Source organism: Schistocerca nitens, chromosome 11 (assembly GCF_023898315.1).
Source record: "Schistocerca nitens isolate TAMUIC-IGC-003100 chromosome 11, iqSchNite1.1, whole genome shotgun sequence".
Classification (NCBI taxonomy): domain Eukaryota; kingdom Metazoa; phylum Arthropoda; class Insecta; order Orthoptera; family Acrididae; genus Schistocerca; species Schistocerca nitens.
In genome coordinates, this window is record NC_064624.1 from 74,024,799 (window position 1) to 74,280,768 (window position 255,970).

The following is a 255,970-nucleotide window of genomic DNA, read 5'->3' on the forward strand; positions in this document are numbered from 1 at the left end:
ACCCCTTCCTGTTTATCTACTGTATTTTCATCATTCAATACACTTTTCTTTGCGTTAAAACGTTAGAAATGTTGCTCCTGTATCTGAAAGTGACTTCCTATAAAACCTAATAAGTAGGTTTTCGCAGCGTGTGTCATTTCGGGAATTTCAGCTTATTTATGAAATGGTGCTGTGGGCAAACAACCCTGCGACCATTCATGCTACCCTCTACCTATCAAGCAACGAAACTGTATGTGAATGTGCAGAGCACGATAAGACTCATAAAAGATCCCGATTTCTATAAAAGATCGAAACACATTAATAGAGAGTATCATTTCAGCAAGAGAACGCTATGAGGAGGGAGCGATCATTATCATGTAAAAGTGAAAACTGGTATACAGATATTTTTGCCTAACCATTGAGCGAAGACAGGCTTGCGATGTAGCGCACTAGATTGAACATTGTCAGAAATAGATGTTATGATGCTCAAACTGTGGGAGTGTTGAATTTCAATGTTATTTTCGCTTTTAAAATATGAAGGGAGACATAAGGCCAGAAATCTATCGACGCATCAAGCTTGGCTGGCAAGCATTTGGGAAGAATTCAAAAGTATTCAGATCAAAAATGCCAGTAAATCTGAAGAGAACAGTATTTGATCAATGCATTCTTCCTATGGTGACGTATGGCTGCGAGACATGGACACTGAACTCATTCAGATAACGGAAACTTAGGACAGCACAGAGAGCCGTGGAGAGATCAATGCTGGGCTATACAAGAAAGGACAGGAAAAGGGCAGATGACATCCGCTCTGTGACGAAGGTTAATGACATCTTAGTAGGTTTCTTGAAATGGCAGTGGGCTGGCCACGTTGCAAGAAGAAAAGACAACAGATGGACGAAGCTAGTTCTGGAGTGGAGTCCGAGAGAGCGCCGGAGGCCTAGAGGAAGACCACCAGACAGATGGGACAAAGACATCAAGAAGATCGCTGATAACACCTGACAGAGAACTGCCCAAGACCCACTTGGAGAAGACTTCTGAAAGCCTACCTGAATCCACAACTCGAAGAGGCCACATCATCTAATGATTGAATTGGCTGATGATGATGATGATGATGATGATGATGATGATATTGATGGCCCTACAGTCGCATTTATTTGTTGTGTGTCCGTCATTCAGTACACTTTCTATTAAAACGTAATAAAAGTTGCTCCTTTGTATAGCTGTCTCGGAACTTGAATTCTCATAAATGTACATGTTATGGGCCCAGTTTCGTCGCAAAATTTCAGAAAAGAAGTTTATTACGTTCACCTTGTGCATCGTTCTTTGTGCATTGTGTAATTCGATGGATCGAATATCCAGATATGGAAATTTGAGAATTCGGTCTTTGTTCGATACCGATACCCATAGCAGTTGAGTTGTGTTGGACGGCCAGAGAGCAAAACCTGACCATTTGATGACCACCGCTGGAAAACTGTGGGTAAAAGACAATGCTCGTAACACGTGTTACATTTGGACTGCGATCGAGAACTCACCGCTAGAATTTTTGATATGTGCACGACTGCCCGTGAAATGTGGGAGAAATTGTGCACGATTCACGAACTAACATCCGAAGCGAACAAACTGTGTTTCCAGAAAAACTTGCACGCATATCGCGAATGTTATGAACATTGCGAGTCAATGTAAGGTCTTAGGCGAAGCCGTGTCGGACGTAGCGGTAATGGCCAAGATATTGGAAGACACCCGACGATGCCATGGCCTGGCACAGTGTACCCCGAGATCGGCAAGCGATTCTGAAAGTCCAACAGCGGCCCATCTTCGAAGAAAAACGATTGAACGACGTGGCAACGTACTGGCAGCGGCTTCATCTGATGGCTGGAAAAAAGAGCATCCAGGCGCAGGTACGAACCCGAATCAGGCGAATTCAAGAGCAAAATTTATTTACTGTACCTGCAGGAAGGAAGGCAATATGTCGAGAAAAAGCCATTCCAAGATGAAGAAGAAAAATAGAAAGCAGAATAGAGGTGATGTAGTAAATGGGATCGTTGTTAGCGACGGAGGATCGCGCGAAAAAGTTCGCATGATAAAGCGATTTGCGAGAGTATGCTGAATGCTGATAGAAGCGGTGTCTGGATTACCGGCAGCTAGGGCGTCGCGACGCATTACGTTTCGGCGGGAATGGTTAAGAGAAATTCGCGAATGTCAAAACATTGAAATTTCGCTTGGAGACAATGCTAAATGCGAAGCGAAGGATACTATATAAATTAAAATAAAGAAATTCGTAAACGAGCGTTGGGAAGACGGACAAACTGATGATTTTCTGCACGCCGCGAAAGTAATAACGTATTTGTTTTCTGTCTGTTTTTGTAGGACGTAAGCTTTTGAGGTGACCTTTGTAGATAAGTTTGTAAACACTTCTCGCAATGGATATGTCGTTGCATAGGGAGTAAAACAAGAAAACGAGATGTGCAGTAACATCCAACGTGCCCTGAATTTGTTGACCACGAAGATCTTCAAAACTTGCTACGAAAGACTAGGTCAAATATATCGCAAGATTGGTTGCGAATTTGATGAAGACAGATCTTACCAAGGGGGATAATTATGTCTGATGTGGCGTCATTCTTTTCTCAAGAGTGTCAGTATGGAAAGTCTCGCAGCTTGCCTTCTAACAAGAAAATCGAAGCGGGAAATTCAGAGATCGGTGATTTTATACACAGCGATGTATGTTGGCTAATTCAGATCGTATTATTTGGTGGTAGGACTGCCACTTGTCCAGTTTTCGGTGGGGTTGTCTCGGAATTGAAAGTACTGTTTAGGATCCCAGGTAGAGAGACTCTGGGCCCACTTTTACCCTGCCTTGTGCCGAATTTGTGATTCATGCAACCGACGAGAATGATGTATGAATTTCCTCCCCAACAGCGTGCATGATTCAGTGCGCACATGTGACTGTTAAATTACGAATTATTGGGTAGTTGGTTTTGGGAGCGCCTTTGACGTCCAGTCTGAGAATTTTGAATTAGCAAGGATCGGCGTTCGGAAAAAATGTTTCGTCCTTCCTCTAATGACAAAGTTCGTCTCTTCCGAAGAAGATAATTGAAAGATATACTGCTTTCAACAAAGGCTAATTAGAAAACATGGTTATCAAAAGAAAATGACTTCAGAAAAAAGTGTGTGATTTGCCTCACAACGTTTTTTATGAAATTTGAAGTAAGAAAAGCTGTAGTGGATCACCGAAAGAAACAAAAGCACATTCTGTCTCAACAGCAGTGTTGTGAAAGTAGAACAATTACAATTTCATTGGTAAAGAAATACACGTTTGAAGAAGACACCCCAATACGGCGAATCAAATTTTGCGAAACAAGTGCACTTCTATGGAAAATGCAGTGGGTCCACATAATAACAAGATCTTTGCCGCGATTACGTGCATGTAACAACTATAACGCCTTGGTGTGGATCGTGCATCATCAGTACACACAACAACAGAGTGAACCCACTTAATTTGATTTTCTGTCATTAAGTTGTCCACTGTTTCGAACAAATCTTTTCCTGTCATAACACAATTTATTTCCTTGCAAAAAAAAATCTACCATCATTTCACTATTTTTTTCGTCAAGAAATCGCATATAGCAAATTAAATGGGCTCCTCTTTTGCTATCAACAGCTTCATCAAGCTGCAAACCAAAAGCCCTCCATCTTTTTCTTTAATTTGTTTATGAAGATCTCCAAAATCGTGAATTTGACGACTAATTGTAGTGTCAGACAAAGGAATGGGCGAAAGCAGTTTTACTACGCACTTCCAAGTAAAATGGACACCTTGTAGTAAGTACCACATGGTAGAATTAGTTCTTCTGCAGTCGTACTGGCTTTCTTACGGTTTGCTACTCAGTACCAGTAAGCTACAGTGTATTGCTTTAGTCGAGATTTTCGCCTGCTTATAAAATGATGATTTTTTTGTTCTTTTATTTGATTCAGTTTTCTAGAAAAACATTATCTTGGTTTGGCCATCTCATTCTTACGAACATTTTCTAAATGACGCTTTAATTTGCTAGGTGGCATACATTCGACAGAAAGTACTTTCAAACACGGAACATGCTGTGTACTCTCTTCATTATTAACAATAGCGCACATGAAACCAAATCTTAAGTAGCTATCGTCACATTTTCTATACCCGCGTTTCCTATCTTGATTACTACTTTCATTGTTGTCCTCAGCAAGCTCTCTCGTTTTGATTCCACTTGACAGATTTAAAAACTCTTCCACAGTTTGTCGCCTTTAAAGTTTTACTAAAATATCACAATGTAGTGGAAGGTTTTGTAGCTTGGCCAGGGCTTTTTTGACCATCATAGCAGATGTAATAACTGAGTTTTTGATGTGCTTATCAAACCATTTCATTACGTGCTTTATTTCCTATAAAATTAATAACAATACATAATTAGTTTGCATCATAGAGATAAGCTTTCAAAATGATATACTTGGCTCAAGGTGCACTGTGGTCTTGTACCATGAACCACAGCTTAAACTAAGTAGACAACTAACATATTATGAATAAAATTTATTGAACATAAACACAGGGTTAATAAACTGAATACACATGAAAGTAACTGTTCTGTTGTAGTAAAAGAGGCGAAAAATTAATGTTAATAAACATTTAAAAGCTACAAATTAATTTAATGATTTTAAACCGATGTTTCATTTCTATATTTTTAATCTATATGATTAATATATGATTATATATTGTTAATGTCTGTTAGAAAGTTTTGTCCATTTCTGCTTAATTGATGTTTCCATGGAAATAAAGTGGGAATCTCAGTTCATTACAGATTCCTATTGCTAGTTATGGAAATAATCTGGGAAAATTTCTTGCGAATTGTCATCAACATCATCTGCTAAAGGTCATACAAGTGTTCCACTTAATCTTCCCAGTCTTTGAAATTTCACAGATAGGTCACCATAACTTACAGAAACAATCTTTCCCAAAAGGTTTTATCTTGTCTTCTTTGTTTCAAATTTCACCAAAACTCAGTGGCAAGAATGCAGTGCTTCTTGTAAGTCTGTGCCTACATCAAACAGAAAATCATTCAAACTCATGTCATTGCCACTATTACCACAGAAATCAGTTGGACTGGAGTCACTGTCTGAAATAATCATCTATAATTTTCTTCTCAGTTTTTGTTCTTGCGGATGTTAAAGTTACTTCGTTCAACATTAACTTCAAATTGTTGAATAATATTGCAACACTGTGGATATTAAAACTTGTTGAACGAGCAAGGCTTAGACTTAGTTATACCATTGTTTAACAGCTTCTTCCCTTTATTTCCCAAGATGAAGGAGTACTTTTATTCTACGATGTATCAAAATGAAACGTCAATTTTCTTTACTCAGTTCAAGACAATCCATAGCGCATTTGGGATGCAGTTATGAGGTAATCAACCAACTTACTTTCTTCCTCACTTTCACTCCGCCATTTTTGTAAAAAACGTAATCAGGATTTTTTAACATCTCTTGTAATACCAAAATCTTTTACTGCTTTTCTCAATGATAGTCCAGCCCTCACAACAGCTGTAGCTTCTACCAGAGCTTCCAAAGAAGGTTGTAGTCCTGTTTTACCACCCTTGCCCCTTGGCATCTGTCAAAATTAACAGGCAGCTATTGTAACCAACTTTGTATGTACTTAATAATGAATTGTACATTGGGCCACGATCATGGTATAATACCACCAACTATATCAAGGTACAATTTTCCTCCAACATTCATAAATGGTTTAAATAACCTAATATAGTGAAATGATGAAACGATTCACAGTAAGGCTGTTAAGATAAATACCTATTACAATTATTAACGATTTAAGTTTAATTTTATTTGTACATATATAGCCTGAATAATGTCGATTTAACCATTTTAGCTGCACAGTTCGAGCTGCCTTGTCACAACTTATGTGGCTCCCCTCGTCAGAGGTTTGAGTCATCCCTTGGGCATAGGTGTGTGTGTTGTCATTAGTGTAAGTTAGTTTAAGTCAGATTAAGTAGTGTGTAAACCTAGGGACCGATGACCCCAGAAGTTTGGTCCCATAGGAAAAATAATAACGATTTAACCCTCGAGTAGATGTGCTTATGTGCGCTAACCACAGATAAAACTGTTTCATTACTGTGATCCCATACCTATTCTTCATTATTGCTTCAGCTCACATGGTGCATTATTTCTACATATAACGTAGTGTCACATGTCCAAGTGAGTAACAATAATATAAAATAAACACGGAGTTAGGTGAGAAAAAAATTTACGATCCATGAAAGAAGATGACCCAGATTACGAACTAGCAGCACAACCCCACAATGAGGCAGTTGTCTATGAGACAATAATCGAATAGGCGGTTAGCTACCATCTGATTCAACCGCTTAATGCTTTAAGTGGGTCATTACTTTAGAGGGTAATGTCTGTCCAGAGCAACAGAATATAATAATGAAAGTTAATTTCATTATTGTTTAAATACACAATGCTTCAAGTCATATTGTGTAAGTTTATTTTATCATTATATAATTAAAATAAGGTTAAACTGTGAGTTTGCTCATATATCTTTAACCTGGTAATATGAGGACAGCTATTCATTACAAGAGTGCAAAGTACACTGTGCATCAGCTTGTGTTATGAAAAGCAGCGCACCTGCTCGAGGGTTAAGGAATAGTTGGCGATACTCATATCATGGCAGGATATCTCCAATGCGAAAAAGGCTGAAGCTGGGGAGTAAAGACCAAAGATATATGTTTGGCTCAAGACACAAGCCTTTTCCCTGATAATAACTGGTTCAAAACACAACAATGACCACTGGTTCTAAGTGTAACATATGATACTTCAGCATTGTGATTATGAATTCTTGTGCAGGCTGGCCAACATTTAAAGTGTTGTTCCTCAAAGGCCAAAAATAAAATTCCCACAATTGTCTTCTTTGCTATCAGCTGCAAAAGAAATCCATGGAACTCCAGGCAGCCATTCGTAGTGCACCAGAGTGCCATGGGGCACAGGATAAATATCCATCTTTTTTTAGGCTCAAAAGTATCTGAATGATCTGAATTTGTCATAGTATGTTCAAAAGTATTTATCCAAAAAATTCACGTAGAGGGTAGATCTTGTAATATTTCCAGATCTAAATTATGTGAGCAAAACAACACACACATACACACATACATACATACACGATGTTCATGCCATGAACATAGAGGTAAGCAGCTAAAACAACTCAGTTCAGCCATATTTACACTATCAGTCATTGCAAATCTTGTGGAGAGACAAATCAGTATGCTAACCTATTTAGCACATATTCATTCAATAATACCACAAAGAATAATGTTCAGGGGTAACTTATTTTAGGAAGGAAGCTTTCATTACTCAAACAGGTACTGCAAGAATAATATCCAGTGCTCACCCATAGGTATCTAATAGACATCTGGTTAAGGAGTTAGGCATTTTGACTACTGCTGCACAGTTTATTTATTCCCTCATCAAGTCTGTTGTAAATCACTCACTACAGTTCAGGATATAATTATAAGACTTGCAGAAGAAATGACCTTAATTATTTCCCTCACAGTGTAACAACCAACGGTTAGTTCTACACAGGTTATTTAGGTGAGGGCCTTATCAGACCAGAGATGGTTATCAGACTTCCGTCATCTAAGCTTAGCACATCATGTAAAGTCATTGGCCACTACTTGAGTGATTTTAAATTGTCACGTCTCTAAAATACCAAGGACATGTTGTGCACATATATACATTGTATTCCTCTTAACAGGAACTTGAGGGCTCTTTCTGTTGCGTATGTAAGTGTCCCCAATACACAACAGATTTTACAAGGTCCTAATGTGTGGAGAGTACGTCATTTTTTCACTTTTCTGTAATTGTAAATGTAATTGTTGCAGGAAATACTTGGATGACTGTAGCTATTGTGACGGAAGATAAGCATACTTTGGAGGCATCCACTCTACTTTGAAGTTCTTACTAGATGATGACCACCTGATTGAAACTATATGCAAAAAAATGAAAAAAAAATTTTAGGTGTTTTAGTGTGATTAGATGCAGAATACTGATAAAACTTATAGTGGCTTGGTGTGATCATTTTGGAACAAAATGTCTTTGGTGGAAGCTGTGCTGCATGAGCCAAAGATAATTTTAATACAAATGCCTCCCATTCTAATGAAGGTCACAGCAAACTGGCAAAGCTCATCAAAGAAAAATTAATGCTTTTCGTAGCTCTACAGTGATAGGTGATAAGAAGTATTTAGATTATAATAATCTCTATGCAATATATTAATACATTATTAAATTAAACTAAGATGCATATTTCAGTTCCTATAATACCTTGTGTCTACATTTTTACAAAAATTACAGCATTACCCATGCTTTCAATTCCAAAGATTTTTACATGTAATCTGCCACATCTACTGCAAAAATATATTTATAGGGGCAGACAATAATTGCAAATTCCAGAGGTTTGTACGCTGTCCAGTAAATTCGAATAAGCATCTAAGGAACAGAAGTGGAAATTAATCTATGCAACTACAATTAATGACCACATCAGGTAGGAATCGACTTTCTCCGTGACAAAAACCTGAACCTGGATTTCCTGTCTTTTATGGATATTGTCTTTCACTACTAGTAGCACACAGTACAACAATGAGAATTTGAGAGAACCAAAGATATATATACTTGGGTGGCATTATCATTAAGGCAGCTAGTCACCAAAGGAGGAAACCTTGGAGCAACTTCTGGTCAAGGCAGCAAATTTCATGTGTTGCTTTGTATGCACATCAACACAATCACATGACATCTTACCTGTATTAACATATGTAAGGAATTAATTCTAAAAATATATGTTGAAACTATTTCACTGACTGGAAGATAACACTTCAATCCCTTTTGTACACAGACTAATGTGGTGGTTAGTCTACTTTTGCTCATTTTCCACTAGGGATCTATTACACAACCATGCGTCTATCAGCATTACAGCCCTACAGTGAAAATCTGGATGGTTACATTGGTTATCACATTACATTCACCACACCTGTCATAACATAAATGTGTTTAATTCTATATACCTGTAGTTACATACAATCTAGAATCATCTCCTGAATCTCACCCTCCTGTAACTGTTCTTTTACATTCATGTTGTACCTGTGATAAAAATAAAACAGACTATAATTGGTGTATTTAAGTACTCATAATTTCCAAATTTTATAAAACTTATAAATTGAACTACATAACTCTTAGCGATAAGTGACACCACTTAGTTCAACAACAATAATCATTTTATTACTAGTTCTCAGTAAATATTCTTCTCAGAGAGAGAAATTCTGGCTTACACAAAGTCAACAAGATTTTTTCAGTGATAATGATCATGAAATTATATGAATGATTAATGACAACATAGCTGAAAATTTATTAGGATCCTAAAATTCAGCATTTCCCTGCACTATTATTTTCAATCACATTTTGTAGCTGATGTTTGTTACAACTTCACTTGAACTTTTACAAAATATTACACGTATAACTTCTCATGAATTTTTACAGAACTTAATGCTAATGAAGAACAGATCTTGATGCAGAATGTAGGTAGCACAAAAAATGAAGTTGGTGTGTCATGGTTGTTTCTGTGACTATTCCAGCCAAGAATGGTAAGAGAAGACTGCTACATAAGAGGTAGTTGTGTTATGTATCTTTTTCCAAATTGCTCACTTTGTGAGACCTATGACAGACATACATAACATTCAAAAATTATAACTGCCTGAAAATGGGCAGGCCACTTCTCACATCAAGTAAAGAAATACGTAAAGGAGTAAGTGCAAAGATGGAGGATGCCCATCGTTATCCTTTTTCCCTTGGACTAGACTTATCATGGATGCAATGGTCTAGCATTATTCATGCGTACTTGCTCAGCTGGCACAGGTATATGGACAGGGCTGATTTGTTCAACCAAACATTCTCAGATAAAATAATATGTTTATGGTGTCACTGCCTCCAGAGAAACGTAGAAGGTGCGTGATTTGGAGGAAGTGACATAATACAGTGTAACAGAAAGGTTTGCTTTGATACAGCTAGGAGGACCAAGTCTAGGCAGACCACTTTTATGATAAAAGAAGTGACGGGCAGAGACTGGAAAAAGACTCAACCCTGACAGAATTAGCTGTTCAGTTCTGTGAGTACCGCAAGATAACACTTGCTACATTTTAAAGAAACTGAAATGGGAACTAAGAGCCAATATTAACTTTGAAATGCGCAATTTCCAAGAATTTAACAGTAGCATTAAAATATGATTATTTCTGTTACCAGCAACAAATCGATTTGGGTGTGTTACAGATGTGTCGATACAGACTGTACATCTTGTGTACATTTGTGAGAATATTAAGACCCAAATAACTCACACTGCTGTTGTGTGACATACTGGTTAGCGTTGCTGGCTGGTGTATTGTGGGGCACAGTTTAAATCTAACCACAAGAAATCATTAGTTATTTGCGTCTATCATCTCTAGGAATTTCTTGAACTTTCTTATATTTATTATGCCTCTACATTTTGTAATATCTTACATCTGCATAAATACATGCATTCTGGAATGTTTATATAAGTAAATGCACTCTCAACACAGAAATTCAGTTCTTTTCTGGCTCTATGCTGGTGTTGCTAATGAAAATGCATTCATTGCTAGGTGTTGTACTTCACTGATGACATTGCTTTCGTTCTTGAACGTGAGTGTGGATACATCGTGACATTGTTTGATGGGGACTCTGGTAATTTTAAACATCAGCTTTACCATAGCTCCAATTAGTCAATGAAAAGCTATCACTTAGACTATCACTTAGACGGACACAAACAGTACAAGCAGTACATCATTCCCAAGGTCGGTAATACCAATCAGTTTCAAAACAGGGTTAGGTCAGCTGCACAACAAGCATTGATTTACATGCCTACGACGATCATAAGTATTTCGTGTCGTAAAAGAGAATTTTCAATCACTTATTGTTATGAGCATCGACAACGCAACCAAGAAGGTGCGTGTATATGGTAAGCCAAACCAGACTAGGAAGAGCAGAGTAGTGCTGTTAATGAAGAATCATCCTCCACTACAGACAATGCAGCAGATGAAGTAACTATCGAACTGTATGGTATGACCTGACAAAGGAACAATTGTGTGTTAGCTGTTCTGCACCTATTTTTGGATGCTTTCAAATCTGAAGAAAAGTCATACCAGTTGGCACCCAGTAAAACACTATAATAAGTGCTCATGTAGATTGTCACCGCCTGAATGACAGTTAATGTGTGAGGAAGAGTGGAAGATTCTGCAAAATGGCATCGTTGAACCTTGTCCTTGATTATCTCCTGCAGTCCTTGTGAAGAAGGAGGACAGAACATGGCGTTTCTACATCGACTATTGAAGTTTGAACAAAAACTACAAAGAAAGATATATATCAGCAATCACTCCAGCTACCTTCAAACAAACGACTGAAAACTTGCTTTGACATCTGAAATGAATCATTTGCCTGGATGACATTTTCGTTTCTTCAAAGATATTTCAAGAACATCTAAGACATCTGAAAAGTTTGTTGAAGTGTGTTTAGACTGCAGATCTCTACCTGAATCAAGTTCAGTGCTTCTATGCCACCTAAGAAATAAAGCTCTTGTGGCACATTGTGAACAACTAAGCAAAGCACTAAGTATACGAACTGAACTGACCGGATTTGATAAATAAAACCACAAGGAAGGAATTGGCATAAACTACTGCATGTGGCACTACACTCCTAGGCAGGAAACAGACAACTGATTTTTGGTGTGCATGCGAATATCAACTGGTTTTTGGTGTGTCTGTAGGGCGATTGTAGGATTCTTCCGGGAAAGGCCACTTCCCCCACCAAGAGTGCTGCTCACAATCAGTGTGTAGACATGCACTGTTTTAAATTATTAATTAATTTTTAATCAAATTTGCCTGAAATCAAAATTTTGGTCTTACCAACACTTTGTTTAGATACTCAAAAACAAGGGCAAATACTAGGATTACTATAAAACTTACTTCTAAGACCAGTGATGTCAGTAATTCTCTCCTCAAAGTCCTTATATTGTATGCTAATAATTTTGAATCACTAGCAAACATCTAATGTTAATAAAGAAATTAGAATTCTTATTCTCGTATACAATGTAATAAATCATTACCAGCATCCATTTTGTTTCAGAATTTAATTATACTTTTAATATACATTATAAAGCAACCTTTATTTTTATATTGCACATTAAAGTTGTCATTTAAAAGAAGCACATCACATCAAAATATATCCACATCAATACTAATGAGTAGCGCAATAAGAATTTCTCCAAATTTACTCTACACTAAATATAAACTCTTTCCTCAATCTGAAGTGAGTCTCCATGGAAGAGATATTTTATACGTTGTTGTGAACTGTTATGTATTACAAACATATTTTCAGGATTTTACTAAAGTGCATTGCCCATTCCTCCAGCCATATTACTGAAGTATGTCCGTTTGCACAGAATATGGCACAAAAATTAAAGAAACAGTGGTAATGCTTGCAAGGAAACAACACACTGTGGCTGTTGGCATGGTTGATATCCCATTTTCTCTGTATTTATCCAAATAGAATTTTTGTAGCCCTATACTGCAGTTCCAAGGCTCTCAAAGACAAGGAATCAAAAAAAAAGTTACATTCAGTTTCGATTGTCAGTAACAGATTTGCAGTTTGGCACAGTGTAGGAGTGATTTAACTAAGATGCGACTCGATACTATGTGATAATAACTCTTCATTTCTCGAATATGTATGGTAAGACAAACAACAACCACGATTATTCTGCCAGTAGGCATAGAATGCCCTGTCTGAGCACACTGATAGCTCGAAGATTATTCTCTGTAATGTACAATAACGTGTCACCAATTTTATGTGAAATAGAGTTTCCACAGAGCACCCTCCCCCCTCCTGTAGTGCAGAGCACTGGTGGGAGGAGATGAGGTTCTCATTGCACTGCATGAAGATTGTAATTCTATAGGTACATGGGAGGATGCAGTGTGTGTCCATAGTTGAATTGTTGTGGGATGTCCAGCAGCAGAGGAGCTATGCTGAAGTTGCTGCTATAGTAGGTAGTGATGTTCGAGAGACTGTAATGGTGAGAAAGCTGTCGGAAGATTGTCGTGATGAAATGGCTGCTGTGTCGACATAATTACGTACTACATATGAAAGGGTGAACAGCAACTGACAAATGCATTCTTGGTGTCATAATCAGGGCGTTTACCTTCAACGAAAAGGAAGCTGTCTATCAGTTTGATGCTCAGGTCGTCGGGTTGGAAATTGTTGGTGTCAACCATTACCACAGAGTCAGCATTGCATGGTTGCGTTGTCATTGTGACTAGTGATGGACGAATCGTCCTGAAGCCTCCACGCCAGGTTGAAGTGGTTTATTGATAATGTGGTCGTTTATTATTGAGAAGTATATGGAAGCTACATGTGTTGCGTTTTAGCACCTTATATGGACTCATATAAGAAGGCTGCATATCAGGGTGGATTGTATCATTAAGGAGCATGATATGGGTGCAGTCTGTGAGCGCTTTATGGATGAAAATCTTATGGGTCCTGTGAGATTGTGGAGGCAGAATTTTCAGATGAACAATGTGGTTTTTAACCCTCATAACGTGTGTGGGAAGTTCAGAGGTACACTCTAATTGTACCTGAAACACGAATTCGGTCTCAGGAGTAAGCAATTCACTATGTAAGAGTTCAGCAACAGATGCATGGAGTTCTTTCTTGTGTGTGGTGTATATGCCTACAAGCACCCATCGCAATGATTCTTTCCAGTAACCTCCATGGCACATTAGGGCAGCCTTTAATGTTTAGTGCCACTGTTCCAACATAGCGTTGCTTTGCAGGTGGTACACAGTACTTCATTAATGGTGGGTGCGATAGAGAGTGCAAATAGATTAGAGTGAAACTGTCAGCCCTGGTCATTGGTAAAAGACGTAGGGTATCCATAGTGAGCAATCCATGTGTCAATGAAAGTTCTGGCTGTTGACTTTGCCGACAGTTGTACTCAGGAATAGTCCCTGCACATTGTGTGATGTATTCAACAATTGATAGTATATACTGCTAAGGTTCGGATTTGGGAAGGGATCCCACCAAGTCGATGTTGACATGTTGCAAATGCCATTTTAGTATGGGAAATTGTCCAAGTGCTGTTTGTGCATGTTGTCCCACTTTCTTCCCTGACAAGGCATACATCTACATGTCCAGTCTGCAGTCTCTCTTGACGTGTGTCCATACAAAACCGACAGTAACAAGTTTTGTCATTGGTCAGACGCCCTTATAAGTTGTGCAGTTCGTCGAAAACTAATTTCTTAAATTGCCAAGTACCAGGGAACGATTTCGATGTTGTGTGATGTCGCACAAGATCTATCTTTTGTGTATGGTGGAAGGTGTTGGGAGGTGGTTTTCCATCTTCAGGTTCGTGGTTCTGTCGTTGAGCAGACCTTGTATTGGTGGTCTATCTTCCTGTTGTGCTTCTGTGAACTCATCATAATCGATATTTGCAGAGATAGCATTGATGCATGATAAGAAATCAGTGACAACATTGCCTCCATCCTTGAAGTGCTATACATTTGTCGAGAACTGTGCAATGTATGTGGTTGAAGTGTCAGAAACGGTTTGGACATAAATCTTTTGTTGTGTCAGAAACTGAATCCGCTAGGAGCCGGAGGTCTGTGTAGATAATTAATGATCTACTTACGACATTGTCTTTAACTGGCGAATTGCCTCAGAGACTGTGAAGAGTTCATGGTTGTAAGTTGACCATTTGTTTTGAGAGACAGTGAGTTTCCAGGGAAAGAATCTGAGCACCTGTTGTATGCCTGCCACCTCTTGCTGGAGGACTGCACTGACTGCAAAGTCGCTCGCATCTGCCATTACCGATAACTGTATGTAACGGGGTGGATGCACAAAAGTTCCAATGAGAGAGAGGCAGTCTTTCAGTTTTTCAAAAGCTGTCTGCATACCAATAGCCCACTGCAGTTTCTCGTATCTGTTGGTGTTTTGCCTTTTAGTACCTCTGGTAGTGGGGCATCTGCATGTAATAGGTGACACTGGTGGAATTTTATCATCCCCAGGAGGCAATATAAATTCTTGGTAGCCTTGGAAAACCGGCATTTTATGGATGTGCTCTGTTTGTTGTGATGTTGGCGTAATCTACATGACCCAGGAAGATAACATTATTTGTGGTTGTCGGATTTTTTCAACCTTCATAATGACGCCATTTGTGGAAAGAATATTAAAAACTTGTTTGTGGTGAACCTCATGGTTGTCGTTACCTCACAAGAACATGAGGATATCATCCAGGAAATTGTAACAAAAGGATAGCTTGAAAATGAAACTGTCTATAAACCGTTACCACATCTGTGCTGCATTTTTGATGCCATACAGCATAAAAAGATATTGAAACAGGCCGAGTGATATAATGATTACTGTGTTTTGAATATCTTCCAACTACATCATCGTTTGATAATAAGCTCTTTCGCAGTCCAGAGCACTGAATGCAAATGTGTCCACAAGATAGTGAGTAATGTCGTGTATATTGCATATCAGGTAACTTTCAATGCTAGTACGTGCATTAAGGATTCTGTAGTCACCAGTAGAGTACTGTCTGTCTGTGGCGCTAGTTTGATAGGTGAATCCAATGGGTTGCCTGTGGAACTAACATTTCTGCTTTTGGTAGTTCATCAACCGCTGCTTTCACTGTTTGGGGTTTATTTGGTGGAAGCCGCTGTGGTATGTGTTTAACAAGGGGCCCCTGCATCTTAAGGATCTAGTGTACAGTGCTGTTTGTGGCGGTACATTGCGCAACAGACACTTAAAAAAGCTCTGTGGGTGGCTGAAGATGAGGATAGGATGCAGTGGGCGTGAGGTGCATTTATGTGAGGAACACGTTACTGACCTTGTTGATATGTAAAGGATGCACAGGCAGTGGCGCTTCCCGCAAAGCAAGTGGAGGTGCGTCATGGGTGTTGTGTCCTGGTGGTGAAGTTATCATCAATTGCCAGATTTAGTTGCTGGTTTTGGAGGTGGTGTCATGTTGTCGTAAGCTCATTGGATGTATTTTTTATTGCTAGTCATAGTGTTTCATTGTTCTCTTGGAGATTTAGAGACTCTAACCAGGCATTGACATAGTAAAATTGGTTTCGTTGAATCTGTTTGAGTGGGGTGATGCAGTCGAGGAGGTGACGATAATGTTGAACCGTTTCAGTTCTCTGTCGCTTGCCGTTGAAGGAGGTGTGGTGATGTTATGTCGCTTCTGAGAAAGGTCTTGGTCAATAATGCTATGGAATACATAGTCAGTGTCATGCTGGATTAGTGTGCCATTCGATAAATCCAATAGTAGTCTATAACAGTGGAGGAAATCAGTTCTAAGAACAGGTTCGTTAACCGCTGCAATTTGGAAATTCATTGTAGATGTCGTTCTGAAAGCCAGATCTAAGATGTGTGTTTCAGAACTGTAAACAGTGACTGAAGAATTGTTCACTGTGCAAAACTGCATGGTTGTTTTGCTGTAGGCTGTGGTGTTTGAGGTTAGGGGTACTGCGCTAGTGTGTGAGCCTCAGTGAATTAAGCAGTATCGCTATCCAAGTTAATCCAGGATATAGAGCTTGTCCTTTTCCATATTGATGAGGCATGCAGTGAAACCTCGACACTTGGAACAATGTGACTTGTATTGTTATAGCAGGTCGGTGCACCTGTCATGAATCATGCAAGTCTTTTGGGTGACCACAGGGTGAGGGACAGTTATGCACAGTGTCACTTAACTGTTCATGATACCAGCAGTAGTGTGGGGTGGTGATAAGTGTGGATCACAGTTGACAGCAGTGTGGGGGTCCCTGTCTCATGTGGAACTTGTGACATGGTGGTCTGCAACAGTTGGGTGCAGTCGGGCCAGTGCAGTAGGTACAGAGAGCAGTTGGTGAAACTGGTGCTGCTGGCTGCGTGCAGTGGCATTGTTGTCAACTAAATCTTTACAAAATTATAATTATATTAATACCTTCAGCTGTTGACGGGTGTTGATATATATCAATGAGGACAGATGAAAATGTGTGCCCTGACTGGGGCTCGAACCCAGGATCTCCTGCTTAGATGGCAGATACTCTACACATCTGAGCCTCCGAGGGCACAGAGGATAGCACGACTGCAGGGACTATCTCGCGCACACCTCCCGTGAGACCCACATTCTCACCTTGTGTGTCCACACACTACATTCGTAGTGTCCCACCCCAACACACTCATTACTTGTGGAAGACATTCTTACCAAGTCCCGTAAGAGTTCAGGGAATATGTGTGCGTCTGTACAGAAGAAGAAGGTCATGGTCGGTATTGCCAGAACAATATACTTATATGGATATGGTGTCTGTTCCAGAAGGATTAAGATAATGTCACTAATCACATCTGTGTGCTCATTGAGGATGGTGAGAAGTGTGATAAATTCAACTGTGTCATTCATGGTGTTGTGGATGGCGAAAATGATACCCACTGTGGTGAGCTATACGATGGGTTAATCTGAGCGAAATGCTGGACGTTTAGGTCGGATGCCAAGAGGTGAGAGGGTATTATCAGTGGTTGGTTGAATCTATGTCAGTGGAAGAATGTGCAGTGGTACTGCAGGTGACTGTCCTGTCACTGGTTGGTAGCATGAGCAAACAGTGTATTTGTATAAGTGGTTCTGTTGGCACCACCTCGAAATTTAGTTCATTCAATATGGTAGGATTGTCATTCAGGTTAGGTGATTGCATGTACAATTGATTGAGTGATAGAGGTTCAGAATGTACCATGAGCAAACTTATAGCGGTGTCAGACTAACATCATACAGTAAGTCTGCTCTATTTATTGTTCAGCCTTGATGTTGGTTGCCAGTTCACTGCACTGGTGAGTGTGACTGTCACTTCTAATTGCAACACTTTGTTGGAAAGCCAGTTGTAGATCACTGAATGCCAGTGTTGTTGGTGAACATTGTTGTTTATGAACATTGCAAAGTGTGTTGCATAAGGTCTACACATCGACTGTATTGTTGTTGTGTAATATCTGTGTTGGTATGCATTTTCCATACTTCGTGATGGTCATGACCCACAAATGTAGTTTGGTAGGATGTGGGAGAGGTATATCTAAGATACTACACAGTCCCATATGATAATATCTCTTTATTGCTGGAATATTATATGGTAAACCGACTGTTCTACCAAAAAGCACAGAATGCACTGTCTGATCACACAGCCAGGTCAAAGATCGTTCACTGTAAAATAGAATCTCTTGTCAGCGATGTTAGATAACATGGAGTTATCACAGATTCAACTTAAAGGCCATATCTTTCAGTCCACCATATAGGAAATAAATTTGACACTGACTGAGGTGCACAGAATTTCCAATGACAAGAAATGAATTACAAGTCTGGAACTATGAAGAGTTAGAACATATATAGCTCAAACAACAGTAAATCAAAATGACACCCAGTGGAAAACAAATGATTATCAATTGCTCCAGGTACTTTGTAGGAGTGTCACAAGCAATACTATCATCCTGTGAACACTATGAGAAACAAATTTCGCTTACCCACATAAATTGGAAGTTCAGTATTATGATCAATAAAGGAAACTAATTGTTGCAAAGTAAATTTGGCCAATAAAACTAATAGACTACATTCAAACAATTTACAACATGAAGGAAAAATGGAGCTCAAATCTTCCACTAGCTCAATGCCTGATTTATCTTAGGAAAACTTTAATGAATACTATAATCCAAGGGGTTTGTAAGCGTACTCTTTTCAATATAGGTACGAACTTAACAGAATTTGTACTATTTTTCACATACACAGCACTTGAAATACATAATCTCTAAACCCACACATCAATATGTACTGTATTCACCGCATTATTTAGTTTATACTGACTGGCACAAAATGAAAATCAGCAGCCTATGACGTTTATATTCATCAGACAATAATTTTACATGCATTATTATCACAACTATTTTTTTATTATCCTCGTTTGGTGGAACTATTGTCATTCTGGGATCTTTATCCATTCACTAAATGACAACAGACATACTTAATGTGAAATAAATATTCTTGGTTATTTCAAAAATTAATAATTGTTCATTTTATCCGACTAAACTAATTACTGAAACTATGTATGCATGATGACTCTTCTGTTTAGTTCTGCTATCATGTGATGCTCAATCCCAGTGAAAATCAAATTTACATTGGAGCTCTTCCTGGACATGTAACTTGTTCACATCTGTCCACAAAGTTGCCCCATTATCATCACACAACACTACTTTGAAATGTATACATTATTATACACTGCTGTTAACACACTTTTTGCTTATCTGTAGAGTGGATTACATGACTAGTCGATATATTTAGAACATTCATAGCAAATGTAGCATAATTAATACCTAATGGAGAATTTTTTCCCTTACATTCCCATATAACTAACATTTGAAATGATGTAGCTACTGTTGGCACTTGAAACGAAAGCACTGAAGACCATTGTAAGAAATTCCATACTACAATCAAGAGTAGCAGTACATGAGATCATAGCAAGCACTATTCTTGTTCCTGGTCGTCTATTAACAATAGTTATTATTTCACATAGGCTATGCAAATCAATATAACCCTTGTAGAACTCCAGTATATAATACTGACAGATAATGAAGTACACCATACATAGAGTTTATGACAACACCTTTATCAAGTACAACCTAATAGATATATCCATACGCAAATGTATGCTACAAAGTTGCAGACCAAACTGCTCAGTCACAGAGAGTCTGCATTTTGCCGCTTGCTGGTCAGCGATTTTGTTGCTCCCACAAGGAATTCCCCCCCCCCCCCCCCTTCACTGGAATAAGCTAACAACTCGGAGAGGGACGTTGCCACAAGTTCTAGTTGTATGCCATAAGATATACAGTTTGTGATCTCTGAGATGGCGCAATAAGGCGTAGCCAACACGAGGAAGCATTATCTCTGAAGGGGGCAGACAGGGTGGAAGTTTGAAAATTGCAGCTAGTGGGAATGCCTCATGAAAGTGGTGTTTTTCAGTGTCGTTTGAAGTCTCACAGCTTATTTATACCCCTTCACTGATTAGATGAGCACCAGCAACAGTAAGCTGGAGATTTTCAGGGCAGAAACACTGCACATCCAGGCACACTTCGAAGGGCACTGAAGTGTTGAAAGAAGAGGGTGAAGCATTAGGCAAGGAGAGCTCAGAAGGTGATGAGGTGTCGATAACTCTGGGTTCATCATTGAGAGTCCAGACCAGTTTGAGGATGCTGAGACAGACAGTGACCAAATTGACACACAACAAGATATTGAAGGTGTGAGCACTGTGGCAAAGCACTTTAAGTGGGACCGAGTGAAGAGGTTGAAGGGACACATGTGTCATGTCATCAGGAAGCATGACAAAGTGACAATCTGCAAGATCTTCAGAGTAGAGGGGAGGGGGGGGAGGTATGTGGAATTGGAAGATGTAATTTCTCACTCAGTCGACATGAGTTGACAGGGGAATTTTCAAGGAGGGAGGTTGGTACAAAACGAAATTGGCTAGGAGTCACAATGTCTCACTGTAAAGCAGCTTATCAAGTGAGGTGACTGGTTCATGCTTTATGAGCCAAGCACATACCAAAAGTATCAAGGGGATACACTAGGGCCGCCTTGAGGGTAGAGTGCCATCTCCATGAGCACATTGCATTGTAGCTGACATGCAGTTGTACTGTAATGAGTGACGTCGCATGATTTGCAATGTTCGAGGATCAAGGACGATTCAAACTTTCTGACTTAGTCTGTGGTGATGGATGACGGGCATCCAAAATGAACGAACCAGATAGATAGCAGAACACTCGCAACGGTCTCAGCCATAACGTCTAGAAGGGCAGTCACCTCCACCCACTGTGTCACGCGGTCAATGACCGATAGGATGTAATGGTAGCCAGTTAAAAGAGGCAAGGGGCTACAAGAACGATGTGTACATGCTGCGACCAACCCTTCACCATTTAAAAGTGGCCTACAAGAGGCTGGGTGCGTCGTGATATTTTGATTCGTTCACAGGAAACACAAGTTCTTGTCCACAACTTAGAGTCCTTCTTGATTTTCAGCTAAACAAAAAGCTTGGTGATAAGGCTTGTGGTAAGCGTACTCCAAGATGTGCAAGAATGTGATATTGATCGAAGTTCAGGCAATGGAAAGGCTGAGGGACAAGGGAGCGTGTCCGGTTCTGTGATGTATCACAGAGAACTGGACAAGCTGCAATATGACCTTGATTTGGGTGTCCTCCCTCAAGTAGTGCACAGTTTCATAAAGTGCTAAGAGATCTCTGCCGAAACCAGGCTATTTGCATTACGATTGGGTAAGCTTGTGGGAAAACAAGTGTAGAGGCTGTTGGGATTCATTTACTTCCTGTTACAGTACAGTGCCAAAGACCAGGCCCTTAATATCTACGGTAACTGAGAGTTGGGCGACTGGGAGTGGATGCACGAAGGTGACAGCTTGTGAAGGGCATCCTTGATGCTTTCAAAGGCCTGCTGTATAACTGGCATCCACATAAATTAGCCTCAGCCTCAAGTGTTCTTTCCCTTAAGCACTTGGGCGAGGGCGTCTGGAAGGAAGCTGTATGGGGTAGATGGTGGCGGTAGAAATTAACAGTTCCCAGATAACGATGAAGTTCATGTTAGTTGATAGGAGGAGGTAGGTTTTGAACTAGCTCCCTGTGCTCAGTGGTGGGTCGAATGGCCAAGGCGTTTATAATATGACTAAGGGATGTATTTATCATGGTATAGTTATCATCCAGTGCACTTAGAACTTTTTCGAGGTGAGATAAATGGCTGTTTCAGTTGGGTGAGAATATTAATATATCGTCAAGGTTGGCATAGCAAAATGAGAACTTCAAGACTACACAGTCATTTAACTGCTGTCACGTATGGAATGCAGTTTTGAGATCATATAGCACACACGGGAACTCATAAAGGCCAAAAGGCATGATTATAGCCACCCTGTTGATGTCCACTGGGCACATAGGTATCTGTAGGTAACGCATTTTGCATGTAATAATTCTACACTGTAGCATCAGAGACATAGTGAATGAAATTCTGAATGTTAGGAGTAGGGTAACTGTCTATGATAGTGTGAGTACAGAAGGTGTGATAGTCATCAAACTGTCTGACTAGCCACCTTTCTTGTGGAACAAGGTGGATCAGTGTTGTCCAGCAACTGTTGAAAGGACATACAATGTCCTTATGAGGAAATCCGTCCATTGTAGCCTTTGCTCTATGGAAATGATCAGGGTTTAATCTGCCATTGCATTGACTTGTCAGGGGCCCAGGACTGTGATTACTGAGTTCACTGTTCCATTCTTAATCGTAGATATATACAAGTCCCCATGGGAATAGCACTGAGAAGGAGGGGGCAAGCAGCAGGTATCTCACTTACTTGTAGTACCTTTGTGGTCACACCAGGTGTGTTAGGTGAATCATGTTGGTAGTGCAAGTCTGTGGGTAGCAGTGGAAGGTGAGTGAGCATCAATTGCTGGATGCTCATCTATGCCTGGATGATCGAATTTTTGCACTTATTCAACATCGAAAAAGAATTAACAGTAACAGCAGTAATGCTGCTGGGTGTGATATATTATCACCATAGACCAATGAATCTCCTACCTTTGACTACCACTGAGCACTTTTGACCTTGCCCAGTGCTGAAATCACTGTAGACAGCACTGTGAACACCCTCAGTGTTAACAAAACAGGCTCCCACTGATTATCCTAGGCATGGTGGATCATGTAATTGTCGTTCTGGAGTTGAATTCATGTCACAATAATATCCATTTGGAGCTGTTGTATGTCCAGAATGCGCTGAATGTAACAGATGCGTTTTGAAGGTAGTGCTTGATGGAAGATGGTCGAGTTGCATGATCTACTCATGGGTCGAAGCCATTGTTTCACTTTGTCAGGGCAGCAGGGTCGCAAATTCCCTTGACAGAACGTCAAGAGAGCGAGTGTGTTAACTCTCTCACGTGCTGTGAGGGCACAAAATACAAGACCTGAAGAGAATCGGGGCTGAGAAATGGTTTGCTCATGTCAGCAATACTGAACATCTAAGTGAACAGCATGGAGAGTCCCAGATTGAGTGTGTGGATTGTGAACCATGAATGGTAACACCGGAGTCATTGGCAGCTTTCAGCTCAAACTGCAGAGATATTGTTTCACTAGGGAAGGTGAAGGAGGTGAAATGCCTGCCTGGGAACCATTGTCAAAATGGAAGTGGAGACTACTTTCACAGTCAAAAAAATATAGACTGTTATTTAGAAAAGCATCCTACACTGAGGAGCATGATATATTCTTGTGATAATCAAAGTAACTCATGCATCTGACATGGCCTGAACCATGTTTGTGTTTTCATAGGGCTGTCGACAGTTATCTGCAGTGTCCCCAAAGCATGCATGGTACCCGCAGTAGAGTGGCTGATCATGCACGAGATCCAGCATGGTGGGTTGTTTGTTTTGTCAACACGTCATGGTGCTGCCTACAATGATGTCAGCATTGGGCAAGGTCTAAAGTACTCAGCGAAAGTTGAAGACAGGTGATGGATGGGTCCTTGGTGGTACTACGTTGCACCCAGCACCATAACTGTTGGCGTTGTTGATACTTTGTCGATGTAGAATAAGTGCAAAAATTCGATCAGCCAGGTGAAGACGAGTATCCAGCAGTTGATGTTAATGCACTACTGTCGCAATTTGAACTTGCGTTGGAAATTTAACTACCCAAAATGTGTCCATAAGGCCTTGACAGGCATGAGATTTGGATCGATCTTTATATGGAGGCGCCTTCATAATTTAGATAGAGACCTGTCTTATAAATGTTTATCATATAATATGTGATGTAGTTGCTCCTTGGTGCAGCATGACACGCACCACTGGTATGTTATTTTCACTGTCACTTGCTTTTCACTGGCTGGGGGTGTGAGGATGGCATCTGCTTGGCTGCCCAGCTGCCTGAGTATGGTGACATATTTCATATCGTCCATGGCGATAGCATTAGCAACGAAGATGATTTCCACAATAACAAACCAAAGCTGAGCGTTATCAGTTCTGAATGGCAGAAGCATGAGATGTGATGCTGCATTTTGTTCTGGGTGATGTGGCAGCAGCAAGGCAGTGCAATCTGGATGTGTGTGTGTGACGGATCTTTATGTACAGTTGAGGTGGTGGCTGATGATTCAGCCAGCAGCGTAAGACACAGACCAAACAGGACATTGCACTATGCAGTCAGAAGATGATGCATGGTGAGTGAGCATGATTGCAATTTGTGCAAATGAATATATACATGGTTGGAAGATTAATCAAACTGAGCTGGTGTGAATCTTTATGTAAGACTGCAGAAGTCACACCACAGGTGGTTTCTGCAGCAAAATCTATTAGGGGATTGTTCATTGTACACTGTTGTAGAGCAGTCACATTCGTCAGCAAAACTGTAGTATGTGGAGTGACACTGTAACTTTTTATCACTTGTGAGAGACAAGGTACACTGTTCATGATCACTGTTAGTGAATAACGTGGAATTGCATCATAATTTGCGAGGCTCACGTACAATGGGTGGAGGAAGGCCACGTTGTTGAAACAGAATAAACGAATTCACGCAATGGAACAGAACTTTGTAGTCGGGTCACCGATTGTGAAACTCCAGTATTTCATAGTAACACATAATGATGCACACTGTAGTTACAGAGTATAACAACATCTTTATTCAGCCTGATACGATGCATATATCAGTACACAACTGCACACTACAAAGTCACAGACTCAACTGCTCAGTCAGAGAGAGTTTGTATCATATCTCTCACTTCTCAGCTATGTTCTTGCTCTCGCACCCATAATAATATTAGGCTACCAACTTACACCTTATCTCCTCAGTCATAAAGTAATTAATAATTACTTTCATGTACTCTGGATATAACAGCATAGAGACACAACTGCGAAAACTTCAAGCAACACATCACAATTAAAATCGCTTATTTTATGAAGTAACAGAAGATACATGTAGAGATTATGTTATTTAAATTGTGGTAACAGTTAGTTTATTACAGATTACTCGTTAAATACCTGTATTGGTGTGTTTTTAATGCTTACTATTAAAGGTTGCATTTCTCTTTACGTATTTTCTAGAAAATGCTAAAAGACCACAGAGTCGAGTTGTAGTCGTATTTTTGTTTACAACTTTTTACATTGTATCGTACACCAGAAGTAGTAACCTGCAGGCCCAATTACTGCTACTCGTAAATAAGGTGTGTTAAGTGACTTCATTCTAAGTATGTAATCTGTGTTGCAGTGCTTGATAAGTATGGATGTTGCCATAGTATAGTCAAAGAGGGAGTGGTGTGTTTAGAATGTAAGTTGGAATTTCACTTGGATGACTGTAGTGCAGAACTCATATAGGTTCTCCCACAGAACTGTAGGCTCTGCAAGAAAGACAAGAGAATCGCTGAACAGGAAGCAAAGGTTTGCATCCCTCAGGCTGAATCAGAACAGGTGAAATTTGAGCTAGATAGATTGAAGGAAAAACCAGAAGAACCTGGTAAAGGTAACAAGCAATGGGCGAAAGAGCAACAGCTCATCGACTTCTTCGTCTACATTTGAACTTGCAGTACTGAATAAATTTGACTTGTTCTCTAAGTTAGGAGGGAACGAGCCTCATTCAACTGTAGGTCGTATTATGGTGTAGCACACTTCTGACAAAGAAACTGAGTGTAGGAAGAAGTAACTGCAGTAGTACTCCACGGAAGTGTCTTGGGACCCTTACTGTTCATGTTACATATTAAGGAACCTGCAGATAATATTAATAGCAAATCAGGCTTTTTGCAGGTGATCACAGAATCTGTGATGAAGTACTATCTGAAAGAAGCTGCGTAAATATTCAGTCAGATGTTGATAAGAATTCAATGTGGTGCACAGATTGGAAACTTGCTCTTAGTGTTGCACTTCTTCAAAATGAAAAAAAAAACCTAGTATCCTATGACTCTAATATCAATAAGTCAATGTTAGAATCGGCCACCTCATATAAGACTCTGTAGGGATATGAAATGGAATGATCACATAGGTTCAGTCGTGAGTAGAGCAGGTGGCAAACTTTGGTTTCTTGGTAGAATACTGGGGAAGTGCAATCAGTCTAAAGAGGAAATTGCTTACAAATCATTCGTGTGACCAGTTCTAGTATATTGCTCAAGTGTGTGGGATCTGTGCCAGATAGGACTAATAGTGGACATTGAATGCATACAGAGAAGGGCAGTGGGAATGGGCACAGTTTTGTTTAATCTGTGGGAGAATGTCACAGACATACTGAAGGAATGAACTGGAAGACTCTTGAGGACAGTGTTGAAGAAAGTCTATATTTAAACGATTACTCTGGGACTATACCACAACCCCCTATGTATCACTCACCTAGGGATTGTGTGAGCAGGATCTGAATCAATACTGCATGCAGAGAGGCATTCAAACAATCATTCTTCCTGTGCTCCATACATGAATGGAACAGGAGGAAACCCTAATAACTGGTACAATGAGACGTGCCCTCTGCCATGCACATGACAGTGGTTTGCAAAGTATAGACGTAGACGTAGATGTAAATGTAAAAAGAGGTGTATAGTCCAGATGGTACAGAGAAAATTACAAATAGGGTACCATTCACTAGAATCCTGAAGCCAAGTGCTGCTGTTATCCGAGTAATAGAGGACACAGGGAATTTGTGCAAAGATTTTGACAAAGAGAATCAAGTTATTATAGTAGGTGGAGCAGATAACAGTCTAGCTAAGATTAGATTTTTTAGATTAGATTTACTTTCATTCCAATTGATCCGTAGTGAGGAGGTCCTCCAGGATGTGGAACATGTCAGAAAAACAACAATACATGACAAATATTTACAACTAAAACAAATAAGCTAATGTACCATTCCACAGGTCCCAAGTGGAATGATCGTCATTTTTTAATGAACACTAAGAGTCATTTTACAAATACTAATGCACTGAATTTAAAATAAAAAAGTTTTTCATTTATTTATAAGGTAATACAACTACTGTAATACTTATTTACAATGAACACATTACTGCACTGAAATGGTGCAGAAGTTAGATTATACTAACACACACACAAATTTTCAATGAACACATTACTGCACTGAAATTGTGCAGAAGTTATGTTGTACTTATATACAAATCAGTTGGTTTTACTAAGAAATTCATCAATGGAGTAGAAGGAGTTGGCCACCAATAAATCCTTTAGGCTTCTCTTAAACTGAATTTCATTGGTTGTTAAGCTTTTTATGGCTGCTGGCAAGTTATTGAAAATGTGTGTTCCCGAATAATGCACACCTTTTTGTACAAGACTAAGTGACTTTAAATCCATGTGAAGATTATTCTTATTTCTAGTATTGATTCCATGAATTGAGCTGTTGGTTTGAAAAAGTGATATATTTTTAATGACAAATTTCATTAAGGAATAAATACATTGGGAAGCAGTAGTTAGTATCCCTAGTTCCCTAAACAGGCTTCTGCAGGATGTTCTTGAGTTCACACCACATATAACTCTCACTGCACGTTTTTGTGCCCGGAAAACTTTAGCTTGGCTTGATGAATTACCCCAAATAATAATCCCATATGACATTATGGAATGAAAGTAAGCATACTATGCCAGCTTTTTCATTTTTATATCCCCTATGTCTGACAAAATTCGCATTGCAAACAGAGATTTGTTAAGACGCTTCAACAGTTCTGTGGTGTGCTCCTCCCAGCTGAATTTATTATCAAGCTGTAATCCCAAGAATTTAACACTGTCCACTTCTTCTATCTTCTTGTCATCGTATGTTAGACATATACTCTTTGGACACCCCTTACAAGTTCTGAACTGCATGTAGTGTGTTTTTTCAAAGTTTAGTGACAAAGAATTGGCTAGGAACCAGTGATTAATGTCCACAAATATTTTATTGGCTGATCTTTCTAAGACTACATTTGACTTGCTATTTATTGCAATGTTTGTATCATCGGCAAACAAAACAAACTTGGCATCTGGTAATGTAAAACAGACATTACAGCATTACTGATGACTTGGATAAAAAAAGAGTAGCAACTACACACAAATATCTTACTTTTGTGGAAGTTCTACAACAATATGAATTGCTCTGGGCTGACACAGCTTGAGTCATGTAAATTCTGTGTTGAGCAGGCTGCTGTTGATTGAAGTAAAGTCTGATGTGGGTGTAGTGGCTGTTGCTACAGTTGGGAGATGCAGATATACTAGAAATGGCCTACATCTGAATAGGATAGGGAAACATAGGTTGCCTAAGCTTCTTGCAGAAAATATATGGAGGGGGATGGAGGTGGGGGGGGGGGGAGGGGAAGGGCGCCATCACATAAAGAAAGATCCCTGCAGTTACTTGTGTCACAGATGCGCCCTTTTTAGGCTAGAATCGAGAAAGTAGGATTACTTTATTTCACTAGAATATTAGAAGACTAAGTGGTAAGGTAGAAGAGCTTGCCTGACTGGAGAATTAAGACAGCTCTAAAAAGACAAACATTCCATGCCTACTAAGCACCACATTATTGTGAATCAATACTGAAACCAGTTCACTTTTAATTGTACCTGTATGCAGATATCCACTGGGAAATTTTGAAACGTTTTTGAGAAAGTAGGTTTCCTTACTACACCAGCTTTCACACAGTAGGAAGCACTTAATTGTGTATGATGACTTCACAGTAGGATTTCTAAAGGGTTCTGACAGGAAAAATGATCTGGAAACCTTATTTTGACCCAACAAATTGATCCCAGTAACTAACTTCCAAGACAGAAGACAGGTGGATACAGATGGTGGCGCCCTTATTGATAATGTTGTCTTTGGTAAATTTAAAATCAAGAAAATACCTGTATACCCAGTAATAAAAGCCCTCTCTGACTATCATTCACATAGTACCTTCCAGTATTGAGATTCCTCAATAGAAATCAGTTACAATAATTAACGGTTCCAGGAAAAAGGTTTTTAAGAAAATTTACAACAGATGTCCTAGAATAAAATTTGCAATAAACCAAAAGCTGACATAAAATTTAATCTGTTCCATGATAAATTCATATCGTTATTTGAAAACAGCATTCTGCATAAGCTAACCAAAAAGCATATTAAACAGCCACATAAAAGACCATGGTAGCTAGAGGGATCAACCATCGTTTTTCATAACACAAGTGGTGCATGGCACACTTTCTACACGAATAAAGAACAACTGTCTTTATGATACTGAGGTACCATGTATGAGGAAAACCACAGTATAATCTTAGTTTAATGAAACAACGATAATCTATGCTTACATAGTATGAGATAAGGCGTGTTCTATTAAACAATAGTGAAAAAAACTTTCAGTATATCACTCAGTTTCCATGGACAGGCATTGCTGAGATAGTAACGACCCATTCGAAACATTATGCAGTGCAGCTGCATCAGATCCCAGCCAATCGCTTATTCAATTGCCATTTGCCTTGTAGACAATTGCTTCATTGTGGACTGTGCTGCTAGTTCACAATTTAGGTCATTTTCTTGCACAGATCGTAAATTTTTTCTCGCTTAACTTGCTTTGTATTTTATATTACCGCTGCTCACTTGGACATAAGACAACACAATTTATCACTGTGTTAGTTGAAGAAATAATGAAGGAATATGTATGGGCTCACAACTGTGAAACAACAATGAAACTGCAGAAAACCATTTTATTTATGGTTGGCGCACTTTATACACAGGTGTTTCCACTCGTGGGTTAACACACTGAAACATTACATTCATTTAAGAAACATCAAGAGCAATATACATTCTGCAAGCATGCTGGAAATGAGGGGAAAATGCAAGGCATGGCACCATCTCTTATCTGAATGCATGGCAATTATGTCTGAGCCATATCAGCTTTGAGGAACCGTTCAGAACATATTCTACCATAATTTGTTGGTTCCCAGTCTTTGTGCCACAGAGCCTTGGTCCACATTCTCCTCACTGCATTGTCCTTCAGGTTTCTGTAACCGTAAAAATTAAAATTATAAGTGAAAATAAAGATTGAAATGAACAGTATGTATTGGTGCCACATACATTAATTTCCTCCCATCTCGCCTCCCCCCCCCCCCCCATACCATGAACCATGGACCTTGTCTTTGGTGGAGAGGCTTGCATGCCTCAGTGACACAGATCGCTGTACCATAGGTGCAACCACAGTGGAGGAATATCTGTTGAGAGGCCAGACAAAAGTATGGTTCCTCAAGTGGGGCAGCAGCATTTGCGGTAGTTGCAGGAGCAACAGTTTCTATGACTGACTGATCTTACCTTGTAATATCAACTAAAATAGTCTTGCTGTGCTGGTACTGGGAATGGCTGAAAGCAAGGGGAAACTATAGCTGTAATTTTTCCCAAAGGCATGCAGCTCTACTGTATCGTAAAATGAGAGTACCATCCTCTTGGGGAAAATATTCTGTAGGTAAAATAGTTCCCCATTTGGTTCACTGGGTGGGGATTACGCGGGTGGAGTCTTAAATGTCAGATCCATTAATCAAACAAGTAGTTTAGGAAACTTAAAAAGGGGAATGGATAGGATAGTTAGATATAGTGAGAATTAGTGAAGTTCTGTGGCAGGAAGAACAGGACTTCTAGTCAGGTGAAGACAGGATTATAAACACAAAATCAAACGGGGGTAATGCAGGAGTAGGTTTAATAATGAATAAAAAAATAAGAATGTGGAGAAGCTATTATGAACAGCATAGTGAACACGTTATTGTAGCCAAGATAGACATGAAGCCCACACCCACCACAGTAGTACAAGTTTATATGTCAACTAGCTCCGCAGATGAGTAGGAGATGAAGATAACGTATGACTAGATAAAAGACATTATTCAGATAGTGACGGGAGACGAAAATTTAATAGTCATGGGGGACTGGAATTCGATAGTAAAAAAAGGAAGAGAATGAAACGTAGTAGGTGAACATGGATGGGGGAAAGGAATGAAAGGGGAAACCGCCTGGTAGAATTTTGCACAGAGTATAATTTAATCAACGCTAACACTTGGTTTAAGGATCATGAAAGATGGTTGTGTACATGGAAGGAAACTGGAGACACTGGAAGACTTCAGATTGATTATACAATGGTAAGAAAGATATTTTGGAACCACGTTTAAAATTGTAAGACATTTCCAGGGGCAGATGTAGGCTCTGATCACAGATTGTTGGTTATGAACACCAGATTAAAACTGAAGAAACTGCAAAAAGGCAGGAAATTAAGGAGATGGAACCTGGATAAGTTGAAAGAATCAGAAGTTGTTGAAATCTTCAGAGGGAGCATCAGGGAACGATTGACAAGAACAGTGGGAAGGAATGCAGTAGAAGGAGAATGGGTTGAGAGATGAAATAGTGAAGGTAGCAGAGGATCAAGTAGGTAGAAATTCGAGGGCGAGTAGAAATCCTTGGGTAATGCAAGAGATATTGAATCTAATCGATGAAAGGAGAAAATATAAAAATTCAATAAATGAAGCAGGCAGAAGGGAATACAAACGTCTAAGAAATGAAATCGACAGGAAGTGCAAAGTGACTAAGCAGAGATGGCTAGGGGACAAATGCAAGGATGCAGAGGCATATATCACTAAGGGTAAGATAGATACTGCCTACAGGAAAATTAAAGAGACCTTTGGAGAAAATAGAACCACCTGCATGAATATCAAGAGCTCAGATGGAAGACCAGTCCCAAACAAAGAAGAGAAAACAGAAAGGTGGAAGGGGTATATGGACAGTCTATACAAGGGAGATGTGCTTGGGGCGATGTTACGGAAATGGAAGAAGATGTAGATTAAGATGAGAAGTGACATATGATACTGCGTGAAGAATTTCACAACGCACAGAAAGACTTAAGTCGAAATAAGGCCCCAGGAGTAGATAACATTGTGTTAGAGCTAGTGATAGCGTGGGAGAGCCAGCCATGAGAATACTCTTCCATCTGGTGAGCAAAATGTATCAGGCAGGCGAAATACGCTCAGATTTCAAGAAGAATATAACAATTCAAATTCCAAAGAAAGCAGGTGCTGACATGTGTGAAAATTACCGCATTATGAGTTTAATAAGTCACAGTTGCAAAATACTAACTCGAATCCTTTACAGAAGAATGGGAAAACTGGTAGAAGTTGACCATGGGGAGGACCAGTTTGGACTCTGGTGGAATGTAGAAATGTGCGAGGCAATACTGAACCCTATGACTTCTCACAGAAGATAGGTCAAGCAAAGGCAAACCTATGTGTAGAGCATTTGTAGACTTAGAGAAAGCTTTTGAGAATGTTGACTGGAATACTCTCTTTCAAATTCTAAAGGTGGTTAGGGTAAAATACAGGGAGCAAAAGGCTATTTACAAGTTGCACAGACACCAGATGGTAGTTATAAGAGTTGAGGGGCATGAAAGGGAAGCTGTAGTTGAGAAGGGAGTGAGAGAGGGTTGTAGCTTATCAAAAACGTTATTCAATCGGTTTATTGAGCAACCAGTAAGGGAAACAAAAGAAAAATTAGGAGTAGGAATTAAAATCAACGGAGAAGACATAGGAACTTGGAGGTTTGCTGATGACACTGTATTTTTCTAGAGATAGCAAAGAACTTGGAAGAGCAGTTGAAGAGAATGGACTGTGTCTTGAAAGGAGGATAAAACATGGACATCAACAAAAGCAAAACGAGAATAATTGAATATAATCGAATTAAATCAGGCTATGCTGAGGGGATTAGATTAGGAAATGAGACACTTAAAGTAGTAGATGAGTTTTGCTATTTGGGGAGCAACATAACTGCTGATGGTCGAAGTAGGATGGATATAAAATGTGGACTGCAACCATAAGAAAAGCGTTTCTGAAGAAGAGAAATGAGTTAACATCAAGTATAGATCTAAGTGTCAGGAAGTCCGTTCTGAAAGTATACATATGGCGTGTAGCATGTATGGAAGTGAAACATGGATAATAAACAGTTTGCACAAGAAGAGAATAGAAGTTTTTGAAGTGTGTTGCTACAGAAGAATGCTGAATATTAGCTCAATAGATCACATTACTAATGAGGAGGTACTGAACAGAAGAAAAGATCAGTTGGCAGGACACATTCTGAGGCATCAAGGGATCAACAATTTAGTGCTGGAGGGAAGCGTGGAGGATAAAAATGGTAGAAGGAACCAAGATGTGAATACAGCAAGCAGATTCAGAAGTATGTACGTTGCAGTACTTAGTCACAGATGAAGAGTCTTGCACAGGGTAGAGTAGCATGGAGAGCTGCTTCAAACTAGTCTTTGGACTGAAGACCACAACAAAAACAACAACACAGGCGTTAATTTAGCTAGTCAAGGAATATTTTATAGAATAGTTTTAAAAATTATATTTGAAAGGCTCCAGTCAAGTCAACAAGTTTTCTCCCCTTTCCACTTGCTGGGAGTTTTTCTTCAACTTGTAGAAAATTTTAGGTATTATTGAAAATGCCACTGTCGATGTCAGTGTCGAAATTAGTGTGGAGTTACGAGAAGACATGGTTGTTAATACTAAAGTAAACTGCTTCCCAGTATTATTGGGTGTAAAACACACGGACTTCAAGAATTAAATAAAGAAACAGGCCTATCTCGAAAATATTGCGCCGCATTTCGGTACAACTGACGCTGAAGAACGTAAAAAAACATGATTTGCTAATGTAGTCATTTAAAAGTTGTGGAGAGCACAAATTGCCTTGACAATTCTCCTTGATTTTCTTGGGTTTAGAAGAAATGGAGTTTTTAATATTCGAAAGCGTGTATAGATAAGTCGAAAAAAGTATACAGACACATTTCTTGCTCTAGAGAGCCGATAATTAAACGCTCGATTTTGTATTTGCTGGCCTCTAAAAAGGATAGCGCTTCGAAATATATTTTTAAAGCAAATGAGTCATCAGCAACAATAATATATAGTGCCTGAACAGTTATACCCAGTAAAGTTTGATGAAATGGTAAATTCAAAGTACTGTGGTAAAAACTCCACCGTCAGATATTCTACCATTACTACCTACATCAAAGTATAGGATTCCACAATCAGGTCCAAACAGTCATAACAGCACAATACTACATGTACCTTTATGATTAAAGTACTACAACTAAAAACTCCGCATGAACAGGCCAGGAAGGCCCAACATACTGACCAATTGCTGTGTTATCCTCAGCCCACAGGCGTCACCAGATGCGGATATGGAGGGGCATGTGGTCAGCACACCATTCCCCCAGCTGAATGTCTCGTTTCCGAGACCCGAGCCGCTACTTCTCAATCAAGTAGCTCCTCAGTTTGCCTCACAAGGGCTGAGTGCACCGGTCTTGCCAACAGTGGTTAACAGACTGGATAGTCATCCATCCAAGTGCTACCCCAGACCAACAGCACATAACTTCAGTGATTTGATGGGAACTGGTGTTACCACTATCGCAAGGCTGTTGACTATGATTAAACTACACACTACCTTTTTTTCTTGGGAGCCTATGTGACTGCCGGTTTCCATCCATAGCAACAATATGGTTTGGAAAATCCCTTTCACTTTCAAAACCATCAGCAATTTGTAATCATTCTTCTGTCGAAGATACCTAAAATTATAGAAACCGACAGTTATATATAAATTTAAACAAACGAATAGTAAGATACATACTACATTCTGATATTTATTTCTGGTATCTGATACAGAAAGCAAAGAAATTGAGCATGGAGCAAATAGGCCTACTGTTCTGGAGGAAAAACAGTATCAAAACAGAAGCCAAAAAGACACCTTGCAAAACGAAGAAAATTACACAAACAGATTCTGATACTATTTTAAATAATCCATTAGAAATGATAAATGATATTAGAAATGTCGCATTATAAGTGTTTGGTGACTATCCTACTTTCGAGCTTTTAGAGCATTGTTACAAGCAGCAAGTAAGAAAACTTAAAACATATAATCCTACAATCCATTTTGGAAGTTTCAGCAAAAGATGATGGATGCAATAATGCTTGGATATATGATGACTGACATTTCATTTCTGCTGTGGACACTCTGTCAGATGAAGTAATTGTTTATCTGATCCTATAGAAGACGGTCATTCACAAGTACATATTTTGCAAATGTTATGCTTAAGTAAATTGTTTGAATGAGTGGTCATTTAAAATAGCAAAATACTGACCTTTGAATATTGTCTTTTCAAACGTCTAAACAGAGTTCACAGCAAATGCGAACGATGTGAAAAATCGTTAATTATAAACTAATTTGTAATTACAAACCAATTTAAGTGTAATTAGGTATTAAAAATAAATATTTCGTTTGTTTTATGTTTAAGTGTTTATTCTATTACTTGTGGCTAAAAATCGAAGGTGAATTAGAAGGCGACCTCTTGTTGAAATGGCTTGTTGCTTGTTTGTATCGTGTTTTTGAGCACTTGGTTCCACATTAGACAGGAGTTGTTGAAAACTTGTGCAAGACATATTCAGAAAGTTTTTAACCTGAGCGGAGTCCTTTGACCTTAGTTCATTCAGATATCTTGAGAACTTAAGCATGTACGTCACACTCACCATTTCTTCACCGAATCACCTCTTTTTTCTTAATTTTTTTTTTTTAGTGCGGTTTCTCCTCAACAATAATACAACAATGATGATGTCCCCACTGGTTTTAATGCAGCACACTGCAAGCTCCCACTAGCCTGTCTCATAACGCGATTTTAGTAGAAACCCTTCCAGAAGTGGATGCGGCAATTTCACGAAGTTAACTTGCCCAAGCGATTTGCAGAAGAAAGCTTGTGCAAGTATTAGTACTAATATATATGTGTATTGTGTTTAGAGTCTGCTGCTGGGTAGACTGGCCGCCTGGTGCATGTCTTTTGAGTTGACATGACCACAGTGACTTGCATGTCAGTGAGAATGAAATGATGACGAAGACAACAAAACACCCAGTTCCTGAGCGGTGAAAATCTTCGACCCAGCCGGAAATCGAACTCGAGTCCACTCATGACATTCTGCCACGCTGACTACTCAGCTACTGTATGTCAGGTGATTCTCAGTGAGCTCAATACTAATACTATACTGTGTTCATTATACGAACAAACCTGATTTAAACATTACACCATGCATCCTTCTCGATTTCCTACAATCTCTTTGGATTTCTTTTCACGTGAAGTGTTCATTTCACATGGTGAGGAAGCCAAGATGTGTTCAGTACAGTAAAGTATGATTGTAAGGATAAGTTTTATATTGTGTTATATGCACATGGATTGAGCAATAATGTGGGAGAACAGCTTTAATGGCGCATTTAACTTGGGCAGCACTGCCCATCCAGCTGGTACACTTAAACTGCAGTGATGTAAGCAGTTGCAGTTCAGATGTAAAAAAAGACGAACGGAGAAAGAATATAACTTCGAATGTCACTTAAGTTTTAAAGAGAATGAAATAATACTTGATAAAACTCCAGCACTACTGCACGCTTTTTAGACGACCATGTGGAAACCATAAATACTCTCATTCTCACCCCACACAGTGTTCTATTTACAAACTAGAGTGACGAAAATTCCTAACTTAAAATCAGGGTAATATTTCTGAGCGAGCTACGTGTGATGCAAACGCATAATGCAGGGATTTCACCATAATGTTGAATACTGAAGCCACTTAAAGTATTAAGTACAGTCAACCGTCTGGTAACCTCTTAACTCCTTCCTTATCTAAAACCGAGAAATATATTTCCGTTCTGGAACTGTCATCTGCTACGACGATAACGAGTCAATCAACAACAGAGTCCATGAAGCCACCCAGGCTCCACATTTTCTCCTCTACTTTTATGAACTGCCGTTCTACATTCCACCCGCGTTCGGCAGTGACTTGTGAAAAAGCTGCATGCGTTAGTTCCAGTACGTTTGAGAGATTAACAGTTTTGTTATTTCTCGCGATAGATCCCTTAACTTGACTCCAGGTCATTTCTGTTGGGTTCATATTGTAAAGGTACAATGACAAATGTAAAAATGCAGCATTTATGTGGTGTGCTCAATGCTGTAAAAATGATTCTTTTTCATGTTTCTACACTTATCATTCTGGTTCGTGTGAGACTACATCTGTAGTATAAAACAATGGACATACTCCAAATAAAGAGTATTTAGTTTTTCATTTTTGTCCTAAAAGATTAAATTGTTATGTTTTCTTCATTGAAGCAAACCTTATTAACAATCTTTCATAATATATCGATAATTAAGACTCTATATTTGAAATGAAAATGCAGTATGTAATCAGAAACAAGAAGGCGTGTATTATTCATAAGAAATGATGATGAGTTCTAGAAGTAAGGGATGTAGGTATTTGGTACTGAACGAAAAAACTGAATAACAAAGCCGAGCCTTGCACCAGAATATCAATCTACTACGCTACTGATTCTGCTATACGTCCTTAGTGTAGCTACACGTCAACTGTACCAAATACAGTCCCTCGGAAAAATTCTTCTGTAAATGTATGAAGAACATTAAAAGCAACCTATATCTCTGCACTTTTAACCGTATGCCACACACTTGTTTCACTACGGAGCAGGAAGCATCGTCAGCCATTTTCATACTGCCTATTAACAACGCGACAGTCAGAGCACAACAGTACAGAGTCTATGACTGTAGACGATTTTTGAAATAAAAACTACATAGCTAAAGCGTAACTGAGAAAAACGTTGATGGCTATTAATCATTAGAATATCTTAAAAGTTTCATTCAACGTAACTTAGTAATAAGATATGTAATACATAATTAGAACCTACTTACAATAGCGTAACACCACCAGTGTGCGTGTGCTAAGTCTTCTGACCAGTAATCGCATTTGTGTTCGTTTGCATCAGGTTTATTCTTATTATGAACAGAATATAGTAGTGTGTTCACTAAAACACCGGGGATAGGACTTGCAGCATTTACTTGCGCAACCAAATGGCCAGTTGACACATGATAGATGTCTCTCCGACCGCCAGTTATGTGAACCTCCTTGGCAATAGACAAACAGTTGCCATCTTGAATACTACGTACGTGCATATATTGGATCCTTCAGGTAAAGTAATAAATAAGCGACAAGTGATTACAAACATGAAAGAAGGAAAGGTAGTAATTTATTTTGAAATAAAATTACTACCATAATTTCGTTACTGTTACAATTCCATGGGACTCAAGAAGTAACTTGTGAATACGTTGTCATTATGCTATCGTAACTGTTAATGACTGTATTGTAATAATTTGAAGTAACTTTGGTGGTACACTTGCAAGCGCTTTTATTCCGTATCTGAACGGTTCTGGATGGATAACAGTTTGCGCATTTAATGATGAGACGGGACATCGTGTGAATTTTGTATGTAATTGTTTTAGGTTATGTTTGTATAAACAAAACATTCTTCTCGATAAGGCTGTTTTTGAATTGTAACAGAGAAGTAGATAATTTTTCTATCAGTATTTTGATGTGCATCACGTACGTATACTGCACATCAAATATGAAAAATACCGAGTCGACGAGTATGTAGGTCTATAGCGGTTTTCGAAGTGTTTGGTAATTTTGCTGCATCCGATAAAATCTACATGTAACTTCCTGAAGTTCGTGAAAGCAATAGTATATAAAGTGAAGGTGGAAATCATTCTTCAATACTTCACGCTCTACAAGAGAAGGCGCAAAATGTTCACATAAGCAGTATATTAGTGTCGTTATATTATCTTGAATAGCCCCCTCTGTTATAATAATGCTCGTAAAGATATAAGAAGAGTATTTGCTGTGTTCAGGAGCTTTGTGCCTCCGTATTGCAGCGTCTGAAACACTCTTCTTGAATACTTCAGACTCAAGTTTCCACAGTCAGTTCAGATATTGTTCTTATGGGAATGATAGCAAATGTCGTAAAAATATTTTATCTTTTGTTTGGTGCTGCCCTTTAGAATGTGCGTGATGTAAATTAGTTTCATTAAGTACAGTGGAAAGGCTTTATGGAAGATGTATAAAATGTCATTAGACGAGGAAGAGCTACGACTTAGATGTCATTTTCACTCGTAGCGTTGCACACCATGACAACGTTCATCGTGCATATGCAGTTACAAGGAAGCCATTTCAATAAATTAGTTTTGTAGGAGAAAATTAACCAATTTGAAAATTTGATTGTAATTAAAATTCATTTGTTCCGCAGTACAGTGTGTGGACTACAGTGAATAGGTAGAGATTTCATCCTGGCAGGATCGTTCAGAGACTGCTGAACATGCTGTGAGGGTAGACTTTCATTCTGTGGCCAACCTGCAAGTAAATAATGGAATAAACGAAGTACCTGTACTTAATGACATCTCAGTTCAGAGATTACGTATTAAAGTGGTCCACATATGATTTGGAAGTGCAGATTCTATTTTTTGCTTGTGTACATTACTAAAAGCAGGATTATAAACCTGTTGGATGTAGCATACATAAAGAAATTTTTGAAATAGGTCTACAATCATTTCCGTAACAGAAGTTTGCAAGCTCATTTAAACTAATAATTATTTGTAAAATTGACATTGACTATCCTAAATCGTTTTGTATGAAAAATTTACTTTGCATATATTAGTTGTTTTGCTTGACTACATTGCTGAAGTTACGATACATGTGGAGAACTGAATATACATCTCCCATAATTATCTCAGTATGATAGTATACCATTTACACAAAGAAAATTCAGCAAGCAATAACATATGTTTCTGCTGCATGTGATCATGATGTCATTTTGTGATAATGTATTAGCTGACTCTTCATAACCCAAGAATTGTAAATCAGTTCTTGTCATAGCACTCTGTGGCATTCAGGCATTGTTAAATTTATTTCCTATGTATTGGTGCATGTGCTATGGCTAGTCTTGGAACTAAGAAATTCTGCCTTTTAGTTGTATCTTTTAGTGACAGTGCGTATTGAATATAATCATATGTGTACTGTTCCTTGGTTGTCAGGGCCTTAGAACTGCAGCGATGGATTACAACAACATTATTTGGATAAAAGCAGAGGTAACAGACGAGATATCAACTGAGGCAGACTCTGCAGTAAGTGGTTTCCTTGTATGTCTTACCATTGTTTAGTTTCAGTGTGCACTATTCTGTGGAATTAGCACAATTTAGCCATATGGCTGGAAGTATGGATAACACAGTGTAATAAATAATCCAGATTTTTTTTTATACATAAGAATGGGGGAAGTCTGTGCCTGAAATGTGTGTTGAACCTCTTGTTGAGTGTAGGAAAGAGTCCAGATTAAATGTTAAATGAATTTAGAGAAATTCTGTATGAACTAGTCATTGGCTTTGGTAGTGAATTTGCTTAGAACTGAGTGTCTTCTGATCTGATTCTTTTTATCATCAGTATTGTGACTGGTTTGATGCAGCCTGCTGCAGCGGGTCGGGTTTCGAAACTTGTGCGTAAGGTTTGTTCACTCTCACACATTGTACTGTGCACTACAAAAATTCCACATACCTCAGTACGGCGTCTGATCACCAGCCCGTTTCTCTCCATACGTCAATACTGTTCAGACTGTGTTAAAAGCAGCGTTGAAGAAAAGCATCGTCAATATTTACGTTTGCAAATTCCATGTAAACCCTGGTAGCAAACTATCCTGTAATATCTTATAACAATTTTCTGGTGGAGGGCAATTTCTCCATCTCTTTAGAAAAATGTCAAAATTCTGCAACAATTTCTTTTATTTCTTTAGGTTCAAAATAAAACTTGCCATCAGCCCTTATTTAATATAACGAATAATATCACTGTCCTCGACTCACAGTTCAGACTACCCAGTACACACACAAGGCAGCCAGGAATGTACTTAGGTCCAACCCGAATTATCACGCGATTTACGGTCATTACTCTGCTACAATATAAGAGTTTCACATTTGCTCCTTTTTCGGTGGATATCTAATAAAGAAATTGCTCACCAAATATTCCATAGATGAGTATGAAACATGCCACGTGGAATTTTAAAAAGGCCAGAAGTTCACACGCGGTCATTTTTCCAACAAAACAATCCAAAAACTTCCAAACTTCACAAAACTGTCTGTAAATGCAACTGCTATTATGGCCACACAACCTGGATGTAAGAAGCCACTTATTTCTTCATTTTGTACATAATAAAAATGGAAGCATTCAACATGACCTGCACATCTGATAGCTGACTAGCGACTCCTCTGGATACTGCTTCTACCACAGCATCTCTCTCTAGCGGTGCGCAGGAACTGCTTAACTGTTATTGGCCAATCATTTTGGCTGGCCAGTCAGAAGAATTGTTTGAGATTATTCTCGCGCCAATCATTATTCACAGATGCATTTACGTCATTCCAACATGCAAATACTTATATAAGAATAATATGATAATAAGAATATATAAGAATATAATATAAGAATAAGAATAAATACTAATATAAGACTTAACAAAACCAAACGAAAAGAAAATTAATCTTGGAATAAATTTAGAATATGATTTTACTTTCAACTGTTATTATGGCTGCCTCCTTACAAAAGCAAGTACTCTTAGACATACGTCATCAGCAAAGTGGGCACAAACATCTTTCCCATGCTATGATTATGTAAGATATTACATAAATTTAATCTTTAAATTTAACGTATGTCCCACACACACACTCTCATTTACTCCTACAATATTAAACACAAATAATAAATTTGTCATTTTTATACTACAAAAATGTAAAGTAGTTAAGTTTTTTAATATGAAAATCCAAATAAATTGACCTGACATTTTGTGAACTCCAGTAATGATTTCAAATGATACTAAAAGACAAGCTGTTATTATTCATAACTGAGTCTTTTTCTTAGTCTTAAGTGTTGGTTTGGGGTGTTTTATGTAATTCCCACTAACTCCAAAACTATAGCAGATAGAAAGCTGAGAGTTTACACACTCTTCTTTTTAATGACAAAGGGCAGTATATTGACTTTTAACTAAATTGAATAGTATTTAATATAGTTTATTTAGATTCTTAGGGGCTTGAGTATTCTGTCGCACTAACTAACACAGGTTGCGCTTCCCACGGCTGGGCTAGTGACAGGTGTGAGTGAGTCACACTAAGATACCAGTGGCTGTATATTGCCACTGCCAACATTTCCAAAGCTACGAGCCTGTACTTCAAGTTAGCTTACTGTAATAAATTGCTATTGCGTATTGGGTCATGATGTTACACACCCCCACGAGAACCTAAAATTTCTCTTGAGTATATTTTACGGTTATTATTGCCATAAATTTTGTTTAAGAATGATTTTGATAGCTACACTGACACAGCCAAATGAAAATTGTTCTTACTAAAATCTATGTTGAACTGAAGTCTTTCTCAAATAAACAAAATATCTAAGATTACATTAGAACATTATATACGGTTACATGAATAGTCAATGGCTAAGGGTTGATGGCATACAGTAAATTCTTATACAAAAAATTTTCAATTCTTTTCTCTCAAAATCCCATGCTACAACATTCTCTCTCAATTTAAATTTACAAAACATTCATATAAGGGAATTTTTACATAAGTTCTTGAAACAACCACCTCTTTTCTAATCAAACTTTTACGTTTTCCACATATTTAATAAAAAACAATAATTCTATTTCGTCCCTTAAGTAGCGTCCAAAAACTTTACTTAAATATAATTCCGGCGCTACGTATGGTGTCCTTTCCTAAACTTTACACGGCAATGTGGGGGTCGTCTCTAAACTTAAAACTGTTCTGACAACAACTTGGGGGTTTCAACTCCTTTCACGGACGAAGCCAGTGGGTACAGATCACAAACACTTACACCTGGATCACATAAGGGCTTGTCACTGGGATACAGCATCTGGTTTTGGATACAGCATCTGGCTTTGTCTCAACATCGGGTTCTCTCTCAGTACCATATCCAGTTCGGTCACCTTTTTCATACCTGCAATATACAGTACATCTAAGCGTCCATCCTTAGTGTTTACATTCTAACCTAACATACACATTTATTCCTAATAAATAATATTTCTCAAAGCTTGACTCTCAGATTCAAAAGTAAACATTTCTTCAAAGAATTATTTCAAAATTTGTTTCCAAACTTTACTGTAGTAGCATTTTCATATTAATCCTCTCATTAAAAAGTGAATTAACTGTTTCTAAAATTTTAACAGTATCCAACATCAGTACTACTACTGAAATCTTCTTTTCAAAGTATGTTTTAATCATTAAGCAAGTTATTGCCATAAATATTGCTGATTAAAAAGTCCAGAAATATTTTTCTCTAGGAATTTTCCTTCAGCAAAAATTTGTCTTCTGCATTTACTAATTAAGCTCCACGGCTTCACCCAAATGAGCTATTATATGTCAAGAAAAAATACATCATTAAATATACTGAAAAATTATTTCTGCCACCATCTGCGGCTCTGAAAAACAACATAATACATTATATAAAGAATACAAATTTATTGAACACTGAAAATCATTCATGCCACCTTCTACAGTTCTGCAACATCTCCTACATACATTATATAAAAAAGAGAGAACAATTTTAGAAAATTACTGAATGTCACTCAATCCATATTCAGTAGCTCTGAAGCACATCTCTCACACACATTATACACAGAGAATACAAAACGAATGAAAAGTCCTTATAAAATTACTGAAAATTGTTCCTACCAGCTTCTGTGGGTCCTGAAATTTTTTCTCACATACGCCTATATACAGAGAACATAAATTTCCTTATAGAAAAATACTGGAACTAACTCATGCCAACTTCTGTGGCTCTGCAAATACACCTTCTACACTAGCCAACTACTGTGGCTCTTCATTATCTCATATACAATTTTATTTACTTCTTTAGTAGGCAGTTCTCTCTTGCCTTGAATACATTCCTTACAGCAATTTCTTTCCAGGTTATAGACTTCGGAAAATTAATCACATTACTGTATTGCCTTTCAGTTCACTTTCATTCCTCTCTCTTTCTGGGTAGTATTTTAGTTTCTTACTGGAACCACTAGGTTTACCTCACTCGCTACTAAGATAGGGAAGAAGGAAAGATGATACCAAAAGTTCTGAATGATGAAGAGTGAGGTTGACAACACAAAACGAAAAGGAAATAATATTGCCAACAACTCGGGATGCCTTGTGTTTGTCAAACACCTGACAATGCAAAGAATGTATCCACTGAGCCATCTTAGTTACTGCTGTTTAATTGCTGCTCCATTAAGTATCTTTTCAGGTCCAGTATATGTTTGACTCCCAACCACTTGATTGATTTTATATCAACATAGTGACTTTCTCCTGTCCCAGAATGATCTACTTCTTTCCCTTCTACATTATCATCTATGTCTTCACTGTTTACCATGACCTTGCAATAACGTATAGGCAGTTCTTTGACAATAGATCCTTTTTCTCCAACAAAAAGAATGGATACAATTTTCCCTGTATATTTTTGCCACCTCAATTTTTCCATAGTCTAACCTTCCTTTGTATTTATGTAAGAAATCAGCCCCTACAAACGTTTCAATGCTAAGTCCATTAATAAAAAATTCTGTTCAATCTGGACGCCACCTATAGTAATGGGCATCATTAAGTCTTGTTTTACAACCTTTTTGCTTCCACCAGTGGCTGATATTATTTTTAACCCACTTACTGGCATAATAGTTACTTCTTTGGTTTCAGGAAGAGCATTTACAAATTCCTGTGACACTGCACACACCTCGTAACCACTGTCTATTGAACACTCAACTTTTTCATTAAAAACTATTACCTCAATTATAGGTTGTCCAACATATTCTCTTCTGATTACAGACTCAGGCTCCTGTACTAAATTGTGCACTACTTCATCTGTCAAACCCTACCGTTTTGTGGAAAGTACACTTAACTCGATCCCCTTTTACTTCATTAATAGTGGCAGCTTTTACTATCCTGTCCACTATAGATAAATCGAAACATCTCTCTAACTTTTCACCCTCTGTACTCACTCTTGTTTGTGCAACCCTGTCCAAGGTATTGCCAGAGTTATTTAAATCATCTCATTCTTCCTCTTCCGACTCTTCTTCCTCACTCTTGGAAACTACTTGATTCAACCTATTCACAACCTCCTCTTGTATCTCCATAGTGTTCATTCCACCGTCTGTAGGTAGCCTCTCGTTTGTTTCTCAGTGCTAATTCACCCTCACCTCCTGATCTGTATCTTCACTTTCTGTATTTAGTTCCTTCTTAATATGGTTCCTGCGATCTTTATTTGAGCTATCCCTTTTACGAAAAACTACTGAATTTACTGAATAACCAATTTGTTTTGCAGTGTCATTCTCCTCTACCCTTCTATTTTCTATTATGCTACTCCTATGCTGTTTAGTAGGTGCCTTATTTACAAAAGGCATTGCTAGTGGGTTTAATCTGTATGGTTTCAGTCTGCGAATGCTAGCGTCATTACAGATTGCTAACAGTTTTCCTCCTGTGTGACGTCATTGCCTCTGACGTTTCTGTCACCTATCGGGCTGTGCCTACCCATTACATCATCAGACCAGCTGACGGCAATCGAAATGTTGTACTCTGTCACTGAATTTATTTCCAGCAGAGCCACCTCTCCCCCGATATCTGCCTCTATAACTGTTCACATGCTGTACGCCTATTCTGTTTACATTAACTTCGGCTCTGTTGTCATTTGGTCTAGTGGGAGGCCTAAAATCTCTCCTAGTATTTTCTTCCTCTTTCCAAATAATGCACAAACCGGTCAGTGTCATCTCTGGGTGCAGAAATTGTCTTATTTCGCCAATACAATGGCAATTTATTTTCAATCCCCATGATAATTTGCTCTGTTTCTACTTTGGCTTTCAAATAGGACGAAGTTGTAACCCATTTCTGTACACATCTTCTTATGCTCTCTCTCTCTTGGGATCATATTTTTCCCCTGACCAGAATTTATTTAAAACCTCCATTTGCTTTCTCTTTCCCCAATACTTATTGAAAAAAAGCCTGTTTGAACTCCAATATGCGGTCATATTTATCGGAGGCCAAGTTTCCCCAAATTCTTCTCTCTCCCATCAAATTTGAAGTAATAAATCCAATCTTCTGCTTATCACGCCATACTTTTGGCAAAACCTCATCAAAATCATTCCCGAATCCTTTAGGGTTAACATTTTTACTGGGATCAAATTTCAAAAATTACCTATGATGTAAAAATGCAATTTCAGATGACTTCACAACACCATTAGATACCACACAACCATTACTGCTTTACTTTGGTTAGTCTGTTTCCAGGGTTACACAATTGCTCATTCGCACTCGTACTGAATTGCTGGTGTTAGTTTCTATGTTAGTAATACTACTAGCAGCTTACATACCAAACTTTGCACACACATCTTTTCCTTCTTTGATTTTATCTGCTAATACAATGTGGGTCTCCTCGCAGTGCTTTTCTACATTATGGACCTTATCATTAACTTTGTTTAATTCTAAATGTAACTGTTGCTTTGACTGTTGGTTGTCCTCAGCAACTTGCTCAATCTGTTTAGTTAGTTCACTTTTCAGTGCCACAATGGCAGTATTACATTCTTTTCTGACCTGATTAATGTCACTTTTAACATTGTTATTGAACAAAGTCGGGTCATTTGTCCAAGAATCTCTCTCATTCAAAATTTTGTCCTCCATTTTAGCTTCCATTTCTATTGTCAAGTTAGTAAACCCCTGATCAACTTCAGTATGTATCTCATTTATTTCAGAACGTAAAGAAGTTTTTATATCTGAACCCATTTTATTCATTTTGGTATCCATATCACTACCTAATTTATTCATTTTAGTATCAGTGTCATTACCCATTTTATTAATTTTGGTGTTGATATCAGCATTTAATGAAGATTTTATATCTGAACCCATCTCCTTCATATGTTTGAGAATATTTGCAAACTGGTTCCTGTTTCATTTCTTTAACAGGAACAGGTATATATTTAACATTGGATTCCTCCACACTCAATTCATTATCTACACCATAATTAGATACCCAGGTAAAGCACCGTCCTCTGTTTGTGATATATCAAAACTGAAATTACCTATCATTGAATCATCTTCATAATTTGCATTACCTAAATCGATCTTCAGTTTCTCATCTACCATTTTCTGATTGTTTTCAGCCATTCTGCAAAGTTTCTTGGTAAACACACACACACACACACACAACTTTAGGTAGAACACTACTTATCTTTGCCCTGGGCCAGTTGACTGCATGGCGAGATGAAACTGTGGGTCTGCCCACCAAGCTCTGCCTAGGTTGAACCAGAATACAGCCCACCTCTTCCACCACGGCTACCAACCGCTCCAGATGCTGGTCCACTGCAGTAGAAACACCGTCTCTTGTAGTTCACCAGTCGCCTACATAGTCTGCCACCTCGTTCCACTTGCTGCCGTTTTTAGATGAAAGTTCATTTCACTCGCACCTCTTGTCCTACTACAGTTTCTTTACATACCCGTGTGAACACTTCACGGGCTGACTTGACACTGCCGCTTGTATAAACTTCCTACACTTCCAAACTTTATCATTGTTTTTCCCGGCCGATAAAGCACCAGTTGCAGCGGGGTGGCTTTAGAAATTTGTGCTTAAGGTTTGTACACTGTCTCTCATTGCACTGTGCAGTACAAAAGTTCCACCTACCTAAGTACAGCATCTGATCACCAGCCCGTTTCTCTGCATATGTCAATACTGTTCAGATGGCATTAAAAGCAGTGTAAAAAAAAAAAACTATAAGTGTGGTTTGTTTGCAAAATTCATCAAAGAATCTCTCTTACTTATGAAGAAAAGTGTATCTATAGCAACAAATGCAGCCAATAGTAAGTGAAAAAAATGATGATAGTTCACGAGTAAAAAATTTTTATTTTGTTATGTTTTTGAACTTCCACTGGTATGGGTGTGAACCCTGAATCCTTCCTGGCCATGTTGACTAAGTTTTATGGATTTATTTGTAAAAGTATAGACAGTGGAAATTAAAATTTTCTGTGGTGCCTCTCCTGCTCAAAGTCAGCCTGTTTGACATTTTACCCCCCTTAAGGCAAATGTAAGTGATGTAAATAATGAGTACCTCCATAAGAATTCTAAGAATAATTAGAGACAACTTCTGATAATTCTGATTAAAGTGAAAACACATTTCTTTGGCACTTAGCGTCAAAGTAAGAAAGTGAATTTAAAATTATTTTCAGTGAATAGTAAGAATATGAAGTTCAGTTGTGGGCAATAATGATAGAACATCCTTACAGTAGTCATTCCATGCAAATCAACACACCTGTTTTACCTCACCCTCTTAGATTTTGCTGAAAGTTTGTATACTTGTAGTGGGCACTGAGACGAAGAAAAATACCAAATTTCAATTATTTATCTCAAACTATTCCTGAAATATGGCTGTCTAAACTTTCAAAAACCAGCCAAAAATGTGTGAATGGACTTTTTTTAAATTGTCCTAAGAGGTGCCCTAATTGAGCTAGAGAACTGGGAAAGGTGTCATTTTGCAGCATTTTGCATGCTCTTTCCAGGGATATACAAAAAAACATAGCTTCTAATTAATAACCTTTTCCAAAATACTAATTAATATTTTGATTTAATTTTAATTTTTTTTTTACGAAAAGTACATAATTGAAAATTTTTAAAATATTTCCATAACTACTTCATACTATTGTAAATCACATGGCAAAATATAAATCTGGGATGATGATGGGTTCATTGTTAAAAAAAATTATTCCGGACTCTTGTTTTTCACTAACGGCCCGAGTTTGACCAAATTGACCTTTAACGAACAGGAATTTCTTTAAAATATACTGAAAGGTAAGTAAAAAAAAAGGATTAGTAATATCAAAACATCACCTTATTAAACCAAAACTAATCAGCATATTTTATAACAGTATATTAACCGATATAACAAAAACAAGAAATTGAACATTCTACAAACTGAAATAAAGTATGAATAAGTACAAGTATTTACATAATAGTTCTGGTCCATGATGATTGAAATGGAACTATTAAACAAATTAAATATGTAATGCTTGTTTTTGAGTAGCAGGTATCTGTACATAGCTGAATTTAACACAATAGGTACTAACAATAATTTTGAAACAACTTTCTATACAACACTAACACTAACATGAGACAAAAATGAAGTTTTGAGTTGAAAGCAGTTTCCCAATAAATTGCCTTGGAACTTCACATATTTCATTTTAATAAAGCTGCCTGGGTTTGGTTTACATCACTTTCATTAAGAATGTATGTTCTCCCTGTCAGAGTAAATGGATTCACTTTTGTGAGAACATCCACAACTGACACCCACAGGACATCTGCATGTGCAGGATAGAATGACTTAGCTAGTCCACATGGTTGAAGAAAAGTTATTTTCACTTCATCAGGTTCTTCGTTTTTTTCTAAAATGTACCCAAGCCACCAGTTTCTGCCATGTACAGTGGTGACATAGCCTGATACATCTTGTAACTTCACTTTGTCTGGTGATGTAGTTACTTCCCTCTCCCAACTCTGCATATCACCTGAGAAGTATTTGACTATTAATTTTGATGTAGTGTTGGGAATGAAAGCGTGAAATTGCTGTGTTCCTTTGATTGTCAATGCCTCTTCAAGTCGGCTTTTTAAGAATATTTCTGAAGCAGCATAGTCTTCTTGAGTGGAATATGCAAAATCAACATTTGTGATATTATCTACAGATTATCTCAAACAGATTTCGTGCGGTTTGGATCTGATTTTGGTATGGCCTTTGCAAACTTGCACGAGCTGCCAGTCTTTACTGAACCCCCTATTCCATCACAAGGCCCTTTCCCATGTGCTGTGGCTGAAAAGTGACACTCAGCTTTTATGTTGAAGTCTTCCTCATAAAGGCAAAGGTTCAGGAAGTTTTTCTTATTTTTATACTGAGCGGCAGAACCGTCAGAATAATAGTGTATCTTTTTTTGGAATCTTTTGAAATTTGTTAGATATGAAATTACCTTCTTTTGAACTGTGTAAACCACAGTTGTATTGTGCTCCAGGCAGTCAGAAACAATGACAAAGCTCATATGCTCAATTTTGTCTTCCTGTTTGTAATATATAACAAAAGGATGAATAGTAATGTGTTGTTGTCTTGTCCAGTAGAAACTCTGAGCTTCACCTTGTAGAACTATACTATAATTTTCTGAAAAATCACATATGACAACAAATTCAGATTCCATAGGGTTTTCTCTTGTGGAGTTAAGGAATGTTCGTTGTTGCTAGGCAATGAAGTAATGCCGAATCAAAGTCGACATCTTTCTACAAAATAAATCTATGAATTCTTCAGAAGTTTTCTGAACAATTTCCAGATTACATCGGTCAACTGACATCCACTGTCGGAACTGAACTTGTTCAATTAAGTTTTCATGAAAAGAGTCTTTTAAAATTTTACGTATGACAGTTTCTCCTGGGCAGTATTCACAGTTTGCCATGTTGCAATCAACTGATGATGGGTTGCAAAGCATTTTTGCAATGTACTGCTTATAATTGTTTAAGCTGCTTTTTGTTACTGTTTTTAGTTTGGCATTTTTTGTCATTTATTTTATGTTTCGGTGAGTTGTGCACACACAGACAGTATGTGTGCCATTCCGGCCAGCTAATACACAATGTTTTGGTCTCAACTCAGCAAATTTAGAGAAACATATTTTTATGTTACGAAACTTGTCTTTAAAATGCTTGTAAGCTTCTTTAAGGTTACACAAAATAAGTCTTTTTGATATTTTTGTTTTATTTCCACTTGTTTCTGTAATTGTCACACAATCTTTAATACCTGGCATTGCCCTGCTAACTTCATTACTTTCATGAAATGAATGTACAGTTTTGACAGTTTCTGTTGGTAAACACTTCCCTGGTTTTGGGTTTGGACCTTCCATGAATCCTTTATCTTTCAAAATTTTTTTGGACTGCCGAACAATGTAATTAGGAGCATTAAATTCCCTCATTATTTTCAAGTAAACTTGTAAGAATCATTAGTTTTTTTTCTCTACTTATAGAATTTTTAAAGTTTCTTTTAAGATTTTCAAGAACGGATTCATCTGACGAAGTAGTTTCAGGAGCAACAAAAAGTTTAAGTGCCATTGATGAGATTTTCTTCACTTTTGATTTGGCGTAATGCCTAGATGTTAGTTTTCTCTTGTCAATTGGGGACTCACCTAGTTCTTGAAGTGTTGTGTTAAATGTTTTAACAGCTACTGAAGTTGGAGTGAAGTCAGGGTCTTGGTCTCGGATGATTATCTCTGATCCAGAAGATTCTTCAACACTTTCATCACTGATGGGCTCTGGTATATTTTTCAATTTGGTTACATCTCTCCTACATTTATCACAAATCTTGGCACCACTTGGTATTTGAAGAAATAATTTGGGCATCCATGTTGTGACATTTCTCAGTTTTTTTCCTGTCTCTAATAAAATGATTTGACTTCTTCAATGGATTACAACACTGCACTCTTACAACACTGCACTTTTTACTTGGTTCCATATTTATACAAAAACCACTTATAAACTGTCCTTCAATGTATAGATTTACTTGAAAATGAACTATTAAATATAATAGATACAGACTGGTCAACACAGAGGTAACAATTGATTTTCACTAAAACCACAGTACACAATAATGCTGTAGGCACACAAATCCTTAGAAGTTAATAATGCAGACTACATCATCTGAACAATGGCTCCAGTCTCTGAATTACTGTGCAGACATCAAGCCCTATGTATACGGTCCTCTACTGATGTACTACCTTACAGGCAAGTTTGGTCAAACTAGGGCTGTTAGTGAAAAACAAGTCCGGAATAATTTTTTTTTACAATGAACCCATCATCATCCACATTTATATTTTGCCATGTGATTTACAACACTATGAAGTAGTTATGGAAATATTTTGAAAATTTTCAATTATGTACTTTTTGTAAAAAAATTAAATCAAAATATTAATTACCATTTTGAAAAAGGTTATTAATTAGAAGCTATATTTTGTTGTCTATCACTGGAAAGAGCATGAAAAATGCTGCAAAATGACACCTTTCCCAGTTCTCTAGCTCAATTAGGGCAGCTCCTAGAGCAATTTAAAAAAAGACTGTTCACACATTTTTGGCCAATTTTTGAAAAGTTTACATGACCATATTTCAGGAATGGTTTGAGGTAAAAAATTGAAATTTGGTATTTTTCTTAGTTTCAGCACCCACTATAAGTATACCAACTTTCAGCAAAATCTATCAGGGTGAGGTAAAATTTTTATTGAAAGTGTGTTGATTTGACATGGAATGACTCAGTAGCGAACACTCAGCTTGAGTAGACAAGTGGCCACAGAAGTGCAGTATTTAAATATCAAATTTTAAATGTCAGATATCAAGTCATGTTTATTGGCCAAGATAGAAACTGTCTCTTGATGACTCTGTGGTTATGTGTTGGACTTTGCATTCAAACATTTTAGGGAACATTTCTGAGTCAGTTGTTGTATTTTCTTTTTTTCCGTTTCTCTCTCTTGTGATATGTGTGAAATGCTGAGTTGCATCTCTGTTTGGAATACATCTTAAAGTGTAGGTCCTCAAACATCTGGATGAATAATTCTGTTCATAGAAATGAGGAAGGCAAGGGTATACCACCTCTAAAAGGACCATGCCTGGTAAATCACAGGCTGGTGAAACCAATTTTGTATGGATAATGGATAGTAAGTTATAATAAAGCAGTGGAAACTCCAGGATGGAATAGTGACAGTATTATGAAATGCAAGTTGCTACTCACCATATAGCAGAGATTCTGAGTCACAAATCGGCTCAACAAAAAGACTGCCAGTGTTGTTTGACAGTCTTTTTGTTGTGGCTCAGCATCTCTGTTATATGAATAGTTAGGTTGATGAAATGAAGACGACCTCCCCCCTCACCCCCCCACCACACACACACACACACACACACACACACACACACACACACACACACTCTCTCTCTCTCTCTCTCTCTCTCTCTCTCTCTCTCTCTCTCTCTCTTCCAAGCAGAGAAAACCCCGACCCCGCTGGGAATAGAACCCCAGATTCCTGTGATTGTGAAGCAGTGGTGCAGACCACGAGACTACAAGCTACTGACAGAGACAACTTTAATGTAGAGTAATGAATGTCATACTTTTTCTGTTATTGTAATTATGTAAAACCTTGTTTCTTTGAAACTATAGTGGATTATTTGTTACCAACTTCATGATTGAATAAACATACTGTGAACCGGTAGTCAAAAGTTCCAACTCCTTTAATTGATGTCTATAAGATGATCATGGGGGGAAAACAGCATATTATTCTTACAGCACTCTTTTGAGCAAAGAGGATTTTCTTTCTTAAAGATGAGTTACTGCAGAAAGTTATTTCATATGACATTCCCCAATGAAAATAAGCCGAATGTGGTAACTTACTGATTTCTCTCGCCCCAAGATTTGTAATGATTCAAAGCACAAATGTGGTTAAACTGACTTGTTATATAAGTTAAAAAATTCGTAAATTTTGCATTTCAAAATCTCATCAGTATGAACATGTAAAATTTTAGGAATTTCCACCCTAATTATTATTTCCCTACTGTGTGTTTGTCATTGGTTTAGTACCTCTAGATGTAAGAATCAGAACACTTTATATATGTTTGTTTTGAGAACAATTCTAGCATCACCTACACAAAGAATTGATTCTGCATGTTGTATATGAGATGGAATGTCATTTACATGTATGAGAAACAGTTGTGGACCTTACAGTGAACATTGGGGAATGTCCGAAATGATTTTTTCCCAAATCAAAAGACTCGTGCTTACATTGGTTGAATTATTTAGTATAACTTTATACATTCTTTTGGTTAGGTAAGACATTAACCATTTGTTGCCTTTACCATAAATTTATAAAACATAATTTTACAAGGAAGATATTGTGATTCATACAATGAAACTTCCTATGCAGATCACAAAAATATCAACCATTTCTATTTTATTATTGAATGATTGCAGTATTTGATGAATGAATATATGAATGAAATTTTCCGTGGAGCAGCTACAGTAGAACTTCGACTTTACATTCTCTGATTTTTCGTGATTCTGCACCATAAATTCATAGGTTCTGTGAAAAACCCCTAATATCAACGCTAAAAATTCCCTGTTTTTACATTTCTTTCTAATAAAGTTTACTCGGTTCTGCGTTCTTACTCAACATCTCACTTGACTTCATCCCATTTTCTTCCTATTGATATTTGATGTGACTGAACGAGTTATAAGTGGCACAAAAGACAGATGGTTCACACTGTGGGTGATGATGGAGTTAAGGGAATACTTCAGGCTGTTTCAGAAAGGGGAGATGTGAGACAGGAAATGCTGACGTAATCCATGATTGGCGTTGCCAACACAACTTGACTTCACTGTGCAATGATGCTGTTCACTGTGCTATGAAGATGGGTCAAGTACGTTTGCACTACTTTTTGTAGGAACAAATGTAGTTGTGATGCGGTGGTACTGTGAAGGCGACCAGGAATGTGACTGTCAATCTGTCGATCATTATAGCACCGATTTGATGTTTATGGTTGTGTTAGTGATAGGAGAATCTCATCTGTAGCAATATGTTTGTTGCAGATTGTGCGAAATATTTGTGCCAAGGAACAACAAGAATGTTACTGCTCAATGTTTAACTTGCAGCAAGTTAAGCTGTCCACATAAGTTCCTGCCTAACCACACAATCAGAAATTTCCACGTATTCAGAAATAAACAGTGAAGTATTTATGACAAGGAACAGTATAAATTTTATCACTGCTTGTTTCACCCAAATCCATTTAAGCTGCCCTTGAAGGTTTCTGCCTAACCATGCACTCTGAAATCACCACACATTTGGAAATAAACAGGCAAATATTTATTTCATCCCTCATTCTCAACCGGCTAGAAATGCTTAACGTCAAATATTGCAGAACATGTATTATGATCATAACAAACATGATAACAATGCTAAGTTGAAAAAAGTATTGGCATGTAGCGAGTTGCGAACTTATAACTTCGATCTCGGCTAACGATGACGTTAGCCATTACCATACAGTTTACTCATCTGAATTTAGTACTGCACATTAGTTACCATTAAATCTCTTGAAGCCTTACATTGTTGATGCTTTATGAATTGACATTTTATGATAAATGTGATGTATTTGTAGTATTGTACTTTCAATGCACGATTGCTTTGAAACAGCATACTGCACTCATACATCACACACTACAAAGGAAATGAATAATCGAAGTTCACACAGTGGTCATTCACAAGCGCTCACAGAAGTCAATAGTCGAAAGCCCACTAGTGATAGCAGAATGTAGTATGAAACAGTGTCCTCACTGCCACTGGAAATACGTTTCTGTTGGAAACTGTATTTCTTACAGTGGTTTGCATCTGTTCCTGTCTTTGTTTCTTGTCTTTGTTGCTGTCCACACTGGCAGCAAACATTTCTCCGTGTATTTGCATTGTGTGCAGTACTACTTCTTGTATTGTTTTTGTATTATCTGCCACACCATATCTAGAGACAGAAAACTGTAATATGTGCTGCTCCATTATTAATTCTTGAAGGTCCACGAAAACAAAGTGAATGACATTGTCATCATTCATTCTTTTTTTATTTATTTATTGTGACTTGTGGCCTGCAGGTCATAACCATCGCAGTACGTTTCATTGTTGTAAAGAATAAGATTGCATTTAACAAAGAATTTCAATAATTGGTTTTAAATCTACAGTATTTTGTTGTAGGGTTTGTATTGCTACGCGGCAGTGACATACGGTAGCTAGCCTGGAACATTGTTTCCTTTGTTCTGTACTGACACTGCTTTGGAGAGATGTGTCTGTATTTCAAAAGATGTTTCCAAATGGTGTCGACATGAAGTAGCTGGAAACATGCAGCAGCTCAGCTTGAATTCTACTTAACCCATTTAATCTGCCATTGGCTATAGAAGGAAAACACCCCCCCCCCCCTCGCATGTTATGATTCTGATATGTTTCATTGTACTTCACAGTTTTCGGTCTAATTGAACATGTTCATCAATTTTTGCTTTTTTTCTGGGTGAAAACAAAGGAAATATGTCCCACAAATGCGTGTTTTGATGTATAATATGTATAGCATGGTGAAAAATAGCTAGAGTACCATATACACAGATACCAGTTTCAATTTTTTGACAAGCATTTACTTTCTGTTACACATTTGTGATTTTTTAAGGACTTATGAAATTCATTACCAAAACTTATTGTATAAACATTGTATTATACGTTTAATTTTCTATACTTATACGAATTTTATACAATATATTGGTGACGATTATGATTTTTAATCATATATGCCAATTAAAAATGGTTTTGCTCATATTTTTGGGGGTTTTAATGGTTTCCGCGACTACATTTTCTTCAGTTTTGTCTTTTTTTTTTTTTGTTCTAGACCCCACAAGAGTGTAAAATAGGTATTTCACTGTATTTTGATATCCAAAGTGTGAGGAACAAATCACATTATTGTTGCACAAGTGAGATGCTATTCTAGAGCACCACCTTCTTGAAAGTTTTGAAAAATGGTATCAGTAGGGAAATGGATTGGTAGCTATTGACACCTCTCCTATCAGCTCTCACAATATTCAACATTAGTGTATCTCAGTCTTTCAGGGAAAATGCCCTGGGTTAGTGATGTATTACAGGTTTAAGAGGAAAAACCACTTATTATGTGGTGACAAGTTGTTAGTGTTGTGTAGGAAACACCATCAAATCCACATAAGCCTGTATTTTTGGGGGAATATATAATTTTCTTAATTTCAGAATGGGAAGTGGGTGACTCAACCATATAATTGAATTTTGTGTGTGTTCCTTTTGTTGTTTCTCTTTAACTGTTTCTCCCTATATTTCGTACTACATTTAAGAAATAGTTATTAAACATAATCTTGTCTAAGCAGATAATCCAAATGCATACCTCTACTACCCTAAGCACCGATAGTTTCTGTGATGTTGTGTAATGGTTACCTTTAAAACCTGAGAAGTTTTGAAACTTTTATCCACTCCGAAGGTAGCCTAAGTCTGTGTTTGCATCATAGTGCATTTGTGAACTGCGTTTATTTTCCGTGTTAGCTCAAAATTGGCCCCCAATCAGTGATGTTAAACAATCAATGTATACGCTATGCTCTTTACTGACTTTGTTGTATCCCTGTATAGATCTGGTGGAGGTAGAAGTATTTTGTCTTTTGGTTCCTTGTTCGGAGCTCCTCATGACAATTTTATAAATATAATATTGCTCATTTGGACCAGCTGTGTGTTCCATATAGCTTTATTATGTCAACTGAGATTACTGCCCTCATTTAATTTCTCAGGAAAGAAATACAAGTGCACTTAATGGCTGATGTTCATTAATTTCATGGCTATGTTGTACTCCGTTGTTATTTTCCACATACTAATGTGTCTGTAACATAGAAGTTGTGATTGATTGTCCAGTTTTGTCATTGCTTTTCTAAACCCAATATGAAATACGTGAGAGTAATGTTTAAGTTTGCCAACCTTAATGTGAAAAATTGTTTCTTGGTTAAAAATGTACTTATGTTTGATGTATTGCCCTTTGTGGGACACTTAACATGTTTCTAATGACTAGGATCCACCCTGAAGTCATACGCAGGAAGGCCAGCAAAGCTGTCATGTATGGCTGCCGTGATGTTTACATTGTACTCAATACATTTTCTAGCTGCATATGTCCTCAGATGTGGGAAAAAGATTGCAGTAAGAGGATGCAACATAAAGTGAATGGGCTGGATGCACTTCAGACTGTTAGTTTCCCCATTGCCAAATCTTCACCATCAGCAGAATTTTTGTGTGCTTGGAAGACAATTCTTTTCTGTACAATTCATCCAAAAACAGTAGTGATTAGTTTGCCGACTATTGAGTCACTCATGTGAGTTAAATCACTAACAGAATCTGTTTTGTATCTCAGATAACTATCTGAGAAATAGACTTCACTTTTTGGCACAGGAGTTGCTGTTCGTCCATTGTTCTTTTCTGGTTTGAAAGAGGAGATACAAATCTCATGTGTACTAACAAATCTGTCCACATAGTAATTTTGTGTTTTAAAATGGTCGAAGCAATGTTAATAACTTACTTTTCACATTTTCTTCTCCTCAGCATTCACCAAATGGAGTGCCTGTCTTGTAGGAAGCCTTATAATAATTAATTATTCATGAATAACATACAACATCTAGTTCTGGATTTCCTGTCCTCTCAAGTAATTCATTCATCATTAATTTCAGATCATCAAACACCAGATTCTGCACTGTCTGTGGTAGCTTTCTCACAACAGTCTTCATGCGTGTGATATTCACAAGAAGTTTGGCCATCTTTAAATTCGTACAGTCGTTTCATAACTGTAGGGAATGAAAGTAGAGACTACTTACAACCTTTCATGAATTTCAGGTGTCTTTTCATTGACAATAAAACACCCAAAAATATTTTATGACACGGTATACCAATTTATGTTTGAATGTTATTGTTGCTGTATTTGTCATTTAAAAAACTGTTTTGATGTAGCTCTCCTCCTTTATCCTGTGCAAGTATCTTCCTCTCTGAGTAAGCACTGCAACCTTTGTTCACTTGAACCTGATCATCATAGTTATGTTTTTGTGTCCCTCTAAAATTTTTAACCCCTCTTCCACCCACCCCACACACTTCTGTCAATTTCCAAACTAACTATTCCTCATTGCCTCATGCTGTGTCCTATCAATCAGTCCCCATCTTTGGTCAAGATATGCCATAAATGTCGTCTCTTTCCAATTTAATTAAGTTTCACTTCATGAATTATGCAGTCTATCCATTGTACCTTCAGAGTTCATTCGTGGCACCACATTTCAAAAGCTTCTGTTCTCTTATTGTTTGAGCAGCTTATTATCCATATATCATTTCCATGCAACATTACTGTCCTAGACAAATACATTCAGCAAATACTTCCTGACACACACATTTAAATTTGATGTTAACAAATGTCCATTTTTAAGAGAGGCTTTTTTTGCTATTGCAAGTTTGCATGTGGTATACTTTGACTGTAATCAGCTACTTTGCTGACCAAATAGCGAAACTCATCTATCACTTTTTGTGTCGCATATCTAAGCTAATTCCCTCAGCATCACTTGACTTAATTTGACTGCCCTTGTTTAACTCCTGTGTGTATTCATCGTAATAACATTGTTTCAAGGTACTGTCAATTCTTTTCAACTGATCTTTTGTGCACTTTGTCATCTGTGATAGAATTACAATGTCACCAGAAAATCTAGTTCTTAACTAATGTCCTTGAACCTCAGTTCTTCTATAGTCTGCCGTACTGCTAGTTCGATGTCCAGATTGAGTATTATGGAGAATAGGCTACAAAAATGTCTCATGGTCTTCAGAACTACTGTGTCCCTTTCTGGGTCTTTAGTCTTAGAAGTGCAGTCTAGTTTCTGTACACATTGTAGATAAACTTTCACTCCTACCAGTGTATCTCAAATAGCTTCTGAATTTGAAAGAATATATTCTATTTTATGTTGTCAAAATCTTCATCTGTATTTACAGGTGCTATAAATGTGGTGTAGCCTTTGTTCAATTTATTTCCTTAAGTACAGCATTTTTTCTCGTGGTTTCTATATATCTTCAAAATCCAAACTGATATTATCCCAGATTGATTTTCAGGAGTCATTCCATCCCTGTGTAATTAAAGTTCGTGTTCTACAAATATGACTCATTAAACACATGGTCAGAAATGCTCACATCTGTCAATATGTGACTTCTTTGGCATTGGGATTATTACATCAGTCCTGAAATGTGAAGATATTTCACATAATATTTATCTTGCATACCAGGTGGAACAATTTTGTCATTTTCTTTTCTCCTGAAGAACTTAATAATTCTGAAGTAATATCAACTACTCCAGGTGCCATGTTTCATTCATTCATTGTTTTCTGTAGATCCCATCAAGGAGGAGAACCTTTAGGAACACAGAATGTGTGGAGGTATACCTTAACATAAGACAGACATCAAAGGTACTTACTCTGTATGCTGTATTAACAATAAGGTAACATGGCCCTGCTTAATGCTGTTCAGACTTCTGCCATCTAAATTAGTCCAGTACTGAGAGGTGCTAGAATTTCTGAACCATCAGTTGAATGAGCAGTGTTTGTAAAACACTAACTGTAATTACTTACACAAGTATGGAATGTGTTCTGAAAGTCAACCTGAGAAAAGATAAGATTGGATTTTGAAGAAATGTATGAACATGAGAAGCAATGCTGATCCTTAGTGTATCTTACGGAATATGTTGCTCAAACGCTAAACCTTATTTATAGCACATGTAAATAAAGAGAGAGTTTATGACAATGTTAAATAGAATTCACTCTTCCAAATTCTATCTAAATTAATAAGGAAGATTATACTTGAATAAAAGATTCAAGTGCATAAGAGCTCTGTCAGATTCTTCATACAGTACCACATTCTTGTCATATTTAATGTAAAAAGCTAAAACTTGTAGTTTGGAGACAGGTTACAGACAGTCAATCTTTAAAGCAAGACCAAAACAGGAAGAGACAGAATCTTCTACATTTTCAAAAATTTAAAGTTAGCATGTTTCATCAGAACTTAATGGAAGTTAGAAACAAGCTATGTTTATGAATTTTCACATCATGAAGTATGCTCAAATTTTAGATCAGTTTTCTGTACCTAGAATTTTTTTGTACCTTTTTTATCATTTAATCCTAGGGTTGTGGTGGCTTTTCTTGCCTTCAGCACGTGTATCCTTTTCCTTCCTCTATTTAAGTTCTTTCATCATACCTATTCACACTGGCCCATAGGCCCCACCAGGAAGGAGAATGCTCAGGCATGTGGAATATGTAAAGATAATGGAAACAAGTATCATAACTCCAAATACTTTAAATTGAGTCTCGGTGACAAATTTCTGTATCTTCAGCCATTATAAAGTGGTCTCCATTCTGCTGCCATGAGCTTGATTATCGTTCTCTTACAGATTTGGAACTGTAATAATACGATGAAAAGGAACGTTGCCACTCACCATATAGCAGAGATGCTGAGTCTCAGGTAGGCACAACAAAAAGACTTTCACAGTTAAAGCTTTCAACCACAGTCTCAGGCAACTAAAACCACACTGCAATGAGCAGCAGCACTACAGCATGGTGGGAGTGGTGACTTGATGGTGGTAAGGAGGAGGCTGGGGCAGGGAGGCAGTGTGATAATATAGTGGGAGTGGCAGACAGTGAAGTGCTGCAGATTAGACACAGGACAGGGGAGAAATGGGGAGTGCAGAGTAGTGGAAAAGGAGAGAAATAAAAAGACTGGGTGGGATGGTGGAATGACAGCTGTGTAGTGATGGAATGAGAACAGGGAAGGGGCTGGATGGGTGAGGACAGTGATCAACCAAGGTTGAGGCCAGGTGGATTTCAGGAACATAGGATGTAATGCAGGTAAAGTTTCCACCTGCACAATTCATAAAAGATGGTGTTGGTGGGAAGGATCAATATGGCACAGGCTGTGAGCAGTCATTGAAACAAAGGATGTCATGTTTGGCAGCATGTTCAGTAACAGGGTGGTCCACTTGTGTCTTGGCCACAGTTTGTCAGTGGCCATTCATGTGGACAGATCGTGTGTTGGTTGTTATCCCTACATAGAATGCAGCACAGTGGTTACAGCTTTGCTTGTAGATCACATGACTGGTTTCACAGGTAGCCCTGCCTTTGATGGGGTAGGTAATGTTACTGACTGGACTGGAGTGGTGCTGCTGCTGGTGGTGGTGGTGGTGGTGGTGGTGGTGGTGGTGGTGGTGGGAGGATGTATGGGACAGGTCTCACATCTAGGTCTAATACAGGGCTATGAACCATGAGGTAAGAGATTTGGAGCAGGGGTTGTGTAAAGATGGACAAGTATATTGTGTAGGTTCAATGGATGGCAGAATAGCACTGTGGGAGGGGTGGGAAGGATGGTGGGCAGGACATTTCTCATTTCAGGGCACAACGAGAGGTATTTGAAACCATGGCGAGTTACAAGGGGAATGCTCCTCTGTGGCCATCCGGCCAGAGTAGCATTCCCCTTGTAATTCAGTACCACCCAGGACTGGAGCAACTGAATTACCTTCTCAACCTTCATTAGTCACTGTCCTCACCCATCCAGCCCCTTCCCTGTTCCCATTCCAGCACTACACAGCCGTCATTCCACCATCACACCCAGTCTTTTTATTTCTGTCCTTTTCTGTTACTCCCCCACTCCCCACTTTTCCCCTGCCCACTGTCTTCCCCTCCCTGGCCTCTTCCTCACTCTTCCTCACCACTCCCATCATGCACTGGTGCTGCTGCTAGCAGTGTGATTTTAGTTGCCTGAGATTGCAGTCATGTGTGCGAGTTGCATTTGTCTGTGTGTGCGCGTGTTGTGTGTGTGTGTGTGTGTGTGTGTGTGTATGTGTGTGTGTGTGTGTGTGTGTGTGTGTGTGTGTCTGTCTGTCTGTCTGTCTGTCTGTCTGTCTGTCGTCAACAAAAACCTTAATGGCTGAAAGCTTTAATTGGGAGCGTCTTTTTGTTGTGCATATTTGCAACTTATTATTTCCGCTGTATGGTGACCGCTATATGGTAAGCGGCAACTTTCCTTTTCATAGTATTGTTACATTTCATGCTAGATTTTCCACTGTTAGATTTGGAAATGTGTGGTGAACGGCCCCCTTTGCCTCCCACTACTGCATAAAATCTATTACAGATAAGGCTGCTGTGAAAGATTCAGCATAGTTATCTTTGAAACAAGTAGGTCATAGAATTCTTTTTTTTTTTTACTCCATGCTAAAATATTACAGTGTGGGGCTTGTAACAAGAACTCTGAAAACTTATTTTCTGTCAGTGAACAACAGTATTGGAATGAATGATATATCTTCATTTTGAAACAATACTTGCTCCACTGCTTTATTTGTGATAAGGCTGTTTCAATAAAATTTTATCTTTTATTGAATGGTTTTTTAAGATTCATTACAAGAATCCAACTGAAAATTCATGTAATGCCAGATTAGCACCACATCACAGTTATTACTACATTAGCTCTTTCCTTTATTGAAACTCTCTGTAATTCTGATATTTTTCATTGTGTTCCATAGATCTCGAAATGAACATCCTCATTTACGAATGTGGAAAGAATCTTAGACACACATTAAGCAAGTGAAGCAGTTTTGGAAACTATATTTATAATTTCCTATCATTAATCTCCCATGCTTCTCATGAATTACGGGTGTCACCAATGGTGGGGTGACTTTTGAGCTTCAGTATACATGTATGGGTGCCCAATTTCAGAATTAAATATCTCGAAAACTATTATTGCTAGATGAGTGCAACAAAAGTTATATTAATGTGTGGATAATTAAACTTTTCCTTTGCTAGCAGTCTGTGCAGTCCCACCACATTTGTTTTAATGTTCATGCACTGTATGATGCTGACACAAACAAATACTGAAATTTTTCATCCCATACTGCAGTGTCTCAATAGAAGTGGGTTCCAGCGTGATGTGATGGTTCCAGTAGGCAATGTCTTTCAAAAATAGTCATAAAGAGTCAGATCAGGGGAATATGGAGGCCAGGCCTTCCTTGCAGCAGTAAACTTGCTGCAATTCAGTGCAGTGGAACAATTCTTGAAGTATTCATCGAGAAAGTGAAACACCTATTCGTTGCAATGTGGTCTGCCCTCTTATTGTGTTCATCTACCAATGCTAGCTGGTTCGTGACAAATTGTCCTAAATTGCAACATAATGTTCAGTATTGATCATCCATCTCATCAAAAGACTGCCAGTAATGCCTGTGCTGCATTCTGCAGATCGAACAGCAACATCTACTTCTACATAGATACACCGCAAGCCACTGTATGGTGCATGGTGGAGGGTACCCTGTACAACTACTTGTCATTTCCTTTCTTGTTCCACTCACAAATAGAGCAAAGGGAAAAAAGCTGTCTATATGCCTCTGTATGAGCTCTAATTTCTCGATCATATCTTTGTAGTCCTTACACGCAGTGTATGTTGCTGGCAGTAGAATCATTCAACAGTCAGTTTCAAATGCCCATTCTCTAAATTTTTCTCAAAACTGTTCCTCAAGAGTGATGTTGCCTTCCCTCCAGGGATTCACATTTGAGTTCCCAAAGCATCTCCGTAAGTCCTCGGAGCATCTCTGTACCACGTTGTTTGAACCTACCAGTAACAAATCTACCAGCCTGCCTTTCAATTGCTTCAATGTCTTTCTTCAATCCAGCCTGGTATGGAACCAAAACACTCAAGCATTACTCAAGAATAGGTTGAACTAGTGTCCTGTATGTGGTCTCCTTTATAGGTGAACCACTCTTTCCTAAAATTCTCCCAATCAACTGAAGTGTACCATTTGCCTTCCCTACCACAGTAGTCACATGCTCATTCTACCTCATATCGCTTAACAACGTTATGCTTAGATATTTAAATGATTCAGCACTGTCAAACAAGACACTGGTAATACTGTATCTGAACATTACAGGTTTCATCTTCATATTCATCCACATTAACTTACATGGCTAGCTGCCAATTATCATACCAACTGGAAATTTTGTCGAAGTCATCTTCTATGTTTCTTTAGTCACTCAACCTCAACACCTTGCAGTATACCACAGCATCATCAGCAAACCACTGCAGATTGCTGCCCACACTGTCCGCCAAATCACGTATGTATATAGAGAACAACAGCAGTTCTATCTGATTTCACTGGGGCACTCCTGATTAAACCATCTCTGATGAACACTTGCCATCAAGGACAACATACTGGGTTCTATTGCTTAAGTCTTCAAGCCACTCACATATCTGTGAACTTATTCCATATATCTTCGTTAACAGCCTGCAGAGGGGCACAATGCCAAATGCTTTCTGGAAATTTAGAAATATGAATCTGCCTGTTGCCCTTTATCCATAGTTCTCAGTATATCATGTGAAATAAAGGGTAAGCAGAGTTTTGCACAAGAGATGTTTTCTAAAACCATGCTGATTTGTGGACATAAGCTTCTGTCTTGAGAAATTTTATTATATTCGAATTAAGAATATTTTCAAGGATTCTGCAGCAAACTGATGTCTGTAATTTTGTGCATCCATTCTTTTACACTTATTTTATACTGGAATCACCTGCAGTTTTTTCCAGTCACTTGGGAATTTGTACAGGCCAAGGGATTCACTATAAATGCAAGCTAGGTAAGGGGCCAATGTCACAGGGTACTCTTTGTGAGATCAAACTGGGGTTCCATCCAGACCTTTTCTTTCAAATCTTTCAGTTGTTAGTCTATGCCAGGTATGCTTATTACTATGTCATCCATATGGGAGTCTGTCCAATGGTTAAATGATAGTAAATTTGTACAATTCTCCTGTGCGAGTGATTTCTTGATCATAAAATCTAAAACTTTGGCTTTTGTTTTGCTATTTAACTTTGGAAGAATACTGTGATTTCACTTTACACAAATGGGAATTTTTCAGAACCCTGAAATCACCAGTTTTGTTTATTCAAGACTCCACTTATGTGTGAGTGTGCTTCATCTATGAACCAGATGCAGACATCAAATTCTTCATTATCAGTCATCATGAGAATGTATTTTGCAAAGTGAGCTGTCTGTCACATAGTTTGTACAGGTGTGGCCTCATGGCTTTGGATTTTGTTTGGAAACATATACAGGCTCTGTCTCAGTGTTTTCTGCATGCTGGAATGCCCCATGTTAGGGCAGGTGAGAGAAGAAACCTGTAAAGAGGCCAGACTAATATACAGTTCCTAAAGATGGACAACAGCCTCTACAGAAGCTGCAAGGGCAATAAACTAAATGATAGGTATCTGGCCTTATTAGCCAACATGATTGTGCTATGTTGCTGCTTTGAATAGCACAAGTAAAGAAAAGCTACAGCCATTATATTTCCTGAGAATGTGCAGCTGTAATGTATGCTTTGATGACAATGGCATCCTCTTAGGTAACCCTTAAGCGGTCGCATGGGGTGTTCAGAACACCCGCCATCCTTATCAATGGATTATTACATATTGGCTAGGAGTATAACATCATGTTCTTCAGTACCTTTCTAGGATGGAATATGAAAGCTTTGAGTAACAATAGAATCTACAGTGAGAGTGCAAGTTCCAAGAAAACAAACAACAATGTGCCTTGGGATGTTGTCAGAACCCCGCGCGACTCTTTGTTGCCATGCCACGAGAAAGTGCACAGTTGTGTTCTGTAGCAGCTGCTTGTATTTTGTCGCTCTGTGCAGTTAAAACAGCTATGATTCGTTATGAAATAGACCAAGATAGAGTGCGGAAGCTTCTGGAAAAAGTCTTACACAAAACTTTTGAAGGAGGGGAAGAGGAACAGGAGGAAACACAGTTGTGAAGTTCTCTCTCATCACGTTGACATGGAAATGGAGGATGAAGACAACTTGGAACTGAAACTGCAAGTAAGTAGAGTGGATAATGAAAGGAAACATGATTTTTGATTGGAAAACATAAGGTTACAAAATGGATGAAAAGTTGCCCTAGTTGCAACGTAAGAACTAGAAGTGTAGACCTGGTGTGAAAACTATCGCAAAATCTGCGAAAACTGCTGTGGACTGTTTTCCGATATTAATTTGTATAAATGACGTAATAATTAGAATGATTACATCCTGCACAAAAATTTGCATACAACACATTGCATCAAATTTCACAAGAGACCACTATGCCAAACCAACAAATGAGGAAGAAATGAAATCTCTTGTGGGTCTGTTGATATTGGCTGGGCATTACAGAGCGGGACACCAAAATCTGGAGGACTGATGGGATGAATATGGTTTTGGAATTGCAGTATTTTGTGCAACAATGAGTTTACGGCACTTTAATATCTTGTTGCATTGTTTGAGATTCGATGATATTCGAGACAGATTACAGCATAGTGAACTTGATCACCTAGCTGCATTCAGAGAAGTGTTTGAATTATTCATGTCAATCTTTCAGTAATTATACTGTGTCTCAATATACGGCAGTAGATGAACAACTGGTTGCATGTAGAGGCAAAATCAGTTTCTGACAGTATATACCAAGCAAGCCTGTGAAACATGGTTTGAAAATTTTCACCTTATGTGATGCAAGACATCTATGTTAGGAAACAGCCAGATGGTCCCTTTGCACTGTCCTAAGGAGATAGTAAATAGTTTTGTATGGCCTACCGAAAGTACAGGACTCAATGTGACACTGGACAACTGGTTTTGTTCCATACCACTGGCCGAAGAGCTCCTGAAAAAGAAACTTACAGTAGTAGGAACACTTAGAAAGAATAAGAGGGAGCTCCCTCCAGAATTTGTTTGCACGAGAGGTCGTGAATTTACAAGCAGCCTTTTTGGATTCAGAAAGGATATCACAATAGTTTCATATGTACCAAAGAACAGAAAAAAACGTTATTCTCCTTTCATCTTTGCATCATGACAGTGCCATTGGCACTAATACAGTGGAGGAAAAGAAACCAGAAATTATAACATTGTACAATGAGACCAAAACAGGTATGGACACAATAGATGAAATGTGCGCTTCGTATTCAACCTCAAGAAAAACTAGACGCTGGCCACTTGCCCTATTTTTCCGAATGATTGATATTGCTTGCACTAACACCTATGTAAGCAAATAATAACAATGAGAGGATTTCCCGAAGAACATTTTTACGTGATGTCGGAAGGTCATTAGTGAATCCCATAGCGTGGAAGAGAGCAACCACTCACGCCCCGCCTAAACAAGTTAGACAGAGAGCTGCTAAAATGGCGAGAATTGAAGACAGCAACAATACACCACCACCTGAACAAAGAATACTTAAGCCTAGGCACTGCACAGTTTGCCCTCGGAGTAAAGACACTAAAGTTAAATTGCACTGTGCTCAATGTTTAAAAGTTATGTGTGTAAAGCACATGAGAAATGTGTGTGAAAAGTGTTACAATAACACACCCCTTGCAGCCAGTGATAGTGACTGATTTCATAAAATGTTTGTATGAGTTGACTGAACCAATGTTTAATTGTATGTATAATATCTTATACTTGTAATGCAGTATGAAGAATAACAAAAATAATTAAACAAATTATTGTAAAAAAATGGGAATTATTGCTTATGTTTCGAATAACCCAATTTTATACTAAAGTAATATTAAATAAAACGATAATGTACTGGGAGATAACATTCTAAATAGGCAAAAATTTGTGAAGTAAATATATTCATGTCAGTGATATGCTGCACAACATCATTATAGATGCTTTTATTTGGGGTGTTAGCAACACCCAGCGCAACTATTTATGTTACAAAAAGCTGCACAACCACATAAGGGGCAAAATATTCCAGGTGTAAGGTACACTACATTCAGGTCTCTGGAGTTGCAGTAGGGGGCTATTGATGTTGCCATTAGGTAAAAGAAATCTGTCATTCTGCATGTCAGAGGATGAAATGTTGGATCCCTTCATCACATAGACTGGTAACAGAATATAAAAACAGAAATGGATAGGCTAAAATGTGATGGAAGGATGAACAGAGTTCTAGTCAGCTGAATAAATCTAATGAACAGAAACTCCAACGAGCATATTACAGGAGTAGATGTAATACTAAGAACTGTTATGAACAGTGTATTCAGTGCCTTAGTGTATCCAAAATAGACACAGAAGTAAGAGGTACCACAGATATATGTACCGAATAGGTCCATGGATGATGAAAGAATATACATCTACATGGATATTCTACAAATCGTACTTAAGCATGGTGTATATCATCTGAGACAACCGGGAGATCCGGGAAGAACTCGGGAATTTTTTCATCTGGGGGAAAACTGGGAAAAACCCGGGAATTTTTTAGAATTCCGGAAATTTTTTAGAATTCCGGGAATTTTCTGTTTTAGTTTTCAGTTAAATTTTTGTAATTTTGACTGGTAAGAGCCGATACTCCTAACAAAGGATATTACTGTATCCCGCTAGTGCAGAATAATATTGCAGCATTAAAACACGAACGAGGCGAAAAAAGAAAATAAAACTTAAATTGCAAAGGAAGTGCACCATATAAAAAACACAGTGCACGTACAAGCATCTGCCTACAGCAAAATGTGTCAAAGGCTTTAGGAAGACACTGCAATGCTTCATAACAACAAATTGCCTCCGATAGGTGTGACGTCACAACTGTTTACATTAGATTCATTTAAGCATTTACGAGCGGGCTCATGCAGACGCCCAGTTGAGTCGTGTATGAGTAATACCTTCTCACGCCTCTGGCTACAGATATGTGGCTGTTGGCTGTGTAAGCAGCAGTAGCAGCAACCAGCCATATGGGGTACCCGGAAAAATTTCACTGGTGTGCCCAACCTGCCAGATTCACGCGTGCGCAGCAGGCCCGGATCTGTTGGCCGGGGAGGGGAGGGGGGGGGGGCAGCAAACTGCGGTATCTGAACCAGATGGCAATTTCGAGAGGAGGGGGCAAATTCATATTATTGAGGGGAAAAAACCTTATTTTACAAAGCACCTAGTATCCAGCGCACATCGGTCTATCGATTATTCATATGATTTTGAAGTGCACCCCTGCTACTTTTTCGACATTTTTAAACACATTCTAAGTTGATTTCCAAATGAATTATAAATTGATTTTTGAATGTGTGCATAGTGTACGTGATGTCTCTGCCAGAGGAATCCTTGTTGCATCTAAACTTGAACTTTCCTGGAGGCAAAACGGGGCGGGGCTATACGAGCTGAGCGGAATAAATCCGAACCGGGACATGCCAATTGCTGCTTGTTTATGTGGTTGACTCAGTTTGCAAATGTTCAGCATTGTTATAATTACTAGCGAAATCCATAGAATCAGCCTACAAGAGTGGAAATAAACTACTAACAGGAAAAACAAGCAAAAAAGATTATCTATTATCTTCTCAGTGTATCCAAGAAAGTGAAATTCTGACAGAAAATTTTTGGCCAGATTGCTATACTAGACAGGGCCAGTTGTTGTCCCCGGCTAGCAGCCGCTTAAGTTCCATTCTGGGAGTAGCACGGAAAACGCATTGTATGAACACGTAATAACGGCTAACCGGAGAATAATCGCTGGATAACTAAACTGATGATTGTGTCAGGGTTAGTAAAGTTAACCAGAGAATGAGGTTTGGCAGTGGTAGGAATAGTTACAGAATTAGTGATGACAGGATTGTTTGTTAGAACGAGGAAGGAGAAGAAACAGGGATATCACACAAATTATGGAAGAATATGACGATTCCAAATTTATACAAAAATTTCGTTGTACTACTTTTCAGTCTGGTGCATGAGAATCTGGAGCATATGAATGAAATGTGAAACTATTTCCTAACATAAAGCTTTTTGATTGTAGTAGGCAAAATAGGTATTTCGTATTGGTAATTTGTGAATTATACAGGGTTATTACAAATGATTGAAGCGATTTCACAGCTCTACAATAACTTTATTGTTTGAGATATTTTCACAATGCTTTGCAAACACATACAAAAACTCAAAAAGTTATTTTAGGCATTCACAAATGTTCGATATGTGCCCCTTTAGTGATTCGGCAGACATGAAGCCGATAATCAAGTTCCTCCCACACTCGGCGCAGCAGGTCCCCATCAATGAGTTCGAAAGCATCGTTGATGCGAGCTCGCAGTTGTGGCACGTTTCTTGGTAGAGGAGGTTTAAACACTGAATCTTTCACATAACCCCACAGAAAGAAATCGCATGGGGTTAAGTCGGGAGAGCGTGGAGGCCATGACAAGAATTGCTGATCATGATCTCCACCACGACCGATCCATCGGTTTTCCAATCTCCTGTTCAAGAAATGCCGAACATCATGATGGAAGTGCAGTGGAGCACCATCCTGTTGAAAGATGAAGTCAGTGCTGTCGGTCTCCAGTTGTGGCATGAGCCAATTTTCCAGCATGTCCAGATACACGTGTTCTGTAATGTTTTTTTTCGAGATTGCACAAAACACGTTAACTTTTGGTGAATTGTGAATTTGCTGAACGAATGCGTCAGGATTCTCTACCACCCAGATTCGCACATTGTGTCTGTTCATTAAGAAAAAATGTTGCTTCATCACTGAAAACAAGTTTCGCACTGAACGCATCCTCTTCCATGAGCTGTTGCAACCGCGCCGAAAATTCAAAGCGTTTGACTTTGTCATCGGGTATCAGGGGTGTAGCAATTGTAAATGGTAAAGCTTCTGCTTTAGCCTTTTCCGTAAGATTTTCCAAACCGTCGGCTGTGGTACGTTTAGCTCCCGGCTTGCTTTATTCGTCGACTTCCGCAGGCTACGCATGAAACTTGCCCACACGCGTTCAACCGTTTCTTTGCTCACTGCAGGCATCCAGAAGCTTTAAACTGCGCATACCATCACCGAATGGAGTTAGCAGTTGGTGGATCTTTGTTGAACTTCGTCCTGAAGTGTCGTTACACTGTTATGACTGACTAATGTGAGTGCATTTCAAGCACGACATATGCTTTCTCGGCTCCTGTCGCCATTTTGTCTCGCTGCGCTCTCGAGCGCTCTGGCGGCAGAAACCTGAAGTGCGGCTTCAGCCGAACAAAACTTTCAGTTTTTCTACGTATCTGTAGTGTGTCGTGACCATATGTCAATGAATGGAGCTACAGTGAATTTATGAAATCGCTTCAATAATTTGTAATAGCCCTGTATTGTCGTACTATAAAAATGATCATTATTGCTGAAACAGTCTCGCATATTTGGTGTGTGTTAAAATTGCTGCAATATTAGAAAGGACTATTTTGTTTTATCCAGCACACCGTGGCAAAATAGACGTAATCAGATCGAGAAACCACAACAGTCTTGGGTACTATTTGTATTAACAGCTTTTTTGATATTAGACAACGACATTTCAAGTTTTCATGTAGCAAAAGGTTTGACGAACTTTGATGAGGTAATAGTTCTTTCGCAGAAGGGAAAGCATGTCATGTAAAGCTGTAGCAAGATCAGAGAGAAAAATCGCTAGGACCCAATGACTGAAGAAATGTGTACTGTCTTGAATGTCTCTTGTCTTTACTGGTTTTAGGTATCCTATATTTATTTATTTATTTTTTAAAGAGGGGCAGGATGTCAAATCGGCAGACTGGGAGCAGGAGAGGCACTACAGGACATTTTAATTTCCACTGTCCTGAAATAATTTGATGACATCCGTTACAAAATATAAAAGTTTGAGTTCCACAGAGTGAAATACAGTGGCGTGTGGTATGAGAATGTTTGAAGAGTTGTGGCATTAGGACCAAATAACATCTCTAACATTTCCTCAAAGATATATATTTTATGTATCAGACTCTTCAAAAAGATGTGCGCTAAAAATGAACTTATTTTTGAAAAGTCTTTTTTTTTTTTAAATGTATTGATATTCTGATGCATAGAGCAGTCTTGAGTTAAGGGTGGGGGGGGGGGGGTACTCTCCACGTGATCTGTGTTTACATTTAGTGATTTTTCTGTTTCCTCTTCGTTTACTGCTCTCACGTCAAATGGAAAAAAACAAGATGGATTTCTGTGGCTGGGGGTTACCAAGTGAATTAAAATACATTCACATAATTACGGAAGGCTAAAATGTGTTACTAGTTTCAGATTTTATTTTATTTCCACCTTTCTGACAGTCAAGCAGTAATTGCCTTGCAGAATAATAGTTATTTTTGTCGGTTTGCCAAAGAAATTTGGCTTTTATTAAGCTTTATTACTGAGGCAGTAAATTTATTTGAAACAAAGTGTTTAATTCCTCACTATTGGCTAGTTTCAACTGTTCGCTGCATTTCAAGTGCGCGTTTTCATTTTCTAGCACGTATGGAATTTATGTCCCCAAAATCACACCGAAAAGCTTAATATCGGGTCAAGGTCTAAGTCCATGGGAAGCAGGATGTACTAATGTGTGCTTTAAGGCTAACTATGCATTTTAGTATGGTTCATGAAATTCCAACACTCGTGGAGTATCCTCTGATGTTTTGTTTCTTTTATGACAAAATGTAAGAAAGATCTTTTAATGTTTTACACGTACAAACATAGGGGCTTCCTACGTCGCCGTAGCCGTGCAAGCATGGTGATGCCTCTTATCTGGCGCTCTCTGGCAACTGCTGAAATGAATCTATTTCTAATAGGTCGCGGGAAAATATTGCGAATTGTGGTTCGAAAAGCATTATTTTCAAAGTAAATTTCCTTTTATGTAAGATGAACTATGTGCCAGAATGTATGATGGATTTCTTAAGTCGCAGAGCGTTTGCTCTCATTAAAAATCAACTCTTTGATGATGAGCCATCTAGTAGAATTTCGAGCCCAGAAGATAAGAGTTTATGTTGGTATTAAAAATTTTACTGACATATTTCTGTGATGTATCGTAAGTGTAACGTGCTAAACAAATCAACATTGTATGTGAAAGCTTAGCTTCTCTTGTAGCTTATTAATCTTGGAGACAAATATTATATGCGAAAGCTTTGCTTTTCTTGTAGCAACACTATGTATATTAACTTAAATCATTAACTTTTCCTGTTGGCGAAATTAGAGTTTATAGTTTCGTAATATGAAAATATGCAGCGTACATGTTGCTGCACATCAAAGATCTTTCCAAAACGTGTTTTTTTCCTCGTGATTTTCGTTTTCTTAAGTGCCGAGAAATTCTACGCTGCTGTATAAAACCATGTCCGTTCAAACACTGAAATTAATGGTATTGCATTTTACTATTTGAACAGCAAAATAGCTGATGCTTGAAGATGAGGCCGAGGAAGAGATGAACAAGACTAATGGGCAACTATGATAGTGACAGGTAAAGAAATTTTGAGGAAAATGCAACAGCCGAAACGAATAGTTCATTGAGGCAATTGAAGTAATTTTGGAGATTAGGATGAAAACAAGGGGTATTTATATGGGGTGTATCGTAATTAGTGTCATAAATGCATACAGTTGAAAGTACATGGTACTAGAAGGAAAAAATCTAAGTAAAGGTAGGTCTGGAAATGAACTGTTTGTGTGATAATCATGAGCTTGTGATTATCAGCCATCAGACTTGATTCTGTTTAAATGTAATCCAAGTTAAGAGAATCTAACAACACTGTACAGCATTAAGAAAGGTTATTAGAAAAACTGTCGGAAGTGCAAGTGGTTTGAATAAACATAAAAGTTACACGACTACTACTAATCAGAGGAGTTGTCGAATGCATCATCCTTGTACCCAGATTCAAGCATGTACCCACCACTGCCATTAATTTTGATTCCTTTCAAACACAGCTGGATTACTTTGAAATTCTTGACAAGCATTGAGAAGTCTTTGCTCCAATTCTTCAACTGTGTTAACTGTAGTGTCATACATTAAATCTTTAAGTTGGTTCCAAACTCGGGAATCTATGGGGTTCAGATGCGATGAGCTTGGAGTCCACTGTACAGGTCCTCCTTGCGCAAACCATCTTCAGCCATATGGGCACATGAGATGTCTTCTCACCATAGCAGCAAAACATGCACGTGCTCCATCATGCATATAGTAAATCCTCTGGCATGGCTTTAAGGGAACATCTGCAAGCAAGCCAGCAAGATGATGCCACAGAAATTCCATCCATTAAGTTTGTTTGGCAACATGTGCAATCACCACTAAGTATCCCTAACCACACATTCAGTGAGAAACATTGCAGATATGGAGACTCGTGCGCAGCATGTGGGTTGGAGCCTAGATGACTTCAAGCATTAGAATGTGATAATTAAACACACCATAATGAGTGAAACAGTATTTAACTGTTAACAATGTGTTATTGTGAAATGTGTGGTTGCCTACAACTTGTTTTTGCAGGCAGTGATGGAAGGATAGTCTAGGGTCAAAGTTTGTGTCACTAAGACTGTGAAATTGTTGGAGGAGGTACGGGTATATTACAATGGATTATTCCTCAAACATGATTGTGACTCATTCCAGGAATGTGTGGGGCAAGTGTCCTTGACAAGATTTATGGAGTGTGTTTGAATGTTTCCTTCACAATGCCTTCAAGCGCAGGTGTAACTTGTGTAGGCTTACATGATTCCGCAGCATGTCCAAAGCTCCCAGTTTCTTGGAGGCATTCATGTAGCCTTGTAAACATTTGACCCTCAGGGTGCCTTTGGGCAGCATATGATCCTTGATACAAACAAGTAGATTCCTGTGCATTGGTGTTATCCCTATGGTACACAAAAGGCATATCAGCATACTCCTCATTACTGTAATGTTTTATGTAACCACCAACACTCGTACAACACAGCTGATGCTCTGCAAACTGCTGACCTGAGTGGGACTATACTATACTGTTGTATCCATTTCATTTACAACTCCATGTCTCAAAAATGTAAAGAAAGACTGCGTATCGCAATCATATTGGTAGTGGTGGGTAACCCTGAAGATGCAATCATCTTGCAAATAATTTGTTTATCTGTACCCTCCATGAACCATGGACCTTGCCGTTGGTGGGGAGGCTTGCGTGCCTCAGCGATACAGATAGCCGTACTGTAGGTGCAACCACAACGGAGGGGTATCTGTTGAGAGGCCAGACAAACGCCTGGTTCCTGAAGAGGGGCAGCAGCCTTTTCAGTAGTTGCAGGGGCAACAGTCTGGATGATTGACTGATCTGGCCTTTGCAACATTAACCAAAACGGCCTTGCTGTCCTGGTACTGCGAACGGTTGAAAGCAAGGGGAAACTACAGCCGTAATTTTTCCCGAGGGCATGCAGCTTTACTGTATGGTTAATGATGATGGCGTCCTCTTGGGTAAAATATTCCGGAGGTAAAATAATCCCCCATTCGGATCTCCGGGTGGGGACTACTCAGGACGACGTCGTTATCAGGAGAAAGAAAACTGGCGTTCTACAGATCGGAGTGTGGAATGTCAGATCCCTTAATCAGGCAGGTAGGTTAGAAAATTTAAAAAGGGAAATGGATAGGTTAAAGTTAGATATAGTGGGAATTAGGGATCGGTGGCAGGAGGAACAAGACTTTTGGTCAGGCGAATACAGGGTTATAAATACAAAGTCAAATAGGGGTAATGCAGGAGTAGGTTTAATAATGAATAAAAAAATAGGAATGCGGGCAACAAACACCATAGTGCACGCATTATTGTGGTCAAAATAGACACGAAGCCCATGGCTACTACAGTAGTACAAGTTTATATGCCAACTAGCTCTGCAGATGAAGAAATTGAAGAAATGTATGATGAAATAAAAGAAATAATTCAGATAGTGAAGGGAGATGAAAATTTAATAGTCATGGATGACTGGAATTCAGTAGTAGGAAAAGGGAGAGAAGGAAACGTAGTAGGTGAATATGGATTGGGGGTAAGAAATGAAAGAGGAAGCCGCCTGGTAGAATTTTGTGCAGAGCATAACTTAATCATAGCTAACACTTGGTTCAAGAATCATGACAGAAGGTTGTATACATGGAAGAACCCTGGAGATACTAAAAGGTATCAGATAGACTACATAATAGTAAGACAGAGATTTAGGAACCAGGTTTTAAATTGTAAGACATTTCCTGGGGCAGATGTGGACTCTGACCACAATCTATTGGTTATGAACTGTAGATTAATACTGAAGAAACTGCAAAAAGGTAAGAATTTAAGGAGATGGGACCTGGTTAAACTGAAAGAACCAGAGGTTGTACACAGTATCAGGGAGAGTGTAAGGGAACAAATGGCAGGAATGGGGGAAAGAAATACAGTAGAAGAAGAATGGGTAGCTTTGAGGGATGAAGTAGTGAAGGCAGCAGAGGATCAAGTAGGTAAAAAGATGAGGGTTAGTAGAAATCCTTGGGTAACAGAAGAAATATTGAATTTAATTGATGAAAGGAAAACATATAAACATGCAGAAAATGAAGCAGGCAAAAAGGAATACAAATGTCTCAAAAAAGAGATCGACGGGAAGTGCAAAATGGCTAAGCAGGTATGGCTTGAGGATAAATGTCAGGATGTAGAGGCATATATCACTAGGGGTAAGATAGATACTGCCTACAGGAAAATTAAAGAGACCTTTGGAGAAAAGAGAACCACTTGTATGAATATCAAGAGCCCAGATGGAAACCCAGTTCTAAGCAAAGAAGGGAAAGCAGAAAGGTGGAAGGAGTATATAGAGGGTCTATACAAGGGCGATGTACTTGAGGACAATATTATGGAAATGGAAGAGGATGTAGATGAAGATGAAATGGGAGATATGATACTGCGTGAAGAGTTTGACCGAGCACTGAAAGACCTGAGGCAAAACAAGGCCCTGGGAGTAGACAACATTCCATTACAACTACTGACGGCCTTGGGAGAGCCAGTCCTGACAAAACTCTACCATCTGGGGAGAAAGATGTATGAGACAGGCGAAATAGCTTCAGACTTCAAGAAGAATATAATAATCCCAATCCCAAAGAAAGCAGGTGTTGACAGATGTGAAAATTACCGAAATGTCAGTTTAATAAGTCACGGCGGCAAAATACTAACGCGAATTCTTGACAGACGAATGGAAAAATTAGTAAAAGCTGACCTTGGGGAAGATCAGTTTGGATTCCATAGAAATATTGGAACACGTGGGGCAATACTGACCCTATGGCTTATCTTAGAAGCTAGATTAAGGAAAGGCAAGCCTACGTTTCTAGCATTTGTAGACTTAGAGAAAGCTTTTGACAACGTTGATTGGAATACCCTCTTTCAAATTCTGAAGGTGGCAGGGGTAAAATACAGGGAGCGAAAGGCTATTTAAAATTTGTATAGAAATCAAATGGCAGTTATAAGAGTCGAGGGACATGAAAGGGAAGCAGTGGTTGGGAAGGGAGTGAGACATGGTTGTAGCCTTTCCCCGATGCTCAATCTGTATATTGAGCAAGCAGTGAAGGAAACAAAAGAAAGTTCAGAGTAGGTATTAAAATCCATGGAGAAGAAATAAAAACTTTGAGGTTCGCCAATGACATTGTAATTCTGTCAGAGACAGCAAAGGACTTGGAAGAGCAGTTAAACGGAATGGATGGTGTGTTGAAGGGAGGATATAAGATGAACATCAACAAAAGCAAAACGAGAATAATGGAATGTAGTCGAATTAAATCGTGTGATGCTGAGGGAATTAGATTAGGAAATGAGACACTTACAGTAGTAAAGGTGGTTTGCTATTTGGGAAGCAAAATAACTGATGAGGGTCGAAGTAGAGAGGATATAAAATGTAGACTGGCAATGGGAAGGAAAGCGTTTCTGAAGAAGAGAAATTTGTTAACATTGAGTATTGAATTAAATGTCAGGAAGTCATTTCTGAAAGTATTTGTATGGAGTGTAGCCATGTATGGAAGTGAAACATGGACGATAAATAGTTTGGACAGGGAGAGAATAGAAGCTTTCGAAATGTGGTGCTACAGAAGAATGCTGAAGATTAGATGGGTAGATCACGTAACTAATGAGGAGGTATTGAATAGAATAGGGGAGAAGAGGAGCTTGTGGCACAACTTGACAAGAAGAAGGGACCGGTTGGTAGGGCATGTTCTGAGGCATCAAGGGATCACCAATTTAGTATTGGAGGGTAGCGTGGAGGGTAGAAATCGTAGAGGGAGACCAAGAGATGAATACACCAAGCAGATTCAGAAGGATGTAGGTTGCAGTAGGTACTGGGAGATGAAGAAGCTTACACAGGATAGAGTAGCATGGAGAGCTGCATCAAACCAGTCTCAGGACTGAAGACAACAACAACAGCAACAACAACAACAACTGTACTTACTGAGACTTTTTTCATCTAGAATCATGTACTTTCAATTCTGTGCACTTCTGCCATTAATTAGGATAAATCCTGTATATATTGTCTTAAAATGATGGTAGATGGGAAACTTTAAGGAAAAAAGCACCTTACTGTTAGAGTGCACAATGAGGGGGTTGTGACATTACATTTATAAAAGGGCATTGCTGTGTATCCTAAAAACTTATTTTTTACCATCTTGGATAAACAAAAGTGGTTTATTGAGTCAGCACTTCATTATTGATCTGTTGACTGTGGTGGAGTGCCACAGTAGTTGAAGCACACCATGTCCTCAGTTGGTTACTACAGCAAGTTAGTGGGAAGTGCCTCTGGTATTGTTGACCTGCTGTAGCTTTTTTGATGTATGTGCTTGTTTCTCATTTATCTATGGTGGAACATGAGGTCCATTTCACTTCAGCACTAGTCAGACTCTTGTCATGCTTTATAATTTACTCTAAAGCCAATTGTGCCATGTCAATGTACAGTAAATGATTATGTAGCCACCTCTGTATCAGTACTTATGACAGAATTTAATTTTGCTGACAGACGATGTTTCAATATACGTTCTGCCATTTCTGTCAGTTCTACATCTTTACAGTTTCCTGAGAGACTGTAGTATTGTTATGGACGTCAATAAGTGGCATAAATAATGTAAAAACCGTAACCTAACTCCAAGTGCCAGTCCAAAGGCTGGAACATGAAACAAAGAAAATTGTAAAAATCAGCTGTATTCAGCATAGAAAGAGGCATCACATTGCAACATTGCTACCATCCTCAAGTTTTGCGTATAGCAGTGAATATGTTAAGGATGCAAAATAGTCAGATCATAAAGTTACTTTGGGAGTACCACAAGAAAGGATTAAAAAGCCATTACTGTTCACATCAGAAGCTGTGTGAAGGTTTTAAGGTAAGATGCTGTTCCATATAGCTGCTGCATTATGAATCTGTAGCAACATGCTTTTAGCAAACATACTCTCATATTGTGAACAATGAAGACTATAACTCATTTGTAGAAGAAATGAAGAAATGACTACCAGAACACCTTTCTCATGGAGTATATGATCATTAAGGGAAGGACTGGTACAGAAGATAGAAGATCGAAAGAAGAATGTTGTATCATTCATAGGCAAATTCAGTATGCCAAAGAGCAACATGTTGCTTACGCCGTATACTACAAGTGCGGTTTGAAAAGTTCTCAGAACAGAATAGAAAAAAAGTACTTACATCACTGAAACTTTTTTAGTTTTCAGTGTAGTCTCCTTGTTGATTAATGCACTTAGTCCAACGATGTTAGAGTGCGTTGATCTCATCTCGAAAATTAGCTTCCTCCAGGCCTGCAAAATAGTTGTCAGCTCCAACTATCAATTCTCTGTTTGAAGCGAATCTTTGTCCGCATACAAAATTTTCATTTTCAGAAGAGATGGAAGTCTGATGGAGCCATATTAAGCTAATATGGCAGGTGTGGCAACAATTCATACCTCAGTCTGTGTAATTTTGCCATGGTGACAGCATGCATTTGATTCATCATCAAGAGTAACAGCACCCATCTTTTAGATAATTTTTTCATTTCCGGTTCTTCAGTTAAAATGTGATATACCTTTGCACATGACATCTGGCAAGCATGAGCAGTTTCACACACTTTCAATCAGCGGTCCTCCATGACTATATTGTGCACATCTGCTATGATTTCCGGAGTAGTGACACATCTTGGCCAACCACTGTGGGGAAATTTAAATTCATTTGTCCACTTGGCAGTAGTCGGATATGAAGGAGCAGAGTCCCCCAGTGTGTTGTGGAAATCACCATGAATGTTCTTTGCTTTCATACATTTCTTTATGAAGTACTTAATCACTGCTCAACTTTTTTTTTCCCATCTTCGCAAATCACTACACGGGAACATCACTGCCACAGCTCTCTTCCAAGAGCACTGATGTGGCACGTGTTAACAGGCAACAGTCCAATGAATATCATGTGAACAACTTGTGCTAGTGCTGACCTCTCATGGTGATTCCAAGAATTTTTCAAATCACCCTCATATAATACTATTATGTATGCTGTGTAGGAAAGAAGTGAATGATATTTTGCAAAGAATCTTGAGAATGGAGATTAAATCATATTGATATACATTATAACACCTCATCAGAAAATTAGATTCATTAAATTTTCTTACATAAGAGATCAGAATCAGTGGATAGTGGATGATATGCATAAGAAAATACTGAGAGCTATGTAATATGTGCAGAAAGATATAAACATTTGTAACTAAGATTTTGTTTTCGCCTTCTTTTCAGATTCGTGAAGCTCAATTAGTAAACTCAGAGTCCAAGAAGAAACTAGAACTAAATTTGGGACTAGAGGAAACCGAGAACATTGTAAGCATTCATATTTCTTACATATTGCATATGGATAGAAAAACATCTCTGGCTAATTGCGGAATGTAAAGGATGTGTTACAGTAAAGTAAGCATTGTGTGTGTGTTTTCTGGAAGTAAGTGCTGTTAGTAATGTTCCAGTGTTCTTATGTAGTTCTTGCTGATGTAGTTTGTTCATTTGTGAAGAGATTCTAAACAGTCCTTATAATCATATCTACAGTCGTATTTAAAACACTTCTTCTTGGTACCATTTATTTTGTATGCATTTGATATTTTATCTTTTAGTAAAATTTGGTTTTTTTATCTCTCAGTGGCAATGGGCAAGTCATGGCAGAGCTAAACAAGAAGAGAAACTTCAGGGTATGTCCAGTGAGCTTTCTAATGTCTTGACTTATATGGAACACAGAATAATACATCATAAACTAGAATGATGTGACAGGAACAAGATGTTGAAACTGATAATATTCTCATTGGAATGTAATCAAACTGGTATTGGGGGATATAAAATGCAAATGGTTGAAATGTCAAACAATTTTATAGATTGAAAGTGCACTCAGAGGCCCAGAAGAATTTTATCTTACAGAGCATTCTGTAGTGTGTGTAAAAATGCTTTTGATTCTAGTATAGTGCTTCCGTCAAAAACTGCTACTTCTGCAGACAGGGATTTGTGTAATGCATTTGATCAAAATGGATTTTCCCAGGAGAAAAAGGCAATTGAATGTTTAAGAGTTCATGAAAAATATACACTTCACCATTCATCTGTGACAGCTGTGGCAACTACAAGACAAGTTACCAATGTGTCATCCCTTACCTCGACACACAAATTAGAAGATATGAGAAATTCACATGCAGGACAATATTAAAGATGACAACATCCCTCCAATTTCTAAGTCAGCAAGGAATAACGGTTCGTGATCACACCGATGAAGCATCAAAAATTAATCAGTTGTTACATAGAGCAGAAAATGCTACTGACTTGAAATCTTGGCTGCTGCATATGAGTGGGTTTCTCGTGATGTACTGAATGAAATTGTCTCGTTATTATCCAGCAATGTACAGCAAAACATTGTGAAATATGTTAAGGAGGCACTATACTTTTCTCTTACTTTAGATGAGACTTCCAATGTATCAGTGATGGAACAACTATCCATATGTTTCAGATATGTCAATAAAAATCTTCAGGTTGAAGGAGTTTTTGTGGGCTTCAAGAAGTAGCTGCAACAAGTTCTTGGACATTGTCTGACATCATCGAGGATGTCATAAGACATTTATCCCTTGACATAAAGTGCTGTCGTGGGTAATGTTATAATGGTGTGAGCAATGCCAGTTTTTAACATGATTACAAAGTAGGATTACTCGGTTGGAACCGTGAGCTATATTTGTTCATTGTTCAGCACATAATTTGAATTTGGTAGTACAACATGCGATGTAAGGTATTAGTTATGTGTAAAACTTTCTGGTGATTCTTCATGAATTAATACCATTTGTAAGACATTTGCCAAAGGTGCTAGCAGTGTTTCAATCGCTACAAGAAAAAAATGGAGATGTTGTTGTATAAGAACGTTCAGACTGACTTTGCAGCCATTCTGTCTTATGAAGTGGTGGGTCGGTACAATCATTAAAGTCATTGAAATGTAGTTATGACATTCTGTTACAATTATTGGATGATGTGTCAGAAGTAAAAAGCGAAGTTGGTGGGAATGCTAGTGGATATTTTTCAAAACTGCATCAACTCAGATTTCTTTTTCCCTGACAATGTTAATTTCAGTTTTCGGCAGGATTGAGCAACTTCATTCTTTTCAGAAAAAGTCATCGTCATACCAAGAAATCAAAACATTGGTTTTGTCTGCAAGTTTAGCTTCACGGGGGATATATTTTTTGAGGTGTGGAATGAAACCATTAGGAAAACAGAGAAACTTAACATTGATTAACCATTTTGCATAGAAAAAGGAAGATGCTAAAACATTACGAGGAAGGCAGTGAGCCTGATGCATATCAAACACCGGGGCAAATGTGCAGACAAATATTCTTTGAAATAATTGATGTGACTCCGGCTGTGCTAAATTGTAGATTTGACTGAACAGTTCTGGAACTTATTCCACAACTTGAGGCTTTTGCTATTGGTCAAACTGGTGCTGATCGTACCCTGCAGTTGTTTGTGGCAGATACTGATAAAGACAAGCTAACATTGTATAGAGACAAGTATCGATATCTGTGCAGAATGAAGAAAGAGGAAGCTGCCAACTTGTCAGACATCTACAAATATTTAAGTGGAGAAAACTGTGGTCCTATGTGTGATGAAATGCTCGCAGAATTTGTGAAGCTTGTTTGGATGATTTTACTTATAACTATTACTTCTTGTACCTCAGAGCATTGGTGTTCAGCACTTAGATGACTGAAAACGTTTTTGCGGTCAGCAGTGATACAGAAAAGATTGAATGATTGGCCAGTTCCGCATGTTCATAAAGAAATTATTAAAAATATTGACATTACCAAATTGTAAACAAGTTAAATGATCTAAGAAGAAAAGTGTTTTATACTGAAAGTTAATATGTCATGATTGTTATTTGATACGTAAGGCAGGTTATTTTATAGCTCCATTGACACATAAACCTTTGCGTAGTTCTTTCTCCAGTAAATTAAAACTGTGTGGTGTATAAAGACTTTTCATTTTAATTTGTATGAATGGATTATTTTCTGTTTGTTACATGTTGATAGAATCGCCTCTTGCAATCACTGTGCATGTGATGTGTTTAAAGCATACAGTAGTTGATACAGAACTAACTGGCATTTTGTTCGTGAATTAAAAGTTAAAAGTAGACAAATAATTTAATGCAGAAAAATCAGTTAATGTTATGATTACATATTTTGAGAATATTTGTTACAGTAACTTATCCTTATAATCCAAACCCACAAGCACAAGAGTCCTTGTTGGCCAGGGCCTGTCACAGAGGCCTTTTTGTGGGCAGACACACAGTCAGTGGTCACTTTGGTTCCAGGGTTCCCCAGTACTCATTTCAGACTGAGTAAATGTCAGAAACATACCGTCTGTGCAGGGGTGTAACATTACGGCCTGCAATGCAGGTCAGCCTGATACTTCAGGGGGACACAGAAAGTGAAATATTGTTGTTATTTTATTAAGAATTAAAATTAAAGTACATAAAAATATAAATACAGAAATATGTATATGATAAACAGTAAACTCAAACACATAGAAATGGTCATGGTTTCAGAGAATCAGTCAGTGCTAAATTGAACTTAGCAGAGAGTATTTAAGCAATGCTAGTCCTTTCCCTCTCTTGTACCACTTTGATTGCAGCATGTTCTTCAGACATCACAGAAGTGCAGCAAGATCAGTTATTACAAGCAAATGACAACAACGAATATGTATACCACGGTATCACATTCAGGTAAAAAATTATCAATTCTTGATGTATCAGAGACTGTAGAACACATTTTTGTGAATGTTTAACTTTTGTCATATCTTTATTTGGCAACACTGTCAATTATCAAATAAAAACGAATGGTGTAATAACAAAGAGTCTACTTAGTTTAGCACAGCAAGCATCGAAGTTTGCAGTGTCACAAGTGAGTGCGATTCAAAAGTGAAAAATGATAACAGCAGTTATCAAAGCGAAATGGTAGTGGTAGCAGAATTGCTGTAAATGTAATTAGGCCTGTTCATATTGCAGACTACTCAAATGATAGGCTTATTGTTAGCTAGATGTAAATGATGAAACGAAAAGGTTCTTTGTCTGACAAAATCCTTCAGCTTGAGGGAACTGGTTAAAGATTGGAGGTGGCTAACCAAACGTGTAGTGTGACAGACAACTATATGCATGTCTGAAGACATGTGTTGCACACAATTCGTGTTGTAAGAAAAATACAGTTGACACTTGCATGTATTCATAACTAAAGAAAAGTGAGAACATGTGAAAATACATGCTTGAGATTATTGTTAATATGACAATAACACTGGAATCCAATAGTATAGCTTTTTGGGGACAAAGGGTGAAAATAAGAAAATAAAATAGTGCAATCATTTTAGCACCCATCAAACTTCTCGCAAACTTTGCCAGACACCACACTTGCTAGGTGGTAGCCTTTTAAATTGGCCGCGGTCTGTTAGTATACGTCGGACCCGCGTGTCACCACTATCAATGATTGAAGACTGAGTGCCGTCACACGGCAGGTCTAGAGAGACTTCCTAGCACTCGCCCAGTTGTACAGCCGACTTTGCTAGCGATGGTTCACTGCCTACTTACGTTCTCAATTGTCGAGAAGGTAGTTTAGCATAGCCTTCAGCTACGTCATTTGCTACGACCTAGCAAGGCGCCATTATCAGTTACTATTGATATTGTGAACTATGTACCGTCAAGAGCGACGTTCGTCATTAATGGATTAAAGTTAAGTATTCCACGAGCTACGTCCGTTTTTCTAAATTCCAATTTCCTTGTCCTGTTCCAGACCTCACGCCAGCCTGTGTCAGCTAAAACGCGTGCCTTTCAGCCTCCTCTAGTAACACGGTTTTGGCTCTCCTGCCAACCACAAAAGTTTGGACATCATTGTAGCCATATAAAAAAGCAAATGTGACATATGCATAATGTTAACTGTTTCTTCAAAATTATTTTCCCAAAATTTATAAATTCTGCTTCCAATGAAGGGATTCACAGTTCAATAGTAATTTTTCAAAGTGAATATGAAGACGATTTATCCATTAAATTCACAGATGGAAGAAACTGTGAAAAAGGAAATAGCCCCATTGACCTCGGTATTTGATAAACAAAACTATTAGTAACATAGAATTGAATTGTAGCTTTAGCATTCCAGATTAAAGCACAAAATTTTACTTGTTTTTAACTATTCCTGTTGCTGTTACTTTAGCTGAATGCTTATTTTTAAAAGTCCCACATAGCTCCCACATCCATAATATCTGAACAGTCAAGTACTGATAGAATCTTGACTACAATCCATATGCTGGTGTCACAGCAACATAGTTTCTCAGTGTGGGACTTGAGAGAAATCATGGATAATATCTGAGATCAAACTATGTTGTACCAGGAGGAAAAAGCTTCACTTAATGCAGAGGATTAGGTCTAGACAAATATTAACTGGTACACTACATGCAGTACTGAATGTATTTCACATCACAAAAAAGACTAAACTATACACTATGTAAAAAAATTTAGTGAATTTTGAGCATTATTTGGAATGAAATAAATCTACTCAATTAGAGGTGATATTCAGTGCATTAATGACCAGTAGTGAGGCAAACGAAGTTAAATTGAAATCCATTGCTGCAGAATTCAGTGCATTCTTCTTACCAATTGCTAAAAAGAAGAGATAGAAAAGAAACATTAAAAACAGTCATTAGATTTACTTGACAGGCATTGGATACTTCTGCAGCAGACATTTTTTGCCATATTACCCACAAAAGAGGTCACACAAATTAGTCCACCAAAAAAGAGTAACTCTTCTGGTCATTATAGTATTCAGCCAAAGAACTAAAATTTTGAGCTGACTTGGTAGAAAAGCCTGCTGGCGCTGTGTATCACATTTGTAATCTGTCAGTGAGTGAAGATATTAAAATAAAATACTGCCAAATTCAGAAGTAACAACCAGTTGATGAAAGTGAAGATAAGCAAGTCACTTCTAATTATAGGCTCTTCTAACCTCTTCCTAACAGGCTCAGAATATTTTGTAAAGTAGATCATAACAAAATATTGAAAAACACTTGTGGCAGTTTTGTAACAAGAGCTGAGTTTGGCTGCCATAAAGGCTTTTCTAGAAAGAATGTAGTATATGACCTTAAAACTCAGATGTGATTGAAATTGACCAAAAAATAATCCTCTAGCAATTTTCTGTGCTTGTGCAAACCCTTTGGTTGTTGTTTTTGTTGTTGTTTTTTGTTGCTGTTGCTTTCATTGTTGTTTTCATCCTGAAGACAGGGTTGATGCAGCTTCATGTCTTTGGGAAATATAACAACTATAACTTACCCATGCTTTCATTCATTCATTCAGTGTTATCTTTAATAATATTACAAAGCTAGCTAAACCAACCATCAAGACTGTAGATTGTGCAGTCACTGAAAAGGCAACTGCACGTCTTCAGGAACTATATGTTAATGTGGCTCTCAATTTCAGAAAGACATCATTTTCAGGTTTCACATGTAGGGGAACTACACTAACTAAAAGTGTAACACATGGCAAAGACGTAACGAGTGTGGAAACTTTGATATTTTTGGTGTTCATAATGATGAGAAATTAAATTGAAAAAGGGACACATTTTGGTCGCATAAACAACATAGTTCAGCCACATGTGTACTTCAAATCATTTCAAAACTTGGGGAGAAACAAATCAGTAAGTCGATATGATTGTGATATTTTCATTCAGTAATGCCAAATGGAATAATATTGTGGGATAACTAGTCCTTAGATGATACATGGTGTTCACCCAGGATCATAGTGTAGACATCTGTTGCTATTACACATTTTGACCACTGCTCTGCAGTATATTTATTCCCTTGTGATGTCTGTTGTAAATAATACACCGAAATTTGAAAGGAACAATGATGCACATAACTACATTTCCAGAAGATAGGACATTCGCTGCTCCACATGAAGATTGTCTTTAGCACAAGAATAAATATAGAATGACAAAATCTTAAAATATCAGCAATGTAGGAAAAGCTAGATTGCTGCCTACCATAAACATGACATGTTAAGTTGCAGACAGGCACGATTAAAAGAACTTACACAAAGGTTTTGGCCACAGCCTTCATCAGAAAAAATAGAAACACACACAATGTTCATTCATTCGTACAAGCAAGCACACCTCGTGTACACATGACTGCCAACTCTGGCAACTCAGGCCAAAATGCAGCTATCATGTGGGATGGAAGCAGCCATCTAAAGAGGGCAGGGAATTGGAAGAGATAGCACTGTGTGGCTTGTGGGGGTGGGGCAGGGGGGAAGAGTGTTTGGCATTGACTAGAATGCCAACAGGTGCAGCATCAGCAAGTTATGTGCAGGAAAGTGGAGAAAACAGAACCAAAAAAAAAAAAAAGTGGTGTGGGGAAAGGTGCTTGGGTGCATTGGCAAATGGTGGCTGTGAGATGAGAATGTGGAGGTGGTGAAGGGGAGAGGTGGAAACTGTTGGGTGTGGGGCCAGTATGTTACTGTAGATTGAGGCTGGGATACTTACAGGAGTAGAGAATGTGTTGTAAGGATAACTCCCATCTGTGCATTTCAGGAAAGCTGGTGTTGGAGGGTAGAATCCAGATGGCTTGGGTAGTGAAGCAGCCAGTGTTATGTTCAGCTGCATGTTCTGCCACAGTGTCCTACTTCGCTTTTGGTCACAGTTTGGCAGTAGTCATTCATCGTGGAGGACAGCTGGATGGTAATCATACCAATATGAAAAGCTGTGCAGTGATTGCAGCAGAGCTGGTGAATGACATAGCTGCTTTCACAGGCGATACCTGGGTCTATCACAGGGATATGATCTTAGTTGCATGTTGTTGGAAGTGGGAGTGGCACAAGAATGGGCTAGGGTGTAATGGAGGTTGGGGGGTGATGGAACACCACTTTAGGAGGGGTGGGAAGGATTTCAGGGTAGGTGTCCCTTATTTCAGGGCATGGTAGGTAATCAAAGCCCTGGTGAAGATGAGCTTCAGTTGTTCCAGTCCAGTGTGGTACTATGTGATGAAGTGGGCACTCATTCATGGCTGATTCTTGGGGGTGGTGGGTAAATTGGGAGTGTGATGGGAAATGGCATGGGAGACCTGTTTGTGGAGTAGGTCTGGGCAATAGTGCATGTCTGTAAAAGTCTTGGGGAGACCCTCAGCATACTGGACAAGGAAATTCTTGTCACTGCAGATATGTCATCCCCATGTGGCGAGGCAGTATGTGAGGGATTTTTTTGTGTGAAAGGGATAACATCTGTCAAAATGAAGGTACTGTAGGTGGGTTTAATGTGGACAGAGGAATGGGTGGAGCCATCAGGGAGAAGGTACTCAAGGTGTAGGAAGGTGACATGCTGGGTTGAGGAGGACCAGATGGGAGAGAAACTGTTAATGTTGTAAGGGAATGAAAATAGGGTATCGTGGACCAGACTTGGGTTTGCTGTGTTGGAAGGCTTGGAGAGTCTTCTGTAGATGGCCCATAAACAGGTGGGAATAGGTTCCCATGCAGGTGCCGTTGGCTGTGCTGCGAATTTGTTTGTTTACCTACCCTTCAAAGGAGAAGTAGTTATGAGCTAGGATGATGATAATAAGGTGTATGAGGAATGAGATAGTGGTGTCTGGAGGATTTTGGGAAAGATACTGTAAGTGGTAAGACCATGGGCGTGAGGTATGTTGATGTATAGGGAAGTGGCATTAACAATGATGAAAAGGGATCCAGGAGGTAAAGGGGTGGGCATGGTGGAGAGGCGGTGGAGGAAGTTATGGTTCTCTAACTAGTGCTATTTTATGGGCTATTGGTTGGAGGTGTTGGTTAATGAGGGCCGAAAGTTTTTCAGTGGCTGCGCAATAACCAGCCACAATGGGGCATCCAGGATTTTTGGGTTTATGGATTTTGGGGAGCACATAGAAAGTGGGTGTGTGGGGTGTCATAGGGGTGAGGAGGGAAATGGATTCAGCAGAGAAATTTTGGAAAGTGCCTCAGGCTTTAAGGAGGGGCATGGAGGCTGTGTTAGACTTCTGGGATGGGATCACTCAAGCAGAGTTTATAGGTGGAATAGTCAGAAAATTGGCAGTTCTTCCACCAGGTAGTTGCTGCAATTCAGAACAACAGTTGTGGAACCTTTGCCTGCAGGTAATTTGAAGGTAAATATTTCCTGAAAGGTGACCAGCAGGTGGTTAGGTGGGAGGGGGAGGATCACAGTTGGGTGGTGATGTGAACTGGGAGAGGCAGGGCTCAGTATATGATTTACTTGGTTTTGGTTGGAGGGATTGGTGGCAAAGAAGTGTTTCCATTACAGGGATAGAGAAAAGTAGAACAGGTCTTTTACAAGGTTGGTTAAACTTGGATTTAGGGCTAAAGGTGAGGTCTTAGGATAGGACTGAAACTTCTGTGGAGCTGAAGGTTTTGGTGGAAAGGTTAACAACACTGCTACAGCAATGTTTCAGAGCTAGATTTGGAGAAGTGTTGGTAGGGAGTTTCGGGGACATGGAAAGTTGAAAAGGTCAGTTAGCCAGAGTTTAGGTGCTATGGCAGGTGGACAAGGAGGAACATTGTGAGTACAGTAGGGGTTGGTAGTGGTACCCTGAGACAGCGGTAGGATGCCAGCAGGTAGGATAACTTATAAAGTTGGTGTCTGGAATGCTCCTCCAGGTGCTGGAGAGCAAGGGATTCAGTTTGAGAGATGTGATGTAAGAAGCACGAATTGCACAGTAGCAGTAGTTTGCAGAGGTAGCAGAGGTGGTTCTAGGATGCCTGTGCCATGGAGATGTTTTTGCAGTAAAGGGTTTGTGAGGCCCGGGTACTGGAGGAGTCTGAAAAGGTGATGTTTATTGTGGAAGGAGGGGTGGGATCCAGAGAGAGAAATTTTTATGGTTAGTTTGTTTCGGTGGATTCCATGTTTTAAACAGCATTTCACAAATAGCATGGGGGGATCCAGTTTTAGCCAGGGAAAGGGATACTTTTTGGAACTGATGCAGGAAAATGAATCATGGTTCCCTTTGCCAAAAATGGTGTACAGGAAATGGGAATGTCATCAAAATTATCAAAGTGAGTGTTGATCATTGAGAGGAGTTGGATAACAGGAAAGAAGTGGAAAAATACATAAGACACCTAAAACATGCACAGATAAGTAAAAACACCCACAAACCATGGAAATACACAAAAATGCACGAAACTACATAAAAGTACACACGAACATACAGAAATGTGGGAGAAAAGTAACTGATGAGGTAAGAGAGTGTGTGTTGTGAAAAGAGAAGAGAGGGTGAGTTAGGTTGAAGATCACAAGTTCCTTTGGCATGGGAAGGTGTGTAAAATAAAACACTAAAGTATGTCAGGATTTAGGATGAAATGGGAGTAGTAGGAATAAATATAAAACTATCAGAGGCAAGAATCTGGAGTATCAGATGGTGCATCAACAATCTGCACAATCACAAAGCCTGTGTTGTGTGTGGATGATTGTTGCTAAAGTGTGGCTCGGAAGTAAGCATTTTGGGAGGTGGTGAATAAACACAGGAAAAAGGGGAAAGAACAATCACTGAGAAGAGGAATGCTATAGAGAATAGTATCAAAGGAAAATATCAGAGGGTTGTAGGATGGAAAAAAGCTGTTCAGGAAAATCAGACAATGGAGAATCCAGGTATGAATATCAACAATGTAGGAAAAGGTAGATTGCTGTTTACCATACAGATGACATGTTAAGTTGCAGACAGGCACAATTAAGACCTGCACAAAGCTTTTTACCACAACCTTTGTCAGAAGAAGAGAAACACACACCATTCATTCACACAGGCAAGCTCACCTCGCGCACATATGACTGCCAGTTCTGGCAGCTTGGGCCGGAATGCAGCTATCACTTGGGATGGAAGCAGCAATGTGGAGGTACAGGGAAGGGGAAGGGGAAGGGATAGCATTGTACAGTTGGGGGTGGGGTGGGGGGAGAGGAACACTGTGGTGGGGTGTGCAGGGACTAGAATACCAACATGTGTATTGTCAGGAGGTTGTGGGGCAAGGTGGGAAAAAGTGAAAAAAGGAGAGAAGTGGGGAGGGATGGTTAGGTGTGTTGGCAGATGGCAGCAAACAAAGGGTGTGGGAGACGAGAAGTGAAGGTGATAGGACAGGGGGTGGAAACTTTTGTGTGGAGGGTGTGTAGCAGTATGTTGTAGGTTGAGGCTAAGGTAATTACAGGAGCAGAAAATGTGTTGTAAGGATAACTTCCATCTGCAAAGTTCAGAAAAGATGGTGGTGGAGGGGAGGATCCAGATGGCTTGGATGTTGAAGTAGGTTTATCCTACCCCATCAAGGGTGAGGCCACCTATGAAAGCAGCCTGGTAAATACCAGTTCCACTGAAATCATTGCACAGCTTTTTTTGTGTTAGTATGACTACATACAAGCGGTTCACCAGGCTGATCAGCCACCACCAACCTGTGGTCAAGACCAAGGTAGACCACCTTGTGGCACATTATACAGGTGAAGATATCATGCCTGATTTCAATGGCTGCTTCACTACCTGAGCCATGTGAACCCTATCCTCCAACATCAGCTTTTCTGAATGTTGCAGATGGGAGTTATCTTTACAACACCTCCTTCACTTGTGTAACATACTGTCCCCACACTCTCCACCCAATATTTTCCACACCCTCTGCCCTATTACCTCCTCCTCATTCTCATCTCGCACCCTCTTTATTTGCCACCAGACACTGCACCTGTTGGCATTCTAGTTCCTGTACACACTACTAGACAGCACTCCTCTCTCCCCATACACATACACTGCTATCCCTTCCCCATCCCTGCTCCCTACAGACTGCTGCTTCCATCCGGTGTCATAGTTGCATTCTGGCCCAACATGCTGGAATTATTCATATGTGTGAAGTGTGCTTGCTTATGTGAATGAATGGTGTGTGTGTGTGTGTGTGTGTGTGTGTGTGTGTGTGTGTGTGTGTGTGTTTAATTCTGTTGAAGGCTGTTTCCAAAAGCTTTTTGTGTCTTTTAATTGTGCTTATCTGCAACTTAATTTGTCCTCTTTACGGTAAGTAGCAATCTATAATTTCCTACAGTGCTCATATTCCTGCTTGAACTTTCCATTGTCTGAAAATGTTGGAACATTATATCCGTCAAGGTTTAGTGCTTGACCATTCCTAACATTTATCTGCATAAATGATTTACCCGGGACACTGTAGGACTTCTCAAAAACTGTGGTGGTTGCTAAGTACTCAAATAAACTGATAAAAGGCACATCACATATCACCCAGCCAGAAGGATAACGGAACAACCTTGTCACTAGTTGATAACAAACAACTGCACTTGTGATGATATAAATACTAATGTGTCTCAGTCGCAAACAAATAAAAATAACTGAAAAATTACAGAACTAAATATCAGTGAGCATACACTAGATGAAGATACCTACATATGTGGTGTTCCCAGGCATCCACATGGACAACATACTGAAATAGCACCAGTGTGTGTATGTTGAAAAAAAAACTTAATTTTGCCTGATTTGCATTTACAAATCTCTTTGTGTTGTCTCACATGATCACTAGTATAAAAAATACTTAGTATACTTTAGTATGATGTGAAAATATTGTATTAAGTTAATAGTTGGTCATCTTGAGGGAGCAAAAGATTCTTGTTCTTACTGATGAATGTACTCCATAATGGGATGTGTGATTTATAATCAGAATGAACTGTGCAGTTGCAAACACAACTCTTCAGGTAAATATAATATAGATATAGAATATTCATCCCTATCCAGGGTTCAGAATGGAGTTTTGTATTTGGATGCAAAAGTGTAACATTTTCCCAGTGGCTATCAGACAGGACATTAAATAACCACAACTATTATAAAACCTTTTTAACCCTCCTTTGTTTTATACCAATTTTAAAATGAGCTGTATTAATTCTACTTGACTGTTAATGTTCATATTAAACAGATTTTGACTTTGCCAGTATGACACAAAAATGTGCTACATAAATGCTTAATTTCAAGTTCTAAAAAAGCAACCTGTAGTATTGTACGAGGAGGAGCAATGTATTTTATTCCAAAGAAACTGCTCTTCTAGTTTGTATATAAAGTAATCCAATAGCAGCTATAATTATCAGTGTCAGTGAATTAGCATTAGTCTTAATTTGTCGTTAGTATGTTTTGCAGAAGATTCTTGCAGTTACTTCTTTGGGCTAGTAATGTATATCTTGACATGTTTCTTGTCCTTGAAGACTTTCCTTCCTGTTACCTAATGTATGTGTTATTGATGCATAACTGACGGTAATGAAAACACAAATCAGTTACTTTCAGTGAACGCATTCGGGAGGACGACGGTTCAATCCCGCGTCCGGCCATCCTGATTTAGGTTTTCCGTGATTTCCCTAAATCACTCCCGGCAAATGCCGGGATGGTTCCTCTGAAAGGGCACGGCTGACTTCCTTCCCCATCCTTCCCTAATCCGATGAGACCGATGACCACGCTGTCTGGTCTCCTTCCCCAAAACCAACCAACTTTCAGTGAAATGTATAATTTTGAGTCATATTTTAATTAGGTACTATTTTATGTCATTGTCTTGTGACAGTAATAGGAAATTATTTTCTGTTGATATTCCATTTAAGAATTTTTTCATGTACTGAAACAGTGTATATACTGCATGTGAAGTGATATTAATGAAGCTAATCACCATCATTTCTTCAAGTATGATTTTATTTCTCCATGTTTTTCTTTGTTACAGTTATGTGTTCCTGAATTTCATCCTCAGATAATTAAGGAGGAGGTGAGTCACAAATACATGTTAATGACTATTAATGCATTCATTTCCTCAGGAATATAACTACCTCTGGTTGAGTTTTTACTGAAGTGCACAAGTAGTGCTTTGAAATTAAGAGGAAAGGAGGAGTATTCTTAGACAGAAGTAAGTTCAGCTACATGTGAACTGTTCTTTATGCAATGTAGTGAAGACTTGATGGAATTCACATTTCCATTATTTATACATTCTCAGTATATGAGACAGATTACAGACAAATGTGCAGTCACAAAAAGCTGCAAAATGCAGTAGGCCCTAGTTTGATAATGGCTTACACAGCTATTTTTTACTTAGGATTATGTATGAGATGTGCTGGAGAACAACGAAACCCTGGTATTTAAAGAGTTGAACCCATGTGCAGCAATACACATTAGTCTCTGCTAAGTGTAACCTAATAGTGTGTATTTTTGGGGCAAGTCTCAGTGTTTTTAAGTATAAGTGCATATGGTGGAATTTAGTGTATTTGTAGTGGAAGGCAATAAGCTTAAATCAACAGCACTCAGAATGGCATTGTTAATGAGATAAAATTTGTAGCTAAAGCCTTCTGTCGGCCACCAGACTTAGCTGCAGAAGAAGCTGATAGCTTTAGACAGAACCTTTTTCCATAGCTCTGCAGTACATATGCATGCAAGTCATGCTGTAACAGTTAGAAGATATTTTAATCATCCCATAATTGGTTGGGGAAAATCACAGTTTTAAATGTTTTATACTTGAAGATGGAGTTCTTTGGGATATTGACAGTCTAAGGAAGATGTATATGAGAAACAGAACCTACTTCACAAGAGGTACAAGACACTGTAATCCATTTAGCCAGATGGTTACTGTAAAAGTTTGTATCAGAAGGGTAACAGAAGTAACTTTCATTATCTATTATAGGAAATTACTGCCAGAGGGCTTGTCCTGAAGCCCCAATAAATTCAATACTAAGGCTGTGAGTATCTCAAACAATAGTGTCCAGAAATTAGGGAGTGGGAGAAACTGAAATAGAAGAAACAAAATATTTTGAGTTATCTCTTGAAATGTTTCCTTATGGAGGAAATTACAGACTGTTGACTTTTAAAGTAGCCATATCACTGCTGTTTGTGACACAATAAACGTTACGAGAGGTTTTGAAATTCATCTCAAATTTCTGAAGACTCAGGACTGATTAAGTCCCTGTCAAGTTCTTTATAGAATTTGTGAATGAGTTATCTCTGATGTTGACCATAATTTACTGCAAATATCTTGAGGGAAGGTATATTCCCTGTGATTGGGCAAGAATACAGATCACATCTCCACATAAAGACAGGTGTAGAACTGATCCACAGCACAACTATCGTATGTCACTGAATATTTGATTGTAGAATAATGGAACAGTCTCTGATTTCAGGCATAGTGACATATCTGGAGCAAAAGAACCTCCTCTTTGGAAATCTGCATGAATTCCAAAAATATTGATCACGTGACGTTCAGCTCATGCTCATCACACGATATCTCCAATGACTTTTACAAAGTATGAGAGGCTGATTCAGTAGGCCTTGACTTCTAAAAGACTTTAATTCTGTACGAACCTGACATCTAAAGAAAATACATTCATATGGAACATGAAGCAGTGTTTGCAATTCATCCAAAAGATCCTGACAGACAGCACACTGTAGGTTATCATGTATGAACAGTTATTTAGAGATGCTGGAGTAGTATATAGTGTGCTTCAGGAGATAATGTTTGGACCACTGCTATTCATCTTGTACGCTAATGGTTTGGGAAGTTGCGTTGTTTGAAATCCCAGGCTTTTTGAGATACTGCAGTTATTCAAGAGAGATGACTGCCTGGTAAAAATTCCATAAATATTCAGTCAGTTAAATCTTGGCAAAATATATACCAGGCACAGAGGCTGGAAAGTAGCGTTAACACCGAGACTGAAAAGTTGTGTAGTTTATGAGAAGTGAAGTGAAGGTATCCTTTGACTACAGGATTTTAGTCACAGCTAGCCAGTCATGTCATACAATTACTTTAGGAGTAACCATGTGTGGAGATAAGACATGGAACCACCACATAGGCTTAGTTGTAGATCGTGATTCATGGTAAGGTATTGGGAAACTACAGTATGCATACAAATCAGCTTAGCTGAATATACCAAGTGTGGTGGCACAATAGTTAGCACACTGGTCTCACATTCAGGATGAATGGTTCAAATCCCCAAACAGCCATACAGATCTGAGTTTTCCATGATTTCCCTAATTCACTTATGGCAAATGCCGGGACAGGTCCTTTGAAAGGGCAAGGCTGAATTCCTTCTCTAATCTGGGCTTGTGCTCCAACTTTAATTATCTTGTTTTTGACTTATATTAAACCCTTACCTTCCACCCTTCTTTGAATAGTGCTTGAGTGTTTGAGACTTCTTTCTGTTCACACTAAATAGAGCTACTGATCTTGTACACTAAAGGACAGGGCAGATGCTCAAAGATTTGTAAAACTGGAGAAAAGGGATAAATTTTTTTTGAAAAATCTTAACAGGTGTACATAATAAGATAAATGTGTACATCTTTTGAGAACCTACAAAGAATACTTCAAGAACCATCTTTCAAGGTAGAAATTATGAAGATTCCTCTGTTCCTGCTGTATCTGTCCTCTAAAGACTGTGCAAAATCAGGCAAACGTCAGCTTCACAGAGGTGTGCAAGCAGATATTATTTCTGTAATCCATCTGTGCTGGAACAGGAAGGAATGTGATATATGGTATAATAAAAAGCACTCTGCCACAAATGTGACAGTGATTTGCAGAATATAGATACGGCTACCTGCTAGCCATATTTCTTCTTCCTCCTCCTCCTCCGATATTAGGACCTATTACATCATCTTGCTCAGTGCATCTATAGTTGGTTGGTTGGTTGTTTGCTCCCTCCATCTATTTCTTGGTCTGCCTGTTGATTTTTTTCCAATTGGTCAGTATTGTGCACATTCTATTTTTATTCAATCTTCAATCCTTCATTTATTTCTATATGCGTTGATCTGTTCATTTGTGTTTCTATGTCAGAGTTCTTGTGTGACTTATACTCCTAATCATGTCAGATACTCTAAAGTCAGCACCTCTTATTGAAAACTTAATTCCTGGAGCTTTTATTTTTATTCCTTTCCAGCTTTTATTGCCCATGCTTCACTGAAATGAAGTGTACATTACTAAAAATCATTGAAATTTCTTTTGTATGCAAACTAGTTTCCCAATACCTTACCATGAATCATGATCTACAGCTAAGTGTGTGTTAACTATATTCAGTTAATGAAACGAGAAAATAGAAAATAGAAGCAGACAAAAGTGAATACAGTTACTTAAAAATGAGATTGATAGAAAAGTAAAACTGGCAAAGAAGGAGTGACTGGAGGAGATACATGTGAAGATGTGGAAATGTACATGACTATGATTAGCACTTACAGGAGAATTGAAGAAACCCTCAGAGCAAAGAAAAGCAACTGAACAAATATCAATAGTTCAGGTGATAAGCCAGTATTAATCAAGGAAGGGAGTGTTGAAACACTGAAAGAATATATAGATGAGCTAACTAGTGGAAGGAAATTTGTAGAAAATGTTATTGAAAGGGAAGAGGCAGTTGAAGATGGGGTGGATAATATGATGCTGCAGAAAGAATTTGACAGAGCGCTGAAAGCCCTCAGGCAAAACGGGTTACCTGTAGTAGATAACATGCTATCAAAACTATTGACACCCAGTATAACCTACCATGCTGGAACTGCTCTGTATTTCTTTCAGTGTACAGGTTTTTCAAAAAACTCTGATACTATTACAGGAGATATTATGGGTTAAAACTAGAAACATAACCTACAAACATGTTCCCCTGCAGATCCGGGGGTATGAATAGGCTGGACATATTCCTTCCTGTCGTAAGTGGTGACTAAAATGAGTCTCACATGTTTCAGCCTTTATGTGATGATCCCCTGCAGGGTTTGACCTCCCTTTTTCAGAATTTTCCTGAAGAGCAAGCCAATTAGGGAAGGGCGCCTTACGTGGTGCTTCGCGTCCATCGTGCGTTAAGACCTCTTGCATCCTTCGTCGACATGGATCTGCACTTCTGCTCATTCTCCAGCTGTTGAGCCAGGTCACCCTCCTAGATGCGTTTTCCTTTCACTGTGCAGTATCGCTTTCTGCGCTGATGACGATAATGGACTTCTTAGCTCCTTTCCACCTGATATCCAGCGTGGTAGTCAGTCCTTTCTGGTGGGGCTGCCATATACCCTGATGGTTGTAGTCCCTTGACCACACAAGGATCACTCTGATGATGCCTGTGCTGTTAACTCCCCACATATGCCAACGAGTAGATGCCCATCCCCCAGGGGCATCGGGACTCCCGACAATGGCCATCCTGACAGGTGGCCTTTGCTGTGGCTGCTTGGCACCTGTGGGGAGGCCCCCTGATCGGAGTGTATGGCATAAGGGTGGATGATGCATGATGAAACATACCACATCATCACTTGCTGGTGATGAAACACCAGCAGTCTCTAAGCATTCCAAGTCTCACTGCAATGCAAAGAAGTACGACCCTAAATTGTTCCCCTCCCTGACCACACCATGGGAGGAACACCAGGCTAAGGATGGCAGTGAACTTTATTCGCCCCAGCACCTCGCATGTATGAGAGCTGATGGGGACGCCTTTGTTTCGATGAAGCCTCAGCTTTTTGTAGAGCATTTAGGGGACAAGTTTGGGGATGTGGAGGGATTGTCCAAAATGCACTCTGGGTCAGTCTCGATCAAAACAGCATCCTCAGCCAAGTCACTGGCATTACTCGCTTGTGACAAGGTGGAGGATGTTTGTTACCATCACACCCCATAAGAGCTTAAATATAGTCCAGGGTATTATATTCCACAGGTACCTTCTTTTGCAGTCCGATGATGAGCTGCATGCCAACTTAGGGTGACGAGGAGCTCATTTCGTCCAGCGCATGCATCTGGATCCGAGGGATAATCAGCTTGCTACCGGTGCCTTCATCTTGGCCTTCGAGGGTGACACATTGCCCGCAAAGGTCAAGGTGATGGTCTACTGCTGTGATGATGTCTAGCCATATATCCATCCCCATATGTGGCGCCGTAAGTGCTGGAAGTTCATTCATATGTCTTCCAACTCCCCATATGTGGCGCCGTAAGTGCTGGAAGTTCATTCATATGTCTTCCAACTGTACTTCCAGCATCACATGTCGAGATTGTGGACGTCCTTTGCATCTTAATACACCATGTGCCCCGCCTCCCATCTGTGTCGACTGCAGGGAGCATCATTCCCCTTTCTTGCCAGACTGCAAATTTTACAACAAGAAAGGAAAATCATGGAATACAAGACTTTGGACTGACCGACCTACACTGAAGCTAAGAGGAAATCCGAACACCTACAGCCTGTGGCTGTGACATCGTCTTACATCGCAACTATGAGAACAGTTGTAGCACCATCAGTTCTGCAAATTACAGCCGGCTGTCAGAGCCTGAAGAAGACTACACCTGCTCCTTTGATGGTGGGGGAGGGGGGGGGGGGTGGCAATTCCCTCACTATTGCTCCTGCACCACCTACCTTGGGTGCACTGCTCCCCAGTCATCGGGGACACCAGTCCCCACTTCTCAGCTGGAGAAGTGTAATTGTTCTTCAGCACTTCTCGCTAGGAAGATGTCCCTTGCATCACTCCCTTCCCAGATTTGTGCTAGTGGGCAAGACGACACCTGAAGTGCCCAACAGCAGCTGGTTGTAGGGCATCATGCTCATCCTCAGTCTCAGAGACTGAATCAGTGAAGCTCTTCCAGTCAGAGAAATCCAAAAAGACCACCACCCCAAGACCAAGGGAATTATGGTGGCACCCACACAACAGCTGCCTACAATTTCTGCTTCTGAGGATGTAGTGGAGATTCTGGCATCCACTGAGGACCTAGATCTCCCTGGACCCTCAAACACAATGGATGTTGACCGCACAGGTACTCATCCGGTGGCAGCAGGTGACCCTGAGGTGTAGACTGCCTTCCCAGTCTCATGATCACGTTATCCTCCAACGGAATTGCGACGGTTTTTTTCCACCACTTGGCTGAGCTACAGCAACTTTTAAGCTTGACACCTACTTTCTGCATTGCCCTCTAGGAAACATGGTTCCTGGCAATGAGGGCTTCTGCCCTTCGCGGCTACAGAGGATATTACAAGAACTGTAGCGAATATAATAGGGTGTCTGGTGGAGTTTGCGTTTATGTTCTAGACTCAGTCGGTAGTGAAACTGTGCCCCTTCAAACCCCTCTTGAAGCTGTGGCTGTCAGTTATTTCCTGCATCGTCCTTGTTCTATCTGCAATGTATATCTTCCTCCAGATGATGCAGTACCCCTGAATGTATTGGGAGACTTTAACACTCATAACCCCTTGTGGGGTGGCACCATGCTTACTGACTGACAGGTAGAAATGTCGAAAATTTACTGTCCCAACTCGACCTCTACCTGTTAAATACAGACCTACCCCCCCCCCCCTCCCCACATTCACGTGGCACATGGCACCTGTTCGGCCATTGGTCTCTCGGTCTGCAGTCCTGGCCTTCATCCATCTATCCACTGTAGAGCACATGACAACCTGTGTGGTAGTGACCACTTCTCCATTTTCCTGTCACTCCCCCGGTGTCAAGTCCACGAATGCCTACCCAGATGGGCTTTAAACAGGGCAGACTGTGTAGCCTTCACCTCTGCTGTCACCATTGAATCTCCGCCACATGATGCCATCCACATTTTGGTTGAGTAGGTCACTACAACGATCGTTTCTGCGGCAGGAAACGCGATCCCTCGTTCTTTAGGGTGCCGCCGGTGAAAGCCAGTCTCTTGGTGGTCGCCGGAAGTCGCTGAGGCAATTAAAGAGCGTCAGCAAGCTCTGCAGTGACATAAGCGACACCCATAACTAGAGCACCTCATAACCTTTAAACAGCTCCATGCCAGTGTTCACCAGCTTATAAAAAGACGGAAACAGGAGTGTTGGGAGAGGTATGTCTTTACCATTGGGTGCCATACGTCACCTTCCCAAGTTTGGATGAAGATCAGATTTGTTTTTGGGTACCAGGCCTTAACAAGTGTCCCTGGTGTTATCATCAATGGTGTGTTATCCACTGATGCAAATGCGATTGCTGAGCCTGAGTGTTGCAAAATTACCCCCCAGCCTTTCGCACTCTCAAATGGCGGATAGAAGCGAAAGTTTTCTCATTCACTTCAAACCACAGTGAACCCTATAATGCCCCATTTACAGAATGGGAGCTCTTCAGTGCTCTGACACAACTCCTGGGCCAAATGGGATCCACAGTCAGATAATTAAATATCTCTCATCTGACTGCAAGCTACATCTTCTCATCATCTTCAACGGGATCTGTTGCGATGGTGTCTTTCCATCGCAATGGTGGGAGAGCACCATCAGTCCAGCGCTCAAAACTGGCAAAAACCCACTTGATGTTGATAGCTATCAGCCTCACTAACATTCTTTATAAACTGCTGCAACATATGGTGTGTCAGCGGTTGGGTTGGGTCCTGAAGTCACGTGACCTACTGGCTCCATGCTAGGGCGGTTTTTGCCAGGGCTGCCTACCACTGATAATCTTATGTCCCTCGAGTCTGCCATCCGAACAGCGTTTCCCAGATGCCAACACTTAGTTGCTGCCTTTTTTATTTACGAAAAGCGTATGAAATGACCTGGCGACATCATATCCTTGTCACATTGAATGAGTGGGGCCTCCACAGCCCACTTCCGATTTTTATCCAAAACTTCCTGTCGCTCCGTACTTTCCATATCCAAGTTGGTGCCTGCCATAGATCCATGTATATCCAGGAGAATGGAGTCCCACAGGGCTCTGTATTGAGTGTCACTCATTTTTAGTGGCCATTAACGACCTAGTGGCAGCTGTGGGGTCATCCATCTCACCTTCGCTGTATGCAGACAACTTCTGCATTTCGTAATGCTTCTCCAGTACTGGTTTTTGTGATTGATGAGTACAGGGAGCCATCCCCAAGGCGCAGTCATGGGCTGTAGCCCACAGCTTCCAGTTTTCAGCTGCAAAGTCGTGTGTTATGCACTTCTGTTAATGTCGTACTGTTCAACGGAAACCAGAACCTTACCTTAATGACAATCCACTCACTGTAGTGGAGACATATCGATTCTTAGGACTGGTTTTTGCCGCCCGATTGACTTGGTTACCTCACCTTTGTTGGCTTAAGCAGAAGTGCTGGCAGCATCTCAATGCCTGAGCAACACCAGCTGGGGTGCGGATTGCTCTACGCTGCTGCAGCTCTACAGAGCCCTTGTTGAATCCAGCCTTGAATATGGGAGTCTGGTTTATGGTTCTGCAGCACCCTCAGCATTGTGTTTACTCGACACAGTGCACCACTGTGGTGTTGGACGAGTGACGGGAGCTTTTAGGATGAGTCTGGTGACAAGTGTCATAGTGGAGGCTGGAGTCCCTCTATTGAAGAACTACTCGCCAGTGATGTTGCACACGTTCGTAATTCTCCTGCATATCTGAATTACGGTCTCCTTTTCCCACCCTTAGCGGTTCATCTCCCGCATCGGCGGCCCAATTGAGGGCTTACAATTGCAGTTCACATCTGATCTCTTCTGTCTGGAGTCCTTACTTTTACCACCTATCCTCGAGGTCCATTCACGCACGCCTCCATTGTTGACAAACAGTTACAGGTTTGTGTTTACAGGTGATTATCACTTCAAAAGATCCTTAACAAACAGAATCACCACAACTTTTTCACAGAATTATCAATACTTCCTGGCACCAAAACAGGAAATAAAAAGATAAGTATATTTGCTCATTCGTGTGACAACTATGGGACTTTGTTCATCTTCTCATAATTGGTTTGCTCTTTGTTATATTTGTTTTAACATGGCCATGCAAAGAAAAGCTCTATTATATATGATAGCTCATCCACAGTTTTTAATCATGTGGAATGTATTTCATTCTATTTGTGTTTGTCTTCGGTACTTTTTGATTCATATTTCATGCATATGTCAGTGTAAGAGCACACAACTCGGAGCCATCATCTGTGCCGGTAGATATTTATTCTGTAACATAGTGCCACTCAAGCAAAGGGTTGTGATGTGGCAAAGTGCAATATGTATTATTCAAATTGTTTGTACTTACGTTCTGTGTTTATTTGCTATGAATAGGTACGAAACCAAGTGCAGCTAAATACTGTGTATAAATTGAAAAATGTACACTCAGAATGAATTTGTCATGGATACCATGAGGCAGTGCAGTGTTAGTATATGAAACAAAGTTTTTGTTTAATAAAATTTTCTGTACCATTAACTAAATTTCCATTATTTCTGCATGCACCACAAATATTCAATTTAGTTCCACATAGCTGAGATTATATTCATGTAACACACCTGACAATGAGCTTGTAGTGGCTTGAAAGGTAGTTGATGGTGTTAGCTACACATCTATAACCTTCTACTGGTGCTTGACTAAGTTCATATGAGTTAAGTTCCAATTTGCATGTCCACTGAATGTGTGTGCACAAATACAGCCACCTAAAAGAGACAAATGCTCAATTAAATTACAAGGTCACCACCAGTCCAAGCCCTTCCTAGTATATGAGAAAAGACTGAACTGGAAATTAAAGTACTTGTTTAAAAGAAAAGTTAATCAAATTCCAACTGTAGTGAGCTAGATAAAATTGCTGAGTTTGGTATTGTTAAGTGAACTCAAAAATTGGTCAAAAGCTGGTATTTATGCAGCATTTAAAAGCAAGCTAATATTATAAAGAACAGAGGCATGAAACACATTAACTTGCAAATTAAACAGTTATTTGGTGCACTGTAAATGAAGTAATAATAATAATAATAATAATAATAATAATAATAATGGCGTGTGACGAGGGCCTCCCGTCGGGTAGACTGCCCGCCTGGTGCAAATCTTTAGATTTCATGCCACTTCGGTGGCTTGCATGTTGATGGGGATGAAATGATGATGATTAGGACAACACAACACACAGTTCCTGAGTGGAGAAAATCTCCGACCCAGCCAGGAATTGAACCTGGGCCCTTAGGATTGACAGTCTGTCGCGCTGACCACTCGGCTACTGGGGATGGACTGTAAATGAAGTAACAGGACACACAATATGAGCTTTTACTAAACACATTTATTCCCAGATAGCCACAAAGAATTTTGGGTGGAGATCCTATCAGAATACTTAAATGGTGCCTGAACATGAAGTAAATTGATCTGCTTTGATAAATTGAACTTAGGATGCACATTTTAACTAGACGTACATGAGGAAAAAAAGGAAAAGAAACAAGAAACACAACTTCATTCATCCAGTCTAGTTTGAAATGAAAAGAAAAGTTAAATGGAACAAACCACCATCATTATGTCCAAGCACTAATCACAAAGAGATCTATACAGATTGAAACATCTCATTATGATAGATACCCAATGTCGAATTTGCGCACACGACATACAAAGAACCAAATTTACCAGACGGCAGACTCATATTTAACCATTCTAATTAGAAATAAAAGATGATGAGAAATGTGTAGAATCAATGAGGGAACATGACTGCGAGAATGAACAGGTTATGAATCACCATGAATTGGTACCAAGACCAGCAGGGTGAAATATCCCAGTGGTTCAAGGTACATGTGGTCCCCAATAAACAAAGGCAGTTACCAAGGGCACCCACAAAACACAAAAATGCTATAGTGCAATTAATGCACCTAGTGTTGAATCAATTGAACTAGAATAGGCAATATTTAGAGATGGCATCATGGAACAGAAGGCTTGCAGAATAAAGGACACGTGGGACATCACCAGAACAAAGCTGACTCTATAATGGGAAAGTAAAGTGCAATAAATGAAAAGAAATCTCACACGCGCACATGCACAGACACGCGCACACACGGGCCCACACACACGCGTGCGCGTGCGCCCACACACACACACACACACACACACACACACACACACGTGCGCGAAGTCATAATAACCCTCACCATTCTCACACGATTAAAAGCACCCTTCCTCAGCCTAACCGTATTCTGTGGAGTGCACACCACACTAGAATTTCCAAAAGAGCAAAATAAAACTCCAACCATGGATAAAATAATACACTCAAGCACTATCATCAGTAATGCATAGCAAATCCTAAAGAATTTCTTGGAATGCTTCATTTGGGCCGAAGAACTGAAGTATTCTCAACAACTTAACACATTAAGACCGCAGTTAAAGCTAGGAGCTATCTTATCACTGGTAGCATAAGGCTTAGTTAAGAGCTATGAACGATATTCACAAACATCCATCAGCAAAGTGTCACTCCACTCAGAGCATACAAAAAACAGGTTATGACTCACTGTGAATTGGAACCAAAAACCAGCAGGGTGGAATATCCCAATGGTTCACATAACATGTGGTCCCCATTTGGGTGGGGGTGGGGCCTCATTTCTGTTACTAACCTAATGCATAGAAAGGAAGTGGGGGGGGGGGGGGAGGGAGAAGAGAGATGCCTCTTTGTCCATGTAAAATATACCTGAGCTAATAAACACAAAACAAAGCCAAAAAGACACATGAAAACACTCATTCCTTTGCACTCTAGCACACACAAAGTTAACTTAAAGGAAGGACTTAAGTACACATCTAGATTACACCTGACAAATAAATGGATCACAAAGTGTTGACATAATGGTGCAAATCACAAGTTTCTTGCATTTAATACGGAATTTTCATCAAGTCCGCTACTCAGTCCTTCTGAGAGTGTTTATAGAAATATTCAGGCTGATCAAAGTCTGAGATTAATTAATGAACTATTATAATAATTGCAAACTTAAAACAGTTTCTTTTAGAGATTTTTCGTTTGCCCTGATCATCATCTGCGAGGGTGAAAATTGTGCAGCATTGAGATTTCTAGGAACAAACAAAATTGTTTGCCTTATCAGTAATTGTTTAGTAAAAGCAGTGGATACTCTGCCTAAAGTGAAGATAATTGGCACAGCATTGCTCAAGGCCTGTAACACAGTACTTCACCTAAGCATTAACCAATAGAACGTTGCCTCAAGCCAAATGAGTCAGTAGTCAAGGAAATAAACAAATTAAGAGGATATTCCTGTGTAACATAAACTTATAAATAACCTTAAATTTATAGAATCTTTGTTGCAGCTCATGGTGCATGAAATGTTCTGACAGCAGAAGGTATTCTGTTAGAAACTTAGGTCCATTTCTTCTCAGTGGTATTTTTTTAAAAAATGATTCTCAAACCAAAAATTCAAATAGAGAGCAAATAATGATTTTAGATTCAACTGGAATATAATGAGTGCTGTTATATGTCAAATATTTATTCCCTTTTGTTCTCCTATCACAAATGAAAATACCCAAGATAGGCAACTAATGTTAGAAAAAGTCAACTGAATCTTAGCTTTATGTATGTAACCACAGGCAATAGAAATGTACACTCTTTCATACATTTATTCTTTCTTTTGAGGGTATTATATACTCAAATTGGTGATATTGCAAAAGTGCTAATTAAAAGGAAAAGTACTGTTGCATTGTAAGTGGTTACGTTTTTCTTTTATCTTGCAAACTTAACACAATGACAACCTCACACCCAGTGTGGATATAACTAAAATATATTGTTATGTAGTCTTTCACAAAATGTGCATTGTGTATTTCTCATCTGAATGATGTCAACAGTCTACTTTTTGATAAACTGGCAGTTAGAAATATTTCCTAATGGAAATCTGAAAGTTGGAACGATGACAATCTGTGATAATGTTTGGAAATGCTGACAAATTATTGATTTATGAAATAATTGCTTATGGTGTATATATTTTACTTCATTTTATTGAGTAGTGCAAGTGACTCATCGATAGTTACAAACACACTTCTCATTCATACTTCCATCACCTATATCCATACTCTACAAACCACTGTGAAGTGTACGGCAAAGGGTACCAATTATTAGGACTTGTTGTCATTCCATTGGCACATGGAAAGGCGGGGAAATGGTTGTTTAAACTCCTTTGTGTTCACTGTAATTAGTGTAACCTTGTTTTCATGGCCCTTGCAGGAGAGAGAGAAGTAAGATTCATCACCTAAAGTTGATGTTTCAAACTTTGTAAATAGAATTCACATTTTACATTCAAGTGTGTGCCAGTGTAGTTTCATGATTCACATTGCACTCTTCCTTGAGGTCAGACAAAAATGTGACTGCCTTCGCTTTACTTTTTATTCATTGAATGTCCTCTGGTGTCCCACACACTTCAGCAACAATCTAACATGGGTTTTACAAGTGTTTTGCAAGCAATCTTCTTTTTAGACTGACTTCATTTTCCCAGTCTCACTAATGCAGATAGGAAACATATGATTAGCAGCTGTCTGCTCCTACTGTGGTCAGTAGATACCAATAGGGCATATTCCACATCTCAAATGAGCCCCTGGATAATGCGTAGTTCTGATGTGGGTCTTCTCTTCTGAGTAGATTGCTTTTAGCCTGAGGGAACTGCCACACTTCTTCCATTGGGGCACCACATAAGTGAGGAGCATGTAGGAAGATTTTTCCCAATCACAACATGATGAAGTGAATTACATTCATTTGGGCAGCCTATCAACAAAAATAAACACCTCATACTTGTTGTTAAGGTGTATATGGATAGCTTTACAACCAGTCCTCACACTCACTTTCCATCCAGAGATTTGCTGTTCCACCACTGGCACCTATTTACTGACAGGTGAATGTGAATCAGCATCACAAAGTGCATGGTACTCAGGTCTTCTAGTGACACCATGCTTCAGAGGTGCCGTAATCATTGCCAGAGAGATCTGATAACTGCAGAAGCTTGAAGCCTGTTGACCACATCAAATAGATCATGTAGCACTTTGCAGACATTGGGCAGTTTCCCCAGCATCTCCACAAAACTATGCAACTGACATCACCCAGTAATAACGAATAGGGACATGAAAACTTCTAAAGACTGGCTGAAGTAAGTATAGTAAATGCTTCACACAAGTGAAGTACTTGTTCCAGCTGTAAGTTACTTGGGTGATAGTTTCTACTGTGGAAGGTGACTTATTACGGCCCGAAGTTTTCTGCTGTTGTGACATTGTTCGATTTAGGAGATAGTGGCAATTATTGCATGGTGAAGCTAAACATCATACTTTCTTGTTGTTGCATAGCAGTCCCACCTATTCTCCATCTCTTGGGCGAGGACACCTTCCTGGGTGCATTTTCCACCATTCACTATGCAGTGTCACTTTCTGCATTGTCGATTACCATGTACATCCTTGCACCTGATGTCCAGCATGGTAGCCAGTCTCTTGTGGTGGGGGCCACCATGTATCCTGTTGGTTATAGCCCCCTGATAACACAGGGATTGCTTTGCTTTGTTGATGCCTGTGCTGTTAATTCCCCACATATGTCAGGGGGTACATGCCTATGCCCCTGGGGCATCAAGACTCCCGGCAATGGCCATCCTGCCAGGTGGCCTTTGCTGCGGCTGGGTGGTGGCCGAGGGGAGGAGTGTATGGCATCAGGGCGGATGACACATGATGAAGCGTAGTCCATCATCTCTTGCTGGTGGTGAAACACCAGCAGTCTCTAAGTGTTTACGAGCTCAATTCAGTGCCCAGAAGCATGACCCCAAATCGTACCCCTTCCTGGCCACACCATGGGAGGAATGGCAGGCTAAGGATGGCAGCAGATTTTATTCGACCCGGTACCTTGTATTTTCGAGAGTGAGAGCTGATGGGGAATCTTTCATGACAATGAAGCCTCAGTTTTTTGTTGAGCGTTTAGAGGACGAGTTTGGGGAGGTGGAGGGCTTGTCCAAAGTTAGATCTGGCTCAGTCTTGATCAGAACAGCGCCCTCTGCCTAATCATGGGCATTATTCGCTTGTGACAAGCTGGGGGATGTTTCTGTAACCATCATGCCCTGTAAGTCCATCATGCCCTGTGGTCCATGATATCATATTTCACAGGGACCTTTTTTTGCAGTTTGACGATGAGCTGCACGCTAGTCTAGAATGACTGGGTGTACATTTCATCTGGCATGTCCAGTGGGGTCTGAGGGATAGTAAAGTTGTCACTGGTGCCTTCATCTTGGCCTCTGAGCGTGATACATTGCCCGAGAAGGTCAAGGTGATGTTCTAGCACTGTGATGTAAAGCCCTATATCCCTCCCCTGATGCGGTGCTTTAAGTGCTGGAAATTCAGCCGTGTGTCTTTCTGCTGTACTTCCAGCATCACATGTCGAGATTGTGGACGCCCATCACATCCCAATACTCCATGTACTCCACCTCCTATCTGTGTCAACTGTGGAGAGCACCATTTGCCTTGCTCGCCAGACTGCAGGATTATCCAGAAAGAAAGGAAAATCATGGAGTACAAGACCCTGGACCGACTGACCTACACTGAGTCTAAGAGAAAATTTGAACACCTGCATCCTGTGCCTTTGACATCATCTTAAGCCACCGCTACAACAGTTCTGGCTCCATCAGCTCTGCCAACCCCAGTCACCTCTCAGAGCCGGAAGACTACACCTGCCCCATTGATGGTGTGAGGGGGGGGGGCATTTCCCTCCCTGTTGCTCGTGCACCACCTACTTCGGGAGCAACCCCCCCCCCCCCTTGGATCACTCCCTTCCCAGGTTTCTGCTTGTGAGAAAGTTGACACCCGCCAATGGCTGAAGAGCCCAAAAGCAACAGGTCGTAGGGCTTCACGCTAATCCTCAGTCCTGGAAACTGAGCCACTGAAGTCCTTCCAGCCAGGGAAACCCAAGGAGCAGCGAGGGAAATCCAGAAAGAAAACCCCTAAGACCAAGGAAATTGTGGTGGCACCCACACCACCGCTACCTACAAGCTCTGTGTCTGAGGATGGGGGTGGAGATTCTGACGTCCGCCAAGGACCTAGGTCTCGCCAGGCACAATGGTAATAGACTGCTCAGGCACTAAGTCGGTAGCAGTAGGTGACTCCGAGGCGTAAACTACCACATTGGATGTTCCATGCCTTCCCAGTCTCACGATGACCTCATCCTACAATGGAATTTTGGATATTTTTTCCACTGCCTGGATGAGCTACAGCAAATGTTACGCTTTACACCTGCTGTCAGCATTGCCCTCCAGGAAACCCGGTTCCTGGCAATGTGGACCCCTGCCCTCCGCAGCTATAAGGGATATTACAGGAACCATAGCGACTATAATTGAGTGTCAGGTGGAGTTCGCATTTTTGTCCCAAATTCAGTCCATGGTGAACTAAACCTGTGCCCCTTCAAACCACTCTGGAAGCTGTAGCTGTCACAATGACGTCACAGGAAATAACTGTCTGCAATGTATTCCTCCGGATGGTGCAGTACCCCTGAATGTATTAGCTGCACTGATTGATCAACTCCCTAAACCTTTCCTACTTTTGGTAGATTTTAACACCCATAACTCCTTGTGGGGTTGCACTGTGCTTACTGGCTGAGACTAACAAGTCGAAACCTTACTGTCTCAGTTCAACCTCTGCCTCTTAAATACTGGGGCTGTCATACATTTCAGTGTGGCTCATGGCAGTTTCCCTGACACCCTCTAATCTAAATAACCACCCAGTCCCCTCCACACAGCCCCCATACTGGTAGTTGGGGGCTCCAAAATTAGGTGTGTAATGTGGCTGCCTAGGGATACGGCTACCAAGTAGGGTAAGGAATCCAGTGTGCATTCTGGGAGGAATCATTCCAGAGCTGGAAAGAGTGCTTCCAGATGCCATGAACACAGGGCGCAGCCAACTGCAGGTGTTGGCTCATGTCAGTACTAATGATGCTTGTTGCTTCAGATCAGAAGGTATTCTGTCTTGTTTCATGTGGCTAGCTTAAGTGGCAAAAACTGCCAGTCTTGCTTGCGAAATTATGGCGGATCTCACCATCTGTAGCATTGTTGACGGAACTGACAGTTGTCATTTGGTACAGAACTGACTGTTGTCATTTGGTACAGAACTGACTGGAGGATGTGAACCAGAAGCTCAGACTGTTCTGTGACCAGGTATGCTACAGATTCCTCGACTTGCACCATTGGTTGATGGGTTTTCAGATTCCACTTAATAGGTAAAGGGTTGAATCTTAATAGGTAAAGGATTCAATCTTAATAGGTAAATGATTCAAAACACACACACACACACACACACACACACACACACACACACACACAAAGCAGCTTCACCGGTATGGGGGCTGTGTGGAGGGGACTGGGTGGTTATTTAAATTAGAGGGTCTCAGGGAAACTACAGAAAGGGCCTCAATTAACAGAGTGCAGGGCAAACACAAGAAGGTAGACCTAGCAATAACCAGTATTGTAGTTGTAAATTGACATAGCTGTGTCGCTCCAAGTGCTAATAGAAAGCACTGAAGCTCATATCGTTACAGGTATGGGAAACTAACTAAAGCAAGACATAAAGTCAGCCGAAATTTTTACAAAGCACCTAACCATGTTCAGAATGGATTGATTAAATACAGTTTGTGATGGAGTGTTTATTGCTGTCAGTAGTATTTACCTTGTAGAGAAATTGAAGTAGATAGTTCCTTTGCTTGACAACCGGAATAAATTAATAATTGGTTCCTTTCACGAAACCCCTGACTCGCATCATACAGTTGCTGAACAGTTTAAAAGAAAACTTGAGTCTTATTTCAAATAGGTACCCCACTCATAAAGTTATAGTTGATGGTGACTTCAATCTACCCTCAATATGTTGGCAAAAATACATGTTTAAAGCTGGCAGCAGGCACAAAATGTCAACAGAAATGGTACTGAATGCTTTCTCAGAAAATTATTTTGAACAGTGAGTTCAGCAGTCAACTTAAAATTTAAATGGCTGCTATTTCTTAGGAACAAATAATCCAGAGCAAATAGGGGGTATCATGATGGATACAGGGATTAGTGACCACACAGTTATAGCAAGTCTGAATACCATAACATCTGAAAACACTAAAAATAAATGCAAAGTACATATATTTAAAAAAGCAGATAAAATTACACTTTATGCTTTTCTAAGAGACAGTCTCCACTCCTGATCAGACTACTTAAGCATAAACCAGATGTGTTTTGTATTCAGAGAAATAACATTAACGGCAGTTGGGAGATATATACCAAATAAACTGAACTTCAAAGCAAGAATTGAATCTTAATAGGTAAAGGATTCAATCTTAATAGGTAAATGGTTCAAAACACACACACACACACACACACACACACACACACACACACACACACACACACACACACACACACACACGAAGCACCTTCACCGGTATGGGGGCTATGTGTTATAACAAAACCCTTTCTCAGAATCTGGCAAAAAACTCGGAGATTCTGGTTGTATGTAAGGTGCACCAGCAGCAAGATATGATAAATACCTTCACTATACAATAACAATGGTGATGTTACTGATGGCAGTGCTTCTGAAGAAGAGTTACTAAACAGTTTTACGAAATTCATTCACCAGAGATGATAAAGTAAATATTCCATAATTCGAACCAATGACTGTCAACATGAGTAACTTAGAAGTAGATATTCTCAGTCTAGTGAAGCAGCTTCCAGGTTGTATGTCAGTCAGGTTCCTTTCATAGTATGCTGATACAATAGCTCCATATTTAGCAATCATATACAACCGTTCACTCACCAAAAGATCCACATCTAATGACTGGAAAGCTACACACGTCACAAAAATGCACAAGAAAGAAAATAGGAGTAATCCCCTGAATTACAGACTCGTATAACATACATCAATTTACAATTTTCAGTACGATTTTGTAACATATATCATGTTCAAACATTATGAATTACCCCAATGGAAATGATGTATTGACAGTCAATGGAGATTCAGAAAAGATCATTCTTGTGAGACACAACTATGTCTTTAATCTCATGAATTAATGAGTGCTATTGACAGAGGATGTCAAATTGGTTCTATATTTTTAGTTTTCCAGAAGGCTTTTGACACTGTTCTTCCCAAGCGACATCTAATGGAATTGCATGCTTATGGACTATTGCCTCAGTTGTGTGGCTGGATTTGTGAGTTCCTGTCAGAAACGTCAAAGGTTGTAGTAATTGACGGAAAGTCATCAAGTAATACAGAAGTAATATCTGGCATTCCACAAGAAAGAGCTGCAGGCCTCCTGCTGCTTCTGACCTACATAAAGGAGACAATCTGAGCAGCCCTCATGAGTTGTTTTGAGATTATGCTTTCATTTACCATTTTGTAAAGTAATAAAATTATCAGAACTAATTGCAAAGTGAATTAGAAAAGATATCTGTATGGTGCAAAAGTGGAAATTGACACTAAACAGTGAAAAGTGTGAAGTCATCCACATTAGTATTAAATGAAAGTCACAAAATTTCTGGTACATTATAAATCCACAAATCTGAAGGCTGTAAATCAACTAAATACTTAGGCATTACAATGACACACAACTTAAATTGGAACGATCACATAAATAAGACAGTGATTTATTGGCAGAACACTTAGAAAGTGCAACATGTCTACTAAAAGACTGCTGACACCACACTTGTCTACCCTATCTTGGAATGTTGCTATGTATTGTGGGATCTGCATCAGATGGGACTGGAGGTGGACGTCCACTGGCTTAAGGAATAATGATCTTCATAATAAAATAAATCAGAGCTTGAACAGGAAGTTTAAGTGCTCACATTTCCCATGTGCCATTCAAGAGAGGACCCATAGAGAAATAGCCTGAAGGTAGTTCAGGGAACCCTCTGCATGGCATTTAATTACAAACTACAGCATAATCTTGCAGAGGTAGATGTACACAGTTATTGAAGAAATCAACCTTAGACAAGCAGAAAGAGCTGCAGTACACCACCCTCAACTCATCCTGGCCTTGTAATCTTATCTGCTTATAAGGCTCCACCATAGGACTTGTTGTTGTTAGAAATGCAATGTCAAATATGTCCACCTATGAACCCTGACACAGTGACACCATTCCAGAAATCCAGGAAAATCTCCAGTCCCTCCTCAAATCCCAGAACCTTTCTCTTGTGTCTGTCACTCTGCCCACTCCCACCATTCCTGTGCTCCTACCTTCTAAATGCTTCCTAAAGTCCATAAATCCAACTACCCAAGACATCCCCATTGTAAGTGCTTACTGTGCTTCCATAGGGAGAATCTCTGCCCTTATGGACCAATACATTTATTCTATTACTTGTAACCTACGCTGCCATATAGACACCAACCATTATCTCCAAAACTCTCCACAGATGCTGTTCTTTTACTGCCAATCATTCACTGTGAATGCTGTATCCTATACACTAACATCCCCAATGCCCATGGCCTTGCTGCTATGGAACACTACCTTTCCAACTGTCTTGACTCCAAACATACAGCCTCCTTCCTGGTCACCATGACCAACTATGTCCTTACCCACAAATTAATTCTCCTTTGGAGGCAACACCTACAAACAAATATATGGTACCACAATTGGTGTCTTTGTGGTACCATCCCATGCCAAACTATTAATCAGACATCTGAAGGAATCCTCCCAACTACCCAGAATCCCACATCCCTCACCTAAATCAGATTCATTGACGGTATCTTTATGATATGGACTGAGGGTGAGACGCCCTATCCACATCCCTCCAAAACCTCAATAGCTTCTTGCTCATTCATTTCATGTGATCTTCCTCAACCCATCAAGCCCTTTTTCTGTATGTTGACGTCTACATAAAGGATGGCCACATCAGTACCACCATCCTCCTCCTCCTCCTCCTCCTCCTCCTCCTCCTCCTCCTCCTCCCCCCCCCCAACCGCCAACGAACCTCTACTATTTTTCATATGAAGTAGTCCCTGCCGTACATTGTAGCCACCAGTGGTTGTCGCATCGGCAGTGACTGACAGTTCCTCTCCAAATATACCAAGGGTCTCACTGACCTTTGCTGGGTTAAAGTTGTGTGAATCAAAGTTGGTGGGAAAACTAAGTCCTGTACCTGACGTACATTTATTATTCATCCTCCAAAATAATTAATTACGAGTTAAATGACTATTAAATGAAACAAGACTCACAATTAATTGGGTTTATTCCATTAAACCATTGAAGAAAACATTTGACAAGCTATGATATTCTAGTAAAATCTAGGTAAATCTGATCAGGGGGGTGGGATCAGTTTCTAATAATCATGGGTATGAAGCAGTTGCAATCACAAAGTCATACTACAATTGTAGTGATATTAGTAAAAAAGACAGGTAGTACTAAAGAAGAGAACCATGTGGCCACCTGTTAAACTAACATTGCCACATCCAATAAACCATGCCGACCCTGCGTCTCCGTGGGACAACAGGCACAAGTGAAAGAAAGAAAAAGAAAGTACTAAAGAAGAGAATGTGCTGAACCTATGGTCAGAGCTGAGACCATGTTGGTTATTGAATCTGAAAGCAAGTATTTACAGCAAAGCTCAAAGTTATAAATTTTATAAAATGGCTGTAATGTCCCTGTCAGTTATCTCTTGGTTGTGTGTCGATTTCACCATAGTAAATTGTAGGTGGAGACTGAATTAGCTGCAGAATCAGTCACTGGTGGCACATCAAAGTCCCTTGTTGCATTTGCTCTGGCGGTGTCACAACCTGGCTCTCAGAGATCAAGATGGAGCAGAGTAAGCTCCCTATGAAAAAGTAATTTTGCATTGAATGCTCACTAAAAGGAAAACTCGCATTTTCGCTCTTCATTTGGACTGGCTGAGCTATGGATCTTCTGAGCACAGAAATGTTCATTAGGAAATGCTGCTACTCTTCCCTGGGCTATTCTCTGGACAATTAACCATCTTCCATTCATCCACAGTCTCATAAAAATGCCTTCTTTCATTCTGCTATTCACCGAGCTTCTTGAACTCCACTTTCAAAAGAAAAGTTCAACGACGAAATCAATTTACTCAAAACGATAGCAGTTAATAGCGAGTATAAACCTATAATAGTAGATGACTTAAAAAAAAGCTACTAAGTTACTACTTTCGGCACTTCTATCATTGTATCCAACCCAAAAAATATTTCTCTATTCCTTTCATGGGGCCCGTCTTCTATCAGATCCAACGCCTTCTTCGTCATAAATGCAACTGCAATGTTGGATTTTCTACCAATAATAATTGGAAAAAGAAAACTTCATTCATAATTTAAAATCGATTCATTCCCCTTTAGAAAGTTCTGTCGTCTATAAGATTGTCTGGGATACCTGCTCTTCTTACTACAGAGGGCAAACAGGACGTGACTTTACAACCAGATATAAAGAACACATTTTAAAAAAATTGCACTAGCCCCCAAAATTTATCTTTTGCCGACCATCTTCTGATTACAGCTCACGCGCCTAAAGCTATTTGCGATATCAACATTTTGGACACTCAGAAAAAGGGCGTAAATTAGATATTCTGGAAGAATTAGAGATTTTTAAACATCTTTCTCGAAACGAGTCTCATTCTCAATAACAGCTGTAGTTGTGCAGTAACAATTTCTTCAATGGTATAAAGCCTTAACTTGACATTTAATTTCGAGTCTCCTTGTGCAGTTTACCGAAATGTTTTTTTTTCTTTATCTACGTATACGCATAATTTTTCATTTATTAAATGGTTTATTGGATGTATTTCATGTTATTTCGCTTTGTACAAGCTGTGTCATTCAGAACTTCCTGTATTGTTTATAATGACGTTTTTATGCCTCACACTGTACTTCTGATGCAGACAAAATTTTACTTTATCTGTCGCTGTTAAACAAAATATTGCTTTTTACATTATGCACTGAACAATATTCATTATAATTTTCGTCTGTCTACACTTGAATGTTAAGTAGCTAAGTTGTGCCTGCTGCTACTAGATGGCACTTTCGATGCACTGTCATATTCACCTGCCCACACTTGTAATGCGGGCGCCTCAGTCCGTTGCAACCTGTGGCTGCACAGGTGCAAGCAGCCCATAGTGGCTCGCCCTCATGCATTCCTTTTTTTTTTTATACATTTTGTGGCTAAAGCCCTTTTGGCCTGTTGATGATTTTATGTGTGACATGTAAGTACTGCCTCTGTCTCTTATTGTTAGTCAGTACTTACACTTTTTATATAAAAATGTCTTTGTAACTATGTTATAGGCCATTTTAATTGTTTTAATTCTGATGAAGGCACTCCTAGAAGTGTTGAAACCTGGTCAATAAGACTAAAATTAATAGTGACCCAGGGCTCATATGTTTCAATTTTAATTTAGAAATGGTCACTGAACAAAACAGCCATGTTTAAAACTTTGCATATATATATATATATATATATATCTCTGGCCAGTGGAATGTGTTCTTGTCAGCACTGTCCAGTTTCTCTGTCTGATGTCTAGTTTATTCATATTAGTCAGTCCTGGCAGTTGGCAGTTATTATTTTGTGTAAACATTTGGTTTTTGTGAAGTTAATGTTGACTTTAGTCTTGTGCCGTCAAAGCATCCGAAAAGTGTGGGTCCCCACTCTCTTTTTGAGATAGCATTTATAGCATCTAGCGCTTTCCAGAAATACAGCTTTCTACATTTTATGCACAATAGTGCCATCTTGGACTTCATAAGAAATAGTGTCCCTTCTGATTTCCCTTCTTGGTTGAAAAAAATGGTCACAGCTAGAGGTCTTGTACCACAGTAGATCTTTCCTGAGTTTTTTTGGCTGTGCTTCAATTCTCGAGCAGTGGCACAACAAAAGGGACTGTCTGGTGGCCTGCAACTCATTAACTGCATGCCCCCCCAGCATTTCCTTCCAAGAACCATACCTAGGGTGGTGGCCAATGTGACTCCATGGCACTGTCACCTCATCCCAATGTGCTTTTAACGTTCTCTCTTTTATGTAAGGCAGGCACATTCGAATAAAAAAATTAAATTTTGAGTAATGTACAGTAGTCAGCTACCAACAATCACAAGTACACTTTCGTATATCACATTTCTTCATGTCGAGTAAATATTTGATTGGATATGTCTTTGCATCACGATTTTACTTGTGTTTCCAAAAACACGGTTGTGTAAAATCAACCTTTCCTTTCGGTTTTTAAATGTATGCTGATGCCATTGTGCTTAAAACTTGCTCTAGGACAAATACATCAAAGAAATTTTGGGGCCTACACGGCATTGGGATTATGTGCTCGGTTGACACTGTTTAGGATATCAAGATTGCTGAGGTAACATGTTATGTTTTACTATTTATTCCTACTTAAGCAATGAAGCCATCACACATTCATTCATCTACTTTGCTGGTGAAAATTGAACTTAACCATGACAGGTCCATTATTGTGCCAGCTTATTCATCTATGCTTTTTCAAAGTTGGCTTTACAGATAATCCTGAGTTAATATACATTCGCACCAAAAGACTATAAACAATATGAAATTATATTATTAGCTTAATCACACATCACTGGAAATGTGGCATCCATCCATCCATCATTCCACTTCCTTTGCTTCTCATCATAGTAAACTGGAGATTGCAAATCTGCAAAAAAACATCACAAGCATAATTGGTTCCCAACACATACGAAATTTTCTGTGTCTGTTGACTTTATTTCCTATGTCAAATTACAAATTACCTTACCTCTTTTCATTATTACATGTTCTTGTCATCCCCATTGTACTATTATTCATGGTTTGTGTGTCTGTTTTTAGTGGTAGATCCAAAGATTATATATATTCCTTCCTTCAACATCAGTCATAAACTTTACCCTCTCTTCGTTTTTTAAATGACGTGGTTGTGGTTCATTATTTAGCTACACTGAAGTGCCAAAGAAACTGGTATAGGCATGTGTATTCAAATACAGAGATATGTAAACAGGCAGAATATGGGTTTGCAGTCGGCAATGCCTATATAAGACAGCAAGTATCTGGCACAGTTGTTAGATGGGTTACTGCTGCTACTATGGCACGTTACTGAGATATATGTCTGACCCATACTCCCACTACCACCTATTTCAGTCCCTGCATGCTCTCACAGGCAGAAAATTATTCCCCATGACGACTGTACTACCCCTCCCCTTTGCCCCTTGAATGCCCCTCTTTTTCTCGTTGCCCCCACTACCAGCTGCAGATTGATGCTCATGTTGAACATAGTCACTCTGCAGTTGGGCCACAGGACTAGAGCCAGTGGTCTCGTGTGTGTGTGTGGGGGGGGGGGGGGAGAGAGAGAGAGAGAGAGAGAGAGAGAGAGAGAGAGAGAGAGAGAGAGAGAGAGAGAGAGAGAGAGAGTGGGGGTGCTGGTTTCAGTGTGTGTGTGTTTACTATTTCTGAAGAAAGACTTACTGCCTGAAAGCTTAGTTGATTAGCGGTCTTATTATTGTGCCTGTCTGTGACTCAACATGACCCCTTTGTGGTGAGCAGCCATCTGTCCTTTCCGTAATATTATACTTATTCAATCCCAAATTTTCCACTGTTTAGTTTTTCTAGTGAGTTATTTAAATGATCATTCCAGCTTGTCACTTTGTTTCAGTCCATATACTAACATTATCTTCTAAATCAGATTTTCTTGGCCCTTCTTGAGGAATCCTTCTGGCTGACTTCGTGTCAGTTGTAACAAGCAAAAGTAACTTTTTTGTGTTGCTTCTTTTATCATTTGTTAGTGTCCTTTGTCACATGGTTCTGCAGTTGGCATATTCTTGGTCCCTTTGCTTATCAGTATTAGCTTTCAAGGACATTGCAGAATGTTTATTTTGTTACCAATGATTGCTATAACAGCTTAAGTTTTGTTTATCATTTCTACATTATTTTTTATAGCTTCACAATTCCTCAGTCCTAATGAATATAATTTTCATCTCAGTTGCACAGTGCAAAATGTGCTATCCTTTGGGGCACATAATTTTTGAAAGTTCTTCCTATCCTATTACTAAATTTATCAAATTTTTTGTATGCATTTACTATTTGTCACACATTGAAAATATTATTTTTGATGGTGCCTTACCTTGATGTGTTGTATATGTCTTTTCATCAACAACTGATGCACCTCCACTGGGTTACATCCCTCCAGGCTGTTACAGTCCATAAATCAGAATCTGTTAGAATCATTTTCATCCAGCATGACCAGGAAGTTCAGTTCACTCCATTTAGTTTCTCAATGCTCTCTCTACCCTTCATATGTGTATACTTCAATAATTCCCTTGCTGCTGTTTAGAATATTCATTTTCTTCTGCATGAGATTCAGTAACACAGTTAAGCATCAGTTGATGTTTTCCGAACATGTCACACAAAAGCAGTCAGTTGATATTGGCCAATGTTTCATCTTTGTCATAGTTTTATATCGACTAATTGATACTAACATAGTATTAATTTTCTTACTAGCACTCCTGGGAACTTAATTATTGTTAGAGTAGAATAAAACTGTCAAATTACACACAAAATTATTGATGGAAAAAATGCATAGTCCATCAAGACAGAGAAAACTAATCTTTTTCACACAACAAACTTTGATTTTCTTTCTAAACAGTGTCAAAGATAATCCAGTCACATGAGGGAAACAGAATATTTAAAAGTATTTAACTCTTAACTACTAGTAATATACTTTTTTGATGGGGATACTTTCACTGTGACATAACAATTATTTTTTCTGGAACATATTGAAGATAAATGTGGAGAAGTTGAAACATTGGGAATAATGTACAGTAGATCTCCTCTGCTGCCCAACCTTCAGCTTTTCAGTTATACCAGTGGCCATTACTCAAGACCTTGAATATGGTCGAAGGAATCATCTTCCACCAAACCCTTTTGTTCCAAGCAGATTAGGAGCTATGAGGTAATCTTCAGTGATGTTGCATACATTTCGTCTGATGTGTCCAAAAAAAAAATCCCAAGGATAATAGAACAGATATAGCCATCTTATCCTTTGAAGGAAATTACCTCTAAAAAAAACATTCATGGTGTACAAGTCTGAAGTGAAATTTTACATCCCACCGCCTGTTAGGTGCTTCTGACGCTTGCATTTCAGCTATATGTCATCCCATTGCACAGCAGACCCAAAATGTGGCAAATGTGCACAATCACTCAACGAAGATAGTCCATGTCAGTGGTCATCTGTGTCTGTCAGTTGTACAGAACATGGTCTTCCACATTCACCTATTTGCTTAATCTTCGAAATAGAAAAGAAGTTACTTTAAATGTTCGAAATGTTCACCGTTGGTGGCTTTACACATAACAGAATGACGAGCAGTCACCTCAACTACGTCAGTCAGTGTCACAGTGGAGATTGGTGCACATGTCGCTTAATCTCATGGCGAAGTACCTCCAGTGTGCATGGCTTACGTCAATAGACATTATCTTTCACAGTTCCCCACAAGTAAAAGTCCATAGGTGTTAGATCTGGCGACACTGGAGGGAACTCAATGGGCCATCTTCGTCCAATCTGATGACCCAGAAAATTCTCATCCTGGAAAGCTCATGCAGCCGGGTGATTGTGTGGTGGCGCCCTGTCCTGTTGGTAGAAGACTGCTTCATCAGCTCCATAAAGTGCACGTATACCTGACAAAATTGATGTGCGTAACATTTCCAGATACATTTCTCTAGTGACAGTTGCATCAAAGAAAAGGAGTCCTACTAAACTCCTAGATGATAGTCCACGCCATTCATGAACCCATTGTAGGTTGACCACATTAACCAAATAAACATACTGATTTTCCGGTGCCCAGTACACACTGTTATTCCTATTCACGTCACTCCATACAACCTTCGTCACAAATTGTTCGTCACCAGTTACCATTTGCTGATACCATTTTCAAAATTGCATTCGGCGATCAGGATTGTCGTCATTAATAGCGTGCAGTAATCATGGAATGTAAACTTTTCACTTCGCAGCTTTCAGAATTCTCTATACACTTACACTTCTAACCCCCACATTGCGTAGCAGAGTTCTGTGGAGAATTAACAAACGTTTCCAACATGAGAGGCGATGAAGCAGGACTTGTAGTTGTACGCTGTCTTCCTGGTCTCCCTTTGTGAGTAATACAAATCGTTCCATGCAATTCAAACTTGTCAGTGATGCATTTGTTAGGCAGGTTGGCTGTTCTGTTTCAAACTCCCACCGCCACTGATATTGCACTTCAGTGGCATAATCAAACTTGAAAAAACTACTTCACAATATATTTTTGTTGCTCGAATGTCAAGCGTGCTCCAGCCATCTTGTTTTCTCAATACCGAAATGAAAGTACTAACATCTGTTGAGCCAAAGACCATACTACAACACACTCATAACTCAAATCAAACGACAATATCGATATCTCTACTGAGCTTGACAAAGAGTGTATACATTTTTCTGGCAGATACTCTATGAATACCTACATCATGTTGAAATTATGACCAATTACGCAAATTTCACAGCCATCACTCCCACTACCTCAGTATTTTAGGAAACATTTCTCCCATTGCCCTCCTCTCTTGTGTTGCCCATGGAACCATATTCAGAAACCACTTCTCTTTTGGGAACCCTCTCCCTGGAAATGCACAGATCAGAGGTATAATGCCAGCCGTTGGCTCAAGGAACTGCTGGCTGTGGATCCCATGGCCGCCTGTTACTTATCCATCTTCACAGTGATAGGCAGTGATCCTGGGATGTGAGCAAACCTTCTGGTTCCTTCACGTCTATTCTGGAACTGGAAAAAAACACACACACACACACACACACACACACACACACACACACACACACACACACACAGACATGCGGTCAGTGAGTGGATTCCCATTTACACATCAGAAGCAGTAGTGATATGCAAGTGTAAATTATCTGAGCAATCATCATTTGCAATGTTTGCATATCTCCAAGGAGGGCGCTTTTCTCCCTTTCTCCCACTTGGAGATTTTAGTGCATGCATACCTATGTGCAGGAGCACCAATTTGTCTGGTAGGGATCTTCTGCTTTACCAGCTTGTTATCGTGATCTGTCTCTCCTCACTGATGATACTCCTACCCACTTCAGTGCTGTCCACGACACTTTCTCAGCTGTTCATCTAATGATATCTTTCACCATTCTTGTGGCTCCAGTGCATTGGTCAGTAAATGACGATTTTTGTGACAATGATGAATTTCTGGTGATCCTGTCACTTCTTTTCCACCGCCAGCTGTTTCGAAGAGCCAACTGGTTCCTGTATACTTTTGTTACTTCTGTCCCCTCTCTGGCAGATGGCATTGATGAGTTTGTGCAAGACGTCTTTGACATGATCATCCGTGCCACTAGAACTGCCATTTCCCTTTCTACATGTCCCCTCCTACACCAGTTGGTGTCATGGTAGACCAAAGACATTGCAATAGGTGTTCCAAATCACCAAAGAAGCCTGCAACATCTCTAGCAATGTCCTTTGCAGACCAAGCTAATCACTTTTAAGTCACTTGGTGCTTTTAAGTCACTTTGTGCTAAGGCTTGCTATCTAATTAAATACGGTAAGAACGAATGCTGGGAGTGCTAAGCCTCATCCCTGGGACTGTATGTTTCTTCATCCCATGTGTGGGCCAAGCTGCATAGTTTTCTAGATTACCAGTGGTCAACAGCTGTTCCTGATCTTGTCCTTAAGGGTGTTCTATCTACCATTGCATCAGTTCTTGCTAAACACTGTGCAACACTTCATGACAGCATCTCTATCCTCTTATTATTTGGCTACCTCTGTACTGCAGAAACAAGAAGTTGAAGATGTATCTTTGTGTTTCAGCCTGCCCCTCCCCCCCCCTCCATCAAAGACATATCATACACTGAAAAGTGAAAGAAACTGGTACACCTGCCTCACATCGTGTAGGGCCCCGCGAGAGTGCAGAAGTGCCACAACATGACATGGGTTGGACTGGACTAATGTCTGAAGTAGTGCTGGAGGGAATTGACACCATGAACCCTGTAGGGTCGCCCATAAATCCGTAAGAGTAAAAGAGGGAGGAGATCTCTTCTGAACAACATGTTGCAAGACAACCCAGATATACTAAATAATGTTCATGTCTGCAGAATGTAGTGTCTAGTGGATGTGTTTAAACTCAGAAGAGTGCTCCAGGAGCCACTCTGTAACAATTATGAATTTGTGGGGTGTTGCATTGTCCTGCTGGAATTGCCCAAGTCTGTCAGAGTGCACAATGGACTAGAATGGATGCAGGTGATCACACAGGATGCTTATGTACATGTCATCCGTCAGAGTTGTATCTAGACATATCAGGGGTCCCATATCACTCCACCTGCACATGCCCTACACCATTACAGAACCTCCACCAGCTTGAGCAGTGCCCTGCTGACATGCTGAGTCCGTAGATTCATGAGGTTGTTTCCACACCCATACACATCCATCCGCTGAATACAGTTTGAAACAAGACTTGTCCCACCACACATTTCCAGTCATCAACAGTCCAATGTTGGTGTTGATGGGCCCAGGTCAGGTGTAAACATCTGTGTCGTGGAGTCATCAAGGGTACACAAGTGCGCTTCTGTGCTGAAAGCCCATATCGATGATGTTTCATTAAACGGTTCACACACTGACACATGTTGACAGCCCAGCATTGAAATCTACAGCAATTTGTGGAAGAGTTGCACTTCTGTCGTGTTGAAAGTTTTTCTTCAGTGTCGTTGGTCCCATTCCTGCAGGATCTTTTACTGGCCACAGCGATGTAGGAGATTTGATGTTTTACTGGCTTCCTGATATTCATGGTAAACATGTGAATGGTTGTATGGGAAAATCCCCACTTCATCACTACCTCAGAGATGCTGTGTCTCATCACTCGTACATCAACTATAACACCACATTCAAACTCGCACAAATCTTGATAACCTCCCATTGTAGCAACAGTAGCTGATCTAACAACTGCACCAGATACTTGTTGTCTTATACAGGATGATCCATTGATAGTGACTGGGCCAAATATCTCACGAAATAAGCATCAAACGAATAAACTACAAGGAACGAAACTCGTCTAGCTTGAAGGGGGAAACCAGATGGCACTATGGTTGGCCCGCTAGATGGTGCAGCCATAAGTCAAACGGATATCAACTGCGGTTTTTTTTTAATAGGAACCCCCATTTTTTATTACGTATTCGTGTAGTATGTAAAGTAATATGAATGTTTTAGTTGGACCACTTTTTTCGCTTTGTGATAGATGGCGCTGTAGTAGTCACAAACGTTGGTATCACGTAACATTCTGCCAGTGGGGACGGTATTTGCTTCGTTATACATTACCCGTGTGAAAATGGACGGTTTGCCAGTTGCGGAAAAGGTCGATATCGTGTTGATATATGGCTATTGTGATCAAAATGCCCAACGGGCGTGTGGTATGTATGCTGCTAGGTATCCTGGACGACATCATTCAAGTGTCCGGACCGTTCGCCGGATAGTTACGTTATTTAAGGAAACAGGAAGTGTTCTGCCACATGTGAAACGTCAACCACGACTTGCAACAAATGATGATGCCCAAGTAGGTGTTATAGCTGCTGTTGCCGCTAATGCACACATCAGTAGCAGACAAATTGCGCGAGAAGCGGGAATCTCAAAAACTTCAGTGTTGAGAATGTACATCAACATCGATTGCACCCGTACCATATTTCTATGCACCAGGAATTGCATGGCGACGACTTTGAACTTCGTGTACAGTTCTGCCACTGGGCACAAGAGAAATTACGGGACGATGCAGATTTTTTGCACACGCTCTGTTTAGTGATGAAGCGTCATTCACCAACAGCGGTAACGTAAACCGACGTAATATGCACTATTGGGCAACGGAAAATCCACGATGACTGTGACAAGTGGAACATCAGCGACCTTGGCGGGTTAATGTATGGTGCGGCATTATGGGAGGAAGGATAATTTGCCCCCATTTTATCGATGGCAATCTAAATGGTGCAATGTATGCTGATTTCCTACGTAATGTTCTACTGACGTTACTACAAGATGTTTCACTGCATGACAGACTGGCGATGTACTTCCAACATGATGGATGTCCGGCACATAGCTCACGTGTGGTTGAAGCGGTATTGAATAGCATATTTCATGACAGGTGGATTGGTCGTCGAAGCACCCATACCATGGTCTGCACGTTTACCAGACCTGACGTCCTCTGATTTCTTTCTGTGAGGAAAGTTGAAGTATATTTGCTATCGTGATCCACCGACAATGCCTGACAACATGCGTCAGCACATTGTCAATGCATGTGCGAACATTATGGAAGGCGAACTACTCGCTGTTGAGAGGAATGTCGTTACACGTATTGCCAAATGCATTTTAGGTTGACGGACATCATTTTGATCATTTATTGCATTAATGTGGTATTTACAGGTAATCACGCTGTAACAGCATGCGTTCTCAGAAATGAAAAGTTCACAAAGGTACATGTATCACATTGGAACAACCGAAATAAAATGTTGAAACGTACCTACGTTTTGTATCTTAATTGAAAAAACCTACCTATTACCAACTGTTTGTCTAAAATTGAGCCATATGTTCGTGACTATTACAGCGCCATCTATCACAAAACGAAAAAAGTGGTCCAACTAAAACATTCATGTTTCTTTACATACTACACGAATATGTAATAAAAATGGGGGTTCCTATTTTAAAAAACGCAGTTGATATCCGTTTGACCTATGGCAGCGCCTAGCGGGCCAACCATAGCACCATCTGGTTTCCCCCTTCAAGCTAGACAAGTTTCGTTCTTTGTAGTTTTTCCGTTTGACGCTTATTTCGTGAGATATTTCGCCTGGTCATGATCAATGGACCACCCTGTATAGTCTTGGCGACAGATGTGCCATATTCCGCCTGTTTACAGATCTCTGTATTTGAATTCACATTCCTATACCAATTCCTTTGGCGCTTGGTGTATAAACAATCTATCACTGACTGGGAACTGCTTCAGGCTCTTGCCTTCTCCCGATACAACCTGAGGCCCTGATTCAATTCATAATTAGATTATCCAACACCTGTATGTTTGTCAAAGGCTACATCTACTCATGGTCTTAAAACGTATTTGTCTTGAAGGTGTGTTCCCTTCACAATAGTGAGATACTTCATAACCCAAGTGCTTAAGAGAGGCAGAAACCCAACTTCTCTTGGCAACTACCGACTGATAGTGCTCATCAACATGCTCGGAAAACTGCTTGAAAGAATGGTTTGCCCACACATTATGCTGGGTTCTCGAGTCTCTGGACGTTTTGTTCCCCTTTCAGTGTGGTTTCTGGGAGGGCCGATCCATGACCAACCATCTGGGCCAGTTCGAAAGAGCAATCCGAAATCCGTCTTTTTGACCTACATATGACATTACTTGGCGCCATCGTATTTTACTTATCCTCCTTGACAGGCTTTTGAGGCTCCCTGTCGATTTTTATTCGTCGATGTTTATTCCACAGTTAGTTCTGGGTTTAAGCTTGTACTTATCTCAGTTTTCCATGGAGCAGAGAGAGTGGTGTCCAGCAGGGTTTGCCCTAAGTGTCGCACTCTTTGTTGCCTCAAAAGGCTAGTGACCTCTTTTGTATCATTGTTCGCTTTTGCACTGTTTGTTAACGACTTTTGTATTTGATACAGCTGCCACTGAGTATCTTCAACTGAACACCATCTCCAAGGCGCCATTCAAAGGGCCTCCATTTACGTAATTTCTCACGGTTTCAATTTCTGTCCTACAGAAGTGCAAGTCATTTATTTCTGTCGTTGTATCATGGTCAATTTACCTAGAACCCTGACAGGTAGCCAGCACTTGGAAGTTGTTGCGCAGTCCCATTTTTTTGGATCTCTATTTTGATAAAAAGCCCCTTCTCATCAGCTAAAGACTAGCTGCGTGGAAGAAACGTAATACTCTGTGTCCTGGCCCACACCTCTTATGATGTGGATCATGGTACTCTTCCCTATATTTACCAGCCCCTGGTCTCATGCTGAATGGACTATGGTTGCCAGATTTGTAGATTGGTTGTGCCTTCGGTTTCAAAATAGTTACACCGAATCCATCATCAAGGAGTTACTTTGGCTACTGGCATCTTCCCATAGATACTTTCCCTGCAGGAACTGGTATCTGACCTCTTCAGTTCTGATGGTACCAACTCTTGGTCTCATATGCAATCACCATTCAACAGTTCCCTAAATATCCAACATATCCTATTCTTTTTTGTATAGAAAGGTCATTGACATCCTAATACCTGCTCTGAGATGAGATTACCAGTTGGAAGGGACCCCGCAGTCCTCTGCCAGGATCCCTGCCTCTCCTGGAATGTGCTTCCAATTTTTCTCCCCTCCCCTCCCCACCCCATTTGTTGGTGGCCAAGCTGTGAATACAAATTAGGACAGATTTATTTCAAGGTCCTAAAGTCTGTCACCACCATGGCATTACAGTGTCTTATGTTCAGTTTTTCAAGAGTTTCAGGGTACTGCCATCTTTTACACTGGCGACTCTAAAACCATGTATAACATGGGATATGCTTTTACATCCCATCAGTCAGGAACAGTATTCATTATTAGAAATATGTAGTGTTTTTAGAGTGGAGTTGATGGCCATTAACAGAGCCCTCCTTGATAGGAGCATGGGAATAGCTGTTATGGACGCTATGATAATAGTAAAATAGCCAGAGGTATTTTTGTGGCCGCTATTTTTAATGACGTGCTTGGCCAGTCCATTCCTTGGGATACCTATTTGACTTGAGGCTCAACGAAAGATAGCTGAGCAGTCAGTGTGACTGACTCCAGTGAAAATGCCATTATTAGCAGAGATCACACGGTAACAAAAGCAACACTGGTAAATGGCCTGAAAACAGCTCATTCGGTCACTACATATTAAAATGTGGTCAAGGTAGCGCTTTCATTCGCAATGTAAAATCGTGAATTAGGCGTGCGGCCATATCTATATTAGATACAAGTATGGGAATAGCTATTATGGACGCTCTAATAACAGTAAAATAGCCACAGGTATTGTTGAGACTACTCTTTTTAATGACATGTTCCGAAAATATCATCATCAGATTCAATTAAGGGAACAGACACCATACAATGTACTGAGTTAAGTTAATTCAGTCTGATGATGATATTTTCGAAACATGTCATTAAAAAGAGTAGTCTCAACAATACCTGTGGCTATTTTACTGTTATTAGAGCGTCCATAATAGCTATTCCCATACTTGTATCTAATGTAGATATGGCCGCACGCCTCATTCATGATTTTACATTGCAAATGAAAGCGCTATCTTGACCACATTTTAATATGTAGTGACCGAATGAGCTGTTTTCAGGCCATTTACCAGTGTTGCTTTTGTTACCGTGTGATCTCGGCTAATAATGGCATTTTCACTGGAGTCAGTCACACTGACTGCTCAGCTATCTTTCGTTGAGCCTCAAGTCAAATAGGTATCCCAAGGAATGGACTGGCCAAGCACTTAGCTGGATGAGCTATTACTCATGTCCCCATTCGCTTTGCTGACCCCATGTGCTGATTTGTGGGTACAAATAAGACCTCTGCTCACTGGGAGATGGAATGACATTTTGTTGTCTGTTGCCCCCTCTGATAAACTCTGTGCTATCAAGGAGACTGCTACTGTGTGGTGCTTTTCCTTCTTTTCTCCCAGAAGAAATCCGCTGTCAAATGTCGCTTCACATTGGTCACACCATGCTAACCCATAGTTTTATGTTACATAGCAAACCATCCCCACATTGTAGTAGTGGAGGCTTACAGACAGTAGCTCATATCTTGGTGGAAGGTCCCCTTCTTCTGGTCTTCCACGCAAAGCCTCTAATATTGATGGATGATTCAAAGATGGTTGAACTGTTTCTCCATTTTTTCCTATGAAGGTGGTTTTATTTTCAGGTAAAAGATATTAAGCTGCTACCAAGACAGTGGCGTGACATTTGGGCTTGGAACAGCTTCCAATGGTGGGTCTGGGATTCCCTTGATCCTATCACCTTGACCAGATCACCCTTTCATCCCTCTCTTACTCTGTTTTAATTGCTTTTAGACGTGGTTTTTCTTCTTTCCTGCAGCACTGTTTCCTGTTTCAGAGGTATCACTCTGTTGAGTAGTGGATGCCTTTAATGAAATGACTGCATTGGAGCTGGGGGTGATGGTTGTGGGTGGGACGATTCCTGTAGCATGCAGAGCCCTGGCGAAACTCACCTCCTGCGTTAACTATTTTCCTCTTGTTTTTATTGTGGATTACATTTTTAGTCTTTTCACTGTTACAGCTATGAATATACTGACTAGAAGAGATTCTTTGCTCTGGAACTGTATTTGCCCTTTATTGGGCTGGCAGGGGTCAGATGTGTGGTAAGGATTTTCTCATGACTGACTGAGACTTGGGAGACTGCTTGTTCACTCTGAGCTATGTACTGACCAAGTCATACACTTCTCCATAAACACTTTCTCAGCTCTGGCCTCAATATTGCCTCCAGTACCGTGGTCTTACCACTCCACTTTCATTATCAGAACACTTACTTCATGGGTACATTACTGATTCCAGATAAACTACCCCTGGATTGAGAGGCTGATGACCTTGCTGGTTAGTCTCTTAATTCCCAACTAGTCTTGGGATGAAAAATCACTCTTACTGGCAGATGACGTGACATAATTTGGCCAATGGCATTAGCATGCAGAAGTCAACAGGAAATCAATGCGTTAAGTATTCAATGGCTATTTTTTTGTAAAAGGCAATGCGATAGTGTCTTCTTTTGTCAGACATTCTGGAGATAAAATAGCTTCTTGGCTTGATCTATGGGCCAAGCTACTAGAGAAGTATCAACCCAGGAGAAGTACACTAAGTTGACGGAAGTCACGGAATACCTTCTGCTTCACTCCAGCATTGCCTAGCAACTCAATGTGACATGGACTCAGCAAGTTATTGGAACTGCAGAAATATTGAGCCATGCTGTCTGTACAGCCATACATAGTTGCAAAAGTGTCGCCAGTGCAAGATTTTGTGCACGGATTGAGCTCTCATTTATGACCCATAAATGTTTGATGGAATTCATGTGAGGGGACCTGTGCGGCCAATTAATTCTCTTGAATTGTCCATAGTGTTCTTCAAACCAGTCACAAACAATTGTGGTCTGATGACATGGCATATTGTCATCCATAAAAATACCATCATTGTTTTTGGACGTGAAGTCTGTGAATGACTGTAAGTGGTCTCCAAGTAGCCAAGCATAACCATTTCCAGTTAATGATCGGTTCAGTTGGACCAGAAAACCCAGTCCATTTCATGTAAACACAGCCCACAGCATTATGGAGCCACCACCAGCTTGAAAAGTGTCTTGTGGACAACTCCCATGGCTTCATGGGGTCTGCACCACACTTGAACACTACCATCAGCTCTTACCAACAGGAACTGGGAATCGTCTGACCACACCATGGTTTTTCATTCGTCTAGAGTCCAACTGATACGCTCAGGAAAGGTGCTCCAGACGATGTCATACTGTTAGCAGAGGCAGTTGTGTCGGCATATGCTGCAATATCCCATTAACACACTATTCTGCTACATTGTCATAACGGATAAGTTCATCGTGTGTTCCACACAGATTTCTATGGGTTTTTCATGCAGTATTGCTTGTCTGTTCTGACAACTGTGTGAAAACGCCATTGCTCTTGGTCGTTAAGTGAAGACTGCCGACCACTGCATTGTCTGTAATGAGAGGTAATGCCTAAAACGTGGCATTCTTGACACGCTCTGGACAGTGTGGATCTCAGAATATTAAATTCCCCAACGGTTTCCAAAATGGAATGCACTACGCGTATAGCTCCAACTATCATTCAACGTTCAAAGTCTGTCAGTTCTCATTGTGCAGCCATAATCATGTCAGACACATTTTTACATGAAGCACCTGAGTACATATGACAGTTCTGCAATGCACTTCCTTTTATACCTTGTGTACATGATACTGCTGCTGTCTGCGTATGTGCGTACCACTATCCTATAACTTTTGTGACCTCAGTGTAAAGGATTGCTTACTGTGACTTGGAACGTTCTGACTTTGCTTCAACCAGGAAAGCTGTAAAACTGCAAGATGGAAATGGAGGTCAATAAAATGGATGAGATAGATTTAGGTGAAGTTTGATGATAAGGACAGGGCGAAAGGAGCAAAGATGTTAAAATTTATTACTCAAGGAGAAGAGCAAAAAGTATCGACTGTGTTGGCATTATAGAATGAAATGAGGTAGCAGGTTGCGTACAACGAGTAACTTATGAGAAGATAGACTCATCGCTGTCATAAATAAAATCATACTGAAAGATCTGTTAATAGTCCATGTGTATACGCCAACACCCTCTTATCAAGAAAACGTAATAGAATACATGTGCTGAAGCTCTACAGGAGGAAGAGAGCTGCACGTTTGTAATGGAAGGTTGGAATTTTGTGATAGGAGAAGTCACTGAAGAAAGTATTGTTTTAAAATATGAACTGTGTAGTCGAATTGAGAGATGATAAATGTGTATTCATTTTTTTCGTGTACATGGATATCACCAGGAGAAAGATCTGTGTATCAACCATATCATACTTTGGTGGGTAACAGATACAGGAATACAGTGGAAAAACTTTTAACAGGTACTGGGAACTGGTGATAACTTTTTAATCTTGATTCAGATGAGTTAAACACTGAAAAAGTGAAGAAAGCATACAAAGTGAGGACATGTAAGCCTGAAAGCATAAGAGGAGTGAAAACACTGCAGCAGAAAATAGGCCAAACTGTAAAATGAAATACATGTTGTCATTGTTGTTTTTCATCCTCCACAATCATAAATACAGGAGTTGTATAGGTGAAATAGAGAGTATTGTGAAATAACCACAGAAATCAATTTAGGATCTACTATTAACGTATCCGTTTGGACAGTTTGGTGAAATTTTTTGAACTTTGGGTGAAGAGAACTGGCTAATAGCACCATGACCTCTCTTCTTTTTATTTCGCCCCCCCCCCCCCCTCTTACCCCAGGACTTCACCACTTTGGTGAGTTCATGCTTGGCTATTACAGGGCCCCTATCGTTCAGCACCTCTTCCCTTTGCGTGCTGCATGTCTATCCTCCCGTTGTCATTTTTCCCGTCACTTGGGGAACATGTCATGGGTACTTTCAGGAATGTGCTGTGAAGTTTCAGTACCCTATCATCAGAACAGATCCTCATATTTTTCCCTCTTTCTTTATTCTCCACTACAGTGTTTGATGTCTCTATTCGTTTCTTCTTCCTCCCTGTGTGCTCCTAAAGGTCGGTCCATGAGTTTGATGCATAACAGGTGACTAGGTAATGCATATGTCCTAGCCATGGATCGACAGGTAGGGTTCACATATACCCCAGTACAGGTGAAGACCAGGGAGGGGTGACTGCCTGAGCTGTCACCTTCCAAAATGGAAATTTGGTCCCTCTGTCTGGAGTTTGAGGGACGTGACTTGAGATATGGAAGATCACCTAAGGTAGGTGAGCAGGTGAGTTCCCTCTGAAGGCACTCCCCCAGTCAGAACGAGTGTGCCATCAGACACACTGGAGACACTGGCAATCCTGTTTGTTTGTTTGTTTGTTTTTTTTTTTTTTTTTTTTTTTTTTTCGCTGTGAACCAATCTCAATCATCTGTCTGCACCTATTGTACATAAATGGAATGCAGCTAAAGATTTGGCGACCCTCCCAGCTGCACCTTGATTCCTCATGGTGTCACATATCAAAGGAGATCAATCTTTTGCTTCAGTTAATCCATTCATTATTCATAAAGGTGATATAGTTGCTGTCTTGCTTCTGGAGAACACTTGTAATTTTAAAGCCCAGCGACTAGTTACAGTTTCGCTCCCATTGTACACTAAGCTCCTTACATGGTGTTATTTACACTTGACTGCTAGATACTCTAGACTGCTAGATACTAGTTACAGTTTCGCTCCCATTGTACACTAAGCTCCTTACATGGTGTTATTTACACTTGACTGCTAGATACTCTGACCGAGAGGGTAGTCAAACATCATCTCTCTGACAAGGATGTCACTGCAGTCCATCGGGTAGTAGAAAATGTTGATGCGAACTTAGTGTCTACATGCACTCTTTTTCTCATATTTGATCAAGTAATAATTCCATCGAATATCAAGGTAGGCTATTAAGTCATCATGGTCCAACCATATATTCCAAACCCAATGCGTTGCTAGTAGTGTCAACATTAGAGCTACACACAGGTTGTGTCAAAACACAGCTGTATGGGTGACTTGTGGTAGGGATGCTCATGAGGGCAATTGCCTGCCCCCTCCTCCCCACTACATTAATTGTAGTGCCCACTCATCCCATGAGTGTCCCATGTATCTCGATAAGTGGGCCATTCAGGAAATCTGGGTGAAGGAAAAATACCCCACACTGTCACTTGCAAGTTGTTGGCAACTCAAAAGCCTTGCATTTTATCATCTGGCACTTAGTACCGTTCTTGCAGTGCTTTGCTCCACGAAGGACATGGCCATCCAGACTTGTGGCCTCCAATTCAGTACTGCAGTTGTGAAATCGCCCTACTCTTCCCATCTCCTTCACCTACAACTGTGCAACAAGCCACCAAATCTTCTCCTCCAGCGACGAAATCACATGCAGGCACAACTAGCAGCCTACAAAGGACAAAACAAACAATCCCGCAACGACTTTTTATGTCCTTCCCCCAACAAGCATCTACCAACTGTACAGGCTCTTAAAAAAATCGAACGAAGGCTAGCAGTCTTCTCCTTCCCTGACACGGAGCAGTGAGTCTTCAAAGGCTGGCATTCAGCAGCTAAGATGACTGCCCTTTGTTTGTTGCCTCCTCTCCATTCCCTGTTACGACTCTTGTACTATGGAACGTTCATGACATTAGATTCAACGTGGAAGAATTACAGCTGCTCTTGGAATGCAGCATCCAGTTGTTTTCTGCCTCCAGGAAACGAAATTATGTTTTCATGAGTGCTTTGACCTCTCATGTACCCTTCTGGTGTGCTTTTTGACTTTTCCCTGAGGATGGCATTCCATGTCAGTGGAGTCACACCAGTAATTCAGGATGATGACCATAACCAAACCATCTCATTGAACGCCTTGCTGCAAGCTGTTGCAGTCCTCACTTTCCTTCCTCGTTTAACCTTTCCTCTTTGTAACGTTTACATACTGTCATTATTGACTGTCACGGGGGTAGACTTACTCCAGCTTATAGTTCAGCTTCAACCATTTTTGCTGCTCGATGATGTAATGACCTCTATCCCCTTTGGGGCTCTTTCAGACCCTGCCCAAGAGATTCCCTCTTTGCTGAACCTATCACTCAATTCAACCTCATCTGTCTTAACACTGCAGCATTCACATTCCTTTCAGACTCCACACACACCTATTCCCATTTGGACCTCTCGTTCTGCACTACCAACGTTGCCTGTCATCTTGAGTGGTCCATTCCCTCTGCCTTGTACTCGAGCAACCACTTCCCATTTGCTGACTCCTACCACACCTGCATGTAAACCCATTTGACAGCTTTCTAAGGGCGACTGGAGGCACCTCCATGAGGACCTATGATGAACAGCATTTCCCCAGTTGTGATGACCAGTTAGACTACCTTATGACCATTATCCTTAACTGCTGCAAATTATTCCATACCTGGCACCACTACTCAACTGCACCATGTCCCAGTCTCTAGTGGACTGAGGCATGCCATGTTGTGATATGTGTGCAGACACATTCTCTCCACATTTTTAACCATCATCCTATGATAGAAAACTGTTACTCATTATAAACAGTTGCATGTGCAGTGTTGTCACTTTCTTTGGGATAGCAAAAAAACATAGCCGGATTTCCTTTACTAGTTCTTTTAACAGTGTCACTCCCTCTTCTATTGAGTAGGGCAACCTCCATTGGCTCTCTGGTACTAAGATTCATTCCCTGATTTCCACCCTGACCATATTAGATGATGTCATTGTGGAACCTATTGCTACCTCCAACACCTTGGGCAGCTATTTTGCAGAGGTCTTGAGCTCCACTCACTGTCACCCAGCCTTCCTCCCTTGGAAACAAGTGGAGGCGGCTCATGTGATACCCATCTCCACTCAGAGTTTTCAATACTACAATGCAGCCTTTACTGTGGGGGAGTTGACCATGCTCTCACCTCATCTCCGTCTCCCACCCCAGGGCCGAACGATGTTCACATTCATATGTTGCAGCAGCCTTCTCTTGTGGGCAAGCACTTTCTCATATGTATGTACAATCGCATTTGGACTATGTTACATTTCCCAACCGCTGGCATGAAGCCACTGTCATACCCATATCTAAACCCAGTAAGCACAAACACATTCCTTTTAGCTAGTGCTCCATTTGTCTCACCAACTGTGTTTGTGAATGTGAAGTGATGATTCATAATTGGTTGGTATGACAGCTCGAGTCTTGCAATCTACTAACCGCTGCACAATGTGAATTTTGTGCACGCCTTTCTGCAGTTGACCATCTTGTCACTTTGTAAAACCATGTCATGAACGGTTTTCTGCAGAAATACCAGACTGTAGCTGTTTATTTTATTATATTTGGAGGATGCCTGCAACGGCTGCTGGAGGACTGATATCTTCTGTACACTGTTCATGTGGGGCTTCTGAGGCTGCCTGTCCCATTTCCTTCATGAATTTTTGAGACAGACTTTTCAAGGTACATGTGGGTTTGGCCATGCCAGACACCTTTATACAGGAGAAGGGGCTTCAAGGCTCCATCCTGAGCATTGTCCTCTTTGCTATAGTCATTAACCATATTATGGATTGTCTCCTAGAAGGCATTTCAAGCTCCCTTTTCATTGACAACTTAGCAATTTATTGCAGTTCTCCATGGACTTGTCCCCCTGAGCAATGTCTTCAGTGAAGTCTTGATTGTCATTACTCATCGAGCATCGACAATGGCTTTTGCTTTTCCACTGACAAAACTGTTTGTGTGAATTTCTTGCAGTGCAATGGGTTTCTTCCACTGTCTTTATAACTTTGGCCAGTTACTCTTCCATTTGTTGAAACTACGAAATTCCTGTGACTCATGCTTAATGGGAAACTTACTTGGTCCTTGTGGTGTCACAGCCAGACACCACACTTGCTAGGTGGTAGATTAAATCGGCCGCGGTCCTGTAGTACATGTCGGACCCGCGTGTCGCCACTGTGTGATCGCAAACCTAGCGCCACCACATGGCAGGTCACAAGACACTGCCTCGAACTCGCCCCAGTTGTACGGACGACATTGCTTGCGACTAGACGTACGAAGCCTTCCTCTCAATTGCCGAGAGACAGATAGAATAGCCTTCAGCTTAGTCCATAGCTACGACCTAGCAAGGCGCAGTTAATCCATATCTGGAGAGAGACTCATTTGTATTACCACGAGATGTACCACATCATATAATAAAGATAAGTATTATTCCAGCTACGTACTTTTCTTCATAGCATTAATTACCTATCCTGTTCCAGTACTTCACGCCCGTCTGCGTTAGTTTAGCGTGCATTGGCAGCCACCTCTATCTACAAGGTGTTGGCCCAGCTGCCGACACATCAGTCCTCCCACATGTCTCACTTGACTGCACACTGTACCCAGTCCCTCGATGTCCTACACTATGTGTGGTATCAGGTGTGCCTTCGTCATTGGCTCTGTCTAGTTTCGGTTTTGACTGACAGAACACTGCTCGATTTTTACAGCAGAGCTCTTTTTCTATAAGGTCGCTGTCCAGGGACAGAGGCTTTTTAATTGTGTCATATAATGCAATTCTCTTAGTGCCCCTCAGGGCCTCTGTGTGCTATACACAACCCATCCCTTAGTGCAGTGGGTCTAAGAAAGCTTCACTTGCTCGCTGTTGAGAGGGCCACCGTAATTTTCATGTGGGCTCCTAGTCATGTCAGTCTGACAGGGAATGAGACTGCTGATGCTGCTGCCAAGACTGCAGTCCTTGTACGTCAGCCTGCTATCTCTTCCATTCCTTCAGATGATCTCCATGCTGCCGTCTGTCAACAGATGGTGTCACTTTGCATCATCACTGGTCTTCTCTTCACGGGAACAAGCTCTGGGAAATTAAACCTCTCCCTGTGCCTTGCTGACCTCGTCTTGGCTGTCTCATCATGAGATGACTTTAGCTAGGTTGTGTATTGGACACTGTCATTTTAGCCACTGCAGTTTGTTACATGGTGAGTTCCCACCACTTTGTCCTCATTGTCATCAACCTTTGATGATGCGCCATTTTCTGACCCAATGATTTCCTTTTTTAAAATGCTTATGTTCCAGTATGTGTTTGCAGTCTGAGTTATCGGCATTTTCAACAAATGATGTGTGTGCTGTCGATCATGTTTTACTTTGTATCCATCATAGCAGCATGGTGCAGGACGTGTAATCTTTGGTTAGGGACCTGTCCTGTGTATAGCGTAATTTTTGGATCTTTTTCCAAGGGGAAGTCCTTGTTTTTAGCTCTTTCCTTCTGTTGACTGGGCTTAACATATAATCGCTTTTAACTTTTTGCTTATTGGTGTTCTAAGATGATGACATGGGCGCTCATGACCTCAGTTGTTTTTTGTCCCAAAACAAAACAAAGTTTCGTTTTGGCATCTGAAATGAGTCCACCTTTTTTTGGAATATGGCTTACTTGGATTGTTTCTGTTCTTAGAAAACATGCATCTAAATGAAGGGCATCAGGTAACCCTTCTGAAGTAAAGTTGTGGTCCAAGTAAATCTTGTGTCCTTGAAGCAATGATCTGACAAGTCTCATTGTCATTTTCCCACCAATATTGAGGTGATCATAGCCCTCTATGATGATATCACCTTTTCCTTCAGACACAAAGAAGTCCAAAGGCAACCCACATGGAGAGGTACAAACTAAGTTCTGGAGAGCTGCATGGATTCAGTTTACTTATCACACAGTCCCTCATTTTTGTTGTGTCCAGAAATGGGATCATCTTTGTTTGTCAAAGCGGGGTAAGGAGCACTATAATGCTAACAGATATGACCCCAAGTCATTCCCTTCCCTGGCTACACCATGCAAGGAACATTGGGCTCAGGATCATGGACAGCAGTATTCTCCTCGATACTTAGTTTTTACAACGTCTTATGGGGAATCCTTTTTAACAATGAAGCCTCAGTTTTTCGTTGGGCACTTGGAAGACAAGTTTCGGGAAGGGGCAGGAATATCAAAACTGAGGAATGCATCAGTCTTGATCCAAACAGCATCCCTTGCCCAGTTACGTGCATTGCCCATCTGTGGCAAGCTGGGTGATGTCCCCATCTCCATCACCCGCCATAAGATCTTAGATATGGTCCAAGGCATTATATTCCATAGATATCTCCTCCTCCAGTCCAGCATGTGTAAAGGTACCTAAGGACAACAGGGCTACTAACGGTGCCTTCATCTTGGTCTTTGAAGGTGATTTGCTGCCTGAAAACGTCAAGGTGATGATATACCGGTATGACGTTAAACCTTATGTTCCTCCCCCTACGCAGTGCTTCAAGTTTTGGAAAATATGGGCACATGTCCTCCCTTTGTAATGCCAGCCCCACATGTTGGGACTGCAGATGGTGTTCACACACTAACATTCCTTGTGCCCCTCCTCCCATTTGTGTCAGTCCGGAAAGCACCATTCCCCCCTGTTCGCTGAACTGCGCAGTCTTTCAGAAAAAGAGGAAAATAATGGAATATAAGACTCTGGACAGGTTGACCAATAGAGGCAAAATGGAAATATGACCACCTAAACCGTGTGCACATGATCTCATATGCGGTAGCTATGATGATGTCGCCCTCTCTGGTTATGGTAACCCCAACAGCTGTACCTCCAACAGTGGCCCCTAAAGGGCCATTGGACTTCTCCTACCCCCTTATTGGTTGGGGGCATTCCCCATCTCGTTGTTCCCCTAACATTTCGTTCAGGAGCAACGCCATCTCTGCCATTGGGGACATTGATCCACACTGCTTGGCTGAACAAGCAGCAGCCTTCCCTGGCTCCGCTGGCCAAGAAGGGATCTCTCGGGACTTTGCTTTCCAAGGCTTCTGCTGCGGTGAAACCGGACACCAGCCAGTTGCTGAAGGAACCGCACACTGCTGGTCATAGGTCTTCGTGATCATCATCAGTTCCCGAGACAAACTCGGCGAAGCCCTCCCAGCCAGAGATACTGAAAGAAAAGTGGTAGGACAGAACGATGAAGCCTAAAAAGAAGAACGAGATCCCAGTGTCTCCAACACCAACACTTCTGGTAGGCTCCAATTCTGAGGATGTGGTGGAGATCCTAGTGTCTCCCAACGAATTCGATCTCCCCGCAACCTCACAACTAAAGGCACAGAGACCACAAGCCCTCAGCAGGTGGCAGAACGTGCCCCTGAGGCCTAAACTGCCTGCTTGGTGACTTTACGCATTTCCAGACCACTTGCTTTCCCCCCCATCTGGCTGAGTTATGGCTACTTTTAAACATTGTACCTGCTTTTTGCGTTGCTCTTTAGGAAACCTGGTTTCCAGCAATGTGGACCCCCGTCCTTTGTGGTGACTGGGGGTGTTACAAATATCGTGCTGACCATAAGAGGATGTCAGGTGGAATCTGTATCTATGTCCTTACCTTGTATATAGCGCACCTGTGACCCTTCAAACACCTTTAGAAGCTGTGGCTGTCAGTGTGAGGGGAACACAGAAAATTACCACCTGCAACATGTATTGGCCTCACTAATTTCCCAACCCCCATTTTTTCTACTTCTGGGTGACTTTAACACCCATAACCCTTGTGGGCCAGAACCAAAATTACTGGCCTTGCTAAAGATGTCGAGAATCTACTGACTCAACTAGACCTTTGCCTCATAAATACAGATACCTCCTCTCATTTCAGTGTTTTTGGCACATACTCAGCCATTGATCTCACCATCAGCAGTCCTTCTACTGACTATCCACTGGAGAGCTCACAATTACTTGTGTTGTAGTGACCACTTTCCACTCTTCTTGTTCTCCCCCAGCATCAGCTCTCTTGATGCATGCCCAGATGGGCTCTTAGCAACACACACTGGGGCATTTGCACCTCCGATACTGCCGTTGGATCTCTGTTGCATAGCAACATTGATGCGGTGATGCAGAGCTTTACCACTACCATTGTTGCTACAGCTGCATTGGCCATCCCTTGTTCCTCAGGTGCCCCTGGTGGAAGACAGTGTCTTGGTGGTCGCTGGAAATTGCAGATGCCATTAGCGACTGTAAGCGGGTCCTCCAACATCATATGTGGCACCCGTCCCTGGAGCGCCTCGTTGACTGGAAACAGCATTGCGCCCAGGTCCGTCAACTCATCAGATGATGGAAGCATGAGTGTTGGGAACACAAACTTCTCCTTCCCACGTTTTGGCTAAGCTCGGAAGCACGAGTGTTGGGAACACAAACTTCTCCTTCCCACGTTTTGGCTAAGCTCAGACACCTGCAGGTATACCTGGCATTTCCACAAATGGAGCTGTATACATTGACCCAGATGCAACTGCAGAGCATCTTGCTGAGCATTGTGCTCGCACCTTTCTGTCTCCTAAAACAATGGGTGGAATGACAACACAAATCTTTTGGTTCACGCCACCCTGCGCTATATAATGTTCCCTTTAGTTAGTGGGAATTTCTCAGATTCCTGGGCGATTGTCCTGATGCATCCTCTGGACCATACTGTATCTGCCCCAAATGATTAATCATCTGTCAGTGGATTACCAGCGCCACCTCCGTGCCGAGTTCAAATGAATCTGGAGTGATGACGAATTCCCGTCGCAGTGGCGAGAAAATATCGTCGTTCCAGTCCTACAACCTATTAAGAGCCATCTCGATGTGGATAGCTATAGTCCTATGAGCCTTACCAATGTTCTGTGCAAACTGCTCGAACGGATAATGAGCCATTAGTTCTGTTGGCTCCTTGAGTCTTGGGGCCTTTTAGCTGTATCCCTAGGCGGTTTTCAGTGAGGTTACTGCACCAGTGACAACTTGGTGTACCTGGAGTCTGCCATCAGAATGGCCTTTTCCCACAGCCTTATTGCCGTCTTTTCTGACCTGACCAAAGCATGTGACACCACGTGGTGCCACCACATCCTCAGTACATTGCACGAGTGGGGTCTCAGGGCCCAGCTCCCGATTTTTATGTGTAAGTTTTTTCACTTTACATCTTCAGACTTAGTTGGTGCTTCACACAGTTTGCATCATATCAAAGAGAATGGGGCCTCACAGGGATCTGTACCGAGTGTCCCACTCTTTTTAGTGGCCATTAATGGTCTTGCCATGGTAGTCGGGTCCTCCGTATCACCTTTCTTTATATGCTGACGACTTTTGTATTACCTTTTGCTCCTCTACTGTTGAAGTGGTGAACATTGACTGACAAAAGGCCCTCACTCATGACTTTCAATTTTCAGCCACCAAGACTTGTCATTTACTTCTGTCGTCGTCGTACTGTCTACCCACATCTGGAACTTAACCTCGATGACCAGCTACTTAATATAGTGGAGACTTTCCGATTTTTAGGACTGGTTTTCGATACCAGCTTAATCTTGGCGTCTCCATCTTTGTCTGCTTAAGGAAAAGTGCTGACAGCATCTCAACGTTCTTCAATGCCTGAGCTACACCGACTTGGGTGCAGATTGCCCTACACTGCTGCAGCTGTAAAAAGCCCTTGTGCAGTCCGGTCTTGACCATGGGAGCCTGGCATATGGTTCAGTATTGCCCTCAATATTGCGGTTGCAGGACCCTATACACCAGTGTGGACCTCGACTTGCAACAGGGGCTTTCCAAACGAGTCCAGTGAACAGCCTCCTTGTGGAAGCTGGGGTTCTTGCATTGTAGATAAGGCAGTAACAACTGCTTAGACATCACACCACCAACATTCGTAGTTCACCTCAACATCCAAATTACTGTCTCCTATTCCCTAACAGGACAACCCATCTCCCACAACAGGAGCCCAGTTTGCCAATTCCAATTGCAGTCCAGGTCCTGTCTCTCCTCCCAGAACTCAAGAACTCGAGTCTTCCCTTCTGTCACCTTCCCTCTGAGTCGACTCACGTACACCTCCATGGTCCATGCCTTTGGCCACAACTTTGTCTGGACGTATCACGAGCACCAAATACTCATTTCGTCCTGATGCCATCCACTGCCAACTTCTCTCCATTCTCAGCTAGTTTCAGGGCTCAGAAATAGTCTACACTGATGGCTCAGTTGTCGATGGTCGTGTTGCCTTAGCTTACGCTCGTGCTGGACATACTGAATGGTTCTTCTTGCTGGATGGCTGCAGTATCTTCACTGCAGAGTTGGTGGCCATCTATCGTGTCTTTAGCATGAGGCTAGAGAAACACAAATAGGGGAAAGACGAACATCAAGGTGAATAAACAGTAAAGTGCGAGGAAGAATCAAAAAAGAGGGAGGGTTAAGGCCTTGGAGATAAGGTCAGACACACGCCATTAGATTGAGTAATAAAAACCTACCTCTCAAAGAAAATGTACAACTAGATCAGACACTGATGCATTGTCTTCTAACACCATAGGCAGTGTGCGGGAAGGTTAAAAGTCTGCCTCAGGGCAGCTAAAATGCAGCAGTCCAACAAGATGTGGACCACAGTCAAGTGAATCCTCGCAACACAGGAGGTGACTAAGTCATACAAGCATGGCTGATGTGGAGCTGGAGAAAGGACTATAGACTCCCTGTAAGTGACTCACTTGGATGATCTCTACACATTCGTTGTCTCTTTGGTAACATGTAGTTTATATGGTGTATTGAGGATGTGCCATTCATTATTCGACCCCCTAAAAACTTCATGGTTTAAACTAACTGGAGAGCAGTCTCCTGTATGCAAACCTCTACCATAGCCTGTTTGGCCAGCCTGTCAGCAAATTCATTTCCCTGAATCCCGATATGTCTTGTGGTCCAGATGAGGGTCACTGAACGTCCAATGTTTTCAGGGGCATAAACAGACTCCTAAATAGTGATCACCAAAAGATGGTGAGCAAAGCACTGGTCAAGAGCTTGTAGGCTGCTTATGGAGTCACTACAAATAAGGGAGGACTCACCTGTGCAGGAGCCTCATGTTTTCCTGCTGAAGATTTTAGTGTGTTGCAGAGTGGCTGGTTAATCCTCTTTTATTGTTGCGATCAGCCATGTCAGGCCACCTGTTATATTTTAATGCCTTCCACCGCTTTTTCCGTTTAGTGCACGTTTTCCACTTTTGGTTTGCTTCATACGTTTTTTCTTTCAGTGTGGTTTCCAGTTTGCTGTACGCCTTTTTACTTTCTCTGACTCCTTTTGGGTATGGTTTTAAACTGAAACCTGTTTGCATGAGGAAAAAGAGACTGATGACCCTGTAGTTTGGTTCCTTTACTCTCCAAACCAACCAACCAATGAAAAAATATTCCGATTTCTTGTGATTTAGTTTTTAGAGAGTTTCCTTTAAAAACAAGTCTAACTTGAGGAAATAAACTCAAACATGGATTCAGGTATGTTTTGCGAAATTTGATATGGTTCCATTTCTTTCCCTTACCACAGGGATGCATCAAATTGTAGAGCAGGTGGAGGCATCTCGAAAACCTCAGTATGACGCCAGGGAGGCTTACTTCTCGTCATGTAGTTCGGTTTTAAAACAATTGAATCATTGTCCTTTTCAGATTCACTTGACATTTCTTGTCCGTTGCTATTCACAGGTGCAGCAAATGTCACATCAACATTGTCTTCACTTGACCATCCTTCTACATTGGACATATCACCATCAATGTCCAGACGTGCTTCCAGCTCTTGTAGTATTTCTTCTGGTGATACTGAAAGAAAATAACGCAAGTATTACCACCATAGAATCGAATTTTTAATAAAAATAACTCATAAAGTTACACACGCTTCAAGAATAACTGCATCCACACAGTCCTGTTGTGTCATACACAACTGGCAGATATTATTTCAAACGTCATATCTAACAAAACTTTGGTATATTCCAAACATGATTAAATCAAGATGTAGGTAATAGACATAAAAAATGAAACTATAACATTGATACTTGCATGACTTCTTCATGTTTATGCTCTAATCTGTTTGCACATGTCAGGAAAATAGTTTACCGGTCAGCCAACATAAATGAAAACACTATGAAACCAGTTAACGCCACCCCTGACATCTAGTGGTGAAAGCACAAAGTTGCCATTTTCTCAGTGTCTGCACATTGCTGCTGTTAAATCCTGCCTAGTCAAATACAGGGTGTCAAGGAAACCTGGTTTCTCAAATCGCTATACAACATTCAAACAACTCGTATCAATGAGTTTTATTATAAAATGAAAAAAAAAAAAAATGCGGTACTTAACTTTGTGTTACAGAGATGTGTTTCAAGCAAAGGGGACAGACAAAATAAGAAACATCTTCAGTATAACAATCCCCAAGTTGGTGTTACATAGATTTTACTAGCAAAGTAACTAGTGTCAATGCTGCTATAGAACTCGCTAATCTTGAAGGTACTCTTCAATTGGTCATGACCAGTCGGGGATGTCGCATATATTCTCCTCGTATAGGGGCCGTTGCTTTCATATTGTCGTCCTGGAGAGGGGTCGGGCAGCGTTCAATTGGCTGACATCTTCTCACAGCTCTCTCTGCTTTGTCATTCCCGACTGGTATGGTGGCGCTTGACCTTACACCATAACATTCCTCCCCACCAAAGGTGACAGACCATTGTCATATAAGAGTTGTGACAATGGGAAGGGAGGCAGGAGCATGGACGCTGCAATGGACTGGAACTGTGGCTTCAGGGGATGTCAGACTTCCAGTCGTATGCTGCCATCCTGCACTCTGGTGGAAACATCCCCCTGGAAAATGCCCAGAAGGGTATGCGTCCACCTCCTGAGGCACATACAAAGATGTGGAAGGCATTGGCTGCTGTAGGATGGGCGGATCCAGCTCCATCAGTAGGACAATAGGAGGCACGAAGCGATACTTGCAGCTTTCCTTTGGTTGCCGGACACTGAGGATGGTGGAGCAGGTGGAGCAGGTGGAGCAGTGTCCGATGGCGGCAGCTGTGAAGCAATTCCACCACTGATGGTCCATCTCATGAACACGAATGATAGGTGAGAAACAGTGGCAATTCTTGAGCCCTGTTGTGTGTGGTGTGGAGTTTATCCATCTGCTTGAATGAATGTTCTGATGAAACGACCCACTTCGCCATTTGACTGTGGATGGAATGGTGCACTAGTTAGATGCTGTATGCCATTGCATTCACAGAATGTTTCACATTCATTTGACGTGAACTGAGGGCTCTTGTCCAGCACCATGACTTCAGGCAAACCTTCGAAGGAGAAAGTAGAGAACAACATGTGAATTGTGCTATGTGACATTGTCGAGTTCATTGGCAGCAAAAGGAAACTTGCAATAAAAGTCTAACACAATCAACAAGGGAGTGTTACAAAAAGGTCCCGCAAAATCTATGTGCACTGTGCACACATTGCCATGGTGATTTTGAGCAGAGCATTTTTGTGGCAGAGCGGACTGATTTTCTACACACGTGTGACCCTGTGACTTCATCTGCTGTATTTGGGTGTCCATACCCTGCCAATGGTTTGCCATAAAGTTATTGCCAATGCATGAAATCCTCAGCAGTGTTAATGATGTTTATTTCCTAAGTTCAATTTATATGGAGAAATGGCACTGTAGCAAGCCTGCCTTCGCCTGATGCTCATGGTGTTCAGAACACTTAAGTTCCAAATGTTTCTGTGATCAATATCATCTAAGGGAATTCATCAAATCTTCCTGAAGAATGAACATATGAATACAGTATAAAAATTTATATAGGAATTGGTATGAGAACAAAATATCAGAAAAAATATAGTAACCCCTCAATATACCACACACACACACACACACACACACACACACACACACACACACACACACACACACACACACACACATACATGTAATAAATGTATGACACTTATTGTGAAATCCAGTTGTAATTTTACAATTATTATAACCCCTGTACATCCCATTATTTGACAAGAAACATTCATATGGCAACCTTCTACACGCTTAGATAAATGAAAACAATAAAAATAAAATAAATAGAAACAATAACTGGGTTTCAAACATGGGCTGCAAAATTAAGGAAGTACCTCCAAAATACGCCATAAATTGTGACACTCCTTTGTGCAGAAATGGTGAAGTATATGTGGATAAGTGGAGGCACATCTGCTTATTTTGACTCCTCTTCCACTGAGCAAAGCTCCTAGGAAATTGGGTGATGGCACGTTTTGTTCTCATCTCATAAGCTTTGAATAGCAATATACAGGGTGGTCCATTGATAGTGACCGTGCCAAATATCTCACGAAATAAGCATCAAACGAAAAAACTACAAAGAACAAAACTCGTCTAGCTTGAAGGGGGAAACCAGATGGCACTATGGTTGGCGCGCTAGATGGCGCTGCCATAGGGCAAATGGATTTCAACTGCGTATTTTTAAATAGTAACCCCCATTATTATTACATATTCGTGTAGTATGTAAAGAAATATTAATGTTTCAGTTGGATCACTTATTTCGCTTTGTGATAGATGGCACTGTAATAGTCACAAAAGTGTAAGTACGTGGTATCACGTAACATCTGCCAGTGCGGAGGGTTTTTGCTTTGTGATACATTACCCGTGTGAAAATGGACCGTTTACTAATCACGGAAAAGGTCGATATCGTGTTGATGTATGGCTATTGTGATCAAAATGCCCAATGGGCGTGTGCCATGTATGCTGCTCGGTATCCTGGACGACATCATCCAAGTGTCCGGACTGTTCGCCGGTTAGTTACGTTATTTAAGGAAACAGGAAGTGTTCAGCCACATATGAAATGTCAACCATGACCTATAAGAAATGATGATGCCCAAGTAGGTGTTTTAGCTGCTGTCACGGTTAATCCGCACATCAGTAGCAGACAAATTGTCCGAGAATCGAGAATCTGAAAAACATCGATTGCACCCGTACCCAATTTCTATACACCAGGAATTGCATGGCGACGACTTGAACGTCGAGCACAGTTCTGCCACTGGGCACAAGAGAAATTATGGGCCAATGACAGATTTTTTGCACACGTTCTATTTAGCAACGAAGCATCATTCACCAACAGCGGTAACGTAAACCGGCATAAATGCACTATTGGGCAACGGAAAATCCACGATGGACGCAACAAGTGGAACATCAGCGACCTTGGCGTATTAATGTATGGTGTGGTATTATGGGAGGATGGATATTTGGCCCCCATTTTATCGATGGCAATCCAACTGGTGCAATGTATACTGATTTCCTACATAATATTCTACCTATGTTACTACAAGATGTTTCATTGCATGACAGAATGGTGATGTACTTCCAACATGATGGATGTCCGGCACATAGCTTGCGTGCGGTTGAAGCAGTATTGAATAGCATATTTCATGACAGGTGGATCGGTCCATCAAAGCACCATACAGTGGCCCGCACGTTCACCGGATCTGACGCCCCCAGATTTTATTCTGTGGGGAACGTTGAAGGATATTTGTTATCGTGATCCACTGACAACGCCTGACAACATGCGTCAGTGCATTGTCAATGCATGTGCGAACATTATGCAAGGCGAACTACTCGCTGTTGAGAGGAATGTCGTTACACGTATTGCCAAATGCGTTGAGGTTGACGGACATCATTTTGAGCATTTATTGAATTAATGTGGTATTTACAGGTAAACATGCTGTAACAGCACGCATTCTCAGAAATAAGTGCAAAAAGGTACATTTATCACATTGGAAAAACCGAAATAAAACGTTCAAACATACCTACGTTCTGTATTTTCATTTAAAAAATCTACCTGTTACCAACTGTTCGTCTAAAATTGAGCCATATGTTTGTGACTATTACAGCGCCATCTACCACAAAGCGAAAAAAGTGGTCCAACTAAAACATATTTCTTTACGTACTACACAAATATGTAATAAAAAATGGGAGTTCATATTTTTAAAAACGCAGTTGATATCCGTTTGACCTTAGGCAGTGTCATCTAGGAGGCCAACCATAGCACCATCTGGTTTCCCCCTTCAAGCTAGACAAGTTTCCTTCTTTGTGGTGTTTTCGTTTGACGCTTATTTCGTGAGATATTTGAACGGGTCATGATCAATGGACCACCCTTTATTACCCAGGGCTCTGCTGGAAGCCTGTGCTGATGAGGATAACTGGATGACATATGGGAAGTGAGACATGGGGTACGCTATGCCCACCCAAATCCACCCCATGATTGTCCTGTAAAGTCCATAATGCAGGCTTCTCTGTTCTTGTAGTGCTGTCAATGAGTGGAACTTCTGGTAAGGTACTGTGTGTGATGGGGCACACAAAATGCAATCCTTGATGGTGTTGGTGGTGATGTTATTTATGCTGGACCAATATGTACAATGGCATACTAGTTGTTCATACTAGTTATTGCACAATGGCTTTTCTATAATAAATACACAACATTGATTCTGTGGGCCAGAGGCACAATCCCATTATCACATTCATCTGCTGAAGACAGTAGTAGGATGCATTTGTCATATCTGCTACCTGCTCTGACAATGGTAGGCCTTTGAGAGCTGCTGAAGGCTGATCATGACAGCAGATCTCCGTACTTAATAATAAAGTTAATCGCTCCAGATGATCTGCTGTTTATTGGGTGATATAATGATTAGGCGCAAAAAATGCCACTGAGAAGCAGACATGTTCAAAGTTAAATTTATCAGAGACCGTAACTGCTTCACTTCCTTTAAATAATGTCTTATCAGAGAGACAAGACGTTTCTTTTCTGCAGCCAGAAAAATATCAGATTTATACCTAGCTGACTAGTTTATTAATATATGAAACCTTCACGGGTTGTCAGCCGAGTAGCATCGTCGTCTCGTAGCAATGCTTCGATGGAATGCGTCTCAATCATCTTCAGACGAAGTGTCGGCTTATCGTTGGTCGCGGGCTTATCTCTCTGCTGGACCGCTCTCCACTTGCCGCGCCCGGCCAATCACGCGCCTGCAGAATCTCCAGATGCGCCTGGATCGGCCAGTGGGGGGGGGGGGGGAGGGGGGGGGGACACTTGCGCGGCTTTCGAGTCCCGGCGTCCGTCTCTGTCTGCTCCGTCCGTGGCCCTTGGTGGAACGGAACGTTCTTCTCTGATTTTCCTGATTGCGGGCTCCCAGACTGTGCTGAGATGGTAGCCACTGTTGCGGTTGATTAGGGTGTCGTGTAACCATATTTCTATGGACTCTTTGATTACTGAGTCCCAAAATCCGTTTGTACTGCATATTTTCTTTGTGTCATCGAAATCGAAGGTGTGCTTCTCGTCAATACTATGTTCCGCAGATTTCTTGGTCTGACCCAAGTGTACATGCCTCATGTGTTCACTGTGGCGCTGTGAGATGCAATGCTGCGTCTGTCCTATATATTGCATCCGATCTTGTACACACCTGGTGCCGTCAGACCAAGTGGATCCTTGGTTGAACTGTGAAGGTCTTTGATTTTCCTGCTGTGTGGAAAACGGTCTTCACTTTATGTTACTTGAGAATTCTCGCGATCTTGGACGTCTGAGGACCCGCGTGTGGCAAGAACGCACAGCCCATTGCTTCGTCTTCATCTGGTCTCTCTTTTCTCTTCTTGTGGTCAGTCATCAGAGCTCACCTTATTTGTCTCTCACTGTATCCATTTTTCTTGAAGGTGTCCTTTAGGTGTTGCAATTCTCCTGGCAAACTTCCCTTATCGCAGACGGACCTGGCCCTGTGCACTAAGATGTTGAGTACAGCATTGCGTTGCACAGGGTGGTGGCAGCTATTGGCGTTAAGACAGAGGTCCGTGTGTGTGTTTTTTTATATACACTGCGTGTCCCAGCGTACCGTCCATGTTTCTTGTCATCAGGATATCCAGAAAGGGTAAGCTTCTGTTCTCTTCTATCTCCATGGTAAATTTGATATTTCCATGTATGCTGTTGAGGTGTTGATGGAACTCTAGCAGTTGGTGCTTGCCATGTGAGCAAACTCAAAAGGTATCGTCAATGTACCTGTAGAAGGCTTTTGGTTTCCCACCACACTTGAAATAGATGGTGGTTAGAACATGGCGAAAGAGCTTGATAATATCCTCCTCAAAGTGTTCTTCGAGTAAAGCCAGGGAGTCTTCTATTGGTACTCGTGTGAATAAGGATGTCACATCGAAGCTGACTAGTAGGTCTTCATTTTCCAGCCGCATTCCCTGTAGTACTTTCACAAACTTAGCCGAGTTTTTTACATGGTGTGGACCGTAACCCACCAAGGGTTTTAGCATCTGTGATAAATGCTTAGCAATACCATATGTCGGCGAGTTAATAGCTGGAGGCTATTGCAGTTCCAAAATAAGATCTTCCATAAGCCTATTTGCAACTGCCTCTAGATCAGAAGTTATTTTCATCAACATACCCAGCACAGAAATGAATTATTTGCGAATAATGAATGAAGTAGTCAACATTATCAGATGCCATGAGTTCCACGAGTACCTGTTCAGCACTTTTTGTGCCTAATCATATCACTCAATAAACAGCAAGGCATCTTGAGCGATTGGCGTTACATAGTACTTACCAGAACAAGATTGTTTTTCATTCTACGGGCCAGAATGTCAATGAAAATGGATTCTCATGGCCTAAGACTGTCAAGACGAGACATTCAATGGGTTGACACAGATCTGCAGTGTTTTATGCTATGATTACTACAATATAAAGCTTTTGTCAGTGGAAATTACTGTTCATTATTCTGTAGCGGTTTCAGCTTTAATGATCGGTTTTCCTGGTAGTGTGTTCATGAAAAACAATTGAATTTAACATCAAAAAATCTATGAACACAATATACATTGAATAATGCTACGATATACATGTCAAGCAAGAAAATAAGGCCTCGACCTATTGATGCTGCACAGATGTTACCATATACTTGCTTGTATGTGTAACTTCTGCATTATGACCAAATATTTGCAGCATTACCAAATATTTGCCTTTTAATGAAGTTATCAACAGTTCTCCTTACAAATTTTATGTTTCAAAACTGTTACACCAGTCAGTGTCACAAGAGATGCATTGATGCTGAGTTGCTGTACTCCCAATTGCAGCTACGACATGGAGTCCTTTGACTACTATTGCATTCTGCTACTGTCAAAGGATTGAGAATGACCTTTTGTATAAAAAAAATTGCTTCTGTTTCTGTGGAATGGTGACCTTTAGTACTTTACAAGATGTGCAGCAGCCATATTCCTGTATGATTATTAAAATTCCTTTATCAGTTCGTATATGTTTTAACTGAACATGGTTTTTCCACTTGAAATGTTTACTTTTTACTCTTACTCTGATATAAACGTACTGCCCTTTCATTCTAGATTTCAAAACTTTTCCATATACCTCAGTGAGCCATTTTATCATGGTTATTGTGTTTTCCCCAAAGATTTCCTCACATCCTTGAACATTTGTGCAGGGCAAAAAACAATTAATGCTGAATATCAAATAATTATATTACCAGATTAAGTGGTGTTAATAATATTTCGTATGCTGACTTTAAACTTTCATCATATCAACATAATACAGCACTTAGCTGCATTACATTAGTAGCAAGTTAGTGTTGTCCTTTTACAGGATTTGTGATCATGATCATGCAACTGACAGATTTTAAGCAGTTGGAGTTTCGTTTTGTCTCAAAAACATGTTACTTTGTACAGTTCACTATAGGTTTGGCAGCAGTGTTTGAATAGTGATTCCCTTAGCTTTTGTAATTATTTGTAGCCAGGTAAAAATATGGACAAAAGTCCAAACTCGACATAGAATTCCCCGTCAATAATTTTAAAACGTCAGGGATTCAATACATAAAATGGAACAATGTAGTATTTATCTTGCTTGTGGGGTGATTTGTATCTGTAAACAGTTTCTCTATCGCTCTCCACAGTGATGTGATTCATTATCAGAATAGCAAAGCTCTCGCTCACAGTAATGTTTGCTAACTCGTTTGTCTAGCTTTGAAAGAATATCTCTCTCTCCCTACCCCCTCCCTCCCTCCCCCTCCCCCTCTCTCCCCACCCTCCTTCCCTCTCTCAATACCATTCAAGCAATGAGGGAACCTACTTCTAGAATATTGGGACCCTACCGATAAAGTAACACATGGCAACACTTGTTTGGAACAGCCTCAAAGCAAAAATGCATTACACAATATTCAACATTGGTATCTCTTATTTAAGAATGGCGTCAAAATAGAGTGGAATAGGATGCTAACTATTTTCATCAACAACAAAATTTCATTTGAGATTATGCAGCCACAAAATGGAATCTTTCTTTAACTACACAAGTGATTTTACTCTATTGTTAGAACATCATTTATTATTAGTAACAAAACCAAACAGCTTTTTCATAATTAGGTTTCACATTATGACACATAACTCTTGGAGTCTAGAAATAAGCTCCTAGCACAGTTTACATTATTAAGGTCAATGAGTGCCTTGGAATACATGAAGATTAAATTTCACACACTTATTAGATGGCAGTAAAGGAGATAATGATTCACACACTTTTACAAATCTAACAAAACAGTTCATGTCCTGGACATGACGACATGTTAAGCTGTGGTGTTGATGGCATTCACCAATGTTGTACAAGTGAGGTTCAGCATACAAATTTCTCTAATATGATTCTTTATTACATCCACAAACACTGTAGAAGATAGCAAAACCATTCCACACTGCAGTAAGCTAGTTTTGCATCCATCTGAGGCTTATTTTTGGTAAGATTTCAGATAATTTAGCCTCGCTTCCACTCCAAAGGTGTTGACCATCTAAAGGCTAGCAACTGAGTGATGGCCACTCCTATCTTTACACATTCACTGTGTGTCCACGTTTGTTTTGCATACTAACCATCTCCTACACACAGAGCAGCATTCCTTCAGATTTACCTTCCCTAACAGTACATTTCTGCCTATTGATTCCTATACATGAGTCTGTAATAGACCAATATTTTCATACAAGTATCACACCCAAAAATATTCATTAATACAAACAGTGAAACAGTATATACATTAATACAGTAATAGTGATCATGATGGCATGAAGTGTGGGTGTTCCAAACTGTGCAAAAATTAAATTACTGAGTTTTCCACCTACTGCATACAACTAGATAAGTTGTTCTATTGTGTATATTATAACAGTCTTATTCGTAAGTCTTCACTAAGGCATCATCCATCATAAATATTAGTTTGTGCGTCCATATCACAATTATATTATCTTCTTATGTGGTATGCTCAGAGAAACTGATACTTGTTCATTTATTTGTACTGACCAGACAGTTTATATTTGAGTATATCTCGTTTACCATGTCTTCATGGTGAAAAACATGAATGGAGTGCTTCACAAGTTCCCATCTTGATAGTTGTCTAGCTGTAGTATGTGGAGCATTCACCATGTGACCTGTTTAGTAGTTCTGCTGGGCTCTTCACATTGATGGCGCTTCTGTGCTATGTGCTGAAAAATGGTGAGGGTTTCTGAGTTTGCCTCCTGCAGTATGTACTCATGCGCCAGACATTTTTATATCCTTTGGCCAGTTTATGGAATGTTGTTGCTGGAATGTGGTGGATGCTTTAAATTTTACAGAACGTCTGCAACTCAGCTGGCCACATTTGAAGCTGAAACATGTACTTACATAAAGGTTGAGTAATAAATATGTTCCCTGTTGTCCTGATTGAAACGTGCTGCTGATATCTTGATGACAGATGGAAAGTCCATTATCCATTATGACCATCCACATATGACCCTTGAATGTCAAATGAAGTCCTTATGTAGCCACCACTGTGGTTCTTATGGAGCTGGCCAGGAACAGAACTACTGGAAAGGCACTGGCTGTGATGTCACGCACATCTAACAGTGCTTCATCATTTTTATGATATTGTTATTTGTGTCACGCCACTACGTGTAATGGCATAATAGATGTTTCATTCTGGTTGTCCCAAAATGGTTTTTTCTTTAATTAAGGCAGGAGATCCAGTCAGAGAACTTGAGGGACAACTACACTATCACTAACATCTGCCATTGGCAGGAAAAGGAGTCCTTTGTGTACCCACAGTTGGTCGAGGATGGAGAGAAGTTCTTTTTCTAGTCTTTTGAGTTGAAGTATTGGAGGCCAGCCATGGACATGTATTGTTGTGAGGATTTTTTCGAGAAAGGCATCTCTTGTTGTCACATCTGCCAAGTGCTCTGTTGTAAATGAGAGGTCTTTGAGAGCTGTTGGATGCTGGTCATCTTATTGGCAACAGATTAGCAGCATGGAAGTGCATTTTGATCGACGTAGTAGTTCCTGGAATGAAAAATAATCTTGTGTTGATAAGTACATCAAAATTGGGCGCACTGCTTAAGATGCTGCACTTTCTGTTGAGTGATGACGAACAGGAACAAAAATTGCCTTAATGGTATGTGTTTGGTAATCAGGTTAAAATTAGTGTTGAATAGGTACCCAATGACCTTCTGAACACCTATGTCAAGCACTTCCATCCTGATTTGTGAATAATTCGTTTGTGCACTGGTCAAATGGTGTGTTGATGACCATGGTCTATGCCTGCTGATCTAGAAGCTTCTGACAAATCTATTTTGGAACAACCATAACCTCCAGGTACAAGTGAAAGTAAATGTTCCACTTTGGACAATGAGCATGTGTCAGCTGTGGCTTGAGCTTTCAATGTAACCTTGAAATCACCAGAAATTTGATGAGAGCCACCTTGTTTATGAACCATAACCATCAGGGAAGCCCAATGACATGATGACACTGTTTGCAACACATTTCAGGCGCTTAGGCAAGTTTTGCCTTGCTTGGTTTCTAATACCATATGGGATTTTGGTTATGCCCACAATAATTGGTGACTGGTGTTGACTCTGAGTGGAATGTGAGCTGACAATCCCTTTTCACGTCCTAATTATTGTTTAAACAGGTTGGTAAATGAACAGAAATTACTGATTTGATGTGGCAGTACAAATTCATTGATGACATGAGTATAGTCGATGATTGTGAGCAAGAACATGTTTAGAAATCATGCTGAATAATATGGAACAGTTTTGTTTTCGACTGCTGTGAATCCGAAATGTATGGTGACCAATTTGTGTCACTTGGCCAAACCATTCGCTTTTAAAGTAAAAGGAGTTTGGCCAAACTCAATTAATGGCGTGGAACAATCCAGTAGTTGAGGAGAGCCCAGTGATGTTTACATTTGGGCTGATAGGAATGTTGCTGTGGCCACTGAATAAAGCTGGATCTGAATTGTCTTCTTGACAGTCCCTCGGTGTATCCACAAGGCCCTGTCTTTGATAGTGCTAATGGTATCCACTTGTGGGACCAATAATGCTCTTGTACTGCTGCAGAAGGTTGCAAAGTGGACTATTTTCCCCAAGTCATGCAGATTGCTTGGTGGTGGAGACAGACTCTGTGGTAATGTTTTTTAAACCTGTGACATTTGACAAAACCCTGGTGAGCTGTTGCTAGCATCACCATCTGTGGCCTGGAGCCCCAGCCTGCAAGCCTTTTGTGTTATTTGATAGGTATACACCATGGGTAGTACCTCTTTTAAACTGGGGTGATATAACTTCAGTACATCAACTCTTAACCTGCTGGTCAGTGTGTCTTGTGCTAGTCTGTCTTGAATGAGCACATTGGCATATGATTTACAGCAGTCATCTGCTGTGTACTGAAATTTACAACGCCAGCTGATACCTTGGAGTCAAGTAGTATATTGCAAGTAAATCTGACCTGCTTGACTGGTGTAGTTAAGAAAGCTCAGTTGTTCAGATACCTCATGCTTTTGTTGGTCATAGTAACTGCTCAACTTGGCTAACAGCTCTTTGAATCTTTGAAGTTCAGTGCTGGAGGTTCCTGTTTGCAGGAAGAGTTCTCTGATGAGCTGGTATCCTTATGGCTGACAGCATGCCTCGAGCTAATCACAGCATTGGTCCACATCATTGATGTTGCTTGCTGCTAGGTGAAATGGTGGTGATGTGGATGTGTTGTGGCTGATAGTTGTTGCATTCTCACTAGGTATAGTAGCTGTTGGTGTTGTTGCTCATGTTGGCTCACCTGCTGGTCTTATACCCCCACTGCCGCTGCTACCCTTGTTGTTTTTTCTGAAGTTCTAGATATCTGAGAATAGCTTGTCCATGATTTAATTCCTATGCTATTGCTATTACGATTTACATTTGAAGTGCATTTACCGTCTTTCAAGAGTTCTGTATTCGTGGCAAAAAGAAACATGAGTAAAATTAAATTAGGTTTATTAACAGATATCATTTTTCTGACTGAACAAAACGCGTAATAGAGGGCTTCTTATCTGAAACTGAATTGGCTACCGATTTAGAGCCAAGCAGGCAAATAAAAATTTCATGATCATAGGATTCATACATTATCTAGAATGTTGAAAATCTATGGTGACCAAGGTTCATATGGAGAGATGGAGGCTGACATCAGAGCAGATTAGGTGTGGAGCATGTTGGCCTGGCAGTGTCAACACCAGACAAGTCAGAGCTCTATAGTGTGTTAGTGAATCAGGATATTTACTTGTATGGCAACTGTGGAGTCCACAGTGAGCAAGATGATTCTTGGGCATAGTGTGGTGAACTTTTGGAACACTGTGAAATGCCAGTGCTCAGGCTTGCAGCTGCTTATATCAGGCATTGTTGATTACCCTCAGGGCCGAGTAGCATGTCTGTTGACGTATTGCCAAATTTACTGGCATCTGTGTGCAGCGGTATGGTACATACAAAGAAATATCACACAGGCCTGTAATCCTGTAAGATATGGTTGGTTTCATTCACTTTGTTAAACCCCATATACTCCGCTTCCAGATGTAGGTGACACGAGGCGGTAATCAGCTAAGAAAAGCTGTTAAAACTCTGGCAGCACTTCATAAACATCTAGACTGCACCATAACAGGAAATAAGTGAAAGTATGAAATGTCATTTTATTGTATAGGATTTGTTTACTTGGAATAAATGTTTTAAAAAATATATGTTGTATATTCTCAGAACAGCCAAATTAGAAAACTCCTTTCAGATCCATACTCCAATGTTAACCAAATCTCTAGTAGACTGTAAAAGCATTTCTGTCTAACGTTTAAGCTTTAATCTCAAATAAAAGATGACACTAGAAGTCCATAGTCCATCTAACTCATGATGTCACTAAATACTGATTCAGTCAGTATATAAACTGTTTTAATTTGATTTTGTGTACAATTTGTTGGTATGTCAACAAAATATACCAAAAACATGCCAATTTTCAACCGCCCATGGTCTTTTTTACTGATTAAAACGCATTTTGGCAACATTTTCATAAAATCATTGAAGTCACAGCATAAAAACTTTACACACTGATGACTCAATTGTGACTTCCCGAGTGCGGCTTGTGCAGTACACCACCTTGTTCCACAGAAACATGTATTTCCCTGCTTGACTGATTATAGTGATGGACAGTGAGTTTTCTACTTGTTCTCAGATATTGAAGAAAATCTCTCTGATTGATTAATAACGCTTATTAAACATAATTTGTTAAATTTCCAAAATATTTGTTCCAAATAAACTTCTAATAATTATTTCTTTACATCTCTTATGAACCAGCATAAGGACTTTGCGTCTCCAATACAGTTTGAAATATGCTATCCCGGCTGAGACACAAAGTTGGAATATGCTCACTATTTTTTATTTACTTAAATTTGGCATATTTCGTGACAGTACCTTTTCCATTAGATGTATACAAGGCGATATTAGTCTTGGCTTCAGTTGTCTAATGGAAGTATGATTCCACATTGGATCTTTGTCGGCTGCAGAAATGACCTGGTTCAATGTGTTTGGCTCATTTTTGGTGCTTCAAATACCATTTCTTTGTATGTAGTTTCTTCTTATAGTTTATATAAAAAAATATTAACATAATTCAAAATTATTTATGGCGGCGGCCTTCACATTGTTCTACCATCAACACACACCAAGAGTTAACTGCCGACTAACTATAGTCAAAGACGACTCCAGCGTCAAAGACATTTTGCACAACACACAAGCTTCCACTTGTAATCAGTCTCTTTGCTATTCTTCGATACATTTACTAATAGTAATCAATATGCTTTCACTCTCAAAAATATAAGTAAATTAACATATAATAAGGCAAATTATAATAAAAATTCTGACAAAAAAATATAAGAAAACATTCACAATTTGGTATCGACAAATCCAGTAGAAAATACCGCATCTCCCAGATCCATTACAACTGCTCCCCAGGGCTTTTGTTGTTATGAACATATACAACAAAATCCCGACCACACTCAGTAATGGATCTGTATTACACAATTAGCACATTAATGATGCAGTCGGATAACCTCTTCCAAATTTGGACTCTTTGAATCTGTGGACTTGTTACTGGCTGTTGCTGCAATGATACTTCCCCATCAATCTCATACACAAAAAATTCGAGTAAAGAAATTATTTGACATTACAAATATACATGGTATATAACATACATGAGAGATATTCTAACATACAGCATACAGATTGAAAATAATAGAAAGGTAAAACTCATTTCCTAGAATAAGATTTAATTTTTTTTTATTGATGTTAATTTCATTATGCTTACATATTGTACAGTAAAAATGATACTGGACATATATAGTGTAGTTTTTTATATTTGCCTTTTATATATATTTTTTTACTTCTGATTTTTTAATTTTTATATATTTTATTAGTCATGACTTTCTATATTTTTTTATTATGATTTTCTTTTTAAACTTTTTTTACTCATGTTTTTTTATTTTGTATTTTTTGCTTATAATTTTCTTCTTTTAGTACAGCTAAAGATACATCAGTATTATCTAAATTTTTTGCAATTATTTATGTACACTTGCCTCTCTACTACAATATTACTACAAGTCACATTCTTGTGAAGAGTACTTTCGCTCCCCACAACATCAGTATAAAGAACAATAAATTGCTTATATATTATGAGGCTTTATCTAAAATTGGTTTTGAAACTTATACCCCTGCATGCATGTCCTCACATGCATGTCTTCACCCACAGGGAAGACTTAGCTTCCAAAAATTAAAAAAAAACTCAGAAATGCTCACTAGGGAGACTCTTTTTTGTAAAAAAGTAAAAATAAATCTATCTCTCATTCTCTTGTTACAACAGTGTTTTATCATCAGTTTCAATTAACATGCGACTTCAAATTATTAATTTATACATGCAAATATACGTACTTGGTTGTACAGGTAGTTTTGTTCTAACAAGCATATTCCATTGGAGGACTTTTGTTTTAGATGATAATAGGTTATTGAAATTTTGAAATTATGATTTCTGTTTATATAGTTTCAAAGATACAACATTCCTGAGACCAAATAATTTCTTTGACTTAGGATACACCAAACGATAAGCATTAGGGTGTGGATTTTCTATGGCCGGCCGCGGTGGTCTAGCGGTTCTGGCGCTGCAGTCCGGAACCGCGGGACTGCTACGGTCGCAGGTTCGAATCCTGCCTCGGGCATGGATGTGTGTGATGTCCTTAGGTTAGTTAGGTTTAAGTAGTTCTAAGTTCTAGGGGACTTATGACCTAAGATGTTGAGTCCCATAGTGCTCAGAGCCATTTTTGGATTTTCTATGACTTTTCTCATGCTTGAGTAACATTCTGCTTGCAAATGCTATGGTACAATGTATCTTAACTTCATTCTCTACTCTTTCTTGAAATAACTCTGCTCCAAGCCTATAATTACTGCTATTAGAGTTCAAACAAAATGGTAAATTAAAATGAGGTCTGTGTAATAAGTGTTGCTTCCTCAACTCTTGCTTAATTTTATCAAACTCTTCCTGACAACTTTTATCCCAAACCCAAACAGTGTTTTTCTTAAGTAACTGATTTAAACATGGTGCATTCAGACTCTGATCACTTATATGTTTTCGGTAATAACCGCATAACCCAAAGAACGACTTTAATTGTTTTTTAGTCTTAGGAATAGGAATTTCTGAAATTGCTTTAATTTTTTCTGGATCTGCTAAAATTCTCTTGTCTGTGACAACATGACCCAAAAATTTTAATTCAGAAACTGCAAATTTACATTTCTCTAATTTCAATGTCATCCCCCCTTTTCTAAGTTTTTCACAAACTGACTTCAAAATCGAAAAATGTTCCTCCCAATTTTGCCGTGTAACCAAAATGTCATCTACATAAATTATCAATTTAGATGCAAGTTCTTGCCCCAGTACATGATCCAAAGCTCTTATAAATTCGGAAACGGAAGAATTTAACCCAAATGGCACAACACAATATTGGTAACTCTTACCATTGTACAAGAAAGCAGTATATTTCCTAGAATTAACCGAACGTGGTACCTGATGAAAACCCGAAGTTAGATCCAAAGTTGACATATATTTTATATCTGTAAAGTTATAGAGTAACTCATCAATATTTTCGGGATGGTCTGTCTGTCTGAACAAAATTTTGTTTAAGTGTCTAGAGTCCAAAACCAATCTTACTCCACCATCTTTTTTCGAAACTACTACTAGATGATTATTATATGCACTGATACTCCTTTCTATTATATTACATCCTTCCATCTTTTTCAGCTCCTACTCAACAGCAGGTCTTTTTGAGATTGCAATACTGTATGGTTTTATGAAAAATGGTTCATGAGGTTTTACCTGAAGCTCACACTGATAACCCTTTACCCTACCAGGTATGTCACTGAAAACATCACTGTATTCCCACAGCAGATTTTCTAACTGTTGTTTTTGCTCCCCAGATAAATTTTGTGTTTCTGAAATTTTCAAAATTACCAAATTCCCAAATTCAACTTCATCAGTATCAAATCTATGAATTTCAATATTCTCCAATCTATTTTCTTTTAGTAAATTAATACTGTCAAAATTTCCATTACTCTGATCACCAAGTGTGTACACAAAATTTGTCTGAATGTATTCCCTTTCACTAGTTTCTATCAAAAGTTTTCTCCCAACCCAATCAAATGCTGTATTTACTTTCACTATCCATTTCATACCCAAAAGAAAATCCTCATTAAATTCCTGAATTACAAAACATCCATGTGTGAAAAACTTGCCTTCAATTTAAAATGTCACTAAAACCTGGCTTTTTACCAATTTACTGCTCTTCCCAGTAGCACCTTTTATCTTTACCCCAACAACTGGCATTTCAACATAATCTTTCCCTGCTTTCAATTTCTTGCTTAACCTTTCAGATATTCCTGAGATCTCACTTCCTGTATTAATTAAACATTTACCAATCCATGACCCAATTTGAACTTTTATATAAGGACTGCAAAATTGATCACTTTTCTCAGAACCTGTATCCTCATGTAATAAATCACTTTCAATTTCCCCAAACCTATACTTATCAGAATCATATGGTATACCATTATATTTATTATTTGTCACAGTTATAAAATTTGCACAAGATACAAAATTGTCATTAGTACTCTCTATTATCTCAAATAGCCAATAATTTTCACCCAAATCACATTGTATACTATTGAAGTACTTATCCTTCAGCTTTTCAAAAATAAAATATCTCATCTTTTTCCACCACTCAGGACATACAGTTTCACATACATTAATAAGCATGTTTCTAAAGTTCTTGTCATAAGAAATAGTTTCACTGTTCAGCCATAGATTCATAAGAAATGTGTGTGTGTCATTAGTATCTGTAAAAGTTTCACTTAGGCTAGAAGTTATACATGTGTCATTATTTGTGTAGTCAGATTCTTTACCAACAACATCAAAATTCACACTTTCACATACACCCAGTTTGTGAGCCTTATTCATCCTGGTAACATCCCTGGGAATTTCTATAATATTCTCACTATTTAATCCATTTTCAACCATGTGTATACCCAACTCCCTATTTAAACTAATGAAACACCTTTCCTCAACATTATCATCAATATCATTACCATCATTATCAACTTCATCATCATCAACATCATTATCATTATACATATTCAGGTCATACACATTCAAATTATCCCTCAAAATATAATTTCCCCTCTGTAAAGTTACCAGATCCCTTTCACCAATAATTTCATTCTCACAGTATGCATTCTGTCTTTCATTCACACACGTCTCTGAACTACTACAAATTACATCATCTGACAAAGTGTTGTTCTTTTCTGCCCAAGTGTAAAACTCTGTCAAATTAAATGAATCACAATTACTTTTATCTACTGTATGTTCTTGTGTACTGAAAATTTTATCTTTATCAATATCATTATTTTCCTCTTGAAATTTTTTCAATAAGTAACAACTAATAACCTCATGTGATAGCTTAGGTTTGGAACTGTCATGTTTGGGTTTATGATAGTCACATCCATTGGTCCTTTCTTCATGCTCACCTTCTGCCTCAACCTTGCGGACCTTCAAGGGGGCGTCTACTCGTTTTTTATTTCCTCAATTACAACTTGTTCCTGCTTGAACTGCTGATTATGGATCTGCCAATGCCTCTGATCAACATTTCTGTTCCCATTCTTATGCCAAACATTACCTGATTGTTGGTAGTTTCTATTGTACTGATCTCTAGCAAAATTTCTGTGATTTTGATCCCTCAAGTGTTCTCTATTTTGTTGATTATTTCCGCGAAAATGTTGTTCTTGTTTTGGATAAAAATTATGGTCCTTCTTTTGAAAATTGTTATATCCCCCTGAATTTTGACTGACACCATGATAATTGTTTTGTTCCCTTTTTTGAAAGTTATCATTTCCCCAATTTTGATCATTACCTTTCTGAGTAAACCCACTGTGTTTTCTTGTTGTTGCCCTATCCAATTTTTCAATATAATTGAGAAGCTGCTCAACATTACTATCAGTACAATGAACTAAACTCAACTGCATTGCTGATGGCGATCTTCTCTTTAAGGTATCAATTTTGGTCAAGTCATCCAAAGGTTTTGTTAAATGAATAAGTTTTTGAAGTTCACTTTTGCAAAATTGTTTCATGCTCCCATCTGATTCTCTATAGTTTCTCCCATTCAAAAATTCACTTTTGATTCTAGTTTGTTTAAGATCATCCCAAAAATTTTCCAGATATTTTGATTCAAATTCTGAAAAGGTCATCCCCACAGTTACAATCTGGTTTGCCCAAGTCAAAGCTTCCCCTTCCAAGAATTTTTTCACAAATATAATTTTCATATCATCTGGTGAGTGAGGTAAAAAACAATCCTTACAATACTGTATAAAATCAATGGGATGTAAGGGTCCATCTACCGAAAAGTGCTTCACTGGAATATTAGATACAAGATTGCATGTGTTGACATTGTGATTTTTGCTTTGAAATTCTGTGTCAAAACTTTCAAATTTTTCGCTAAGTTCTTTGACAGATTTTTTGTTTTCTAAATCATTGCACTCTACTTTTTTTTTTAAAGTAACCCAACGATTGTCAGTTTCTTGTTCTACATTTTTAACCAAAACTTTTGTATTCTCATTCAAATTTTTAATTTCCCCTTTTATCTCATTAAAATCAATTAAATTTCTTTCCCTATCTACCAGTAACTCATTTTTTACAGTATTAATTTCACCGCTCAATTTAGCATCAATTTCATTTACTTTTGCTTCCACAGATTCAATTTTTTCCTCAACACTGCCAACTCTGTTCGAAAGATCACCCACTTGGGTATTAACTGCTTGGACTTGCAACAAAATGTTATCAATTTTTTCATCCCAGTAAGTCTTATTGTCATCAACTGATGTTTAATTTCTTTCGTGAAATTTACAAGAAAACTTTTTAAATCAAATTGATCAGTTCTTTCTGTTTCATTTGACCTGTCCTGATTTTTGAAGTCTATTAAAATACTACTTTCTACTTTAGGCACAATACTCTCGAAAATCTCATAAGTCATTGTGAAAAAAAAAATTTATACACAACAATACAAAACAAGATAAAAATATTGTTTTAACAAAATACGAGGGTTTCGTGACTTATCTGGAACACTCTTCTACTGTTGCAAATCCACGTTTTCCGTCCATGTGAGTATTGACCAAAATTCTTGAAGTATTTTCTTCTGTCGAAAATTATATTTTTGGCCGAAACATTTCTTCGCCAAAACTTTTACTTCCCGATGAACACAAATACTGTAACACACATTCTGAAAAAACTGGTATGAACACACACAAATTTTCTTCCTCGTAGCACTGTTGAAGATCTCGTGAACACAAAATCCTGGCTACAGTCCCCAGTTGAAATATGCTATCCCGGCTGAGACACAAATTTGGAGTATGCTCACTATTTTTTATTTACTTAAATTTGCCATATTTCGTGACAGTACCTTTTCCATTAGATGTATACAAGGCCATATTAGTCTTGGCTTCAGTTATCTAATGGAAGTATGGTTCCACATTGGATCTTTGTCGGCTGCAGAAATGACCTGGTTCAGTGTGTTTGGCTCATTTAAGAAAACATTCACAATTTGGTATCGACAAATCCAGTAGAAAATACATCTCCCAGATCCATTACAAGTTACTGACAATTTTCGTATTTATTCCACTGAATCAGAGGATATGACTCTCTCTACTATTCCAGGACATGCTGGCAAAATTCAAGATTCATTCTTCACATACACTTCTGATTCATTCCGACCACACTTTCAGGACTGTGAAAGCTACTGACTTGAAATTTATGTGGTGAATTCATACTTACATATTATTGCATATTACAAATGTTCATTAATATTGGACTATGTAAATGAATAAAAGTGGAATCACTGTCTGGTGTAAGATTCAGCTCCATGCTATATGTGCACAAACTGCATCTTGCCAGGTGATCTGTTGCATGTTGCATAGTGTGGGAACCAGCCACCTAGGCCCCTCTCCATGTAACATCTGCAGAGGCTCAGTTCTGCCATCAGTCCTAAACTACACATTGCTGTGCCATGCATGGTGTGGTAGTGAAACTGCTCCTATTGACTTTTTTGATGGCCATAGATGGAAACGCTACTATAAAACACAAAGCTGACAAATTGTGGATGCATTAACAGGATTCAGCAACCAATGCGTGGCTGGAAGGATGGTAGGATGGTGCTGCAGCACCAAAGGGCATAGCTACCCAGTCGTGTACATAACAGTCAAAGGATTAACGAGGCAAAATTATCTAATGTAAAAGTAACACGTCTGAAAACAGTAGCTTAAATATGAATATAAAAGTGTGTATCACTGATCAATTGCTAGCATAAGAAAATAATAGTTTTGCACGCTATTTTAAAAAAATCCTAAAATCTAGGAATATAATAGTTATGGTTTGATTGGACCTACATGAAGCTGATGGCTTTAGTATGTGAAAGAAATTTGACAAGAACTGTTACTTTGCATAAAATATTGGTGAAGATATTTGGTTCATTGCATGATTAATATTGGTGGACAAGAAGATGAACAAGTAGCAGAAATTGCCAGAGATTCACAAGAAAGCCTGTTGTTGTCAAGGAACTGAAGAGTGTAGTTGAGTCTGCATAAGTTGATCACTGATGATTGCAGTGGACTGCGTGTGGTAGCTTTATACACCTACGTCAACTACTAATGTAATGTAGTTTTGTAAACATCTTTGTAGCAATGTCTCACTGTTGTCACAGCTCAGTAGGTAGCTACTGTTCGTGCATGCAGTTGTTTGCACTCAGAACTTGGAAAGCTGGAAACAGCACTGCGTTTCAGCTGTAGAAGACTTCAGTGGGCTGGACATTTGACATGCATACCTGAAGCCATTCACACAAAAGCTGTAAGGACAAGGAGGCCCCAGGAAATGCACCTAGTTTATGGATCCCAGAAGTTATGGTTGAATTAAGTCTTTCTTTAAAGATTACTGACTGAAACATAGCTAATAGTGTTGCTAGAGGCAGGATGTGAGGCCAGTGTCTATTCCAGGTCTGTTAATGATATGAAATGTGTTACATAAGAGAAAGCCCTGTTGGAATCTTACGGGAAAGGCCATTGTGTTGTGTGGCACTGGAATAACCTCATATGTATATGTGGTAGTAGAATAGCTGGCCAGCAAACTGGTTTAGTTGTCTCTCCTCAATAATACAGAATTATAATCATTGATGATTAGAATCATGATGATATTCGTAAGAACATATTCAGTGTCATGTGATATATGTACAGGAGTGTACAATACATTATAATTGAGATTATATTTTCATTTTTCAGTGTCTTGAAGATCCATTAGTAATCTCAGGGTCCCTTGGTTCTATCAAGGAGCCTCCAGAATTAAATTTGGAAGCAGAAGAAAGTGAGAATTTTGTGAGTATTGACTTTGCAGATGAATTGCATGTGGTGTAAAATTATATCATTGGCAAATTTTTGAATGTAAATGGTGCATTAGTTAAGGAAGCATAGATTAGCTGCTAGTAACTTTCCTGTAGTCTTGCATTATTTTACTATGGTTATGTTCAGTTATTTGCAGACTATTTACTGACTGTCAGGAATAGAACTGGAACAGTTCTTGTAACAATATGTGTAATATCTTTAGTAACCCTTCTTATTAGGAGTCATTTTGTGTAATACATATATTTGATAGATGCTGTAAATTCACATTTAATACAAGTCCATATTCTTATAAATTATGTAGGCTGATAAAAACTCTATCCTACAATAACTTTCATTAATATATTACAGGAATACATTTAGCTGCCTTGTACTTTTAATGAATAATTTATATTTCTAAGTTTCTGCCAAAATTCCAAGTAAAGGAAAGTTATTAAATGTGATAGTAGTTAAACATACTCTTGATGTACATTTAAAAGAAGTGTGTGTGTCAGCCTCTAGCCACACTGTTACCATAACCAATTGTGACTTATCACCATGTCAGTATGCCCATGCCTTTGCCCAGACTTTGAATTTACTTACCTAGGCACTTAAAAGTGGATGTAAACTGTAATGTTGACTCCAAATCTAGGGTAATTTTTTACCTTAATCAATAAATTGCAGTAATTAACGAAGCAGTAGGTGACAGAAAACATTCCAAGGTCTGACTGAGAGTTTGTAGTCTGCCATTTAGCCCCATACACTGTGAGAACACATTGTAGTCTATGTTCATTTTCACTTACCTTAACAATAAGGTAAAATTTAATTTTTCCCCAGGCTGAGCTCTGTATATCAAAATATTTCCATTTTGTGTGTTGTGCTGTCTTGGTGCATACACATTGGAAAATTCACACTGGAATCACATCGTTAAGAGTGGGGTAATGTTTCCAATGCGTTATTATCCCAGTTCAAATCCTTTAAAAAATATGTATTGAATGTTCCACAAACTATTAACTGAGTTCCTTCTCTATCAGGTAGCTCAACAGCAATTGTTACTTTCTCATAAAAAGTTTGGAGTGGGAGATCCATAGGCTGTTAAGATTATAAGATAAATTTTTCAATAACAGTCAACAAAAAAGATGCTTCTAGGCTCTGATGTATATCAAAATCTTGTTTCTAAATTTTTCTCTTCTTATTTACTTTTTACATGTATGGCAGTGCCTTTATTTCATAATGAATGTATGTGAAAATGGTTCTAGCCAACAACTGAGTACATTATTCTTGCACTGAAAACATAACGAAATACAAGTTACCTATGAAATATAATTCAAAAGAGTGACAACATTAGCAGGAGTAGATTATGAAGTGTAATGTTTAAAGCTTTCCCGGCGTATTGATTGTTCCATAAAAACACGGAAGAACTGCCGGATATCAGTAACTTCTGCCACGATATTTCGGCGCAGAGTCTTCTGGCCATCTTCAAGTGAATGCCACTGTAGTAGTACTGGCGAGTACACGCTGAGCTCCGCTATTTGAAGCCTTCAGAGGTGACACTGCGCATGCGCTGCTCAGCGTGCGCGTTCATAACGGCTCCGTGAGCTGCGCCTCACGCCCTCCACTGTGAAAGCCTGGCGCATCGGTGTCAGGTCGTTTTCCATCTTTATGCAGATAACTACGTCGACTACGAAGTTTCTCTACAACAGGATTCAAAGCAGAGTTGAGCTGATAACCGCTATCTCGATTGATGAGAGTCTCGTTGTCAGACAATCTTTTTATTGAACAATCAGTACGCCAGGAAAGCTTTAAACATCACATCAAGCAACTCTACGGGGAGGAAGTGATGGAATGTATTCGAAGATTCGACAAGTTACGTGAAAGAAGAGCGAGGCTGCTGAGCTCATTGATATTCTTATTAAGGTGCAGAGACAAGGGCATTATTCCAACGTTTGCCAAAATTGTGCATTTCATAAATACCACTGCTGCAAATAACATCAAACGTAAAACAAGCATGGCTTTAGTGAGAGAAAGGATTCGTTTTACTCGGTGTGAATTGGATTCTGTATCGAAGGACATGTTCCACATACATTTGGAATTGGCAGCAAGACTATCTTCTCTGTCATGGACTGGGTGGATGGCATGACATGGGCTAAAGCAAACTGGAGCCATGATAAAGCTGTGACGAGGCAAACTGCCAAGATTGACAGGCTTTCTAAACAGATGCAGCAGGAAGTTGCAACTCGACGATCTGTTGTTAATTTGACAGAGAAAACTTTAGATGACGTGAGTGTGTCTGTGCTAGCAAAAGGACTGAATTTTGCTCCCACACCTGTTTCACCACCACTAGTGGATTTCATCAGTGCCATCGAAGAAGCAGTACGCCGTCTTGATACAGATGAAGCGGAGGAAGTTCGTCGAGAGCCTTGCCATGTATTGACCAAGGGTGCACCAATGAAGAATAACATCTCGCCCATGGAGAGGATAGCCCTCCGTAACTTACGAGCAGATGTGGATACAGTAGTCTTAAAATCTGACAAAGGAAACGCTACTGTCCTCATACCAAGGGATGACTATATTAATAAGATCAGTGTTTTATTATGTGATTCAACGTATCACAAAATCGATAAGGATCCCACGAGCCGAGTAGTGCGAAAAACAGCAGAACTTTTATCAAATAGTTCTCTACCGAAGGAGGTCATCAAGAGACTGAAACCAAACAGTTCAGTTCCACCTAGGCTATATGAACTGCCTAAGATCCACAAGGAAAATGTGCTATTACATCCAATTGTGAGTAACATTGGAGCAGCCACCTACGACCTAGCAAAATTCTTGGCATCTTTGCTCAAACCAATGATAGGCAAGTGTGCACATCACATAAAGAATTCTAGTGATTTTATCAGTCGACTTCAGTCACTACAACTGCAAAGTAGTGATTTGTTGGTCAGTTTTGATGTGGTTTCACAGTTCACAAAGGTGCCTCTGGTGGACTCACTACACCTCATTGGCAATATGTTTGGTGCAGACATTACAGCGTTGTTTGAGCACACTCTCTCCTCTACAGATTTTATATTTAACAACGAATTTTACGAACAATCTGATGGTGTCGCCATGGGGAGTCCTTTGTCTGCCCTGGTGGCCAATCTTTTTATGGAGGATTTTGAGGAGAGAGCACTTGACTCTGCCACTTTTAAACCGACAGTATTTTGGCGGTACGTTGACGACACTTTTACAGTGTGGCCTCATGGTCTGGACTGTCTCCAAGAATTTTTACGTCACATGAACTCCATACATGGAAACATAAAGTTTACCATGGAGATAGAGAGAGATGGTTGTCTGCCATTTTTAGACGTCTTGGTGCGACGGAAGAGTGACGGCACACTTGGTCACTCGGTGTACAGAAAACCCACTCATACAGACCTGTATCTACAAGCTACTAGTTGCCACCATCCCGCACAAACAATGGGCGTTCACAAAACCTTGATCCACCATGCCCATACTATCTCTGACGCTGACAGTCTTCAAACGGAACTGGAACACCTGCAAAAAGTATTTTTGAACAATGGCTTTTCACCTAGGCAAGTGAACAGAGTGATGAAGACCTACGAACAAGGAAGAGGAAGAGGCCTTCAGGTCGACTGTTTATCTACCATTTATTGGGAATATTTCTTCACAGATAGGCAGAATATTGAGAAAGTATCAAGTGAGAGTCCAAAATTTCATCACTAGTGGGATCCGTTAAAGACGACCTGGGCCTGCGTAAACCAGGTGTTTACAAAATTCCGTATGAATGCTCAAATCATATATAGGGCAAACAACACGAACTGTGCGGGAACGCATTGTGGAACACCAACGGTATACTCGCCTTCTCCAACCCACCAAGTCCGCAATTGCCGAACATTGTATTTCCACAGACCATTCCATGAATTACGACGGCACAAAAATTTTGGCCCATACATCAAACTTTTGGAGCTCGATTATCAATGAATCTGTGGAAATAAGATTGTCTGACAACGAGACTCTCATCAATCGAGATAGCGGTTATCAGCTGAACTCTGCTTGGAATCCTGTTATAGAGAAACTTCGTAGTCGACGTAGTTATCTGCATAAAGATGGAAATCGACCTGACACCGATACACCAGGCTTTCACAGTAGAGGGCGCGATGCGCAGCTCACGGAGCCGTTATGAACGCGCACGCTGAGCAGCGCATGCGCAGTGTCGCCTCAGAAGGCTTTAAATAGCGGAGCTCAATGCATACTCGCCAGTACTACTACAGTGGCATTCACCTCAAGGTGGCCAGAAGACTCTGCGCCGAAATATCGTGGCAGGAAGTTACTGATATCCGGCAGTTCTCCCGTGTTTTTATGGAACATATTATGAAGTGGCTTATGTTCCATTATTTAAACCATGTGTGTTATTGAGACTAATGTTATTGAACCCTTTCCACTCCTGTGGCAAGTGGTGCTCAACATTGCGAGTTTTGTTTTCTACTCCATTGTTGAGTCTCATTTGACACAATTTTTCAAAGCTTCTGTCTCAAATCTCACTGTACTAGACATCCTGAGATGCATAGGACTTCTATGTAGTGAACCCTGTATTAGCTTTAACTGTAGCAGTTGTGTTGAGAGAAAGGTTGCAATTATTATGTTCAAGTTAGCTGGTGCAAAATGGCTAGCTCTTCTCACACAGTTCTTTCTGAGGAAGAGACAGTGGAACATTTAGAGGAATGTCCAAGTGAACACAAGAGTGACAATCATTTTTCTGATGACAGTGATTCATTTGTAAACAATTCAAGTGAAATGACAATGGAAACAGTCCACCCAGAACAGCTTGAAAAAGTAGCACACAATGGAAGGGTTTATATTGCGATGCTTATGTAAATATATTTGAATTAAAGCACTCTTTTTGTTTTAATGTATGCCCTGATTGTTGGCCACACTAGTTTCACAAAGAGACTCATGCAGTCCAGGTGGCGATGATTTAAATAAGAGTGCATGGGGATGCCCTGTGTCTGCATTAAAGAGTACTTAGGGTTACTGTGAAACACTTGGCTAGACAACAGCAATGTGTGGTTCTGTTGGTAACTTTGTCTCTGCAATAGTTGAGATGCACCTTCAAGTTTTGTTTGTATTACAGCTTCGACTTTCTGTCTATAACGACAATATGAGACAGAAGTAATGTAACAGTGAAATTGTCTATTTCTCTGTGTAGTATTTACAAACATAGCTTATGATACTGGGTTCTTAATTCATTATATTTTCATTTTGCCATTAATGCTTTTCAATTTATGCAGGTCTTAACCTCTGCAAATGATTCTCTTGATGTATGTGACCCACTGAGTGTAACAGATGATGAGGTAAGCTACATATTACAGTTATCTACATAAATTAAAGGTATAATCTTATTTTTTTGCTCTGTGCTACCACTTAATTCTTTACATAGTGAATAAATTTGTATTGAGGACACATGTATTGACAGCAACAATATAGGATAATTTGAAACCATGGAAGTACAAATATTCATGTGTTGTGCATGCAAACACAACTGATAAAGACCCAAAAAGTCTTCATGAGCTATGACATAACCATTTTGTTATGATTGTGAATAAATAACTGTGTAAACATTTGTAAAATATCAGTTAAATTTGTAATTTTTGTTTGAGTTCGCATTGAATGTATCAAAGCGAAGGAAATTATTGCTGAGAAAGTTGTATATTTCAGATACAAGGATTCAGAACTACCCATTTGCTTGTTAGCACAATAATGGGTTCCACAGTAAATGTGTATTGAATATTCCATAGGAAAGAGATGGAATACAGTATAGCAAGATTTACTTTAGGAGACTATTGCTGGTGCTGTCTCAGATGTACACATACATCTGTATGTTTTAAAATTTAAAAATCTGTGAAAATCCTGTAGCTTATGAAAACCCTGTGTAGGTTGATGACAGAAGTGGCTTTAGTTTCCCTCCACTTCTTTAATCCCAGAACAATGGAACTAGGATGCTTTTACAATCTTGGTAGAGCTTACTTTGGTAGAATATTAATAGTACTATATTATGCATCAGTAAGAAGCTCTTGGAATGTACACGGTAAAGTAGCGCCCATGTTTGGAAAATAAACGAAAATCTTCACTTACTGTTGTATTTAGCAAGAAGATTAGAAAATGGAGGAAAATAATACATTAAGTTATTAGAATCTAGTGGAAAAGAGAAAGAGTAATAGTTAACTAAACACCACTCTCATTCCTCTACATAAAAGAAATCTATGATAAGTTTATTATGATGGCTATCTTGGCAGCAGCTGTATATAACCTGCAGTAGTTTAAAAGAAAAATGCCTTTACCATGCTGCATATTAATTTTTTGTGCACCCAAAAAAGATGATTAATGTACAGCACACAAAGGGCAGTTCACTTTTAAGCTACTGCAAAATAATTATGTTTATAAACTTAGGAAAACAAATCCAGTCCCAATAAGGTGAAACTCTGGGTCCATGACGTAATACTTTTTTGGATATTTTCTCTATGTTTCGTATGTAGGCTAGTATTATTTCAATAAGAAACACTTCATCTAATGCAGTTTCTTTACCACTGCTTGTGGAATGGAAGTAAACATTCAACAGCAAAAAATTGTATATTGAAAAATCGTACTGACATTCTATTGTGGAAAGAACTTTCTGCTGACTTGAGCACTTCAATAACTCAGTTAATTCTGATAACCATTAACTCACATTATGCAAAGAAAATATAAACTGTGGGACTACTACAGTTACACTTCACTGGTGGCATCTGCATACAAGGATGCCAGGTCATATCACTAACACTAATGACTGGGACACAACTTCCACTGCTACTGCAGTGTTGATGAGACGCAATAGTTACTGCAGTGGTAGTACTTTGATGTTGAACCGTGCTCTTCCTCTGCATTTGGGTCTCTAGGAGAGTGTAATCATGCTTCACTTTGTAACAAATGTTTCCAGTAATTCAGATGACAACATTTTGTGTGTGTTATATAATGTGTTCTTTGATGTTTTTAATAAAAATGGTTGACAACAATGTTGATTTACATCAGAGGAAATCTGTCATACTGATAACCTATAAATCAAAAATGGGAATATATGAGTCATTTGGTTCACTTTAGCTTTTCTGAGTTTAGCTTCACTGAGGATCTCGGAGAAGTTTGTGATAACCAGTGTGTTCGAAAATTAAGAAATATTTTCTTCCACATACAGTGAGAACAGAATAGATTCCACTCTACTTTTGATATACTGTCCATTATTAAGATAGCTAGCAGCAGTATTTCTGCACAGTAAAGTTTTACAAAGGTAAAAAAAATAAGCTTTTAGGGACAGCTTCTCAGACTTATAATATGTTAAACATCATTTCATTTTATGAGATGTAGTGCCATGAATATAGCACCACATATTTTTTATGGTGAAAACTCAAACACTGGTATTAAGTTACTAAGTTTGGCTAATTTTCCTAAGATGTTAATGAAATGCTTTGCATAATGAGCTACCTGCTAAACTGTACTTATGTTGTGAAGAGTTTTTCTGCATTTTTGTCGTTTCCCAATTCCTTATGAACAACACAGTAGCTGCAGTTGATGCAAAGGTAGCGTGATTAATAGAACGCGTATTGTAACTTTAGGAAAAAGAGTGTGTGTGTGTGTGTGTGTGTGTGTGTGTGTGTGTGTGTGTGTGTGTGAATATATTACCCAGGCTGGAGAATTCAGCTTGTGAAATAGATCCAGTAGCAAAGGGCTTTATGGGAAATATTGCAGTGCAGTATACAACCTTCCTCCATGGTATCAGGATGCTTGAAAGGAAGAGACTCGTATTACTGTGGGGAAACTATGGATGAATGTGAGGGGAACTAGCAGTCAGTGTACAATACATGATTCAGTCCCTTCAAACACTTAAGTTGTATGCCTCCTAGTAGTCCAGATGGGATACATTTGTTGGAATTAATTTATTTAGTGATATCTCTTAAAGATCCATATCAATGTATTTTTTGTCAAATTGTCACCATTTAACAAATTGAGGCATTAAGTCATAGTCTCCATTTTTGCCATATTTTATTGATCTCAGAAATCTACAAATCCTTTGTTGCATTTATTTTTTATAGTTTGGAACAATCTGCACGTCAGTGTTAGTATCTGGCCATTTCTCTGGCTAGTCAGTCACATATATGACTATCCTCTCTAAAAATTGATGATTTCCCTGTGGCACTTAAGGTAACCCTTGACAAATATGCATGCACTGGAAGTTCACAATGGGACTGTTAGGTGTATCAGTTAGTTTTTCAATACTTTGTTCTTTGTATTGAATTTTTCTTCAGTAACATATTTTTGTTGCAGGAATGGAATGATATCTTATTTCCTATTATGACTGACTTGATTTACCAAACATAGTCATCTTGGGGAACCTCTCTCTCTTCTTCCTCATTCCATTTGATTTCCTCATCATTCATTACAGAAATAAAACTAATAAAAGATAGAAATCATTTGCTAATCTTCATGTAAGATAGTGTTGCCAAATGTAGCTGACAGTCACTGGATCTTCAGTGTTTGATGTATCTACCTGTACATGAGTTTTACATCTCAAAATGTTTACAAAGCTGGAAATAGGCAGGCTCCAGACAGGAAGTTACAACTTGACATTTTAATAATTTATGCAGCAAGAGTGATGTAGCTCCCAAAATATGAAATGAAGCTTAAACAGACTGATGAAAGATGCAGTTATGTAACAATGGTACTTACTCAAACAGAAGCAGATATTGAAGAAAAAGAAGATGAAAGTTTCAAGTGTAATAGGACCATGACAGAAATAAAAACATTTGTAAATTTCTTTGAGAATGTATTACACAGCCCAGTCACATCAATGTGATTATCACCTGCCTTCAATATCAGCACTAACCACTCACAGATGGCAGATGATTGCACAAGCAGTGCAGAGTGTATAAAATATTTTGGGAGGACACGGAAGAAACTCCAGTCATTGTAATGCAAAAACAGAGTGATTTATCTGACATACAAAAGGGCATGATCATTGGCTTTCAGGCCAAGGGTTGAAGCATTTCTGAAATTGCTATGTTTGGAAACTGTTCACACACCACCATTGCTAAAGTATGCAGTGCATGGCTACATGATGCTACCCAAAACCAATGCTGTGCCAACTGTGATGCACCATGGGCTATAGATGACAGGAGTGAACGATGTCTGCAGACATGTGAATGAGCCAGTAGACTTGCAACTGTTAAGAAATTGTGTACTGTGGTGAACCGAGGGACTACCAATATTGTGTCCTCAATGACAATTCACCAAATGTTTCTGTGTATGGGCCTCCACAGCAGGTGTCTGATTCAAGCAGCTGTGTTGACAGCTATCATCAGCAATGAAGGCTGGAATTTCCCACACTAGTACCAGAGCTGATGTTCACTGAGTGGCGATAGATGCCCTTATCAGATGAATCACATTTTGTTCTCTGTTGGACGGATGGCCATTGGCATGTACAGCAACAAAATATCAGAAAGTAAACACCCTGCAACAATTGGAGCGTTACAGTCTGGGGAATGTTTTCATGGCATCCCCTGGGTTCTCATCATCCTGAAAGGTGCAGTGGATCAACACAAGTATGCAGCTGTTGTTAGTGCAGTTTTTTTTTTTTTTTGGCATGAAGGCATGTACCAACAAGACAATGCAACATGTCGCATGGCTCACAGTATACATTCATTGTTCAAAGAGCGGCAATACGAGTTTACCAAACCACCCCTCCCCCCCCCCCCCCCTGGATTTAATCCTGATTGAGAATCAGTTGTACCAACTGGACCAGGCTGTTCACTCGTCGGATACTCAACCTAGAAACCTAGTGCACCTGGCCATGGCATTGGAGTTGACATGGCTCCAAATCCCTCTCAGTACCTCACAGAAACTCATTGACCTTCTTCCTGCATGTCTCATAGAACTCCACAATCAAAAGCTAATTATTCAGGCTTTTAACTGGCGGTCACAATATGACTGGACAGTGTATAAGAAAATGCAGTGAAATTATGACTAATTTAATAATTCAAACCAATAGATCTATGAAGAACTCAAAACAGAAACTTGTAATGAATACACACAACTTGCAGTCAGTTGGAATGATATACAGGATGTAACTAACAACACAGAGGTAGTTCTACAAACATTCCAAGATTTCTTTAAATTTTAAAGTGGTTCAGACACCCCACTCAAAATAATAGTGTTCTGGCAGTAACACCAGATGAAGTGTAATGTGACAAAATTCAGAGTCAGTGATATTTAATAAACTATTGTGAAGTGGATTCCTTTTAACGAAATGGTACAGACTTTCTAATGTTTCATGTTCCTAGGTAAAAATCTGATGATGGTACCTGCTGACTGACATTAGGTCAGTGAATAAATATTAATCTTGAGTTTTTCATGAAGGTCAATGGTCACGATCCATTTTCTGTCTAAATGTCATTTCACAGTGGGGTTTAATAGAATGTCACATTATGAGACAACTCACAGTAGAGGTATGTTCACAGTAAATGAAACATCAACTACATCTCATGTGGCACTACAAAGACTAAATGTTTAATTTTCTATTAGAGGGCCCTTCATATTTATCAAAATTTGCAATATAGTTTTAACATGAAGGGACAAGAGGTGGTAGTTGAAATTAATTGCTGGAGCATGTCTCACAATTGGTATGCTTGACGAAAATAATAAGAGCATTTCTACTTACTGCTGGAAACCTGGAGGAATAGCTAAAGTGTCATAGAAGCTTTCCTAAATGTCAATATCTCTTTGCTCCAGAATATATAACAACAGCAAGAGCAATAATACTTCAAAGATTATTCATATTGCCCTTTTGCTTTGTTCTTGGCTTTCGTTTTCTTGCTAATTGCTTGGTAACAAGGACAAACATTTTTTATCCTTCAATGTAATATTTTAACTATTGAAGCAATTTTATTAAGTCAAAGTTTTACCGAATGACTATTTATGTTCTTATTTATTCCCTGTGTAGGGTGTTACTTCACCCATGTATTGTAAAACCTAAAGTTAATGCAACCTTCACAGTATCCCACAAAAATTAAGCTAACATCAAAATAAAAATTAAATACACACCCAAGCACAAAAATCTACCATGATAACAAGAACATGTTGATAACAGGTTACTCATCATTTTAGCAGACAATATCACTGCCCTTTCCATGTTGAATCTTCCCTCATTGACTTTAGTATTCTGTTCCACTGATGGGTCGTTCGTAATGTATGCAGAATATTTTGGTGTTATGTAATCTACAGTGTCAATTGGGCTTTAAGGTTTAATAATAGATATTCTAAATGTAATGGCATTGACCTTGAGATACGACAAGAGAAAGAGGTGCCAAGAATTGTAGAAAATTCAGGACCTACATAAAATTGCTAAGCGAGCTGGAGCCTTCTAATCAATCATTTCTAAACCAGACTGGCAGAGCAAAAGAAAATAGCAAAAGGAAAGCTGAAGTTTTAAACTTTACATTTATAAGACAGGTGTTCAATAGGTAATGCAACACTGTTTTTCTTAAAGCAGATTGGTTTTATTCATGATTCCAGTAGACCATATTATTCCACACTCTTTTGGCTACAAAATCCTATTTTTCAATGTAACCTCTGTTCAATGGGACGGCCTTGCATCACCACACTGGAAGGGCCTGTATGCCTGCATGATACCACTCCACTGGTTGACAGTGCTAACAGCTTGTTGCAACAGTAATCTCCCCATCGCCCACTTACTGCATTTGACAGAGTGCATCCTTCACTGAGTCAAATAGATGGAAGTCAGAAGCTGTGGGAACTGAGTTGTAGGGTGGATGAGGTAGAATAATTCTATGAAGTTTTGCAAGCTTCTCTAGTTGCCTCACCCAATGACTTGACATGTCTCTCTTCACCGCCAGGTCTCTGTAGACATTCTGCAAGCACCAATGAATGTTCACGATGCTCTGGTTTCCTGCAAAAAGTGCCTCAATGACAGCTCTTAATCCACTTCCATTACAGACGCCATTTTGAAGGTTACATATAGTGCTGCCATCTATCAGAACTTCATGAAACGAAAGAGGCTGAAGGAGGAATATTTCACAATGTCCCACAACAAATTTTGCAGATTTTCTATTGAAATTGGCTGAGAAAAAACTTGTTGCATTAAGTATTTAATGCTCCTTGTAAAATCACTCAGGCAGAAGGATCACATGGATCACACAACCATGCTACCATTTCATTTTGGTGTGATGACTCTCAGCATGCTCCAAATGTTGAAAGAAGTTAGAGAACACAAATGTGTAAGAAAAGCAGCCATATAACATTCAAATGCTGTAATAATAGTGTACTGGTTGACACAGTTATGTAAATTAAATATGTAAGCTTAATATTACAGAGCAGTATGAAATGGAATGGGCACATAAAGTAGGTTGTAGGGAAGGCAAATGGTCAACTTTGATTTATTCTAGGTAAGTGTTGCTCATCCTTATAGGAGTCTGCACACAGATCACTTGTGTTACCCAGAACTAAGTACTGCTAGAATGTTTTGGATCCCCACTAGGTTGGATCAAAGGATTGCATCGCAGCACTTAAGAAGTGTGCAGCTAGATCTAATGCCAGTAGGTTCTTTCAATGCACAATCGTAATGGAAATATTATGTTGACTCAAATAGGAATCCTTGAAGGGGAGAAGACACACTTTTCATGAAACACTGTTGACAAAGTGTAGAGAATTAGCCTTTGCACTAGACTGCAGAATGACTCTACAGACACCAGCATACAACTTGAGTGAAGACAGCGAACAGAAAGTTAAAGAAGTTATCGCTTGTAAGGAAATATATAGAGATTTGTTTTTGTCTTGGTCCATTTGCAAGTGAAACAGAGAAGAGAGTGACAAACATTAGTACAAAGGCATTTTTCCACTTCAGGGGGTGAAATGTGTGTTGATGAAGGTAGATGGATTAAGAAAGTTATTTGCTGCAGTCAAAAGAAAAGAAAAGAATGGAAGGTGGGTATATAATATTGTAAACTTTTCAGGAATAAAATGTATGCATACACCTGAATGCTACAATGCATGGAAAAATCTAGGTGAGGCTTTGATTTGGCAGTAGAAGTTGAATGGGTGGTGGTGGTGGTGGTGGTGGTGGTGGTGGTGGTGGTGGTGGTGGTTGTTGTTGTTGTTTTTGTTGTGAGTTAGGACCTTTGAATTAGCTACATCTTTATATAAACCAACCATTTATTATGCTCTGAGGTCTCTAGTGTCACCTGGAAACTACAGAATTAAAATTTCTACTGGAGCTTCTTAGTGTTTGCTGAAGATTTTCTGCATCTGTTTGCTGAAGATTTTCTGCATCTGTTGAACTGTATATTTTCCCTACATTTCACTATTTTATTTTGTCACCAATGCTTGTAAAATACCTCATTCATTTGATGATCCCTTGTTGTGTGTAATGTTTCCTGCTTACTCAGGATAAATATATACATTAGAATATGTATTGCCCGTGGGTATAGCATAGAAACAGTGAGTGTAAACATGTAACAAGCCACAAAAAATTAAAATAATGCTTCAGATTTGCTGCATTCTGGAAAACTACTAGCTTAGAAAAATATCTGTGTCGTCCTTCCCTGGTTTCACATTGCTGCATGTCTTTGCTAAATGTGTGAAGTAAGAAAGTGTCTTTCCATGTGAAACATGTATTAAAGTGCTCAAGGCTGTGGTCAGGAGTGTCAACACCATTGTGTTCAAACTGAAAATTATTCCAATATGTTGGCCATAATTATGGGTTTCTGAATTCTCATTTGAATGAGAGTACACATCATTGTATTGTGTTTGTGACATGTAAATCTGTGTAAATCGATGGTGATTTGAATGTGGTACTTGTTCAGTGAGTTAATCATGTATGTGTACTCCTCCTTAAATTGTCATGGGTGATGCTTAAACTTAATGGAGCATATTATTGACACATAGATGAAATTCATCTCCAAGCATATCTGAATGTACAAGTGTCTCATACACAGTGAGAACTCATTTGCCTCTGTGGATGCACTGAGTCATTTACTTTTTCTCACTCATTGACTTTTTTGCATGTATCTGTAATGAAGTACTCATTAGAAATATTCTCTGCATCTGCTGTTGTCTTTTTACCATACACTATAAGTATTTTTTTTATATATTATCAATAGGGAATATACCAGAAGTATCAGTTTTGCCTGAATAGTAGTAGTTAGTTGTTGGTATTTTCTACTGCTTTACCTTTTTTAATTCATTCCCTAATAGTGTGATGAAATATTTCAGGAGGCAGCTTCAAAAAGATGTGCACGAGACAGTCCACGGTAACGTTTTTATTATTCATTGAATTATTTTTTAGAAGTTATGGTTCTTATAATCTCATTGGGGAACTACATGCAACATACTGATTACTTGCTTACTTTGTTGCTCTATTGATGGCGAGAAATCTTGTAAGGCAGTAGGCTGCATAATACATGTAAGTGTGGTTTTGACTCTTTATGTGCACCAGGGGAGAATATCAATAGTTCTGTGCCATTTGCTTCTTAGGTAAGTCGGCAGTAAAACAAAATTAATGACATTACAAAATGTGAAATCTGCATCATTAGTTTTCTGATGAATGAGATTGGGATTCTTTTTAGCATGGAACACAGATGAAATCAATTGTATGACATTTTGATTGCTTCTGTTTTTCTTCTTTGAAATGTTAAGCAAAATTTTTGTAGAATGCAGTAACCAAATCTTTCCTTGTAACTAATTGGCAAACTTTTAGTCAGTGAATAACATAATTTTAAAAAATTAACAGTTCGTACAGAAGTTTCAGAGTAAGATTTACACTACTGGCCATTAAAATTGCTACACCAAGAAGAAATGCAGATGATAAACGGGTATTCATTGGACAAATATATTATACTAGAACTGACATGTGATTACATTTTCATGCGATTTGGGTGCATAGATCCTGAGAAATCGGTACCCAGAACAACCACCTCTGGTCGTAATAACAACCTTGATATGCCCGGGCATTGAGCTTGGATGGCATGTACAGGTACGATACCACAGTTCATCAAGAGTAGTGACTGGCGTATTGTGATGAGCCAGTTGCTCGGGCATCATTGACCAGACGTATTCAGGTGGTGAGTGATGTGGAGAATGTGCTGGCCAGGGCAGCAGTTGAACATTTTATGTATCCAGAAAGGCCCGTACAGGACCTGCAACATGCGGTCATGCATTATCCTGCTGAAATGTAGGGTTTCGCAGGGATCGAATGAAGGGTAGAGCCACGGGTCGTAACACATCTGAAATGTAATGTCCACTGTTCAAAGTGCTGTCACTGTGAACAAGAGGTGACCGAGATGTGTAACCAATGGCACCCTGTACCATCATGCCGGGTGATACGCCAGTATGGCGATGACGAATACACGCTTTCATTGTGCGTTCACCGCGATGATGCCAAATGTGGATGCGACCATCATAATGCTGTAAACAGAACCTGGATTCATCTGAAAAAATGATGTTTTGCCATTCGTGCACCCAGGTTCGTCATTGAGTACACCATCATAGGTGCTCCTGTCTGTGATGCAGTGTCAATGGTAACCACAGCCATGGTCTCCGAGCTGCAAACATTGTCGAACTGTTCATGCAGATGGTTGTTGTCTTGCAAATGTCTCCATCTGTTGACTCAGGGGTCGAGACATGGCTGCACGATCCGTTCCAGCCATGTGGATAAGATGCCTGTCATCTCGACTGCTAGTTATACGAGGCCATTGGAATCCAGCATGGCATTCCGTATTACCCTCCTGAACCCTCCGATTCCATATTCTGCTAACAGTCATTGGATCTCGAGCAACGCGAGCAGCAATGTCGCGATACGTTAAACTGCAATCGCGATAGGCTACAGTCAGATCTTTATCAAAGCCGGAAACATGATGGTACGCATTTCTCCTCCTTAAACGAGGCATCACAACAACATTTCACCAGGCAACACCAGTCAACTGCTGTTTGTGTATGAGAAATTGGTTGGAAACTTTTTCCACATGTCAGCACGTTGTAGGTGTCACCAACGGCGCCAACCTTGTGTGAATGCTCTGAAAAGCTAATCATTTGCATATCACAGCATCTTCTTCCTGTCGATTAAATGTCGTGTCTGTAGCACGTCACCTTGGTGTAGCAGTTTTAATGGCCAGTAGTGTAATTCACTTGAGTCATTCACACAAATGATATAAAGTTGTAGTAGCTGCCTATTGATTTGGAGGTGAATGCACTATTAAGAGATATCCATGTCCTTCATATACAACACAAAAGTTGCAAAATAGAATTGCATGCATGGTCCAAGATGGCTACCGAGTGAGATCACAGGTGTTTTCTTCATCCACTAAAAGAACTTATTTAAGAGGAAATCGTGTGAAATTTAGATTTTCTTTGTTCTGTATACTTGCTGTAGTGTCTGTTCTAGTCACACATCTGAATATTAGTTTCCCAGCAGAGATTGTTCTTGAAAAAACTTGTTCTTTAGCTGAAGCCCTGATAATCGCAACATAACCCGAAATTTTGTGTGACAAACGCAAAACATTCTATTCAAGTTTTCTTGATAGTGCAAAATTATTTAAAAAAGATAGCTACTAGTCTCATCAGCTTCTATTGTTGCAACAAAAGTGTAATTAAATGTTTCTAAATTGTTTTTAACTAACACATTTCGTATTGTTTACTAGTTATATAGACGCTATCTAGGTCAAAATTTTCCAAATTATAAATGCTTAAAAACCTGAACAAACACGTCTGATAACGTAATTCTCTGAAAGTAAAGTAATTACAAATTCATTCTTCTGTCATTGAATCTGTAAATAGGTATAAAAAAAACAACCACCGCACATAAGACCTTTGTGTTGTTTTTTGTTTACACTCAGACAATCTTGCATCCTTGACAAATTTAAAACATTCTTTAAACTTAATTACTCTTTTGAAACTCATCATGCGTGAGAGATGTGGTAAGTGTTATAGGGTAGTGAGTAGAGGGATTTGCTGCAATCTTGTAGGAAATATTTTCACTGGGGGGGGGGGGGGGGGAGGTGCAGTGGGGATTGGGAGAACAGAAGAGGCTCTCTCCTGGAACTGCAGAGTATGCAGTAGGAACATTTTGATTGGGGAGCAGGAAAGGAAAATCTGTGCCCTTAGGGCACATTAGGAGGAAGCAAGGAAGGAACTGATAAGGATCAAGGGAGATAAGTGAGAAGAGGTTGGTTGGGAACTAGCAGCTGTTAGGAGGATAGGAAGAAAGAAGATGCGATCTAACCGTTTTATCATCAACGCCAAAAATAAGTATCTACCATTGTGAGAGGTAAGTGGAGAAGAGCCTCAGGTAGCACGAGGACCAGGAAATGTGCAGCACACTTCAACTGAGGCCAAGAAGCCTAGGAATGTACAAAGTGTTAGGAAGAAGGAAGTGCTGCTGCTAGGTAGTAGCCATGGGCGAGGTGTAGGCTCTCTGTTACAGGAAAGTTTAGAGGCAGCGTACCAGGCCACCAGTATCTTCAAGCCAAATGTAGGGATAAGTCATGTGATAGAGGACCTAGGGTCTTTATGTATGGACTTTACAAACGAGGACCATGTAGTGATATTGGGTTGCGTGGGAAACAGTTTGGACAAGGATGGGGCATATGACATAGGACAAGATAGCTTCCCTGACACATGGCACCAACGTACACTGTGTTGAGCTGTTGCAGTGTCATGATCGACCACACCTTGATGTAGATGTGAGGCGAACCAATGTGGAGTTAGGGATGGCTCTGAGGACAGTGAACTTTGCTCATGTTTTTCTAGTGCCTGTCGGGACTATCAACAAATGGGGTTTCACTAAGCATGGCCTACACGTAAACAGGACTGTGAAAGGAAGATTGGTACAGTTGATTCATGAAAGTATAGGGGGTGGATCTCGGGCCACACATGGTCAAATACCTGTTGTCATAGGTAGGAAAAGTAGGTCTTTTTTAGGATAAATCTAGACAACAGGTTTCCCTGCCTAAAGAGTATCTCCAGCAGTTTAAAAAAAATACTGAAACAGTCACTCACAAGGCAGATTTTAACACTTCAAATATCACACATACCAGATGTCACAAAGAAAAACAAACCTTTGGAAAGGTTAACATGGGGCATTTCACAGACTTAACAATCCTCCATCAAAACATGCAATCATGAAAGAATAAAATAAAATGATTAGAAGTTGAGCTCCAATCTGTGAACTGCACAGTAGTTTATATTACTGATCACTGGTGTAGAGACACAGAAATCAGACATGTAGTATTATCATTGTATGAAGGGCAAACTCTTACTGCAGAATTACTTCAAGGGGTGGAGGATCACGCATTTATATCAGAAAAGGGACACAGTTCAAATCAAGACATGACTTCAGTACAGTAAATGAAGACAAACACTTTCAAATATCAGCTCTTGAATTAACAGGACTTGATATCACTAGGGAATTAATCATTTTGTGTGTGTAGATCTCCCAGCAGTAGTGTGGATACTTTTTTCAATAAATTAATAGAAGTTCTAGATAAAATCTCAAGTACAAAGGTCAACACAATTCTGTGTTGACAGCAGCACTAATATCTTAAATGAATCCAGCAGCACCTTCATAAACATCCTTCAAAGTTGTGGCATGTCTCTATTGGTCAATAGTGCAACAAGGGTTACTACAATGACTGCATCATAATTGACCATGTGGCCACAAATATGGACCGGGAAAAATGTGATGTAGCTGTAAAAGATCTCGGACTATCAGACCATAACTGTCAAATAAAAACACTAAAATCAGGCATTGAGTCATGCCCTATATTACAAGCCTACAAATGACATCTATCAGAAATCAAAATAAGATTTTTTTCAAAAGAACTAGAAAAACAAAGCTGGGATAAAGTGTATAACGAAACCAATGTGAATGCGAAATTCTCTAAATTCTCCGAATTGTTTAAATTGAACTTTGAAAAAGCATTTCCAAAAGTATGCTTGTCTGTATCAACGTCTCACAAAAACAGATGGATAACAGCAGGTATTAGGAAGTCCTCCCAAGCCCTTAATCACCTCTGCTCCATGAAAAAGAGTTGCAATGATCCAGAATTCGTAAATTTTCATAACAGATACAAAAAGATCTGTAGGAAGGTGCTGATTGCTCCAAAAAAGTCAATGACAAAAAATATATAATGCAGAGAATAGAAGCAAAGCAGTCTGGGATGTTATAAAAAAGGAAACGGGGAGAGGCAAACAATTGCAGAATAACATACTGCTAAGGGAGATTGATAAGGTAACAAATGATCCACAACACTTAGCAAATGAGCATTTCTCAAGTATTGCAGAGAAGTTACAGCAAAAATTACCCAAAACAAATATAACACCTGTTGCACCAAATACAATGATGTTACTTCCAACCACAGAGAATGAAGTCAATAAAACTGTTCAAAAACTAAAAAATAAAAAGTCAGTAGGCTTAGATGAAGTACCAATGTGTGTACTGAAACAATGTATAGGGATTATACAAGGCCCCTTAACAAATATAATAAATGAATCCTTCACATCAGGGACATTTCCAGAGCAGTTAAAACAGGCAAGAGTTGTACCTTTGCTTAAGAAAGGTAATGCAGAAGACGTAGAAAATTACCAGCCCATTTCCCTGCTGACAGCATTCTCAAAAATAATAGAAGCAATTATGAAAGACAGGTTAATGAATTACCTGAATAAATACAATCTTTTAAGCGAATCACATTTTGGTTTCTGAAGTGGCAAAAATACGGAGTGAACCATAGTAGAATTCACGAAAGTTGTACTAGGTGCTCTTGATAAAGACGAGTGTGTCACAGGCATATTTTTGGATCTTTCTAAGGCCTTTGATACAGTTGACCACAAGATTCTATTAAACAAATAAGAAGCATTAGGAATACGAGAGGGTAGCTAAGGACTGGTTTCGATCATACCTAGCAGATAGGGTACAAACAGTAGAGATAACACATACTTCAAATAGTTTCAAACATTTATTAAACACTTATCAGAACCAAAATACATTAATATAGGGGTTGCACAAGGTAGCATATTAGGACCAAGATATATCAATGACTTTCCCACTAGTGCTACTCATGGTGGAAAAATTCTCTTCGCTGATGACAGCAATATTATAGTCACTGAGAAAACAAGAGAACTCCTTGCTGAGAAAGCAAATAAAACTCTCAAGGAAGTTTATGATTGGTCAATAAGCAATAAAGTGATACTGAATATAAAGAAAACCAATGCCATGACTTTCAGTTTGACGAGGAAACATGTCAGTGTTAAATTAAATGTAGATGGCACCTCTATAGACTGTGTAATGAATGCAAAATTTCTAGGAATGTATATTGATTCTCAGTTGAAGTGGTATGAACACACAAAGGTACTTGCAAACAGAATGTCATCAGCATGTTATGCCCTTAGAATCCTATCATCAGTGTGTAACATGCAGTGTCTTTTAGTTACATATTATTCATATGTACACTCAGGTCTTAGCTACGGCATTCTTTTTTGGGGAACAAATGCACAAAACATGAACACAGTTTTCAAACTCCAGAAAAGAGCCATAAGAATAATAACCAAAAATACTAGTCGAGCTCATTGTAAAGATCCGTTCAAAACACTGGGGATTTTAACTGCTCCATGTGAATACATTTACCAGTCAGTTATACACATCAAAAATAACATTGGTAATTACTGCACAAACAGCTCTGCCCATGACTATGCAACAAGAGGTAGACTCAACTTACATTTACCAAGAAAAAATAAACATAAAACTCAAAAATAGCATTGTTGATGCCAGAGTGGCTGATTTGGTTTTATGCTTTACCTGTGAAACTGGTTTTCACTCTTCCCTACAACATAGAGCACATTAGCCTTGTCAGCTGCATGAGAGATTAGAAAAGTGCCCCATCACTTGCTCGGAAACATAGTGCCATAGCTGCCCTCACTCGATGGTCCATCCTGGCTCCACCCCTTCCCACCTTTTAAATTCTTGTTATTCTTTTACATCTACTGATGGCTGACAGACTTGTCATTATTGATTTCTTGCCTGAGATTTTATCTTGTCCTTGTAGCTAGTTTTCATGTGGTAATGGAGGGTCTGGAAGCACCAGTTGGGTGCAGAGAGTGTCTCTCCAGTCACATATGTCCCAGGGGCCACCAGCTGCTTTCTGGAGAGGGGGAACTCTCACACGTTCATCCCTTCCCTCACTTCTGCTTGCTTCTCTTTCTTGGTTTTTTTGATTAACAGATGCAATTGAGTCCTTTGGGATTTGTCTTTTGTGTTCTTTCTCTCTTGGGACTATTCCTGGCTTGACACAGAAAGGATTAATGGACTAATGACTTTGTAGTTTGGTCCCTTTAACTCCATAAATCCATCCTTTTCTGATAATATTACAAACCAGACTGTTACTTGAATCGTCACTCCTAACTTTTTCACAATAATGTAGTTTTCGTGAGAGTATTTCTCCAGAACAGGAATACTTTGTCGAATTTTGTTGTTTTAACATTCTGTTGCTTCACTTTCTGATCATACTAGTGTTTGTCTCTTTACATTCTACAACGTTTTTAAGCCCTAGTTGCTATATGTCTGCAACACATCACGTTTTCTCTTATGTGTTTGTTCAGTCAATGAGCAAAGTCCAAACATGCAATCATGATCAAGACAAATGTCAGCAGCTCCATCCAGTACCACACTAGTGTTATTTTAATCACAATTTGAGGGGCATGAGTTATGATCAAATGCACCCTTAACATAGAACTTATCAACAATATTGCTTGTCAGTATTTGGAGATTTATTGCAGTTCAGAATCAGCTGAAGCACAATTTAGTTCCAGTGGCCTCAGGTCACATGGTATGCTTGTTCTTACTCTCACTCTTCAAAGTCTTGTTTGCCACACAGGTCCTTCCTGCAAATATTTTTTATGAATATGTTCTAGAATGCCATTGGAAATGAAAGTGGATGTCATTGGGCTATTATGTTGAGGATGAGTTGTGCTGTCTTTCATAGATAGATGTTATCTATTCTCTCTTCTAGCCTCTAGATATGATTATTTGTTCAAGGGACCTGTCATAAATTAAGCTGAAGAAAATGACTAATTCACTTGTAAATTTTTTGTAGATCTGATGACAGTTTGACAGACACTGGGTCTTATTTTGGCAATTTCAGTTTATTTTCAACAGATATAACATGTTGTGGTCGTCAGTCCAAAGACTGGTTTGATGCAAATCTCCATGCTACTCTGTCCTGTGCAAGTATCTTCATCTCAGTGATTACTGCATCCTTCATCATTCTGAATCTGCTTGCTCTATTCATCTCTTGCTCTCCCTCTATGATTTTTACCCCCACACTTTCCTCTGGTACTAAATTGGTAATCCCATGATGCCTCAGAATGTGTCCTACTAACCGAACCCTTTTTGTAGTCAGGTTGTACCACAAATTCTCTTCTCCCCAATTCTATTCAGTACCACCTCATTAGTTACGTGATCTACCCATCCAATCTTCAGCATTCCTCTGTAGCACTGCATTTCAAAAGCTTCTATTCTCTTCTTGTCTAAGCTGTTTATTGTCCATGTTTCACTCCCAAATATGGCTATTGTTGAGAACCGCTTTTCTTGCTATTGCCAGTTACATTTTATATCCTCTCTTCTTTGACCATCATCAGTAATTTTGCTTCCAAAATAGAAAAACTCATTAACTATTTTAAGTGTCTCATTTCCTGATCTAATTCCCTCATCACCTAATTTATTTCGACTACATTCCATTAGCCTCATTTTACTTTTGTTGATGTTAATCTCATATCCTCCTTTCAAAACACTGTCCATTCCAGTCAACTGCTCTTCTAAATACTTTGCTGTGTCTGACAGAATTACAATGTCATCGGCAGACCTACAAGTTTTTATTTCTTCTCCATGAGTTTTAATTCCTAATCAAAATTTTTCTTTTGTTTCCTTTAACTGTTTGCTCAATATACAGGTTTAATTACACTGGAGATAGGCTACAACACTGTCTCACTCCCTTCTTAACCACTGCTTCCCTTTCATGCTCCTTGACTCTCGTAACTGCCATCTGGTTTCTGTACAAATAATACATAGCCTTTCTCTCCTTGTATTTTACTCATGCCACCTTTAAATTATGAAAGGGAGTATTCCAGTCAACATTGTCAAAAGCTATCTCTAAGTCTACAAATGCTATAAATGTAGGTTTGCCCTTCTATAATACCTCGTACTTGTATAATAATAACATTGCTGAATTTTTCTTCAGAAAGGCATTTGAAGATGGAATTCCTACATTTTAACTTTCACTTCACTGTTGATTTTGTAGTACCACATTTTATTTTAATGAATGTTTGACTAAAATTTGGCTCTCAAAATTTGAGATCAGATACCAAAAAAGGTCTGTTGTAATAGAAGGAAATTGATATCTCCTGCATTTTGTCCAGTTGTGTTCTTGATATTTATATGTGGCCCCCTTAGTATGCTTAATAGTTGAGTTTCTCCAGTGGTAAATGATCTAAATTAATGGGTGCTCTGAAATGAAATGATCTGCATTGATAATAGTGTTTGCTGTTTTACAAAAAATAGCAAATGAATTCCCTTCCACCTAGTTCACTCACTAAAAAGTGCAATTAACTGTTGCTGTATTTTGTGGTTAGTATGATTTCAATTGCAAAACAATAATTGCTTTAAAATTATTCTTAACCATGGTAATCTATTTTAGAGAAGTATGATTTCTTCATCTTTTGCATAACCCCCCACTCTAGGCCCATCTTTTTTACCTCTCTCACTATCAACACTAGATTCAGATGGCGGCTTTCCCTGTCCCTCCCTGTCCCAATAAATCAGAACTGTGTGTTTACAAAAAAATGAACCTATAAGTGCTACTAGAATTCTGGCATGCAAGTGCATTCTGCTGCAAAAGTTGAGCTGAGTTGAGTAAGGGTTCAGTTCAACTGTAACTTCATGCAAGTTGTACCAGTACCCTTAGAACTCCCTAGTAAAATGTTTAAAATAATCTTCTATAGAATATCTGAAAATCCTCAAACTCACAAATGAGTAATAAATTGCGTTCTCCTTGTAGATCTGAATATGAAGTCCTAGTTAAAAATGAACTGTTTGAAAACAAATTGCTGTTTTTCTCTCCTTTGGCCTATGTATTCCAAGAAATGACACTGTTTGAGCCAGTCACATACTTTCTTTCACAGTTACGCCTACCCATTCGTAGAGATTACAGTCGTTTTGAATGTCCCTCATTTATACAAAAAGTAGAGAATAATAACTGATTAGAGTTTACATAACTGTTCATATTTCATACTAAAATATTGGATTTACAGAAATTGCCACATGTACAAGACAGTCGAAGTAACAAGAACATACTTTGTTCAATAATATCGACGATTTTTCTTTTGCTCATGGAAGAGCAAATGTAGTTGTGGATCTTTTAATTTTAGAAATTAAGAACAAGGATTTTTGGTACTAAAAGAAATGCAAAGTATAGAAGTAGTGATATCCTGTCTTTGTTGTGATCTTCATGCTTTCCCTGTGTTGACTCATCTCCTATGCAATATTTTTGTGTTCTCATCTGTTTCCTTCCATTCTTAACATTTTTCAGTTCCATTGTATCTGGGTGTTTTGTTTCAATTATCCTACATAGACCCTTGAAAACAAGAAGGAATGTCTTTATTTTGTAGTTTGCTGCTGCTGATTATCTGTGGTTTATGACCACTATAAGGCCTTCTTCCTTATACAGCACGCAGTGCATAAGTTTGTCATACTGTGCTTTCTAGGAACTAGCTATTTCTATGAGTGGATGTTCCATTTTTTCTATCTAGGCCTTCCATGTTTCTCTCCCAGCTGGAAAATTCATCAGAATTCTTCTGATCAAGGTATCTGCCTCTCTCTTGAGTGATGTCTATACTAGGGTGTAGCGAGGTGGCGCAGTGGTTAGACACTGGACTCGCATTCGGGAGGACGATGGTTCAATACCGCGTCCGGCCACCCTGATTTAGGTTTTCCGTGATTTCCCTAAATCACTCCAGGCAAATGCCGGGATGGTTCCTCTGAAAGGGCACGACCGACTTCCTTCCCCATCCTTCCCTAATTCGATGAGACCGATGACCTCGCTGTCTGGTCTGCTTCCCCAAACAACCAACCAACCATACTAGGGTGTGCCCTATAGATTCAACATGAAATGATGTTAATGACATCTTCAAATGTATACAACAGTTGACTCAACACACTTGTGTCTGATGTAGCAATATGCCTAGCACAAATTGTTTAATTCTTTCATAACCTACCCTGCATAGTTGGAGGAAAGTCAGTAGCATGGAATTAATAGTATTTCCCAATTGTGATTCAGCATGGGTTCTGTATGTACCTTACTCATAAATTGCCTTCTATGATTGCTTTTGATGCACTTGAAAGTCCAAATGATAATGAAATAAATCTTCACAATTCTTTCAGTTACTTCACTGCCAATAATTTTCTTAATTGTGCACAGACATAGATTTATTTTTATTAGTTGTTGGTCTCATTTTTGGTTCTCTAAACTTCTTATTAAGTGTTGCAGCTCATGAATTATTAGGTTTCGTTTACATGCTATGAATTTTAACTCATAACCCAATTCCTGAAATGGTACTGTCCATGACTCAAATTGTGTATCAATAGAAATTGTAGGACACTGTGGTAAGATGCTAAAATTGATTTCCGTCAACCCAGATAGACTAGACCTATGTTAGGTAACACTGCTGCCAACACTCCTTTTTCCTGTCACCACATACGTCTGCTTTTTGTTTATTGGGATTCTGCATCTGTAGTTGATAATTTTTATTTTGTGTTCTTCATTCTCTTTCTCCACTAAGTAGTTGCATTCCTAGGCTGTATTCACAAGCATTGAAGGCTAAATTAAATGTAGTGTTCAAATCTGGATGTGATTAATTCAGCTTTCTCAGGTTCTACCACTTGCAGTATTAGGCTTTAATACAGTGAACCTCACAAATTGCTTCTGTGTGATTTCTTTGGAAATATTTTGTAACATGTTGACTACAAGTAAGAGGAAGTGGTTAAAAGTGTACTTGAATTTTAAACTGATATTATTAAAAATTATCATGTTTCACTTAACTCCCATCATTCATTCCATCTTGATTTAGTTTTTGCTCCAGTTTCAGTGTAAGATGTATTAATTTCCTTGACAAATTTCATTAGCTTGAATTACTTATGAGTGCAGTGTAACCACCCACATAAATTATTTATAGATGGCATTAGTACTCCTACATTAGTTTCTTGCTCTAGGATTGGCTATGTAAATTTCCTCACAGCTTTTACTTACTTTCATCAGTACTATTGTTTTTGTGGTTTTTAGTCCACTGACTGATTTTATGCAGCACTACATGTTACTGTATTGTGTGCAAGCAGTCTTCACCTCTGAACAACTAGTGCAACCTACATGCTGGTTACTGTATCCATCTCATGGTCACCCTCTACACTGACCTGTGGTACTAAATCGGTGACCTTGATGTCTCAGAATTTGCCCTATTAACCTATCCTTGTTTTCTCTCTAGTTCTGTTCTATACATCATCACTAGTCACATTATTTACCCATCTAATCTTCAGAATTCTTCTGTCTGTAGCACCACAGTTCAAAAACCATCTGTTCTCTTCTTGTCTGAACTTTTTATCGTCTACATTTCCCTTTCATACATGACTGCACTCCAGACAAATGCCTTCAGAAAAGACATCTTAATACTTAAATCTATTTTAGATGTTTCATGCCACTGCGAGTCTACATTTTATATCATCTGTACTTCAGGCATCATTAGCTATTTTGCTGAACAAATAGCAGAATGCACCTACTACTTTTAGCACATCATTTCCTAGCCTAATTCCCTCAATATTGCCCCATTTAATTTGAATACACTCCTTTACATTTGCTTTACTTTTGTTAACGTTCACCTTATATCCTCCTGTCAAGACACCGTCCATTCTGATCAGCTGTTCTTCAAAGTCCTTTGCAGCCTCTCACAGAATTAGAATATCATCAGTAAGGTTCAAAGTTTTATTTGGTCTCCCTAAACTTTAACTCCTTCTCCAAATTTTTCTTTGTTTCCCTTTACAGCTTCCTCAGTATACAGATTGAGTAACACTGTGGATAGACTACAAGCCTGTCTCACTCCCTTCTCGGCCACTGCTTCCCTTTTCATATCCCTCAGCTCTTAAGACTGCTGTGTGGTTTTTATACAAGGTGTATCTAACATTTTGCTCCCTGTATTTTACCCCTACTACTTTCAGAATTTCAAAGCATGTATTCCAGTTGACTTGTGAAAAGCTTTCTTTAAATCTATAAAAGCTGTAACTGTAGTTTTGCTTTTCCTTAGCTGATCTTCAAAGGTAAGTAGCAGAATCAGTAATGCCTTGTGTGTTGCAATATTTTTCCAGTACCCAAACTGATCCTTAATGTTGGCTTGTCTAGTTTTGTCATTCATAGGTGAATAGTTTGTGTTAATATTTTGCAACCATGTGTCATTAAAACAATATTTCTATGTTATTCACACCTGTCTGCACTTGCTTTCTTTGGACTTGGAATTATTACATTATTCTGTGAGTCTGAGGTTATTTCACCTGGCTTCTATATCTTACGCACCAGATGGACTAGTTGAATCATGGCTAGCTCTCCCATGATATCGGTAATTTGGACAGAATCTCATCTATTCCAGGGATCGTGTTTTCACTTAAGTCTGTTCTTCCACAAATCTTACATATTAATAACAATTCCATAAATTTCAAGTTTGTCTTTCCTTTATTCTTAATTGTCTCAACATATCATGATAATCATCATCATCATCATCATCAACAACAACAAAAATGTCATATTGCTTGCATAATCAGAACTTCATCATCACCATAAACTTGAACAGTAAGACAAAATACTTTTCAATATATTTGTAATACTTAACTGTTCATAATCTGCCACACACTCAGTTCACAATAATCATACCAAATAAAGCATAAAAAATCTCATCTTTTCACACATTTAAAGCTTGTAGTCTGTCATCAGTTATTCATCTTCATGCAAAAACCTTCTGTTCTGTATCTGTTCGTGCTCTTGGCAAGACATTGTGTCCATCTCACCTCAAATATTCTTTCAGTTCATTGACAGATTTATACAAATAATGTTAAATGTTTCCTAACTTCATAAATATGTGTAACAACATGTAAATGTAATGCATAACTTTCCTTATTGTGCTTTACAAGCATAGCTGTTGTTTTTATTGCCATCTACATTATATATCTTAAAATGGTTTTAAGGTAGACTCATTTGTAAAAGTGTTAAAGATAATTATTGTGAGAGTCAATGACCTCCATCTGTCTCATTGAAACAATTCATTAACATTTACAGTTACAGATAATTCATTTATTTCTTCTATATAGAGCGCATAGTTAGTAGACTTCTTACGTATGTGCAGTAAGTAATAATGAAATTGAAAAAGCTGTCAAAGGTACATATCAAAATCAGTGCAAGTACATAGTACTTGTTCAAAATTGGCATACTGTAATGCAGTGAATTTAGAAATTGACGTGGTAATGAATTATACTTTCAGATCAAGACGAATCTGGAATATTAAATGAAAATTATGTTGAAAAAGTGTGTTGGTTTACAAACGAGTAACCACATTATCCAAATTATTTAACACAGGAACTGCTGGATTTTTCAAACCCTCTAAAACCACTCTTAGGACAAAAATATCCCATCTCTAGTTGCTATGTTTACAGCTTGTTCTTAGCCTTTTTATTTTAGGGATTTTTTTTCTCTTTAACAGATATTAACTTTAATAGTCAGTTATGTACTCACTCAGTCAGCATTTACAAAGGCATTCATCACATAATGTATTAACAAAAATGTTCTGGTAGTTAAGACTATACTGAGTTTCAGTGTTCTTTATAATTGCTTTTATAATGGTACACAATATTTACCTAGCCATCACATATCAAAGTAAAAATTGTAATGGTAAATTATTTTGGTGTATATTGCTGCCCTCCATTTCATTCAAGCTCCCTGTTGTATTTAGTTTTACATCATAATCAGAATTGATTGAAATACTTCTACATACTTTTCTTCAGATCCAACTTCTTCAAAATTATTTATCAGTACTAACATCTGCTCATCCAAGAAACTGACAATAACTGATGCTCAATACTTCACAGTGCCTTTATGTTATGTTTAATATGAAGTTTTAATCCACTCTATTTATATGAAGTTTTATTCCATCACAGATGTCACACTTGAAGTTTTAGATCTGCATTGTAGCAGCAGACCAAATAAAGAATGCCAGCAATGTGTAGCAGTTAGCACCACTTATTTTATTCAGTGAGACAAAAATGTCACTCTGGTAATTCTAGATATTTCTTTTTTTTCTAGAAACCTCTGCAACTGGAAATTTTGATTTTTAATTCAAGTTGGACTAAGGCAAGAAATATTAAATCTCATGAAATCTCACGCACCTCCAAAACACTTAGAGGAGGGAGATGGGTTACAATTGTGCCAGGGGACAAAAATATCCTGTTGGTGGATCCAGTATTAATGGCATTCACAGTTTTCCATATTATTCCAGTAAGAGAGAGACCCAAACAACTGTACTTAATTATTCATTAGGTCTACATTTAACATCTTTATCTGTCAGTCCATGTTTCTACATAATCATCATGTGGTCAGATATATTCAACATCATCTCATCAATAACTACTCCTTTAGTCATAATTAATTTGTTATTTCACATATTTATAATTGTTAAGTTATTGGTTTAAAACTCTCATTACTACTCCTTAGCACAAAACTAGCAGTTCTACAGATACTCTGTTTCATTTCACCTTGGCAGTGTTTTCTGTGTTATTCTGATCTCACAAGGGAATCTCTCCATTGCACCCCCCTCAGATTTGTCAGTTGCCACAGAGCATAGGCCTTGAAAAACTGAACACAGATCAATTGAGAAAACAGGAAGAAGTTGTGTGGAACTGTGAAAAAAATAAGCAAAATATATAAACTGAGTAGTCAATGTGCAAGATAGGCAACATCAAGGATACTATAAGCCCAGGAGTGCCGTGGTCCCGTGGTTAGCGTGTGCAGCTGCGGAATGAGAAGTCCTTGGTTCAAATCTTCCCTCGAGTGAAAAGTTTACTTTTTTATTTTCACAAAGTTATGATCTGTCCATTCGTTCATTGACGTCTCTGTTCACCGAAATCAGTTTAGTGTCTGTGTTTTGTGACCGCACCACAAAACCATGTGATTAGTAGACGAAAGGACGTACCTCTCCAATGGGAACCGAAAACATTTGATCGCGAGGTCATAGGTCCACCGATTCCTGCACAGGAAAACAGGTCTGATACATTCTGTATGACACTGGTGATGCCATGTGCGTCACATAACAGGAATATGTTGTTGACCCACCTAACTTGTACACTTGGCGAATGGGTAAAAAGATTCTTCTACCTTGCCCGATTTAGGTTTTCTTGTGAATGTGATAATCACTCCCAAAAAGTGATGCAAACACAAGAGTTTTTCACATAAACTACAACAAATGAATGCAACAGTTTCACAGTCGCACAGTTTTCCCTGTGCTCTGTCAAAACATATGTTTTTAACGTTTTCGAATTTTTCCGTTTAGGTGTAGCGTCCCCATACTACGGCGCAGTTACCTCGCATTGGACTGACGGACGGGCAGATAATAATTGTCTGAAAATAAAAAATAAAACTTATCACTCGAGGGAAGACTTCATCCAAGGATCTCTCTTTCCGCAGCTGCTCTCGCTAACCACGCGACCACGGCGCTCCTGAGCACATAGTTGCCTTGATGTTACCTATCTTGCGCCTGGACTACTCAGTTTGTATATTTTGCTTATTTTGTTCGTAGTTCCACACAACTTCTTCCTGTTTTCTCGATTGATGTGTGTTCAGTTTTTCAAGGTCTATCCACTGTGCCAACTTGTTACTAAATCTGAGGGGGGTGCGATGGGGAGGTTCCCTTGTCAGTACTCTTTTTCTTATCCCTAAACTTCTTCCAAGTGTCAAATCATGGAGAAAGTATTTCAAACAGTCATATAAGAAGTGTATGGTCCTTACCATGCCAAGGAGTGCTTACTTCTGAAATTCTGTCGACTAATGTTATGAATCCTCTCCATGTAATTCCACTAAAGACAACTGACTTCCTTGATTTTAAAGATAATGCTGAAACACTGTTGTGAATACATGTGTGTAAGATCTCCAAATGCAGTATGATCAAACTGTCTAATATGTATCCATGTCATATAGCTATTGAAATTTCTTACTCTGAAAGAGAAGGGCGCAAAAGTGATAATATATTTAAAAAAAGAAAGACCACAGCAAATTTATGCCATGCCATATGTCGTCAAAGGGCCAGTCATGTTAATCAGTTGCAAAGAAGACAGTTTGATGATGTGCCATTTCTTCCTGAACAGCACAAGGAGTTGTATAGTAAACATTGCAATATCTGATCCCAAGACTGGAGTTGTGTAACAAATGCAAGTCAAGGGTGTGAGATTTTTTTCTTTAATTTAATTTTTTTACCATGTAAAAAATGTAAAAGAAAGTAGAGATAGTGTCTCTTGACTTCAGTTCAACTATATCAGATATTGCTGCTGTATTTCAGTGCTTATAATATCATAAATAAAATACAGTGCGTCTGTATTACTAACATTTTGGACAGAAACTTTCATATTGGATTTTAAAATGCGTCATTTTCCTGGAATGGCACTTTGAATATTCTTAATAAATTATTTAATTTCTAATTGTCTCATTACTTTTTGTAGTGGTGATGTGGACAACATAACTCTGTTGCGTCATAATACTTTCTCAGTTTTTGGTTACAAATTAGTTCTGTTCTAAAAGAAATACATTGGTTTTTGATTTGTGTGACACATCATGTAAAGCACTTTCCACTTGCACTCTTTGCATTATCCACATAAATTATACATGTTTTTTTCTTTAAATGCATGCTACATGACTCAGTGAAGATAATCCACAATATTTAATGTCAGATAATCCCTAACCATAAGTTCTATGTTATGTCTCGGACTACATTAAAATACAAGGAGTGTTCAATATTTATGTAACAGTTTTTTTTTTCTGAAAGCAGGTTGGTTTTATTCTGGATTGTAATACACCATATATTTCTCTGCTCTTTTGGCTACAAAATCCTGTTTTTCAACATGATCTCCATCAATCCAATGGTCTTATGCCACGTTATTGGGAGAGCCTGTGTGCCCACATGGTAACACTCTACAGGTTGATGTCAGAGCCAACATCCTTCTGCATCAATAACCTCATTGTCATTCATGTCCTGCTTCCAGCAGGGTGCATCCTTCAGTAGGCCAACCACATCGAACTCTGAAGGTGCGAGATCCAGTCTGTAGGATGTATGAGGAAGAATGGTCCACTGAAGTTTTGTGAGCTTCTCTCAGGTGCACAAACTTATGTGAGGCCTTGAATTGTCATGGAAAATTCCAAGTTTGTTTGTCTTTTTGGGAAGACAAACACATTGAATTCATTTCTTCAATTTCCTGAGAGTATCACAATCCTCTTCAGAGTTGATCACTGCACCATGAAGGGAGATATCAAACAGAATAACCCCTTCACAGTCCTAGAAGATCATCAACATGACTTTAACAGCTGAGCAGCTGAGGGTGAAGCTTTTTTTCAGGGGAGAGATGATGTGATGGCACTCCATGGATTGCGGCTTTGTTTCCAGTTCAAAGTAATGACCCAGTGTTTCATTGCCTGTGATGTTGTTTGACAGACAGTTGTCACAAACAGCCTCATAATGCACAAGCAATTCCACGCAGATGGTCCTTCATTGCTCATTATGGTCTTCTGTTAGGCAGCGAGGAACACAATGGGCACACATCTTTGGTGGACAAATATCTCAGAGCTGCCAACAGTAATGTCCAGTTGTGCAGTGCGTTGTTTGACTGTGATTCACTGATTACCTTGAATGAGTGAGTCTGTCCACATGTTCCAACATTGCAGGAGTCATAGCTATGTACAGCTGGCTGGCACATGGAAGATCAGACAGGTTTCAGTGACCTTGTTGGGATGATGACAAATACCTCAGCCAACAACTCTCCATGTTCTATTCACTGGCAGGTCTCTGTAGACATACTCTAGCTGCTTGTGAATATCTGTGCAATGTTGTGGGTTTGCACAAAAATAAAGTCGTTTTTGACACCCTCATGAAACTGAAGGGGCTGAAGTGGGAATATTCCTTAGATGTACCACAACAAATTCTGCATTTTTAAACCAAAATTGGCTAAGAAAAGTTTGTGTTGCATTACCGACCTTATCCTGTTCACATCATCTCACAATCTTCCTCAAAAATCACAATCATCATCATTGTCCATGTAAAATGTCAACAAGTTATGATAATTAAATGGTTCAAATGTCTCTAAGCACTATGGGACTTAACATCTGAGGTCATCATTCCCCTAGACTTAAAACTACTTAAACCTAACTAACCTAAGGACAACACACACATCCATGCCTGCAGCAGGATTCGAACCTGCAACCATAGCAGCAGCGCGGTTCCGGACTTAAATGTCTAGAACACTCGGCCACAGTGGCTGGCTCATGATAATCATTTCATTTTATAACAATTACTACTTCATAATAATCCTCAATACTGGAACTGACGGTTACCTCTCATATACTAGGAACATTGTGAATACACCAAATCAGTATCCATTTCAATATAACTTCATAACTGATAAACATTTTTAACATCATAACTGGTACAATTTCTCAACATGACAGATGCAAACATTACTTCTCAAAAGATTTTTAGTAACTTTACATGGCTTCAGTTCACACACAACTTTCCTAATCTTCAAGTGCTTAACAGTTACATCAAGGCTGAAATGGGGTAGTTAGGGCAAGCTGTTCTGTATAACATTATTCCATCCTGATCTGTCATTAACACAAAATTTAACACCCTCTTATTTTGGTCCATAACTGTAATCATTAATCATAGACTGTAGAAACAACAGACCTAACTTCCTATTAAATGATTTTACTGTAATTGTAATCTTGTGAAAACACAGTAATTATTTAATGTTGTTCAAAAAAGTAACAAAAACCTTGTTCATCCCTTCCAAAATCAATCATAATGAAAGTTATGTCAAATGAATTACAAACATAATGTTTAAGTAAGCACAAAATGTGGTTTCATTTTCTAAATGACAGTCAATTTCACAAGATAAGCAAAATATGTATCCATATCTTAGGATATGTCCAGTCACAGTAAAATTATAATAATTTCATTTCATTACCACAACCTCTTGCCAAAGAGAAGAGAGGAATGATGGAAAGGTATTACTGTAACAGATGAACAGAAAACATGAAGAATAATGTATTTGGAGAACAAAAATGGAACATAGTGCCGCACAACTCAGGGCTCCATTCGCAAACACACGAGATGCAAAGTGAGAATGTTAGCCTGTGCGTTTGTGTAGTAAAATCCTTGACATGTTAATGGAATTGCCAAGTAACTACCAAATAAACACAGAATAGTTTGTATCATACTACGGAACACAGCATTGTCATCATATCAACAACTCATATTAATGAAACATAATTCATAAGTGAAGCAAGTATAATACAAACTATTTCTTAGGAAAAGGCATAACATCAAGTCATCAATCAATCCTAGTACAATATCAGTAGTAAATCCATCAAATAATTTCAAGTAGTCATAACACAGCATAAATAATAGCATAATATAGACTGAAATATCAAATGATTATCACGTCATCATAGCAAAGCATAATCCATACACACAATGCAACAAAGCAAGATCAAACAGTTCATTACCAAAAGTGAAATGAGGAAAGTGTGTTTCAATTCTTCCTTATAGGCAGATTTTTTTATACATCAGTGTTGTGTTTCTATCACACACAAATTTATATGTTTATAAATGAACATCATTTACTACATTACCACAGATCTTTTTCCAGCTAATTTTGAACTGGTTTCAAAATTCGTTTAGGTATTTCTCCTACCAGTCAGGCTGAAGTGGTTTACAAAAGTCAGATAATTTTTGCCAGACTAAATTTGTACAGGCAATTGATTTAGAATAACGTTTTGCCCTAAGTACTGAAAACTTATCTACTGCTGACAACTCTGATACACATTTTCATTTTTCTGAGACAAAAATTCATCATTCAGAAAAAGAAAATATTTTATATCTTATTCAGCATCTGATACTTTACCCTCATTAGCCACTACAGAATCATTTTATAATCAACTGTTTTCTCGTTTGTACTAACTACATAAGACACATTAAAGTTTTCAGATTTTTGATACTGTTAGTTTCTGTTCCCAAACTGAAGTCGAGCTCAGGCTCCCTGATTTGCCTACATTTCTGATTTTGTAATGGACAATCTCAACATTAATATCACCTTTATTTTGGTCTATTATCAATATATTTGCTTCAGAATTTGCACTTATATCTCTTCCCTCTCAACTAACCTTTACAGTTTTTAAATTTTCTGTATCAATTTTAAAACCAATTTCTTGTTTACTGGATTTTGCTACATGGTCTGAAAATCATTACAGACCTTGCATTAATTACAGCTGATTGTTCAGAGCAGGTTGTTAACTTGTTCATTACTTTTGGAAAATTCATGTTTAATGGTTATCATTCCATAATCATGTTTGATAATTTTCTTCAGATTCGAAGTAAACGAAAAAATACGTAGAAGAACTGCTCTATTAAAAGTTTTATAATTGTACACATCTGCTTGTACCACAGTTATTTAATCCTCACATTGGTGTTAAGTCTCTAGTCCCTGTTGTTAAATGTATACATTTTTCAGTCTTCAACGTAATCATTCATATATTTCACTTTTATTATTTCCCCTACCATTTTCATTTTGTTAGTACATACTATCATTTATTCTACCTTGGCTGACTCGTGCAAGGTTTAAATATAATTGTATTTTACCATGTCAGTATTAATTATCTACAAATGTTATTTTAAGTAACATTCCTAACAAGTACCTTCTGTTATTTAGAATGTTAATAGAGTAGAAATTCCTGTGCATTTTAAACTGACAGTATTACAAACGATTATGTTTCAGTTGACTTCTGCTCATTGCACCTTGATCTTATTGTTGGCAGAGTTTCAGTTTAAGCTGTATGATATATGAGTTTACAAAATTTTTTTCTAGGCTTTAGGAAGGACTGTACATGTATTCCATCATTTTTCAACACTCCTAATGCATTTCTTCTCACTGAACTACTATACATCACAAGGTCAAACTTAATAACTTTACAAGTGCATATGTGATGTAATAACTTTTTTTACTGCCAAGGTACTACATTATAAAGTTATTTCAGTATTTTCATGTTAACATTTTAAGAGAAAAATTTTTGCTTAACTCATGTTTAATTTACCATTTCTAATTCTTTCAATAATTAAGAATAATAGTAATAATAGTGATGATGATAATAATAATAATAATAATAATAATAATACATGTTCAATTACCCGAAAGTTCCTAAACTCAATGTAAAATATACCGTACAGTTAAAAAGAAGTCACGCTTGATCAAGGTCCGCGTCACTTTACATTTCGAACCAGACCTAAGGTCTGAGAAAGGAAAGAAGATAATAATAATAATAATAATAATAATAATAATAAATCCCGTGGAGGCCCGGGAAACGAATAGGCCTCCGGTATGTTCTGCCAGTCGTAAAAGGCGACGAAAAGAACAAACCACTAATAGGGCTGACCCCCCTTTTAGTGTGAATAGTTGGTTCAGGAGAGAACTAAAGAAGCCTCGGACAAACGCCGTCATGGTCGGGGACGACGCTTGAACCCACAATGGTAACGACACTGCTAGCCAACTGGAAAATGATTTAAATCCAAATAGAGGTGTTTTGCAGGATATGCTTCCTGCAACCACCCTAGAAGGAAAACAAAGACAGAGGATGAGATGGTCAGATGAAGTTAATCGACACCTCATGTTCTGTTATTACCAAGCAACAAACCTAGGAACCAACACAACTGGATACAGATCACAAGTATACACAACATTTATTACCAGATTACCCAGAATTAAAATTTTTATCAGAACAGTGACTAGCTGATCAGATCCGTGTAATAATAAAAAATAACAGGACATCCCAGTCAGAATTGGAACACATCAAACAACAAGTACAAGAAATACTGGAACAAAATAATGTGCAATCAGAAGAAGAAGAAAATACAGTAATGGACTCAAACATCCCAGAGCAAACAAACAAAGAACAACACGCATCAATTAAACAATCAGAAGAAAACAAAATCATAAGACAGCCACCAGAACAAGCACAAATAGAACACGAAGTGACATACATGTTAGATATAGAAGAAAAATTTCAGCTGACGTATATAGAATACAATGACACAAATACAGACATTAGACCATTCTTGCATAGACCGCCAAATAACCCACAAGTCGAAACAACAATAAAAACTATCAACACAATCATACACAACAAAATAAATGAAAACACAACTATGGAAGAGTTACAACTGCTGGTTTATATAGGAGCACTCACTACACTAAATATACACACTAGGCAGAGATCAGAACCAACCAACACACAGAAGAAACCCACAAAACCAGAATGGCAACACAGGCTACAGCTCAGAATAGAAAAACTGAGAAAAGACTTCGGACAGCTAACACAATTTATAAGAAATGAAATGTCAGAGGGAAAAAAAAAACGAAAAAGGTTAGGTAGAATCTCACAACAAGAAGCGATAAAGCAATTAGATCAAAAGAAGCAGAAATTACAAGCATTGGCCAAACGACTTAGAAGATACAAAAAAAGTGAAAATAGAAGGAAACAAAACCAAACATTCAACACAAACCAAAAGAAATTTTATCAGACAATAGATAACACACACATTAAAATAGACAATCCACCAAACATAACAGACATGGAACACTTCTGGAGCAACATATGGTCAAACCCAGTACAACATAACAGGCATGCACGGTGGATACAAGATACCACAAATGCCTGAAGTGATAATTTTGCAACATGAAGTCACCCAAGCAATTAATTCTACGCACAATTAGGAAAGCCCCTGGAAAAGATAAAATAGCAAATTTCTGGCTTAAGAAGTTCACCTCAACACATTCACATCTAACTAAATTATTTAACAGTTACATTGCAGACCCATACACATTCCCTGATACACTTACACAAGGAATAATTTGTCTGAAACCTAAAGATCAAGCAGACACAGCAAACCCAGCTAAATATCGCCCCATAACATGCCTACCAACAATATACAAAATATTAACTTCAGTCATTACACAGAAGTTAATGACACATGCAACACAGAACAAAATTATAAATGAAGAACAAAAAGGCTGTTGCAAAGTAGCACGAGGATGTAAAGAGCAACTGATAATAGATGCAGAGGTCACATATCAAGCTAAAACTAAACAAAGGTCGCTACACTACGCATACATTGATTACCAAAAAGCTTTTGATAGTGTACCCCACTTACGGTTACTACAAATATTGGAAATATACAAAGTAGATCCTAAATTGATACAGTTCCGAAACATAGTAATGAAAAATTGGAAAACCACACTTAATATCCAAACAGATTCAAATAATATCACATCACAGCCAATACAGATTAAGCGTGGAATATACCAAGGAGATTCATTAAGTCCTTTCTGGTTCTACCTTGCTCTGAACCCACTATCCAACATGCTAAATAATACAAATTATGGATACAATATTACTGGGACATACCCACACAAAATCACACATTTGCTATACATGGATGATCTAAAACTACTGGCAGCAACAAATCAACAACTCAACCAATTACTAAAGATAACACAAGTATTCAGCAATGATATAGATATGGCTTTTGGAACAGACAAATGTAAGAAAAATAGCATAATAAAGGGAAAACACACTAAACAAGAAGATTACTTATTGGATAACCACAGCGATTGCATAGAAGCGATGGAAAAAACAGATGCCTATAAATATCTAGGATACAGACAAAAAATAGGAATAGATAATACAAATATTAAAGAAGAACTAAAAGAAAAATATAGACAAAGACTAACAAAAATACTGAAAACAGAATTGACAGCAAGAAACAAGACAAAAGCTATAAATACTTATGCTATACCAATATTGACCTACTCATTTGGAGTAGTGAAATGGAGTAACACAGACCTAGAAGCACTCAGTACACTTACACGATCACAATGCCACAAATATAGAATACATCACATACATTCAGCAACAGAAAGATTCACATTAAGCAGAAGGGAAGGAGGAAGGGGATTTATCGACATAAAAAACCTACATTATGGACAGGTGGACAATTTAAGAAAATTCTTTATAGAACGAGCAGAAACTAGCAAAATACACAAAGCAATCACTCATATAAATACATTGGCTACACCATTGCAATTTCATAACCACTTCTACAACCCTTTAGATCACATAACATCAACAGATACGAAGAAAGTAAATTGGAAAAAGAAAACGCTACATGGCAAGCACCTGTATCATCTAACACAGCCACACATCGATCAAGACGCATCCAACACATGGCTAAGAAAAGGCAATACATACAGTGGGACAGAAGGATTCATGATTGCAATACAGGATCAAACCATAAACACCAGATATTACAGCAAGCAGATTATTAAAGATCCCAATACCACAACAGATAAATGCAGACTTTGCAAACAACAAATAGATACAGTAGATCACGTCACAAGCGGATGTACAATACTAGCAAATACAGAATACCCCAGAAGACATGACAATGTAGCAAAAATAATACATCAACAACTTGCCATACAACATAAACTAATAAAACAACACGTTCCCACATACAAGTATGCACCACAAAATGTACTGGAGAATGATGAATACAAATTATACTGGAACAGAACCATTATAACAGATAAAACAACACTACATAACAAACCTGACATCATACTCACCAATAAAAAAAAATTAACACAACTAATCGAAATATCCATACCCAATACAACAAATATACAGAAGAAAACCGAGAAAAAATTGAAAAATACATCCAACTGGCTGAGGAAGTCAAAGACATGTGGCATCAGGATAATGTTGACATCATACCAATTATACTATCAACTACAGGAGTCATACCACCCAATATCCACCAGTACATCAGTGCAATACAGCTCATCCAAATGTATATATACAGCTACAGAAATCTGTAATTATTGAGACATGTTAAATTACCCGAAAGTTCCTAAATGCAATGTCACACATACTGTACAGTTACAAGAATGTCACGCTTGATCAAGGTCCGCATCACTTTCCATTTTTAACCAGACATAACGTCTGAGACAGGAAAGAATAATAGTAATAGTAATAATAATAATAATAATAATAATAGTAATAACAACAACAGTAATAACCAATGTAGCTAGTTTCACATTAGTCATTAAATATGTTTAGTACTTATGAAATAACATCATGTATATGTAAATAATTTTTATGTATTTTCTGTATCAAAATATACAGAAACGACATTTAAATAATATACAAGTAATAAATAGGGATTTATAAAATACTGTTGTATGAGAAATTCTACATTTACATGCATACTACAGAAGCCACCATATGGTGTATAGCAGAGAGTACCATATACCACTGTTAGTCGTTTCCTTTCCTGTCGTACTCGCTGATGGAATTAGGGGAAAATGATCGCCTGTATTCCTCCATATGAGTCCGAATTTCTCTTATCAGTGTGCTGCAGATGCCTGTTCTCTAAATTCCCCCAAATTTTTTTGTGAAAGAAAGTTGTCTTCCCTCCGTGGATTCCCTTTTTGAGTTAACAAAGCATGTTTGTAACACTTGCATAGTTATTGAGCCTCCCCATAAACTGAATTTACCCATTTGCCGTCCATACTACCATCCTTACATGCTACACCCATTTCATATCGCTTTGTAACATTATGCTCAGATATTTAAACTGTGACTTCGTCAAGCAGCACACCACTAATAGCATATTTGAGCTTCACATGGTTGTTCCTTTATTCATCTGCATTACCTCACATTTTTTTCTGCATTTTGAGGTAGTTGCCATTCATCATGCTAAACAGAAATTCTACTTAGTTTATCCAGTAACCTTCTAAAGTCACTGAATGATGATGCTTTCCCGTACATTACAGCATCATCAGCACAAGTCGTTGATTGCTGCTCACTCTATCAATCACATCATATATGTATATAGGAAACAAAATCAATCCTATCACACTCTGCTAGGGTGGTCCTGATGATACTTCTCTCTCTGATGAACACTCACTGTCAATAACAAGATACTGGGTTCTATTACATGAGAAGGCTTTCAGCCACTCACATGTTTGGGAACTCATTCTGTATTCTCGGACCTTTGTTCGCAGTCTACAGTAGGGGACCATGCTGAATGTTTTCTGGAAATACATTAGTGTGGAATCTGCCCACATCCTTCATGCATGGTTTGTAGCATATCAAGTGAGAAAAGGGCAAGGTGAGTTCCACATGAGCGATGCTTTCCAAATCCATGCTGATTTGTGGAAACATGCTTTCCCTTCTCGAGAAAATTTATTGTACTGGAACATTGAATACAGCCAAGAATTCTGCAGCAAACTGACATTAAGCATGTGGGTCTATAATTTTATTGGTCTTTTGTTGTACCCTTCTCGTATACATGTGTTACCTGCATGTTTTTCCTGTTACTTGGTACTTCGTGTTGGGTGAGTGCTCAGTGACAATTACAAGCTAAGAATGCTGAAAAGTTCTCTCTGCCAAAACCAAATTGAGATTCCGCCCAGACCTAGCAATTTGCTTGTTCTAAACATTTTCAGTTGCTTCTCCATGCCAGGGATGCCTATTTGTATGTCCTTCATATGAGAGTCTGTGACAGTCAAACAATGGTAAATTGGTAATAACTTTTAAATGCAATATTTAAGACTTCATCTTTCATTTTGCTGTCTTCTATTGGGACCCCACACTGGTTGATGAGTAACTGAATAGAAGTCTTGTATCCAGGTGGTGATTTTATGTAGGATCAGAATGTTCTCAGGTTGTCCACAAGATTTTTTGCTAAGGTATGGTGGTGGAAGCCATTGTATGGTTCAAGCATCGATCTGTTTATAGATTATTTTCCACAATGTATGTTAACACTACATGGAAACAGATATGAATTACTAATAATGCTAACACAAAAAATGCATATGTACAGGCTCTACATAAATTTGTACACACTTTTCTAACCTGCTAGTGTAAAATTGATTTTAGTCATCCTGTATGGCAGCTGTAGCTTTCTTCCAGGAAAGATAACTTCCCCCATCCTGAGTGCTGCTAGCTTTTCAGTTTACAGGCAGACTGTACCTCTGCAGCATTTTCTGTCCAGTTCTCTCATTCTCTCATGTTAGTAGACAAAATAAGTTCACTGAGGTCATGTTCATATAGTGGAGTTATTTTCAGCATATTGAGTATTCATTTGCAGTTGTTGAATGATCTATTATGTACAAAAGCTCCACAGCTGTAGCTGTTAAGTGCATACTACACTGAAGTGCCTCCACAAGTGTAACATGCTGTTGATATGCATTCAGCAATGTTGATTTTACACTCTCCACTATCAGTGGCTGGAATACTTTTCGAAGATTAAGGGTGTCATATGCATCATACCAGGGTCATTACTCACAACATCTGAAGAGACCCAGAGCTTTAAATCGGCTCCCTCTGCAGCAAGATTTAATCATGCTCAGTCCTATTCAATCATACATATTCACACTCACCTTGGAGGATATATTGTAGACAAGTGATAAGTGGCTTCTCTCAATGCAGCCCACTCTATAAGTGGCAATAATACCTGAATGCAAGCGATTTATGCTGTTTACCAATAAAACAGTTAATGGTGAGAAAAGTGCAGTAATTTTCTGCTCATGTGTCAATGTACCACCAAGTGACTACAAACATTTACATGGCTTTACAATATGCTGTCAACAACATACAGCACCAAGCTGCCACATTTAACAATCCAATCCCTTTTGCATCAGTACTACATAGGTCACTGACAACATCACACTTACAAATTAAGTGCTTTTCTACCATTGTTTATAGGAACTTATTTGCCATAAAATCTCACACAACAACTCAAATCAGTATTCAGTAAACAGGAAATAACTCATATTATGTCTGTTTACACATGAGAGCTGGACAGAAAATGCTGGGAAATACAATGTCTGTAAACTGAAAAAACAAGTAGCACATGTGGTGGAGGAAATCGCATTTCTCACGTTACTACAACTGCCACACAGGTGACTAGGAACACATTCCCCCTATAGCAGTGTAGAAATGTGCGCAGAGGTTTACATAGAATCTGTCCATGTGTTTTTCTTTCATTTGTATTATTAGCAGCTCGTATCTGTATTTAAGATAGTGTTAACACACACTGTGTGAAATACACACCACTGGCCATGATTTCTAGTATGTTGTTCTTGATAGCCCCCACTGCCACTGTACAAAAATTTATGTCTGTGTGAACATTTTCCCCCAGCTGAAAATAAGTGTGTCCTTACAAATTAAAGGAGGATCATTACTATCACATGACAGTAACTGTGTATATATATCATTGTGTTTGTGGGTGATTTTACAATTTTTGTTTGCACAAATGTCTTGAATAACTTAAGGAGCAACAATGTTTACAAAGGTAGTGTCTTGATGGTGCTTACTTACCATTATTGAGTATGGTCGATATGAATAATTGCAAACAAATATTTTCATTGAGTTGGGGGGGGGGGAGAGTCAGGTAGTGTGTCACATGTGGTGTGGTGGCCACATGGCTGGTGGCAGTAGGCCACAAAGGATGCATTTGCACTTGTGTGCAGAGAATGGCCACACAACAGTGGTGCAGCTGTGTATGGCATTTTCTGAGTATGTTTTGCCCCACAAATGGTTTATAAACTGTGACACACACTCCCTCAGGTACTGATTAGGAGATAAGAGGAGGGGGGGGGGTGTTTATGTAATACGAAGAAGTTTGGTTGCAGAAGAGTTTTTTTAAAATATTGGTCGTAGTGCTTAAAACTAATGGAATGAATCTAACAGTGAGTATTATTTGAACCAATTCTAAAAGCCAACTAAACTATGAACTGTTTCCAGGCTAATCCCAGTAATCATTAAAATTGCCTATATTTTCCCTTTCTTTTTTCAGCTATTTCTTCACATAATCTATCAATTGGTAATGTTGTCCAAGATATGCACTTGCATGTAATCCCTTGCAGAATAACTGGGCCCAAGTATAACAACAGTTAGGCTACAGCTGTGTTTTGTGCCCTAGGTATAAGGTTGCTGATGTAGATGGTATTAGTCCAGCAGAGAACGGTTCACACTGAACGTAACCAACCAAACTTTGCTCTTTCTTACACTGGTAGTGGAGACCCACATGAATGAACATATGACTAACTATAAAATTCTAAAGAAAAGCCCATGCCTTATTGGTTGTTGTTATTACTCACATGTGTGATGTATTGGCAGCACAGTAGGTCTGGGGGATGAGTGTGTGGTCATAACTGACAAAGGTAACAATTGATGGCTTACGCATAGAGTACAGTAGACTTACTGCCAAGAATAAATATGGGTGCCTGAAATCCAGACATAGCTCAGGAACATGAATGTTGGTGAATTCTGCCAGTATAAGGGCTATCTGACAGTCTGAACCATCTGTCCAAGTAGCTAAACTCGAACACAAATAATTCTGTATTCGAATAGAGCATTGCAAATCAGTAAGCATTATGGTGTAATGTTTTTTCCAGTCTGTGCTGACAGTCAAGAAATTGTGGATCTGCCAGGTAATGCAGTTCCATCTGGTTTCCCATGCAGCAGAAAAAGTATGCAGCCTATTGCATTCAAATTCACAAGTGTTACCAGTAATTGCTAGATTTACATGTACAATAAGACCGCTGTGAAGCCTGATTATTTACACATGTGCAGCAGTGCAATAATAAGAGAGATCCCATAATGGGAAATGTCATCTATAGTGGTGCCATAATGTGACCAGTGATTCAGTATTAGTTAAGACATGCATTTATAAGTTGGAAGCATCAGGATAGGGCTAATTTGGTGCTGTAGCCCTAACTCACAGTGTATTTGCATGAATTTGAGCTGCATGGGTGTTGTAAATAAGAATCAATATAGCTTACTTTATTTGCGATGCAGTTGTGAGGTTGTATATGTCCTCATGTGTTGAAGGTAAATCTTGATCAATGACAGCTTTGCACTTTTAATATTGTTTCACTCCAGAGGCAACTGTCTGAATTTGGATTTGGAGGGCTGGATGTGGAATGGCAGAAATCCACATGGTAGTTAGCAGTAATGCAGCAGACTTAGTTTTGAGAGTAGGCACACAGAAGGATGACAATGATATGTTCAGTTACCGAGAAGACTATGGTTTACAGTAGTAGCATTCAGTTGTTAATGCAGATTGTCTGTCCTGATGGAAAAGGCATAGATAATTACCTATTCACATTGGTAGGTGCAGTGACAGCTGGCTATTACTAGGCAAATGATAACACAGACTTGTGGTCATCCATTGATCAGTCCTCTGATTATTTTACTAACAGTGTTTGTAGTTGGCACATTGTCAGCTTGAAACTGCTGTAAAGTTCTGGCACACAGATTTTCCTGGTGAGTATTGGCTGAGAACCAAGAATTGGCGTACATAATCTGAGACACTGACAGGGCAGGGTTCAATTTTCTGCACTGCTGATGGGTGTGAAAGGAAATGGAATATGAAGCCAGCATCTGCAATGTAATTTTGCTGAAGACTTACGCTGACCAGTTTGTTGCTATGCTTGGGCCAAGGAAAATTATTTAGTTTAAATAGTTAGTTCTGGAAAACTTTATAGAGAAAATGAAGCATTTTTAATGGTATTGCGGTAGGTGGTTCCTGTCCAAACCCTAGCTTTCTGGTCAATCCATATATTGGGTATTGTGCATATGTAAGATTGGCAATTCGGGACCAGACTGGAAATGGGGATTCAAGTGGATTACAGATGTAATAGATTGACTGGCAGTTTTTTTGCTGTTTGGACATGGGTTGATACTAGACAAAGCATCAGCACTCTTTTACTGTAAACTGGCAGCAATGACGAGTGTTGATGAGAAGAAAAATGCAACAAACGAAACACACATCAAAATGTTTCAATCTCAGAGTTGATACTGAGGGTGCAGTCCCTTTAGCACAAGGTAGCAGCACTGGTCATTTGTTTGATGAGGCATAAAAGGAAAGATATCACACCCAACAGCAAGACCAGGGTGACTTATCAACACCATGGCACATGGGAGGAGATGGGGGGCCTTGGCACCAGCATGGTAGGTAGGTAATAATGGTAACAAGAAATGTGGGTGCAACATGGTACAAGGGAACTCTGCTCCCAAACGCCTCGAAGGGATCAGGGCTGTCTCTGTGTGAACACTTAGCATGTGGTCCAGAGTGAATAGAAGTGTAAGTCTAATACATAAAATTAAGATGATGGCACAATGACATTGGTATAATCACATCATGGAGGGTGAAGCTTTGACAATACTGGCCACACATGCTGGAAAAGCGTCAGAAAAATCATGAAAACTAAGAACCTAAGGCCAAACCCAGCAGATAAGCAGTTGTTAGCATCTGGCTTAGACAATTAATGGAGACCATTGAGTTCCAGTATGTTGGACAGCGAGAAATTATGGAAAAGTTTAAACTAACTATAAAATGTGCTGTGGATAAGTGTGTACTGGGTAAATGGATCAAGGATGAAAAAGATCTACTGGTGTTTAATAATAAAATGCAGAAAATAATTAGGGGCAGAGATTGTTGCACTGTTGTTTTTTAAAAAAAGGATGCACTAATATCAACAGGGAAAAGTTAATAGAAACTGCTGCATGTAGAAGACTGAATATGAAGCAGAAAACTACTTTCACTGTCACACCTTCGCAAATGATATTTCCAAGTTCCCACAAAATTCTGGTGCTATGCAAAATCACTACATCAGTCAGAGGCTTCTGTCCAATCACCTGAAGTTTTAAATGTGCCATTTAAGAAATCATTCACACTGGATTACTGTGCAAACATACCTTTGTTTGACTGTTGCACAGACTCCCACTTGAAGTAGAAGTAGGCATCCCTGCCTTAAAAAAGCAACTGGAAGAGTTGAAAACAAGTAAGTCCACAGATCCAGATGGAATACCACTACAGTTTTATGGAGACTATGCTGTGGCATTGGCCTCTTACTTAGCTTGCATTTGTAGCTAATCTCGTGTCCAACGAAAGTCCCAATCAACTGAAAAAAAAAAGTGCAGGCCACTCCTGTAAATGGACCCACATAATTAGAGGCTAATACCCTTAACATATTCTGAGTTTGAGTACAATGAATTTTCTTAAAGCAGTAAAGCTTCTGTCCATAAATCAGCACAGATGTAGACAGCATTGTTCGTGTAAAACTCAACTTGTCCTTTTCTTGAATAACATTCATTGAATCAGGGATAAAGAACAATAGGCTGATTTCATATTCCTAGATTTCCTAGGACAACAGGCTGATTCTGTACAGCTGGATTTTCAGAAACCATTTGACACTATGCCCCATTACAGACTGTTAACAAAGGTATGAGGGTACAAAGTAGTTTCTGAGGTATGGGAGTAGCTTGAAGGCTTCTTAAGTAATGTAACTCATTATATTATCCTCATGTTGTCTAGAGTGCTTTGGAGAATTGGGATTATTCTCTACATACATAAATGATCTGACAGACAGGGTGAGCAGCAATCTGCAGCAAATGTTTACTGATGATGGTGTGGTGTATGGTAAGGTACGGTCATTGACTAAATGTAGGAGAATACAAGATTACTTACACGTAATTTCTAGTGTGTCACTTGACACAGTCATGTTGATGAAATACCAAGACATAGGGCTGCAAAGCTATCTGTAATTTTACAAGCTTTAAGGAAGGGAAATGGTCGATTTTAGGGAGATGTAGCTCATTTTAAACAAATTGGGGAAAATCTAGGAAAAATGAGGGAATTTTAGGAATAAACTCTCAATAAAGTAAGAGAAAACAATGGTGCATGATGGAATGGTGTATTTTTAATCATTTTTCCAAACAAAAAGTGCAAAATGAGCTCCAGTTGCACAATGTCCTACAAACAACTTGTGTTTTTGACTCATCTGACTCTATATTCATGATGCTATATGAAGACCAACTTCAGAATTAACTGAAGTGCTTCATTTATTCGGGTGTTTATTAAGACAATAAGGGAGGCTGAAGGTCTTTTTGCTCTCACTTGACATAGAGTTTGCTGGCATGCATGTGTGCGCATGGATGCGTGCGCGTGCACGCATACACGCGCGCGCGCGCACACACACGCGCACACAGAGAGAGAGAGAGAGAGAGAGAGAGAGAGAGAGGGAGTTATTTTGGGTACAAAAACATGAGGTAAAAATAAACAATATGTGAATGTGAACTCTCAAATTAAAACTGAAGAAGAATATTTTGTGCGTGAAATGAAACACATTCCCATATTAATGTGAATGGAAGCTGCCTCGAATCCTTCTGTTGTCAGATTTTGTAAGCAGTTTGAAGCATGTGTGGCTGTAATGCAGTTACTGTGAAAACTAGAGAGAGATCAGATTGGAAGACATGGTTTTGATAATAACTGGCTATCATCATGTCACTTCTAGTCCATAAATTTACGCATTTTTATCCAATTTTTCTCTTCATAACAGTTATTTTTAATTCCTAATTAAAAAACGAAAAAGCTATTTAATTGCATTTATCAAGAAACATGTAAGAAAAAGTTGGCGATATCTACCTTTCTGAGAATCATGATAAAATCTTCGAAAGTGGTGAAACTAAGACCTCGAAAGAAATCTTCCCATTTTCTACCAGTGTGTATGAGGGACAAAGATATAGAACAATGGTTAATCAATATCTTGTTAATAAAGCATTTACTCACAGACTGCAAATTATAAATTGTGACGACAACATACACTTCCTTGAAACAATTTTAAAAATAGTAAAAGATTATCTACAAAGTCATCTTGGACTCTAGGTCAGGGTTATCCTCTTTTGTGACTACAAAATGCAGATAAGCAAAAGAACTATGGAATTTAGGTTTCAAACACAAAATGGTTCAAATGGCTCTGAGCACTATGAGACTCAACTGCTGAGGTCATAAGTCCCCTAGAACTTAGAACTACTTAAACCTAACTAACCTAAGGACATCACACACATCCATGCCCGAGGCAGGATTCGAACTTGCGACCGTAGCAGTCGCGCGGCTCCGGACTGAGCGCCTAGTTTCAAACACAGAACTATAGGATAATAAAAGAGAGAGTTGACTAAATTCTGTAAAAGAGGAAAAGAGAGAATGTGAAAAAGTCTGATTTTGAAGCCTATCCATGGCTCAGGCTAGACATTAAACAGAATTATTTGTGTACAACTGACAATTGATTGAGTCACATCATACACTGAACTACCAGAAAAATAAGAGTGTTAAAAATACTGATCAAAAATTCTTCATATGGTCTATAAAATCTGCTTTCATTCCTGTAAAACAAGATCCATAAAGGGTTAGTTAGAGCAAAAATGTATGTGCTGATATTGATAAAAAACTTGAAAATTCTGAGTCTTCAGTTGTACATGCCATTCCAAAAATTTTGAAAAAAATTTCCCATCAAGGTTTGTTTATTTGAAGAGAAATGTCAGCAACAACCACCAAAGAAGTCACCCTGAAGGGGTAAGAATGGAGATAAGTCTTCAGACTGCATCCAAGCACATGCACCAAATATAACAAAATGCAAAAAAGAAAAACATGTAAATTTACTACATTTTAAAGTAGAGGAGAACCCCCCCACTCTTGTTGGATGAAAAATCTATCATCTCCTGTTTCAACTCGATTGACACAACATAAAGAACCAAAATTTGTGACATGGGTCTGCTACAACAAGGAAAAATTCTATGATCTCACAGAAAATTGCTTAGTGACCAAACCACTAAGTGTTAATTGTCAGGAAGAGAGATATACATAGATTTTTAAAAATTATCAGCATACAATAAAGGTTCCATTCATTATTTATGCCTATTTTGGGAGTTTGCTTTTGAAGGCCAACCAAACCTAGAAACCTTGTGTGTGATGAAAACACAAACCAAGTGGCATTTTTAATACATGAAGTATACCAACGTACTCTTCAAAGACCCAGTTGTGTACAGAAGAGCAAAATATCCTAAAAATTCATCAAATGTACAAAATGGGGTTGAAGAAATTGGTAGAATTTATTCTGAAATTGAACAAATGAGACCATTAGCGTCTCAAGAACAATTAAGACACTATTATCTGAAAGACATTCATTGTATGGATTTTCTTATTCGTGTAAAAACAGGAAAGGTTGTCACCATGGCCTTCTAACTGGAAAATGTGTAGTCTCACCGAGTAGCTAGTGTAGCTTAAAATCTTGACTCCTTTCAATTTTTTCTCCTCTTGATCAATAACCTTATGCATATACATTTTTGCTCTAAGACCACAAACTTTTTCCATTGCATTCATCTCTGATCTCGTTTAAAACTTTCCTGTTTACTTGTGGAATGTTGTTGGTATTTTCTGTTAAGTAGTCAATTGTATCAAAATGATCAATCACTGATTTTATGTTTTCATAGAAGTCTGTATGCTGTATATGCTTTATGTCCACTCTGTATTTTGTGTTCTGTCGTGTTCCTCAACATAGAGTTGTTCATCATCTTGGAGAAATCTTTTCTCAGATCCATTTTTTGCTTTGGTCCACATTCATGTGTTCACCTCTGTGTATTTTTTCAGCCAGTCAGACGGGTTAAATTGTAAAACTCTGTATTTTGTTATCTTCATCCCTAGAGACAGATGGTTTTTAAGAATTCTGTGTTTGACCACATAGTTGTGTTTGCTACTCAAAGTAGTCAACAACTTGCTTTCTTTGGTCTGAGGCACAATTTTATTTTCAGGAGCAAGTGGTAAATCTTCATGTAAATAATGCAATTCCTTCAAATGTTCTAAGTCTACCTCAAGCATATATCCCATAGAAGATTTGACTGCAATTTGTCATATTTTACACCAAAAGATTGCATGTGGGTTATCCCATTCAAAGCCACCATATGGCAAAGATTGGCACATGCCTCACACCAGACACTGTTTGCATCAAAATATGCTAGATAGTTTGATTTCTTTTTTTTTGTCATAATTCTTCAAATTCTTGTTATTTTCTTCCACATGCCTCCTCCAACATTGAGATATGCTGCCTCTAATTATTTTTTTCGATCAGAATCATTCTATGTTCATGTATTAATTGAAATGGTTGTTCAGTCATTTTTAAAACAGCATCCCAACATAAATCCGGTGCAGTATAGTACCAAGATGGATCCAACTAGTAGGTTTTCATGCACATTTTTCTAAAATTATCAAAGACGTCTGCCAACAACAAAACATCACTTAAGAGATATAGGTAGCCAGTATGATTCTTGACAAGTTTTTTCCAGATAATTTTTACATGTTTGTAGTCTTCATCTCTTTCTTCACAGTCATGCAGTTCATTGTAAAATTCTTCCTTTGGAGCAAACTGTGTTCCTTCAAATTTCTTCCAACTGTCCATGTAATTGTAGGGATAGATACCCCTTCTAATTGTTAGACTGACTAGATTTTCTTGAAAAATTTTATGATGTTTGTCATTTTTTCTTTTTCCAATTTTGATGAAACTTAGTTGAGGCAAGAGGCCATAAACCTAAATGCATCAATAAATCTCATTTTTAGATTTTCTGTCTTCTTGCCAAAACTAAAGCATCTGTCTTCATTGTTCATAAAAAGTAAAATTTTTTGTAAAAAGTAAAATATGTATACTGAGTCTGAAAAATATGGAACCATGAAGGATATGTTAAACAGTAAATTTACTCAATTTAGGTCATTAAAAAGGTGTTGGCCTCCCACAACAAGAGAAGACACATCTTGGAAAATAAAATAGATGCACTACCATATGGACATTATGTGATGCAAAATTAAATTTAAATTATTGAATGCAGTCCACAGAGAGTTGTCTGTTACTTGTAATACTTATAAACATTTCATCACTGTCTAGGTCAAATAGATAATTCACAGTCATCAGTTCACTGACTCATGAATGTAGACATGTGGCCATGCAGTAACATATGGCTAGAAAGAATGAAAGAGCAAATTTTTCATCCGTAGTGCACACATTTATATTTTAAAAAAATCATAAAATAATTTTCTGTGTACTAACATAATTATTCTGTGGATCATCAAAGTCTAACCAGTTGACACAAACTTTGAGAGCCTTCCTTTTTGAAAATGTTCAATGTTTTTGAAAGTGTACATAAAGATAGGTGGTTTTCTGTAACTAATGTTCATAAAAATTTCCTTTCACTTCTTCACTGTACAAGGCTGTTAACTTGTATGCAACTGGGCTAGATTCAATAACACTTCCAACTGTGAAAATTTCGGTTGGCCAGTTGGCTGTGTACCTTTTTCAAAAATTCCCATAAGTTTGCTGATTGTAGCCTTATCACCCACTCTGTACTTGCATGTAGCATCTTCAGAGTCTGTTACATAAACTGTCTTCAGCAAGTCCTTCTCATTTTCTTTTTTCACATCTTTTATCCTCATCTTTATTGTCTAATGTTTTATGTTGTACTCATCAACCAGTTGAACTCATTTATAATTGCCTTTGAAGAGCAAACCACTTCCATATCTTTTATTTCAATGTTCTGTTAAATCTTTTGAGAATAGACGCTTTCATACCTGTAAAATTTGAGTAACAGTTGATGTGATGTTTCTTCATCAGTTCTTGAAATCCTTTGTTGTAGAGTTCTGTACTTCTATCTGTTCATAGATTTCTTGGACATTTTAGGTACAGAAGTATTTCAAAAGAGAGTCATATTTGTACATATTTTGTCTTTAACTGGCATAGCCCATGCAAATTTTGAAAATCCATTCATAACATTTTATTTTCAATAAAAGTGGGAACTTTTTCTTATTTTTCTCTTTGACTTTTCTGCACATTTTCCTAAATTCTTATTATTTTCTTGTTCCAAACTTTTAGAGTAAACATTCAGATGACCGATTTTGTCCCAGTTCAACCATCCTGAATTAAAAATATAGTTATCAATCATAAAACTTGTTTTTTTCACATCCTCTTTGTTGTATGATTGCACATTGAATGGAATTTGGTTATGGTTTATCATGTTACTATTTTTACTTTTTCTTGAGAGTTCTTACCTTTGGTTACTATACTTTTTTCGTTTAATTAGCAGTTTTTATAGTAATAAATCTGCTTATTTCAGTTGAGTGACAAGTCATCAGTCCTCAAGAAAATGTTGATTGGACCTGTAACAGCAGTTACAAAAATATATCACTGATTGCTTTCTATAGCCATTTTCGGCTCCACATGTCACATGAAAAAAAATAAACTGTACTGTGGTGGAAAAACAATAGTGATTCCTGTCAGCCAATAACCGTTGAAAAAATTAGAAAACTTTATTTATACATACAAGTCTAACATAAATGTAAAAGCAGATGAATGCATAGTCCGTATCAAGAATTTTGTTATAAATGGACATAAAAGATTGTATTGGAAGTGTTGTAGCATTTGCTGAGCAAACTATTCCTGTCAATGGAAAAAACCATCACTAATGACCTTTCAGATATTATACCATTTGAGTTAATAAATGTTAATTTTAAGCCAAAAGTTGACTTTGCAATAACTTATGAGCCACATCATACTTTATTTGTTCCAATCCATGACAAGATTTATGATTTAGAAGTAGCCATAACTGATGAAAATGATGAGTCAAAAGCTACCAGTTCTATTCATTCCCTGTGAATGAGAAGACGAAATGATCTAAATATTCATAACAAAGATATGGACATTAACATCCATGTTTGTGATGGTTGGGTTCATTGCAGTCATGCCCAGTTTTACATTACTTAGAGTTGTTCAGACCATTGGGGCACGATTAGGGGTTTAGAGTCACAAGAACATATCTGTGGTATGTGTGTTTTCAAATGAAGACACAAGAAATTTTCCAACAGTAGAAACACTATCACTGCTACCATCAAATTCACTTTACTAATAATCATGATACCTCATGTCTCTTACAGTGGATTTACATTCATTCAGTAGTTTCCCAGCTTTAACATTAAGACAGTGGTGGGCCAGATATGCCAATGTGGCCAGTTTTGTAGATATGTCATTATGACCCTCCAAGATTATCCAACATATGATGGAAAATCAAATAAAAACTTCGTTCATAACTATGTGGCAAAGCTATTCAACTTCATGATCATAAATAAAGGAAATAATAATTTGTCTGTAATGGAACACCCCTTTATTTCTTCAACAGTTTTGTTGCATTTTACTTCATCTCTTGCCAATGAGTTATGTATGAAAGGGCATATACTCCACAATGGAAAATAAAAAGTTACAAAAATGCAGTGCTTCATTGACAAGAACATGATTAGCGGATTTTTTTTAAAGATTCCAATATATTTCTTTGAAGAACAAACCATAGAAATTGCAGGACTGGGAAGTAGAAAAATTTCAAAGTAGGTGTCACAAATTGCTATAATTCTGCAGAGTTTGACATGACATATTTCATGTTCATTGTGTTTCAGACAAATTGTAAAAATAACTAATTGGTTGGTTCTTCATTATTTGATCATGGGAGGCTACAGAATGTCTACCTGAAGAATGGAGGAAATGTGGTTCTTTGTCAAGAAACTTAGGCACTTAGATCCATTAAACAACTCTCTGAAGGCTTACTGTATTTTCACTGAGTTTCATAGCAAATATATGGAATGATATACTTTTTTACTTAACCATGTGTGGCAACAAAAATTTCACATACGATGCACAACAGATAATATAGACTGAAAATTTTAAAAAAATGTATGCAATATAATGGACACAGTTCAGATAACTTTTATCAAACATCATTTTTCTTGTATTTCAGCACTTACAAAAACAGGTTTAGACCTGCGATCTGTTAATTTTGTGTGCCTACCTATTAGTAGATTTTTTCCCCTATGTACTTCTGCCCAACAGATACACATCACTTTAACATTTTGTTCATTTTTCCCATATATTCGATAACAAATGTAGCATCTACACTTTTTAAGCTTGTCCCTAGTTGTCAGATATGCATCAAACAACCAGCCTCTTCAATTTCTTGACACTTCATATATTTTTTTGTTGTTTTGTTTGCAACTAACATCATTATTTTCATAGATGATTATAGTTTAATTGTGTTTATCATTCGAAACTTGTTTTAATTGTTTCTTCTTATATTCATGTATAACAGGTTTTCCACTTACACAAAGCACTTTGTTATTGGTAAGATACCTATTTTTTGATAGTTTTGACACATTCTTGCATTTGTGTAGGTATTTGTTGTTTATAGATCTGTGTGAATGAGTCATCAAGTGACTTAAAAAGGTGTTCAAAATTATTTTGCCAGACAGATATTTGAAACTAATTAATGGCTCAATTTTCAATTTTTGAATACAGAAGGATTAACCTGTGATGCAAAGGGATGAAGCAATATAAGAATAAAATATTTCACCACACTGGGTTCTTGACATAGATTCAGAGTTTTTTTTTCTACAGTTTTTTACCTATCGGTTTTTCTTTGCCATCATGCTCTTGGCAAAATCTGAGGCTTGTCAATACATCATTAGCTTGTCACATAGTGGTTTCACACTTGCAGACCATTCAAAGGTTACTTCTTTCTTCAGTAGCTTTTTAAAGACATATTCACAGTACCATTATCTTTTTCAAGACAACAGTAGTAGTTTTCCATCCCTAGAAGACTGTAGCTTATTTGCATTAGTAGGAGCAAGGAACTTGCCTGCTGCTTCTGTAAGCCACAGATCCAGCTTAAACCTAATATCATGGTCGAAATACTGAACTTGTGATGTCTTAAAGGAACATTTATCCTACTTAAAACTCAGATGGGCACTTTGCAACCTGTTTAATACATTTCTTAACCTCTCAGTGTGCTCTTCGATGGTTCAAGAGAACACTAAAGTAACATCTAAATAGACCAACCCGGAAGTGGATTTCAACCATCATAAGAACAAATCGGCAAATCTTTGAAATGTGAAGGGTACATTCAATGTACGAAAAGGCATCCATAAAAACTCAAATTATCCAGACAATATCCCAAAAGCTGTCGTTCAGCAGTCCTGAGGGTTATCAGAATCTGTTGGTATCCTGATTTTGTAGTGAAAGAATTGCAGTTTCCCACTTAGCCCAGCATTTCACGAGTTCATGGCAAGGGGTAAGTGTAAGGGGTGGTAACCTCATTTACTGCACTCACGTCTACACATAGGCAATAGATCTTTGCTCCATTGATTGTTTTTTCTCGGTACAGCTATGATTGGAAGTGACCATGTACTGACATATGGTTGGATAATTCCTGCACTGAGATGTTGCTGGAGTGTTTCTTCCACAACAGACTGTAAGTAGTGTAGATTTCTTTATAGTTTCTACACTATTGGCCTGGCATTCCCAGTAGGAATGTCACAGTAAAGGTGGTCATTAGCAGGTAAGTATTAGCAGCCAAGTATTGCCTTTCCTCAAATAACCATGAATGCTCTTCCAGAAATGGATACAACAGACTCCACTTGATGCCAGTGACATGTGAAAACTTACTTTGCAACTGCTAAGAAGTGGTGAAACTCGGTATACCTCTCTGACAACAGCTTCTTACTGCTTCTGCTCTCAGTTCTTTCTTCAGAAAGGGGTTGCTCATTCTCAGTTATTTTCTGTGTGCTGGCCATTACTGTTCTGCACAGTATTGCTGTGTCACATACTCCAAAATGATCTAACCATATATTCCAGAATGAGATTTTCACTCTGCAGCGGAGTGTTACTGATATGAAATTTCCTGGAAGATTAAATCTGTGAACTTTGCAGGAGAGCATCTATAAAGTTTGGAAGGTAGGAGACGAGGTACTGGCGGAAGTAAAGCTGTGAGGATGGGGCATGAGTCATACACGGTAGAGCACTTGTGCGCGAAAGGCTAAGGTTCTGAGTTTGAGTCTCGGTCTGGCACACAGTTTTAATCCGCCAGGAAGTTTTAAACATATATTGATGGTTGTCCTTTTCCCCACAGTTTCTGCCTCATACAAGCTCCACCTTAGATGCAAATGCAGTCTATCAATAATGTCATTTTGGTTGAGTGGGTCACGATAAAGACAGTACCTGTAGGTTCTTGAAATTTGGAGATCAACAAGAGAAAAGCAACTGGAATTCCTCAACAGAGGAAAGTCCACTGGACCTGACTGGATACCAGTTCGATTCTACACAGAGTATGCGAAAGAACTTGCCCCCCATCTAACAGCCGTGTACCGCAGGTCTCTAGAGAAACAGAAGGTTCCAAATGATTGGAAAAGAGCACAGGTAGTCCCAGTCTTCAAGAAGGGTCGTCGAGCAGATGCGCAAAACTATAGACCTACATATCTGACGTCGATCTGTTGTAGAATTTTAGAACATGTTTTTTGCTCGAGTATCATGTCGTTTTTGGAAACCCAGAATCTACTCTGTAGGGATCAACATGGATTCCGGAAACAGTGATCGTGTGAGACCCAACTCGCTTTATTTGTTCATGAGACCCAGAAAATATTAGATACAGGCTCCCGGGTAGATGCTATTTTCCTTGACTGCCGGAAGGCGTTCGATACAGTTCCACACTGTCTCCTGATAAACAAAGTAAGCGCCTACAGAATATCAGACCAGCTGTGTGGCTGGATTGAAGAGTTTTTAGCAAACAGAACACAGCATGTTGTTATCAATGGAGAGACGTCTACAGACGTTAAAGTAACCTCTGGCGTGCCACAGGGGAGTGTTATGGGACCATTGCTTTTCACAATATATATAAATGACCTAGTAGATAGTGTCGGAAGTTCCATGCGGCTGTAGTATACAGAGAAGTTGCAGCATTAGAAAATTGTAGCGAAATGCAGGAAGATCTGCAAAGGATAGGCACTTGGTGCAGGGAGTGGCAACTGACCCTTAACATAGACAAATATAATGTATTGCGAATACATAGAAAGAAGGATCCTTTATTGTATGATTATATGATAGCGGAACAAACACTGGTAGCAGTTACTTCCGTAAAATATCTGGGAGTATGTGTGCGGAACGATTTGAAGTGGAATGATCATATAAAATTAATTGTTGGTAAGGCGGGTACCAGGTTGAGATTCATTGGGAGAGTGCTTAGAAAATGTAGTCCATCAACAAAGGAGGTGGCTTACAAAACACTCGTTCGACCTATACTTGAGTATTGCTCATCAGTGTGGGATCCGTACCAGACCAGGTTGACGGAGGAGATAGAGAAGATCCAAAGAAGAACGGCGCGTTTTGTCGCAGGGTTATTTGGTAAGCGTGATAGCGTTATGGAGATGTTTAGCAAACTCAAGTGGCAGACTCTGCAAGAGAGGTGCTCTGCATCACGGTGGAGCTTACTCGCCAGGTTTTGAGAGGGTGCATTTCTGGATGATGTTCAAAATGGCTCTGACTACTATGGGACTCAACTGCTGTGCTCATCAGTCCCCTATAACTTAGAACTACTTAAACCTAACTAACCTAAGGACATCACACACACCCATGCCCGAGACAGGATTCGAACTTGCGACCATAGCAGCAGCGCGGCTCCGGACTGGAGTGCCTAGAACCGCACGGCCACCGTGGTCGGCTCTGTATGAGGTATTGAATATATTGCTTCCCCCTACTTATACCTCCCGAGGAGATCACGAATGTAAAATTAGAGAGATTCGAGCGCGCACAGAGGCTTTCAGACAGTCGTTCTTCCCGCGAACCATACGCGACTGGAACAGAAAAGGGAGGTAATGACAGGGGCACGTAAAGTGCCCTCCGCCACACACCGTTGGGTGGCTTGCGGAGTTTAAATGTAGATGTAGATGTAGAACCTTTCCAGTACTGCCATTGATAGTCATAGAGGTTTGGCTCTTAGATCATAATATGTGATTTAGCCAGAATTTGGAAAATAGAGCTTTTTTCTGTGGTCGTCTCTCACATTTTTGTGACAAAACGATGAGTTGCCACACTGAATCGAACATTATGCGAGTTATCACATCCTGATAACATTATAGAAAGTCATGTCACCAAACTCATATTTTTCTTCAAATCAAAATCACATATGGTATTGTCATCTCTACCTTGAATGAGCAATTCCTACAAGCTTTATTACTTCAGTGCCCAAAGCACTAATACAAAAGTGGGGCGATTTTAGTGGCGACTTGTTGCCAGGGAAAAGAAAAACTAAATGTATCGGAGTGCCTCTTTCCGTGAAAATTAGAGCTGGAGTTCCTGTAATCTCTTCCTTCACAATCACCCTTGCCACCTCCTCTACATCTCGGTAATTTAAGGGCTTCAGTACTGTTACTGAGGGTGGAATTGAGTATACTGCCAGCCCCCCCCCCTTAATTTTCCTGATTAAATCGCCCATTCCTCCTGTTATAGGTTCAGTGAACACACTGAGTACAACACTGTTCCAAATAGGGTTGGCAACAAGTTGCTCTTCTTCCTTGTGTAACAATGCAAAACAGACTCCCCCATGAAGTGAAGTTTTGTTAGCCGTTATGACTTCTTCACCAAATGTTTTTTATTCCAGTCTTTGATCAGAATATCAATTCTTTTGACGATGACTGGTTTCAGACAGTAATGACCATCCTCAGATCTACTGTATACAAATACATACACCTTGTGAGCAGTGTATCTTTCAACACAATACAGCATTACATGTCACAATATACTATCACACAACCAGGGAAATGTACAGACAAAATACGGTAAAACGTACCTTTTCTACACCATGTCCTAAAGTGATAAGGCCATAATGGCTTCATCAAAACAAATAAATATACTCAGCACAGCAACGTCACACAGATCTAAAATAAGGTGTAGAATAGGCCACATCGTCCACACAGTCATTTTTTCAACTGGCTACTGAAGTACAGTAGCTACCAGAAATATGTTTGCCTACATCCTACATAGATGTCGCTACTGTGGGTTTAGATGTAGCCACCATTTACGTAAGAAATGTAATGTGATAAAAATACATTAGGTCAAATACGTGTAGTAGACTTTTAGATATTGGTAGTTATTATAGAAACAAATTGTGATACAGTAAAAGATGAATACAGTTACCCATATAAAATTATTAAAAGGAAATATATAAAAATAATAGGTCTGTCACTTTTATGGTGAATTTACAGTCAAAAATTAATATACATAATAAATTGCCTGTAGCAACCTATAAATTACCTATGAAAGATAAAATTTCTAAATGACAGCTGAAGAAAAGACAGATCAATGATCAGTGCCCTCTGTTGGGTCGGTCGCCAGGATGTTATGTAGGCACACGCCGATCATAAGAACTTAACCACCAGAGGGCTTTACATGCATCATGATATTTCTCCCACAGAAAACGTTTACACTACATATTAACAGTCAATAAACAAAATTATCTAGTCTGGCCATACAATCCATGAATAGGTATGACTTAATCAGTTACAGGATTAGAGCGACGAATGTATGGAAGTAAAGAAAATGCATACTGTTTTCTACACAAATCATCAAGCAAAGCAAGGTATAAATACACGAGGCATTTTTTGGTTATCGTAGTATGTTATCGAACAAAGCAAAGTAGGTGTTGGGCACAAAATCGCTTTGTCCATTGGGTACCCTAGTGGACTCATGCTTTTTGGCCTTGTAAATCTCCAGCTCTCCCAGCAAGTTCAGGGAGCATTTGCAGGCACATAACAAAACGGCATCGGGAATGCATTTGTCAGAAACCGGTGACACTGTAGGCAATATTGAGAGTTGTATGCATATTCTACACAGGGCAGAGGAAGGTCGCGCTCTTGACTTACCCTCCTAGGGCATCTGTCCTATCTTTCCACTAAATGTCCCATGCCTCATAAAATATTTTGGAGATTTCATCCAGTCTCAATCTGAAAGTAATTTAAGTGTGACAACTTTCCTGGAGGGAGGTAAATTCAGGAACTTAGTACAAATACTATGGCAATTTCTTGTAAAATTTTGACAGCTGAAGTGCCTATACCCTGTATGCTATCTGATATCTTTCTCTGATGGTGCCTCGGAGTTCATCAGAGGACTTCAAACTATCATCCAGCATAAAAATTACTCATGTGCATTCCACATATACTCCTCTTACGTTTCCAGTAACTTAGTGTGTCATTCATTATGCATCCTATCATAGGATTAGCTACAGACAAAATTTATGACACTGACCGCACTGCTGTTCAACTTATACTTACTCAGAAACATTGTCACACACTCTCTGTCTGTCTCATTTGCAACATATGCAATCTGTGTTTTGTCATTTTTATTTCTGGGAACAATCCATTTTAGTTCCTTACAAAAGTAATGGGGAGCGGTTTGCCTCTTGAGCGGAATTTCTTGAATTTTTAGCAATGTATGGATACTAAACAGTTGGCTCGCATATTGTTGTATGGATTCCTTGATGTTTTGTTGCACAACCTGTATGAGCTGATTTATATTGCCTGCTTCCTCTCCTGTTTCGGTCACATCCACTGTGATATTCTTAATTTGGTTTGTAATTCTGTTTTTCTAACCAGTTGTTTAATGTTAATTGTTTCTCTTAAATTTTAAAATTTTTACTCACTTTAAAGGTCTTTCATTCTTTCTTGTTTTTCTGTTCTTGAGACCTCCAGCATTCTAACTCATCTGGCCATTAGCCCCTCCTTAACCGAGTTTATGTCACATTTAAAATTGTATTTTACCCTTTCTGTTACATATTTTATCTCTGTGATGAATTTTTCTTGGGGGTTCTACGCAAATCTTTGCGATCATCTCAGACAGACACAGTATGCTTTACAGCTTGATATTTGGCAGCCCTCCAATCTTTATTTTTCTGTCATTTAGCTTTTCAAATGCTTCTTTCCACCTTTTATTAAGTTTGTGAACATTCTTTCAGCTCTAGTTTCCATGAAGTTATGCATTATGACTGATTCCATGTTGCCTAAACTGTCCAATCCCTGATCTATAAATTCCAAATTAATCTCTGCCTCTGCTCTAAAGTCTGTAATGCCTTCTAGGTTATATACTTATTTTTAGTCTTCAATACTTCTATGTCAACATTGTATGCACTAATTTCCAGAAAGATTGTAAAAGTCTCCTTTTTTCATTTATCAATACATGGACCTCCATCAGAAGGATGAAAACATTTCTTGCACCTCTCGCAAATGGCAAATTGGAACATTTACATTTGCCATTCTGCTACACTGTTTGCCATGTTCTAGTGTAGTGAAACAACTGTAAATTCTAAGGGTAGTTGCTGCAACCTTCTTTGTAGTTTTGTTGTACCTTTTCATGCTTTCAGCTACCTGAATGTTCCTATCTTTGAAAACTACATTTTTGTTCATAAAACTGTGTGTCAGATCCCAGTAAGCCAGTTATAACAATCTGTTTCATTTTTATATGTACTTTGACCTTAAATTGGCACATATCAACCTTGGTAATCCAACAGTTGGAATGAAGGCTAACAAAGGGAAATCATGCATACCAGCTTATTGTTCCAAAAAATGGATACCCTACCACCTAGTTCACTCAACAGTAATGATTTGAAGTTGACCATTGGTTTACTATCTGCTCAACTTAATTTGCATCATAAAACAATATTAGCTTTAATTAATCGTTGTAAATATTGGTTGCTTGTGTTATGGAAATTTGATTTCTTAACCTCTTGTACCTCATTGCTCTCTGGACACGTCTCACTTTTCTCACACCAAACACTAGATACTGCTGCTTACATATCCCTGACAAAGCAAATATTAACTTTCGGCATGCACAAAAAACAATTAAAAAAATAAAAAATAAATGAGACTGATGACCTGAGCTGTTAAGTCCCATAGTGCTCAGACCCAAAAAATAAATGAATAACAGTTACTCATGTTTGGGTCTACATGCATATCCTGCCACCAGAGATGAGCCATCAGTGAGTACACGTCCAACTATGGGTTCATGTTATCAATATCAGAGCACTTACAACTACTTCAGAAGGTGTCTCACCCATTTCTCACTCAACATTGTTTGGTCTGTTGATCGCCATAACATATCACTATAATTTTGGAGTATCTTGAGAATGGTCCTGTGATTGGATTATTCTGTAATTTGCTGAAGCTCCTTTTATTTTACAATATGGAATACATGCATATTTATTGTCTTTTAAGCGGGAGTGAGCACAAAAATATCGTCTTCCAACCAACATTGAATTTCATTAACCAATGCTTCATTTTAAAATTTGAATACCTATTTCTGCAGATAACTGCCATTTCTTACAGTGCATTTTTGTAGGTGCTGGATCATGTGAATTACAAATATTTAACCAAAACACTTGTTAATGAGCATTTTTTTTCACTTGGCAATATCAGGGCACAGTCTCAGCTTGACAGAGCTAGATTTGATCAGGCATTCTGAACTCTGTTGAGTGGACTCTCCTACTCGTGGAAATAATGTAGTTCTCAATTCTTCATTTAAATATACTCCCATTGGAAGGGATTTAACAATTAAAAGTAACGTCTCTTATCAGTGTTAGCATAATGTTGGATGCTTTTGACAGTATCTATTCAATAATGAAGAACTGTTGTTGTTGTTGTTGTTGTTGTTGTTGTTTGATGCAGTTCTCCATGCTAGTCTATTTATGCAACCTGCTTTACCTTTGCATAACTACAACAGCCCTCATCCATTTCAACCTGATTATTGTATTCAAGCTCCAGTCTCCCTTGACAATTTTTACATTCTGTATGAAATTGACAGTTCATTGATGCATCGGAATGTGTCCTATTAGCTGATCCCTTCTTTTACTCATGTAGTGACATAAATAATTATTTTCTCCAATTCAATTCACTTCCTCTTCTTTTTTATTTGATCTTCCAATCTAATCTTTAGCATTCTCCTGTAGCATCACAGTCCGAAGCTTCTGTTCGGGTACACGCCAGACAAATACCTTCAGGAAGGATTTCCTTAGACTTAAATGTTGTTATTGCTATCATCATCATCATCATCATCATCATCATCATCATCATCATAGTTAAGACTGCATCTGAATTTGGATGTCACATGTTTATTCAATTTTTCTTATTTCCTTCTTTATTTTTTCTTCCCAAAATCTCTCCACTCTTTGACTGTGTTCCCATTTTCTTTGTTCTGTCCATATTTTCCTCTTTTCTTCTTTTCTTTTCTTTTGCTTTAGAATTCTTGTCCACAATTTTGTTTCACAATTTCCCTTTTATGTATAAATGTACTATTGATTCATACTTGTTTTAGACCTTCATTTGTTTTATTGATGCCAATTTATTTTTTTTAATTGAACTGTGACTACATCAAAAATACTCTTAGTGAATCTGTTGTTCATTCCAAGCATGCCTCTGTAGAATGTTAAACCATCATTTTTTACCATGTTGGTGGCCCTGTTTGTGTATTCATACAATTCTTTGGTTTGTCTCTTCATCCATATACCATCATTGAGTATGGCTCAAAAAACTTTTTCTGAGGTTTCTATTTTTTTTTCTGCTGCTGTAATGCTTGATACTCCAACTGTGGCTGTTTCTTATCTTTAGAGTGCTTCTGGTAGTGCAGCTGTATTGTAGTGCCCTGAACTTGGTGTGTCTTGATATTTTTCTCTTATTTTAGTGTGTCCATGTGAATTTGTATGCTTCCTGAAGGTTTGCTGTTCTTTCTATGTTGGATTCCTTAATTTAACCTACATTTTGTATATTTTCCCTTAGATACTTGATTTTGTGTTTTCTTGTATGGTATATGTAGATTTGTTTCGGTGGAGACTTCGTGTAAGTGCTATAATGCTTCTTGCCTGTTGTTGCTGAATTTTGGCAGGTCATCTGCAAATGTGTAGCATTTTGTCACTGTTTTCTTTACAAATGTTATCCCTAACTGAATCCTTTTTGCTTTTTATCCCATTGTTGGACAGTGTTGCCCAAGAATATGTTCAAGAAAAGTGGTGAGAATCCATCTCCTACCCTGATACCTGTGTGTTTCTCAAATGGTTCTGAAGTTACCCCCATCAGTTTCACTTTGGATGTTGGGCCTGTTAGTTATTGTTATAGGAGTGCCCTAGTTATTCTGTTTTAGTGTGACAAATAGCTTGCCTGTCTATGGAGTTGTAGGCCTTCTTAAAATCCACAAATGTGAGTACAGCATTGTTTGCCTGGCTGATCTTCAGGAGTGTTCGCAAGATCCAAATCTATTGAGTACATGATCTTCCTTTCCAGAAACGTGCTTGGTATTCATTTGTTATTATATGACCTTGCTGTTCTAGTCTCATGAGTAATGCCTTGAGAGAATTCTGTTAGTGACTACTAATAATGAGATGACTCTGTAATTATTTAGGTCTTGTCTTGTTGCTCTTTTGCTGCAGTGTGTGGGTTAATGCATATTTCCATTCCTGTGGAACTATAGCCCCCTCTACATCTGTGATAGTGGGACGTTTAGAACCTGTATTTGGTATCATTTTCTTGATGTTTAATTAATTTTTTAGGCTTTGCACAGTTGACCAGTTTATCAAAGTATTTTTTTCAGAATTTTCCAGTCTTTGTTTTTAGAGATCGATCTGATCTTTTGAAACATATGTTTGGAGTCTGATAACTTTTTATATTTTTTCTGATTATTCTGTAGATATTTCTCTTGAAATTTTCGTCAATTTCATTTATTTTACGTTTGATGTATGCTTTTTTCACTCTTCTGATATCTTTTGAGAATTATTTTGTACTTAGTGGAAATGCTGCCATGTTTCAGTAGTTTTATTGCTGCTAAACTTCTTCCATGCCCATATTGTTTGTTCAATGGCCTAATCACTAGTTGATTTCTACCATCTATCTTAGCATTTTCTGCGAGTTTGACCTCTCAATGTGAGATCTGTTCAATTTTCTGTAGTATTTTCATTAATTTCATGCATAATTTTGCCTTTGCGTATCTCCAAATATTCCAGATAAAATCTTATAAATTTTTGTTTGTCTCTGTTTCCAGGAAATGACCTAATTTTTAGTAAATGATGGCTGGACTCCAAGAAAACTTCGCATATTCTCGCATTCAAAATTTCCCTTTTGTTTTTGTTTGTTATGGCTATGTGATCTATTTGGAATGTTCATCATATGTTCTTGGGTGTTTCCATGTTGTGAATCTCTGTCGTGGCTTTTGAAATTGTGTTGACATAAATTTTACTTAAAATTTTGACAATAATATATGAGATGTTACCCATTTTTGTTCCTACATTTTTTTGTACTGTGTGTGGGCCTGTTATTTGCGTGTACCTTTTTCCTACTACTAGTTGTGAATTGAAGTCTCTTAATATAATTTTAATTTGTCTTTGTGGTATTTTGTTTATTTCCTCCATGTCTTCTCGAAAATTCTCGGTTACTTGTAATCTATTTCTTTGGTAATTCTTGGTGCATGTGTGTTAATGATTGTGTATGCCCTGCTTCCTGATTTGAAGGTTATTGTGAAGATCCTTTCTGATTTTGAACAGAAATATTGTATTTTGTCTATGACTGATTTGTGTGCTTCAAAATCTGTACCAAACCTTGTGTTACCCTTCTGATGGCAGTTTTCCCCTGTATATCCTGCAGTTTTCTGTGTTGAAGTGGTTTTTGTCTGTGAAATGCATCTCTTCTATTGTGAGGATGTTGATGTGAAATTTTTGTAGTGTACAGGTAAGCTGTTTAGGTTTGCCTAATTTGAGCAGTAAATTTGTGTTGAGTGTGCCAGTAAAGTCTGTGAAGAGGATTTGACAAGCTCTCACTCTCCTTTTCATAATATTTCTTGTCCCCCAAAATCTAATGATCAGGAAATCCCAGTACATTTTCTTTAACCTGCAATAGTGGATATCTTTCCTATTGTTCCATAATGATTCTTTTCAAGTTACAGATGGAAGTGATGATCTGTGTTAGAGATTACATTTGTTAAGGACTGGACTGTGAGAACAAGACATGCTTGTATACAGTTTCACCAACTTGATGAACAGACATTGAGCACTTGCTGTTGGATATCAAAATAGACGCTAAGGGACTTAGGTCCATGTTAGTATTTGATCCACACTATTTATTTTGTGTCCTTAAAACCATCTATATATGAGAGGCTTTCCCCTAACTGACACCTGGAGAGGTGCCTGATGGGGAAGTAACCATCTCACATGACTACTTAAATTTGTATTACATGTTAACAAATTTCTCTTGTTCAGAAATATTTATGTTGCCATTACCTGTCAGCATTTTGTATCTTCCCTAATTTTCTTCAGAGTTCTGTCAGAGCTTTCTATAGATGGTGTCTATGTTTCCCTTAGTCATGCAAATTCTGCAACCTTACATTTGCGCTCTAGCCTTTCCTGCTTAGATATTTTGGACGTTCTGGCAGTCTCATTTTTCAGACTCCTGTATTCATTTGCCTTCTTCATTTGCTGCATTTTTGTATTTTCTTGTTTGGTAAATAAAATTAAAGATCTTTTGCGGTATCCAGAGATTTCTCTTAAACCTTGCCCTTTTGTCTGTTGATCACGTGCTGCCATCAGTATTTCATCTCTCAAAGCTACCAGTTCATTTTCTTTTGTGATCCTTTCCTGTCAATCATTGCCTAATACTTCGTGTGAAACATGCAGCATCCTCTGGTTCTTTCAATTTATCTGCATCTTATTTCCTAAATTTCGTACCATTTTGCTATTTCCTAGGTTTTAATTTACAGTTCATTACCAATAAATAGTGGTCAAAGTCTATATCTTGTCCGGTAAATGTCATACAGTTTGAAATCTGGCTTTAAAATCTCTTCTGTGCCATTACATAATCAATATAAAAACTTCTAGTGCCCACAGGTCTCTTCCATGTACACAGTCCCTTTACATGATTCTTAACTGAAGTGTTAGCCGTGATTAAATTATCATCTGTGCATAATTCTTTTTAGGTGGCTTTCTCTTTTACTCCTTTTTTATCCCTTTCTCCCAGTCAGCGTTCTCCTACAATTTTTCCTTCTGTACTTTTCCCACTGCCAGATTCCAGTCTCCCATCATAATTAATTTCTCATCTTCTTTAAATATCTGTATATCTGTTAACTCATCATACATTCTTTCAATCTGTTCCTCATCTGTAGAGCTAGTTGATGTACAACTTTCACTACTGTGGTGAGTGTTTGCTTCATGTCTGTCTTGACTATGATAATTTGTTATCTGCATTCCTATTTTCGGATTCATTTTTACACTTACCCCTTTGTCATCCCTGTTTGACGTTTTGTTTACAACTGTGTACTTACATGACAATAATTCCTGTTCTTTCTGCCACCACACTTCACTATCTTCCACTATGTTTACCTTCAACCTTTCGATTTTGTTTTTTAAATCTTCTAATTCATCTACCTGATGAAGGAATCATGCACTGACCCTAGAATGCCAGTCTTGTTTACCTTGATGACAACATTGTCCTGAATAGTCTCACCATGAGATCCTAATGGAGGACTATTTTACCTCCAAAATATTTTGCCAAGGAGGATTATTTAACTGTATAGAAGAGTTGCATGCACTGTGTAGAAATTACAGCTGTTAGTACCCCTTGATTTCAGCCATTTGCGGTATCAGCACAGCAAGGCTGTGTTGTCTAACATTACTAGACCATATTGGCCAATCATCCAGACTGTTGCCCTCACAACTACTGAAAAGGCCTCTCTATGAACACACATTTGTCTGGCCCCTCCACATTTTATATCCTTTCATTAATGACTCTTTTGCATTGCATTACAAACTTTTCAAGTGACACGGGTAAGAAATCTGCATTTTGGATCACAGTCAACTGTCACGTGAAATGGCTTTTTTTTAGCAGTTTTGCCTTTATACACCCATCATTTTCTTTTTCATTCATGTAAGGTTTTCCAGAATTTTGACATGCCTCCCTAAAACTTTTTGACCAAACAGCTTTTTTCGTCTTTCTTTATTCTTAATACCAGTAGCTCCACCAAATATATTAATTAAACCATACTAACTACACATTTCACTGAAGTACAAAGTTAGGGAGAACTGTAGTTCCACATAACTATATTAAAACCCTGAAAATATTTAAAACAACATAGGCCTAGTATAAGTTTTGTTTCCTAACCTAACTTTCATAACCTATGTCTAATGAGTGAGTCTTGGAGTTTACCTTTATGTTGCTAATGTTTGAATGACTTATGTTGATTGTGTAGTGTATGATCCGCTGTTTCAAAGTATTCAGTCCCCATTATATTCACTGCTTAAGTCCAAATTGCATAGTTGCTTGGGATAGTTTCACTGTGGCACTGGAAAGAGTGGGAATATATAACAGCAGTAGGAAATTGTAAAGAAAAGGAAGAATTGTAAGCACATTTAACATTTCCTGAGAAAAAAGTGCATTATTTGAGTACTGACATGCAGTTGGTGGAAATTCATTAATGTTGAACTTCTCTCTGCATGACTCATATGTTTTATGACATTGTGATAACTCTTAACCATTTATTTTTTAGTATTATTACACTGGTCTGCATCATTTTTGAGGGAAAGCTTTTTAAGGTGCTTCTTAATATTTCATGCATACTGAATTCAGAAATGTAACTCATTTTGTTCATTCAGTTCTAGTTTTGGTGCTATTCCTCTTTTTAAAATATGACATCAAAGAAACTTTTTTAATGTAGTATATATGCTGATAATAGTTTGGAAACAGTCTTGCATTTGGGTGAAGTCTAAATTATGTACGTAAGATCATACGTTAATGTCATTTTATGGAGGATAGGCTATCTTCAAGGACTTTTGAATGTGTTTTGCATCTGAAATGTCTCTCATGGGGCGCCAACAATAATCCACAAGCATGTTCACATCACAGCGATACAGGTATCTCACCTCATTCACTTTCATGTCTCTCTGAAATTGCTCACCGAGCTTCTTGCTATAATTTCCACAGTTGGAAGTAATCTAAATGTGAATTGAGCACCATTTTTATTGACGTACAAGCACAAAAAACCTGGAAGTTTTACAGGAGTTCCTTGACAGCATTTTCATACTCTGGACTCCTATAGCTGCCAAGAAAGACTTTTATTATTGATTTCAGTGCTAACCAGGCATTCCTCTCTGTATCCTCCAGACTATCATTGAATTATGGATCCTTCATCAGAGATCTGTGATCAGAGAATCATCAAATCTACCTGCATTAAGTGTGGCCTCACTGACATGTGGAACTTATGTTTTAAGAAAGTAAATGCCCTTTCTTTTTTCACTACAAAACAGATTTAATGTGCAGTGGTGGAAGTAGAATTTTCTGTGCATCCATGAGAGCTTGTGATTTATTATTGTGGAAACATGCTGCCAGGATTGGTTTTGCTCCCCAGGTCTGTGGTATATAGTGCTTCTCTGCCCGACTGTCCCATAGTCACAGTAAACATGCATATTTGGTGTAGCCACGTTGTAGACCCTGTAGTATGTCCACAGTGCCTAACAAATAGTGTTAATGCGTACTTGTGTACATATTTTAAAAAAATTACATGTTAAGCTCAGAAACATACCTTTATGCCTCAAAAAATCTTCCAGTTGTGGTGTTATAGTTGAGAGCTGTTAAAAACGTTCAATATTACTGTAGGTTTCACCGATTTGTACTGAATGACCCACTGGAACAGAAGCAATTATGCTACAAATGATTAGTATAACTTTCAGACTTCTACATAACGAATCTATGAAAAGTCACCATTCAGTAGAGGTATTTGTTATACCAAAGCTTCTATGAAACCACACCAATGTCATGACAGTGAACCAGGAAAGCTTATTCATCCTTTCTGAAAAACCGTCAGAGTTCTTCTTCACAGTTACAGTACCAATAGAAGGTAGTTTCAGGAGCTGACAATCTGTTTTCTTGAAAATGTGATCCTAGTAACTGGATAGATTCTTTGGATAAGTACAAATCCCATGTCAAATTATTCACTTCACCTTGGGTTAGGGATTTTAGTTGGCATGAATCTTAGGGGGCTTGATATGTGTCACCAGTAAACCTAATATCCTCTTCATGCATATCATCATTTGGCCAGAAAAATCGCTTTAGTTGTCAGGGGTGTTGGAATCGGAATTCCTGGTCCATGAGCCACTGGCCTTATGGCAAACTGAACATCTTGATATTTATGCTCACTTTGTTTCTTTTGGTTTATACCAAGAAGTAAAGGTAGATTGATTCATTAAATAAATTCAGATAGGATACTTCTAATTAATTTAAAAAGCATGCTAGAGAGACATATTAAGTTCGTGAGAACAAGTCATTAACTTACCTCTAAATTTGTACATGCAGTAATATCAGTTGGTAGTATGATCTGTTTCCTCTCTCCAAATCATAGGTACACCCAAATCGATACACTTTCACTGCTTTTTGATCCAGTGCCACAAACTTTCAACACACATTTTGCAGCGTACATGTGGAGCAGAGTGGTTATCCTCATCACTAATTTTAACTCCAAAATATGCATGCCACTTTTGTCTCACAAAAGGATCAATTTTGAAATTCCTGTGTGGGATGATGACTTTACCACAAATGTAGCATTATATTGCTACATTTGGATGATTCTTGCACATTCGATTCATTTTGTGACGATGATGCTGTCACCTGCAGAGCTCAAGTCATACTAGCCTACAGGTCTCTTACAAGTTAGAAGTACTATCAGCTTAACCCCCCCCCCCCCCCTCTCTCTCTCTCTCTCTCTCTCTCTCTCTCTCTCTCTCTCTCTCTCTCTCGAGTTGGCACATCCATCTCTGTATACACCACTGTGAGCTATTATTGTATCTCATTTTATCGTAAACAAAACATAGATAATAGAAGTTTCTTTTCATCTTTTTAACTACCTTTATTTGAATATCTTATATTAAATGGAGCTCTGTGACATGGAAATAATTCTGTTTTCTCATAATAAACTTACAAATTTCAAACACTTGAGTCGCTTACATACCTAGCAGGTTACTAGTTAGATATTGAGATAGCGAAGAAATGTGACCTGATTGAGCTAAGTGCATTACATTTCTCAATTCAGCGTGAACTAAATATAAAAGATTACCTAAAAGCTGATAGCATAAAAAAAAACAACTTTGAAATACAGACCAGTGTTATATCAATTTTCTATGTTTATGCCACAGTGTCCTGAATATGAGGCTGGTTGAAAGGGTATACAGACGTTACTGCCCCTCTTACTCAGCTGCAGCCACTGAGGGATCAGATGAGAACATGTGTATCTGGCACAGGGTCAGGAACATTCATCCTATCTTTCCCTTGTGGCAAAACTCTGCTTTATTGCAAATTAACCCCAAGCTATCTCCTCTTGTAGCTGTATCTCTGTGTTCTTAGGCCTCAAGACAGAATCATCAGGATTATCTGTCAGTGGACCACCACAATCTTCAGAGCATCAGTGGCTGAGAGACCCAGAAGAAGGATATTTTTCTTTAGGTCTTATGGCTCTACCCCTGCTCTGTGAACATCTGAACAAGCAAGAGTTATATGCTGTTCTGACAAGAGCTGTTGTATTTCCTCTTTTCACACCAGTTGGAAATTGTCATAGCAAGCACACAGCACGTGTAAAAACTTCTGCAACAAGTATAAGACAGCAGCCCAATCCACAATGTCTACCCGGAAGTGTGCAAGCCTGTACACTTTCCAGGAGACCCACATTCCCAACTGTTGGGAATGTGGGTCTCATAGGAAGTGTGCAAGGGATAAGTCCCTGCAGTCGGGCCATTCACCTGTGTCCTCAGTGGCTCAGATAGATTGAGTGTCTGCCATGTAAGCAGGAGATCCCAGGTTCGAGTCCCGGTCGGGGCACACATTTTCAGGTGTCCCCATCAAGGTATATCAACAACACCGGTCGGCAGCTGAGGGTTTCCATTGAGAGAGAGAGAGAGAGAGAGAGAGAGAGAGAGAGAGAGAGAGAGAGAGCGCATCCTGCCATAGATGAAACAGTTTCATCTCATAAACATTGAATGTATAGACATTCTCTTACATGCATCCTGGAAATATTTACCTATTGTAATTTGTGATTGTTGACTAATTATTTTTTTCGTTTCAGGTCGACGAAAGTGGCAAGTGAGGCTGGTAGTTTTGTATTTGATGAAACATATCAGGGAACAACAGGTGATAAGCTGGACATTACTACAGAGAAATCAGCACATTTCGTCAGTAGTGGAACTGCAGTACAAGCGTTTCTGTCTAAGGAGGACACTGCATTATGTAGTAGAAAAACTAGCAACTTAAAAGAAAGTGAAATTAATCAATTTATGTGTAGTTCATGCAATCAAACTTTTTTGTCAAAATTCAGTCTCATAATGCATGTGTTCATTCATATTGATGGTGTGCAGCCACCTTCTCATGTCTGTACAGCGTGTGGTGAAGTATTTGAAACACGTGATAGCTTGAGCAAACATTCTGTTGTGCAAAGAAGCATTAGACACGTAGAAAGTCATCAACGTAGCACAGTTTCTAATGAATATGATAGTTTCATGTGCTGTGAGGTAGTAAGTAGTGGCAATAAATTACAGAAATGTGGTACTTCCAGTAAACCTATCAATAAAACACATGGTCACATACCATACACTTCTGATATTTGTGAGGAATCATCTAGTCAGCCTGGACATCTCAAGAGCACAATAGTAATAAGTACTGGTAAAAGACCACACAAATGTGAGATTTGTGGTAAATGTTTTTGCGATTCCAGCAGTCTCTACAAGCATTCCTTAATACATAGTGCGGAGAGACCACATAAATGTGACGTTTGTGGGATAGCATTTACTAGAGTTGGTCATCTCACGGAGCATTCTCGAATACATACTGGCGAGAGACCACACGTATGTGTGGTTTGTGGGAAATCCTTTGCTGTGATGGGCAATTTCAAGAAGCATATCTTACTACATACTGGCGAAAAACCACATAAATGTGACATTTGTGGTATGTCATTTACTCATTCTAGCAATCTCAAAGTTCATTCGCTCATACATACTGACAAAAGGCCACACAAATGTGAGTTTTGTGATAAATCGTTTACTACACCCGGCAGGCTCAAGGTGCACGCTCTTATCCATACTGGTATGGGATCACACAAATGTGACGTTTGTGGAAAGTGCTTTACTCAGTTTGGTAGCCTCGAGGCGCATAGAGTGAAACACACTGGCCAGAGACGACACATGTGTGACGTTTGTGGCAAATCATTTGCTAGCCGTGGGAATCTCAATGTACACGCATTAATTCACAATGGCGTAAAACGATACAAATGTGACGTCTGTGGGAAATCCTTTTATCGGTCTGGTGGTCTGAAGGCGCATGTATTAGTGCATACTGGCGAGAGACCGTATAAATGTGATTCCTGTGGGAAAGCGTTTACCGAGTCTGGTAATTTGAAGAGACACGCATTGATACATACAGGCGAGCGACCTTTCAAATGTGATGCTTGTGGAAAAGCATTTACTCAGTCTGGTAGTCTCAAGGCCCATGCAGTAACACATATTGATCATAAAACAAATATCCAGTAATGTGAGGTATAATTAGGAGTTATTGTTAAGCCTAGGAGACCGATTCAAGAGGAAATAAATTTTACAAAAATATTTGACCATCTTAATATAAGATGGTGAAAGCAATAAATGGAAGACAGCTGCAGTGATAAGTTTCTAACAGGTTAAGCTAGGCCTGTATGTCAGCAGACATATGAGAATAGCTAAAGAAGTGTGATGTTGAGAGCAAATGCTCTGTTAGGGCTGTTAATGTGTTTTGGAAAGTATTTCTGCACTTTCTTACAGGATGAGATATCAGATGGTTGTCAAGTATATTTTACTGGAGGTGTCTAAAAACCAAAGACAAGTGTATGGGGGATTAACTTTTCATAGATGTACATGTATATTTTTGCATGTGGAGATGTAAATTGACCATTTTTTTTAAATTCTTATTCATAGTTATCAAGAAGTGACATGTTTAAACTGACTGAAAACAGCCCTCTTAACCGTGTACTTATTAACTTGTTTGATGTATGTCTAGTGGAAAAACTCTTAGCATATGTTGTCAGTTATGTTTAAGACATGGACTCCCTATATTTTTCCGGTAGTGTTCACAATGCAAATGTATATATTATAATGTTCTGAAAATTTGTGGCAATTCAAATATTCTATGAACTTGAATCCTTTTTAAGTATCTGCTTACACCGTTTAAACTTCATGTTTTTTATCAGTCTGCAGATAAGCACTGTTTTTAGAGACACCTTTACGCATGTGTACTTACGACATTTTAAACTAATTCTTGTTTCATCATTTGTTACTCAAGGCTGTTTCTATAACTTCAATATCTTGAAATAGTATTAAGTGGTGGGATTTTTATGCCATGTTATGTTAATGAATTGTGATTCTTGTCTATTACTCTTTCTTAGGAATACTACAATTAGTTCCGCTGTTTTGCTTTTTAATAAAGTAAAACAAATTTACAATTTCACTAAAGACACCTTTTGTAACTTTTGTAAAAGTAACATGAAGTGCTAAATTTATTATCCATTGCTAGCTGTAAAATAGCTTTGTCAGATGACTGACTACTGGATGTTACTTTATTTTCTTATTAGGAAAAGAATAACAAACGAAATGTTTCCTGCTTGCTAGGTATTCTTTATGTGGATAATGAATAGTCATTTTACTTCAGCAGCCTTTCCTCTTTGGTTACTGCAGACAGGTTTGCTGCATGCTGAGCTAAATGGTGCATCATTGCCACAGCTAAGGCTATGCAATCAGTCCGCCTTGCCCTATGTTGAATAATTGGGAGTGCTTTCTTTAATGCCACCTTCTGTAGCTCAACGATTTGTTATCACCAAGAGAAACAGTATTGTAGTTGGAAAAATTAGTTTCTGGCCATCAAGGTTGTGTACAAATTAACTGTTGCTACTAATCCAAGATCTGAAAGGGCTTTTCAATTAATAGTTTCGTATTCATATTAGTAACCCATTCTGGTGATCATGTGTCAGTACACATCAGGAATTCAGTGCTGCATGTATTTTGACCTTCACCAAGTGGATATTTTCAAATCACATGTAGTCTGTTTCTTTCTGTGCATGTGAAAATTGAGCAATACAGTTTTCCTTTATGGTATTTTTGTTCTCGAAAGCATACTGATATTTTGTATGTTGAATGAAATGTGCTGATTGTCTGCTTTGTTGTTCTTACATATTTTTGTTTGTTTGGAACCATACTAAACAGTTCTGAACTTCATTGTTACATGACATGGAAGACGAAGTTCCATGAACGGTTTTCTGCTACCTTGATTAACTGCTTAATCACTGGAGGATGGAAGATGGCCTATCTATAATAAGCACATAATATGTGATTTATGTTACATTTTTGTAAGTATGTAATAAGTATGTAAGTAGTGCATCTGCAGAAAAGCTCATATCCTGTTGGGATATTTGGCAATGCATTTCTTAAATTTCTGGTAGCTTATTGTCCAACACCAATGAACAACATAGATCTGTTACACAATTGCTTATATTTCATCACTTTAGTGTAACTTCCGAAATCACCCATATATAATTTGAAATTTTACTCCTTTCCAATGTTTATTCAGGAACAATAATTTATCCAAAGTCAGGTATGGACCTAACCAAGTTCCAGAAATCTATGAAAACCATAACTTTGTTGTGCAATTGTGAAATAAAATCTGCAAAGGCGATGGAAGTCCGGGTGTATATATATATTTGTTGATGGATGCAGTATACACCAAATATTCACTTTTGTGTATATCACTTCAAATTTCCAGTCTGAATTTGTCAACGCAGTTACTTTCTTTCAGAAATAACATGACATGGTGTTCCCTTTTGACTGTTGTGTGACAATGGTGAGACATCAAATGCGTAATAAATTAGATGAAAATGATTTTCTTTCCCATCAGATTTGCGACCAAACCATTCCTTCATCCTAAGAAAATCGCTCTTTTGCAGAATTTTCGGATCTCTTGCTGAAACATATGACTGCTGCTGTAGAAAGTTTAACATTGTTCCTTTCAGAATCGGTGGCTGAGTTAGTGTTAACATGTATGTCAAACAATTATGCTATTCCTAATTTTATCCCCAGAGTCTCTTCTTCTGCGAACTAGTGATGATGAAGGCTTTGAGGTCCCATTCCTGATGAACAGTGTGATGTAAAGGAAAGTTTAACGCAGCTAAATGAAATCGCGACTGACAAAGTACTTCATCAAAACTTAGCAGGCTTTACAGTGAATATCTAATAAGATATAAAATCTGCTATGTGCTTTAAATGGATAACATTACACAGGTACCTGAGATGTGACATGACTATATTTGCCATTAGCATTTAGGGAATGGCAAGGTGGCCTGAGATAAGTCAATATCACTCAAGGAAAACCCATTGTCTGTGCTTAAACTAATACAAATCTGTGGAGGAGTTAACTCATCAGTAGCAGTCAGATGGTTGGTCTCCACTTTCTAGGTACTCAGTGGTTGACTTCTCATTGTGTGTGAACACTTTTTGTCTATTTCATTTGGTATTTCTTGTACAGTGTAGCACTGCATTTATACAAAACTATATAACACACTTCAGATAGCCCAAAAAATAGACTGAAGAACTTCAGCCATTTTCAGATCAAACAGTAATGTAATAAATAGAGGTCAGGAGTACCTACTGTCTATGTTGTGAGTGCTGATGATTTCTCTGTTTTAAGTGACCACTTACATTGCATAAATTTATCATTGTGGTACATCCTCCACCTCTGTACCATGCCTCACTGAAAGCTGGCTACACATGAGGGTGGATCTAAGCTTCTAGTAATTTTCTCAAAGCCAAAATTTTGCTGGTCACAGCCACAATTCCATTCCAATCAATGTGTCTATGTAAAATGTCTACTCACTCAGACAGTGCCTAACTGACCCCTGAAAGCTGTGAAGTTGGGAAATTGAATATGTTTAGTTCTGCATACTTCCATTTTTGTTCCAACCGAAATTTATGGTGAATGTTCAAGGTAACTACACCACTTATAAAACATTCTGAATCAAACATTACAAAATATAATTTTCAGAATTATTTGTAGAAAACATGAAATCTGTTTGAGAAGTAATATTTTTGTTAAAAATGCACACAACTTTGATAAGATACAAGTGTTTTTATTAACAACTTGTATTGCACCCAAACATGGGAACAGAAAGAAATTGAATTATACATTTTCATTTCAAAGTATTTGTCTCTTGTAGGATATTTGTTTGATATCCAGCAATGACTCTTAGAAAAAATTATTTCTCAGTTTCATCCTTTGTAAAACTTTATTGTAGTCATAAATGAGTCTGATACTTCCTTCTGCTAATAGTCCTTATCTGATTTTTTTCCTTTCCAATTTTATAATTAGAATCGTACTCCCATGTTGAAGAGTTTTTGTGAAGGAAGTTGTTGCTCATAACAAATGATGTGAAGTTTTTTTACCAGTAGTTAGAAAGGACCAGAACTTGATAGTCATAAAGGAAGAGAAAAGACTTTGCTGCAGTCAGTACCTCTTTTGGCTGATTCTATTTCTCTATCCTCTTCTTGTGTACCTGCAGCATAACTTCCACTGAATTTTTCACAGCTGTCAGAGTTTCAGTATTAGATAAGGAAAGAGCCATAATTTCTGAAAATAAGAACCAGTCATTATTATTAAATTTCATATTTTTACTGTGGCATTACTGATTTCCAGATTAATGTTCCTAATGTTCCAATAATGCATCAGTTGATCAACCAACAGGAAATAAAGATAAATTGCTTCTGACAGTGGGAGTCAATCTCCATCATACATCGAATCTAGAAAAATGCATTGTTGTGTAGAGTCCATCTCCTGCTATGATAACTGAAGTTCATCACAGAAAGAGCATATTTTGAATGAAAAATCTACTGTGTTGTTCACACAGCATGACTTACAATGCCAGTATATATTGATATGAAGTCCTCTGGACTCCCACCAGATACTTATAAAATATTTGGTAATCATTGTGCTGTTTCAGCAAGGATAGATAATGTTCAAGAAATCAAATAGTAAAGTAGACCTCATCAGGCAACTTCATTTTTACCATTCACATAAATCTTTTCTAGGTTCATCCATGTTTTTATAAATCTTTTGAAAAGCATCATTTTTGGACAAGTAATTGTATAGCTCAGAAAAATGATGCAGAAATGCATTCCTGTGGAATTGACTGGCCAACTCTGTTCCATTTTTCTGAGTGTGTGTAAGCCTCAGTTGACTGTCACCTGTTGACCTGCACACATTGAGCAGTCTTATTGCTCGCTCTTTAATACATGGCACATCTTCTTTGTCTTTATGCACCACAGGTGCAGGGAAAGTTCTTTGTAACCAAGTATTTCTGACTATATGCACAGCCAATAAAATTTTATTGGAAGAGGCAAATGAAACAAAACAATGCTTTAAAAACTGGGCTTGAGAGAGTTGCAGGAAACATTAGCTATACAAATCATTCAGTAAAGAGAATCAAGAAGAAGGGGGGAAAATAGGTTCATGTATGTCCCAAGGCTTCACTGCTTCAGAAGTACAAGGAAGGAACAGAAGAAACTTCCATTTTCAGATGTTATTGCCAAACAGGAGATAGGCACATAGTTTTCACATCAAACATTTATTTTACCCTGTCATTATTGTAGTAACCAATGTACATTGTGCTATATTTTTAACCCCTCTTTTTTATGGAATTCCCTTCTTGCAGCACATGGTAAACCTTATTTTGCTTTGGTTGAGCCTATGTATATGTGATTATTTCTCTCTCTCTCTCTCTCTCTCTCTCTCTCTCTCTCTCTCTCTCTCTCTCTCTCTCTCTCTCTCTCTCTTTTTGTAACTCAAGAAAGATATTACAGATTTTGAACATCTGCATTCCGTAAATTATTTGGTGTAATGAAATAACCTGTTAATATGAGTGTTTGAAAACTTGTTCGCTGTGGCACACAAGATATGCAAGATATATATATCTGTCGTAGGCTTCAGCTGTTAAAATGCATCTCACCTGCCATCTGTTGGTCTTTCACTACTGTTGTCATTTCCGTTACTGTACTGTCCGTGCAACTATGATACAACTTATTTTTTTGTGCATCTACCATAATTCGAAAGTTGTGGCTCAAAAAACAAACTCAAAAATGTCATCCTGGTAATGGAGGTACAACAAATTATGCATCTGAAAGAATCTGTCCTAGTCAGGACACACATTTTGCCACATGGAGTGGCTGCGCAGTTTGAGGCACCATGTCACAGACTGTGCGGCCCCTCCCACCAGAGGTTTGAGTCCTCCCTTGGGCATGGGTGTGTATGTTGTTCTTAGCATAAGTTAGTTTAATTAGTGTGTAAGTCTAGGGACCTAGAAGTTTGGTCCCTGAGTAATTCACACACTTTTAAACATTTTGATTTGAAATAATCAAAAACAAACTGCCAGGTCGGGATGAAATCTCAATTTGGTTCTACACTGGCCCCTTACTTAGCTTCCATATATCAAGAATTTTTCACCCAGTACAAAGTCCCAACGAACTGGAAAAAAGTGCAGTTGACTCCAATATATAGAAAGTACAAAAGAACAGACTGCAAAATTATAGGCCAATATCCTTAAAAGTTATGTAGCTCTAAAATTCTTTAATATATTCTGAGTTTGAGTATAATAAATTGTCTTGAGACAGAAAAGCTTCTGTCCACAAATCAGCTCAGATCTAGAAAACATCCCTTGTCCAAAACTTATTTGGCCATTTTCTCATATGGTATCTCATTTGATATCCTGTGAACTGAGATTACCAGAAATCGTATGACACAGTGCCCCAAAATAGACTGTTAACAACATTCTGAGCATGCAGATTAATTTCCCATATATGTGAGTGGCTTGAAGACTTCTTGAGCAATATAACACAGTATGTCATCCTTGACCAGCAAGTGTTCATCAGAGTTGATGGTATCATCAGGAATGCCAAAAGCACTACATCAGTGAATAATCTGATGGAGAGAATGAGCAGCAGATGTGGCTGGTAGCTGATTATGCTGTGATATACGAAAAATGGCATTGTTGTGGCACTGTACGAGGCTACAAGATGGCCTGCACAAAACTTTTAGTTGGTTTCGAATGGCAGCTTGCTCTCAATGGAGATAAATGCATCTAGGTGTAACGTTGCAAATCAATATGAAACGGAGTGAGCACGTAACGATGGCAGCAGGGAAGACAAATTTTAGGAAAGTGTAGCTCATCTATAAAGGGCACTCCATGGGGACCACATTCTTGAGTACTGCTTGAGTCACAGGGAAACCCACCAGGTCAGATTAAAGAAAAACATCACAGCAATTTAAAAGCATGCTGCTATATTTGTTAGTGGTAGGTTTGATCAACAGGTGAGTATTGCAGAGATCATTCATGAACTAAAATTAGAATACCTGGCGGGAAAACGATGCACATATGTGAAACACTATTGAGAAAAACTCTAATCCGGTATATGAAGTTGTCTGCAGAACGATTCCACTTCACAGGGTCATTTCATGTAAGGACCACATAGATAAGAGATATTAGTCTCACATGTAGGTTTGTAGACAGTCGTTTTTCCCTTGTTCTTTTTCCAAATAGAATGGGAAAGGAAAAGACTGGTACTTGTGCAAGGTGCTCTCCTCCATGTACCACGTTACTGCTTACGAAATATGTATGTAGATGTGATAAAACTATTTTTTAATTTATAGAAGCAGCCCATAGTCGTCTTTCGTTGCTTGTTGTATCATCACAGAATTCCTAAATTTTATTAGCATTACCACACTTCCCCACTGTTAGGTAAACAGCCATGGCTGTCTTTAATATTGAGATCTTAAGGACTCTCAGTAACTGTCAACGCCTGTGATTGCTGGGAACCGTCTTACACGCCAATGCAGCACTAATCATTGACAGTTGTTAAGGTTAAATTGTATCTTCGTCATGTCTGTGTCTCGTTATTCTATATTTTTTTCTGAAGCTTTGAAAAGAAGTACCACTGACGACCAGGTTATCACTATCACTTCCAAAAACTTCTGCAGCAACTATCAACGTACAAATGGTGTTTCTGCCCCTGTCCTTGTTTCTACTAACAACTTTAGAGAGACCATTAGTGTAAGCAGTGCCAAGTATTTTAATTAATGTAACTATTGTTCTTGCTGCAGCTGTGGCTATTGCTGTTACTGATCTTTGGTGTATGATGACAGACGAGCTTTTACTACTGTACCAGTATCCATTGTTTTGCTGGCTTATGTTGAATATGTTTTTCTTGCTCCATAATGACGAGCTTTCCGTTTCTAATCTGCATTAATTTGGATTTCTGTACAAGCTGTAGTGTGTAAGGGTTTGGTGGCGAAACTACTACTTGTTATAGGTGATTAATTCATATTCTTCTTATTCTTTGAACTGATTTCGAAAAGCTTCATCTAAAACTTTTATATCAGTTACAATTGTCTTCTTTTCATTGTTGCTTTTTACATACACGTAAGTTTCCGGTGGTGAAGAGCTCCCTTATGACAGCTTGAGAGGGGTAGGGGTGGGGGGGGCTAGTCGTGGAGGTACAGAGTGTGTTCAATATTTTGGAAAATGAATAGCAACTTGTAAGTCGTTGTTTTTGTTGTTGTTGTTATTGGTGTTGTCATAGTATTCAGTTCAAAGACTCATTTGAGGCATCTTTTCAAGCTGCTCTGTCTGTGCAACTCTTTTTGTCTTTGAATAACTGCTGTAACTTTCATCCCTCTGGATCTACTTTCTGATTCATTTGTTAGTCTCTCTCTGCAATTTTTAATCCTCACATTTCTCTCCAATACTGAATTTGTAATCCCTTGATGTCTCAGAATGTGTTCTATCAATCGATCCTCTCCGGGCCAGCCGGAGTGGCCATGCGGTTCTAAGCACTACAGTCTGGAGCTGAGCGGACGCTACGGTCGCCCCCCCTGCGGGTCCGGGGTAAGAATAGGCCCGAGGTATTGCTGCCTGTCGTAAGAGGCGACTAAAAGGAGTTTCAACCATTTAGGCCTCCCATGTAATGGTCCCCCTTGGGGTTTGACCTCCATTTTTCAAAATTCTACAGAAGTACGAGCCTTTTGGGGAAGGACACCTTACGTGGTGTATCACTGGTCCTCCGTGCACTAAGACCTTGGCACTCAGCATTGTAACGGCGTTGTAACCATACCCATTATTCATCAAATTGGGCCTAAACGCCTGATGGGTTGTAAAAGTATCGCCCATAGTGCGTCCCCATCTGCACCTACGATCATGATGGACTTTCCATGGCACCTGAAATCCAGCACGGTAGCCAGCCCGTTGTGGTGGGGTCGTCATGTACCCTCTAGGTTGTAGCCCCCTGACAACACAGGGATCGTACTGCCGATACCTGAGCTGCACCCTCCCCACGTCGGCCAAGGAGTAGATGCCCGTCTCCTTGGGGCATCAGGACTCCTGGCAACGGTCATCCTGCCAGGTGGCCCTTGCTGAGGCTGGGTGGCACCCATGGGGAGAGCCCCTGGTCGGAGTGGGTGGTATCGGGGCGGACGTTTCGCAGATGAAACGTCAACATGTTTCAGGTCGCTCTGCGGTCAAGTCTTTCAAAAAGAAAAGTACTGTCTCTGGTTCTGGTTCTCCTGCCCTTTCCCACTTGGCCACTCCCTGGGAGGAAGGACAGGCCCGCCGGCTTGGGGCGAAGTACTTCCGCCGCTATTTGGTCTGTTCTCGGACTGATGGGGGGACGTTCGCCACCTCCAAGCCCATGTTCTTTGTTCAGCACATTGAGGACATCTTCGGGGAAATCGAGGCTCTCAGCAAAATGCGTTCGGGGTCTGTTCTTACAAAGACCACCTCCGCCGCACAGTCGGCGGCACTCCAGGTGTGCGACCGACTAGGGGACATCCCGGTCTCCATTGTTCCGCATCTGGCACTGAATAGGACACAGGGGGTTATTTTTCATCGGGACCTCCTGCTGCAATCTGATGAGGAGCTCAGGGCCAACCTGGAGCGCCAAGGCGTGCATTTCGTCCGGCAAGTCCAGCGCGGCCCCAAGGACGGTCGCATCGACACCGGGGCCTTTATCCTCGCCTTCGAGGGGACGTTCTCCCAGAGAAGGTAAAGGTGATGTGCTACCGGTGCGACGTGCGACCTTACGTCCCGCCTCCTATGCGCTGTTTCCAGTGTTTGCGTTTTGGGCACATGTCGTCACGGTGTGAGGCTGAGCCCCTTTGTGGCGATTGTGGACGTCCTCTTCGTGAGGAACATACATGCACCCCACCACCTCGGTGCGTTAATTGTCCTGGCATCCACTCACCTAGATCCTTAGACTGCCCCGCATATCAGAAGGAGAAGATTCAAGAACTCAAAACTTTGGATCGTCTCTCTTATTCTGAGGCCAGGAAGAAGTATGACCGCCTCCATCCCGTGACGTTGACCACTTCGTTTGCCTCAGTCGTGTCCACTCCTTCCACGGTATCCTCACCCCTATCCTGTCCCCCCTCCCCCTCCTCCCTCCATCCGGGGTCTATGCTTCCACCTCCCAAATCCTTCCAAATCCTCCTCCCCCGCCCCCTCTGCCCCAGGGGCCACCCTTCCTCCTCCTCCTACCCCCCTCCCCCCGCCGCCTGAAAAGCGATCCTCTTCTCAGGCGTCCATCGGGGAAACGTTCCGGACCCCAGCTTCCGAGGTCCGGCGTTCCAACTCGGACCCTGCGCGTGAGGACCTCCTTCGGGTCCAGCCCACCACTCCTGGGCCTCCTCGGACTTCCAAGAAGGCTTCTAAGAAGAAGTCTCTATCCCCCTCTCCACCCCGGCGCGTTTTGTCTGACGCTCCATCCGTGAGTCGCTCCTCCCGGCCGTCCTCAGTTTCGCCGGGACGCTCTGCTGCCAGGTGCTCAGCTGGCCTCTCGTCGGCAGATGATGCTGCCCCTCCTACACAACCCGGGACAGCGGCTGCAGCTGGCGACGACTCAATGGAACAGGATCCGCCTCCCGCCGGTTGTAGCGTTGTTCCCTCGAAACCTGGCCCTCCGCGGCCGTCGAGGTGACCAGCTCTTCCCCCGTCTCGTTCCCCCTCTTTTTTGACTAGCGATGGCCTTGTTACATTGGAACATAAGAAGTATTCGGTCTAATCGGGAGGAATTACAACTGCTCCTCCGCCTGCACTGTCCGCTCGTCCTTGGTCTGCAGGAAACCAAGTTGCGCCCGACTGACCGTATTGCCTTTTCCCACTATACCTCGGAGCGGTATGACCTCACCGCTGTGGACGGTATCCCAGCTCATGGTGGGGTCATGTTGCTCGTTCGGGACGATGTCTATTACCGTCCCATCCCATTGACCACCCCACTCCAAGCAATAGCTGTCTGTATTGCTCTTTCTGCTTTTACTTTTTCAGTTTGTACCATCTACACTCCATCGTCATCCGCAGTTAGTCGGGCTGACATGATGCACCTAATTGTTCAGCTTCCTCCGCCGTTTTTATTGTTTGGCGACTTCAATGACCATCATCCCCTTTGGGGCTCTCCTGCATCCTGTCAAAGAGGCTCACTCTTGGCGGATGTCTTCAACCATCTCAATCTTGTCTGCCTCAATACTGGCGCCCCGACTTTCCTCTCGGACTCTACTCATACCTACTCCCACTTGGACCTCTCGATCTGTTCTACCACTCTTGCCCATCGGTTCGAGTGGTATGTCCTTTCTGACACCTATTCGAGCGACCACTTCCCCTGTGTCATTCTTCTCCTGCACCACACCCCATCCTCACGTCCTTTGAGCTGGAACATACCGAAAGCTGACTGGGGACTTTACTCCTCCCTGGCGACCTTTCCAGACCACGATTTTCTCAGTTGTGACAGTCAGGTCGAACACCTCACGGCTGTTATCATCAATGCTGCCGAACGTTCCATTCCTCATACTACCTCTTCATGTCGCGTTTCCATCCCCTGGTGGAATGAGGCTTGTAGAGACGCTATCCGTGCTCGACGACGTGCTTTACGCACCTTTCGCCGCCATCCTACGTTGGCGAATTGTATTGGATACAAACGACTCCGAGCGCAATGCCGTAGAGTCATCAAAGACAGCAAAAAAGCTTGTTGGGCCTCTTTCACCAGTTCCTTTAATAGTTTTACTCCCTCTTCTGTCGTTTGGGATGGCCTGCGCCGGCTGTCGGGCATTAAGGCCCACTCCTCGGTACCTGGCCTGACCTCAGGTAATGAGGTCCTTGTTGATCCTGTGGCTGTCTCCAACGCCTTCGGCCGGTTTTTCGCAGAGGTTTCAAGCTCCGCCCATTACCACCCTGCCTTCCCTCCCAGGAAAGAGGCAGAAGAGGCTCAGCGACCTTCCTTCCACTCGCTGAATCTGGAAACTTATAATGCCCCCTTTACTATGCGGGAACTAGAACGTGCGCTTGCACTGTCCCGGTCCTCTGCTCCGGGGCCAGATGCCATTCACGTTCAGATGCTGGCACACCTTTCTCCGGCGGCCAAAAGCTTCCTTCTTCGTACCTACAATCGCGTCTGGACCGAAGGTCAGGTCCCCATGCGTTGGCGTGACGCCGTCTTTGTTCCTATACCCAAACCCGGGAAGGATAGACACCTTCCTTCTAGTTACCGCCCCATTTCTCTTACAAGCTGTGTCTGTAAGGTGATGGAGCGCATGGTTAATGCTCGGTTGGTCTGGATTCTTGAATCTCGATGGCTACTTACCAATGTCCAATGCGGCTTTCGTCGCCGCCGCTCCGCTGTTGACCACCTTGTGACCTTGTCGACATTCATCATGAACAACTTTTTGCGCAGGCGCCAAACGGTAGCCGTGTTCTTTGATTTGGAGAAGGCTTATGATACCTGTTGGAGAGGAGGTATCCTCCGCACTATGCACAGGTGGGACCTACGCGGTCGCCTGCCCCTTTTTATTGATTCCATTTTTTTTTTTTTTTTTGGGTGCACAGTATATGGGTCAGCAAGGCCGTCTTATTTGCAGATCCTTGACGCTGTCCACCATGCTGGGATTCGACTGGCCACGGGTGCTTATCGGACCAGTCCCATACCCAGTCTCTGTGCTGAGGCTGGCGAACCGCCACTAACCATCCGGCGGCAGCTCCTGCTGGTGCGCCAGGCATGTAAGTTTCTTGCGGCTCCCAGCTCGCCTGCTCACCGCCTTGTTGCCCATCCACCTCTGGACCGCCTTTTTTCCCACCGTCCCCGGGCTATGTTGCCATTTGGGATCCGTGTGCAACGTGTTCTAGAGTCACTCGGTGTGGAATCTGTACAACCCCAAATCCAGGGTTTTCACCGCCTGCCACCCTGGTTACTGAAGAGGCCCAGAGTGATTTTAGATTTATTGCAGTACAAAAGAGATTGCACTCCTGCCACCGTTTTTAATGCAGCATTTTCTGCTGTTTTATCTGAGCACCACGACTATGTAGCGGTTTTTACGGATGGGTCGAAACAAGGGGATTCCGTTGGTTGCTCAGTTGTTTTTCCAGATCATGTCCTCAAGGTCCGACTGCTTCAGACTTTTACTGTCTTTGATGCAGAATTGTCTGCGATCTTGCGGGCGCTGGAGCAGATGCGACATTCTTCCTCTCCTAAATTTCTTGTCTGTTCCGATTCACTCAGTGCCCTTCAATCATTGCACCATTTGTATCCGGCAGATAAAGTAGTCCAGACCATCCAGGATGCCCTCCTCCGACTACAGCGACTGGGGAAGGTTGTAGCTTTCTGCTGGGTTCCAGGGCATGTCGGCATTGCTGGGAATGAATGGGCAGATCTCGCAGCCAAGGAGGCGTGTCTTGATCCACACGTATCTCAGTGTGCTATCCCCTTGCACGCACTCACCTCGCTGTTGAGCTCCCGAGTCATGTGTCGGTGGGAGGACGAGTGGCTGGAAGTGACTGACAATAAGCTCCGTCTAGTCAAGCCCACAACGCGTGTGTGGTGTGCTTCCTTTCAGCCCCGTCGACGGGACGAGGTTCTCCTCACTCGGCTTCGAATAGGCCACAGCCCTATGACGCATGGCTTCCTGCTCCGGCGAGAAGACCCTCCAATGTGTGGTGCTTGCGGCGTCCAGGTCACTGTGCGCCACGTTTTATTGGATTGCAT

The 255,970-nt window shown here is 39.1% G+C and overlaps 1 protein-coding gene across 3 annotated transcripts; it reads left to right on the forward strand.

The window, feature by feature from the left end:
• Positions 1–38,022: 38,022 nt before the first annotated feature.
• On the forward strand, positions 38,023–243,337 carry LOC126213067 (zinc finger protein 99-like). Of its 3 annotated transcripts, none has more exons than XM_049940648.1 (8): positions 38,023–38,099; positions 39,995–40,084; positions 81,033–81,113; positions 94,513–94,554; positions 167,568–167,660; positions 172,952–173,014; positions 181,974–182,011; positions 240,964–243,333. In XM_049940648.1, the coding sequence occupies exons 2-8, from the start codon at positions 40,013–40,015 to the stop codon at positions 242,417–242,419; spliced, it is 1,845 nt and encodes a 614-aa protein (XP_049796605.1). In that variant the 5' UTR covers positions 38,023–38,099; positions 39,995–40,012; the 3' UTR covers positions 242,420–243,333. The 3 variants fall into 3 exon arrangements, with proteins under 3 accessions (XP_049796605.1, XP_049796607.1, XP_049796606.1); XM_049940650.1 differs by lacking the exon at positions 39,995–40,084 and adding an exon at positions 81,424–81,472 and having other exon boundaries at positions 38,037–38,099; positions 240,964–243,337; XM_049940649.1 differs by lacking the exon at positions 38,023–38,099 and adding an exon at positions 81,424–81,472 and having other exon boundaries at positions 40,027–40,084; positions 240,964–243,337.
• The last annotated feature ends 12,633 nt before the right edge of the window (positions 243,338–255,970 follow it).

What these genes read in the sequence shown, in the direction of transcription:
- LOC126213067 (XM_049940648.1), top strand. Translation starts at nt 40,013, where the DNA reads ATGGATTACAACAACATTATTTGGATAAAAGCAGAGGTAACAGACGAG. An exon ending in CTCAGATAATTAAGGAGGAG is followed by an intron (nt 94,555 to 167,567) that starts GTGAGTCACAAA and finishes TTCATTTTTCAG; the next exon opens with TGTCTTGAAGATCCATTAGT. An exon ending in TGAGTGTAACAGATGATGAG is followed by an intron (nt 173,015 to 181,973) that starts GTAAGCTACATA and finishes GAAATATTTCAG; the next exon opens with GAGGCAGCTTCAAAAAGATG.